The 276,947-nt window shown below is 45.9% G+C and overlaps 1 protein-coding gene, 1 long non-coding RNA gene and 1 pseudogene across 2 annotated transcripts; all 3 read left to right on the top strand.

Moving 5' to 3' along the window:
• The first annotated feature begins 59,178 nt into the window (after nt 1–59,178).
• LOC131278931 (FERM and PDZ domain-containing protein 2-like) lies at nt 59,179–97,224 on the top strand. The gene is given in 13 exon segments (XM_058299566.1): nt 59,179–59,254; nt 62,640–62,736; nt 63,416–63,522; nt 63,601–63,717; nt 67,328–67,536; nt 70,416–70,520; nt 72,728–72,821; nt 74,056–74,141; nt 76,398–76,545; nt 78,175–78,364; nt 80,310–80,369; nt 94,601–94,867; nt 97,143–97,224. Coding segments are annotated over 13 exon segments (1,638 nt in total).
• A 12,748-nt stretch (nt 97,225–109,972) lies between these two features.
• Nucleotides 109,973–166,986, top strand: LOC131279020 (uncharacterized). Its single transcript, XR_009186362.1, has 3 exons — nt 109,973–110,050; nt 137,722–137,837; nt 166,684–166,986. It is a non-coding gene; the product is annotated as an uncharacterized lncRNA (long non-coding RNA).
• A 6,798-nt stretch (nt 166,987–173,784) lies between these two features.
• On the top strand, nt 173,785–173,970 carry LOC131279057 (U1 spliceosomal RNA; annotated as a pseudogene).
• The last annotated feature ends 102,977 nt before the right edge of the window (nt 173,971–276,947 follow it).

The following is a 276,947-nucleotide window of genomic DNA, read 5'->3' on the forward strand; positions in this document are numbered from 1 at the left end:
AGCTGGCCCCGGGGAGTTGCCCACCGTGGTGGGGTCCTTTCCGCTCAAGAGATGAAGGCCCTTTTCCCTGGGTACTCCTCCTTTTCTTCCTGAGACGGGAGGAAACCAGCCCTAGAGGCTTCTGTAGAGCGCTGAGCAGGGGCACGTGGAAGGCTTGACTTGGGGGGGGGGCCCACCCTGCCCCAACGCAACACCACGCCCGAAGCACTGGCCGTTGGCAGGACCCGTGACGTCGCCAGTTAGCAAAGGCCCGCCTGGCTCTCCCAGCTGGCCCCCGGCCCCAGCCCCGGGGCTCCCTGGGGATTGGCGGGGGCAGCTTGGTGGGATCAACTTCTGTGTGAGCCTCGGTCTACAGGACGGCGGCTAAGAAGCGCAGGAAGAGGAGCCCGTCGCCCTCACCGCCTCCTCCAGCTCCACTGCTGGATGCGGTGGGGAGTCTGCACTTCCCCTCACCCTGGGACTTCAGGGGGTTCTCCCTGCTGGGGCAGAGCCTGCAGACCCTCAGGGAAGGGGCCGGCGCTGAGTCCCGTTCTGCCTGCGGCAGGAGGGCAGATCACGCAGCCGTGGGCTGGAGGCAAAGCGGTGGTGCCCCCTCTCCTGGACAGAGGGTAGCTCTCGGCCGCCACTTGGGCGCCCTTCGGAAGGAGCCCGGCTCTTGGGTGCCCTTGTCCATTCATTCATCTAGTCATTTACCCGTGCATCTGGGAGTTGATTTATGGACATGTGCTCTGGCGCTGAGACCCAGCCGGCAGGGCTAGCCCCCGGCCGGCCCCCCTTTGCTCCACTCCTGGGCGTTGCTGGGCTGAGCAGGCTGAGACGCTGGACGGGACAGCAGCTTGCCCGTGGGCCCAGGTGCACTCTGCCCTGTGTCTCTGCAGGGCTGGCCCAGGTGCGCTCTGCCCTGTGTCTCTGCAGGGCTGGCCCAGGTGTGCTCTGCCCTGTGTCTCTGCAGGTGCTGGCCGCGCCTCCGTGACGCTGCCCAGCGCCGTGCAGGCCTGGGGAGGACCTCGAAATACACGAAGCTGCAAAGGCAGGGAAGCCATGTGGGGTCTTAGAATCGCAAGGCGGGGAGCGCAGCGTCAGCAAGCACCCCAGACCGTGTCCCATCGGGGCATTTCCAGGCCGGGGTTTTTAAAGCAGACCAGGCAAGTCGTTTGTGGTTGGTGGGTATTTGGGGTGCTGCATTTGTCCTTCAGGTTAGGTAGCAGGCTGAGTTCTTTTTCTTACGGTTTGCCTTTTGTTGTTCAGATGTCCCTGGGTGTTTTGTTTTTCTCCCCAGGAGGCATCAGGACCTCCCAGGTGGGAGGTGGGTGCTCAGCCACTTGAGCCCGTCCACTCCCTCGCTGGGGTGTTGAGGAGCCTGTGCCTGAGGCTTTGCAGACTCTGGTGGTTTGTGACACCTGAGACCTGCCTGAGAGCCACTTCCCACGTGGCCTCCCGCCTCCACTTAACTCTCTTAGCCCTAGAAACTGCATTTCGTTTTATTTCTAACAGTCTCCATGCTGGTGCAGGCGGGGGCTGCTCAGGGAGAAGGCTGACTGCAGGCTCTCCGGCTGTCCCCTCCCGTGGGGAGGCTGGTCAGCCCCCAGGACTGGCAGCCACGCCCTGAAGGTGCTGCGGGTGACAAAGCTCACGCCATGGGAAAAGGGCAGGTTCACAAAGAAAGAGCCAAGGGCCCTAAGCGAGCCCCACAAGATGGGACACTACACCAGGCCACCAGGGCTGAGGGGGCAGCACCCACAACAAAGGGATACACTTTTTTTGATTGGGGGGCCCCTCCCCAGGTCTCAGACCCGGTGGGGGCAGCTGAGGCTGCAGCCCAGGGTGACAGCGAGCTCTCTGGATCACTGGGGCCAGCGGGGGTCCGCAGTCCCCCAGTGGGCAGAAAGGACCCCAGGGGCAGGGGTGATCGCTGGGTGTGGGCCAGGGGGCTAGCGTGGGGAGGGGGAAAGCTCTGGGGTGCAGGCGGGCACAGGTGGGGGCGCTGATGCCACAGGAAGCCCAGAGTGCAGCCTTGAGGGCTGCGCAAGAAGGGGGTGACCTGGCCAGGGCGCGTGGTGGGGTTCGCAGGACCCCCAGGGGACCCCAGCCGCACCGCTGGCCCTTCAGAATTTAAGACGAGATGGTGGGCCCACTGGATGGAATGGAGGCGAGTATGGACCATGATGTGGACCATTGTCTATGAGGTGCAGAGGTGCCCAAAGATGTACTTACCAAATCCGATGGATATGTCATGATGATGGGAACGAGTGTTGTTGGGGGGGGAGAGGGGGGGTGGGGGGGTGGGGATGAATGGGACCTCACATATATATTTTTAATGTAATATTATTACAAAGTCAATAAAAAAAAATGATTTATGTTAAAAAAAAAAAAAGTGGAGGGGGAGATCCTGGCCTGGGCCGTGTCCCTCCAGCGCCCTCTGCTGGCGGGAAGGAGCGCTGCAGGGCGGCCGAGCAGGGAGTGACCATGACTGTGGAGTGGACAGACATCCGGACACCCAGGCGTCCACTCAGAAGTGGCCAGGGAAGGCGCAGGTCCCGGGCCTGTAGGAGCCCCCCTCCCCTCTGGTGGGCAGCTACAGCATCCCCGGGAGAGCGCTGCCTGGTCTCAGGCCTGTGCCCAGGGGTGTCCAGCTTGTGCCAATTTCCCGGTGGGCCTGACGTCCCTTTGTGCTTTACTTGGGCACCCCCAGCTGCCAAGGCCTCTGGGTGCAGGAGCTAGACACTACTTCCCCCATAACCTGTGCCCACCTGTGTGCAGGCCTCAGGGCTGTTCCCTGGCCTTGCTCACAGTCCAGCTGAAACCCCGGTCCCGCGTGGGGCCTGCCGGCCAGTCCCCGGCTGCTCTCGGGGGGGCCGGCCTCTGCCCTCCTGGTCGTCGCCTTGGTTTCAGGTTCCTCGGGCTACGTGGTCTGCCTTGGTCAGCCCTGCTCTCTGCGGCCGGAAGCCTGTCCTTCCAAGCCCATGTTTCCCACAGAGACTGCTCCTTTCAAGGCCCCTGAACAGCTGCAGGGACGCGACGAGGAGGGGGAGCCAGAGGCGGCTCAGGTAAGCGTGCAGGGCTCCGGCAAGGCCTGTGCGGGGCTCGGTGCCCCGGCTCCCAGCGCCGCCCTCGCTAGCCTGGTTCTGAATGGGTTAAAGACCGTTTTTCCCAGACTTCCCTTCCGGCAGCTTATGAGCTCCTGAACCAGCACCAGGCCATGTCCCCAAGCCCCAATTTCTACATCTGTGACCTGGGACTGATAACTGCCTAATCCATCAGGTTATTATAAATCTGCAAAAGGAAGTATGCCAAAGCTGGATAAGTGGCCTGGCACTGGTACCATCGGCCAGATATCACAGAAACCCTAAAAGTGACCCCACAGGTCCTCGTCTAGCATTTACCCTAAGGTGTGAGCACAGGTTTACTCAGCAGCAGCAAGGTTTTATTTGCGTTGTTGGATTAGTCATAATTGGAAACAAGCTAAAGGAGACGTGGAACGTAAACAGCTATTGAAACGAACGTGGAAGTTTGTATAATGACCTGAAAAGGCATTTAATACACACGGTGTGGATAAGCACACACACGCAGGCTCTAAAAGCATGTACAGCAAGGTGTTTGCAGTGATTATCTCTGGACGGCAGCATCAGGGGTAATTTTGTTTTTCTCTCAATGGACATGTTTTGCTTCCAAATAGCAAGAAGTTCTAAAAGGCAATTTTTGGGTCTAATTTTAAAAAGAGGAAATTCCAAGGAAATAAAGAAGGCAGGCACACAGCACTGGGCGGGCTGCCCTGTGGGCGTTGAAGCAGGGGCTTCTGTCCTTCCATCCTTGGTGTTTCCAGGAAAAAGTGCAGATCTGGAAATTCTGCTCCTCTCAGGACATGTCCTGGCCGGGGGCTGCTTTTCTTTGGGGCTCTGAGGAGCACAGTAGGCCCATGGGTCTCCAAGTGGGATCATGGCTCCCTGTTGTGAGATCAGAGTCCCCTCCGCAGGGGCCCGGGAGCCTGGGCAGGGGCCCCAGGGTGCACAGTCGTGAGCTCAGAGTCCCTGCCACAGGGCCCTGGGACCCGGGCCGGGGCCCCAGGGTGCACAGAGGCTCTGGCGCTGCTCGGGGCTGCTCCCCCACCTGCTCAGCCTCATCTTTCTGGAAATGAGGGTGCAAAAGCTAAACGTCCCTGCTGTGGTGTCATATCCATCAATGGGACGGACAGCTGGTTTAGGGGAACAATTTTGGGCAAAGAAGAGGGCTAATTGCCCCATGTGACACTGAACACTTGCCCTGCCCTAGAGATGCAAAAACAAAACCCACGTCCGTGAAACTCACAGGACCCCTCAAAAGCCACAGATCTTTCCGTGGCAAGTTTCATTCATTCAACATCTTCCCTCCAAAGTCTGCAGAATTCTTTCCTAAAAAGAGAGATCTTATGGGCACTGAGAAGCCCCACAAAAATAAAAAATGGACATTTGTGCCTCTGAGCACAAAGTGGTGAATGTCCAAATCATGTGAGTCTAAGTCCAGGTTTGAGGTCTGATTTGGGCAAGTCCCCTAACCTGCCGTTATTTTAATTTCCTCCTTTGTCAGGTTTAGGATAATGAAAATACCTACCTCACTGGTGGTTGTGAGGACTGAGTGAGTTTAATATGAGCAAAGGACGTAGAGCAAGGCCTAGGGATTGTAATTGCTCTGTGTGTAATACCGACAATTATTTTTATTCTTAGTACCATATTCAGGTACTTTTAACTTTATCCTCATGAGCTTTCAGGCAAAATACTCACTTTATAGATGGGGAAAATGAGGCTCAGAGAGGTCACACAATGCTATTCCCATCACATCAAACTTCTTCCAGACAAAATGTGTTGCTTTTTAATCAGGTTGAACTGTAGCATGTCAGATACAAATGTTTCTGTTTATAAGAACCACAGATATAGATTTTCTTTACTTAAGAAGTCCTGGGCTTGGTTATCAGCTCAGCATTGTCATCAAGGTTCCAGACTATTTCCATTCCACTCTACTTAGCTACTAGTTTTTTTTCTTTAGGCTTGTTACCTCATGGTCACAAAATGGCTGCATGGTTCCATGAAGCACATCAGAGATTAAGGCAAGGACAATGGGAAAATATGGAATCAGTCACATTCAATCCCTCAGACTATAAAGCAGAAGCTTTCTCAGAAGCCTCTCCCTCCCCCAATGGACTTCCCTTACGTCTTTAGCCAAAACTGGGGCATAGTCACTGCCAGGAAGCAAATTTCTAGCTTTCCAGCCTCTACTGCAGTGTCTGCCACATGTGGGAAATGAATTGTTTTTTCCAGAGGGGACAAATCTAATCATGTGCTTTTTTCTCTCTCGGGCAGATGCACGTCTATTCTTTAGGAATGACCCTCTACTGGTCAGCAGAGTTTCATGTTCCACCAAACCAGGTCTGTAACAAGATACTCAAAATCCCACCAGCTCGTGCCTTTGGGTTTCTCTGAAGGTTTTCTCCTGGGCAGGGACCACACCTAGTGAACATATGCACCCCTGCCCTCTCCTCCTGGGTTCTGGGCAGATATTGCCAATCAATCACAGAACGCCTTCCTGCTACACACCCTCTCCTTGTAGGTTCTGGGCAGACATTGCTAATCAATCACAGAACGCCTTCCTGCTGAGTCCACAAACAACCTCAGAATCCTGCTCAACATAGCATGTGAAGCATTTTGGGATTGGCAAGCAAGATGAGACTCATTTGCCATCCCTGCTCAGAGGAAGTAGCAGGCTAGAGGAATTTATAAAAATGAGCCCCTCCTAAGGTGAGGTGCTTGCCTTAAAAGGTTCTCAACAAATTTGGGAAAGTGTTCCCTGCAATATCGCCCCTGGGTGATTTTTCGCAATTGTTCCTTAAAAGAGCATGAAGAAGCTTAAAGACAGAAGTGTTTCAACTTTTTTAGGTCTTTTTCTTTTGTATTTATTTTTATTTCCCCTCCCCCTTGCAGCTTGCTTGTTGTCCTCTGTGTCCATTCGCTGTGCGCTCTTCTGTGTTCTCGCAGACAACCCTCTTTTTGTTGCGTCACCTTGCTGAGTCGGCTCTCTGTGGCACCTGTGGGCCGGGCGGCACTCTGCAGCGTGCGGGTGAGCTCGCCTTCACAAGGAGGCCCCGGGATGTGAACCCAGGGCCTCCTGTATGGTAGATGGGAGTTCAACTGGGCCACAGTGCTTCCCTCAACTTTTTAAATGTTTAAACTTTATCATAGCATTTTGCAAAATTTTTTACTTTATCAGCATTTTACAAAATTTTTGAATATGACAAGCTGCCTGGCCGAATCCCAGTGAAAGCTGGTCTCTGGCTGGATCGGGGGCACTGGGCGTGGTGTGCATGTGTGAACTTTCATCTGAAACCTATAAAAACTTGTTAGAAACTAGTGCTGCAAGGGCATGTGCCGGAGAACACAGACCAGCAGCCCTCCCTCTCTCCCTCCCTCCTTCCTTCTCTCCTTCCTTCTTTCCTTCCTTCCTGACTTCCTGCCTTCCTGCCTTCTTCCTTCCTGCCTGCCTGCCTGCCTCCCTCCTTCCTTCCTTCCTCCCTCCCTCCCTCCCTTCCTTCCTCCCTCTCTCCCTCCCTCTTTCCTCCCTTCGTCTCTCCCTTCCCTCCTTCTGGCTTACCCTGCCCCTCCAATCCAACATCCAGGTGCTTCCTGCATGCTCTTCCTAAAGTAGACACCTGCCTACATCCCTCTCTCTTGAACTCCTTCTTAGCTCCCCACTACCCAAAGGGTTTGCTCTACCTTCACAGCACACCCCTGTGGGGCCCAGAACAGGGCTCCCCACCAGGCTCTGGTTCCTCCTGGATTACTCCCATGGTCAGGGTCAGCTTAGACCACGTGGCCTGGGCAGTCCAAGAGGCCATGCTCCAGGCCTCACGCCTGGGCTAATCCTCTGCTGTCACCTCTTGGAATCCTTAACACTTTTGAAGGAGGGCCTGGCACTGCCATTTTGCCCTGGGCTCCGGCCCTGCCCTCAGTGGCCCTCCCTTTGGGGCCTCTGCCACCTCATTTATATCTCAGGATTTTGCTTCCATGGTTTTCCCTCCACCTGCAACTCAACCCCCGAAATTTCTCCTGGTCCCAGTTCCCTCCCCAGGACACTTCCTATGACCCCAGGCTGGGTCCTTCCCATGTCCTCCTGTCTCTCTAAGTGACAGTTGTCCTCGTGGGCTGTCAACCTCATCAAGGCAGGGGCTGTCCGCCCCCCTCTGTGCATCTGAGGACCTCTGCAGTCCCAGGCACGGGAGAGGCCCCTGATTTGCAAAAACTAAGATACAAATTCCCACCCTATGCCCCATGGCTAGAAACGGCTGTGCAGCCTTCACCTGGGTCGAGTGTGGCAGCACCTGAGCTCTGGTCTGAACCTGAGGCCTCCCTGCAAGGTAAGAGATGACAGGCTGCCCAGGCAAATCCCAGCGAGAGCTGGCCTCTGTCTGGGTCGGGGTCACTGGGCACAGGGGAAACCCTTTCTGGCCGGCGCCTGGTTTCCACAAGACTTCACTGCACATACTGGGGCTCTCTCTGCACCCCGAAGGGCATTGAGGCTTAAAAAGCAGCACAGCACACGGACCTGAGGCAGAGAACTGCTCAGCGGCGGGGCTGCGGTGCCGGAGCTCGGGTCTGCTCTGAAGCTGTCGAGGAGGCGCAGGCCCTGTGCTCCCCGTGACGAGCCGCCTGCCTCCCGTAGTCTCCGGCAGCCCCGGTGAGCGCCCCCCGGCAGCACACCGAGGTCCGCACCGGCTCCTGCTCCCCAGCCCCGGCGGCTCGGCCAGCCTGCGCACGGCCTTCTGCTGGCCACGTGTGGGGGCTTGCAAGCGGCGGCCACTGCCGTTGGTTCTGGAAGCCTGCTGCGCTCCCCAGAAGTGGCCGCTCACCCCGCCCCGCCTCCACGTCAGACGGCTGGTGGGCTTGGTCCTGGGCACCATCACCGTGGTCAGTGTAGACCTGCGCATCCCACCACGGTGGCCACGAGCCATGCGGGCTGTGTAGACCCGTGCACTCCACCACGGTGGCCACGAGCCACGCGGGCTGTTTAAATTTAAATGAGTCAAATTTAAATCAAGTAAAATGAAGTTAAGTTAGAAGGCCAATTCCTCTGTCATCTCGCCACATTTCAAGAGCTTGAGAGCCATTGAGGCCAGCAGCTCCCATATTGGATAGGGTAGATGATCTAGAACATTCTCATCACTAGTCCTAGTGAAAATCTTTAGACAAGTCCAGTTTCCTAACATGGCTACAACCCCTGAGATCTCTAAGAGTTCCTCTTGACATGAAAGCAATCATGTTTACGATCCGTAAGTCAGTTCACGTATCAAAATTTGACTCCAGTTTCCTACAGGTTGGGTGAGGCCTAGAACCAAATTTTGACAGATGAACTGCCTCACAGTTGATCAACATGGCTGTTTTCATGTCAAGAGACGCTACCAAGGCTCTCAGGGCTGTGAGCAAAGTCCCTGGCCACTCCCTCCCCTCTGCTCTCTCTGCTATCTTGTGCCCCACGGAGGGGTGCCGAGTGATGCTTGTCATGCGGCACTGTTTGCTGCCCTGTGCACTCCCCACTGCCTAGCAAGGGACCTGGCATACAGCAGGCATTTGACTTGCATTGGTTTTCCTCAAAGCAAAGCTGGAGACAGGGACCCTGTAAGTTGTTTGTTGGGGCTCCTAGTGTGTGTGTGTGTGTGTGTGTGTGTGTGTGTGATATGGCATGAGGAGAGGAGAGGGGAGAGGCTGAGCAGGGCAGTGGTCTCTAGTAGAGACGAGCCTCAGCCTGATCCTGCGGGGAGCTCCAGAGCCCGAATTTCACCCCAGATTGGTCCCCCTGGAGGCAAGGGCAGGGCTGGGATTGGGGGACTTAGGTATGGTATCGATGGTACACATTTTAAGGAGCTTTGCATTTTAGAAGAAGCAGAGGGAGGCAAGGCTAGAGACCAGCTGGGAGTTGAGGGACAAGCTGGAGAACAGAGACCACGACTGAAGCAGACGCCGTGAGGCTGGAGAGGAGGAGAGAGGTGGGGGTGCTGCCAACGAGGGGGCAGACCATGGCTCTCCCATGCTGTGCCCTGCCGGGAATCCTGTCCTTCTGGCATGTGAACATGCTCCTGTCAATGGAGTCAGAGGCTTCATGGGCAAGGAGGGTATATTTATTTGAAAGACGTGAGGACGTCCACGGATGCCACTCACCTCTGCTGGACGCCACAGTGGCCTGCAGAGTTTCCGTCAGGGACGGATAACGTACATTTCCATCACTTATTCCACGTTCCTGGGACGCTGTGCTGGGCCACTACCATGAAGCGTCCACACAGGGCAATGCGGGGGGACAGGTAAGCCAGCAACTTAGAGACAGGTGAGGAGGGACCAAGGAAAGGCGGATAGAAGGACATCGACGGGGGCCCCGAGGGCAGAAGGAGGGCCACTGAGAAGTCGAGAGGAGGGCATCTGGGTGTGGCAGGCTCAAGGACGCTGGCCAGGGAGGCACAAGCTGCCCAGGAAGAAGCAGGAGAGCAGAGGCCCCTAGGAGGTGGGGGTGGGCGTGAGCTGCACATGGGCGGGTGGGCGAGAGTGCGTTCGGGTTGCTAGGGAGAAAGAATGCATCCTTGGGTGCACCTGCCACCCGGGCGTCGTGCCTGGCAGCCCACCTTGCATGTGTCCGTGGGCATGCCCCCTCCTGACCGTGGGCCGTGGGTACCCTTGACCTTCAGGTGGAGAGGAGAGTGCTGGAAGACAGCTCCTGCGGCAGCAGGGCAGAAGGCACCTGTTCAGGAAGAGGTTGCACCTGGCCAGCAGTGCGAGCCTGCCGCCTCAGGCTCTGGGGCACCCCCGCCCCAGCAGAGGTGGGTGCTGTCCCAAGCAACCTGTGGGTGGGTGGGTAGCTCCTGCTGTGACAGTGGAGATAGCCTGTGGCAGGTACACTCGTCCAGGAAGCCCTCCAGGTGAAACGGCTGAGCTTGGGACCGCTCTTGGTTCTGGGGAACACTTCATGTGGGGATACACTATAATAGAATTATTTACCTCAAATTATGACCCTTTTTTAGTAAATTCCATCTAAGTTGATAAAATAAATTTTTAAAAAAAGCAAGAAAATTTCCCTGTAATGAGTTTCTAGGTGGAGTGAGAAGCCATTTGTAAAAGACTCTTTTTGTTATTCTCTTTTTTTTTAAGATTAATTTAATTTATTTATTTCTCTCCCATTCCCCCCACCCCCATTGTCTGCTCTCTGTCCATTAGCTGTGTGTTCTTCTGTGACTGCTTCTATCCTTATCAGCAGCACCGGGAATCTGTGTTTCTTTTTGTTGCGTCATCTTGTGTGTCAGCTCTCCATGTGGGCGGCACCATTCCTGGGCAGGCTGCACTTTCTTTTGTGCTGGGCAGTTCTCCTTACGGGGTGCACTCCTTGCACGTGGGGCTTCCCCACGTGGGGGACACCGCGGGGGACACCATGCTTCAGCACTGTGCATGGGATATCTCCACACGGGTCAAGGAGGTCCGGGGTTTGAACTGCGGACCTCCCATGTTGTAGGTGGATGCCCTAACCACTGGACCAAGTCTGCTTCCCTTGTTATTGCCTTAAATGCATTAAAAGAGTGGCTACTTGTCAACCAAATCTGAGTTTTAAAAAAAAATTAATGTTATTATTTGTTGTCCCTGAAACAAAGGTTCCCCTTGCTATTAGACTTCATCTCCTCACTACTCTGCCCTAAACCTCTGTTACCTCATTTTCTGCATGAGGAAACAGAGAGGTTAAGTAATTTTGCCAAGGCCACAGAGCTGGGAACTCGTGAAGCAGGTAGGCATGCTCCAGACCGCCTGATTCAATAAGGCCTTGCCCGTGGCCTCTGCTCCTGTCTTCCACTGTGCTGTTGGTTAGTTTCAGAGAAGGGCACAGAGACCCCAAGCTCCTGGGAATCCTCTTCAAGTGCCTCTGGATGCTCTCACTGCAGCCCCTTTGCTAACAGTAAGCGGCAAGGTGTATAGACTGCTGGAATCTTGGGGTGGGATAATGGTGTGGGCACCCCCACATTATGCTTTTTATGATCACTGATGGAAAGCCCTTTGCTTCTCCAGCAAAAGCAGACCCTACTCCATCAGCAGATGAAGAGGCCACAGTTAAGAAGATTCAAAGCCAAGATGATGAGAGGGACCCAAGGGCAACTGTGTGGTCAGGTCATGTCTCCTTTGGGGAGCCAAGCTCAGCCTTGATTATAGAACACTAACCTGCTTTGATATTGTCTCAGCTATCTTTTGCCACACAATGTTGCGTAACAAGCAACCACAAAGCACATCCGTGATCTATTTAGCTCAGGGTTTTGAGGCTTGGTCATTGAAGCTGAGCTCAGCTGGAAGGTTCTTCTGCACTCTGCTGGGTGCCATCACGCAGTGGTAATCAGCTGCAGCTCACCTAGAATGATTTGCTTCTGGGCAGCCCTGACTCTTCTCCACAAAGTGTCTCTCTGCCCCAGGCTAGTCTGGAATTGCTCTCATAGTGGCGGCAGAGGCCTGAGGGAGAGCAAAGTGCACAGAACCTCTCCTAGTCTAGGCTCAGAACGGGTCTGCTCCCGCTTGCACCACATTCCATTGGCCACAGATTCAAGGGCTGGGGAAACAGATGCCACCTCTTAATGAGGAGGGCGGTATTGGGGATGGAAACCCCCCCAACAGAAGGCATGTTCAGGTCCTGTGGTGTGAACACATTTGTGAATGAGACTTTGAAGAGATCTGAAGCTAAGCTGTGCCCAAACTGAAGCAGGGGGGGCTTTAATCCAATATGGCTGAAGTCCTGAGAAGCAAAAGGAAATTGGACATGGAGAGAGAAGCCATGGGAGTAGCCAGAAGCTGGGAGTCAATGAAAGAAGGAAGAGAAAGGAGAACATGCTGCCATGTGCATTGCCATGTGACAGAGGAGCCCAGGAACCCCAATAATTCCCAGCGAGCCAGAAGACACTGACCCTGAAGGAGAGCAAGTCTTCTGTGCTCTGAAACCATAAGCCAATACCTTCCTGTTGTTAAGCCAACCCGTTGTGTGGTTTTTGTTTTAGCTGTGGGAAACTAAAAGAGCAGCCATTTCACATTGCAGAGGGTATAGATCAGTGTGAAGAATTGTGGCCAATTGTGCAATTATCTAACATAGATGCTTCAGTCCAATCAGAGCCTGCATATGTCCATAGCTTCCTGGACCTGGAGCCCCGGGCAGCGTGAAGCTTGAGGGATATGTTTATTTACATATTGATTGGTTGAGAAGTGTGACCCTGCTGTGTGCTCCCAGGGTTCAGCCAAGAACTTTGGCCATACTTGATGTCAAATACACAGAGAAGGCTGCCTTAGTTTGCCAGGGCTGCTGTAACAAAAGTCACACACACCGCTTAACTTAAACACCAGAAATTTATTTTCTCATGGTTGTGGAGGCCAGAGGTACAAAATCGAGACGTCGGTGGGGCTCTGCCTCCTTGCAAGTGTGCAGTGTGCTGGTGCTGGCCTGACTCAGTCCCTGGCTCGGCCTCTGCCCCTGTCCCCTGGCCATCTCTGTCCCATCACTCTCCTCCTACCGGGTCCACCTTCCCTCCACCCTGTTGGATTAAGGTCCACCTGACTTGGTTGGCCTTCCCTAACACCTTTAAAGATCAAATTTGCAAATGGGGTCACCCCACAGAAGCAGGTTAGAACCCGAACATGACTTTGTGGGGGACGTGATTCCACCCATAACAGACTTTAGCTAGGTACTGTAGAGTTCACGTCACCATGCTCTCCCCTGACATATAAAACTCTATTTTATTATTTTCCCAACGAAAACAAATTTTTTTCTTACTGGCCACATAACCAATATATGCTTATTAAAAAAAAAATTGAACGATATGTAAAATTAGAAGGCAGAAAGTAAAAATCCCCATTGCCCACCCCAGGGCTTGTTTGGGAGCTGCTGGCTCCCAGGAGCAGAGAGCAGGGCTGTGGATGGCGGAGAAGTAGACGCAGGTGGAAGCCGGGTTCATCCACCTCAAACCTTGTCCCCACCACGTGGCTCCACCACCTTAACGTCTCTCGGCCTCAGTTTCCTCGTCTGGGAAATGGAGATGGCCACTCCCTGCTGGGCTTCGGTTGGTGGCAGGAAACAGCGGCTCTAACCCGCCCAGCCCAGGCCCTGCCGTGGCAGGCGTTGGCTCGGTGGAAGCCACCACCTTGTTAGCGGCGTGCCCCCTTCTCTGACCATGGGCCAGCGCCCTCACAGGCAAAGTTCCCCAGAACCTTCCAGGGGGCCGCACGGACAGCTCCGGATCTGCGCTCTCTGTGCCAGCGGGAGACTCCCAGCCACCAGCTCCTTCTCAGAGGGGTTTCCCACAAAGCAAGGACAAGGGAAGCCAACGGCAGCCTGAAGCAGACTCCCCATGGGGGCTGGGCAGTGAGCCATGGGGGGCCGGGGTAACTGGGGCCCACCTCCCTGGAATGGTGCCCCCTTGGCCCGGGGCTGGAGGCACCGGGCAGAGCTGTGCTCACAGTTGGAAGGGTCTGGACCCCTCATTTGTTCGCTATGATTGGGCCGAGGAGCTTTGGTGTGGTGCTTACATCTTGGTTTCCCAGCTCCAGAGCGGCGGGGTCACCGACACATCACCCCACTGGGCTGAGCTCAGCGTTCATGCTGATAACCTCTTTTGCCTCACAAAGCCGTCGCTCTGAGGATTAGCGGATCCCTTTGGGCACTGAAGCCCTGATCATAACACAATAACTGTTGCCCTCACCTGGGATACTGCACACGGACGCGCATTACCCAAGGCCCTTGGTAGAGAGAAGGTCCAGGCGAGGGACAGACGGATTTTTCTCCTGCCCCAGATGTCAGGCAATGCACCGTGGGCTCCCATGAATAGATCTGTGGATTTTTCTTTTCTTTTTAAGGCTCAGACTGAGATGTATTCAACTGGCCTAAAATAAACCTGAATTCATGAGCCTGGCAGGTGCTGAGGTGCCAGATGCTGTGTGGGTTTAAGGTTGCAGATGACAGGGCCACCCCACAGGTGGGCCTGTGGGCCTGGGTGGGGGCCCAGGGCGGTGTGGGACAAGAGCCCTGAAAAGCAGGGCAGAAGGTACTAACCTGGGTATATAAGGTCCACTAAGACCCGGGCTCCTTGCGCAAAGGGAGCGGATTTGCTCACGGACAAGGAGGGTTTTAGGGAGATGGATTTGGCTGCAGATGGAGTTCAGGGAGAGGAAGTGGCTTTTGGATTCGGCGGAGATGCAGGAGCAAAGCTAGAGGACAGCGGGGGAGGAGAGGCTCTCCCTTCTGGTTGGTAAACAGGGTCCATTTCAGAGGATGTGGGTGCAGTGGCGCCAGGCCCCCCAGGCCAGGCTGGGGGACCCCGGCTCCCTGCAGGCCAGTGGGCTCTGCTGAGGGCTCAGCTTGCTGGGGGTGGGATGTCCTCCTGGGCCAAGGGGGCCTGCTGGGGGCCGCCCTGGTGCCCGGTGCCACGGCCACTCCCTCGAGACGTGACCGGTCCTTGGCTGAAGCCGGTCAACCCGGCAGTGCCATGAGGACAGTGGCACCCCTGGGGTGGGGACAAGCCCCTCCCGGGTGGGCTGTTCCCCAAGGGTCTCTGCAGGGGCTCCTCTCCAGGCTGCAGGACCCTTTGGGGAGCCCTGGGGAACACCAGATGCTCTGAGGAGGTGGTCAACTGTCTGTCTGTCTCAGGGACCTGCTTACAGCCCTGCTCGAATTAGAGGCTGAGCAGCCCCACTCCCAACCTCAGCACAGGCCCCTGTGCGGGTCCCACTCCTGCCCAGCCCCCCCACAGCACCCCAGGGTGACACCCACCCAGGCGCAGGGGGGCTTGGGCGGAGGTGGCCGGCCCAGGAGGCTTTGCTTCCCCACCACCCCTTTGGGAACTTTCCCAGGCCCAAGCCAGACCCCAGCTAGAGTGGTGGCCGCCTGGTTCAGGGGTCCCCAGGGGGCTCCTGGCACTTGAGAACCGCCCCCCAAGTTCCGTTCCTTCCTGGTCTGTGACTCGGCTTGTTTTTCAACCTCCTGGAGCCTCAGTTTACTCACCCGTAAGGCGGGTGGAGACTCTGCACCCCGCAGGACATGGGAGCTCAGTAACGACGGGGATTAAGGGGCTCCCCTGGTCCCATGGAGGACGCTGGTGGCCCACAGCCTCCCGCGCTCACCCCGGAGTCAGGGTCCAGAGCTAGGGCAGGCTTTCCGTTGGATAAAAGGGAAACTCTCTAACCACGTGAAAACGAGGGCCTCATTGTTTAACCGGGGGCGGTGGGGCGGTGGGATCCCGTGCAGACGGCAGAGGAGCAGGGTCCCGTGCAGACGGCAGAGGAGCAGGGTCCTGTGCAGACGGCAGAGGAGCAGGGTCCTGTGCAGACGGCAGAGGAGCGCACGAAAGGCAGGGTCCACGGAGCGGCCTCCCTCCACGCCCCGGCCAGGGGCAGCAGGAAGGCTACCTGGGCCGCTCTTGCCCCCGGGGGCCGCACCGGCGCTGGCCATGACGGGCTGCTCTGAGGTTCCGGCTCCATGAGAGCTGGGGGACGTAGGAGGCACGTTAGGGTTCAGCTGGCCCACGTGGCGCGAGCCCGAGCAGTTCCATCTTGGGCGTCCGCGTGACGTTTAACCCCCCGAATCAGCATCTAAAGGTGTTTATGTTTTTCAAGAAAACCCCTTTTATTGCCTACAAGATGTGTTGGTATAGATAATGCATTTTATCATTTTGCTGTGTATGAAAGACACTGTCGCTGCATGTGAATTATGAGCCTTATAAAGGAAGGAACCCCCGTTCCCCACTTAAGAACAAGAGGCTCGCCAGCATTGTAGTCCACCTGTAAGACGTCCCAGCTGAGCTGTGGCCTCAGCCCAGGCGAGCCGCATGTCCTGCCCGCGCTGGAGGACGGGGCCGGGGGGCGGGGGCAGGCGAGCCGGTGAGGGGGTGCAGGCCCTCGGCAGAGTCTCCAGCCCTGTGGCCCCTGCCTTCCATGCCTTCAGTGACTCTGAGGTGTCTCCCCAGCTCTCCAGGCCCGAATCTGTCCTGCTGGCTGCAGAGGCCCTGGCAACCTTGCATCTGCCCAGCTCCATTGTGGTAACTGGGATTTCGAGGGGGTGGGAGCTGCCAGGTTGGGTGGGCCCAGCTGGCCGGCTGAGCTCAGGGTGGGCTCTAGAAGGCGGCAGGCCAGGGGCTGCTCCTTGTGCCTGGCCCTGGGTGGGGGGCTTACTCTCTCCCCCCGACGCCCACTGAGACGGCGCCAGGTCCTGCCGCAGCTGCTCGTTCCCTTCCCTCGGTGCTTCCCTTCGCCTTGGAAAGGAGCCCTCTGCAACTCCTGGCCAAGTCCAGGAAACACTCTTAAGGCTCTGCTGTGTGTCAGGAACTATTCTAGGCACAGGATCCATGATGTGAGCAAACGCCCTCTTCCCTCTGCATTTAGCAGGGGACACAGAGGACAATCAGCTGCATTGCATGAGAGGACGCCATCCCAGCCAAGAGGCAGGGGTGGAGCAGGGCTGGGGATGGCGGGGAGCCAGGAAGGCGGCTCCCTGGGGGTGCCTGGGGAGTGGAGGCCTGGATGGAGAGAGGGGGTGGGCCATGTGGGCTTCTGGGGGTGAGCAGCAGGCAGGGGAGCAGGTGCCCCACGGCCTCGGCACCTGCTTCTCAGAGCTGCCCTTCGGGAGCGCAGCAACTGCTGGTCTGAGCCATGACTGCCCGAGGACACGGCTGGGCCCTCTTCTGTCCTGTACCTCCTTTTCCAACCCCCCATGTGCAGCTGGTGCTTGTTCTACCTTCCCACCTCCCCGGCCCCTGGGGCTGGAAGTGCTCGCCTTGTCGGGCCGGCCACTTGGCCTCTGCAGCCTTTGGAGACGGCCACGGGAGACCCAAGCCTCTTCACCCCCCTCCCAGCACCGCCCTTCCTCCCGGCCCAGCACCGTGCCCTTTGGCTCCTCCCGTGGTGGAGCCCACGCCTTCAGGGCAGTCCGGTCACATGCTCTGACACCTCCCTTGGAGCGAGCCCTCTGCTGCTTCCGCTTGCATCGTTTCTTCTAGCAAACTGGCCCTGTGAGCAGGAACCCTGAGTGCCCGAGGCCCCAATTCCTGTGCACTCATCACAGGGACTGATTTGTGGGGTGAACCCTGATAAGGCCCCCACTGCGTGCAGAACCTGGGCTGGGGTGTAAAGTGTGACATGGAGTGATGATTTTCTTATTCCAAGAAAGCAAGGATTACGTTACCCATGGCAGGTGAATCTTGATCCCAACGAGGCTGGCGGGCTCGGTAGGGGGTCAGGGGACCTCTCTCTGGGGGTCCACAGCCTTCTCAGGACACTTCCTGACTGGGGGCCCCCTGGGGGGAATGGCAGAGGCAGCATGCAGTCCTGGGCGGGTTCTCTGGCCACTTCCCCCATCAGCCCCGCATCTCTGTGGCTCTGGGCTGACCCCACCTCCACCCCTCCCCCAGGCTGCCTTGCAGGTGTCCCCCTGGTATGGAAGGTCTACTGCAGGGACACTTTCCTGGCATCTTGGGCTCACGTGGCCTGGGTGACCGCAGACTGCTCTACGCCTGGGGAGGATGGGGCGGTCTGCTGCGATCGGCGGGGGCCACTCCCTCCCTGCAAGGCTGCTGGAGCAGTGCTCAGCAGACCAAGATCGGGGGCTGCAGAGGTGGGTGCTGGTGTTGCTGCACCCATAGGGAGCATCTTGACCCGGCTGCAGCTCCAGGGGCCTGTTTACTGCTTGAAACCCACCTCTCTGAAGTTGGCACAAGGGTGTGAGCCAAGTGTCCCCTCGGTAAGGGGTGCAGTGACAGACGATGGTTTCCAGGTGCCCCTCCCTGGGCATCTGGGGAAGGGGAGCCCTGAGCCTGGGCTGTCCCCAGGGGCTGGCCTGGCTTGGGCTGAAACGACCATTCTTGGCTGCGTTGGCCCCTCATTTCTTGTCCCAGGGTCCTCTGTCTGTGCTGATGGATCCCAGCTAGCCCAAGGGGCCGCAGCCCCCCGTCTCCCTCTCTGAGTGGAGTCACACCCCCTGTTTCCCTGGCTGCTTCTGCGGCATCAGCTTTCCCAGAGCCCATCGAGCCACGTCATGAGAAGGAAGGGCCTCTGCGAGCTTCCCGTGGGTGCTGGAAGCAGAGCAGCTTCCCTCGCCCTCCCAGGGCTGCTTGTGGGAGACCCTGGGAGATCTTCTGCCGGGCCGCTGGCCGCATCTGCAGGCCACTGCCCTGCTCAACAGCAGCCACTGTGGTTCCTGGGTACTGTTTGTCTGTGTTCTCTCTTGACCTGCTGTGGAGGGTTTATTTGCTCCTTATGTCACACACCCCTGGGCACATTGCCAGGGTGAGGAGACCCTCCCAGGGAGCTGGAGGCCACCTGCGACTTGAGCACTGGTGTGTCGGCTGGTTCCCCTCGCGCCTGCTGCTGGGCCCCTGCCCCAGCTGGGGATGGTAAAATCAGTCTCCCTCTCCCACAGGCCTGCCGTCTGGACTCGTGCCAGAGAGCCGACCCCAAAGGTCAGGGCATCGAGACGTGCTGGGACCTGGATTGGGCTGAGCAAGAGGCGTGGCCCGGCACAGACCCCCACCGAAATTGCCACCACCGTGCCCACCCCTGGGGGCATGTGTGCCTGTCCCCAGCCCCTCCTGTGCCGGGTCCCTCGGGAGGGCAGGGAGGGCTACTGTGGCATGCAGGCCCATCCCCGGTGGCCACCCAGGGTGGGAGGTGACTGTGGTCACCTGGTGGAGTAGGGATGGGGAGGACAGGGGGCTGGGCCGCCAGGAGGGAGGACAGCAGAGAAGGCTTTCCTGGGAGGTAGGGAGGCAGTGGCAGGCAGGAGCCTGTGGGAGCCAAGCCTCCGAGCCCTGCACCTGCTCTACTGTCACATCGCTCATTGCTAACCAAGCACAGATCCAGAGACATGATCAAGAAGGACCTCGAGGTGACAGCTGCAGAGCCCTGACCTCCCAGTGGGTCCTCCTGGGCATCTGCCCTGGTCGGCTGCCCACCAGCTCCCAGCCCGGGAGGCCTGAAAATGCTGGTCCATGGGCCTCGCCTGGCCAGTTGAACAGCTCTGGGGTGGTCCCCCAGCACCTGTAGTTCAAACAGGCCCCCCGTGACCCACGAGCGGCAGCGGGAACCACAGGAAGGATCTGGAGCAGGTCCCGCGGGCTCTGGAGGTCTGCACTGGCCCCCGGAGTGTGGCAGCTGCTGCCAGTGTCAGGGGAGGCTGGGGGACGGCGGGCACAGTCGCCATTCCACACCAGCATCCCTCCCTGACTGCCCTTGAACGAGGACTCCCCATGAGGTCTGGGACAGACCCTGGGCTGCTGGGCCCCCGTCTTTAGAAGACTGCACACGGAGTGTTTCAGGAGGGTTGGGAGCTGAGCCCAGGGAGAGGGGGCTTGGCCCCCCAGGCCTCAGACGAGGGCCCTGAGCCTGACCTTGATGACTCACGGGAGAAGGGGACGGGCACAGTGTGTGCAACGACAGAGGCAGCAGGGGCCCATGTGGCTGCAGAAACAGGGGGCTTGAGCGACCCCCACAGTGGCCGGGAGGTGGGGGACGTGCCTGGGGACAGTGGAGGTGCTGATGGCCAGGTGATCTGAAGAGGCAGAGGGGGCCTCTGGCAAGGCCTTTGGGTGGGGCTCTGCCCACTGATTTCTGCATTCCAAGTAATCCTCGCCCCCTTAGCTCCAGCCTTCTCCCTCCAGTGGGTCTCCACCCAAGCTCTCTCTGCTCTCCAGAATTCATCAGCCCGGGCTCTGCGGGGGCGTGGGCTCTGCACATCAGGCTGACCAACCACCTGGGGGTGGCGTGGGCCCTGGACAGGGCCAGGGGCAGCGCTCAGGACGCCGGGCCCCGGGGATGCCCGGGCTTCGGCAGCGAGGCCCGCCTCCCAGCCTTGCTGGCCGCAGAGCGCACGGCTTTCCCTGTGCAGCCACGAGCAGGCCCCTCACCATCTCGGAGTCTCCTTCCTCTTCTGCTGAATGAGGATAGTCAATATACGTACTCTTTTGTTTCAATAAAAAGAATTATTTATTTTTAAAGAAGTTTTAGATTACATAAAAGTTTACGTCGAAAATATAGGGGATTCCCATATCCCCCCTCCCCCCAGTTTCCCCCATTAGCAACATCCTTCGTTAGTGTGGTACATTGTGACAGCTGATGAACCCGTATTGAAGCATCGCTACTAACCAGGGACTATAGCTTACATTATGGTACTGGGCCATGTCGTAGGTTTTGACAAAATGTATAAAGGCCTGGTTCTGTCATGGCAATGTCATTCAGAACAATTCCAATGTCCCCCAAATCCCCCATTTTATACCTATTCTCCCCCTCTCCTCCCCTCAACCTCTGGTGGCCACTGCCTTCATATCAATGACACAAGTTCTATTGCTTGAGTAATAATAAGTCTATTCCAGCCCATAGTTGCGTTCCCCCCATGGTGGTTCGTTCCTCGTTGAGGACCTGGGGATGGTGATGCCCCTCCTGTTTCCGGTTGAGAGGGGCTTAGATCCCGGGGGGCAGTGCACACATCCCTTAGGTTGCTTGCCTGTTAAACATGCGATGCCCACGACGTGCTTTAGCACCGTTGCTCGCACACGGTCAAGGCGCAGCATCTTGGCTGGTGTTACACCTGATACTATTACTGTCCTTTTCAGACCGACAAAGGGAACTCCTGCCTGGTGCTCGAGACCCTCCACATGGCGCTCCTGAATGGGTGGCGTTTGGAGGTGACGTGTGATGTCGGGTCCGCGGTGGGCGCCGTCTTCCATGTCATCACGTCCTTCCTGACCTTGGGCCTATGTGAAAAGTGGGCATCAGCTGAGCAGCCTGCACCTGGCCCAGTTCATGCGGGTGCCGGATGCTGAGCTCCGGGCCTTCTGACCGCCTTAGGCTGGGACGCCCCTCTCGGCGCACTTGGAAACGAGCTGGCATGGGAAGGCATCCAGTGCGCCTTGGGCAGGTGGTTCTAAGGAAACACCCGTGTGGGACGTTGTGGGTCTGGGAGCTGGCTGGCTCTGGCTGCTCAGCCTCCGTGGTTTGAGTTAGACGAGCAATGTTAAAAACGTGTCTGTTGAGACCTGCTGGACTGACGGGCTCCGGTTCCAATCCCCAGCCCATCCCCAGCTGAGTTGACTCTGTCTTAAGGATCTGCAGGGCAAGGGGGTCTCCACCTGCTTCCCATCCCTGCCCTTCACTTGAGGGGCTTGATGTCCATCACCCAAATGCCCCTTTAATCTCAATGTGGGGTGATGGGGAAGAGACCGGGTCGGGGCAGGCAGGCCTGCAGCTTTGACCCTGGCTCCCCCAGCCCACCTTGCACACGTCCCATCGCCATGCCTCGTCCCCCTCCCCAGCCGAGGTCGTAATGGGAAGCTCACGGGCTCATGGTCAGTGTGCCACAGGGTGGCTAAGGAGGGGGTTGGACCATGCTGTTATGTCCCTATGGTCTTCACCAGCATCTCCAAGAGACCCCCCACCCCCAGATAAACATTACAACCATAATGTGTTCCATGAGCTCAACTGACGTTCGCTCCATCTTTGTAGGGTGAGAATCCTAGCATCTTGAAGCAACGTGTTCTTATTGCGCCGTATCACGCAACCTCATGAGAACAGTGTCCTTGCTCCATGGATACTGCCTTGAGGCTTGCCCCTACCTGCCTCTCCTTGCCAGGGGGCCTCCCCGAGCCCCTCCCGGGGGCATCGTCCAGAGCTGCTTAGCTAGGGGGCCTCCGGGAACCCCACTCAACAGGGCCCATGCCTGTGGGTTTATATAAACCAGTGTGTGTGGGGTTTGCCAGCCACACTCTTCTGGGAGCTCCCTGTCTTGGGGAGCCTTGGCCCTTACGGAAGGGTGAGGGGGGGGTGAGACTGGGGCACCAAGTGATGCCTGCTGGTGGCATTCTAGACACTCTTCACCCCCACGAGACATGTGCCTTTAGGAGAAGAGGCTGGTTACGTGTTTTAAAGCTCTGCCTTCCAAAACTCGGGATCACACCACTCCCAGGTGGCCTGTGGAAAAGGCAGCCACTTCTAAGGAGAGTGGTGGGTGGGCCACCAAGCAGGGCCCGGGAGACCTGCGGTGCCCCAGGGCAGGTGGGGAAGGGGCTGAGGCTGGCTGGAGGATTCAGAGAGCAGAGAGCTGGCACCGATCTGTGAGGCTCGAGGGGAAACTGGCAGGTGCCTTCTGGGGCGTCCACCAGCAAGTTGCCAAGATGGAAATTCAGGGCTGAGCAGGTGTGACACCATTTACAGGCCTGGCTGGGAGACCTGGCCATTCCAGCTGACACAGAAAGCCTGCATGGCAGGAACTTAAAAAATACATCTCTCCTTTTCTCTCTGAAGATGGTAGCTGGGAGGCAGATAGGAAGTGGAGCCCAGTGCTGAGCTTCTCTTTTGGGACCCCCTCCTCTGGAGCCCACCCCACAAAAGTCAGGGTGGTGCCAGGTGCCCAGAGGACTCGCTTCCTGTGCTGCCCCCACCCTGGGCCCTGGGCTCAGGGGCTTCCCGCCTGCTTCACCCTCCAAACACTATTTCCATTTTCACAGACAACGAGTTCTTTTTCCTGGACAATGAAACCAGATTGTGCAAAATAGCCCCTGAGGGCTGGAGGGAGCAACCGCAGAAGAAAACACCGGGGGTGAACTTGGCGCTCTTTCTGAGGATAAAGGTCTCCGTCAGCCCCTGGGGCTGCTCCAGTGAGTGCTGCCAACTTGCGCGTTTGTTCCTAAAGGGCCTGTCCAGGCCCAAATGGGTCCAGGGACAGACGCTGCCCCTTTAGCCCCCAGGGCTTCAGTTTCCTCATCCCTGAGGTGGAATACTAACCCCACTCTCGCTTTAAGAATGAGAGGTAATGGAGATGAAAGCCCTTGGTGAACCGTGAGCAACAAGTTCTTGTCCTTGATCTCTGTCGATCGAGTCAAGCCCTGAAGAGGAGCGGAAAGCCAGCCCTCTGGCCTCACACTCTCCCTTTCCCACAGCACTCCAGCAGGCTTTATTCCTGCATTTCTTTCCCAGACACAGCCTGACAAGACACCAGTTTACCTGCAGCTTCGGAAAGACATCCTAGAGGAGATGCTGTACTGCCACCATGAGACCCTGCTGCAGCTGGGGCCCTCGCCCTGCAAGGCGAGCCGGGCAGTTTTCCTCAGGAAGTAGGGGCACAAAGCATGGATTTGGGGGTGAGGTCACTGGAGAAGCAGTTTTGGAATGGGGGAAACTGTTAGTCATGTGGAAGCTCTGCCTTTGAGAAATGTTGGCATCTACAACTGAGACTGGTTAAACTGTATCCATCCACCCACCCACCCATCCACCCACTTACCATCAATCCATCCATCCCGTCACTCATGTTTCCATCCACCACCATCCATCCACCCACCCACCCACAATTCACCTATCCAACACACATTCATTGAGTGCCTTTTGCCAAGCTTTGGGAGATATAAAGATGAGCAAGTCAAGGTTATACATTGTAACAGTTCTAGTCTAATAGGTCCCTCATAAAAATAATAATCGCCATTTATTGATTCCTATCACCACCATCACCACATCATCACCATCAATAGTAAGAGTCAACCTTTACTGAGAGATCACTGTGTAACAGCCATTGACCTAAGCCTTTTTCATGTATTAATTCATTTGCCCCCCACTGCAACATCACGAAGTTGATGTTATCACTCACCTTTTCTACAGGAATGATCTGAGCTCATGTGGCGAGGAATTGGGGAAGTCTAAATATGAGCCCAGCTCTGTCCGGCTCCATGACTGGTGCTGAATCTTCTGGGCTGCAAGTCTCGCAAATGATGACGTTAACCTTGTGGGCTGAGGCCTTGCTGCCTCGGCAGAACCACATCTAAGTTTCAGTTGACTTAATTCGACTATCATGGTCTTGTATTATGGTCCTCAGAAAGTTAACTGAGGCTCCTGGATATTTAATGTGCAGATGCCTGAAAGCTGTGAGGGATGATGGTAAGGTACTGCTGAAAATGGGGTGTGAGGAGAGACCAAGCTGATGAGCTGAGACAGAGAGCAGAGCAGCTTTGCTCTTAGGCACTTGAAGCCCCCTGCCCATGTTGAAGATAAGACTTGGCAATAGACCTCAACAGGAATTGAGCAGCTTGACCCAGCAGTGTGAAATGCCACCCAAAAGTGGAGTCCATCTCTGGTTGCATCACTAGGAGCAGAGAGGGAAAAGCAAGGGGGAAGAAGGTCCTAGCTGGTGTACTGGGCTTTACCTTGGAGGATACTCAGCTGTGCCATGGGACAATAGCTGGGTGTCACTGGGAGTCTTTAACTTGGAGGAGAGAGGCCCTAGAGAGGGTGTGAGAGCCATATGAAGGCAGGAATCCACAGCTCAAAGGAAAGAGAAAAACAAAGGTTTATACTTCCTTTAGATGTCTTCAAAAGGTCCCTTGCATCCTTGAGATCTGCTAAACCAGTACATCCTCAGCTTGATGCCTTCTCAATCATGTCTACCTGTCTATTCCCCTCTTCTTCTTCTTCTTCTTTTTATTTTTACAGCCAAATCTCTATTTAAAAATCTGATTTGCCAACTTAGCATTTTCCTCCAATTCGGGGAGCAGAAACCTTCACAGGCTTCACAATCTTTTGTTTGGGTGCTGCCTTTGTGGGAGCCTGATAGCTTGTTCTCGCTGAGCCTTTCTAACTTCGGGTCTCTGATTCCTTTTGGCCATAATATCAGCAAGGGATGCATCAGTGATAGCCCTCTGGAATTTGACTGCATGATGAGGTCTCTTTTTTAAAATTCCTTCTGACCCTTTTTATGCTTTCTTCTGTAAGAGGACAGTCCAGTTTATCTGCCGAGGGTTCCTCTTAGAAAGGAACGCCGATTCACATTTTGCATTAAGAAACTGGAAAACCTTCCCGTCAGTTCTGGCATAGCGCCTCCGATGTCCAGGATAGATCTTGTACCCACTGAAACTGCAGAGCTCAAACCTGTAAGGAAAAGTGAAGTCCTGTTAGAGTAGGCGTCTACGATAAAGAGAAACCATGCCAGGGATGACGGAGCAGCAACTCTGTACCAGGATGGAAACGAGTCCATTCCCCTCTTACCAGTCCTTCAAGGCAAGCCCCAACCCACAACTTTCCTGCCCTCCCCTAAGTGGAAAGAAACCCTTCCTCCACCTTCTGGGCCCTTTTGGCAGTCTCTGTCTCCCCCAGCTCACACACCATGCCCCTTCCCTTCACGTTGTCTGGGTTTACACCCAGGACTTACTTCATCTTTCAGGTGTGAGCTTCAGAGGAACAGTTCACTCTTCACCCACAGCCCTTGGCCAGTACACATTAGTGCTTGCTTGTTTACAAGAGATGGAAAATCAAACAGAGATGGGCTGGAATTACATGTGTGGTTTATTGGCTTGCCAACCTGAAGGGCCCAGGGTCTGGGAATGGCTGGATGCAGGAGTAAAGGGTGTCTGCAGGACTTGGGCTCTGGGTGGAGGTATCCTCAGCCAGGTTCACCTTCAGCAGCTCCTGGATTTCATCCTCCAGGTTCCAGCCCAGCACAAAAGAGTGTTCCTCCCCCACCCCTGTAACCCCATGGAAATCCCCACATTCTGTCCCCTAGGTCTTGGTAGGGTCATCTGCTCACCCTAGATTAATTGCTATGCAGGGAGGTAGTTGGGTTTGAGACATGAGTCCACTCTAGGAGCCGAGGTTGAGCTCACAGTCCCAGAGTACATGGAGGGAGAATGAGGAAGGACTGTTCCCCAGGGAAAAGGGGAGCTCACTTGCAGAAGGAAGGGAATGGGGACTGCATGGCCAAACATACGTGGCTGTCACCAGTGAGCACTCAGTGGTGCGCTGTGCTCCAGCCTTGGTGGACAAAGGAGCCCTGTTTGGCTGAAGCTTTGAGTCATTTCCTGGACTGCTGGGGTCGCCTGGGCCTGGCTTCGAGGCTGAGAAGAAGCAGCAGCTGGCACCGTGCCAATGCCTTCTTGGTCTTCACAGAGTGCATGGGGTGGAGCTCTGCCACAGCTTGCAAGCTTCTTCCCAGTAATTGGGTAAAAGAGCAAGGGCAAGGGCGAGTGTTAAAATGGTTCTTTTAGTGCACTGGCTTTCAGATATTTTTGATCTATGATTAAAAAAAAATAATGGCCACTACAATTCAACATATATGTAAATATAACAAATATCAATATTCTGTTTCTTATTTGATTGTATTTAACTTTTATTTATTTTATTTTTTTAAAAATATTTATTTATTATTATTTTTTTAATTACATTAAAAAAATATATGAGGTCCCATTCAACCCCACCGCCCCCGCCCCCCACTTCCCCCACAGCAACACTCTATCCCATCATCGTGATACATCCATTGCACCTGGTAAGTTCATCTCTGAGCATCACTGCACCCCATAGTCAATGGTCCACATCATAGCCCAGACTCTCTCACGTTCCATCCAGTGGGCCCTGGGGGATCTACAGTGTCCCGTAATTGTCCGTGAAGCACTATCCAGGACAACTCCACGTCCCGAAAACGCCTCCACATCTCATCTCTTCCTCCCGTTCCCCACACCCAGCAGCCCCCATGGCTACTGTTCCCACACCCATTCCACATTTTCTCTGTGGACATTGGATTGGTTGTGTCCATTGCACACCTATGTCAAGTGAGGGCTTAGATTCCACATGGGTACTGGATGCACTCTTCCCGCTTCTAGTTGTAGACACTCTAGGCTCCATGTTGTGGTGGTTGACCTTCTTCAACTCCATGTTAGCTGAGTGGAGTAAGTCCAATAAGTCAAAGTGTAGGAGCTGAAGTCTGTTGAGGCTCTGGGCCTGGGTGTCATATTATCAGTCCAGAGATTCAAATCCCCTACATATATCTTAAACTCAGCACCAACTACAATTTCAATAAAGTAGCATGCAAGTCTTGTGAAAAGAGATCCCCTCTGAGTCCATTTCCATCACGCAGAAACACCAGCTCCAAAGAAGGGCCATCTGTCATGGCAGTGAACCCCTTCTGCCATGACCATAGAACCCGTGGGTCTCTTTATCCCTCAAAAGAACCAATACCTGGGGTTGTATCTACCTTATCTGTCTCTTAGACTCTGTTCAGTTGTACATAGGGGTATTCCTTCTGACAACCTCCAGACTCTTTTTTGGAGACTCACAGCCTTATAATCTCATTTCTTCTTTCCATTTCCCCCTTACATTAGGTCAAACCGCTTCCCGAAGTCATGTTATTATATGTAGACAGGTATATTCTGCTGTTCCGCATTGAATCTTTAATTCAAGGTCATTTTCTAGTTGCTTCTTCAGCCGGTATGTGGTAATGATCCCTCGGTGCCAGGGAGGCTCATCCCCGGGTGTCGTGTCCCATGCTGGGGGGAATGCATCACATCTACACGCTGAGTTTGGCTGTGAGAGTGGCCACATTTGAGTAACATGAAGGCTGTCAGGAGGAAACCCCCAGGCACAATGCTACTCTAGGCCTTGTTCTTATTGCAGGTGCATAGGCTCAAAAGTGTAGCCATTAGTATCAAGAGCCCACTGTTGGGCCCTCCTTCCTTCCTGGTTCTTGCCGTTGCACCTGGAGGATTGCCGCTGCTCTCCCAGGGCCCACAACAGTGACCCCCCGGCCAGGAGCCCGGTACCCCCCCAGCTGTTGTTTTTAATTGTTTCCACTATGAGTATATATAGACATTACCATATACCCTGGGCATATGCCCTGTATAACTCCCTGTCAACCATATATATCCTGTCAATAACATCCCATATCAGTATTCCTCCGCTGCCATGGTTGAACCACTCTGTGATCCAAAACTTCCCGTAAAGTGAATCCCAACATAATGTCAGCTTCAGAAGAGTCTTAGATCACCAAAATTCATATATACCATATACAGTATTTCACCAGATCCACCATAAAACCTTTTCCCTTCCACAGCAATAATCTTTTAACTTATTCATATCATATTTCCTGAAACTGATGTACAGATTCCGAAACTATAGTTTTCAAACAAGGTAACATTTGTGCTTACTATGTGGTCCATACTTTAGGTTGTACAGTTTTCTAAATTTTTTAGTTATCCTATGTTTTGTCTTATGGTTTTCATTATTAGTCTGTCGTCCCCTATATGTTTTTGGTGTAATATTAACTGTTTTATATTCATCCTCGTGTACTCTCACATAACTCCTCTTTTGCCCCCTTATTTACCTTTGTTCTATCCATTGCACATCCATTTTCCCCTCCCCTTAGGGCCCACAACGCCTGCCAATCTAATGCCCTGGGAGCCGTCCTTTCTCACGAGAGATACAGTTCTCTCTATTCGACGGCATTAGTCTTCCCCAGGATATGGGTCCACCCCACCCAATGGTAGAACCCACCTTGGCAAAATGAGCCTTCAGCTATTCCCTCCGGAGTCCGTCCCGCATCAGACCATACCCCCTGAGCGTCCTAACCAGGTGACCCTCCTACTTATACTTTGATACGTTTTACTCAACATTTAGTTCTCAGCGAACTTCTGGCACTCTCCCATGTTTGTATGTTGCCCCTCCCTCCCACCTATTTCTTGGACCATATTACCCCTCTTCCCATCCCCAGCCCCCCTCAAACCCAGAAAACCCCACCCGAAGGTAACCCCTTGCCCCCATTTTGTCCCTTCTTTGTGCTCATACTTACCCCCAGCTCATCACAGATTCCACCCCTACAGACATTAACTCACATCCTTCCTCCACCCCCCGATTTCCAGTAAGCCACTTTTCCAGACTCTAGCTCTCTCAGGCAGTTAACCTATTTCATATCATTGAGGTCATATACTTTTGTCCTTCAATGCCTGGGTTGCTTCACTTAACATAAGATTCTCAAGGTTCATCCATGTTATCACGTGCGATTGTAGTGTATTGGTTCTTACAGCTGAGTAGTATTCCATTGTGTGTATATACCACATTTTATTGATCCACTCATCTGTTGATGGACTTTTGGATTGATTCCAACTTTTGGCGATGGTGAACAATGCTGCTATGAACATTGGTGTACATATATCGGTTTGTGTCCTTGTTTTCAGATCTGATGGGTATATACCCAGCAGTGGTATTGCTGGGTCATATGGCAAATCTATGGATAATTTTTTGAGAAACTGCCAAACTGTCCTCCAGAATGGTTGGATCCTTCTGCATTCCCACCAGCAATGGATGAGTGTTCCCCTTTCTTCACATCCTCTCCAGCATTTGTATTCTACTGTTTTTTTCATGGCTGCCAATCTTATGGGAGTAAGATGGTATCTCATTGTAGTTTTGATTTGCATTTCCCTGATAGCTAGGGATTTGGAGCATTTTTTCATGTGCTTTTTAGCCATTTGTATTTCTTCTTTGGAGAAGTGTCTGTTTAAATCTTTTTCCCATTTTTTAAATGGGTTGTTTATCTTTTTGTTTTCGAGATATATGAGTTCTTTATATATGCAAGTTATAAGTCTCTTATCAGATATATGGTTGCCAAATATTTTCTCCCATTGTGTGGGTTCCCTTTTTACTTTCTTGACAAACTCCTTTGAGGTGCAGAAGGCTTTAATTTTGAGGTAGTCCCATTTATCTATTTGTTCTTTTGCTGCTCGTGCTTTTGGTGTGATATTCATGAAGCCATTTCCTATTACAAGGTCCTGTAGATGTTTCCCTACACTGCTTTCTAAGGTCTTTATGATCTTGGCTCTTATATTTAGGTCTTTGATCCATCTTGAGTTGATCTTTGTATAAAGAGTGAGATGGTAATCCTCTTTCATTCTTCTACATATGGCTATCCAGTTCTCCAGGCACCATTTGTTGAATAGGCCATTCTCTCCCAGTTGAGAGGGTTTGGTGGCTTTATCGAATATTATATGGCTATATACATGAGGTTCTATATCTGAACTTTCAATTTGATTCCATTGGTCTGTGTGTCTCTCCTTATGCCAGTACCATGCTGTTTTCACTACTGTAGCTTTGTAGTATGTTTTGAAGTCAGGAAGTGTGATTCCTCCTATTTCGTTTTTCTTTTTCAATATGTCTTTGGCTATTCGGGGCCTCTTTTTATTCCAAATGAATTTCATAGTTAGTTTTTCTAGTTCCTTAAAGAAGGCTGTGTTGATTTTTATTGGGATTGCATTGAATGTGTAGATCAGTTTTGGTAGGATAGACATCTTAATAATATTCAGTCTTCCTATCCATGAACAGGGAATATTCTTCCATTTATTTAGGTCTTCTTTGATTTCCTTGAACAATCTTGTATAGTTCTCGATGTATAAGTTTTTTACCTCTTTAGTTAAATTTATTCCTAAGTATTTGATTTTTTTATTTACTATTGTGAATGGTATTTGTTTCTTGATTTCCTCCTGATCTTGCTCATTATTGGTGTATAGAAATGCTACTGATTTTTGCGCATTGATCTTATAACCTGCGACTTTGCTAAACTCATTTATGAGTTCTAGGAGCTTTGTTGAAGATCTCTCAGGGTTTTCTATATATAGGATCATGTCATCTGCAAATAATGAAATTTTGACTTCTTCCCTTCCAATTTGAATGCCTTTTATATCTGGTTCTTGTCTCAGTGCTCGAGCCAGTACTTCCAAGACAATGTTAAATAGGAGCGGAGACAATGGGCATCCTTGTCTTGTTCCTGATTTTAGAGGGAAGGATTTCAGGATTTCGCCATTGTAAACAATGTTGGCTTTAGGTTTTTCATATATACTCTTTATCATGTTCAAAAAGTCTCCTTGTATTCCGATCTTTTGGAGTGTTTTTATCAGGAAGGGGTGTTGTATTTTGTCAAATGCCTTTTCTGCATCTATAGATATAATCATGTGGTTTTTTTCTCTCAATCTGTTTATATGGTGTATTACATTGATTGATTTTCTTATGTTGAACCATCCTTGCATACCTGGGATAAATCCCACTTGGTCATGGTGTATAATTCGTTTAATGTGTTGTTGAATACGATTAGCAAGTATTTTGTTAAGAATTTTTGCGTCTAGGTTCATTAGAGAAATTGGTCTGTAATTTTCCTTTCTTGTGGTGTCTTTGTTTGGCTTTGGTACTAGGGTAATGTTGGCATCATAGAAGGAATTAGGCAGTGTTCCTTCTGTTTCGATTTTTTGGAATAGTTTCAACAGGATTGGTGTTAGTTCTTTCCGGAATGTTTTGTAGAATTCACCTGTGAAGCCGTCTGGCCCTGGGCTCTTCTTAGTTGGGAGATTTTTAATGACTGATTCTATCTCTTTGCTTGTGATTGGTTTGTTAAGATCATCAATTTCTTCTTTCGTCAGTATGGGCTGCTTATGTATTTCTAGGAATTTGTCCATTTCCTCTAAATTGTCATTTTTGTTGGAATATAGTTTTTCAAAGTATCCTCTTATGATAGTCTTTATTTCTGTGGGGTCAGTGGTGATATCACCTTTCTCATTTCTTATTTTGTGTATTTGCATCTTTTCTCTTTTTTTCTTTGTTAGTCTCGCTAAAGGTTTGTCAATTTTGGTGATCTTCTCAAAAAACCAGCTCTTGGTTTGTTTATTTTTTCAAGTGCTTTCTTATTTTCTATTTCATTTAGTTCTGCTCTTATCTTTGTTATTTCCTTCCTTCTTCTTCCTGTTGGGTTACTTTGTTGTTGTTTTTCTAATTCCTTCAAATGTGCAGTTAATTCTTCAATTTCTGCTCTTTCTTCTTTTTTGATATATGAATTTATGGCTATAAATTTCCCTCTCAGTACTGCTTTTGCTGCATCCCATAAATTTTGGTATGTTGTGTTATCATTTTCATTTGTTTCAAGGTAGTCATTGATTTCTTTTGAGATTTCCTCTTTGACCCACTGTTTTTCTAAGAGTGTGCTGTTTAATTTCCAAATTGTCGTGTGAAGTCTGGGTCTCTGTCCCTTGCAAATTTCCAGCTTGACTCCACTGTGGTCAGAGATATTGTTTTGTATGATTTTGATCTTTCTGAATTCATTAAGCCTTTCTTTGTGGCCTAGCATATGGTCAATCTTGGAGAATGTTCCATGTGCGCTTGAGAAAAATGTATATCCTGCTGTGTCTGGGTGTAATGATCTATATATGTCTATTAGATCCAGCTCTTCTAATATACTGTTCAAATGTTTTGTTTCTTTAGTGATTCTCTTTTGAGATGTTCTGTCCAGAGTTGATAGTGGTGTATTAAAATCCCCCACTATAATTGTAGATGCATCTATTCTTTCACTTAGTTTTTCCAGCGTTTGCCTCACATATTTAGAGGCGCCCTTGTTAGGAGCATAAATATTTATGATTGTTCGATCTTCTTGACAGATTGTCCCTTTCACTAAAATATGGTATCCTTCTTTGTCTCTCACAATTGTTTCGCATTTAAAGTCTATTTTGTCTGATATTAATATAGCTACTCCTGCCTTTTTTTGGTTGTTGTTTGCTTGTATGATTGTTTTCCAGCCATTCACTTTCAACCTCCATGAGTCTCTGGGTCTAAGATGTGTCTCTTGTAGGCAGCATATAGATGGGTCGTATTTCCTTATCCAGTGTCCCAGTCTGAATCTTTTGATAGGTGAGTTTAATCCGTTGACATTCAGTGTTATTACGTTTAGAGAGTTATTTATGGTAGCCATATTTTGGTTGGATTTGTGTTTGTTATATTTTGTTTGTATTATTTTATTTTCCCCTTCTATTTTTGTCTTTCTTGTTGCTTTTACACTCTCCTCCATCTCTGACTGTCCTGTTTTTTCCTTTCTTCCTGCAGAATTCCCTTAAGAATTTCTTGAAGGGGAGGTTTCTTGTTGATATACTCTTTCTGTTTCTGTTTATCTGTGAATATTTTGAACTCTCCATCATTTTTGAATGCTAGTTTAGCTGGATAGAGTATTCTTGGTTGGAGATTTTTTTCCTTTAGTACCTTGACTATGTCATACCACTGCCTTCTTCCCTCCATCGTTTCAGATGAGAAATCAGCACTTAATCTTATGGAGTTTCCCTTGTATGTGATGGTTTTCTTTTCTCTTGCTGCTTTTAGAATTTTTTCTTTGTCTTGAGCATTGGATAATTTGACAAGTATATGTCTTGGGGTGGGCCTGTTGGGGTTTATGACCAGTGGAGTGCGCTGTGCTTCTTGGATATGTACATCTGTCTCTTTCAGTAGATTTGGGAAGTTTTCATTCATTATTTCCTGCAACACTCCTTCTGACCCCTTTCCCTTCTCTTCTCCTTCTGGAATGCCTATAATACGTATGTTTGAGCGTTTTGCGTTATCATTCAGGTCCCTAAGTCCTATCTGGATTTTTTCTACCTTTTTATTGATCACTTCTACTATCTGTTTGATTTCCAATGCACTGTCTTCCACATCACTAATTCTCTGCTCTGCCTCTTCTAGTCTGCTGATATTTGCTGCGTGTATTTTTGATTTCTTGAATTGTGGTGTTCATTTCCATCATATCTGTTATTTTTTTGCGCATGTCTGCAATTTCCCCTCCAAGTGTTGTCTTCACGCTGTTAACCTCTTTCATTACTTCATCAAATTTGTCGGTGATAAATGTTCTGAGATCTTTCATTGCTTGTACGAAGTCCTGCCCCCCTTCCTGATTTTCAGTTTGTTGATTGTATTCAGCCATGTTTTCCTGATTACTGGTTTGGTTTGTAGATTTTTGTTGCTGTCTTGTCAACATTTTTCTTGACGGGTTTAATCAGTTCCTTAGCTTCTTTGTCTAGTCTTGGAGATTAATTAGCTGTTGTTTTTGCGTAAGTGTTATATCTTCTCTTTGTCACTTTGTTCTTCTTATTCCAATTTCTTATTGCTAGTTAAGCTCACTTTAAAGGAAAGTATTAGTGCTGGGGAAAGTCAATTGTGTAAGGAAGGAAAAAGTGTGAAGTAGTATTGGTGATATATGTTTACAAAGCAACAATATGAGTTCTGGGAGGATGGAGGTTAGATCATGTAAATTGTGTAGAGTTATAGTAGTAGGAAAGTACCTATAATGAGGTAGACGACTGAATATGGGAGGAATGTGGTACGTACTAAGAGGCTATTTTTTTCGTGAGAGAGGGAAAGAGAAAAGAAAGGTAATAGTTTCAGGGACGAATACCAGATGGAAAACTAAGCAAAGGTATTAGAAATTAAGAGTTATACACTTTGTGGATCAAAGAAAGGGAGATGAAATATAGGAGAGATAGCAGATGGTGGAGGATATCAAGTTGTAGGGGAAAGGGGATAGTGTAGATAGGCTAAATCTATTCACAGAGAAATGAGGCAGTGGAGGGTGAGGAAACCCAGCAAATGTGAGGTATTTCCTGTAGGACCTATTGTATTGTTAAGGTAAAATAGTATAAGAAGAATATTGGGGACAAGAAAGAGAGGATTGAAAAAAAAAAAACAACAAGAACAACAACAATAACAAAAAATAAAAAAATAAAGAAAACAAAACAAACAAACAAAAAAAAAACCCAAAGAACAGAAACCCTGCCGCCAGGCTCGGCTGGGCTCAGCCGGGCCCCGGTCCCCCGCCCGCCGCCCGCCGCGGCTCGGCTGGGCTCGGCTGGGCTCAGCTGGGCTCGGGTCCCCCGCCTGCCGCCCGCCACGGCTCGGCTGGGCTCGGCTTCCCCTCCCGCCGCGGCTCGGCTGGGCTCAGCTGGGCTCGGCTTTCCCGCCCGCCGCCCGGCGGGGCGCCTGGGCTCGGCCAAGCTCAGCTGGGCTCGGCTCCCCCGCCCGCCGCGGCTCAGCTGGGCTCGGCCGGAGTCGGCTTCCCCGCCCACCGCCCGCCGCCTGCCGCAGCGCGGCTTGGCTCTCCCGCCCGCCGCCTGCCGCAGCGCGGCTAGGCTCGGCTGGGCTCGGCTCCTTCGCCCGCCACCCGCCGTGGCACAGCGCGGCTCGGCTCTCCCGCCCGCCACCCGCCGCAGTGCTAGCTGCCTCGGCTCCGCCTACCCAAGGAGGGAGTCCTCCACTCGTAGCTGGGATCTCCGTGTATATTTCACAGATGGATCCTCTCTGTTACCTTCCCTCCAAATCGATGTCCAGATACCTCCGGACCAGGAAAAATCCTGAAACAGCCGGTCCCAAAGAGTCTCCGACGCCTCCCAGCCGATTCCCCCCAGGAGCTAGTAACCGGGAAGTTCACTCAGCTGCCATCTTGCCTCCCCCTCCTGAAAAGTCCCAAATTATATCTTATAGACCAATCCTTTCCATTACCTTCCCACCAAATCGATGTCCAGACACTTCCTGCCCTGAAAAAATCCTGAAAAAGCCTGGTCCCGGAGAACCTCCAGCGGTGCCCAGCTGCCTCTTCCCAGGAGAGACGGCAAGGCAAGCTCACTCAGCCACCATCTTGCTGGAAGTCTGTATTTAACTTTTAAAAGGCTGAGTCTGAGCCCCTAAACTGATGTTATCACTTACTAATGGGTTATGGACTGCAATTTTATAAACACCTTTTAGACTTTACCAGTAGAGTCTTGCTCTGCTCCTAGGACATCTTCCAAAGTTGCCGTGTTCTGGAGCCTTCCAGGCTCCTCCTCATCCTTTTATGCTGCTGCATTTTTCTTTGTAGCACTGATCACCACCTGGCGTTATACTTCCCTTACTGTCTTGTGATTGTCCTTCTCTCCCATCAGCATGGACCCTCAGGGAGGGTCCTGTAAGGGTGCTGTCTGTCTTGTTCTGCCGTTTGCCTGGCACCAACTGTGCCCGAAGCTTGGCCAGTTTGCTCAGGAGCTGTTGTTCTAGGGAGTGGATGAAGTACTGGGCTCCTGGAGGGGATGACACGGTGGGTGAAAGTCACCCATCAGGAACATCACGGCCGTGCTTGTGGGAACCGGAGCTGGAGTCCCAGGTCCCTCCCACCCAGGCTGACGCCCTGGTGCCCCTGTCACCCCAGCCCGCAGGGACAGTGACTTGGCTTGCCCTTGTGCTGCAACATTCAGGGCCTTGGGAGGACAAGGGCATGCACATTTTGAGGGTGCTCTAAGTCAGGGGCCCGCAGCTCCTCAGCTCACATCCCAGCTGCAGCCTCCTGCCCTGTCCTTGTGTGTGGCTGAGGTGGACAGGGCAGGGTGTGTCCCAGGACAGTGCTAGCAAAGCCTTAGCAGGCTGCCTGGGCAGAGCAGAGTGCCTCGGTTTCCGGGGCAGAGGGGAGTGGGTTAAATCCTGCTCTTATGATTAGAAGCTGTGTGACCATGGGCGCCGCCTTTCTCTGGGTCTCAGCCTTTTCATCTGTAAAATGGAAATAAAGGGTGAAGGGTGGTGATACAAGTACAGTTACCAGCACCTGGAATGGCTCAGGGTATAAGCCCCCCCCCACACACCCCAAAGCACTGGCTCAGGGTGTAAGCCCCCCTAACATACCCCAAAGCACTGGCTCAGGGTATAAGCCCCCCACACACACCCCAAAGCACTGGCTCAGGGTGTGAGCCCCCACACACACTCCAAAGCGTGGCTTGGGCTGCTGGCTGCCCACACCCCGGCGCCTGCACCCAGCAGCAGTGCTGGGGAACAGGGCTGCTCTATTAGAAAATGGCCCAGCAGCTAAGCCCCTGCCTGTGGATTCCCACACGTGGTGACAGACCCGGGGCCCTGGCTCCAGTGCTGAGTCTGGGGACACCGCGGGCCGAGGCTGTGGAGACGGCTGGGGAGGCAGAGCTGGCCCTGGACACAGGCCGTGTTCCTTCCCGAGGGCCGATGCCCCCGGGGCCGCCGGTTCCCTGCTGACCACCCCCTGCCTCTGCGCTCAGCCCTGTCCGTCCTCGCTTCCACCTCCTGCGCCGCGCCCAGATCCTGCCAGGCCTCCACCTCTCCCCTGCCTGGAAGCCAGGGCCTCCCCGAGACGTGCCCTGCTGGCCCCGTGGTCTCGCTGCAGACCCCCTCGTGGGGTCGTCATCCTCACAGTCCTGACTGGTAGACGCCTGCTGCGCACTTGGCCTCTTCTCATCTCTACACCAGCCCCGCGCAGTTGCTGCTATTTCCACGGCAGCCGAGAAATTTGACGTTCTGTGAGGTCAAGGGAGCTGGGAAGTCTGGGGTCACGTCCCGGTCTCCTGACCAGCTCCAGGCCTGGCCAGGGGTGGCAGCTCTGCTGGGTGCTACAGAGGGCCTCCAGGGTGCTCCCGAGGCGGCCCCTCCCCTGAGCTGCTCAGGTCACAGGAGGCTGGTGGCTGGCAGCTCAGGAGCAGCAGGGGCCGCAGGGGCCAGGGCTAAGGTGGCCGCAGGGGCCGTGGGGGCCAGGGCTGAGGGGGCCGCGGGGGCCAGGTCTGAGGGGGCCGCGGGGGCCAGGGCTGAGGGGGCCATGGGGGCCAGGGATGAGGGGGCAACGGGGGCCGTGGGGGCCAGGGCTAAGGGGGCCGCGGGAGCCAGGGCTGAGGGGGCTGCAGGGGCCAGGGCTGAGGGGGCTGCAGGGGCCAGGGCTGAGGGGGCCATGGGGGCCATGGGGGCCAGGGAGGAGGGGGCCGTGGGGGCCAGGGCTGAGGGAGACACGGGGGCCGTGGGGGCCAGGGCTGAGGGGGCCACGGGGGCTGTGGGGGCCAGGGCTGAGGGGACCATGGGGGCCATGGGGGCCAGGGCTGAGGGGGCTGCAGGGGCCAGGGCTGAGGGGGCCGTGGGAGCCAGGGCTGAGGGGCTGCAGGGGCCAGGGCTGAGGGGGCCGTGGGGGCCAGCGCTGAGGGGGCCATGGGGGCCAGGGCTGAGGGGGCCACGGGGGCCAGGGATGAGGGGGCCATGGGGGCCAGGGGTGAGGGGACAGTGGGGGCCACAGGGGCCAGGGCTGAGGGGGCCGTGGGGACCAGGGCTGAGGGGACTTCTGAGGCTGGGCGCGCCTCCCCTCAGTTCCGGGTCTAGTACACCCTCCCGGGGGGCTTCCAGCTGGTTTCATAAGCGGTTCTGATGCCTGGAAAGGAAAGCAATTTGAAAGCTAATGTAGTGAGAGATGGGGAGCCTCCAAAGAATTCTAAGCAGTGAGTGTCATGATTACATTTGCATTTTAAAGAGGGAAACAGAGACAATTTAGTATAAAAATAAATCTCTTTAATCACATCCTCCCGGCAGAGCAACTTGGCTCTCTCTGCATACTCACCCGGCCGCCGGCCACGTGCGGGCACGTGTGGCCAGTAGTCAGCACCGCCACCTTCGCTTTGCATCCTGCTTTCTCACGCAGCGTGCTCTGTGTCCCCGAGGCCTTCCTAGTGACCGCCGGGAGAGGCTGTGCGACATCCTACGCGGGTGGGTGGGCTTTGCCCGCTCTCCCTTCCCTTACTGTTGGGTGTTGGCCCCGCTAAGCACCCTGGAAGTGACACTGGTTGTTATGCCATTGGAGTTGCCCGACATCTCTCTTGGGTATGTGACATAGAAATAAATATTCTATGCCCGGAGCTTTTCCAGTTCCACGTGGAATTCTTCTCAAGGACATATGGCTGGCAGTGAGATGCCAGGTCAAGGGGCCTGAAGGCAGGGCAATTTCTTTCCCTCTGAGCTGAGCTCAGACCCCACAAGGCCGTCCAGCTGGGGATTCTCAGGCCGCAGGCGCCGGGGGCCACGCCAGGAGCCTGCGGATGTAGGGTACACGGGCTGTGTCCCCGATCTCCTCTCCTGGCTCACCCCTTCCTGAGAAGGCTCGCAGCAGCCTCTCCTGTGGGAGGTCGCCCTCAGCCCCTGGGAACTGTCCTGGCAAGGCCAGGCTGGGAGGCGGCCTGAGGCCACGGTTGGCTGATTTAGGACACAAGGGCAGGTGAACTCCGGAGCGGCCAGCTCAGAGCTCCCCTCAGCTGCAGGTGCCTTGGGGGGTGGCTTTTCCCTCAGCGCCTTGATCCTCGGAGCATGGGCAGGAAAGTTGGGGATCCCCGGGAAGCTGCCCCTCCGGCCACTGCTAGGGCGCTCCGGCCTCGGGTTCCCTAGAGGGCAGGCTTGGGGGTGAAGGCCGTGGGGGCAGGGGCCCAGCACTCTGTCTTCCAGGGGCAGCTGTGGGACACCTTCCCGTGGACAGATGGGACTGTGGCGAAGGCCCCAAAGAGGAGCCAAGGACAGGGGTGTGTGTGCAAAGAGAAAAGAAAGCTTCGGGCCTGGGTTACTCCTGTGCCACTTGGGAGGCAGTGTGGCCGGCAGCAGGGAACGTGGGAGGGCTCGGGTGGGCAGGCTTCGTTTCCGTCACTTGCCGCAGTCACCTCCATCAGCTTGTGGAGCGACTTCCCATATCTGCACTTGTCCATCCCGGCATTGGCCGTAAAGCAGTGCCTTTCTCATGGGTAGGTGAGGATCCCGGAGGCTCACATGTTCTGAGGACCCCCCATAGACCCGAGGGCTGGAGGGGGTCTCCTTCCTGTCGTGTGCTAGAAGAGGCCCCCCGGGTGGGTCTCCCCCACAAGGGACCTCCCTCCTGTGGCCCTGGTGGGGCCCCCACCTTCTGCTCTGGTCCTGCCCTCTCTCTGCATCTCATGTGCAGCAGGCAGAGAGGAAGACGTCCTTCCGAGTGGAAGGTTACCTCCCGCCAGCCTGATCCGGGGGACGATGGCGCTCCAGGGGTGAGTGGATGTCTCAGAAATGCGCCGTTGGCGGCGGACTTGACCCAGTGGTTAGGTCATCCACCTACCACATGGGAGGTCCGCGGTTCAAACCCCAGGCCTCCTTGACCCGTGTGGAGCTGGCCCACGCGCAGTGCTGATGTGCGCAAGGAGTGCCTGCCATGAAGGGGTGTCCGCCGCATAAGGAAGCCCCACGCACAAGGAGTGCGCCCCGTAAGGAGAGCCGCCCAGTGCGAAAGAAAGTACAGCCTGCCCAGGAATGGCACCACACACACAGAGAGCTGACACAGCAAGATGACGCAACAAAAGAAACACAGATTCTTGTGCCACTGACAACAACAGAAGCGGACAAAGAAGACACAGCAAATAGACACAGAGAACAGATAACCAGGGTGGGGAGGGGGAAGGGGAGAGAAATAAATAATAATAAATAAATCTTAAAAAAAAAAAAAGAAATGCGCCGTGTCACCGCAGCGCTCGGAAGGGCAGAGGCTGAGCTGGAGTTCCTGCGGGTAAGGCCATGGGCGCCCTTCGGTCTGTTGAGGGGGTGCAGTGCGGCTGCCCCGACCCAGCGCCTTCTCTGGGGGGTTCGGACCCACAAAGAGGGACGAGCGAGGTTGCTCCGTCCCCCCGGGATTCAGGGGGAAGCTTCTGGAAGCAGGTGGCAGGGGAGATGACCCCAGGAGATGGGCGGGGTTTGGGGGATGGGAGTGGATGCCAGAGGGCCTTTCTTCGCCTGAGAGAAGTGGCCCCAGCCATTTTCCTGTGGTGGGGAGGCCACATTTCTCAGAGATGACGCACAGGGCAGCTACGGCACAGAACTGGGCTGGGAACTCCAAGTCTGTGGCTTCAGCACAGCACACCCATGGGGTCTGGGACCCCACGGTGGCTCTGGGCCCCTCTCTGCCCACTGTCCTGGGAAGGGCAGTGGCCCTCCTGCCCCACGCATGGGGCTTTGCTTACTGCACATCTCACTGCCACTGGGCCGGGGTGGTGGGAGCAGGGACTAAAAAGAGTCCCAAGTGCCCCGGAGAGGACAGAAGTGTACCAGAAGCATGCAATGGTACATAATAAATGCCCTAACGATAGCAACAATCACACTGGTTAGTACTGCGTGCAGGGCTGGGGGAGTGGGGGAGAGGGGCAGTGGAGGCAGAGCTGGGCAGCGACCGGGAGGGAACTCTGTATTCCCCACAGCTGGGGAACTGGCTGGGATTGGCTTCAAAGGGAGCTGCAGGGTGTACGCATTTCTCGGTGTATGGTGGTAGAAACACTGTGCGACGTAGCAGACCCGTGGGCAGCTCCTAGCAGGGGCCAGCCGGCCATCACGTCATTTAAGAACACCGACAGACACAGCTGCCTGCTCCCGCCTTGGTGTGCTCTCCCAAGAGGGCTCAGCGTTCCCTTGACAAGCGGCCTTCCAGAACCATCTGAGCCCATCAGCCCTCTGGGAGGCCACTGCAGGGCGGCTGCTGCCCCCAGACCCTGGCTTTGTGTCACCGGCTCACTGTGTGCATCCCCCCCTCCCCATCCAAATGATGGAAAATGCATAGAAGGGAAGCCACCATCTCATCAGCAAAGATGCAGGAAACCTGTCTTATTTGTTTCAGTCTCTCGTGGGAGATACTGAGTGGATCTGACTTAATTTGCAGGCGGTCTTTATTCCCCTGTGTAGGCTGCTTGGAGTGAGGCCTGCTCTTTCTGCCCAAGGTGCACAGAGAGACAAATGAGGGGAGCTCTGCCATCCGCACCCCAGAGCCCACTGCCATCCTTCTCGCTTGGGGGCATGTGGGCTCAACAGAGTCCTCTTCTTCTCCTTGGTTAGAAAAGGAAATACAGCAAGATAATCCCTCCACCTGAAGACAGCACAACTGCCTTCCAGTATATTAGTCCTGCTTGCCGTGTCCTGTGCAATCCCATGTGAATATGCAAGTGTATTTAAATTGGGCTTATTTTATGTTCACATTTTTGCATATTCTTATATTCGCACATCATGAATATTTTTGAAAACTTATTTCAAATCAGCACACAGTGTCCTCTAATTTTTCCCTTCAAGGCTCTATTATTTGACATACAAAATTATTTCCAGTCTGGGATAGACTTAGACAATACCGAGATTAACAGTTTTCTATCTAAATCTTTAAAAAAAATTTTTTTTTTAAAAGAAGCTTTAGATTACATAAATGTTACATCAAAAATATAAGGAGGGAAGGAGACTTGGCCCAATGGGTAGGGCATCCGTCTACCACATGGGAGGTCCGCGGTTCAAACCCCGGGCCTCTTTGACCCATGTGCAGCTGACCCATGCACTGTGCTGACGTGCGCAAGGAGTGCAGTGCCACTCAGGGGTGCCCCCTGCGTAGGGGAGCCCCACGCACAAGGAGTGCACCCCATAAGGAGAGCTACCCAGTGCGAAAGAAAGTGCAGCCTGCCCAGGAATGGCCCTGCACACAAGCTGACACAGCAAGATGATGCAACAAAAAGAAACAGATTCCCATGCCGCTGACAACAACAGAAGTGGACAAAGAAGAGCATGCAATGAATAGACACAGAAAACAGACAATGGGGGGCTGGGGGGGGGGGAAGAGGAGAGAAATTAAAAAAAAAATACGGAATTTCCATATACTACAACCCCTCCCCCTCCCACCCTTTCCTTCATTAGTGTGGTACCTTTGTTACAATTGATGACCACATATTGAAGCACTGCTACTAACCATGGTCTATCGCTTATAATATGGTTTATGCTTTACATTTTGCACAATTTTATAGGTTTTGATGAAATGTATAATGGCCTGTAACTGCCATTGCAATATAATGCAGGACAATTCCAATGTCCCCCAAATGCCCACATTACCCCTGTTCTTCCCTCTCCCTCCCCTCAGAACCTCAGGTGGCCACTGACTTCACATGAATGTTCTAAGGTCTTCCACTACTAGAGTAATAGTAAGTCTATTTTAGTCCATAGCTGCATTCCCCCTGTTTGTTTGTTCCTCAGTCTTGAGGATTTGGGGTGGTGATGCCCACTCTGCTTCCATGAGGCTTGTCTGCCCTGCCTCTAGTGTCTGCATCTCTAGAGCCCTCAGAATCTGTGCCGTTTGAGGCACTGTTCACTGTGGCTGTCAATGAGATCCTGCTGAGACGTGCAAAAGTGTAACCTCTGGAGTGACCTCCGGACTCATTTTGAAACCTCTCAGCCATAAAAACTCATTTGTAGTTAATAGTTCCTCCTTTTGGTCAAGGTCTTTTTCCAAAAGCTTTGCTAGTTGGTGTTTGGTACCTAAATCTTTAGCCAGTGCTTGCCTGCTTCATTCCTTAGGCACCGAATCCCACGAGTGGACTTTCTGGGTCCAAGGCTACGGGCCTTTCTAAATTGTGTGGGGGCCTTGCAAAGGCACCTTGCACTGGCATCATTTCTGGATGGTCTCCTCTCCTCCCCCGGCTGCCAGTACTGTGAGGACGCTGGCTCCTCCCAGGACCCCGTTACTCCATGAACAGTCACTGGGTTATTCAAGTGTATCTCCTCACGGCTCTGTTTTCTCATTAAAGAGAAAAAGAAGCCGTTCTCGGATGGCATTTTCTTGAAACAGACGCCTGTTGTGGCCCTGGGTTCACTGACGATTGACTCTGCTAGTTCATTATTTCACACCAGAAGTAGATTTGGCAGAAGTCCAGTTTGGGTGACATAATCCCAACTCCAAGATTGTCAACGACATTAGCATATCAAAACCCCAGAATACTCTGTTGAAGGTTAACTCAGTGTTTTCCAGGCTTTTTCAACCGCAGAACCCTTTGTCTACAGAATCAGGGGTTGTGGAATGTTACAAACATTTTTTCCGTTGGTGAGTTTTGTTTTTACACTACTGGCATCACACTGGTTGGAGCCTGCTTCCCCCAGCCCTGTGCTACACTTAGCATCACAACTGTGCCTTCCCCCGGTGACCCTCCATGCTCTGTAAGCTCCTCTGTAAGGGTCACCTGGTAAGCCTTTTTAAGGCAGGAGAGGCTTGAGGAAATCACTCTCCCCTCAAGAGCCAGTCTCCCCCCCACTCCCAAAAGCCTCAGCTGTGGTCAACAACCCTGTGTTGAACAGCCTATGAACGGTGGTGCTGAGATTTTTCAGTCTAGTTTCTTAGGGGAGATTCTCCAGGTGGAATTATAGGGTCAAAGGGTAGGACTTCTTGTGACTCTTGATGACAATCTGGAAATAGTCCATTTTGTTCCCTATGGTTTCCAGTACAAGGTTCTATATAGGCTGGGAGCCAGGAGAGCCTGGTTCCAGTGCCAACTTGGCTGCCAGCTGTAGGGAGAAGTGGGCATGGTAGTGAGATGCCCTGAAGTACGGGGAGATGCAGCGTCTCTGAGAAGTACACCAGCAATAGCAGCACATGATGGACAAGAAGTGACGTCTCAGAAAATTCCTTAATCGAGAGGGTGTGCAGGCACAGACAATGCTATTTTGCTTTCTCAGATTGAGCATGTCCTTGGTGACATTACTTATGTTTGCCTATCTCTCCAAATGTTCTGGATATCCTGCGTTTCAGTAGTTAAAAGAGAAGACTCAGGCACAAAGGGACACACATTTCCAGTCCACCACTTAAAAGCTGTGTGACCTTTTGTGGGTACTTAACCATTCTGTCCCTCATTTTCTCATCTGAAAAGAGATAGCTCCCCTATCTCTTAGGATTGTCATGAAGATTAAATACCACATACAAAATGCTTAGCAAGCTTAAGGATTTTGGGACTCTGAATACTGAAAAATGTCATACTTCTTTATAATTAAAAAATAAATTAATACTAAACCATTAAAAAGTGTAATGACTTCAACAAATGGTATAGAGAAAACAGAATATCTACATGCAAGAGAATGAAGCAGAGCCCTTACCTTACACCAAATAGGAAAGTTAACTCAGAGGGGATCAAAGACCTAATTTTAAGAGCTAAAACTATAAAACTCTCAGAAGAAAACATAGTAGCAAATCTTCAAGACCTTGGATTAGGCAGTGGTTTCTTAAATACATTACTGAAAACATGAGCAACAAAAGGAAAAAAGCGAAATTGGATTCTGTTAAAATTTAAAACTTTCGTACATCAAAAGACAAGATCAAGAGAATGAAAAGCCTACCCACAGAATGGGACAAAATATTTATGAATCATGTGACTAATAAAGATTTAATATACAGAATATATAAAGAACTCTTATAACTCAACAACAACAAAAAAAACAGCCCAATAAAAAATGGGCAAAGGAATAGGCATTTCTCCAAAGAAGATATACACATGATTAATAAGCACATAAAAAGATGCTCACCGTCATTAGTTATGAGGGAAATGCAGATCAAAACCACAATGAGATACTGCTGCACCTCTACAAGAATGACTAATCAGAGAGATGGGCAGTAGTAAGAGTTGATGAGGATATGGAGGAACTGGATCTCTTGTGCATTGCTGGTGGTCATACGAAATGCTGTGGAAAACAATTTAGCAGTTTGGTGGTTCTTTTAAAGATTACACCTAGAATTACTATATGAACTGACAATTCCTCTCTTAAATATAGACCCTAAAGAATTGAAAGCAAGGACTCAAATAGACATGTGAGCACCAATATTCATAGCAGCATTATTCACAATAGCCAAAAAGTAGAAGCAACCCAAGTGTCCTTCAGCAGATGAATGGGTAAAAAAATTTGTACACACAATGGAATATTATTCAGCCATAAAAATGAATGCAATTCTGATATATGCTGCAACATGGATGAAACTTGAAGACATATGTTGGGTGAAATGTCAGACAGAAAAGGACAATATTGTATGACTCCACTTATATGAAATAACCCTTGCAGGGGGCCGTCCTCAGTCACCTGTTGGCCGAGAAATTACAGACCGAGCTGCAAGGCAACAAAAGAGTTTATTGGGGGTCTTAGAATTGCAATTCAGGGAGCACAGATTCAGGGAGCACCCCAAGCTGTGTCCCACCTTGGGGTTTTCAAGAAAGGAGTTTTCAAGAAAAAGAAGATTATGTAAGCTGTTTGTAAAGAATTAGGATCGGTGGATGTTTGGGGGCTTTCTGAATGTCCTTTAAGGTCCACAGTTACTGATTTCTTCACCGTGCGGTTGGTTCCCGGTGTCCAGTTGTTCTCAGAAACATCACTGCTCATAGTTTTGCAGACCTTGGCGGTTTATGATATCTGATCAGACTCCATTTTAAGTCTCTTAGCCATAAGAACCCCATTTTGCCTTCCAGGTGGATATGAAGATGGGGGAGCCCCCACTAGAGCCTCGGCTACCATTCAAACAAAAGCCATTTGCATCAGGTTTATACTCTTATCTCTTTTAAGAATTCGGTTGGTCTGATGCAGTCCCCAGCACCGAACGACCCTGGAGACCCTGACAAAATAGAGTCTTCTAACTTGGTAAATTGAGGACAGATCTTGGGGCAAAGGGGACTGGTCACTTTCTCTGCAGAGTGCTTATGGCTCATCTTGCTCTAACAGCCATGCTCATGATCTGGGACATCACTTTCTAGGCCTGTGCCTCAGTTTCTCCATCTGTAATGTGTTTGTGTGTGGGGAGGGAAGCAGAAAATACTGCTGTGGACTTAAGTTGACACAAGTGGGAAAAAGGACTCCATTACCTTGCCATGGCTGAGAAGAGTCTGAATTCTAAAACCTTGCTCAGAATACTGTTTTTCTATTGTACCATTTCCATAATAACCATTTGCCTGGTGCCCTTAGTAGACACTCTTGAAAAAAGAGACTCCTTGGGTTAAAAATGTAGGAAATAGGAAAATGCACTTGGAGATTCACCCTGCACATTCCCTGTCAGATGCATGGAGAGATTCTGTAGCAAGAAAATTTGTTTAGCTCAGTGTTTCCTAAACCTATCTGGCAAACCTACTCTTGTTTTGTTTTTCTTGCTGTTTTCTCCCAGAACACCTAAGCACGTGTTTTCTTGGAGTAGTTTGAAACCCATCGTTTTAAACCTGTGTGCCTGCCTCTGCCAAATCTTGGCCTTGTATTGCTGCAGTTCGCTCAGCAGCACCAGACTACGGCATGCTGGTCCATCAAGTTTTCCCAGAGAAGATGCGGCTGGGACGGGAGATGGCCTTGGGGATCTGTGCCAAGCGGATCATCGTCTACCAAGTGAGAAATGCCAGCAGAATCGCAACCTTGCAGTTTCAGTGGTGAGATTGGGATGGCTTCCACCCACGTGAGGGCGGCTCGGGTGATAAGGACGCAAGCTTCTCGCTTGCCTTTGAGCCCTTGCCCCTTCAAGGCAGAATGGGAACGTGAGCTTTCCCTTACCAGATGCACGGCGTGCAGATAGCCTGTCCCTGAACCGACATTCTGATGCCCGGTGGGAGGTTCAGAAGTCCAGCAGGGGGGTTGGAGAGGTTCCCAGGAGGCTGTTTCTTCTCTAATTCTCCCACCCTCCCACCCACACCCACCTAAGGGGATACTCTTTCCCTCTGGGTAAAGTTTTCTCAATCTGGGGAATACATCAGTGTTCAGAGCATGGGAGAATGAGGGAGATGGGAGAGGAGAGGGTGCTTTTATGAGGTTCTCCAGAGAAGCAGAATTGAGCAGATATATATAAAGGGATGTATTATAGGCATTGGCTCAGCTCTGTAGGGTGGCCGCACACAGGAAACTCTGACCAAGGTGAAGTTGAACTCCCCAGGGGAAGCTGGCTGACTGAAGTAGAGGCTGACGTTCCTCTTTCTGATTTCTGAAATCCTCATCCCTAGCTTTTAAGACCTCCAACTGGCTGGATGAAGAGAGTCCCCACATTGCTGAAGGCAATCTCCTTTGTTGATGGTAGATGCAGTCCCTTGTAGATGCAATCAACTCATTATAGATGCAAATTCATCTGATAAATGCCCTCACAGTACCCATCAGGCCAGTGCGTGCTTGACACAACAACTAGACACCATCCCCTAGCCAAGCTGACCCATGGAAATAACGGTCACACTTGTCTACATGGAGTGGAGTCTCGTGGTTTTGAAACATTTTCCTTTTAAATTTTCCTTTCCCATACCCAGGAAGGGAATAGTAAGTAGTTTCAGAATAAATGTTTTTTTGCCTTTAGGAAAAAAATGTTTATATCTAAAATACATAATAATTTAATATAATTTCATTAAGTCAGAACATTCAAGTGGCCTTTATATTATCAGGGAACTTATTTTTTCTTATACTTTAACCATCTTGAAATATAAACGATATTTATATTTTGTTATTTTTTTTGGAGTTTTATTTATTGGAATTATTTTAATTCAATTAAAAGAATATTTGAAGAATTTTAATTACTGAATTGATTCAATACTATTTCATTGTTCTGTTTTATTGACAGCATATTTAATTGTTCAAAATTTCCAATCTCATTTATTTTAATATATTCTTAGAAATGCAATAACCTAAGAAAGTAATTTTGAAAAACTGGTATTTTGCAAAGTCATAAAGTTCTACAGTTCCCTTATGTAAGTATTTTATATTTAAATTGTTTTCCCCACTATCAGGGACAGTTTCTTAATTATAGCTGGGCAGTCATCAGATTCACAAAACAAAGATGGCTTAAAACTACCTTGTCACCAGGTAGGATTTCTGTGCCCTGAAGGCCATTTTCTTCCTTGGCATGATCTTCTTCTTTTTCTTATTTTCGAGGTACCAGGGGCTGGGGATTGAATCTGAGACCTCGTATGGGGGAAGCTGGTGCTCAACCACCGAGCCACATCAGCTCCCCTGAGTTGGTATTTTCATCTGTTTGCTTGTTTGTTTTTAGGAGGCACCAGGAACAGAACCCAGGACCTCCTGTGTGGGAAGCAGGTGCTCAACGGCTTGAGCCATATCTGCTCCCCTTATTTTTATGGGAACATCATCATATGAATTAATGACTCTGCCCCTTGCTGCAAACACACATCTTACATGGAATGTGACATGAATTCCAGAAGCTTCTATAAACAGAGAACGGGGAATGCTGAGAAATCTGATAATGAGCTCAGGAAGCCGGTATTCAGTTTAATAGTTTATAACAAAAGCCAGAATGTTTCCAATAATTACAGAGGCTGGTCTGAGCAGCCTGCAGCCAAATTCCAAAGGGAATAGAGGAAGCTGCCAGGTTCAAAGAATTCAACCCGGAGCCACACTAGCAGCAGGTCAGATGACAAGGTTATTCAATCAAAACCATTTTCAACATAGAATTTTAGCCCCTGGTGGTCATTGTTCTTAGTCATTAGGAGGAATTAAAACCTCTGAAGTGAAAAGCAGAAGGTGGGGGCAGGTACAGGCTTTGTGGTCCCTTTTTAAGAAAAAATATACAAAGTTACAAACATAAAACATGGTGCGCAAGTGAATATTTACTTAGAATGAGAAAATAAAATCACAACAACGTACAACTGTAAGGGTAAGGCCACATTGGGAAAATAGGAATAGGACTACATTAGGAAATAGGAATTGCAAGTGCCTTCAGATAAATAAATCACTTAGGACTGCTCATAAAAAAGAGTGTAAACAACTTAGGGCTGCACCTAAAAAGAGTGTAAATAACTTAGAGCGGCCTCCAAGGAGAGTGTCAATAAATAACTTAAGGCAGCCTCCAAGGAGAGTGTCAATAAATAACATGGGGCTGCTCACAAGAAGGGGCTTTTCTTAAAGGAAAAAAAATAGATACGCTACCTTCAGCTAACCGCAGTGTTCCGCTTCTGTGCCTGCTTGCTCGCTCACTTACTAGTAAACCCCCTCCCCCTCCTAAAAGGCTATGAAAACACCTCTTCCCTGAAACTCGGGGCTGCTCTCTCCTTTGCGGAGGACGAGACAGTCGCCGTACAGCTAATAAAGCTCTCAATTGGAACTTTTATTCAAAGTCTGAGTCTGGTCAATATCGCTGGTCTATAACACAACTTATTAAAAGCAAATATCATAAAAGCCAGAAAATAATATCTTAATTACTCCCCAAAACCCGGGAATAATTTTTTTCTTTCCAATTTTTGATGACATTCTCTTTGATTACCTGTCATAGGATAACATTTTTTAAACAATATTTTCACTAGGGATAATAAAAATAACATAGTGATTCTTCTAGCTTGGCTTGTTGGAATCCCTTTTTATTATTGATAGTTAGGATGGATAAAACATGCACATTCGTACAGAGATGGATTTGCAGCAGGGCTCTGTGCTACAAACAGGAAACTCTAATAAACTCAATTTCAGTGAATCCCATCCAAAGAAGAAAAGTCTTGTGTGGGGTGTTGAAAATATATGGGATATATTCCTGACAGGACAGAAGTTCCATTTTGATGGGGTTCTGTTTTTGAGAACAGAATTAAGAGTATTCATTTGCAGTGACTGAAAAAGTTCTGCAGTCCAGCTTCCGGTTCTGCACATGTTGAGGCTTGTTCTCCTCCATCCCTCACACCCTTTCTGTGCTGGTCACTGTAGGACAAGGCCAATTTCATGTGGCCTCTGGCCTCCACCTTCGTGTCATGACATCAGGGGAGTGGGTCCAAAAAGTGCCAGGTGTATTTCTGAGATGGTTAGCAAGAAATTAACTGTTGCTGAAGTGGCCACATGCCATACAAAGTGCTGGAATCCAAAGTAAAAGTATCCCCACCTCAACTTACATGCCATTTTCCTCACAGAGAAGCTCTTCTGTGTCAAAGTTTGGCTGCAGATATGAATTTCCCATCAAAAGATGTTATCCACATGGTGAAAAATAGAAATAAAATTGAAGCACCGCAGCCAAGTCTGTTTTCGGCTTCACGTCAAAAAATATCAGAATATCATTCTGTGCAGTTTCTTACCTTTGAGCATTTACTGTCCGAAAGGAGAGTTTTGTCAAGAGTTTCTGAACATAAAGAAACATGATTTGTGTGTGTCTGAATAATTCAGATTTCTTAAAGAAGAGTTATTAGCTTCAAAAAACAGTTTACTTATCAGACATTTTTGACATCTGAATGACCTTAATATAAACTTTTCAAGGCACTATGAATGAATATTAATGCTTATTGACAAAATTTATGGATTTCCAGAAAATCTTCAGCTTTGGAAAAATGTGGCTACAATGATTGACTAGTGGGGTTTAGGCACTTATAATTTGAATACTAAGAGTTACTCTGGTCAATTGAGTAGCATTTATGAATGCTTGAGAAAATATGTCATTATTTAAAAATAAAAATAAAATAAGATTTAATAAATAAAGGAAAGGAAGTTGGAAGAATGATCAACTTATCTAAAATGTGGTTAGTGGAAAATAAAAGTTTTTCAGAGGAAAGGGAACTAATAGTCATCTACATCCATTTGTTTACCATCTAACTTATGTAAGCAGAGTTTCAGTGTTTTTTTTGTTTTTTTTTTTAAATGGTGGCTGTGAAGATCAGCTTTAAAAAGGTGGACCAAGAGTGGCAGGGGATCATTTTAAGCCCCAAATCTGTCTTTATAAAGACAGCTTCATTGGAGGAAGCTTGAGATTCTTACTGAACTACCTGAAGAGATTTTATTTGGAAGTTACATACGAATTTGTACCTAATAGCTCTACTTGTCTTAGTCGGCCTTAGCTGCTATGACAAATAGCACACCATGGGTTGGCTGACACAGGTACTGATCATCTCATGGTTTTGAGGCAGGAAGGCCACCAGGCGAGGCCATGCCTTCTCCTGCAGTCTGTGGCTCTCTGGTGCTGGCGGTCCTCCGTCACATGGCAACATCCCTGGTTTCTTCCTGTGGCTTCCTCAGACTTCTGGCTTTCACATGGCTGCATCCAAATTTCCTTCTTTCTAAGACTGCCAGTCATGTGGATTAAGACCCACCCTGGTTCAATTTGTCTTTACCCTAACCAGGAACAACATCTTCAAAAGGTGCTATTGACAAATGGGCTCGTGCCACATGGACATGGTTCAAGATGTGAATGTCTTTGGTGGAGGATGTGAGTCAATCGCCACCATGAATACCTGGCATTTCATTTTTCTTATTAGAATGGTATATCACAAACAATAATGGATTTTTCCCTCTGAGCCTCCATATCGATAACCCTCAGTCCTCTGCAGCTCATCCCACTGAGCTATACAAAGAGTCTCACTTGGTGTGTGGGCTTTGAAGGAAATGTGAGAAGCGTTTCCCAGCGATGTGACCTCAGTCCCAGCTGCCCTGTGTCCTGTGGGCCTTGGTCTGTTCCTGGTCTGTAGGCAAGGCTAGTCATAGAAGCGTCCTCTTTCTTTGAGGCCAGAGCACTGCATTCCCATGAAGCCTGTAGAGTAGAGCCAGGCACATAATAGCAAGACGTGGTAGAATATGTCAACCACTGTTAGCTGAGGTCTTGCCTTCAACGTCTTGGGATTTGTGTAATGAAAACAACAGGTATATTTAACCGCTTTTTGGAACTATACCTTCTAGGCTGTGCTCACACCTTACAAGGGGGAATAGAGGGCCAAACGTGTACCTGGCTCATTTTATACCTTTTCTCCTAATACTCCACTCAGTACATTGCTCGATAAACAAATATTTGATTGATGAATGATGGGCAAAGTGCCAAGAAGGGTTTCCTTTAATTTAAGAAAAAATGCTGGGCATAGGCAGATGCCAGCTGCTGCCAACCTCTTGGTCCCCTACATTGCTGTTGAGCTGAGGGGTCTAGTACTTTGTCTCACACTGTACAGTCATGATCCTGGGGCTCAGGGATGGCCAATGCATGGAAATCTTTGTGTCACCCAGCGAAAAAAGTTGTCCATCATGAGTAGTGTCACTGGGAAGAAGCACATGATGTCACCGCTACGGCCGGAACCTGTAAACACTTCCTGGACCTCCGCTCTACCCAGCAGGGGTTTACCATGCAGATGGGCTCCCGACAGCCTCCCCGCCTGTAGCCCGTGAGTAAATGCTGCAGGCTCCTCTGGGCTTCGGCAAGTGTGCTTTTCATACAACAATTTTTATAGATACACTTGACCTGGAAACCTCTTAAAAAGATTTAAATCTCCCTAACAATGAAAGAAACATGATTAAAATGAAATGTGATTTTCTTGTTTTGTTCCCCCTCAGGTGGCTAAGGGCTAAAATAAACAACGACACTCACTGGGAGAGCCAGTTGATACAGTCTTTCCAGAGCACTTAGGAATAGATATCAAAAGCCTTAAAAATGTCCAGGTCCTTGTGGCCCTGTCATTTTACCTGGGTTGTTACTTATCTGCAGGTCACAAAAGTTCATGCTTATGGAGGTTCCATAGAGCATTATTTGTAACAGTGGACATTTGGGAGCAAACCGAGTGTCCCAAACTATAAGACTAGTTAAATAAATCTTAGCACATATACATAATTTAGACATTGAAATCAGTTTTCAGAGAAGGATGACGTGTGAAAGTGTACATGACATAATGTTAAGTGAGGAAAGGTGACTCATGGGACGGTATCTGATGAAACTTTCTGCAGTGGTGAAATGTTCTTTAGCTGTGATGTCCCATATCTCAGACTGTTGTACACTTGAAGATGGCTAGTGCAATTGAGATAATGAACTTTAAATTTTATTTCATTTTAATTAAATGATGGTAAAATTTAAATGGGCACAGGTGGCCACTGTATTAGACCTTACAGGTACCATTGACTTGTGATATCAATTTGGTTAATATTAATGGGTTAGAAATTAAGAAACAAAGAAGACAGAAATGAACTGCCTACAAATGGTTTTTTGTGTTGCCTTTGTGAGCTGGGCATGCAGGCATAATCACTTCCCCTCCTTTGTATGGGTCAGTATTTATCAAACTTTCTGCAAGGAGTGTGCATCACTGGTATAACTAGGAAGGCGATGAGTCCTTTAAACATGATCGTGCCACCCCTGCAAGTAGTCCATATTTATTAAGCACTTCAGAAGTGCTTTGAAACAGTTTACTACTGTGATTGCTCCTTTTCCCAGGTGTTGTGCTAAGTACTTTGCATGAATTATCTCATTTAATTATCAAGCAGCCTGGTGAGGTAGGTACCGGCCCTTAAAGGATGAGCAGACTGAAGCTCGGAGAAGTCCAGTAATGTGCCCGCTGGCTGAGGTTTGAACCTGTGCCTCTCTGATTGCACTGCCTGTTCCCTTCACCCCTGCAATATAACCCTTCTTCACTTGCCAGGGTGGACATTCAGGCCAGGGAGCCAGGCTTTGCGTGCCGGCGTTCTCACATTTAGCTCATCATCTCTAAGCTTGGCTTCTTCTGTTACAAAAGAGAATGATATAACACATCGGGTGACACCCTTGATAGTCGCTGTGGGCTCCCCTGGCCTGCAGAATGTGCATCACTGGGAGCTTGCTTCGAATGCAGATTCTCAGGCCTGTGCCAGACCTACTGAACCAACACCTGCACTTTTAAAAGAAACCCAGGTAATTTGGATGTGCGTGAGCATGCGAGAATCCAATAGACTCATGCAGGGGTGCTGAGGAGCCGCGTCACTCGGGGAGACTCATTTCCCCTCTCTGAGCCTCAGTTTCCTCATTTGAGCAGCTCTGCCCTTCTCATAATGTAGGGTTCCATCCAGGGGGACGGTGCGTGTCATGCTGCAAGGTTGGTGTCTGCGGGCCGTGCTCAGTGAGAGCAGGAGCAGCGGCTCCGTTCCGGCTCACGGAGATCTTGCTCGGGTGTGCCAGCTCCCATGGGAGCTCTACCACTGGGTCCCATGGTCTGAGCATTTGGCTGCAGAACCTAACTCAGAAAACAAAATGAAAAAAGGATCTTAGGTGGCAGACTATTTGCACAGAACCAGATAAATCCATGAGCATTTCATTGAAACCACAGGGTGGCAGTGCCAAGATGTTTCTAGGGAGTTGGGGATGATGAATGTAAATTAATTATACCTGACTTACCTGCCCCTGCCGAGGTGCCATGGGTAAAAGACCATGAATATTGCTTTTACAGCCTGATTTCAGGGAGTGTAAAATATTTATAAAGATTTCACAGGCTCACTTGGGCAATTAGTCCTTCTAAGCCTATTTTGCTCATAATATACTGTTTTCCCAAGCAGCAGATTTTACCACCATGAGACTTCAGGAATCTAACATTTGCATCACAAAGGACTATTTTAGACCATTTTTCCTGGGTTTTAAAAGATTTCTTCATATTAGAAACTCTCTGTAGGCACCACTTTCAATGATCGCATCCAGCTGAGCACTGGTCACCTCCGTCTCGTGGCCCCATGCTGTCCTCAGGCTCAGTGTGGCCACACAACCTGCTCCAACCACCTCCCTCCACCAGGATGGCCTTGTTTGAATGGGACCCCCCACCACCCTGTAGGAAATGGGGAGGGTCTGGACCTGCGCCCTCTCCTCCCAGCCCACCTCCCCAGGTCTTCCCTAGTGGGCATGGCCCCTGCAGTCCATCCTTGCCCCAGTCTTCAGAGTGGCCTTGGAAAAGACCAGTCCGGTAGTGTCGTTCCCCTGCTGAATGTCTGTCGGTGGCTCTCGGTTGTCTGCAGAGACCAGCCCACGCCTCTGGAAGACTCGCCGTCCGGCCCCAGCCCTGACTTACGTCTTCCCCTGACCCCTCTCTCTGCTCTCTGTCTGCACCACAGCCGGCCTGCAGGCTGCTGACCCCACGTGGACATCTCAGGTTCTGCGCCTTGGTGCTCAGAGGTGCCTCTGCCTGCAGCATGGGTCCTGCCTTCTTCCAGGCTCAGACCTCCAAGAGCAGCCCGACACCTCAAGACCAAGTTCAAGGGCAGCCTCCCGCTGGAAGCCCTCCCTGATTGACTGTCCTACACTCCCTTGCCAGCCGGAGCCAACCACTCCCTTGTTTGGGTAGACCTGCGGTAGCCTGCCGTTTGCATGGGTCGATACATCTAACTTCAGTCCACAGCAGACCGGGAGTCCCTTGAAGACAGGGCCACCTCCTGCTGCCTTTACAGCCCAGCAGGGAGCAGGCGTGTGTCAAATGGGAATGAATGAATGAATGAATGAATGAATGAATGAATGATTTGTGTGGGAATTCAACATGTGCTTAACCATTCCTTGTTTTTAGATATTTCATTTACTTTTGGTTTTGCAATATTGTCAGTGTACTGAGATACACTTCCTTGGAAAAGAGGTTTTTCTATGCCTTATATTGTTTCTTTAAGCTCGAGCTCAGAAGTGCCATTATCAGGTACAAGAGCATGGAAATTTTCAAGAGCCCTAATTTCCTGAGTGCCATTCCCATGCCTAGTATCCTCGAGCCTGCTTCCTTGCATCCTTGCTGGAAAAGATATTACCATGTTTATCTTTGTTCATTTGATGGGTGAAAACGGTTTGCTACTGTGGCTTTATTTTGCATCTCTGATGGTTGAGTAGTTGAACATTTTCTAAATGGTTTCTTAGCCATTCTTCTGTGAGTTGTCTCAACAAGCATATTACTTTATAGCTCTGTTTGGATTCCTGGGGAGAGAGAAAAACCACCGAGCTTTGACAAGGGTGTAATTTCTGGAATAAATTAGGCAGGTTCTGTCCCTGGGCAGAGCAGGTCCTGTCGGTCTTTCTCGGTCCTTTTGGGGGGGCGTCCCTTAAGCCCCTCCTGTGAGTCGAGTGGCTGCAGCACGCTGTGGGCTCAGGGGGCTGCCCGGGGTCTCTGCCTCCCATCCCCTCAGCCCCTGTGACTCCCACACCTTGAAAAGCTGGGACTCACCTGGACTTTGGTCCTCGCAGTCCAGGCTGAGCTAGACACTCGGGGGCTGCTTCCGGGGTGCCATGTCTCAGCCACAAGTCCCCCGTGGTCTGTGAACAGATAATGCCCACTCCCTTCGGCTGGGTGGCAGCTTTGGGGTGTCCTTGATGACCCATCTTTCCACTCCTGAAGGGATTCTCAAGCTCTCCTTTACTTGTTTCTCCGCTCTCGTACCTGCCAGCTGAGCCTGCTCTGACTGCCCACCCAACCGATGCCCACCGGAGGCCTGACAGCACCAGCAGCCCCTGGCCCACCCCTCGCCCCTCAGCTCTTACAGAGCCCTGCTTGGGGCAGAGGAGGTGATGTTGAAGGCAGGACCCCAGCACACTCATGTCCTCCCCCGCCCCAGTCTCCATCTGACCCCCGGGCTTCTGCCTCAGTCTCCTGATTGCTCTCCTGGTTGGGGACAGAGCCTCCCTCTCCCTCCTCCATGACCTCAGGGAATGCCCCTCCCCTAGGGACAGCCCCTTCTTCTTGTACCCCCAACCTCTAGGCAAAGCCTCACCCCATCCAGCCAAATCTCCGAGCTGAGCCCCGGCACCATCATCTCTGCCCAGAGCACCCCACAGTGGCCCTGCGGCTATCACTGTCCCCCACGTCTGAGCTTCAGGTCCCATCCTTCTGTCCCTCTGGGCCCAGGCCACCTGCACTTGCCTCCAACTGACCCATTGTGCTACTGGCATGGTCTTCGTGTCCTCAGCTCCTCTGTGGAGTCAGCAGGCCTGGGCGTGACTCCTGGATCACCACTCACTAGCTGTTTGGGGGATTTATTAGCTGACAGTTCTGAGGCTGTGAAAACACCTACAAAAAGGCCCCATCGGGCGATGCTCTCTTCCTAAAGACCAGCTGCTCCTGGGCTCCTCTGCCACGTGGCCAGGCACATGGTGGCGTCTGCTGAGCTCTCCCTTCCCTTCCAGCTTCGTTGCTCCAGCTCCTCACGCTCGTGGCTTTCTCTCTCTGTTCCTGTGGCTAATTCCTCGTGTTTCTCTCTCTTCATCCTGTTCATAAAGGACTCCAGGAAGAGGATTAAGACCCACCCTGGGTCATGCTGTACTGAGGCAACCTAATCAAAAGAAGTTCCCCCCACCATAGGCGCACGCCCCAGGAATGGATGAGCTTTAAGAACATAATTTTCTGGGGACCAAAAAAAGCCTCAAACTAGCACACCAGCCTTGGATCCTTGAGTGAGCTATTCACGTGCTGTTAGCCTCATGTTTGCACATCTGTAAAATGGGCAGATTATTCCCTAGCTATGGAGGGGTCACATGAGGATTAAATGAATCAAAGCAGATAACCGCCCAGACTTGCGCTTCTGTGCCTTGCTGCTTACCCACCCTACCTGAGTCACAATCCCCTAAGACCTTGTGCATGCAGAAAGCTCACAAGAAGTGCTTTTTATTTATTTATCTATTTATTTTTAAATACTTTTTAAAAATTTATTTCTGTCCCCTTCCACGCCCGCCCCCCCCCACCACCACCAGTTGTCTGCTCTCTGTGGCCATTTGCTTTGTGTTCTTCTGTGTCCGTTTGTGTCAGCGGCACCCGGAATCTGTGTCTCATTTTGTTGCATCATCTTGCCCCATCAGCTCTCCATGTGTGAAGCACCACAACTGGGCAGGCTGTGCTTTTTTTGTGCTGGGTGGTTCTCCTTACGGGGTGCACTCCTTGTGCATGGGGCTCCCCTACATATGCATGGCAGGGCACTCCTTGTGCGCATCAGCATTGTGCATGGGCCAGCTCATTTCACAGGTCAGGAGGCCCTGGGTTTGAACCCTGCACCTCCCATGTGGTAGGTGGATGCCCTATCTGTTGAGCCAAATCTCCTTTCCAGAAGTGCTTTTTAAAGGCTAGAGTTTTCAGTGGGCAAGCCCTGGCAACCAACTGGACACCACTGGAGGGAAGAGACGTTTCTGTGTGAGGGGTTAATGCCCACAGAAGTCCTTGCAGTGTAGATGCTGCAGTGTGTTTGATGCACACAACTGCACACACATCCATGTGTACACGTACACACAAAAGTATATGCATATACACATGCATATATGTGCACACATGTGTGCATACATTCTCACACGTGCACCACGCACACGCATTCACACACATGTTCATGTATATACACACATGCTCACACACACACTTGCACACTCTGAAAACTGGAGCTACCTAAGCGCCTTGTGCTCAAACATTCCTTCCTGCTCTGTCTCAGCAGGGAGCAGATGGTCGAACCATAATCATCGTTTTTCTTTTTAGAAGAACAAACTTGGCTTGGTGTGAAGTCTGGTTATTTTAAGGGTTCTATCAATCAAATCCCAATTTCTCCTTCATGTTAATCATGTGAAGAGTGAATCGCAAGAGTCCCCTGCATCTATCGTACTGAGTTGAGGAATTCACCGGGGTCATTGGTTAACCTTTAGGCATGGAGGGACAAAGGGCAAACGTGTCCAAGCTGGGAGACCTGACACATCTCGCAGGTATTTGTATTTGAAAAAATGGGAATCCCAGCTTAAATGTCATTGCCAGGGCAACCAATGGGCCCACTGAGCCGTGTAGCTATCAAGGATTATGTCCCAGAGGACAGAGCCTCATCTCAGGAGCCCAAGTGGTTTGAAACCTCATTTGTCACCCAGAGAAGTGTTTGCAAGGATGGTTTTGTAAAGGCGAGGAGCAGAAGGGGTGGCCGCAGTTCATTTCCATGCAGGCGTCCGCGGGGAGCTGAGGGATCCTCACTCCCATGAGGGCTTCGGGTAGCCCCGCGCGTCCAGTCCCGCAGCTCCTGGGGAGGACGGCCATGTGCCTCTGCCTTCTCTCCCTGAGATCTCTGTACTGGCACGTGCTAGTTAGGAGGACGGGCATTCTCGGGGCCAATCAGAAGAGTCCCATGAGCTAGTGGGAAGGGAAGGGGGAGCGGAGTGGGGCGTGAGTGGGCTGTCGCTGTCCCCGCACAGCAGAAGCAGACCTCCCCCATGTGTGTTTGTTTGCTTTTCCCTCCCCCAATCCAGACCTCAGCAAGTCTGTGCAAATGGCCAGCGTGAATGCTGCCCCCCTGGGGGGGCCCATGCCTGCGAGTTGGATTCAGAGACTCTTGAGCTCAGGAAATGCGCTGTTTGCACGTGGGCTCGAAGATGCCGAGGGAGGCCGGCCCTGCACATCCCTGGACGCCTTCAACCTGGACAGTGGTGGGGAGGGAGTCAGAGGCAGGTGGGTTTGTGCCTCTGTTGCCTGGGTGCGGTCACCCCTCGGGCTGAAGTGTGGTTTGCTGGCCTGGCGGGGGAGCGGCCGTGGCAGGCCAAGCCGCTGCCCCCATAATAGGGTGGCTGGTCGGACTCACCGCCACCCCTGAAGGGAGCTCGGCATGGGCGCAGAGTGCCCTCGGGTCTCCCCTTCTCGGCAGCCATGCTTCCGCGGCTGCCCCTCCTCCCGGATGGCGCCACACAATGCCTGTGGGGCGGCACCCTTCTTCTTCTTTCTCCCTGCGCAGGTGCAGGGCGGAAAAATCCAGTCTGCCCTTTTCCCTCCCCCGACAGCAGCAACAGCCAGGCGTGGGCGGGAAACTCCAGTCTGCCCTCCACCCCAGCAACAGCAGCCACCAATCCCTAAACCCTGCCCCTTCCCCCAGCAACAGCGACAGCCAATCCCTAACCACCACCCCTCCCCCGTCCAGTACTGCCCACTGACCTTTCTCCGGCAACCAATCAGAACAGGGCATGGCTTCGACCAATCAGCCTTCCCCAGCCCCTATAAAACTGTTGCCTCTCCCTCAATAAAGTTGGACTTGCGTGTTTACCTTGTCTCCGCGGTAGTTCTTCTGCCATGCGCCCTCCAGTCCTGAGAGCCCCCGACAAGGGCCTGGCCTCCCTTGTCCCCAGTTCGTCGCCTGCTTCTCCGGGCGACCCCTTTGTCGCCGGCTTTGCTGGGCGACCCCGTCAGCCGAACCGCGCAACCCCTGTGAGACCGACCCCTCGTCTGCTGCCGGACCGACCCCTCGTCCCAAGTGGGACCAACCCCTCGTCTGCAGCCAGACCCCACCTCTACCGACCGAGCAAGCCGTCGCACCTGGGCCCCAAGCGCCCATGTGTTTGGCATGCTGGGGTGATCAGCACCTGAAGGAATTGTTTAAAGGGGGTCTGATGTCTAGGGAAGGTATAAATCACTGGGGTAGCCAACTGTCAACTCACTCTGCAGAGCTTTAGTGAAGGCTGGGAGTTGTTTTATGCTCAACACAAACAAGCACTGCATCCCATCACCCCTACTACCTTACCCCTATCTTTTGGTGAAAAAAGAACTAGGTGGTGCTATGCAATTGAAGAGGAAGAAACGAATGAGTTGCATTAAGTCTTTTTGGTCTTATCATGAGCTGGGTATGGTTCTAGTCACTTCTGTACACCACCTACTAATTGGACCCTAGGATCCCTGTGAATCTGCTTCTGTTGTATTAACCACTGCATGGAGGAGGAAACTGAGGGGTTGGGATTTGAACCCATGCAGTGAACTCCAGACCCTGTGTCCCAAATATTTGCACTATGCTATCTCACCTATCAGCGTACTACTTGTTATTGAATTTATACAAGAAAATAATGAGCTCATAAACACAACTTTACACTATAACATGATGATCTGTAATGTTAAAAAAGAGCCTAGAGCCCTACAAGTTATATAGGTAGTCTGGATTCACAGGCAGCAGGTGACCAATGAAGACGGCTCTCTGAACCATTTCTTCAGGAAAAGTTCTGCATCTGTTTTGGCAATAGGGCTTGGGTGATTCAGTTGACCCTCAATGCACAGATATCTTAAAGTTATTCTTGGAAAATTATGGCCTAAATTCTATAGGTGCAAATATGCATTGCTACTGGCTGCAAATGAAATCACTAATAATGAGACAAAACTGTTGGAGTCTCTAATGCTGAGTAACAAACTAGCCTCAAACAAGCGGCTTAAATGACAACCATTTAGTTACTCTGATCATGCTTTTGTGGCTCAGAAATTTGGGCAGGGCTTAACCAAATGGTTCTTCTGCTTCCTGTGGTATAGATGGAGGACTCTTGACACTGTGCAGGAGGCAGCTGGATTCTTCTGGAGTGTTCTACATGGCTGTCCTCACAAGCCTGGCTCCTTGGTGGGGATGGGGCTGGGGGTGAGCTCAGCTGGGAAGTAAGACCCTAGAGCTGTCCTTCCCAATGGACTCCTGATAGCCGGAGCTGATCTTCTCACCTGCCAGAGGACGGGGCCTGGGCGGCCTTCCCCAGGCCTCCATCTGAAATGCCAAGAGCATCTCCTCCCTTGCCTTACCTGGCCTTGTCTCATCTTGCCTCTCCTTGTCTTGTTGGGTTGCTTTCTGCAGCCCCTCCACTGGCCGGGGACAGCTTCAGAGCACCTGTTCAATCCAGAAGCCAAGGACTTCCACCCCTCTCTGTGGGCCGCCAGCTCTGAACGTGTGCACTGATACCGACCAGGCCGCAGGATCCATTTGGGGTAAAGGAAACCTTACTCCCGAGGCTTGCTTTAAATCCCTCACTGCCATTTCAGGCTGCTTCCCAAATAATGTCCATAATCTTTCTTTTTTTTTTTTTTAAATTATTTTCAAAGCGACTTAGAGTTGGGAAGTGCTCTCACAGTCAACGTCTGCCTTTGGCTTGGCAAGTGGCTCTGAGATGTGTTAGAGCTTTGGCTGAGAGAACCCCAGTGCTCTGGCCCCTGAAGGAGGAGGGGCGAGGGGGTAGGGGCATGAGTAGGAAAGCGTGGCATCCCTTAGGGCTGCGGCTCCTCCTGCAGATCCAAGGGGCTGGGGTTGGACTCTTCTCCACCAGGGTTCACCAGCAAACATGTGGAGTAGACAACCGTCCCTGTCTCCGACATCCTCCGGCAAGTTTCCAATGAAGGGCAAGGACAAAGACACTCCTTAAGGAGAAGAACTATTTATATGTGGGTTGGATCTGGCAGGCCACCGGGCACCTCTTAATCATGAACTGCCTCTGAGCATCCACCGTGGCACCTGGAGGAAGGAGAGGTGCAGAAAGCTCCGCTGTGAGGGAACCCCCTGGGCATTTCTCCATGTGCTCTGTCAGCACAGGCATGCCAACTCCCTGCCTCAGCCTGCCTGCCACTCCCCAAGGACTCCTCTGAGGGGGAAGTGCTCCAGGGTGCCCTGGCTGGCTGCTGGCTGGTGTCACCCCCGATTAGTAGAAGTGAAGGAGGGAAGGCTTTGCTGTCCATCCTGAGCTCCCCATTTGATTTTCACTGGCAGACAGGCACCTCTCTGCTCACCTTCTGTGGTTGGTCCAAGTCCAATGCAGAAAACAAAAGCTATAGTAAGTCAGGAAACCACCCTTTCCAGGCCAGCACCCCTGGAGAGCCCACCCTGCTCCAACCTCTGCTCTTAGACCCCGAAGTCCCTCACACTGATCCAGTAAGGCTAGCCAGAACTGTGTGTTCAATGATCTGTTCCCAGCACTGTCAGGAGACTAAATTTAAACTCAGTTTGCTCTCAGAGTTTGTTTTCACTTTGTCAAGTACCATTCTCTCTTTTTGTATTAGGTCCCAAATAATTTTGGGGAAAGCACATGTATTGCTTTGATTCCATCTCTAGGCTCACAAAACAACAGGACAAAGAGCTTTCCAGCAGAACTGGATCAGGAAATCATTTGCATGACACTGAAGCATGACCCATGCTGTGGCTTTGGTAAGCAGCTCCCGGCTGCCCTTGGGTGAGGTTCCATCTTTACACCTGGGCAGGGCGGGCACTTGTCCCTTTTGACTTTCTATTCTACCTTCCTGTCCTTCCTCTCCCAGTTTGCCTTCTTCAGGGGTCACTTCTGCTTTTCCTCCCTTTCAGTTTCCCCCAAGATCAATGAGATTTTAAGGTTAAAGTTTGCCTTTCAGCCTCCATAAGCCTTTGGGTGCATATCTTGAGAATCTAAGTGCAAGATTGGCAAAGGCTTTCTTTCCCCCTAATGCCTTTTAACAGCCTTTCTATAGTATAGTTAGCTTCTTAGGGATAGAGAAGAATAACCAATCTTCTCATCTCTTGTTACCACCTTTGAAGATCTTTAAAACCACACAAAAAATGAGAAACTGAGACAAGGTGCTGGGTTGAAAAATCAACTCTTTCTAGTTTCTGATGAGCTCCTGGAGCAGAATTGAGCACACCTGGGTGAGTCGCCTTCCTAGCTTTGGCTGTGCTTGCCCTCATGGTTGCTTATCTAGTTTTCTCCATGTGTTGGGGCAGAGGAAAAAGAGCTTCTTGAGAATTAGACACGTGTGTGCAAATATCAGCTATGGCACTTACTGGCTGATGACCCAACATCTCCGAGCTACCAAATTATTACATATCCTCTTAACAAGAAACACTGTCTTGGATTATAGTTTTGTCATGAATGAAGGAGAAGATGTGAGCACAGTGAACTCTGGAATCTTCATCTCTTCTATTATACCTGGTGAACTAGCAGAAAGAGCTGGAAAGATGAAACCAGGTATATCTGCTTCGTACACAGCCAGGGATGCTGCTTTAAGGAACTGCCCTTTCTTATTGAGATGCCTTCTTCTTCCAGGAGGGCAGATAGTGGCCTTGAATCACATCGGCCTGGAGGGCTTCGCATTCAACATAGCTGTTAGAATGGTCCAGAACTCTCCGGGCAACCTAGAATTAATGGTTTCTCAGCTGAAAGGTACATCTGAGCCAGGTTAGGGAGGCAGAAGGGCCACCTCGATGTCTAGGAACACATGATCGCCATGGGCACTGGGTCTCTGTGTCCCTGGGGGGTCTTCTGCATTGCTGTCCTTGCAGTAGTTAGTGGCTTGCAAAGAAGCAATGCAGGGGGCACAAATCAATACACTTGGCTTCTGCCTTGGCTTGTTCTGTTGAAAGGGTATGGTGTACCCAGTTCACAGCTGGGCCCACCCATTGGTTGTTTTCTTTTCCTGCCCACTTTTCCATGCATGTCAGGGAGGACATCCTTATTGTACCTGAAGTCCTTTTTGGAAGTGGCTGCACCAGGATGTCTTCCTAGGAGGGGCTTAGGCAGGGCAAAGAGGCCTGGGAAGCTGTTCTGAAGTTGAATTCACATAGCATGCAGGCTCTTCTTTTTTGGTGCCCCTGTTACAGATCAGCCAGACATTTTATAGATCAACCAAAAGAGTGAATTTTTTAAAAAGATGCTTTTATTCATCCTTTAGATAAGAATGAGAAAGCAACAATTGTTTGTAATGAATAATAATATTATTATGTTTATTTGGGGCAGTTTTTCAGGGATTGATGGAGATAATGGGGGAGGTTAATGCCCCCACCCCCAATTGCCTGGGACCACCACTGCTATTTGGTTGAACAGTTCTAGAATTTAAGTGCAGGCTGCCTGCAAATTCAGGCACATGGATTTCTCCCTCCCACTCCAGGGATGTGGCATTGCACAAATTCCTCTTATGTGCAGGAAAGCCTCATGTCACATCATCCACCCTTGTCTAGAGTCCACACACAGGCACCCCATTTTGCCTTGCCCCCCAGGAACCATGCATGCTCTTGTGCTCTCACAGACATGCAGCCCCCTGATGGCATTCCCAGGTGTCTGGCTGTCGTGGCCTGGAAGCCATGGGAGGGTGTCAGGAGGCTGTCCTGGGTCCCAGCAGTGGCCTCTCACCCAGGGGCCTGAGCCTGCCCTGGGACTTCTGCAAACACCAACCTTCCTTTTATGGTCTCTGTTAGGTTTCCCAACATGATTACTGTTCTTCCCGCAATATTGTCTCCCTCCCAGTATTTCCCATGAAAGTGGGACCGAGAGGCGCAGCCAAATGATCCAATTTGTTGTCAGGAAATAGAATGCAGCTGATGTTTCTCAATTCAGAGTAGTTCAAGGATGGCCTGTTGTGATGGGGGTTGTCAAAAACCAGTACCCAAAGTCTGTGATCCTCAAGCCACTAGTTTCAGAAGAATTTTGGACAATGGGTTCCCCATGATGGCTAGGAATTACATGTCTTTTCTCTGGGGGACCTCAGCCACCTGTTGGCATCCTTCCTTCATCAGAGTTTGAGTTCCTTCCACAGCCATGACCTGCATTCCCGTAGCCACAGGAAGGCATTTCCACGGTGATGCTGGCTGGATCTATGGGCACAGATGGACCACCAGGACATTTTTTGCTGTTGGGGCAGCCAGTCTTGTGGGAAGTCAGGGCCAGACTGATAACATTCCTATCAGGAGCAGCCACCAAGGTCTATGGTAAAGTGAGTTTTAATCACCTGCAAAAGGTCTCCTAGCTTGTCTTACTTTTAGTCAGGGCACCAATTGCAAAGTTGGCTTTTCAACCCATCACAAGTCCCCCACAGTCTCTTGGGAGGTTGTGGAAGAAAAGGCCCAGTGCTTACCATATTGCTAGGGACAAGGACAAGAGGACATTTGAAGGAAACGGCCAGGAATACAGCATTAGACAATGGTGGCTCCACAGCTCCTTACTGAATACCTTTAGATTGGAATAACTCCTAATCAAATCCATTCAACATGTGAGCGTGGGCACATCTCTCAGGGCTAATGAGTCTGTTTTGAATATAGTAAATCTACTTGTGTGTTTGTATGTCCCACTCTAAAGAAATCTACTATTCCTTCTTCCCACATACATATATTGAGCACCTAATATTAACAGTGAATACATTTATTGAGGCTCTACAATGGACTAAGCACTCTATCATCTATCTACCCATCCATCCATCCATCTATCATCTATCAATATCCCTATCTCTCTCTGTCATTCATCTATACATCCATTTATCATTCTATCATCCATCCATCCATATGTACATATATTTATTATCTATCTATCCATCCCTCATCTATGTATCCATTTATCATTCTACCTATCCATTCACCCTTTCATTTATCATTCTATTATCTACCTATCATCCATCCATACACCCACTTATCATTCTACCATATATACATACATAATTCTATCATCTATTATCTATCCATCCATCATCTGTATATCTATCATCTTTCTATATCCCTCTCTCTCATCCATCTGTACATCCATCCATCCATCCATCCATACTTCCATCCATCCACACATACATACCTTTATCATTCTATCTATCTATGTATCTATCTATGTATCTATCTATCTATCTATGTATCTATCTATGTATCTATGTATCTATCTATCTATCTATCTACCTATCTACCTATCTATCTATCTATCTATCTATCTATCTATCTATCTATCATCTATCTACCGTCTCCCTAATCCTTACCAAAACCCAACAGGTAGTTGCTATATTACTTCTATTTAGTGTAAGGAAATTGAGGTCACCATTCTTAAATGCCTTGCTCAAGGATTCACTTTTTAATTCATGACTTCATGTTCTTTCCTCTGTTCTTTGCCAGGTCAAGGGTTAGATGTGGGGTACACAGGGATCAGTCACCCAGGCTGTATCCTAGTTTGGTTATTACCAAGTACCCCAGAAAGAGCCCTACAGGTTGGAGATGCTGCTGAGTGCTCAAAATCCAGAGAGGCTGGATTTAAGAGCACTGCCACGTACTGCCTGCGGGGACTTAGGCCAGTGACTTAATCCTTTTGGCTTTGTTTTCTCAAGTTTGAATTGGGATAACACCTTCCTCATGGGACTATGAGAAGATGGGAAGGCATATAGATCTAGGATTTGTACCTGGCAGGAGCTTAATAAGGAGGAGTTGATGTTCTCTCCTCTGATCTGGTGTTTTCATAGTCGGGTTACTTAAGCGCCATTTAGGTTTCGAAATCACATTTCATATCTTCCTTCCCTCTTTTCTTAAAGCACCATCCTTCCCTAGATGCTAAGCTTACATCCTTCCCTGGAGCTCTGAAAGTCCCTCTGTCACTGGAAGAAAGTGCTGTGCTCCACGTAGAGCTGCCCACGTTTCCCAGCTGCTGACTTCTTCTTGGCTTGTTTTTTTTTTTTTTAAGATTTATTTATTTATTTAATTCCCCCCCTCCCCCGGTTGTCTGTTCTCTGTGTCTATTTGCTGCCATCTTGTTTCTTTGTCCGCTTCTGTTGTCATCAGCAGCACAGGAAGTGTGGGCGGCGCCATTCCTCAGCAGGCTGCACTTTCTTTCGCACTGGGCGGCTTTCCTTACGGGGCGCACTCCTTGCGCATGGGGCTCCCCTACACAGGGACTCCTTATGCGCATCAGCACTGCGCATCAGCCAGCTCCACATAGGTCAAGGAGGCCCAGGGTTTGAACCGCGGACCTCCCATGTGGTAGACGGATGCCCTAACCCTGGGCTAAGTCCATTTGCCTTGGCTTGTTTTTATAGGTGTCTGTGAGCACACCCCAAACAAGGAAATGAATAGCGGCACAGCCAATGCTGGGATCTTCATCATGGACAGCCTGGGTGACGGGAATCAGGGATGTTTTCTTTCACACACACAAGATCAGGAGAGAAATATTGAAGAAGTAGAAAAGGCTCAGGCTCAGAGCTCAGTGCCCAGACCGGTGCCTCCACTTTCCCCTCTGCCAGTAAAGGTACTCCTTTCCTCTGCTCACTTCCTAGAATTTGGAGGAGAGAGAACAGGTGGTGGGGCCTAACAGCACTGCCTTTGAAGTCCTCCTTTTCTCTTTATTTGCCATGTCAGGTGGATAGGAGTTTAATGTCTCAGTTTTCTAATCTGTAGAATGGAAATAAATTTCTGCCTTGCTTGGTTTTGAGAAGAGTACAAAGGGGAGTAAGCTCTTAGTCAGTACCTGGGCCACAGGGCACAGTGTTTGAGCCTTCAGTACCCATAGTTGCTCATTATAATTATTCCTGGCAATGACAACATGAAGAGATTGATATCTGCAAAGGGCAATGAATAGACAATCAGGCAGCTCCTATTCTTGGCCTCTGATTCATCCCGAAGCTGGAAACTCAAGGGCTTTGCTCTGCGCAGCCCCCATCAGGGAGGAAGATCCTAAAGCCCATCTTTGGTGTACCAGTCATCTGTGTGCCTCCATCCTGCCTCCGCCATCCTCTAGCAGTGTCACTTCAGATGCTGGGTGGGGTAGTCTCCCTGTGTTCTACCAGACCCCTCTCCGGCCTCTGCCTACTGCTTTGGACCCTGTGAAGCTGGTGTTTTTGGACTATCAGCAGCCTGCCTTGCCCTCTGTTTTCTGGTAGCCCCCGCTCAGGGGAAGATCCAACAGAAGCCTGGAGGTTGAGGAAGAGTGAGGACAGCTTTTCACTCTACCTCTGCATGACCACCACGAGCTGGCTGTGTTCCTTTGAATACCACAGTGCCCATCAGGCAGTCTTCGCCATGTAACTCCTCTCTCTAGGTTCCATCAACTGCTCCCCCTTTTGGCCCTTCAGGCCTAGGGGTAGTAAAGGCTCCCATTATTTCTAGCTGCACAGCACCTAACCTGTTCCTTATCAGTTTCTCTAAATGCTGCCAATGCCTTTGAAAACAGGCCTTTCACTAAACTCTCTTCCATGACCCAAGTTGAGCCTATGCACCTTCTAGCTCTTTCTGGGACCCTGATGGAAACAGGCAAGTCATTCCACTTCTCAGAGCCTCATGCTCCACTTTTGCTATCATTATCTGCTATGATGGAGGGCTTCATGAAAATCCCTGCCTCTTTGGCCATGGAGCTCACCAGACAGGGCCTCCTATGAAGAACCGGATGCAGGGGGTCTGCAAGAGAAGATGGGCAGCTGATGTGCACTGAGCGCTTAACTATGTGCCAGGCAGCATCCTAAATACTTTCAGGTACCATCTCATGGAGTCTTTAAGGCAACCCTAGAAGATAGTTACAATTAAAAACTCTTTTAAGAGATGTGGTACCTAAGGCACAGAGAGAAGGAGGAGCACACCCAATGGCCCACGGAGGGTATGCACCCACACTGGGATTCAAATCAAAGGAGTCTGACTCCACAGGCAAAAGCTTAACCACCGGGCCACACATCAGAGGCTCCCTTGGCCAGAAGCGGGGCTTCAGACTGGTGTTCTCCGAGCCTGGTTTTCTCTGGACCCTGCTTTCTGGCAGGATGCTGAGGGTCACCACAGCCATGACTCTCATGACCCAGCCTGGAGAACGGCCAGGGCCCAGGATCCCTGGGCCACCGGGCAGCTTCACTGCCAGGAAGCTCCTGGGGCACGTTGGGTGTCAACTCTCAGAGGCTGTTTCACTCTTTGATTTTTAAAATTGAGACCAAATACCATGGGGTGTGTGCGTGGGGTGGTCTGGGAAGGCTAGGGTTTTGTCTGTGACTATACCAGTCTCTTTGGAAAGTCTTCTTTTTGATAGATCATTATTCCATTTACTCCAGCTTGTTTATTTTCTGTGTCCAGGTTACATTTTCCAATGTAGCAACTAGGACACAGCCTAGGAGAGGGGACAGAATGGACAAGAGCCTGGAGTGCCCTTGGGCCCAGCTGCTGGACGTGGGCTGTGTGGCCAGTGGGACATCCACAGCAGCCTGGGTGTTCCCTCCTAGCCCTGTGTGACTCTGGCTTGGTTTCCCGCTGTTGCTTGCTGAGACCCCCCCAGTTCTGTGAGCGCTCCTATCGCCTAAACGTGGGTTCACCTTTTGGTTCTTCCACTGCCTGGCTACGTGTTCTTACATTTCTGAGCCTCCAGATGATAACATGCACTTTATCTCATGCACTTTATCACAACTGCACTTAGCATCACAACTTTTTGGGGTTAATTGGGAATCTGTTTGTTAAAAGTCTGTCCCACAGTAAATGGTAAGTTCAATAAGGGCAGGAATCATGTCTCACTTATCACTGCCATATTCCCAGCGACTTGCACAATGCCTGGCACATAATTAGTGCTCAATAAATGTTGTTGAATGATTGGATGAATGAGAGAACAGATCTAACATGGTTATTGTCATAGCACCAAGCAAAATGCTTGGTACAGAATAGAAAATTTTTCTCTTCTCACCTTCCCTGGAGCAGCCATCCATCCTAGCCATGATTGCTAGGAATTAGTGAAGCTCTTCCTGAAGTTTCCTTCCACCTGAGAAGCTTTTGTCTGTCTGGTATCTGGTATGCCATTGCTTGTCCGTGTATCCTGTGTGAAGTTACCAGGATGTCTCTGGAACACGTCAGTTTAACATAGAAGCTCACATCATGAGTGGAGACTTGAGGGAACCCACCTTTATTGAGCCCCTGCTGTGTGCTGCACGTCATTCACAGCCACACTAAGTTAGGAGGGAGCTCTCTCGTTCCATTTTTGTGGACTGTGAAAAACTGAGTCTGAAGAGACCAAAATACCATCCCAGGCCATACAGGGAGGAGCTAATAAAGCTGGAAATGAAGCTCTTGTTCTTTCTGTCAGCAGCTGGGAGCTAAGTGGTGCCATTGCTTATAGATGGGGTGAGTGCCTTCATGTTTTCTTTTTATTCTTTTGGTTTGGTGCAGAGTGCTGGTTCTTCTCATCCACTATCCCCTTCAGAAACCAATGCTGGTGAAATCTACTTTGTGGAACTGGTGAAAGAAGATGGGACTCTTGGATTCAGTGTGACTGTAAGAGTTGTTAGGAGAGCATGGAAAGCCAATGTTGAAATGATGGCCATTTGGCGGGCATCCATGCATATGGCAACCTTTGATAATGTACTCATGGTGCACAAGCATGTACACCACCACTAGGGAGGTGGATGAACTAAGAAATCAGCAGGAGCCTGCAGTGGAGGATGGAGGTCAAAGGCAAACTGGGAGATGCAGGTCACCCTTGGTTTGCAGGTGCTAAGGAGCACCAGCAAGCAGAGGAGGAAATATGAGTGGAATTGAGGGATGTATCCTGACTTTGAGGTTAAGGTGGTTGGCAAGGAGAAGGCAAGGATGGTATGACTGCAGGGGCAAAAGCCAAAGGTGAGTGGGGTCATCCACAATCATCCAGAACAGGATCAGGGTGGAGTCTTGGTTCCCCCCCAGGTACAAGGGCCAGCTACAAGTCGCATTGGTGAGGCCTTGGCCAGGACAGGCACTTTGTTTTTGGTTTCTGGGCTTTATCTGGCAGACCCTTGAGGAGAGTTTGGGGCATGGTAGCCACAAAGGGTGGTGGGAACTCAGAGGTAGGAAGCTTTTGCCCTTGTTACAGACATTGGAATGGGTCTGGATTCCAGGAACTTTGTTGTTAGATTTAATTACTGATTGGAAACAGGATAGAATTTTCCATCAGGAAGGGAATGCTATGGCTAGTGAAAATTTCCAAAAGAAGCCCAAGAGCTAGGTGAATGGAGGACATTCTTTGCTTTCCTACCAGATAATGCTGTGTGCCTAGAGCAAGGATACCTGAATTGTTGGATCATCATCCAGCCATAAATTTGATGTCAGTGGAAGATTTTACATGTGCATATAAGAAACCAAGAAATAATGTGCATGTGTCCACATTGAGTGAATGGACTGGTAAAGAGTATAGACAATTTATCCTTGCCTTTGGGTAACAGTCCTATCAGACACCAAAATATGGTTATTTCTCCTTTGAGAAACTTGCTAAATTTTGGTATAGTCACAATTAATAAATATGCTGATAAGAGGTAGGCTACTTCCTTTGGCTAGCAAAACACTTTCAATTTCTTTGGGGAAATTTAATTTCAAAAATAATTATTGAAATGTCACATTCTAATCCAAATGACCATTAAACAAATGGAAAACCACAGAAATACAAATTAAATTAGAATAAAGCTTCCAACCTTATTTCTACCAGATTGGCAAAATTTTGCTGGTGGGATGCAGAGAGCAGGTATTCTCATACAAAGCCAGTGGAAAAGTGAATAATTATTTTAACATTCACATTGGGATGCAATCTAGAACATCTGTTACAATTAACAGTGAACGTATTTATTAATATGTATCAATAAAATTGGTTTTAAAAAGTGAGAACAGCTTTCCACCCAGAAATACTACTCCTGGGAATCTATTTCATGGAAATAAGAGTCCTAGTAAGTAGTGCTGTATGTGAGAGAGGAGGAGGTGGAGAAGAAGGAGAAGGAAGAGGAGATGGAGGAGGAGGAGGTAAGAGGAGGAGGAGAAGGAGGAGGAGGGGGAGGAGAAGGAGAAGGAAGAGGAGATGGAGGAGGAGGAGGAAGAGGAGGAGGAAGTGGAGGAGGTGGAGGGGGAGGAGGAGGAGATGGAGAAGAAGAAGGAGAAAGAAATTCTTTGAGAATAGTATGATTCCATTGTAAATATCTTTATATGTGTGTTTACCTGCATAAAGTAAATTGGAAAGAAAAAGATAGAATTAGGTCTTTATCTGCTAAACTCTAGAGAAATGGTCACCATCTCCTGTCAAGTAAAAAAAAATGAGCTGCAGCATGCTATGTAGAGATTAACTCTATTTTTGTACATACAAACTATCCACCAACATGAGAGGGGCCAGGCTCCAGCCGCCAGGCAGTAGCCACAGTCAGCCACATTGGTTTCTACCCACGGAGAGATGTGCTGTGCATCAGATGCAATTCCAATTCCCGAGAGCCTTCCCTGCACCCAGCTTGGGTTCTGGGGATACGGCAAAGCTCCTGCACGTGGAATGCATTCTTGAGAGCTCCTACCCTTCTTGCTCCATGGGTGCTGTAGTCTAAACTAACAGGAAAACATATGACAGTGTCCAAAGGCGGTAAGGTACTGGGATAGAGTGGTAGGCGGGTGGGGCTGCCTTCATCAGGGAGCTCGGGCAGGGCCTCCCCCAGGGCAGCCGGCAGGGTGGTGAGCTGCGAGATTCAGCTTTCCAGGGTGGCACGACCACGCGTGTGCTCTATGGAGGCATCTAGGTGAAGTCCATCATTCCTGGAGGGCCCACTGCCAGGGAAGGGTGGATCCTGCAGGGTAAGAGATGGCGCTTAGTGTGGAATTTGCATCCTGCAGCCAACAGCCTCAGCAGGCAGACTTTAGACCCTGGCCTCGCCCACTTCCGCTCTGTGAAACCTCGTGCCAGCAGAGTGCCCCTCCTGGTTTTGGTTCCATCACCTGCAAAGGAAGTAAGTTAACCTGCCCTGCCCAAGATAGGTCTACTGTGGGCATTGGATGCTCTATATCGGCAAGTGATGTAAAGCAAGCTATGTGCTTCCCTTGCATTGTGACTCACTTTCATAGCTGAGGAGGATCTTGCCAGCTTTTTCTCGGCCCTATCTCGTGGCCCATGGCTCTAAAGGAAGGGGCTAATTTTCTCTTATTCTCCAAAACTGTCAGAATTGAGTCAGAAAGGGCACTTAGAATCTTCCTTATCTTCATGTCCCCTAGAATTCCAGTGTCCTCCATCTCAATGGCAACTCCCTAAACTTTTTTGAAATAAAGCACATCCTGGAGCTATAAAAATTACCCCTGAGAGGCTTGACAAAACCATTTCTCAGGGAAATGGGGGCGAGGATGAGGGTGAGCCCATCTGTTTTAACCATTTTGTGAGCCAGTGATGGAAAGATTTTTCTATCGCTGACTGATTACATGCTTTGTTTTTTTTGTTGTTGTTTTTTTTGTTTTTTAAAGATTTATTTATTTAATTTCCCCCCTTCCCCTGGTTGTCTGTTCTTGGTGTCTATTTGCTGCATCTTGTTTCTTTGTCCACTTCTGTTGTCGTCAGTGGCACGGGAAGTGTGGGCGGCGCCATTCCTGGGCAGGCTGCTCTTTCTTTTCGCGCTGGGCAGCTTTCCTCACGGGTGCACTCCTTGCACGTGGGGCTCCCCCACGCTGGGGACACCCTTGTGTGGCACGACACTCCTTGCGGGCATCAGCGCTGCGCATGGCCAGCTCCACACGGGTCAAGGAGGCCCGGGGTTTGAACCGCGGTCCTCCCATATGGTAGACGGACGCCCTAACCACTGGGCCAAAGTCCGTTTCCCTACATGCTTTGGAAGGATAGACTGAAAGGAGCTGCCCGGCGTTCAGAGTGGGGTGCAGCTCCTGGCCAAGGCAGGGATCCCCTGATTCTGCAGGGACACCGCATAGCTCTGCCTTCCCCTCCCCTCCTTGAGGTCCTGGGCAGGGTGCTGGGGCAGGGGTGTGGAAGAAGAGGCCTTCCTGCCAAAGCACTGGGATGTGAGGGCAACATCTGTCCCTCCCCCAGGTGACCGGCTCCTCTAGGTGGATGGAACGAGCATGTGCGGCCTCACCCACAGGCAGGCTGTCCCGGGCCCCAAGGGTTCAGGGCAGGTAAGGGCGCCTTGTCCGGAGGCTTTCCTTCCTTCCAGAGCTTTCCTGGATGGCATCAGGAACTGCAGGGGCCTCTGGGTGGGAGGGAGGGAGGCAGGAAAGAAAACAAAATTTCTTCTCCTTCTCTCTTTTTTTCTTTTTTGTTCTTCCACTTATCACGGTTTTTCTATGGGGATGTGAAACCAGGAGGAAACAGACAGCTATTTCCAAGCAGAAAATCTCAGCCCCTACAAATAGCCTTGAAAAAGTTCCTTGTTGCTTGCCTAGATTCCAGGACCAGACAGCAGGATGGAACGGGTGGGGTGCGATGGCTTCTCCAGCTTGTCTCCGGGTGCTGCTTGCTCATGCTCTCATCCCCAGTCCTCTGCCCTCCTCGCCTTCGCACATGGTGAAAGCCCCTGCCCAGAGCATGCCCATCTCCATCCCCTTGTATTTTTGCCCACCAGGGCCTTTGAGTCACAATGAGGTGGGAATTCAGGACACCCAGGGCAGGAGACTCACACAGCGGTCCTCCTGATTCCTCCTGACTCCAGGCAGGGTACAGGCACAACCTAGAAGAGACTTTATTGTGTTGGGTCCTCTGCCTAAAGGTGGGCTCTGTAACCACCCAGTGTCCAAGCCTCAGAGCCGGCATTGCCTTCTCTGTCACTGGGAAGGCAGCAGAGACTGAAGGTCCACCAGGGCCCCTTCCAGCCAACTGCAGGGCATGGTTCTGGTCCCTTTGGCTTCCTCTCCCAAAGCAGGCTGCTGATTTATGGTGAAGTTACTTACCCTGGCAACTTAGTCTGACATATCTTGAGAAGCGATTTATTAGGACCCTCTGTTCTTACGAGAAGAAGAAATGATGACATGGCTAGCACCAGGAGGGCCATCACCTTCCATCTCCCCCCTCCCTGCTACCGTCACTTGGCTAACAGCGTCAGCCTTCACGTCAGGTGTTATTTCCTTGAGTAAGCTCTCCCTAACCTCTCCAGCCTGGAGTAATTGCCCTTGCCCTCTGCTCCCAAGCATCCTGCTCTCTGCATTTCAGTTCAAATTACGACTGTTTACTTCCCTGTTTTCCCTGGTGAAAGGAAGCCCTTCATTCTTGTTCTTTATCCCCCAGACCTTCAGCTGGTTTCTAAGACCTACAGGTTCTGCTTCTGAAGCAGCTTCCCAGTGCATCCGCCTCCTGCCCTCTCCCACTGCCAGGGCCCACCTGGGTGAGCAGAGCACTTGGCCTGTGCTTGTGTTCATTTCTTAATTTATTTATCCCTCTACCTCACCGAGTGCATGTTTACTGAGCACCTACTAAGTGCTGGGCACTGTGCTCAAGGAACGACCCTGTAGAACTTTGCTACCTGGTTGACTCAGTGGGGGTGACAACAGGTAAGAGCTGTCACCCTGGGATCACAGGCTTGCGCTGGATGATGACTGCAGGAGATGATGGTGGCAGGGCCATGTCCCCAGGATAGAAGTTGGCATTTCTAAAAGGCTGCCAGGAGGGGCCCAGCTACTCGTCCATGAACCCCAACTGGGTATAGACCATATGGGGGAGAGGGGTAGGGAATCAAACCAGAAGGAAATCAGGCCTCTGAAGGCCGGACTGGAAAAGGCCTGGAGGGAGTGCCATGCTGGGGGATTGGATTGGGGCAGTGGGAAACATTGGAGACTTTGAATCAAGTGTGTAGCACGACTGATTTTTGTTTTAGGCCAGTCCACTGGTGACATGAGGGGGTGGGGATGAGGGAGGCAAAGGCAGGACCCAGGAAGCCAAGTTCGCTGGCTCTTGCCCAGTCCAGCTGGGCATTGGCATTGGGGGAGGAAATGGGGAAAGGGGAAGCACTGGGGGGGCTGCTTCTGATGTACGACCTGCAAGCCTGAGAAACCAGGTGACTATTTGGAGGGCAGAAGGGGGAGAGCCAGATGACTCCAAGTGCAGCCCCTGGGAGCCTCACTGCATAGGGGTCCACATGCTGAGAGCCACTGCAAAGGGAGGAGGCAAAGCAAAGAGGGGGAAGGAGGAGAGGGGATGGGTTTGGCCTTGAATATGGAAACAGAGGGACACGTTTTACTCCCACATATACTTACTTGTCCAACAGGGAGCTAGAAAGATGGGTCTGGATCCCACCAAATAGATTGGAGATTTTGATTTGAGATTCAAGTGAAGTAGCTTAATGCAAGCATCAGGAAATTAAGAAGCATTTGCAGGGTGAAGGGAGGGCCTCCCAGTTGCCATATGAAGTGTGAATTGAGTTTGCTCACCCTTCCTTGTAGATTGCAAGGCTGGTCTTAGAGAGCAGAGGCCTCAGGATGGCTCAGCAGAGTCCTTCTGCCAATGACAGGATGGGAGATGTACGTTCAGCTGTTTCCTTGGTAACAACCTTGCCTGGCAGGCCCACGAGCTGTGTCTCAGTGACAGATGGTGAGAGGAGAGTGAACTGAGTGTTACTATTGTCCTGTCATCGGGTGCTGCTTTTGAAATATCAACTCAAAGGGGAAAGGCAGGGAGGCTTCCTCTCTGTTCTCAGAAGAAGAGGGCCAGGGGAGATGATGCAGCTGGCTTTCTAATGGGGTTGGGAGGCAAGCTAGTCATATATAGTTCTGCAAAACAAAAGTATTGTCCCTACATGATTACCAGACCTAATCCTGCCCTTCAGCCTTCCTAAGACTTTTGGGCCAGAGCATTTGCACGAAGGTATTTAAGGATGACATTCCAACCAGGGCATTTGTAGCCAAGGACCTGAGGACTGGCCGGGCAAGGTGAGAGGGGAAGATGCTCGGGAATTCTATCCTTATTCTTGTCATCGTTTTCAACAGCAAACCCACCATCAGCTCAGAGTGGCATAATTACATGCCTTCTGAGGGGTAATCTCTCTGTACACCCCTCCTGATTTTGTTTCCCGCTAAGAAAGTGCCTATTGCCTTACAATACCGTAATGTGGTACTTAGCCATTTTCCAGTCCCGTGGTAGAGGCTTTCAGTCCTGCGACAGGACCTGCACGTTGGACAGAAGGGGAGGTGATCAGGGGGGCATGGTTGGCTGTGACTGAGGGTAGCACTCGGTGGTGAAACAAGGAGGCTTCTTCTTTCATTGTTCCTCTGCTCACCCCAACTCTGTCTTGGAGAAACTGAGTATGAACTGAACTGAGGATCCCAGCTGAGGGGATGGGAAAGTTGGCCGCACAGCACACCTCCACCTGGACTGCTTCCAACGCTCTCATTCTGGCCCCAGTCACGCTCCTTGGCCGTGCTCTGCCCCTCTATGTGTTGAGCACCGAGCAGGATGGGAAGGGCAGTGTGTGGGGGGAAGTAGCTAGGTTTCAGATGCTATGCTCATCTTTGGTAGCATTGGCCCACACAGGCCACACAGCTAAACAAAATGACCATGAAAAATATTGTCCGTAGAGTTGATGATAATAGTCAGCATGGTCTAATTAGGCAAAAATTGAATTTCAAGCATACTAAAAATTGATGCAACAGGAATATATGTGGTGCAAATTCTACCAAGGGCCAGTATGTTGTACATGGGCACAAAACATATGTCAAACTGTAAACGTTGTTGACTATAAATGTACTCTCCAGTTAAGACAGCTACTTGTTACCTGCAGCAGTTAAGCACTTGAAGTATGGCCAACTCAAATTAATAAAACAAATATTGGATTTTGAAGCCTCGTATGCAAGAAAAAATGTAAAACATCTCAATAATTGTGTCACTTTGATGACCCTTTGAAATGGTACTATTTTGGAATATCCAATTAAATCATATGATCAATATTTATTTTATGTTTCCCTTCACTCTTTTAAAAAGGTGGCTATTAGAAAGCTTTGAACTTCCAATTGTGGCTTACATTTGTAGCCCACATTTTATTTTTATTGAACAGCCCTGACCTGTACCGTGTGTAATGGACTCAGATATTAAAAACGAGGAAAATGAAGTCTTCCTATGTGAACTAGAAATCATCCATCTCCTTGATAATTTGCATTTTGAGGCCGGATCCCAATCCGTGCCATCGACTGAAGGATTTTGTTTGCTTGACTTCCTACCACGCAGGTTGTACGTTCGAGATCAAACTGAAAAAGAATTCCAGTGGTTTGGGACTCAGCTGCGAGCCGATGGAAAGTGAAAGCTGTGGTGTCCCCTGGAACAGTCTCCTGAGGATGGAGAGGCTCTTCCCGGGGCAGCCCGCCGAGGAGAACGGGGCGCTCTCCGCCGGCGACGTCACGCTGGCCGTGTACGGAAGGTCCCCAAGGCCTTACCTCCCAGCCCCCGGGGGACCCCACGGCGGCACTGTCATCAGGCCGCTCCATCCCACCCCGGGGGACACCCTGGGCTCCCCAGTATCACGCGTGGAGCCGCATCTCCCCTCACACAAAGACGGCAGTTGGTGGAACAGCCTCCCGTTTCATTTTCCATCTTGGTTTTTAAAAATCTGCCCTTGAGCAGGCCCTGCTGCTGCCGAAGGTCGTGGAAACAGATGAGAAACCCCTGGCTTCCGTGCTGGCTCGAGGCCTCCTCACACTCTGGAAGGTTCTGGGAGCTGAGTAAGGGCACTGAAAGGACTAGAGCGATGGCCTCGCTGCCCTCGTCCTGATTCCTCCACCAAATTTACAGCATTTGGTGTGTAGTGTTACATTGATTTCCTGTCAGCGAAAAATGGGGAGGGCAAGAAGTGGCCACTTCTCATACTGAGAGTTCAAAATATCAGGGAAATATGGTGTCAGCCAGAGTCCCGGACAAGGGCAGGTCATTTGAGGGGAGCTGGAGAAAGGAGTGGGCAACGGTTTGGGAAGCTCAAGGCAGAGCTCAGTAGCCTGGGCTGGTGACGGTGGGGTGCGGTCACCCAGCCCTAAGCCTGCCAGGGAGTGACCCAACCCTAGGGACAGAGAGAGCTGGCTCAGGCCTGTCCATTGTGGTGGGGAGCCAGCCCCTGTGCCCCTGTGTCTCTTGCCGCCCCTGTGCCCCGGGCTGACGCTTTAAGCCCAGAGCCGTTCTCTGAGCGCCACTGCAGGTGACACAGGGCGACAGCTCTTGAGGCCTTGGAGTTCATGGTGGGGGTGCCAGGGACAGACAAGGAAACAACAGTGACCGCAGGCAATAAGTCCATGAGAGAAAACAACAGAGAAACCTAATGCGGTGTTTGCACCAGGGCACAGGGAGTTGGGGTGGGGAGGGGTGTTCCGTGGGCGTCCTGTGCAGCTAAGGGGGATCTGAGGGTCTCGGGGAGGACTTTGCTTCTAAGGGCACGTTTGACAAGGTCTGGAGGCACTTTCGCCTGTCACAGCTGGGGCGTGAGTGCGCATGTGCGCAGGTGGATGCGCATGTGCGCGCAGGTGGATGCCACGTGCTCTGGGCATTGGTGGGTGGAGGCGGGCATGGCCCAGTGTCCCAGTGTGTACGGGCCAGGTCTGCTCAGCAGGGAGTGCGCTGGCCCCAAATGTCCTGCGCCAAGGCCAAGAAATCCTGGGCTGGAGAGGAAATAGGGCCCATGGAGGGAGAATATCAGATCGTCTCAGGAGGGGAAACGTGCCCGGGGCCCTGAGAGGTTCCGCCTGGTGGGGGTTAGGATGTGGGTGCACAGGGGGCAAGGGCCAGGGGCTGAAGGCAGAGGCCACGGCAGGTGGGAACGGGCTTCAGGGGCTGAGCCCACGTGGAGGGCAGGCTGGTGGTTGCAGAGGGGGCTTGGTTTTAGCTACGTTTTGGCAAGATCACCCTCGAGCGAGGTGGAACGTGGGGCGTGGGGTTGACCCTGGAGAGGCAGGAGTGCAGAGGAGGCTCTTGCAGTGTGGCAGGGAAGAGACCGCAAGGGCCTGTGGCCCCTGAGATGGAGGTGAGCTGGGGGGCCAGGGGTCGAGATGGGACGGTCACGTGTTTGAGTCTGTTTCACCCTCTCTGAAGAAAAAGCACCAGTAGCTGCAGGTCCTGGCACAAATAGGAATGGCCCATTTCCACACAGGGCCCATTGCGGGAACCCCGGGCTGCAGCGTCTGCCCCTTGCATTTTGAAAAGTTTACACTCTGCAGGGTTCTCTGGAGCCGGGAAACAGATCAAGATGGGCAGAGGGGGGAGAGGAAACAGGCGCCAGGGAGAGCGTGGGGAGAGTGGGGGAGAGGAGGGAGCTTGTGCCCACCTGGTGGCCACAGATGTGCCCAGCCCTGGATTTCACCGCACACTTTGGTTTCCCCTAGGAGGTGTTCCATCTACTTTGAGGAGCCCCGCAGGAGGCTGGGACTGGCCAGGGATGGCAGGTAAGACACGGAACACTCTGCCCTCTTCACCTGCTCGGGCTCAGGTATTAGGTTTCCTGCGTGGTGGGTCCTGAGAAGCTCGTCCTTGCTTGTAGGCCTCCTTCTCGCACTAGGGTAGGAAATCAGCTGGTCCCCATGCTCAGTTAGTCTGTGCTTTAGTTTCCTAGCTGCTAAAACAAATCCCCTAAGATAGGTTGGTTTAAATAATGGAACTTTATTGGCTAATGGTTTCAGAGCTAGATGGTGAGCGTCCTCCCAGGACCAGTATCTTCTGACTGGCCAGGAATCTTTGGGACTCCTTGGCTTTACCATCCCATGGCAATGCCCATGGCAGCTGTGTCTCCTTTCTCTTTGGGGTTCCATTGACTTCTAGCTTCTCGCTCTTCCTGTGGCTTCTCTTCCGGTCTGACTTTCTCTCTGCTTATAAAGGACTCCAGTAATCTGATTTGAGCCCTATCTCATTCAGCCGGGCCACACCTAAACTGGAGTAACATCTTCAGGAGACCCTATTTACAGTGGTCCACAGCCACCAGAATGTGGACCAAGACCAAGACCACGTCCAAACGGGTGCACATCCACCGCAGTCTGGGACAAGCTCATGAGATGGCATCTCTGCCTGCTCCTTTGGGCTTCCACTCCCTACTTCTGCCTCTTGTGACATTTGACTTTTCCTGTAGATGTTTATTTCTTCACTGTAGAACTTCTAGAGCCAGGTTCTCCAGCAGTCTGGGCCTCCAGGAGCAGAAATAAAGAAAAAGGAAAGTAGACACACAACCAGAGCACAGAAAACCAGGTACTTCATTCTGAGGACTGAAGTGTAAAAAAAACAGGACAGATGTCCTCCTTCCTGAAATATGAATGAGGGCTTGGGTGGTGCTGTGCCAAGAAAAGAGGCACTGAAAGCAGGAAAGTCAAGGATTTTTGCCTGAGGCTGTCCATTGGGTCTGCAGGAAACAGACTAAAGCAGATTGGTGGGTGGGAAGTTTCTGGGGAGGGCTCTCTGGAACCACACCTGAGAGGGGAGGGAAGCAGGACTAGGCAGAGAAGTTGAAAATGGTGCAGCTGCCCCTGCACCCTCAGCTGACCCTGCGGAAGCTTGTGAGAAGCTTGGGAGAGGGAAGAGCTGTCCTGAATAGGGGCAGGAGAACCTGGGCCTTTGCATCTCAGCATCAACCAGTGTTGGGGGATAGACTGACCAGGGAGAGGGCAAACCTAGGGTGAGGGAGCCCCTTCAGCTGAGGGCAATTCCTGTGGAAGGCTAGCTGTGAGCCTCCAGCACCTCTGAGGAAGTGTCTTCATCCTGAAGCAGCATCTGTGGCATCTATTGAACTTGTTCTGCTGCTAGCTGGTTCATGGGCCTTGGAAAGTTACCTCACTTCTCTAGGCCTCGGATTCTAGAATAAAGTTTTTAGCACCAGAACTATCCACAAAATACAGTGACTGCCCAAGGAGAGTAAATTATTTGCCATCAGAGTGTTTAAGTAGAGGAGAGTCAAGACTTGGGGGGGATGCTTTTGAGAAGAGTCAACCTGTTGAGTGAAGGAGAGGAACTCTGAGAACCTTCTGTATTAGCCAAAAGGGGTGCTGATGCAAGGTAGCAGAAATCTGTTGGCTTTGATAAAGGGTATTTATTTGGGATAGAAGCTTGCAGTCACAAGGCCCTAAGGAGTCCAATTCAAAGTTACTTCCTCACCAAACTTTGTTGCCACATGTTGAAACAAGATGGCAGAAGATGTCTGTGAGGGTTCAGCCTTCCTCTTCCTCTTAAGGTTCCATGCACCCAGCTTCTTCTGATCTCAGCTGTAGGCTGGAGGGCTCATTTCTCTCTGGGCTGAGATGCTTTGGTCTCTTCACAAGGTCAGCTGTAGACTATCAGGTTCATCTCTCTTCCCAGGGCTTCTACCATGACTATGGAGCTGTCTCTCTTCCTCTGTGTTCCTCTCCATGTATCTACTTCAGTGTTCTTGATTGAGTATCCATTTATATAGCCCACCAAGGGGGCAGCAACTCAACTCTACAGGCCCTAATGATGTGTGTTGAATCAAAGTCCTAATTTTAACATAATTTAATCAAAGGCATCTCAGCTGACTCTTATACAGTCAAAGGTATCATGCTCAGAGAAACAGACCAGTTTACAAACATAGTCAGTATCTCTTTTTGGGATTCATAAATAATATCAAACTGCTACACCTTCCAAATCTGTGAATGACAAAGAGGGAAGAGAGAAGGGACCCAGACTTCCTGAGCCTCTGCTGTACCCTAGGTGCTGTCTGGAAACCTGCCTGCACTCTCTAATCTAATCTAATATGCAATTGCTGCCTAGGTAGGTACTGATATACTGTTTTAAAGATGAGGATTCTGAGGTGGTAGAAGTTAAGGGACTTGCACATATTCCATCAAGTATCTGAGACACAGCAGTGAACAAAAAAGAGCCCTTGTCCTGGGGGAGTACACCTACTAGTGTAGGGGGAGAGACAAGTACATACATGATGAAAGAAGTGAGTTTGAGATCAGGATCTGCACTCTGGAGAAAATCAGGTAGGATGATGCTACTGAGAGTACCTGGGGATTAGCTAGTGTGGTCAGGGAGGAGTATTTGAAATCTGATGATGAGAAAGAAGCATCCAGACAAAGATCTGGGGTAAGGTCATTCCTGGCAGGAGGAACAACAAGGGCAAAGGCTCTCTGACAGTAATGAGTCTGGATGTTTGAGGGACAGAGAGAAGCCAGGTGTGCCTGGGCTGCAGTGAATGGAAGGGAGGATGGAGGGGAAAGAAGTCACAGGGATAGGCAGGACTGGGATCAGGTAGGACTATGTAGGTCATAGTACGTACTAATTCCATCCTGGCAATGATGGGAAGCCACTGGGGGTTCAAGCAGGAGCGTGTCCTCATCTGATTTCTACTTTAGTAAGATCACATGGATTCCTGGTAGAGATGGATTGGAGGGGGGAAATGGGTTGAAGCTATTGTAATCATTTGGATAGGTATTTTTGTGACTGGGACTGGGGTTAGAGCAGAATCATAAGTGAGAAGGCATCAGATTTGGAATACGTTTTGGAGGTATCAATAATCATGGGATTATTGATAGGCTATGAGAGAAAGCAATGGAAGTTTGGTTTGGGCACCTGGGTGAATGGTAGTATCACTTGCTAAGTAAGAGAAGGGATGCTCAGGCTGAGCAGCTTGGGGTGGATGGAGGAGAAGCATTCTCAACAGCATGTAAAACTGAGATGCTTACAGGACATCTAGTGGAGATGTCACTAAGAAAGTTTTTTTTTTTTTCTTTTTTCTTTTCTGGAGAATAGGCATGAAGTCAGGGCTAGAGAGGGTGAATTTGGGAGTTATCAGCACATAGATGTTTAAAGCCATGAACTGGATAAAGTTACCTTGGGGGGGAGTACAGGTAAAGACAAGAAGTGGGACAAGTGAGTCATGGGACCCTGCAATATTGAGAGGTATGGTCCAGAGAAATGAGACCAAGAGGAAGGAGCCAGGGAGGGGGTACAAAAGCAAGGCAAGAGCAGAGCTTAGAAGTTGGGTAAAGAAAGCCCTCAAGTTGGAGCAAGGGGTCAATTGTGTCAAATGTTGCTGTGTGGTAGAGTGAAATGAGAACAGAGTTGTCCTTTGGCTGTAGAAAGATGTAGGTCATTAGAACCCTGATTAAAGAGATTCCTTTTGGCTGAGTGGGTGATCATCTGAAGTCTGGTTGGGGTGGGTACAGGAGAGAAGGGGGGAGATGCAGAAATAGTAAGTACAGACATTCACTTGAAGAATTTTTCTATGAAGTAGAGCAGAGAAATTGGGTGGATGAGAGGTAGAGGAGGACATGGGGATAAGATGCAGGTTGGCTGGTAGAATTTGCTCTGGGAAGATGGAGGATTTCATCTGGTTGTGTCCATTCTTACTGTGAAGAAAGAGGCCAAGTCAACTTTTGAGTTATTGGAGACTTGAGGAGAGGGAAGATGATTTTAGTCTGCTAGGTTGCCAAATTGCAATATACCAAAATGGGTTGGCTTTTAACAATGGGTTACAAGCTTACAGTTTTGAGGCTGAGAAAAACATTCAAACCAAGGCACCATCAGGTATTCTCTCTCTAAAGATGGCTGCTAGTGATCCTAGACTCCTCTGTCACATGGCAGTGCACATGGCGGTATCAGCTGGCCTCTTCTCCTCTGGGCTTCCTTGCCTTCAGCATCCTGCTTTTGTGGCTCTTTCTGCTTCTGTCTCCCTATTCATCCCATTAATAAAGGCTCTAGTAAGAGGACTAAGACCCACCCTGGATCACATGTTACTGAAGCAACCTAATCAGAAGGTCCCATCCACAATATGTTCACACCCACAAGAATGGACTAGCTTTAGGAACATGCTTTTCTGGGGTACATGCAGTCTCAAACTACCACAGACACTGAATTTATTAAGGAAGTAGAGAAAGATGATCTGGCACTTGAGTGCCCATTGAGATCTGCAGTCATACATTTGAAGTAAATCTGATCAGTTGCTCCAAAGCAGACATGGTGTATGCATGTGGTTTCACCAGGTACTGGAATTAAAATGCCTGCACATTACATATAATGAGGACAGAAGCACAAAGGATGGGAGCTTGGGGTTTCCTCTGAAAGGAGTGGTTACTGGGCAGAGTCATGGGCTCTAAGCATGGATAAGAGGGAAAGTGGGGACATTGCAGGTGGAGATGGTGATAATGAAAAGGCAGCAGGCTCTCTTGATTGGAGTCTTGAAGAGGTTGGAGGATGGCTGTGGAGGGAGCATTGGAGAAGACTTGGTAGGAGAGAATGGTTTCAAAGTGAGGCTTGGAGGTCTCCCCAAGTCATGCTGAAGAAAATAGGATAACTGCTATATATACATATTTTTTAATCTCATCCATGACACATTTCTGCTTTGGGCATTCCTTGATCATGTACTATATCATTATAATACATTATAATGCATTATACCAGCTGAGTAGTAAGTGGTTATGGTTTGTAGCCAAATACTTATGCAGATTTGGATATTTGGGGCTGTGCCCCTCTCACAGTAGGGTGTGCACAGTCAGAGAGGTCACAAGGCCACTCGGTGGGGGGCAGAAGTAAAGATTCCTCTGTTACAGGTGAGAACTGGCCTGAAAGTCTGTGCGCTCTAGCAAAATCCATGTAGGCTGTGGGATGGTGGTATTAAAGAATGTTCAACAAAAGGGAAAATCATGGCCATAATGCAGATATAAAAATGAATACATGTTAAAGATTTTATTTAACTCATTCACTGAGGGAGGACGCTGGTTTGAAAAGAGAATTCAAAGAACCACAATATTTATTCACACAGAGTTGTAAAATAGATCAAAGACAATGAATCTGGTAGACTCAGATTCTAACTCAGAAGATAATACACAGCTTTGTATGTTTTTATCTCAGAAGGTTGAGCAGGGCTAACAAGGCCTTGACAGCCAACCTCAAAGGGCCGGTAGGGACGTTAGCAGTTGAGCCAGATCAGCTCGTGCTTTGAGCAGTGAGGTCCTCTAGGAGAGGGCAGCATGCTGAGGGTAGGGTGGATGAGCCAGGGAAATGGGAAAATGAGGCTTCTTGGGTGAGGACAGAGGAAGACAAAAAACTAAAAAAAAAAAAACCCAGAAAAACAAAAACACACCCAAAAATCCCCTAAACATTTCTTACTAAAAAGTGGGATTGTCACGGTCACTTCTGTTTTTGTCTTGGTCTAAAATGTGCAGATACTTTCTCCATTAAACACATAAAAACCACCACAATATTGGGGGTTTCCCAAGAGTCCCCAGGCTAAGGGGCTTTGGGATGACTCAGTGCGGGGCTCAGGTGCCAGTGGCAGCAGGTGCAGGAGCTGGATTCTCACGGATGTGGACTGCCCTGGGGAGCCAGCTCTGCTCTAAAATCCCATGGACCGAGACCTTTTCGCTCCTTAAAGGAGCAATCTCCAAATGTGGCTCAGGGTGCTTTGCATTTCTCTAACAGACTCCTGGGCTCTGGGTAGGCAAGGAGTCCCTGAGGAAAACCTGCCCTGCCTTGGAGCGGTGCTCCAGCAGGGATGGGGACGACAGCCAGGCAGGCGGTGCATCACCAGTCGCAGAGCAAGTCCTGGCTCTTGGGCGGGAGTCCTTCCAGAGGGCTACCGGAGAGACACAGCACCCACAGAGAGAAGCCTCGGGCCCCTTCCTTGACCTGGCATCAGGATTCCCTCCCTCACTTACGTGGACCTCACCGAGAACTGGACGCATCGGTGTGGCCACCTCCTTGGAAAAGGATGTGAGGCAAAACTGCCATTCCGTGTGTGATGTCAGGAGACTTGACAGGTAAGCATCGCCCTGTTTGCCGACAGTGGGTAAAGGCAGGGCTTTCGTGGGTGGACGTGGTAACCCAGCAATTACTCACGATGCTCAGAGGCCACTGCACCCACCCCTGTTCTAGGCATTTGGAGGGAGAGGAGGAAACAAGGGAAAAGGAGGTGTGGAGCTGTTGTCACTAGCACTTGTGTTCTTTCAAGGAAGCAAACCCCACCCAGCCCTCGTCTGTCCCCCCAGTACATGCTGGAGGCAGCCCCTGGCTGGCCATGGGGTCTCTGGCAGCACACAATCCTTTATTGTGCATCTGACAGCATCAGGGTAAGAAAGAAGTTCCTTTGTAGACAACTCATTTCTATTACTGACTTTAATACTTTGTAATCGTCTCTTCCTTTAAAAAAAATCCACAGAAACCGAGTTATGAAACATTCTTTTTTGATAGCCATTTTTAACTTCATCTGCATTTTTGTGCCCATGCACCCATAAATATTTCTAGTTCCTTGTCCCGTTCTGATGGAGAACACACTTTTGATTCATTTTGATGACGGCTGCTTGGGAATCTGCTAGAAGCGGACAGATGCAGGGTCGGATACTGCTTCTAGGAGTTTGCTAGATGCTCACGCACACAGCAGGCAAATAGTAAGAAATAATAGTTTGTGGTTTGAGATTACATAAAGCCCACTGAGATTAAATGGCTCTTATTTGTTGGTCATTCCAGATGACCTGGTAGGGCAGATTTATAGGAACTGTTGGGTGACATGAAGTCTGAAGCAGCTGGTCTAGACAATTAGGCAGGTGGCACCTGGGGTGAGCAGGAGCCAGCCATACGCTCCCTGTAAGCATGCAAATACAATTTCTTAGAGAACACAGTGCATGCCCAAAAGTCCCAAGGTAGACCAGAGTGGGCAGGTATGTTCATTAGGGATTTTCATTTTCATTGTCTGAAAATTTATAAACACAAACTTATTTATTGTTCCTTACAATCGCATTTCAGGCAACCAATGATAGACTTGACAGAAAGAGAAAGGAAATCATCTCCATTGGTTTAGCCAAGGAAAACATTCTGCCTGATCTTGTAGGAAGTATAAAAGGAGCTGTATTTCACCAAAGGCAGGGGACCACTCCTGGATTTGTAAAGGCTTTACTGCCAGGTGCTGGCATGATAAACAGTAGCCCTGAGAACTGGATCACACAGGGTCTCTGGGTTCATTTACAGGCCTGGTGTTTCACCTGCCTGGTGTGCCTGTAGTTAAATAGAGTCATTCATTAGTGGTATTATTTTTAATACTAAAAGTTGTTAATGATGAAATTATTTTTTATTGTTAGTATAGATAGTCCCAGTTTCATATGTGCATTCACAGCATCTCAGGGTTGTTCAAAATAAAAATGGTCTAATCTCACCACATACCCCACGCTGGAAACTGCTCTGTAACACCCTTGAAGAAAGGGTGACTAACCTTTGCTTGAAAATCTCCAGGAGGCAGAACTTGGTGACTCTCAAGGCACCCCATTTTATCATCATGTAGTTGATCAGAAGGTCCCTTTTAAAATTAAGGTGAAATCTGCCAGTCTATTTCTTCTGCTCACAAGTCCTAGTGCCCTCTTTTCTGCTGTCTTTTGGTCATTTGCTTTTTTTTTTCACAAGAGATGTCATATTCTTTTATTTTTCCAAATCTAATTAAATTTGGCATAGTGTCGTAGTGTCTTTGCTTTGCCAGGTTATACCAGATGTCCAGAATCTGCCATTACTGGGCGAGACAGTTGCTGAGAGTTATACCGGAGTCCTCAGGACTTTTCCAGAAGATGTTGGCGGAGCCTCTGACCCTCATGGTGCTTGTCGCCTGGGCGGCTCTGGTTCAGAGGCTGCAGGCCCTCTGGCACCGGTGACAATGGCGTGCTGCTGCCTCACATTGCCTGGCTTCATTTTTACCCTATCTTCTCTCTCCCACTTAGGAAGCTTTCCTCCTCTCGGAACCAAGGACACAGACCAGGTCAGGTTTTCCTCAAGTGAGAGGGACCCAGCTAGTATTTAATGCACAAGTAGTGATTGCCTCCTCCGGGAAGACAAGCAGGGCTCACACTCAGCCTGGAAATGGTTCCTCCACCTCCAGAATTGGGATTCCAGTGGGGGACTGAGCCAGCAGCTCAGTTCAGAGGTGGCTGGCCCTGGCCAGTGGCCTCTGTTTCTGGTATTCCTGAGTCCAGCTCTCTTTCAGCAGTTCAGAGCAAAAAGAGCATGGACTTCCCAGTCATATGGACTTGTGTTCAGCTTTACCATGTTTGGGTGTGCTGGGAGAGGTGGCTTTCTTGAGCTTGGGGTTCTCAAGGTAAAAGGGGACAGTGACAACTGCACGGGGCCATGAGCATCAGAAGAACTAACCCCGACGGTGTGTTAGCTCAGTGTGTGGGACATAGCGGGAGCTCAACCCTGCCAGGTTTCCACCGAAGGACCAGGTCTCAGCAATTGAAATCTCCAGAAAATAATCAGAACGTGCCATCTGCCAGGGGGCTACTTCTTCCAGCCAGATGGTGGCCAGCCAGCACCCAGCAAACCCCGTGTGCTCAAGGAGAAAATGAGGTTTTATTTTTCCTTCCCTCTTCTCTTCTTTTACTGTGCTGTGTATCCGGAGATCTATCCTACAGCAGTAGATCTTCAGAAAGCACCTTGGAATACAGCAGTGCATTTTTACTCAGGAAGTTGGGCTGCTGTGCCTGACTGAGGAAGGCATGGGTCTTGGCTGGAGTTGTATCTTAGGCAAGGTTAGTTTTTACGCTAGGACATAGGTGAAAATCACCTGTAGTCGCGTTACCCTTGAACACCGCTTGGGATGTGTGATGTCATTTGGCTGCTTGCTGTGGGAGCCTGTCACTTCAGATGATATCTGAAGGCTCGTGTCTCTGGCCTGGGCTGAGTGAAGCTGCAATGCTTTCAAGGCTGGTCTTGTGGGAACCAAGGCTGACTCCAGGCTCCACCTTCCTGACCATGGGAGGGCTTGCCCTCATCTCAGGGAAAGGTGGCCACTGCAGACTCTCCAAGCTTATTTTTTGTCCTCTTTTTTTTTTTTTGCCTAGCAAATCTAGTTAGACTTATAAATAACATACATGCAAACACAAGTGCAGCAAGCACCATTCATAAAAGTCATGATCTAACCACTCTAAGACTTTATGGCCATCTAAGAACGCAATGTCAAACTGAATCCTTGACCTGAAGTATATCTCAGGAGAAGGTGCTAGTTCCTTCCAGAGCAAGATTGGAGGTTCAAGGCTGAATTCACCTGCAGTGGCCATGCCAGGTGATATGTCAGGCAGCTAATCAAGGGGCGAGGTGCCAGGGGAGCTGGGCTGCCAAACAAGTGGGAGGGCCTGGAGTGAGGCTGAGGGCAACCAGTGAGGAAGGAACCCAGGCCGGAGGTGAGCTCAGAGCAGAGGAGAGCAGAGCTTTCTCTGCACAATGATGCTGTCCCAGAACGTTCACTCTGCCCCTACCTATTGCCCTAACCTACCCAGGTTTTCCTTTTGAGTTTCAAGTCTAGCAGTCCAAGGAACCTCTCTGCCTGTCTTAGGGACACCACCAACCCAACCTGCCAAACCCTGAACTCATGCTGGCAGGAGCAGAGGCCCTCAGCTGCAGGGTGCATTCACCTTGGCTAATGGGGACCTGACCCTCGTAGGGGCTGACATTGGAGAACTGGACAAGGTGGTGGAACCTTACATGAAGAGAAACCAAAACTGAATTTCATTTTGAATTTAACAGAAAGTAAACAGGGTGACTATAGTATCTTAATCTGGCAACCTGGAAATGCTATTTACTAATTGGCTTGTCCTCCTGAAATGTGGAAATAATTTTGGTGGCCCAACTCTTTAAAGAATACTTGTTCAGGAAAGTCAGCAAGTGTCCTCTTCTCTCAGTAAATACCCTATCATAAGCAGAGGCTTCAGAACTATTGCACTGACCTTAAAACTGCACAGAGAAGTGGATTCCTCTCCTCAAAAATAGCCACCGGAGAGTGGTAGGATTTGGGGTAGAGAGACCATGTGAGGTTCCCAGGTCTGCCTCTAGGTTTCATCTGTTTATAAAAGGCTTCTTCTGTGGGAGAAAGTTGGTAGAGAGGTAATATATTAGTCAGGGCTCTCTAGGGAAACAGAACTGACAGGAGATAACTGTAAATATTATGAGATTATAGAAAAATTGTCTCACATGACTGTGGGAATGCACAGGTCCACAAGCAATGAAGGCATTCCACAAATTCCCCAGGGGCTGCTGGTTGGCTGAAATAGAGATGGAAACCCTCCTTCTGACTGCTGAAATCATCACTTCTTCTTTTAAAGCCTTCAACTGATTGGGCGAGACTTTTCTCATTGTTCTTTTTTTTTTTTTAAAGATTTATTTATTTCTCTCCCACCCCCCACCTCAGTTGTCTGTTCTCTGTGTCCATTTGCTGCATCTTCTTTGTCCACTTCTGTTGTTGTCAGCAGCATGGGAATCTGTGTTTCTTTCTGTTGCATCATCTTGCTGCGTCAGCTCTCCGTGTGTGTGACATCATTCCTGGGCAGGCTGCACTTTCTTTCATGCTGGCAGCTCTTCTTATGGGGTGCACTCCTTGTGCATGGGGCTTCCCTACATGGGGGACACCCCTGCGTGGCACAGCACTCCTTGGGTGCATCAGCACTACACGTGGGCCAGCTCCACACAGGTCAAGGAGGCCCAGGGTTTGAACCACAGACCTCCCATATGGTAGATGGATGCCCTAACCATTGAGCCAAGTCTACTTCCCTTTTCTCATTGTTGAAGGCAATCTTCTAATTTGATTGTAGATGTCATTAGCCACAGATGCAATTAACTGACTGGTGATTTAAGTCTACAAAATGTCCTCATAGTAACAATCAGGCCAATGCTTGCTTAACCCAATAACTGGACACCATCACTTGGCCAAGTAGACACATGAACTTAACCATCACAGGTAACTAGGGCTGGGAGCAGCCAAGGTCATCAATGTATCTGGAGATAGGGGGAAAGCAGAAAGCACTGAGTCCTCATCATAAAGGAAGCCCCAGTGGCTTCAGGCTGTAGAAGGGAGGCTGCGTTAGACCTGGGTGCTCAAGCTTGCCTGGAGCCCTGGGTGCAGGGCTCTGCCTCTTTGCCTGGCATGCTTGTAGCCAGCCCACCTGCCCAAACATTCTTGCTCTAAAGAAATGCCATGTCTTTAGCAAGTTCCCCAAATCTCCAAGTCTTGCCTTTTCCATGAAATAAGCTCAGACTTGGGACTCAACAAGGATACTTCTTCTTCCTCACCTTTTCTTGCTCACCTTTCCCAGCACTCTCCAGGGCTGCAGGCAGCATGTGAGGAAGGAAAGGTCCAGCACGGTCATTCTCCCTGACTTGGCCTGGGATGGTGGGCTGGACTCTACTCTCAGGACCACCGAGCCTCCTCTGACACTCTGACCACCTCCTGCCTCCCAGGCAGACTCAGCTCAGGGTCACTGTCCAGGCAAGGGCATAGCTGGAGACCCAATCAAAGTCAGAGTGCAAGGAGTTTAATAGAAGGCATGGAGGGAGCATCGTGGTGAGAGACCACACATGGAGAATTGGGGTGTGGGCCTCGTGGGCACGTGGCTGCTGTTGGTGGCTCCTTAGCAGGCTCTGCACACCTCGCAAAGGGATTGGGTATGGACTCAAGCAACAGGCTGGGTTTCCCTTTCTGAGACTAAACTTCTGTGGCTGTTCCCTCCCTATGTTGATAAGGAAATTATTTGGGCTAAGTTTTTTATTTAATCCAATTATCCTTCAAAGTGCTCAGTGATTTTGAATCTTTTTTTTTTTTTTTAAAGCAAAGGTTCCTCTTAAGACCTTGTAAAAAGTTTCTTTTTATACACCTGAGTGTACATACAGGTACATGAAATACACATTTACACATACCCTATAGCTCTCATAAGTAGAAGGATTTCTCCTTCATGTTGAAACTCCACTTGGGACAGGCAGCCCCTGCTCTGATGGCTCCATGGGCATTTGGGGTTTTTAGCTTTTGGGAGGAGCCAGAGCTTATTCTAAAATGAGAGACATTGTGGGAGAGGGGAGGGGAGGGCGGGTGGCACACAGCAAAGATCACCCATTAATCCAGGTGTGGGGAAGGAGTTCTCCAGAGAAACAGAACCAAATGAATATAAATGGATATAGGAATATATCTATACATTTATGTATCTATATATCTATATGTCTACATCTACATCTATGTCTATGTCATGTCTATGTTTATATCTATATCTATTTCTTTATATCATGTGTATATCTAAATCCATATCTATCTTTTATCTATTGTCTTTGTCATCAACTTACCTATTTATCATCTATCTCATCTATTATCTATCTCTATCTTTCTATCTCTATCACCTACCTATCTATACCTATCTATCTAATCATTTATCATATCTACCATCTGTCTATTCTATCTCTATCTGTCTGTGTGACTTTCAATCACCTACCTAAATCATCTGTCGAGATCTGTTTTAAAGAATTGGCTTACCTGAGTGAGGGCTGCCAAGTCCAAATTCCACAGAACAGCTTAGAGATGGGCAATTCCTGGAGTATGCTGAAGTCTTTAGTCCTAGCCTATAGGGAGGGCTGGGAGGTGTGGAGGGTATCCTCTTCAGACAGAGTTCATTCTGGTTGTTGCAAAAGCCTCGAAGTCCAGTCTTAAGCCCTCCAGCTGATTGGAGGAGCCCACCCACATTGCTGATGGTGATCTCCTTCACTTCCTTTATTCCGTGTCTACTGATTATAGATGCTAATTCCAACTACAAAATACCTCCACCCCAACAACTAGGCCAGTGTTTGAGCAAACACTAGCCACTACAACCCGGCCAACTTGACCACAACTTTAATCACAAAGATAAGCAATGATTAGTGTCTTGAGTAAAAAGCTAAATCTCTGTGCTCTTCTCTTAGATTCACCTTCTCATCCTCTCTAACCAGACTCTCCACAGATATTTTCTAAGTGCCTTCTCTACATGTTTGATATGCTGTGCAAAAGGCCCTGCTGTCTGCATGGACTGCTTTTTCTAATCTAAAAGCGGCGTGGTAATCTCAGGGCAGCCCCTGGGAAGACTTATCCTTCCACCCTGCTGTCCGCTGGTTGCCTCCAGAGACATGGAGCTTCACTGTTGGCCTGCCTCTTGTTTTCTCCCTGAGACAAAGGCTGCTCGGACTGTCTGCCTCTCCAAATAGCACTTGGTCAGTGCTCTGAAAAGGACCTGCTCTTTGAAAAAAGGGCTTTGAACGTTTTCTACTTGAATTGCTCCCAGCCTCCTTCTTTGGCCCTTTCTCTACCCGATTTCTTCTGTGGAAACAGTAATCATACTACTACTAATAACACCCAACATTTATTGAGAACTTATGTCCCAGGAGCCATGGAAGGGCCGCATTGTATTATTTAATTTTGAATGTCCAATAATCCTATCTGTCTCTTGACCTTCTCATTTTTCAGAGGAGAAAATCAAGGTCCCAAAGAAGCCAATATACTTGCCCAGGATCTGACCAACTCAGATTACCATGGGAAGGGTCTGTCCTAGAGCTGGGTCATTTCTCTTCTTTCAATAGCATGTCCCCTGGAAAGCCTTCTATGGTCGCCTGGGCTCTGTAAGGTTTGCCTCAAGCTCCCATGATGCTCTGTGCTATATCACCTCTGTCATAGCACTTTCTATCTGAATTGTAACATTTGCTTATTGGTCTCTCCTTCCATTAAATTGGAAGCTCCTCGGGACAGTAATTATTCACTTCTGAGTGCCCAGAGCAATCTCTGCCAGGAACTGTATGAATCCTGGCTGATTGGGTCTCACATGATGCCTCATGTTGAGCATCCTTAAGATAAGGGAAAAGTGGTGAGAGGAATTTCTGATCAGCATTGGCAGAGGCATGGGTTTCTGTTTTCTAGTCCTGCCTTGGATAGGGTTGATGATGAAGATCACCTGTGCCATCCACATGAACCCCCTTCTCCTGTCATGGTGGATGAAGAGCATCTCAGGGTCAACTCTACACCTCGGAGCCAGCTCCCCTGCAGCCAATGTGTGGAGGCAGATTCGGAGACCATTCCCTTGCTGCAGGTCTGCTCTTGGGGAGTCCTCTCAGAAGATCTCCATGATAGTGAGAGTGAATGGGAAGACCTGGAGGAGCCCGGGGACCCGGCTGATGGTGACCTCAGGTGGGTGTCATGCTCTCAGGTCCCTCTCCTGTTTGGCTGCATGGGATGCACAGGTGCTTGTTTTGTCTGCTCCTGCCTGCCCCTGAGTTAGATCTATTTCAGAGGAGAGACTGGACATCATGCAAATTTGGGCCCTTCCTGTTGAGCCACAGTGGCTGGGTAGAGACCAGAATCTAGAAAGTCAAGTCGAATTGTTAATGGAAAGAGTTGCCAGATGCTGAGAGGGGCCTGCCAGGTTGGGGTCAGCTTCCTGTAGATAAAGATGTGGGAGGAGTAAGTGCGGCAAATGCTGTCAGACTGGGAGCAGAGAAAATTAAATTCTTGACAAGCCACTATAAGCCACCCAACATTCTCTTAAAGTGCTGACAATGTACGTAGGGCCAGCATTTTGAAAAATGCTGAACGTTCAAGAAACTGTAACAGAAACACACTTTAGGAAGCATATGGAAACTTTCCAGAGCCTTAGTGTGTGAAGATTCAGGTATAATTGAAACACATTTCATTCCCTTCCATTTCATTATACTCCAGCTACTTCTTCCTTCTGGTATAAAAGGAAGTTCAGTGGGCACAGATGATTAAGCTGGATTCTCAGGTGACAGTGGCAGGCAAGCTGATAAGGACCATGGATATTGAAATTCAAATAGCACATAAAAGCTGGCTCTTACCTGAAATAGGAAGCAACAAGTTAATAGAGGGGCCAACATGGAGGCTTTGAAGACTCTGCCCTGCTCATTTATGGGGAAGTCAGACACTTGCCAGCGTGGGGAATAATGCACTGTGGATCCACAGACGTGTGGAGCCAATGGGGAGTGGCTTCTATGAGCAAGGCTACCTTCCAGGCTGGGGGTGCACAGGGCTGGAGAACTAAAAGACGGAAGGTGGGTGAGGCTTTGAGGCCCACATGTAAGCAGCCGAGGGGCCACGAGGGCCAGTACTTATGACACATGCCACGGAGGTCGGCAGAGCATTTGAAGGGGCAGCAAAGAACAGAGCAGATAGGAGCTGGGCTTGTGGCTGGAGGGGCTCCTGCTGGAGACTGGGGACCTTGGACCAATGACTTCTAAACCCTTTAAGACTCAGTCAACTGACTGTGAAAGGGAGAGAACGAAGCTGGCTTCACGCTGGTATTGAGAGGATTAGATGACAATGCACAGCACATGTTTGGCTCATGGTCTGCCCGACCCGGAAGAAGCTCTCGAGGATGTTAGCTAATTCCATCGTTAATAAAGGGGGAAGTTAATTCAGCGAGACGATGAACGGTATTACTGTGTTGGAGTTTGTTTTGTTTCCCTGTCGATGAAGGAACTGGTCAGCTGGTGCTGTGCCTTAACATGGGGTGTGGCGTGGGTGGGAAGAAGCACTTGTCTCTGGTATGGGAGTAAGAACCTGGGGTGGACTGAGTAGCCCTCAGCTGAGAATGGTGCATGGGATATGGGGGGGGGGGGCAGTCCTGTCACTACCATTTATCCTGCACAGAAGAGGGAGCAGGTGTCACCTGCCCTGCTGATGGGTGACACGGGTGCTCTCGGGGTGGCCTTCAGGGAAGTCAAGAAGTCCCTGCACTTCTAGAGTGTTAACTTGCATGCTTTTAAAATGCAGCCCTTTAAATACTCCAGGAGGTCCAGCAACTCCTGAAAGGTTTGGGAGCTCTGTTATTTATATTCCCCTTTTGCCCTGGAAGTGAGGAGATGTCTTGGAGGATATAGAGAGGCCTCTGCTTATGGAATGAGGAGCAGGGGTTATACCTATAAAACAAATGATTTTGTTTGGTCCTTATGGACATTAAGAGAGTAGACTTCATAGGAAGTGTCTGTAAGTGATTTAATTTAATCCTCTCTTCAACTCTGAATGTTATTATTCCTCTTTTATAAGTTGGGTGGGGAAGTTTAATTTGTCCAAGCTCATATGTCAAGGAGAGGTGGATTCACAATACATCTGTTTGATTCTACTTTGGGTGCATTTTTATATTTCTCCTGAAATGTGTCATCTCGTGGATTTGTGTGGTGTGCACATTTACCCAAACCGCCTTTCTGCCAAATGGCACCAGTCCTACTTCTTCTTCACAGTGTATTTCTTTCGTGAGACTTTACAAAGCCCCATATCCAGTGGGGTGAAGAAGGACATGACACTGTCATTTTAGGGAAGGCTGCTGGCCAGCTGGCAGGGCCACCCTTCCAAAGCTGCTTACTGTTTTAGGTAAATGGAGAGGGAGACAGCCACGCCAGGCAGACCCCGGAGCTTCTGCATGGACACCCTTCTGACTGCAATCGTGCAGACGAGCCTCCGATGTCACCGAGCCAGAGGATGTATCCACCGGCTCCGCCTCCAAGAAGGAAGCCTGTGGCAGCCTGGGATGAATGACCTGGGCCAGTGGTTAAGAGGCATTTTTGGGACTTGGAGTTGTCCTGAATGACACTGCAGGGACAGATGCTGGACATTATATACCCTGCCATAACCCACTGAATGTTCTTGGGAGAGTGTAAACTGCAATATAAACTATAATCCATGCGGTGCAGCAGTGCTCCAAGATGTATTTGCCAAATGTAATGAATGTGCCACAATGATGAAAGAGGTTGTTGATGTGGGAGAAGGTGGGGGGGGTGGTATATGGGAACCTCTTCTATTTTTAATGTAAATTTTTTGTGATCTATTTATCTTTTTAAAAAGCAATTAATTTTTTTTAATTAAAAAAAGAAAGAGCTAACTGCCAGAAAGATCATGCCTGCCACCTTTGAGGCTCATTTTGAGGAGTAGGTGTGACCTGTCTTCGGTTTTGGGGTTATGTCAAGTAAAGCGCTGTGTGTGTGTGTTAGGGGTGGGTGTGCTCCTTTGGGAAAGGGCTTGAGAACCCCTCGAGATCACTCTGGCAGGGTGAGGCCTTGCTGCTGCACTGGTTACTGCTCTCTAGGGACAGTGGCAACGTGAACCTGTGTACTTTTGGGTTCCCCACTGGCCAAAGGGGTTTCTGTGGTTTTCAAAGTGGCCTGGTTTCTTAGAAGGAATCTGCTAAGGAGTTTGGCGCAAAGCAATGGGAGTAATAGAGGCTGCGCCCTTCCTATCCAGCCCCAAAGAGTTACAAACTCATTTTCCCTTGAGATTCAACAATCTGATCCTAAAGATAATATGAAGGAAAAAAACCAGATGGGACTATCTCATAAAAAAGGAATTGTGAAGTGGCAGATGCAGCATTGCCAGCTATCAGGCCATATACCTGCCACCAAAAAGGAAAACTCAAGCCATGTGGTGTTAGCAAATGCACAAAAGAAATAGATCCAGTGGGAGAGAGGGGAGCACCAAGGAATACTTACTTACCTGAGTCTGTCTAATGGGGAGACACACAGCCGAGTCAGATTCTCACACAGGGTGGTGGGGGGACGGTGATTTCATGAATAGAGCTGGGATAGCTGAAAACATGATTGACATTCGTAGTCCCCTTATTTTACTAAAATTAAGTACAGGTAGATTAAATATAAAAAACTCCACCAGGGGAAAATTGGTAGAAAACAGAATCTAATTTTTATCAGATCTATAGAGGAATGATAATTTCCTTTGGCTTCTGGCAAAAAGCATTAACAAAGAAGAACTACAAACTTGACAATATTGAAAATATTCAAACTTCTACATAATAACCATGATAAAATTCATGTAAAACTAGAATAATTGGGAAAATGTTTATATGATGGTAAATAGAGATTATATTTAGAGAACCTTGGAATTTATTATAACTTATCAAACAAGGAATTTGAATAGATAATGTACACAAGAAAAATACAAATGCTAGGCAAACCCATGGAAAATATTCTGGTAAAAAGTCAATGTACTAAGTTAAGTTCACTATACTCTCAAAATAAAAAAGAATATTATCCAATGTTGGTAAGATAATGATGAAGCTGCTGTACTCCAAGGTATCAAAAGCCATAAAAATGTTTATGCCCATTAAGCCAATAATGCCAATTTTCAGAATTTATCCTAAATATCCAGAATAAGAAAAATAAAATATTCATTTATTTTAAGATATTCATTAAAGTGCTCTCCATAAAACAACAAATTGGAAGTGAATAAAATGCTTTACAATATGGTAATATTAAAGGCAATTCTGGTACTTCTGTTTCAGCATGATAGAATATTATGCAACCAAATAATAACTATAAGAAAGTCACACTTAGAAAGAGTTTGATGTAATAACTTAAAATTTATGCTAACTGATTACAATAATAGGAGAACATGTACGCACACAAAGAAGTTCAAAGAATAGAAAGAACATTCATAAATGGAATAGAAATCAGCTACTGTTTCAGTGACAGGATTATGAAAATGCTCTTTATTTTGTTAAAAAATCCTTTATTAAAAAAATTCCTTTTTTGCTTTATAGTAAATTTCATATTGAAAAATACAAGGATTTCAACAGCAAACAAAGGCAGAGATTTCAAAAACACTTTTCCTCTAAAATCCAATTTGTAATTCTTCTCTACATGTTTTTATTTCTAGTTTTCATGTTCTCTCTGTGATGGTAAAGCCTTTGAGGTCATTTGGCTGGTTCTGCCATTAATGAAAAAGAATTTTCCAAGGATCTGAACAGTCTTGTTTCAAATGCTCTTAGGGCCATGGCCAGCTCCTTTGGTTCAGCATTACACAGTTTCATTGACCTCAAGGTTAGGTAATTAATCAAGTAGGCAATGAAGTGAATAGATAACAGTATGTACAATTTTAGAACTGCTTGCCCTCTGCTGAACTCTGCTTATTTCCTTTTGGAAAAGAAATGGGTGGGTGCAGTTTCACAATTAATTAATCTAGTCCTCCTGCTTGTAGGATAGGACCCCCAGACCTGGCAATACTCATTTTTGAGTCATATCTCAGGATGAATGTATTTGTTTTAATCAGACTCTATTGCATCTGCCACTTTGCTTTGTTTCAGGACAAAAGTCAGAAGAAGAGTCAGAAAGAGGGACTGTGCTCATTGCCTGCACAAAGCTCCCATTTTCAGTCTCTGCGTGTGGCATTCACAAATCCAACTGGACAAGGAAAACAACATTCAAGGGTGCTAAAATTGCAGATTCCCTGGCCTCACCCCTGGAGACTCTGAATCAGTAGGGCTCAGCAGATGATTGCATGTGTGGCCAGATTTAGGAAGCAGGCTCCAGACTCCTGAAGACTCTGCCTGCCCCTACCATCCTCCTTCTCCGTCATAATCATTTCTTTAGCTCCTATTATGCACCAGCACATCATTTGTCCAAGATGGCCCAAATGTACAAATGTTTGTCATTAAATTGTGAAGCAAAAGTGGACTTCCAGTTCAACACAGTAAAGATGTCAATCCTCCCCAAATTGATTTATAGGTTTAAAGCACTTCCTATCAAAATCCCAACAAAGTTTTACTGTAGACAGAGGCAAATTTATTCTAAAATTTATGTGGAAAGGAGGCACACAATCTAGACTAGCTAAAACAACCTTGAAAAAGTAGAAAAAAGTGAGAGGAATCACACTATCCCATATTAAGACTTATTCTATAGCTGTGTAAACAAAACAGTGTGGTATTGCAGAGGGACAGCCTTATAGCTCAGTGGAACAAAATAGAGGACCCAGAAAGAGACTCATGCCCTGACGACTGACCAAGTGCAAAAGCTAATCAATGGGGAAGCAGGTGTGGCTCAAGCAATTGGGCTCCTGTCTACCATATGGAAGGGCCAGGGTTTGAAACCCAGGGCCTCCCGGTGAAGGCAAGCTGGCCTGTGTGGCGAGCTGCCCCATGTGACATGCTGCCCCATGCAGAGAGCTGACACAGCAAGATGACACAACAAAAAGAGACACAGAGAAGAGACAATAAGAGATGCAGCCGACCAGGGAGGTGAGGAGGTGCAAGAGAATGATCACCTCTCTCCCACTCTGGAAGGTCCCAGGATCAGTTCCTGGAGCCACCTAATGAGAATATAAGCAGACACAGAAGAACACACAGTGAATGGACACAGAGAGCAGACAATGGAGGGAGGGGGGAGGAATCAATCAATCAATTAATCAATCAATCAATCTTTTAAAAAAAAAGATAATCAATGGAGGAAGAATAGCCTTCTCCACAAATGCTGTTGGAACAATTGGACATCCATAGGCAAAAAAAATGAAAATTGACCTACACCTTACACCCTATACAAAATTTAATTCAAAATGGGTCATGGACTTAAATGTAAATGTAAAACTCTAAAACTTTTAGGAAAAAAATATAAGAGAACAACTTTGGGATCTGGAGCTAAGCAAACAGTTCTTAGACTTGATACCAAAAGTACAATCCATAATAAGAATCAGTTATTAATTTCTCTTGTGCCCTGTGTAAGACACTGTTAGAAAGATAGGCAATATTAGCAAACCATAAATCCAACAAAGGATTATTATCTAGACTACATAAAGAACTTTCAAACCTTAACAGTTAAAGAACAAACAACCCAATTGGAAAATTGTCAAAAAACATAAACAGATAGTTGACTAAAGATTATATACAGATTACAGATAAGCACATATAAAGTTGTTCAACTTCATTAGCCATTAAGGAAATGCAAACTAAAACCACAATGAGATATGATAAACCTAGCAGAATGGCTGAAATGGGAAAAAAAATAGGGACATCAAATGCTCATGAGTATGTGGAAAAACTGGATCACTCATACACCACTGGTGGGAATGTAAAATTGTACAGTCCCTTGAAAAACAGTTTGGCACTTTCTTATAAAAGTGAACATGTAATTACTATAAGACCCAGCAATTGCACCTTGGGAATTTATTCCAGAGAAATTAAAGTTTATGTTTACACAAAACCTGTACACGAATGTTCAGAGCAACTTTGTTCATAACAGCCCCCAAATGGAAACAACCCAGAAGCTCTTCAACAGGTGGATAGCTAAACCATCTGTGGCACATCCAAATCATGAGGTGGTACTTCAAAATTAAAAAAAAGGCTACTGATACATGCAACAAATTGAATGACTCTCCAGAGACTGCTTAATTTAAAAAGGCAAGCCCAAAATGTTATACATACTGTATGATTCCATCTATCTAATATTCTTGAAATGACAAAGTTATAGAAATGCTGAACAGATTAGTGGTTGCCAGGGGTTAAGTGTGGAATGGGGTAGGGTGGGGGGTTGGAGTAGTAAGGTGGGAGGGAAGTGGGTGTGGTTATAAAGGGCAATGCAAGGGATTCTTGTGGTGATGGAAATGTTTTGTGTTTTCATTGTGGTGGTTGATACATGTACCCAATCACATGATAGAATTGTCTAGAGCTAAATACACACATACAAATAATTACAACTAAAACAGGAGAAATCTGAACAAGATGGATGGATTCATTATTAAGGTCAAGTCCTGGTTGTGATACTGTAAGAGGCAACCTTGCCGTGGCAGCTCTGCATTTTGGCAGATGGGTTTTTACAGAAAGTGACATATCCTTTGAAGACTGAGCATGGCTAGCTTCAGTGGCCAACTGGGGTGCATGTGCTCCCCCCAAAGGCTGTCTCCAGAGTTAGCAGTGTCACTGCATTTAAAACATTTTTGGTCATAGATTACAGAAGTCTAAGCCAACGCCATCCTTTAGCTACTGGTAAGTCTGCTGCAGAATAATGGACTTGTCTTTACAGAGTCAAAGAATCCTGGAGACAAAGAAAATTGGACAAATATTGGAACATATCTAAATGTTTCTGTTCCATTTTCAACTCGACACGCATTCATTGAGCATGTACTGTATAGCAGGGTCTGGGCAAGACCAAGCAGATAGTGATGAACTTGGATGATTACCCTCCAGGGGCTTACACTCCAGAGAAGGAGGTAAAATAAAAGCACATTACTATAATGCATGGAATAAATGCTGTAATGATGTTGTGGTAGGTTGTGAAACTCTTTGTAAATGGGAATTCTTGGAGGGTATAGCCAACTGAATCAGGATGAGTCTTCTTTTTTTTTAAGATTTATTTATTTATTTATCTATTTCTCCCCTTTCCCCCCTCTACCTCCCATTGTCTGCTCTGTGTCCACTTGCTGTGTATTCTTCTGTGTCTGCTTGCATTCTCAGCAGCACTGGGAATCTGTGTCTCTTTGTTGCATCATCTTGCTGCATCAGCTCTCCATGTATGTAGTGTCACTCCTGGGCAGGCTGTGCTTTTTTTGTGTGGGGTGGCTCTCCTTGCAGGGCGCACTCCTTGCACATGGGGCTCTCCTGCACAGGGGACACCCCTGCATGGCACAGCACTCCTTGTGCGTGGCAGCACTGCTCATGGGCCAACTCACCACACGGGCCGGGAGGCCCTGGGTTTAAACCCTGGACTTCCTCTATGGTAGGCAGACGCTCTATCAGTTGAGCCACATCCACTTTCCCAGGATGAGTCTTAATCCACATTACTAGAGGCCATTTAAAAGGAAGAAACTGGAAGCTAGCAGTCAGAGAAGGTCACACAGAAATGCAGACATAAGGAGAGAGAAAGCCCTATGCAAGGGAGGCAGGAAATAAGCTAAGGAACTCCAAGGATTGGTGCAAGCCAGCGCCAGAACGCTGATGACTTTGGGGAGAAAGCATGGTCTTGCCAAAGCCTGGATTTTGGATTTCTAGCCTCCCAAACTACAAGACAATACATACCCCACCAACCAAATGTATGGTATTTTTCATAGCAGCTTGGCCAATAAGACAGATGGCATATAGAAAACAGAAATTTTTCCCAGAAGGAAAATGTAATCATGCCTAAGGGTTGGGTCTGCAAGATCAAGGTATTCCTCTGAGAGAGTGCTGTAAAAATTAAAGGGCTTAGCATTTGAGCATTTGGAGGAGGCAAGCAAAGATGCAGCATACGGGTGCCTGGGAACTGGAATATGGGAGAGGAGCCAGGAGAGATGGGCTGGGAACAGACTGTGAACCAAGAATTCTGGGTTTTGAGTTGGAATTCATTATAATCAAACCCTGTTTAAAAAAGATTAGTCTGGTTTGTGGAGGTGAATGAATTCTTGGTGTGGGAGAGACAAGAATTAGTGAAATCACTTTGGAGGCTATTGTTCATTTCATATAAGAGAGAATGGAGGTGTTAGAAAATCCCATTTGATGATCAGTTTTGTACATTTGGAATTTGAGATATTTCTGGAATGAGCTACCCCAGAGGGTTAGCTGGCTACTTTAGCTAATGTGGGTTCATCCTGAATGCCATTGCAAGGGATGCAGCTGCAGGGTCTCAGAGCAGTGATATAGTGTAACTTTACCCACAAGAGATCCTATGGAAAGAACCCTAAAGAAGGCTGTGTTGTGAAACTCTAGCATAAAGGGAGAAGCCTTGGAAGAAGATTTTAAGGGTGAGTACACATGGACATATTTCACGGCTGAGGGGCAAACAAGGAATGAAGTGGGAGAGGATTGGTGTCTCCTAGTTGGTTCTTTTTAAATTTTTTATTATTTTTAAATTTATTTCTCTCCCTTTCCTACCTCTTCCCCCCCCCCCCAGTTGTCTGCTCTCTGGTTCTTCCTTATACTCCTAATCTGCTGACAAGTCCTACGTAATACTATCCCCTTAATAAGAAACTGCTAAGGATCAGTGCTGGAAACCATCTATCTCTGAAGCAGTTCTTAAAACCAGGCCTGCTTAGTATCAGTGGACACAGAGTAGACTAGTCATTGTCCATTCAGCATCCATCTCTCATTTTTCCTTCCAGGATAAGACCCAATTGCTTTAAGGGTAATCTCTCTTACTATGGACAGAACAAATGATGAAATTTAAGCCAACACACACACACATACACACACGCATACACAGTGTAGATACTTTGTAGAGGCTTTTAGGAAGTTCCCCATGCATCTCTAGAGAAAGTTTCCAGAAAGCAATTACTTATCTCTCCCACTGGATAGTTTCTGAAAGCCTTTCCATGACCTCAAGAGGAAGCAGCCTGAAGATGAAGACAAATGAAATCAACACACTGGATGGTCAAGCAGAAAGATGGAGAGAATCTGGGTCCATGTTGACATAATTGAGCTGCTGAATCAACCAACCTGAACCCTGCCTGCAGTGGCTCTGGGAGTTCTCCTACTCCTGTTTAAGGAGCACTGCCTGACACTTGCAGCCAAAAGCCTTCTGTCTGTCACCAGCGATTTTCACCTGCCTTCCCCTAAATTCTGTCCTTGAGGGCCCTCTGTATCTATGACTCAGAGACATTTGTCAGTCCTGATCTTTTTGGATCTCTGTTTCCCACCAAGGATTTTCTTTGCTGGAATTTTCAAATTTCCTTTTATCATTTTGAAAGTATTTTCACACGGAAGGCCTATGTCTACCTCTGTGGCCAAGGAGACAAAAGGTTTCCTAAAGTTCTTATCAGTTAGAAGCTAGGAGTCTTAACTACAGCTGTGGGTAGGGGTGCTCTTCCTCGAGGAGCTTCCATTTCTGTCAGAACCTGATAGAGTTCAAGGTCGGTTCCTGCCACTTAGTGTGTCTCACCAGATCTCGTCCTCACCATAGCCTTGAGGAGTTGACATTCAGGGAAGTCATTCATGCTGTGTTCCAAATATTTCTGGTTTCTTCATTCTGAGCACAGGGCCATGGACTTATTCTGGCCAAAAAGTGATGAGAAGAGGCCATGGGTGCTACTTCCATGCCATCCTGGCACATTAATTGCATGTGCACATGTGCAGATCCCACCCACCCCCACCCCTCTGTGATCTGGCCCAGGGATCATAACAAGCAAGGAGAAAGGAAACATGGAGCAGAGCTGCCCCCTGACCCACGCTGGAGAGCAAGAATAAAACCTGCATTGTGAGGAGTCACTAAGATGGGGGGTTTGTTCGCTCTACAGCAGCATAATCTGGTTTATTCTGACTTAAACGTTGTTAGTGTCATTTTTGTAGAGGAGCGAACTGAGATTCAGAGAAGGTAATTATTTGTCTCAGATCACCAGTAAAGAGGGGACTATTCATTGTCCCCCCAAATAAAACTGTGGTTACTCTGAAATAAAGTCCAGGACCTTTCCACTCAATCACCCTGCTTCCTTAAAGACCTGGTCAAACAAAAGGCCTGAGTGGCTATCCAGATTCTACTGAAGACACTCAGAGAAAAAGGTGAGAAATTCTTTCACTGATTGGAAGACTCTCCAAACATTGCTTCTTCCCCGTGCTTAGCTCATACCAAAGAAGTCTCCTCTTTCACTGTGCCCGCCCCCACAGTGCCCCCCAAAGCACACTGGGATGCACATAAAGCCATGTGCTCTGCTTTTTTGCCTAAAATCTGGCATAACATTCAAATTTCTTAGCCTGGCATGCAAAACACTCCAGGATCTGGCTACAACCCAGTTTTTCCATTCTTTTTTTTTTTTTTAAAGATTTATTTATTTATTTAATTTCCCCCCCATCCCCTGGTTGTCTGTTCTTGGTGTCTATTTGCTGCGTCTTGTTTCTTTGTCCGCTTCTGTTGTTGTCAGTGGCACGGGAAGTGTGGGCGGCGCCATTCCTGGGCAGGCTGCTCTTTCTTTTCACCCTGGGTGGCTCTCCTCACGGGCGCACTCCTTGCGCGTGGGGCCCACGCGGGGGACACCCTTGCGTGACACGGCACTCCTTGCGCGCATCAGCGCTGCGCATGGCCAGCTCCACACGGGTCAAGGAGGCCCGGGGTTTGAACCGTGGACCTCCCATATGGTAGACGGATGCCCTAACCACTGGGCCAAAGTCCGTTTCCCGAGTTTTTCCATTCTAATGCCATCTCTTGACCATTCCCGGAGGAACTCTTCCTCCTGCAGCCACATGGGTGGTCCTGGAATAGCCAGGACAGTCATGCTGTGCTCACTCCTGCCCCTTCATATGCTTTTCTTCAACTTTGGCCACATTAAAAAAAAGAAGTTTGTAAGGCTTTACATAGGGGTCCTGCAATTCGGGGGTTGGGGTGGCACAAGAGCTGGGGGCCTGGCACGTGCCTGAGCAAGTCAAAGGTGAGAGGTGATGGCTCTGACAACCTGCCTGGTGGGAGGGCAAAGAGGAAGAGTCAATACCCATGCCAGGGCAATGATGTGGATGTCCAAGGGGACCTGGACGGGAGCGGCAGCCAGGACCCGCCATGAAATATGGAGGGGCGATATGGGCCTGGACAGAGAGTGAGTGAGCCGAGATATCTGCTCACATAGAGGGGGCTTTTGGGAAAATGACTAAAGGGCACCCTCCTTTTGGCTGATGAATTACACAAAGGTGACCCTTCCTCCCCCACTCATCAGGGTTCAGGGCTTAGCTAACAAAGCGCTGCCTGCATCCTGGCCTTCAGGTACCCACCTGTTTGGCACCTTCATTCATGGTATGAAATATATAAACATATTGGTAGCCCTGGAGTGGACCCAGGAAGGGCGAGGGCTGAGGGAGGGCGCTGTGTGCAGCTAGCCAAGGTCAGGACCTCATTAATCAACAGAGTTGCATTTGGAGATTTCCCCTTCCCCAGGGCAATTCCTGGGGAAACCACAGGATTCTCTTTCTGCAAAGTATCCGCCAAGCCTAGAGGGCCTCAGGCCAGATTCCAGGGGAGGAGGTGTCTGAGCTGATCCATTCGGCTGGCTGTGAAGCTGGGAGTAAAGGGAGAGGTTGAGGATGCCTCTTTCTCAAGACTGTTTTCTGCCCAAAGCAGAGCAGGCCTGGAGGAGGCAAGAGCCTGCAAATCAGATCAGAACACAGAGTTTTCTGTTTGGAGTGCTTAAAGTAACTGGACATGCCCAAGATTTTATTTACAAGGGCCTAGGCAAAAATGAATCTGTGCATTGAGTTTGAATGGTTATTGGAAAGAAACAAAGCAGTTGCCTCCTGCAGGCGCCCTACGAGGTCCAGCTAATAAGACGCAATACAATAGCCACGCCTGTTTTCCCACTGTGAAGCACGGGCTCTGCACAGGCCGCCATAACATGGGAGGATTGAAAGGCTCCGAGTCCAGCTGCTCTCTAGAAGCCGGCAATTTCTACACGCCACTTTCTGCCACATCATGATTTTAGAGTTAATAAAGCAGGGCATTTATGTTCAAGGGTGTGTGCCAGGTTTTCCTGTCCACCCAGATGCTCCCTCTCTTCAAAGCCTAAGGATTCTCTCTCCTTATGGGGGATGGGTGCAGGGCAATGCACTGGCTGAAGCTTTGCAAATGGGTGAGCTGGCAATTAATGGAATGAGCCATTAATATTTATTGGGTACCCACCAAGGCTCAGGGACTAGGTGGCCCCAGACTTCACACCGAGGTAATTATGTGTCCATTTGGTCTTTCAATAAAATATTTTTCAGCCTCCACTGGGAATTTTTTTATTGGCATTGGACTTCCACACAATTTATTTTTATAGTCTTTTATGTGAGGTTGTAACCTGATTTTGTCTAGGTTCTTGACTGTGGAATTGATCCAGGCAGGGCTGAAGAAGGCCAGAATAGGGTTCCAAAGGCAGGAGAGCAGAGGAGAGAGCAAGACCACTTTGAGCTTGCTTTTTAAACGACTAATTGTTCCGCCCCTTTGTTAATGACACAGGATGTGTCCCAGCTGTTTGCTGCTTTGATTGATTACCCCACTGTCAATTCCCCAGGAGGGCCATTAATAAGGCCCCTGGAGAATATCCAGGCATCTGGTCTTATCCCCAACAGTACCGAGCTGCTCCTGCAGAGGGTTCTTTGCTCAGAGGGAAACACGGTGGTAGGTAGGAGCAAGGAGCCCAGTGAGTGCGGGGAGGGGCAGCTCTAGAGACCTGTAGGAAGTTAATCTCCTGGGGAGGGCGGGAAGCGTTGGCTGCAAGGGGGGGGGGGTGCCACCATCCTCTGTCTCAATTAGACACTCAAACCTATGAAAGGGAGGCTGAGACAGAAGCCGGGGAAGAATCTGCCAAGGCCACCCAGGATTAGGCAGCAGAGCAGAGATCTAAATCTAGGTCTGCCCACCTCCTTGCACTCCCAGTAACTGACAAGGCACAAGGGCTTGCAAAGGCCTCGAAGGAATGGTGCAAATCTATGACAGAGTCCTAAACTTCATAGTACTTTTCATTTTTCACTGGTAGAAACAAAATCACGAAGAGCCCTGGAGGTCAGTGGCCACTGGGAGTATTGGGTGGTCCAGTAGGAATTTCCAAGTTCCTGGGAGAGATGGGTTGAGACCTCAGGGCCCACCAAGGGGAATTTCCTGATGTAGCAAGCAGGGATTCTTCCTTCTATGTGTCCCCGGAGCAGCCACCTATGTAGGGACACAACGATGTCTGCAACATTTCAATTCATTCATTCTGCTCACGTTTATGAAATGGTGAGCAGGTGCAGAGTCTTGATTTTAGGCATCCTGAGGAAGAAAAAGATACACAAGACACGCTGCCCATCTTTAAGGAGGAATTGAACCCTGGTACTTACATGCTTGCCCGAAGGATGTCCTGGAAGCTGAGGGAAGGCCAGGATGATGAGGGCAAGAAGGCACCTGCTGCCAGTACACCATGGAGCAGGAAGCCGACTCCTCCTCACCTGGGCAGGGGGTGGCCATTCCTGCGCAGCCCAGTTCAGCTCAAGCATGAGACTGTCTCCTGGCATAGCCCAAGGAAGGCTGTGCGCTGTGAGGCAGGTCTTGTCATACCTTTCAAAGAGCCAGGTCAGCCAGTTTTGGCTCTGGTTAGGATCAAATGGATAGGGGCGTGCTTGTTAAGAAGTAAAGTTTCTGGCTTCAGATTCTGAGCTGATGTCTGCTCCCTGAACTCTCTCTTGACTGACCACCAGACCTGAAACTGTCTCGACTGGCCTATTGGCCACTGACCTCCTATTTTGGCCAGGCTAGTGACTCCTTCTGCAGTGGTCTATCCGGTCCAGAGTGCTCAAGCACTCTATGCGCCCTGCTCTGACACTGCAAACCTCCCCTGCCGCCCCTGCAGGATCAGTAGGGTGCTCAGGTGCGGGCCAGGCCCTCCCTGGAGAGCGCAGCCACCTAGTCCTTGCTGGGTGGAGAGGGTGTGCCCTGAAGTCCTCAGTGAGCAGGGCTGTTGGCACCAAGACACTGGCCTGGGAGACGGGCGACGGGCCGCTGTCACTCCAGAGAATTTACTGCTGGCAGCGAAGGGCGCTGCAGTGCCTCGGGCCACCAGCAGGGGCAGCACTACCGCTCTGGGCTCAGTCAGCCTAAGTCAGGGGCGCGGGCCAAGGCTCCAGTGTGCAGCGCGCAGGCGGCGCCGGGGTTGGCTGAGAGGACCCTGCACGGAACCTAACTGGTGAGGCGGAGGGGGCGGGGCAGGCCGGGTGAGGACAAGTGCAGGGCACCGGGAGGAGGGCGACGGTGGCCCGCCGGGGCGTGGGGGCGGGCGTGGGGGCGGGCGTGGGCCCCAGAGGGCGGGGCCGGGGTGCCGCGGGCCTGGCGGGTTCTCAGGTGAGGTCCAGCAGCCCCTGAGGGCGGGGCTATGCTGCCCTGGGCCCTGTCAGGCCTCAGGTGAGGCCCTGCGGTCACGAAGGGAGAGACCATGTGCTGTGCAGGGAGCCTAAAGGGGTGATTGTGGCTGGAGACCTGGTGAGGCCTGAATGGCCGGGCCCTGCGCAGCGGATGCCCACGTACTGTGACAAGTGCTGTGGCTCCTGTGTTTAGCAGGTTTGGGACAGAGAACAGTTTGGGTCTGTGGTAAAGAAAGTTCTTGAACTCTCCTTTAAGGGTCTGATATGACTGGTCAGAATCCATAATGAGATAGTATGACACAGTCTCTGCTGCCTGGGGCCTGGGGCGGTTGGAGTCCACGAGCTCCATTCTGGTTCAAGGATCAAGGAAGGGTGAAGGGTGAAGGGCCTTAAGAGAAGCAGAACAGTAATCCCTCATTAATTAGTTCAGCCACTGGTTTTGAACACTTCCTGTGTGCCAGGCACTATTCTAGACTCTGAGAATATTGATGAACGAGCTGGGCAAGGTCCCTGCATTCATGGCGTTATGTTCCAGGTGGGAGACAGGCAGTCAAGGCTCAGCCCTGGATTTTTGCCTTGTCTATTTTTGCCTTGGTATTTACAAGAATACTGTAAGGAGTTTGAAAGGGATGGAAGCAATAATTATGATGTGACTATGTTAGGCTTGAGATGTGTAGTAGGTTTTTTCCCAACATACACTGTACTAACAGCATAGTTCAAAAAATTTTTTTTACAGTGAAGGCCATGCACCCACTGGTGGCATTTAACTCTCCTTGTGTTTTCACATTTCTATTTATCTATTCATCTCTCTATCCATCTGTCAATTGCCTAGTACATTTTTAGTTGAGATGTCAAATAGGCCATTGGAAATTTGAGTCAGAAGTCGTGGGGCTGTCAGGGCTAAAGTTAATTTTTGGAATTATCACCCATAGATGTAGTTAAACTGAGCCACTGGATAAGCCTAGGTTGAGCCAGGACACAAAGAAGAGTAGGGTTAAGTCAAAAATAAATAAGTAAATAAAAGGGAGAAATGTGGTCAGCCATGCTTAATGCTGCTATTTAGAATGAATTTGGCAGTTAGGAGGCGTTTGAGTTTTCTGGCTAATGGGTTGGCTTGAACAAGGGGGTTTACCAGGCCCATGACTTTGTGGTTAGGAGAAGTCCAAAGTCAAGGCATCAGCAAAATGATGCTTTCTGCCTGCAGACTGGGGCTGGCCGCCAGCTCCCTTGGTCCTTGGCTTTTCAGGCACATGGCAGCGCCTTCTCCTTTCTGTTCTGGGCGCCGCTGACTCCCAGCTTCTGGCTGTTCCCCTTGGCTTCTCTGTCCAGTTTCCTTCACTCATCAGGACCTCCACCAACTGGAAAGGGTCACCCTCCTTGAGTTTGGGCATGACTTAGCTAATAACATCTCCAGAGGTCCTATTTCACTTGGGTTCATGTCCACAGACCTGGGGGTTGGGACTTGATTGTTCCTTTTGTGGGGGACAGGATTCATTCCCCAACAGAAGGATTTTGATAATTTTAACTAGAGCAATGATAGTGGAGTGGAGAGGCTTTAGGGTCAAGTAGATTTTTTTTCTAGCTAGAAGAAACTAGACCATCTAGTTAATACACCAGTGGGGTTGAACTCATGGAAGGAGAGAAGTTATGATATTGATGAGAGAGGAGAAGACTGCATGGGAAATCCTTGACTGCCTGAGAGGACAGGGGATACAAAAGAGGTGACTGACTGACTTTGAAATGAGCAGGGGCCCTAATCCACCACGGTAACTGCGGATGCAGGTAGGTCAGTAACATTGGTGGGAAAGGCAGAGTCATTGGCTGAGTGAGGGCAGTAGGAGAAAAAACAGGTACTGGAAATTGGAGGAGAGACCTGAGACATGGCCATTTTGGAGAGTGGGAAAGTGAAATAACCTGTGAGGTAGAATTGGATGGCCAGGCTGTATTGAGAGCCTATTTGCGAAATGCAGGCATGAGTTTAAAGTGAGCTTAACCAGTGTGGATGTGTCATTTTCTTCAGGAATGGTCAACCTTGTAATGGTGCTGTGAGGGTTAAATGAGGTAATCCAGTTAATATAGTGCCAAGCACGTGATCAGTGTTATCTGTTTTTATTTCCGTCCTCATTGGGCATCTCAGTTTATACAAACGTGGCTAAAGAGAGCTGACATTGACCACTTTGCAGGATCTTCTCCTGTGGCATCTTGTCATGTTCTCCAGTAAAACCAGTCCACTGCAGTTGGCAGCTTCTTGCTTCAGTTGGGCACAGCTTAACTAATAATATCTCCAGGGGTCCTTTCACTTGTGTTCACACCCACAGGCCTGGGGGTTGGGTCCTGAACGTTCCTTTGGTGGGGGTCAGACTCCTGGTGTGGTTCTCTTTATACAGTTTGGTGATCGAGGATGTTTGCTTTTCAAAGCCATGGGGTAGCAGCTAAAACCCTCCATCATCAGACTGTTTCAGAGTTCCCAACTGGATGCGCCAGAGTTTGTCAGCCATGGCAGTTCTTAAGTTTCTGTGAAGATCTCTTCTTCCTGCATTTTGTATTGGATCTGTGGCATCTACAGTTTGATTACCAGGGGGAAATTTTCAGTTTATTAGGTTGACTCTTCTTCCTGACTGCTGGGCAGTATTAACACAAATATAGCAATACTAACTGCCATTGACTGAGGTCTGAATGAGAGCCACTACTACAAGCACTTCATATGCATACTCTCAACTCTGTGAGGCACTTACTATTATATCTCTTTTTTTTTAGAAGAAAAAATAGGCTCAGAGTGGTTAAGGAACTTGCCCAAGTTACACATGGCCTAGTTTCTGCCACGGACTTGAATTTTTTTTATTTGGCTGAGCCATCACTCGTCTGGAGTAGAGTAGTTAAGGTAATGGGCCCAAAGCCAGATGAGCTGGATTAAAAAACTTCCACTTGCTAGCTATATGACTTGGGCAAATCATTTCACCTCTGTGTGCCTTTATTTCCTTGTCCAGAAAGTGGGAATCATAGTAGCACCTGCGAGGATTAAATAAATTAGAGTTAACCTGCCCAGCTAGTGCCTGGCTGCATTCAGGCAGATGGTAGTACAGTCATGGCGCTATGGGGACTGACTGACCCTGACCCGCACCCCCAAACCCGTCCCCGAGGGTCCTGCTGCCACGGCTTGGTGGAGCTTGAGCATGGAAGGGCGCTGGATCCCTGCTCCTCCCTCAGGGTTCCGATTTTATTAGCTCTCTGAGGTGAGCGAACACTTTATTCAGACTCATCTGACCCCTGGTGTTTATTTCATTAGTCCTGGAATTGCACATCACCTAGAAAAGGGCAGTAAGCCTCGAGGAGTAATGTAATTCCATTTTCATTCCTGAATCAGCAGCCCATGCAAGGGGTGGTTGAAAGGCCAGTTATTATATAGCTGGTGCTGGGCACGGAGTGTGGTAAATGGTGTGTGGTTCCGTGGCTGCGTGCTAAAATGTATGGACAAGCTTGGCCAAATCTTTGGGGTGACTGTGATGTGTGGTGTCGGTTCCTGATGAAAAGCACCTGGGCAGGCCTTGCATGTGAGACCAGGGACAGCTCTAAGTGATCTTTGATGAGGTACAACAGATCGCCTGAATGCATGCTAGAAAGGCATGGTGCCCCGTGGGCTGGCATCTGCATCAGCAGGGGTGGTTCATAAAACCTGGCAGAACGGCAGGCTTTACTTCTGCAGATTCTGAAGCAGTAAAGCACAGGTAGGGTGCTGGGATCTGTTTTTTAAGTGCGCTCTAAGTGAGTCTGGTATGCACGAGATATCGTTAGTGCCAGTCAGTGCTTTTTAGCCTTGACTATTTCAGAATCACCTGGGAAGTTTTACCAAACAAACACATACACAGACACACACACAAACAAAAAATGATTCCCTGGCTCACCCAAAAGATTCTGATTTAATTGATCTGTTTAAGAGCTGGCCATTGGTGTGTTTAAAAAGCTTCCCACCTGATTCTTCTGTGCAGCCAGGTTTGAGTATCATTGTCTATGAATGATCAGCTTGGTTTCTGTTCACAGTTTTGTTACTCCTGGATTTAAAGGAAACATATCTCCAGGTAGGAAAGTAAAAGAAATCAGCATTTCTTAAGCTAAGCCATGAAGATTTCCTGACATTTTGCCCTGGGGAAGAGAATTAACATGCACTGAGAGCATTGTGTAGAATTTCCATCTTGCAGCGGTTCTGGGAGATGTTTATTCTTCCCATTTTGTTGATGAGGATTTGGAGACTGAGGGCAGTTATGTTACTTGCCCAAGGTTTGCATTCAGAAACGTACAACTCCCAAGTCCATACTGCACTCCATCAGTGGTTCTCAAGTGTCACTGCATGTTGGAATCCCTCAGGAAGTTTTAAAAATGACCCAGTGTTGTGTACCATTCTTAGAGATTTCTCTGGTTTCATTGGCCTGGACTGTCCTGGAACTGGGATTTTGGAAAGCTCTCCAGTTAGTCCTAATCCTAATGTGCAGCTGAAGTTGCGAATCCCTGTCTTACACCTTGTAGCCTCCTGGTGACCTAAATTCACTTTCTTCCACACCAGCAGATTGTCCCTGTGTAGGCTGCCACCACTGGGGCCCCTGCCTCCATCCGTTCACTTATACTTGTCTTAGTGTCCTTTCTTTCCATGCCTTCCTGTATCTTAATAAATAGGTATTGAGTGCCTACCATGTGCCAGACATTTTTCTTGGTGCTGGAGTGCCTCAGTGGTGACAAGACAGCCAGGCCCCTGTCCTCATGGTACTTACCTTGGAGGAGACAGGCAGGAAGCACGTGAGCAGATTCACATGGATTACACACAGAGCAGATTTTCGGGTGATGAATGGTACTTCAAAGAAAAATAAAGTGGGGTAATGAGGAGAGCCATGCAGACTCAGAGGGCCTCTGTAGGTTGGCTGATGAGGGGAGGTATTTCCAAGGATAAGTAGGCAGAAATCGAAATGCTGTGCATGTTTTAGGTAGCAGGAGATGAACTTGGCTCATTTGAAGAATGAGCTCCCTGCCAGAAGGTAGATTGAGGAATACCCAGATCTCTATTTCATTCAAAGCACCAGAACAGCACCTGGCGCATCCCTCAATAAATATTTGTTGGATGAATGAATGAGCAGCCACTAGGTATGGCTGGAACAAAATGACAGTGAGGGAATGAGTGGCAGAGGAGTTCAGAGGGATAGGGCCAGATGATGGGGGCTTTTATTGGCAATAATGAGGAGTTTGGATTTTACTTGAAATGCAAACAGAAGCTCATGGAGGGTTTTAATCACAGGAGTAACACAATCCAGTTTAAATATCTTTTCAATAGGGGTATAATTTAATTACAGGAAAACTCACTCTTTTTAGGTATTCAGTTTGATTAGTTTTGACAAATGTGTCAAGTCATGTAACACTGCCACATTTTCATCAGTCCATCATTCATCCACTCACCAGTTGATGGATACTTGAATTGTTTCCAGTTTTTGCCATTTCTAAGTAAAGCTGCTGTAAATGTTCAGGCACAGGTTTTTGTATGAAACTACACCTGACAGTAGGGTTGCGGGTCGTAAGGCAAGTATATTTTTAATTCTTTAAGAAACTGCCACGGTGTTTTTCAAAATGGCTGTACCATTTTGAAATATCACTGGCAATGAATGAGAGTTCCAGTTGCTTCATATCCTTGCCAGAACTTTGTGCTGTGTGTGTGTGTGTTTGATTTTAGTCATTCTGTATTCTAATAGGTATGTAGTAGTATTTCATTATGGTTTTCTTTTGCATTTTGGTATTTTTCGGGAGTGTTGAGCACCTTTTCATGTGTTTATTTGTCATCCATATTTCTTTGGTAAAATGTCTGTACAAATATTTTGCTCACTGAAAAATATTAGGTTGCTTGGCTTCTTTGTGAATTGGTCTTTATATATGTGGCATAAAGTCCTTCTTCAATATGTGTTTCACAAATATTTTCTCCCAATCTGTGGTTTGTCTTTGCTTTTTCTTAATGGTTTTTAATTTGTCTGCCAATTGTTTTCTTTCTGTGGTTTGTACTCTAGTATCCTAAGAAATCCTTGTATGTCGCAATGTCACAAAGATTTTCTTCTAGGTTTTCTTCCAGAAGGTTTACATATTTAGGCCCATGAGCCATTCTCAGTTGATTTTGTATATATTGTAGAGCTCTGTTCATAATTTTGCATGTGGGTGTTCAGTTGTTCCAGCACCATTTGTTGAAAATACTCTCCTATCTGTGTTGTGTATTCTCAGCACCTTTCCTGAAAAGGGAATTAGTTGATTTTATTCTGTTCCGAGAGGTGTTATGTCTATCCTTATACTATATGACTGTGTCTAGATGTTCCATCTCGTCACTTGTATTCACCATTACAAAAGGTCTTAGCCAGTGCAATCTAGGGAAGCAAAAGACAAAAGGTACACAGATTGAAAAGGAAAATATACAGTGGTCTTTATTTGTAGACAACACATTGTCTATATAGAATATCCCAAGGAATCTATGAAAAAGTTACTAGTAATACTAAGAGTTTGTAGCAAAGACACAGGATACTAGGTTAATATCCAAAAATCAATTGTATTTCTATATACTAGCAATGAATACTTAGAAATTGAAATTTTAAAAATACCATTTACAATGGCTTCAAAAATATGAAAAACTTAGGGATAAATCTAATGAATCACTGAAATAGTTGAGTACTAAAAACTACAAAACACAGAAAAGAGAAATGAAAGGAAACCTAAATAAATGGAGAAATATCTATGAATTTTATTTGCTAATATTTTGTTGATGATTTTTTCATCATGAGAGACTATGGCCTGTAATTAAAGATTCTGTTCTATAATTATGCTTTTGATATCAGGTTAATGATGGCCTCATAAAACAAGTGGGAAGTATTCCTCCCTCTTTAATTTTTGCAAGATTTTGTGTAGAATTTGTTATTTTTTCTTGAAACCTTTGGTAGAATTCAGCAGTCAGGCCCTATGGGCCTGGAGTTTTCCTCATGTTGGTTTTTAGCTATGGACCCAGTTTCTTTTATATACACACACACATGTTCATACATATGCATATACACATATATAGATACATGGCTACTTGGGTTATATATGCTACTCAATTTTTTTATTGGATAACTTCAGTACATTGAGTTTTTCAAGAAATTGTCCTTTTTGTTTATGTTATCAAATTTGGTATATGGTTGTTCATAATACTTGCTTGTTATCCTTCTGAGAGCTCTAATATTAAGATCTCTAGTGAAGTCCTCTCATTTCTTGTTTTGGTTACCCTTTTATATCTTTCTCTCCCCTCTTCCACCTTCTTCCCCTACTTTCTGCCTGCCTTCATTCCTTTCTCCCTATTAATTTTGTCTTCTGGCCAATATGTAATTGGGTTATTTTCTTATTTAAGAGTCCTTTGTATACTTTGAATATAAGTCCTTTATCAGATACGTATTTTCCAATGTTTTCTCCCCATCTGTGGTTTGTCTTTTCATCCTCTTAATAGAGTCTTCTGTAAAGAAGTTTTTAATTTTAATGAAGTCCAGTTTATCATTGTTTTTCTTTCATGGATTGTGCTTTTCATGTTGTATCTAGAACTTCAGTGCCAAACTCAAGGTCAAATAGATTATATCTTATGTTATCCTCTGGCACTTTTATAGCTTTGCATTATACATTTTGGTCTGTGATCCATTTTGAGTTTGTTTTTTTGTGAAAGGTTTAAGATCTGTGTCTAGATTTATTTATATTTTGCACACAGATGTCCCCTTGTTCCAGAACCATTTGTTGAAAACCCTGTGCTTTCTCCATTGAGTTGCCTTTGCTCTCTGTCAAAGACCAATTGATTGTATTTCTCTGGAGGCTTGCTCTTCTGGTCCTTCAATCTATTTGTGTATTCTTTCACCACTACTACACTGACTTGATTACTGCAGCTTTAGATTGTTTTGAATTCAAGTAGTGTCAGTCCTCTTAACTTTGTTCTTAGTATTGTAGTGGCTTTTCTGGGTCTTTTGCCATTTCATCTAAACTTTAGAATTGGTTTGTTGATATCCACAGAATAACTTGCCAGCATTTTCATTGGGATTTCCTTAAATCTGTTGATCACATTGGGAAGAATTGATAACTTAACAATTTTGAGTCTTCCTGTCCATGAACTTGGAATATCTTTCCGTTTATTTAAATCTTCAGTGTTCTCTTGCAAGTTTGCTTTGGGAGCTTATGGAGAATACAAAGAGCAGGTTGTTACTCATCCAGTTACACGAAGGCTGCCACTTTAGACAAGGTGGAATTAACTACAGTCTTCTTTTTCCTTTCCCTTTCCTCTTTCCTACTTCTCCAAATATTTGAATTACTAAGCTTTTACAGCCTTGGAATGTCTCCACCAGACCACTGGGGAATTAGAACTAACCTCACTGATGCTTGTACTCCCCTTTTCCTCATTACCCACAAACTTTTATCAACATTTATTGGGGTTATTCCAATTTGAAAAAGAATTGGCTACAATTTCTCTTTTTTCCTTTTGATATTATGGTAACATATACAATATAAAATAGCCCGTTTTAACCACTTTCAACCTTACAATTCAATGGTAATTGAAGTACCAATGTTGTACTACAATCACCACCATCGGTTACTAAAACTTTTCCATCATCCCAAACAGAAATGCTATAATCATTAAGCATTGACTCCCTCTTCCCTCTGTTCCTGGTAACCTTTAATCTACTTTGTCTCTATGAATTTGCATATTCTAGTTATTGAATATAAGTGAAATCAAACAATATCTGACCTTTGTGTTTGGCTTATTTCACTCAACCTGATGTCTTCAAGGTTCACCCATGCTGTCCCATGTATCAGAAGTTCATTTTCATGGCTGAATGATAGTCCATTGCATGTATATACCACATTTTATTTTTCCATTCATCTGTTGATGTCCATTTCTTATGACGTGGCAGATGAATCCTAAATTAAGATTGAAGTCTTGGTATTTTAAAGCAACCTCTTGGACTTATTTATTTTCTTCCTTTGTTTTTTAAAATGATCATTTTTTTTTTTTGCTGAGATATAATTCACATACCACAAATTTTACCCTTGTGAAGTGTATGATTCAGGACTTGTATATTTATGAAGTTGTTCAACCATGAGCTGTGTCAAATTTCAGAACATTTTCAACAACCAAAAATGAAACCCCTTACCCTTCAAGCAGTCCCTTCCAGGTCCAGTCCTTGGAAACCACTAATCTGTTTTCTGCCTCTATGGGTTTGTCTCTTCTGGACATTTCTTATCAGTGGAGTCATATGCTATGTGGCCATTTGTGTCTGACTTCCAGGTTTTCAAGGTTTATCCTCAACACCTTAATCTTTTTTTATGGTGACTAACATTCCCTTAACATGGATATACTATATTTTGTTTATCCGTCGATCAGTTGATAGACATTTGGGTTGTTTCCACTCTTTGGCTACTATGGATAATGTTGCAATGAAGTTTTTGTGTGGATTTTAAATTCTTAAATTCATTTGGGTATATTCCTAGGAGTGGAGCTATATCCAGACTTCTCTTAAAACATTTAATTCCTTTGGAAGTTTGAATGGAAGAGACATGCACATAAATAATTGTGTTAAGACAGGGCTTTTAGGGGACTCTTAAGAGGTCTCTAAAGTTATCTTCCATTTCATTGGACTGATTTCAAGAATCAGTGAGGAATTTTCCCAGATGCCCACTCAACTGAGAGCTCCTTGAAGGTGGAAGTTATATTCCTCTCTGTATTTTCAGTCCTAACAGTGTACAGCACATTGTAGGCACTCAAAGCCTGAGGAATCGATTGGGGATTTTTCCTCTTCCCAGACGTGATCTGTGATCACATTCCTGACAGGTGGATATAGAGACTCAGGGCATGTCAGGCACCATTGCCAGGCAACCAAGGGCAGCTTCTGTTGCTTGGTGACTGGATAAGAGGATGGGGTTGGAAGTTTAGAGCCTTCATGGTCACTCTTTTAGAACTGCCTCATTGAAGCTGAGCTTGCCTCCCCTCCTCATGCCTCTTTTTGTTCTCCCCACCTTGTTGTCCCTGAGTGAGTAGTTGGACAGCTTAAGCCACTTGCTTCATAGTAGAGCAGGGCTGTCTTGAAGCACGAGTGCCATTTGAAATCTTCAGGAGCAACCTTGTTTCCAGAGGTGGCTCAGACTTCACTTGCTAATCACAAGACTGCTGGGAAGTGGCCCAGAGGCTTTCCAGAGAAGGGAGAAGGTGGGGGTGATGAGTTGGGAGAGGGAAGATTTTCAGAGGTGGGAAACTTGTTTCTTTTTTTCCAGCCTTTAGAAGCTCAGGGCTCAAGCCATAAAGTGACCTAGAAATCCAGAGCATTGGCTTTCTCTTCTCCCTTTTAACTTCTCTCAGAGGGAAGATGTCTAAGAAGAAAAGGGTTGTGGCAACATGTGTTTTCTTTTTTCCCTAAGGGTCCAGGACTTCTCAAAGGAACTGATTATACTCTAAGTTCAGAGAAGAATATTTTAACCATGACAAATGAACATCAGTCTTTCTAGGAGAGAATTTATGGACTTAGAATTTTCTAATTGAAAAAAACATTGCTGACATCCCTGTTGTTTTTTTCCCCCAGTTTTGTTTTTTAAGTTTTCTTCTTATATTTGATGTCCCCTGTTTTAAAGCTTATGTTTGACATGTTAGATAACTAAAGATTAAGAACAAAGGTGGCCTTGAGGCATATGAGGACGAATAATTTGAGAGAGGTTGGGAAGTCCCCTTTCACAAGTTATCTCCCTCACTTCTTGTTTTCCTAACATAGATGCCTTCTTTGTCCTGTAAGTGACTGTTTTTTCAGGAGACCCCCCATGAAAATGCTCATGTATTAAAGGGAATTAATTTAAAGGTAGAATCTTGAGGGAATAGGCAGAGCAGTCATTTCTGAAGAGAGACAATGGCATTTTACATTTTCCTTTGAGTCTACCCTGGCTTAATCTTTTATTGAGTTTCTCATTTTAGACCATATCCACATATGCCTATTGATAGCACATTATGAAACATGTGGCTGGAGTTCCTCTCTTGATAATAGCAGAACAAATTGCATTTTGTTGGAGAAATATATTCTTATATTAAGAAAAACTTGTTACTTAATAAAACATATTTATAAAAACAATCAGATGCAGGCATGCCATGTATGCAAAACTCATTATGGTAAAAGTAATGAAGCATTATATGATTTCTCACTTTGCAGAGGTGGCTGTTCTGAGATTGCCCAGGGATGATGTGCAGGTAGCCCTTGTGTAGGTCTTTCTCTCCTGGCAAATGTGAGGCAGGAAATGCAATTAAGTAGGACCTGCTCATTGAGACAGCAATGTGTTCTCCCAGCGAGGTAAACACTACTGTACCAAGGGTCCCCAAATCCACCCCCAGATTCAGTAATTGACTGGAAGGCCTCATAAGAATCAGCATGAAGTTGTAGGGCTATTACAGTGAATTTATTCATTGTGATATTTACAGTATAAATAATTACACTGTGATGATTACAGTGAATCTATATAATAAATACAGGGTACCAGTTACAAAGCAAAATCAGCAAAAAGGAAAGGCTCGTGGGGTAAGGTCTGAAGGAGACCAGGTACATGCTTCCAAGAGTCATCTCTCAGTGGAGTCACAAAGGCTTCAGTTCCTCCAGCTACAGGTTGTGACAAAACATGTTACTGTAACCTGAGGCTAGGAGTCCAGGGGTTTTATTGGAGGTGAATCATGTAGGCACAGACTCAGGAGACTCTCAGGAGGACAGCAGGTGTTCAACATAAGCCACATTGTTTGTACAGTTGCTTCAGCACATTGATCCACTGTTACCAGTTAGTTTTATATCAGTTAGGGAACTGTGTACAAGTCAGGTTCTCAGATGTCAACCAAGGGCCAGCTGTGCAAGCAGGCCCCTCTAAGGTAGCTGTTTCCAGCCTACTCTGTTGACTGTCTTTTGCACAAGTATGTAATGTGTACGTGTTCTTGACTGTCATGATCTCAGGGAAATTGTTCAGTTGTCACCTATAAATCAGTAGTTCCTTGTGTTACATATGCCCAGGTCTTCTAATTGGTGATGCAGGAACTTTGTACTTTGAAATAAAGTCCTGTCTGTAATTAGTGGTAGAGAGGGGAAGGAATGAGGGGAAAGAAAGGACAGATGGACCCAGGGTTCAGGGGCTTGGAGGAGGAAATATGCTGAAGCAATTTACATCATGAAAGAAAGAAACTAGATTATTTACCTTGGCGCCTAAATAGCAGAAGCATCTAGAAAATGGAGTAATTTAAAAGTGCTATTTTAAGTGTTTAGTTATTTTTACTTATTCCATTTTAATAATTGCAAAGCATTTGCTCAGAGTGAGGTTCTGTGTCGATCAGTTGCAATTGTTGGCAGGGGTCCGATCCTTATAATGCAAAAAGGATGATAATGGAACCTGGGACTATCACAGAAGTCCTTGATCTTGCTGCTAACACATGGGATGTGATAGTTCTCCATCATTTCTCTGAGTGGTAGGTAAAAACTTGTTTTTAATGTTTAAACTTTCATTAGTAACTTGATTGTTTTCATGCAATTGCTTCTACATATTTTATTTTAACCTTTATTTTTTAATTAATTAATTTCTCTCCCCTCCCCCCCCAGTTGTCTGCTCTTTGTGTCCATTTGCTGTGTGTTCTTCTGTGTCCACTTGTATTCTTGTCAGTGGTATCCAGAATTGTGTCTCATTTTGTTGCATCACCTTGCTGCTGCGTCAGCTCTCCATGTGGGTGGTGCTAATCCTGGGCCGACTGCACTTTCTTTCATGCTGGCGGCTCTCCTTATGGGGTGCAGTCCTTGCGCTTGGGGCTCCCCTATGCAGGGGACAGCCCTGTGTGGCACAGCACTCCTTGCGTGCATCAGCACTGCGCATGGGCTAGCTCCACAGGGTCAGGAGGCCCTGGGTTTGAACCTTGGTAGGCAGAGGCCCTATCTGTTGGGCCAAATCTGCTTTCCATTTTTACCCTTAATGAAGTGAGTTATTTATCTTCTATGGTTCAAAAATCAACTTTATTAAAATCATTTTACCTTTTAAAAATCATCTTTTTTCAGGTACAGTTATGTACAGTAATCTTTACCTGATGAATAAAGTCCCATTTATTTAATTTTTTGGCCTATTTGAATACCCTTATTTCTTTTCCTTGCCCATTAGTATTGGTCAGAACTCTAGTACAATGTTGAATAGCAAGGGTGAGAATGAATGTACTTGTTTTGTTCCTGATCTTAGGTCAAAGCATTCAGTCTTTCACCTTTAGGTATGATGTTAACTATAGTTAGAACTTTTTGGTAGATACCATTTATCAGATTGAGGAAATTCCCTTTCATCCCTAGATTGCTGGTAATTATTATCAGGAAAGGATTTTGGATACTTTTTCAAATGACTTTTTTCCTATATTGAGGTTTTCATATGGCTTTTTAGGTTTGTTATTATGGTGAATTATATTGTTTGATTTTTGAATGTTTGCCAACTGTGAATTCCTGGCACAAAGCCCATTTAGTTATGATCTCTTACCCTTGAAAAACATTGTTGGACTTGATTTGATGAAATTTTGTTTTAAATTTTGCATCTCTGTTCAGTGAATAGTTTTATTTTTTTGTAGTGTCTTTGTCTTATTTTAGCATCCTGGTGATACTGGCTTCATAGAATATATTGGGCATAATTCACTTCTCTTCAATTTTGGGGGAACATTTGTGTAGATTTGGTATAATTTTCCTTTGATGTTTGATAGAATTCACCAGGGAAGCCATCTAGGTCTGGAGATGTTTTGATTTTAAAAATGATTCAGGACTATTCATATTATCTTTTTCTTCCATAATTGAGCTTTTTAGTTTGTATCATTCAAGGAATTTGTCCATTTTAATTAGATTATTGAATTTAATGATATAAAGTTGTTATAGTATTTCCTGATAACCCTTTTTATATCTGTTGAATCTGAAGTGATGTCACTTCTTTCACTTCTGATTTTTGTGGTTTGTATCTCTCTTTTTTTTCTTTATCAGTATGGCTAGAGTTTTATTAATTTTATCGATCTACTCAAAGAACCAGCTTTTGGTTTCTTTGGTTTTCTCTTTTGGTATTTTATTAGTTTTTTCTATTTCATTAATTTCTGCTTTAATATTTATTTAATTTCTTATGACTATTTTGAGTTTTATTTGCTTTTCTTTTCCTAGTTTCTTAAGGTGGAAGCTCAGGTAATTTGAGCTCTCTTTTCTTTTTTAGTGTAAGTGGTAAATTTCTCACTCAGAACTTTTTTAGCAACATTCCATAAATTCTGTTATGTTAGGTTTTAATTTTCATTTAGTCTAAAATATATTCTGACCTCCTTTTTGGTTTCTTCTCTGATCTGTGGGTTATATAAGAGGGAGTTATTTAGCTTCCAAATATTTAGGCTTTTTTCAGAGACCACTCTGGTATTGATATCTGATTTAATTCCATTGTGGTCAAATAATATACTTTGAATAACTTGAATTCTTTTGAATTTTTAAAGATTATTTTATTGTACAGAATTTGCTTTATCTTGGCAAATGTTTCATGTGCACTCAAGAAGAATAATCTTCTGTTTTAGGTAGAACATTCTATAAATATTAGTTATGTCAAGCTGCTGGATGATATTGTTCAAATCTACTATATTTTTTGCTGATTTTCTTCCTACTTGTTCTATCCATTTTTGAGAGTGGGGCATTTAAATCTCCATCTATAATTATGAATTTGTCTATTTTTCCTTAGCAAACCAAAATTCTTGGTTTTTTTATTTTGAAGCTTTGTTATTGGGTGTATAAATGTTTAGGAATATTATGTTCTCTTGATTAATTGACCCCTTTATCAATGTGAAATGACCTTCTTTGTTTCTGGTACCATTCCTTGCTCTGAAATTGTCTTCTGTAATATTAACATCGTCCCTCCATCTTTCATTTGACTAGTGTTAGTATGATATAGCATTTTCCATCTTTTACTTTTAACCTATTTGTGTCTTTATATTTAAAGTGTATTTTAAGTAGCATATAGTTTGGTCTTTCTTTTTTATTCATTCTGATGATATCTGTTTTTTAATTGGGGTATTCAATCCATATACATTTAATATGATATTGTAATAGTTACATTTGAATCTGTCATCTTACTTTTGTTTTCTATTCGTCCTGTCTGTTTTGTGTTCCCTTTTCCATTTTTATTCCTTCTTTTTGATAAAGTAATTTTGTGGTTGCTTCAGAATTTATAGTATACATCTTTAAACTATTACAGTTTACCTTTAAGTGATTGCCTTAGTTTCTCAGCTGTATGGACAAGAAATACCACACAATGGGTTGGTTTAACAACTGGAATTTATTGGCTCATGGTTTCAGAGGCTAGAAGACTTGCTTCCTCTTGGGGTAGGCAGTGTTCTGGTTGGCTGGCAATCCCTGGCTGGGTTCCTTGACTTTTCTGTCACATGATGTATCCTTTCTTTCTCTTCCAGGCTCCATTGACTTCCTGCTTCTACTTGTCTATGTGGCTTTCTCTTCAAAAAATTTCCAGTAATAGGATTAAAGCCCAGCCTCATTCAGGTGGGCCACACCTTAACTAAAAATAACGTCTTCAAAAGGTCCTATTTTCCATGGGTTCACACCCACAGGAATACATAATTCACCCTACCAAAGTGATATTATGCCACTGCACATATGGTGTTAGAATCTTTATTGATAATATACTTCCTTTTCTCCTTGACCTTTATAATATTTTTGAGTGTGTGTGTATGTCTCCCAGTGTGACTCCCTTATCTGTTTGTTTTTGCTCATTGTCTGCTTGTTGTCTGTTTGTTTTTTTCTTTTGGAGGCCCTGGGAACTGAACTCAGGACCTCTCATGTGGGAGGCATGCACTCAACTGCTTGAGCCATAATCGCTCCCCTTTGTAGTATTTTTGTCATGCAACTTACTTATATGGTTGTAAACTGTAAAATGCATTGTTATTATTTTTTATTAGTCAATTTTCTTTTTAAGTGATAAGAATATTTGTGATATATTTATCCTTATTGTTACCATTTCCTGTGCCCTTCATTCCTTTGTATACATATAGATTTCAATGTGATATCATTTTACTTTTAACTAAAGGACTTCATGTAACATATATTGTTTTACAGGTTTGCTGATTAAGGAGTTCTTTCAGCTCTTGTATGTCTGAAAAATCTTTATTTTGCCTTTGTTTTTGAAAGAGATTTTCACTGTTTATATATCGCTATATTGTCCATTTCTTTCTATTCTTAAACAAAATTTTTTTGTGTGATGTTCTTCCACTGCCTTTCCACTAGTATCCTTACCTTTGTTCTTTTATCAATAGCATGTCTTTTTTCCTCTGGTTGCTTTTAAAAAATTCCCTTTATCTTTGGTTTTGAGCAACTTGATCAGATGTACCTGAGTGTAGTTTCCTTACTCATTTTTTTGCCTCGATTTCATTAAGTTTCTTGGTCTGTGGTTTCTCATCAGATTTGGAAAATGACCATTCTTTCTTCAAATATTTTTTCTGGCCTCCCTTCTTTCTTTGATGGAATCAAACTACATGCATATTAGACTGTTTGAAGTTGTCTTAGAGCTCACTGATGCTCTTTTCATTTTATTCAAAGATTTTTTTGTCTTTGTGTTTCAGTTTGGGTTTTTTTGTTTTTGTTTTGTTTTGTTTATTTTTTAGGAGATACCAGGGATTGAACCCAGGACCTTGTACATGGAAAGCAGGTGCTCAACCACTGGGCTACACCTACTTGTGTTTCAGTTTGGATATTCTATTGCTTTGCCTTCTAGTTCACAAATCTTCTCTTTTATAACAACTTTTAATATATTTACCTGCTAATTCATCTGTTAAGGCTCAGTTTTAATTAAGTATTTTCCTTCTTATCTTTGCATGCTAGGTAATCATTTATTGGTAGTCAGACTGAATTTTACTTTGTGGGTACTGGATATTTTTGTTTTCCTAGAAGTCTTCTTGATCTTTATTCTGGGAGCAGTGAAAGTCAGTTGGATTACTATTATATTTCCTCTGTGTGATTATGCCACCAAATTTATATAGAGGTTTTTTCCTTTAATTTTGCTTTCAATTTTTAGTGGATCTCATTTTCAAAATTTAATTGTTTCAAAGTTATTTGCATGGTTTCAGAGTTAAATTTACACAAAGCAAGGTTTAGTCCAAAGAAGTCTCTTGTCCAATCTGTCCCTCTACCCTTTATCCTTCCTTCCCTTATATTTAACCATTGTTTTAAGTTTAAAGGTACTTGCTTCCATTTATTAAAAAATGTTTTGTAATGTGTATTTTTGTGTGTGTGTGTATTGGTATTCTCTGTCCTTTCTTTTACTATGTAGTTTATTTAATTGCTTGCTCTATCTTTTGATAATGTTTCAGATATTTGGGCAAGTTTTTATTTTTTTATTTTGTTTTAAGTTACTGTTTTACTAATAATTTTATTGTAAGCTAGTTTACAAATTTTAGGTTATGGTTTTTAACTCATTTGTGGGCGTGCTTTTCTAATGTGCCTTTGTTACTTGAAAGGATATTATTTTTCTCCTGATTTCCTTTTTTATTATAACTTTTTGTGAGCACTGATCTCAGTGTTTTACTGTTGCTCATGTGTAGATGTGAAGAATTTTCCTATGGCTAAGAAAGGGAGAGTGGGTGAGGAGTGCTTTGCTACCTTTGTAGTTCTAGGTGTCCTCTGTTTCCACCAGGTGTTCAAAGTGTGCTTTTTATGACATGCACTGGTTTCCTCCTATCCCCATTCCCAACTTTATTTGGCCCTTCTGTTTCCTTTGATCCTATTTTCCCCCGCTGCTCAATTTGATTTATACTCCTGGCAGTTTCTCTTCACTATGAAGCCTTGTCCTATAAGAAAACTTTCAGCTGGTTAGTTTCAGGACTTTATAGGATTCCCATCACTCTAGTACCCCCCAGCCTTACTATGTTTCCATTGCACTCATCCAAGAATTGGACCCTGCAAAGCCACTTCCAGTTTCAGATGTTGTTCTTCGACAGATTTTCTGAGTACCTATTGGAGATTTGGGGGTTCTGTAACTTTCAAGACCATCAGAAGTCCCTTTTTCTTTCTTCCTCTTTTCTTCTGTACAGTTGCTGATACTATGCAGGAAGTGTTGGTGGAGTTATGCTGAAACCTTTTTTGTTGTATATAATATCTATTTTTTTTTATGGCTATCCAGTTTGCTCTATTTTTGTGAGTAGATTTTAATTGTTGAAATTATGTGAATTTTAATAAGTTTTTGAGTTGTAACAATTCCATAATGCAAGACTGGTAGGATAAAAGGTGCTTTAGCATATTGGTTGGCCTTATAACCAGGAATGGCTTCTGCACATCTGTTGCCCTCTTGTTTTCAGGTGTTCTGGGGTGTTGTGTACACTCAAAATATGCCATAATTCTTAGTTATCTACAATGCCTTGGTATGACTAAGGAGGAAGTGGCTACCTGCCTATAAGATCTAATATTTGAGTCACTGTCTTTTTTCCTAAGGTATGTTTATTCATATTTGTCTAAATCCCTGATATCACATACATGTTATAATATTAACATAAGACTAAGACATTTCATTTTCTGTTCTATGTTTCAGTTTACATTAAAGATTATTTTCCAACATATCCAAATATTTCTGTTTAGGGCTACATAGAAAACTACAATTTGCCAAATTAGATTTTTCAGCAACAACTTTTGTTGCTTCCATATATGCAAATACTAATCTATTGAGTTGAATCTCATTTTATATTCTTAAAAATTCTTCACCCAATATTTCCAGGTCACCTCACAGGTCTACATTGCCTTATTACATGTTTTCAATCATAAGGCTTTTTTCTTTTTTCAAAATTCTACATATAAATTGTATTATTTTCCAGTATGAGTTAGCTGATGTGAAATCCAGCTGAAGGTTTACCCATCTGACCTTCAGAATGGTTGTTTCTTCATTGGAAGAATATTAAAGCTACTAGGAAATGAATGCTCACTGAACACACTCTTTCATATATGACCTGAAAAGTGTTTTAAATAATGTGAATTCCTACATGCCCTGCAAATGTTGCTGTATGAATAAGGGATTTCATGTGGTTTTCATCAAACAGTTTTTCAGCATGAAATATCTGGTATTCCTCCTAGGAGTTTTGTCTTTCTCATAAAGACTTTTCATGATTATTTTTTGTTTTTAGTGATTATTCCTACACTGAATTTTCTTTTGCACACCAAGGTTGGTCCTTGAGTAAATAGTTATACACATCCATTACAAACTTAGTGTTTCTCTTGTTGTGTTCCTTCATTTAATTTAAAGGAGAATATAAACTTAGGCATTCCTCCATTGATTTACAATGTAGAATTTCTCTCACATATCATTTTCCTGGTTTCTTTATAATTTTGAAAAGCAGGTGAAGACTCTTCTATTTTTATTGTATTTATATAATTAGTTCACTCATTTTATATCAAACCATCAATAGAAGGTTTTGCAACAACTATGACATTGTATAGATTTGCTTAGGTAAGATGAAGTAGTTATAAGATAAAAAGCTATTCCCTGTTGATTACAAGCATAGTGTTTCTTCAGTGTGTGAGCTCTGTGGTGTATTAAAGGTTAATTTTATGTTTATAATCTCTTCTGTATATTGAATGTTAGTGACTGCTGTCATATCCTCAGATAAAAACATTGCTTGAGAGCTGTCCCATATACTTGTATTTTATTCCTATTTAAGTTCTTATATATTGCGTAAATTAAAAAAATAAACTTAAGGTCTTCCCATTCATATTAAGACATTCATGCAGTTTCTTTCAAATGTGAGTACACTCATGTCATCTAAGTTCAGAATGAGTGAAAGCTTTCCCACACAGACAACATTCATGTGGTTTCTCCTCATTGGGAATTCTCTCATGTTTCCAAAGGAGAGAACAATGAGTTAGGACTTTATGACATAGGTGATATTCACATGGTTTCTGTTCAGTGAATTCCCTCATGTTCTCTAAGGTAAGAATAATGATGGAAGGTTTTCCAACATAGATGACATTCATAGGATTTCTCTCCAGTGTGTGTTCTCTCATGTCATCTAAGGCCAGAATGAATGAAAGTTTTACTACATAGAGAACATTCATGTGTTTTTCCCTCATTGTGAAATCTCTTATGATGCTAAGGGCTGAACAGTAAGTGAATGTTTTCCCACATAGATGACATTCACAAGATTTCACTTTACTGTGAGTGTTCTCATGTTTTCTAAGGTCAGAACAATGGGTGAAGGCTTTCCCTCATAGATGGCATTACTAGGGTTTTTTTTTTAACCAGTGTGAGTTCTCTCATGTTGTCTAAGGACAAAAAAAAAAGGCAAAGGCTTTCCCATATAAATGACATTCATAGGGTTTCTCTCCAGTGTGAATTCTCTCCTGTTGACAAAGGCTTGAAAAGTGATTGAAGACTTTCCCACATAGATGACATCCATAGACTTTTTCTCCAGTGTGAGTACTCTCATGTTGTCGATAGTGGGACCAGTGGATGAAAGCTTTGCCACATAAAAGACACTCATATGGTTTCTCTCCAGTGTGAGTTCTCTCATGGCCTTTAAGTTGGGAACTTGTTCTGAAGGCTTTCTCACATAGATGGCATTCATAGGATTTCTCTTGAGTAGTAGTCTTCTCCTGTTTCCTAAGGCCAGAAGAGTGGTTCTGTATGTGGTTTTCCCACATACAGCACATGTGAAGGGCTTCTCTCCAGTGTGAAGCCTCTCACGTTGCCTAATGCTAGAAGAAGTGTTGAAGACTTTCCCACATAGATGGTCTTTTTAGGGTTTCTCTCCCTGTGAGTCCTCTGGTGCTAAGGATAGATTCAAAGGCTTTCCCACATATATGACATTCATAGGGTTTCTCTCTGGTGTGAGTTCTCTCATGTTGCCTAAGGGTTAAAGATTGACTGAAGCCTTTCCCACATAGATGACATCTGGAGGGTTTCTCAACAATGTCAGATCCATTGAATCATCTAAGGGCATACGACTGAATAAAGGTTTTACCATTTATGTGATATTCATATGATTTACTTCTACTGTGAACTGGTTCATGTTGAGTAAAAGATGACTGTCACTGAAGGCCTTTCCAAATTGCTGAAACAGGGTTTCTTTCCCTTGTGAGTTGACACATGTTGAAAATCTGTTGATCTTTGTGTGAATTCTTCTTGCAAATATATTACATCTAGAGGGATTCTTTCAAATGTGAAATCTCAATGACATGATGGAAGATACATCTTTCCTGCAGATATTTTGTATGGCTACCATTTATTTTTTTATGGCTGCTTTGCCTGCTTGAACTCTAGTCATGGGGAAATCCTATTCCTTCACTCCACAGTTCCTCTACTTGCTCCAACTGGGAAAAGACATCTGATTTGCAGACCTGAATACCCACCGAAACCAGATGATTGGTGATCTCTGCTGTGACATCTCTGAACACCTTTCTCTGGGACTGGTCCAGGAGAGCCTATTCTTCTTGGGGGAAGTCTATAGCTACATCTTTAAAGGCCACAGACTCCATAGGTTGCATTGGCAGTTGTCAGCTGAGAGCTATATTTTTCTGCATTTCTTTTACAACCAGAAAACCAGTAGTCAGCCAAACTGTGGAAGGCAGGCCATGGGGGTGATTGGTGAGCACAGGCAGCTTGAGACACTTGTTGGTGGCCTGAGAGGGAGATCTAGTTTTCTGTTGTGGTGGTGGTGGTTTTGCTTTTTCTCCTTATTTTGTTTATTTCTCTTTCTTTCATTTCCCCCTCTTTCTTTATTTTTCTTTCTTTCCACCTTCTCTTGTTTGGTCTTTATTTCATTCCTCTCTTCTCATCATTCTGATCTTTTATATTTTTCCTCTTACTTTTATTTCCACCTTTTAAATTTTTATTCCGTTTTTTTCGAGTGTGATTTTTCACTGTTATTAGTCTGGCTCTTTTATTCTTCTTCCATCCTTTCTTTTATTCTCCTTTTTCTCTTCCTCTTTCTTTCCCTTTTAGTGAACTTAATATTTCTTTGGTGGATGTCACATGACTTGTCCCAGAGTCACCAATGCTCCCCTGAGCCACTGTCTTTAAGTAGCAGTAATATTTTCCTATAAGATGACTGCACCTGAATTATGCATATCTGTAAGGGGGAAAGTTGTTGATTTATTTAGAGCAAGTCTAGAATAGTGATTTTTACATCTTTTAAGTGATAAAGATATGTATAAAATTACTCGGAGATGATTACTTAAAATACTGTTTGGAACAGTTGTTTTTGAACTTCTTTTAGTGGAAGAACTTTGTTGAAAAAATTATGGGAGCCTGGAGGGATCCTGGAGCCCTGCCTTCTGTGTCCTTTGCTTTTCTCTCCCTCACTCCACCACACTCGTCTCCACCACCACAGCAGCTCTTGAGGTAGCAGTTCACACCTCTCTTCTCCCTGTTTCCCTGCAACCCTCTCTCCAGACACACATACTGAGAATGGTTAATAAACTACAAAATGAAATTTCCTATTTGTAACTTTACTATTGGTTATCTTTATAGTCAGAAAAATCAACAATAGTAATTCTTAGAAAAAGCATAGTCTGAAAAAACAATTCTTAAAAGGTATAAATAGTGCTGTATAATTTGTAATAGTCCAACATGCTTACACTGGCACTTGGCCACAGGAAAATAGATTTCAGAGGAGGGAACTCCTCTCTCCATAGGACTACAGGAAAGACAGCAAGAGCCATTCAGTATTGGGCACTTGGCCTTCTTTCCTGCCCTTTATTCTAGGCTAATACACGACTCAGTGAATGGGGTATGACAGAACCTTCAGGAGAGTTTGAAGAGTCTCAGCCTGTAGTTAAGAATTGGCCTAGACAAGGTGCTCAGCAGGTCATTTCAACTTATTTATCTTGGCATCTAGTACCTGCTTAAAGTCCATTATGAAGAAGTGGTCTTTGCCAGTATCTGCTAAAGTTTTGAGATAGGCTATAAATAGTACCCCAACTGGATTTACAATAGTTATCATTTGAAAATAAGAATTCATTGGTTCTTCCACTATGTCACCCTAACTTCTGAAGGAAAATGTCATGCTTCTTTTGCCTGGGCAACACAAACACTTGTGTTTTCTTCCTCTTATGATCAAATGGGATCACTTTGCATCAGGTTAGACCACTTTTTCTCTCTCCTGAGTTATGTATCCAGAAACTAGCTCTGCTTTTAGTTTTCTCCCTTCTCAGGGTTAATGCCCTGATTTTCAGCACTCTGGCACCTTCCCCAGGAGTTGGAAGGAAACCTTGAACTTTATCTTTTACAGCCCTTCTCTCAGGGACCGTATAAGACTTCTGAGACTTCCCAGAGTTATTGATGTGGCTGTGTGGACTGATCAGTGATGATACACATTTTCATGAAATTAATTAATCGAACATTTCTTGAGTATTTCCAATGTGCTAGTCACTGAAGAAACAGCAACAATTCTACCCTTAAATGCTTAGATTCTGATTTGTCTGAGAGGAAGCTCCGCTCCGCTGAAGCGGTAGGGAAGGATGAGCCCAGGAGGAGGTCGGCAAGGCTGTCTGCTAAACCTGCTCCTATGAAAGCAGACGTGAAGCCAAAAATGACAGTGGGAAAGGATAAACCTTCAGACTGAAAAGTACAACCCTCAAAGGGAAAAGGGAAGCAAAGGGAAAACAAGCTGACGTGGTAACCAAGAAACTCAACAGGATTTACTTGCAGAAAATGGAGAAACTAAAAATGAGAAGAGTCCAGCCTCTGATGAAGCAGGAGAGAAAGAAGCCAGGTCTGGTTAAATATTGTATACCATGTCTTCTCAGTGGTCCATTTCTCCTTTCTTGTATAACCCAGAGGAATATTTTTATCAGCTATTTTTTTTTTACATTTTTAAAATTAATGCTAATAGATTGTAAAGAATGTTACATTAAAAAACATAAGCGGTTCCCATATAACCCACTCTCCACTCCCCACCCCACCATTTTTGTAAATTGTATTTTTTTGAAAATATATACATTACCAAAAAAAGTTATTTTATAAATGCAATGTTTTTAGTAGCTCTAGAAGAAACAGTGTTAAGAAGATTGGGATCCTACTTCATCCCATTTTTTAAAGTGTAAATGCTTTTTTTTTTTTTTAAGGGGGAAGTCATTTGCTGGTTGTTTATTTCTTGGTACAACCAGAAAATAGTGGATATTGATAGTCTTTGACTATCTTGGATGTCAACTTTTTTTTTTTCATTGTAAAAAATATATACACATTTCTGGTATATTAGATGTCAACACTCCATGGCAGGGGGAAGCGGACTTGGCCCAGTGGATAGGGCATCCATCTACCACATGGGAGGTCCATGGTTCAAACCCTGGGCCTCCTTGACCCGTGTGGAGCGGGCCCATGTGCAGTGCTGATGCACGCAAGGAGTGCCCTGCCACGTCCTTGCATAGGAGAGCCCCCCACACAAGGAGTGCTCCCCATAAGGAGAGCTGCCCAGTGCAAAAGAAAGTTCAGCCTGCCTAGGAATGGTGCTGCACACACACGGAGAGCTGACACACAAGATGACGCAAGAAAAAGAAATACAGATTCCCGTGCTGCTGACAACAACAGAAGCGGACAAAGAACATGCAGCAAATAGACACAGAGAACAGACAACTAGGGCGGGGTGGGGGAAAGGGGAGAGAAATAAATATAAATATTAAAACAAACAAACAAACAAACAAAAACACTCCATGGCGTAGGGGTTGGCAGTTTTTGTACCTTGTAATGCATATTAACTGGTGATTTGAAATCACAGTCATGCATTGAATATGGTTGAACATTGTTATTAATCAGGGTTCTCTAGGGAAACAGAATCAACAAGAGATATCTGTCAATTGTATGTTATTTTATGAGTCTGTATTATGCAGCTGTGGGGATGCACAAATCCAGGTTTTGCAGGCAGGCTGCAACCAGGGGCTCCGATGAAAGTCCAATGAAGTTTCTTGATAAGTTCTGGGAGATGTTGGTTGTCCAAAGATGAGCTGGGAAATTATCACTCAATGCTGAAATCACTTCCTCTTTTAAGGCATTCAACTGATTGGGTTAAGTGTCACTCACTGCTGATTGCAATCTCCCTGATTGATGTAATTATAATGAGCTCTCTATGATTTACCACTGCAGTAAAGTCAATGGTGACTAAAGTCCATAAATGCCCTTGTATTACAGTTAGCCCAGTGCTTGCTTGACCAAACAACTGGGTACAATTACCTGGCTGAGTTGACACAGTAGCCATCACAAACATTTTAAATTACTTCTATTCCCCTGTTTTTTAGTAGAATTCTTTCTTGAAACCATCCCTTGTCTGAACTGTGTGTACTCTATAACATCCTTGGTCATGGCCATCCAGTTTTTCTAATAACTGTGTTATGTGCTGTGAAAGATTGGAAATGTGTGTTGTGTGTATGATATTGAATTGTGAATTAGTGGGATATAAAGATGGAACAGCTTATCAGCACTTGAAGATGTAGGTACTAGATAGCCTCTTAAGGAAAACTTACATTCAAATTTTAAGCTGGAAAGTAACTGGAATAACTTTAGAAAAACAACTACATGGCTTTTTAGGTTTTTGGTATTTATATTTAGAATTGTGTTCAGATTGTTCATAAATGTCTGTGTACTGAACTTCAAAATGACTGATAAACCTCAATTATGAAAAGAAAAAAACCCCACAGAACAGTGTTTAACCATAAGTTAAACCATGGACTACAGTTAATGGTATAATTATAAACATGTGTGTTCATCATTTGTAACAAAGGTACCACACCAGTGCAAGTTGTTAATAATAGGCTGATATATGGGAATCCTGTATTTGATGCACAATTGTTCTAAAACCCTCAACTTCTCTAATTAAAAAAATAACCAAAAATCCCCACAGAGATTAGAGGGGAAACACTAATGGCTGCTTACCTAGCCAAACTTGGGAGGAGGTGGGCACTGTATTTCCTGAAAAGTTTTCTTTTGCTTTATAATAAATGAAATAATGATAGTAAGGGTGGGCAGGAGAGGGAACAGGGATTTATATAATTTATTTTTTAAACTTTATGGACTGACTCGGCACTCAGTGTACATTTGTTGATGGTGACTTGTATAAACTGTTACTTAGGCATTATGCTATGTCTAATTTACTGCAGTAGTTGCAATTTAAAATTGAATTAAATATTAATCATCTTAACGTTGGTATTCTTTTATCTAGTTGTACTATGATATACTAGATAACATGTAAGAGAAGAGAAATTCATCCAGTTGATGGACTTTTGTTTTTCTATAGGATTATCTCTGATTCATTACCTAACAAGTCCCAGAAATGGGCATGTGTTTCTAATCAAAACTGTTTGTCCTGGAAGCACTGCTGACTTTGGTGGAAGATTTGAAATAGGTGACTCTTGGTATGAATTAATATGAGTTTCAGTCTATTTATTTGTTTGCTAGAGAGACCTTATCTATGTGTGTGTGTGTGTGTGTATGTGTGTGTACAAAGAAGATAATTTGTTTGGGTACAGGGCCATTCACATGTTTATTTCATGTGGGCCATTTATTTAAACCCTGGTACTTGTGTTAAGGGTTTCACTAATTATCAAGGACTGTCTTAAAATTAATTTTCAGACAAAATTTTTAGAGAAAATTGACTTTAGTTGTCTTTAGTTAAAAATATACCAAGTAGTTGGATGGCAGATCCTCTGGTCCTTAGTGGTTCTTCATTAACAAGGAGGTACTTCAATTCTCAGGTATGTGTACAGGGAAAGCTCTTCATTGCCAGTCACCATAGTTCTTCTTTTTGAAAAAGAGATGCCTTTTCTCCTTGTCAAAGTAGAATTTAAAAAAAAGTTTACAAATGATATGTCATTTCACTAAGTGTAGGACTCTTAGTCAACAGTAAGCAATGAGTGGACCAAAGTACAATTTCCCTACGTTATTAAATAATCCTTGGGAGGGCCAGTTAAACATTATCCTTATGTGGCATTAAAAGGAGGTGCCACCTACATTTTTGCCTTAAGGAAAAATTTTAAATATTTTTCTTAATATTGTAAATCTCAGAGTTTTTAAAAATGAATCTGTTTAAAACAGTAATTTTTGGTTTCAGGTTACAGTAATCCCATTTCATTTGTAGGTAGCCAGACAAAAAATACTCCAAGCTTTAACAAATGACAGCAATGTAACATGACCTTGCAGTCCAATTATGGCAAATATTAGAGGAAAAAATGCTTTTTTACATGATAATATTTATTGATTGAATCAAGGTGACCACATTTCTTGAGGACAGGCTCTATAGTTAATTCTTATTTATTATTTCCATATTGAATCCCCAGCATCTCATTCAGTGTAGATGTGCTATTTAAGGAATTAAGTATCCACTGAATGACACTGACTGAATAAATGAGTAATGTGTCAGAGCTGTGGAAACACCAGTTGTCTTATAGAAAATCCTTGGCTTTGTGTTTGCCCAAGTGAAGGACTGTTGTGTTCTGGCCCCCAGGGTGCTGACTGGGCCTGCCTGCCTCAGGACACCAAGCTCCATATCTGCAGAAGGCTTTGCGCCACCTCATGCGGGCTATGGCGACATGTCTTTATCCAGGGTCCCAGCAGAGTCTGGTAGGTTCCCACACACTGTTCACTTGGGGAGGGTGTGGGGAGTGGGGGGTGGGGAGAAGAGCAGAGCTTTTCAGACTGAGATGTGCCATCTTGTTAACAGCACAGTTTGGGGTCCCTGGGTCCCCAAGTTAGGTGTTTCTAACAAGCCATCACACTGAAGAGTAACAGTGATTATTGTGTTTTTTGGTCTTTATTTTCCCAAAGAGCATGGGTTCTCTGATTATAAAAGTAATACATGTGCATTATAGAGGATTTGGAAGGTTCAAATAAGCACAAAAGCACCCTGTAATTTGCCACAAGTCTCTTAGTATTTCCATATTTTTCTTAGATATGGCTTTAGGGGATATATTTTTCTAAGACTTTTGGTATGTAATACTAATGTGATTTCTTTAAATTAGATGCCAGCTGTCTTCCAACTGACCTGTATTGTCATTACCTTGCCTCAAACCTGAGTAGCTTGCCCTCGTTTTTCATGTCCTTCTATGTTTCCTTGTTCCTTCTGCGTTAGCCCTGTCCCTGTTCCCTCTCCTGCCCACCCTTACTGTCATCAGTGCTGCTCTCCTTCTCTAGAGGTTTAAAGCCACAGCCGTCTGCAGGACAGTCCTTTGCCAGGCTGCTTCTGGGTATGTCTGCTTACTCGCAGAGAGATCGGAAACAGCTTTCTTTCTCATTGTAATATTAATTACTCCATAGCAGATGCATTGTTTCCAGTTTTTTCTTCCCTATTATAGACATTACTATTCATACCATGTTAATATTTGTGACTTTTATTCTTTCATTGAATTGTTTCTTTAGGATAAATTCTCAAGAGTGGTACTCTTCAACTACGGGTGCAAATTTCACATTGCTTTTGCTCTCTGTTGCTATGTTATTTTCCAGAAGTGGTCAAACAATTTACCAGCGTTACTCTATTTACACTGCACCCACACGAGCTTTTGGTGTTATCATAGCAAGAAGAGACCTGATAATTTATTTGTGAAATGATGCCTTGAGCTTCTTTGATTTATATTTCTTTGATTACCACCCAGGATTATTTATCTCCTTTTGTTGTAGCTTAATTTTCTTTTTTATTTGCTTGATACTCTTTCTTTTTTGTAGTAATTGTGCATAAACAATTCTGTCAGTTAATAGTTGGTCTCTTCTGACCTATTCAAGAAACTGATGAAATGATAAATTTTACTAAAGTCATTTTAAGTATGATTTCCACTCAGAGTCTTCCCTATTTTACACAGACACTCTGTGCCTTTATTTTAGCTTCCAATAAAAAGGAAAAGGCAAGCACATAAAAAGATAGTTGAGGCACTCATTTAATACATTTCATTTGTAAATTAATATTAAGTGGCCAAGCTAGGTGGATTGTCTTAAAAGAAATTACAATGAAAGTAGCAACATTTGTTATATTTTATGGGCAGAAATTTTGAGGTTCTAAATATATTTTATCTGTATTCAAAAAGTACTGCATCATGTTACGTTAATTTATTGTTCTGCTCTTCATTTCCACCTAGTGAATGGCCTCTTCGGGGAAAAGGAATGCTTTGCAAAATTGAAAGGTTAGACAGCTATAGATGGAGAGCCCCTGGTTACTTTAAGTGAATTAGTCTTTAGCCATAGACACAGTACTGAAATCACTAATTAAAAGCATTTACAGTAGTCATGGAATCCCCGCTGGAATGTGTATTCCCTTTTCGGGGCTCCTGTGAAGCTTTATTTATATGCCTATTCAAGTGCTTATTTGTTGTCTAATTCCATTTATTTTTATATTTCTCTAGTGGAGTGTTAGCTCCCTGAGAAAATAGGCCAGGTCTTTTTTCGTGTTCATTTAGGCAGGCTCAGTACTTGGTATGCTGTAGAAGGTTCATAAACATTTGTTGGGTTGAACATTTCCTCAGAGCCACTCTTGGTGGTGTAAGCAACCAGAGAACCAAAGTACTACTAAACAGAAGTTTCTACAGTACGTTGTCCTTTAAGAAACTACTAATTAAAAATCTTGGTTTATGGCATGGTTCCTAATACTAAACAGATGGAGTGTGCGCCCTTAGGAAAGAATGTTATTATCTTTAAGAACTGGCTGAGTTTCTTTAAGTCAAGGTGGGCTAACCCAGCTTCTAACCGGCATTGTGGAGAGCAGCCCTGGATCATGAAGACGTTCACCTCTTCCTGGTGGGGCAGGCACTCTTCTTCCTAGTTATTAAAACCACCAAACCCCAGGGAATTACTTGCTTAAGTACTTTGTGTCCCTTAAGCCACACTCCCCTTAGGAGGCCAGACAGGGGTGCTTGAGCCTATCATTGTTTTCTGTAATCTAAAACCATCCCTTTTTGATAATAAAAAGGGTAGGATACATAGGAGCTGTGTTAATACTTACCAGTACAGCAAGATCACTGAGATGTTCCATTGGTAAAAGCCTGTGTGAAGGTCATCAGTTTTTTCCATCTTTCAGACTTCTTTAAAACTTAGCCACGATAACCTGAAATTGCTCTATCAGGTCCAATATTCTGAATTACATAGGACCTTATAGGACCTGAGCCAGTGATCAGGGTTTATGTTACTTATCCTCAATTTCTGAGTAACCTCGGAGAGCCTCACCCTTCCTAAGATGCCCAGAATACAGTTCTCATTCTATGCAATGACCTTGCCAAAACAGACCATATGGCTCTTTGTGCTGGCTCACCTTTGTCTCCCCCAGTTAACCCCATTTTTTCGGAAGAGATGTTTCTTTGTGTGCTTCCCACTCATGTGTTGAGAGAGGGCCACATTTATTATGTCTTGCACTTAGAAGACTCTCCAAGATCATGTCCACCTATCAGTAATCCAGAAGGGGCATTTAAGGAGTCACTGGGAAGTACTTTGGGTACTGTGCCTTGTATGGATAAAATAGTAGGCTACAGAGCTACTATTTTAAATGTGCAAGTAGTTAAATTGGCATACACATCTTTCATAGTAATAATGTTTTTCACTTCTAGTTCTATATTTGATCTAGTGCCATCCTGATTCTGGCCATTGGTCAAGGAGTCTCAATCCACCAGTAAGGATTTTAGGATACCCCACCAAAGACCATTTACTAAGCCTCAACTGACACAGCATGGCTCTCCAGTAGACAGTATCAAATTAGGCAATCTAGAATCACTCACCTCCCATGAAATCTCTTTGACCTGCCCATTCAGGAAACTCAAAGACTACATTTTGGGTTCTTCCCAAATTGCTAAAGTAATGAAGGTTGCCACCTTTCTGCCTACCATGGCTTCATTCATATTATCCCTGTCTTTCACTGTCAATTGGCATCCCTTTCGACCATATCCAGCTCCTTTGGACATTGCAGCCAGTACTTTCAGGATGTGCTCCACACACTGCCTCCACCAAGACCTGCTCCAGCACCTGAGTCAAGAGGAGAGATTGGACAACAGAGGAGTACATAGGGACACTATCTCAAATAGATTTTCTTTGGGGTGGGATCTTAACACTGGGAAAAGGAACATCCTGTTCTTATCCTGAGGCAGTACCATCTGTGAATTATAAGACCTGGAGGAACTTTCCCAGCCTAGATTATCAATGAATTTGGGAAAGTACCTTGCCCATTATACTCTACTAATCTAGAATCCATGATGAAAGGGTTCCCAACCATAGTGGAAGTTCTTTGTTTCCCAGGTATATTGGTCAGCTAAAGGGCTACTGATGCAAAATACCAGAAATCGCTTGATTTTTATAAAGGGTATTTATTTGGGATAGAAGCTTTCCATCACAAGGCCCTAAAAAGTCCACCTAAAGGTACTGTAAGAGGTACTTTCTCACCCAGAGTCTGTTGCCACATGTTGGAGCAGGATGGTGGGTGATGCCTGTGAGGGTTCTGTCTTACTCCTCCTCCCAAGGCTCCATGGTCTAGCTTCTTCCAGTCTCAGCCACAGACTGGGACAAGTCTTGGCTCTTTTCCAAGGTTTGTTTCTTTCCCGGCTCAGCTGCTCTGCTCTCTCCACAAGGCCAGCTGTAAACTGTCAGGGGAACAGCTTGACTCTCTTCCTGGGGCCTCTGCAATGTCTAATGGAGCCTTCACTCTTTCCTCATGTATCTGCTTCTTTGTGTGCTTACTTCCTGAACTCCAGGATCAAAACTCCAATTTTCTTCTCTGCCATGTCATTTTCTCTGTGACTACTACTCACGTACTACTGCTGTGGCCCAGTCAAAGCCTTAATCATTATTAATCAAGTAAAAGTGAAACCTCTGACTGCAATCCAATCTAATATGCCCAGAGGAACAGACCAGTTCACAACATAATCCAATATATATTTTTGGAAATCATAAATATTATCAAACTGCTACACCAGGTTTGTCAAGACCTGGGAATAGTACTCATTTTACTAGAGAAACATAATAAAATGAACCACACAGTGACAATACAAAATTCCTTTTTTCTAGTTACCATTCTGGACTAGGCACTACATTCTGGGTTGGAAAAAGAGAAGCAGGTAAACATTTTTCCAAGGAGATTATAAAATATTGTAGACATTTATATATAGGTAATTATAATACAAATGGGAATCCTATTATAGTTGCATGAACTAAGTGCTATAGTAAGGTTATCTCAGCAGATCTAGAAAGGAAACTAATTAAACAAGTTTAAATAAAGGAATAAAATTAAAATTTGTGTTTAATGTTAAAATTTTAGCTCTAGAATAATATGATCGAGGTAAACTGTACTTAAAATATATTCAGTGGGCAATTGGTGTATTCTCTTTTTTTTTTTTTTCTTGACTGTCTTAGCTAGAGGTTTATCAATTTTGTTCATAATTTCAAAGAACCAGTTTTTTATTTTGTTGAAGTTCTTTATTTTCTTATTTTCAGTTTCACTGATGTCTGCTCTAATGCTTATTATTTTTTTCTGCTTTTTTGGTTTAATTTGATCTCTCTTTTTTTTTTTTTTTTTTTTTTTGAGTTTCCTAAGGTGGAAGCTTATATAAACAACTTGAGATGCATCCAACGAATTTTGATAAGCTGTCTTTTCATTTTTCTGTAGTTCAAGATATTTTTAAAATTTCTTTTGAAACTTCTTCTCTGACCCATGTGTTATTTATGTTTTGTTTAAGCTCCAAATATTTTGGAATTTCCATCTGTCTTTCTGTTATTGATTTCTAGTTTAATTCTGTTATGGATTGAAAGTTCTGTTCTTTTACATTTGTTGAGGGGTATCTTATAGCACAGTATGTGGTCTGTCTTGGTGAATGTTATGTGGGCTTGAGGAAAATGTATATTCTATTGCTGTTTGATGTTTCTATAGATGTCAATGAGATCCAGTTGATGGATGGTGCTCCTCAGTTCTAATACACCTTTACTGATTTTCTGCCTGATGAATCTGACAGTTACTCACAGAGGGATATTGATGTCTCCAAATATGAGTGGAGTTGTCTATGTCTCCTAGCAGTTCTATCAGTTTTTGTATCACATATTTTCGTGCCCTGTTGTTAGGGACATACATGTTAAGAATTGTTATTTTTTGGAACATTGACTCCTTTTTCGTTATGTTATTTCCCTATATATCCTTGATAATTTTTCTTGCTCTGAAATACGTTTTGTTTGAAATCAATACAGCTACTCCAGCTTTCTGTTGATTAGTGTTAGCATGGTATATTCTTCTCTATCTCTTTACTTTTATCTATCTTTGACTATGTATTTAAGGTGAGTTTATTAACAAAATATAGTTGGGTCTTATGTTTTAATCCACTCTACTAGTCTCTATTAACTGGTGTATTTAAGTCATTCACATTTAAAGTGATTATTTATATCATTCGATTAATATCTACCATATTTTAACTACTTTTTATTCATTGACATTGTGCTCTGTGTCTTCCAGTCTTTTTTTCCTTTTCTAATTTTAATCAAGCATTTTATATAATTCCATTGTCTCTCCATCTTAGAATTTCAATTATACATATTTTTTAAAAAATTTAATGGTTTCCCTAGAGGTTACAATATACATTTACAAGTAATCTGAGTACTGCTTCATGGGTAGTGCAGGTACCTTATATAACAGAATAATCCCAATTCTCCCCTTCCATTCCTTATAGCAGCCATCATATATTTAATTTATCCATAAACTGTAATCATTGTTGGTATTATAATTTTGAACAAACTTTTATTTGTTAGATCAGTTAAGCATAAGAGAAACAAAATATTTTACCTTCATTTATTTTTTCTTAACACTCTTCCTTTCTTTTGTAGATCAGAGTTTCTGACCTTTATCATTTTCTTTCTCTCTGAAGTGCTTCTTTTAACATTTCCTGCAGGACAGGTCTGTTGGTAACAAATTTCCTTAATTTTTGTTTGTCTAGAAAGTTTACTTCTCCTTCACTTTTGAAGAATAGTTTGCTGAGTTCTATAATTCTAGGTTGTGTATGTGTGTTTTGTTTGTTTGTTTGTTTTACTTTCAATGCTTTTAGTATTTCAGTCCAGTCTCTTCCTGCTTGTATTGTATCTGGAGAGAATCTGATGTAATTCTTACCCTTGTACCTCTATAGGAAGGTGCTTCTTTTTCTATGGCTTCTTTCAAGGTTTTCTTTTTTTCTCTGACTTACTTACATTTGAATAGATATGCCTAGGGGTGGGTTATTTTACATTTATCATGGTTGGTATTTTCTGAACTTCTCAGACCTGTGCTCTGTCATTAATTTTGGAAAACTCTCAGCCATTATTAATTCAAATAATTGTTTTGTTTCTTTTTTTCCTTCTGGTCAATACCTGCATACGTGCATGTTACACCATTTGTAGTAGTCCCACAGGTCTTAGATATTCTGTTCTACTTTTTCAGTTTTTATCTCTCTGCTTTTCAGTTTGGAAGTTTCTAGTTATGTATCTTCAAGCTTACTGTTTTTTTTCCCTCAGCTGTGTCTATTCTGATGGGCCTATCAAAGGCATTCTTCATTTATGTCACAGTGGTTTTGATTTCTAGTGTTTCTCTTTTATTCTTTTGTAGAGTTTCCATCTCTTTGCTTATGTTACCTGCCACTTTTTGCCTGCTGTCTGCTTTTCCCATTAGAGCCCTTAACATACTAATCATAGTTATTTTAAATCTTGCCCTAATAATTCCCAAACTGCTCTCATATATCAGTCTGATATTTACCCTGTCTCTTCAAATTGTGTGTGTGTATTGTTTGTTTGTTTGTTTGTTTTTTTTGGCTTTATGCATGCCTTGTAGTTTTTTATTAAGAGCCAGGCATGATGTATCAGGTAAGAGGAACTGAGTTAAATAGGTGTGCTTAGTGTGAGGTTTTATGTTTATCTGGCCAGAGTTAAGCTGTATTTATTTTTTGCTGTAGCTGTTAATGGAGGCTAAAATTTCCTGTGGTGGTCTTGTTTTTATCTTCCCTGTTGTCTGTGGGTTTCCTGGTATACTACTTCTAAAATACAGTCTGAGTTTTGCCATTTCAACACTAATCCCCTATTTTCCAGGAACCCTACTGATGTGGTTGTCAGAGGTGAAGGAAGGGATAGCTCTACAGTGCTGTGACTAGGTCTCATTCTTTTAATGAGCTGCTGCTCCTAGATGGTGACCATCCCAGGTGCTTTGCATCTTTTTAAAAAATCACCCCTTATTGGATAGTGGGGACTGGAATTGGGTATTTCCTCTTCCCCATGTCAAAAGCTAGACATGGAATTCAGTGTTCTTCGTTCACTGGGTTGGTTAGGTTCTGATAAAACTCAAGTAGGTTGGTTCTGGTAAACTAGCTTCTTTCGAGGGCAGCCCTTTGTAAAAGAGAGGAGAGTTCTCTGGGCTTTTTTTTTTGAAGATTTTTTTTCTATCCCCTGCCCTGCTGTTTTAGCTGTCTGTGTCCATTTGCTGTATGATCTTCTGTATTTGTTTCTCTTTTTGTCTTCCCTTCTTCCTCCTACTGGAAACAGAGGGGGTTTGTTATAGTTTGCCAAAAGGCTGTCTATGCAAAGTACCAGAAATCTCTTGGCTTTTATGATGGGGATTTATTGGGAGTAGAAATTTACAGTTCCAAGGCCATGAAATGCCAAATCAAGACATCAGCAGAGATGCTTTCTCACCAAAGTCAGTTGCTGGTGATACTGGCATTGTTGCCACATGGTGAAGCAAGATGGCTGCCCATCTCTACAGAAGTCTCTGCCTTCCCCTCCAGAATCCACCATCTCTTGGAGCTCAGCTGTGAGCAATCAAGCATAAGGCTTGTCTGTTTCTTTTTGGACCTCAGCTCTTTGAGCCTCTCAGGGGCTTCTGTTTTCCTGCAGTTCTCTCTCATGGCAGAGTCAAACATGGCAGCTCTCTTTTCCTGTGTCTGTCTCTCTGTGTCTCCTTTTATATCAGACCCAGCCAGAGGGTTAGACACAACAAGAATCACACCCCGATGATGTACTCCAGTCAAATGGATCTCACATCCACAGGAATGGATTAGTTTAAAACAATCTTTTGTTTTTTTTGGATTCACACAATTCAAACTGTTATACTCCACCCTATGGATCCCAAAATATATATTCTTTCCATATGCAAAATACATTCACTACATCACAATATTTCAAAAGCCTTAAATCATTTCAGTGCAATGCTAAGTATAAAATTTCATAGAAATCAGTTATAGGTATGCAGTTTGTCTTGGGGAAATATTCCCCTCTGGCGGTAGACCAATGAAACTTACAAAGAAATTATCTGCTTCCAATATACAAAAGAGGGGCATATATAGGATAAACATTTGCTTTACCATAAGGAGAACTTGGAAGGGAAAAGGGTGTCACAGGTCCCAATAGTTCTGAAAACTTGCAGGGCATACTGCACTAGATTTCGAAGTCTGAGAGTCATCCTTAAGATAATGGTTTCTTCTCCTTGGGGCCTCATGGGAGCCCATCCTTTTCGTGGGTTTGCCCAAAGGCCATACTTTCAGCTCCATGTTCCTCAAGCATCTGGGTGGAAACTGAGCTACCGATGTTACCCACCAAGGATATTGGAGTGATGGTCACACTTTCCCCAATCTCTGGGGGACAGGCTCATTCCTCTTAGTACAGTGAAATGGCAGCAATATTCTCTCTAATCTTTGGCATATAGGCCCAACCCCCTCAGAGAAATGGAGTGTTGACCTCACTCTCCCCAAACATTGGGAAATATGCTCCACCCTCTGTAGCCTGGGGAGACCAAACTCTCCCTTAACAATGTGCTGGAACATCCGTCCTCTTCAAAGGCTGGGACAAACTCACCTTCTCTGTACACATGGGTGGGGTCTCTCTCTTGGCCCAAGGGAATATCTTAATTCCAGGCTTCAGCTTCCATGGTTTTCCTTTTGATGCTGTTTCTCCCTCAGTCTCTCCCTCCCCTGACTTTTAGTCCAGGCTGACAGTGGTTTTGTTCCTACAGTTCTCACAGAAAGCTTGTTGGTTTAGATGAACCTCACAGGGGTCCAGGCATCAGACAGTAGGACTTTCCACCACAGATCCTTCCTGGATAACTGCGTTTCCAATCTTAACTTACAAGCTCCATGTTTAGTTAAATCCTCACATGGGGCACTATCATCTGGGGGCTTGTTTTCCAGAAGCTTAGAATTTCCCAAATCAGTCTTTGGTTTCTTTGTGCCCAGCAATTTAGTTCTCAGTTTATCTCTTTCCTTTTACATTTTTCTGTAAGCTGCAAGAAAAGCCAGGGTGCATTTTCCACATTTACTTTGAAACCTCCTCAGCTAAATGTCCAAGATTGTCATTTTCAAATTCTGCCTTCCATCTAACTTCAGGAGTCAATTTTGCCAAGTTCCCTGCAACATTAAAACAAAGATCACCTTTCCTCCAGGTTCAAATAATAGTTTCATCATTTCCTTCTAAGGCCTTATCAGCACTATATTTACCATCTGTATTTCTACCAACAGTCTCTTCAAAGCAGTCTAGACCTTTTCTATCAACTGTCTCACAGTTCCTGACAGCTGAACTCCAAGAGATGGTTTTATAAAATAAAACTGTTCCAGCATTTTTGGGAATTGCAAACAGCGTGACTCACTCTCCTGGTACCAGTTTCTGTTTTAGTTTGCCAAAGGGCTAAACCTTCCAATTCTACCACCTGAATCCCAAAAAGCCATGTCTTTTCCATGTGCAAAATAAAATATTTCAAAAGCCTTAAATCATTCCCGTTCCAGGGCTGTGAAAAGTCAAAACCGAGGCACCACCAGAGATGCTTTTTCACCAAAATCAGCTGCCACATGTTGAAGCAAGATGGCTGCCAATCTCTGATAAGATTCCAGCCTTCCCCTCTGGGTTCACCATCTCTTGAGCTGCTCTGTGGGCTCAGCCTCTTGAGGCTTCATGCTTAAGCGATCCTCTAGCCCTCTCTCTTACATGACAGGATCAAACATGGTGACTTCCTTTTCCTGTGCCTGTCTGTGTCCCTCTCTCTCTCTGTGTATCTGTTTATATCAGCCCCAGGAAGAGAGTGAAGAATCAAACTGAGTCACAGCTCACTGAGGTAGTCTAATGAAAAGCCCTAAATCCACCTTATCAAGTAATCTGATCAAAGGTCCCTCAACTAAATTTATTGCAATCAGAGAGTAGAGTATCATACCCAGAGGAGTAGATTAGTTTACAAACTAATGATCATTCTCTTTTTGGGATTCATAAAATAATCTCAACCTGCCACATTCTACCCTCTGAATCCCAAAAAGACATGTCTTTCCATATGCAAAATACGTTCATTACATCACAATATTTCAAAAGCCTTATATTATTTCAGTAGTAATGCTTTAAAAAAATTTCATAGAAATCGGTTATAGGCTTGCAGTTTGTCCTGGGGCAACATTCCCCTCTGGCTGTAGACCTGTGAAACTTACAAATTATCTGCTTCCAATATCGAAAGGAGGGACGTACATAGGATAAACATTTGTATTTTTGCTTTTTGAGATTCACAAAATTCACACTGTCACAGGACTTATCTCTAATCTTCACAGTGAGAACCTGGTTGGCTCCTAGGGGTAAAACTCCTGAAAGTGTGGGCCCCTCCCCCAAGGCTGCATCTCCAGGAGTTTTTATCTCCCAATCTAGTCCACACTCAGCCTCCAGCAATTAGCCTTTCACTCTGCAAGAAGTCCTATCCAATACTTGCTCTAATCCTGTGAATATCTATAGTGGCAAGTCTTTTTAGTTTCCATGATGATGGTTTGCCTGTGACCTCAGTTGTCAGATGCATCTGGGAAGAGTTGTTGATTTTCAGTTTGTTTCTTTTCTTTTTTTAAATTAATAAACTATTTTTAGAGAAGTTTTAGATTACATAGAAGTGAATAGAAAGTGTAGGGAATTGCCATATAACCCATCCTTCCCCTCCCATATTTTCCCCTGTTAGTAATATCTTACATTAGTGTGGTACATTTGTACAACTGATGAACCAATACTGAAGCTTTGCTACTAGCCAGGGTCTTCAACTTACATGATAGTTTACACTTTTCACTGTGCAGTTTTATAGGTTTTGGCAAAATGTATAGGGTCTTTATCTGCCATTGCAATATCATTCAGAACAATTCCACTGCCTCCAAAATGTGCTATATTCCACCTGTTCTTCCTCCCCCTCCCCTCAGCAACTCTGGTAATCATATCTTTATATCAATGTTGTAAGTTCTTTGCTACAATATAATAATTCTACTTTGATTGGGGGTTGTATTCCCCCTTTATATTGTTCATTCCTCAATTTTGAGGCTTTTGGGATGATGTTGCCACTTGGCTTCATATTGGAAGAGGGCTTAGATCTTATGGGGCAGATGGAAAGAACTGTTTTGCTGGCAGTTGTATATACTCTTCAGTTTTGGGGGATGGGAGTTGTCCATCCTCAGCATTTTGATAGTTGTCCTGGGCAAATCTAATGGACTGGAGAGTGGGTAACTCTGCTGAGTATCAGGGTTCAGCTGGCATATAAACAGACTAAAGCCTTAGGTCTCTGGAACTTGTATTTAATGGGTATAATGCTAATTATTAGGTTCAAATGAAAGGGATAGAAACCTTAAGTCTCTGAAACTTATATTTAAGGGGTATAATGCTACTTATAGGTTCAAATAAAAGGGATAGAAGAATTGCCAGTAGGGAAATTATGAATGAGTCTAATTCCTTATACTGGGGAAACAGAATATTGTATCTTACAGAATAAGGTCCGCTGCTGGAATGCTGATTTCATGAGTATGTGCCTTGCCTGTAGTGACTGGATGTTACTAGAACCCTTGGGAGCACCCCTGTTTGAGGCTTTGTTTACTGTGTCAGTTAGTGAGATCTGCCTGAGACATGCATAAGCATGTCTGAAATGAACTCCTGGCTCACTTTTAGGTCTCTTAGCCATAAGAACTCTTTTGTATTTAATGTTTTCCCCTGTATTAGGGGTCTCTAGGGAAATAGAACCTATGGGAGATATCTGTAAATAGTATGAGATTTTATAAAACGGTCTCATGCAACCGTGGGGATGCACAAGTCCAAATTCTGCAGGACAGGTGCAAACCCAGGGCTCAGATAAGAGTCCTCCTTGAATTCCTCAGGAGATACTGGCTGCCTGCAGTAAAGATTGGGATTCTCGCTGTGAATGCTGGAATCCCTTCTCCTTTTAAGGCCTTCAGCTAATTGGATTACATGTCACTCATTGCTGATAGCAGTCTCTGCAGTTGATTGTAGAAGTAACCAGCCATCTATGCAATCAACTCACTGATAATTAAAGTCAATGTCATTGTATTACAATTATCCCAGTACTTGGTTGACCAAATAACTGATACCATTACCTGGATGAGTTGACACCATAGCCTAACCATCAAAGTCTACCCCTTGTCAACCTGGCAGCTTTATTATCACCTTAAATCATACTTGGTCTGTAAATAAAAACAACAGATTCATACATATATATGTATATTTCTGCCTAACACTATTCAACTGTACTACATAAATCAGAAACACGCTAATTCCCTCCACAATAGGGTGCAAGTACTTGGGTAGTATTCACTGTTAAACTTCACATCCTTAAATAGTGCGACATAGAGCTGTACACCTTATTTCATATAATAAGGGGAAAGGCTAGGGAAGAAAACAAAGATTCATTTTATGTATATATACAAACATACTCATAACAAAACAAGGAAGGAAGATTCATGATTACAGTTCTTATTTCTGTAACTGGTCATGTGATTGAAGTTCATATTTATCACTATTTTCTTCCACTATCCATTCCATGTTCTCTTTACCATTAACCAGCTCCTCAGCTGGCTGTGGTTCTTTACCTGGTGGGATGACCCAAACTTTCATTCCTGAAGATTCTGGGCCTTTTTTAGTCCTGCCTGGATTGGGTTGGTGCAGTTTTCCATTGTATTTAATCACAGGTCATGGTAGTATTAGGAGCCACCCTAGGGGATCTCCTGTATTCCTATTTCCCCTTGATAGCAGGATCAATTACCCCAGGAAATAGTAATTTCCTTCTTTGCCTGTTAGTAAAGAGGCATGAGGAACCCAAAGTGGCCAGGTGGCAGTCTTAACTTCCAGGTCAGTGGAATCATTGTGTTCCCTGATGGAAGCACTCCTCCTTTTGGCAATACGACCCACAGACAAGCAGAGTTTCAGGTTGCGAAAAAGGAGGCAAAATTTTTTCCTAGTGGATCACTCAGGGTAATAGCTAGTGGTGTCACTCCCATTTCCATCCTTGATTCCTGGACCTGTGAATCCTGGCTATGGGAGAAATAGTACCTTAGAGTGAGTTAGAGCATACACAGCCTCCTGGAGAAACTTGCCCCAGCTGTGTGAAGTATTGCCACCTAGTTGGTGCCAGAACACCGTTCTAACAATCCAGCTTCTTCAGGATGGTCATGAACATGGTAGGGCCAGTGAATTCCATGAGTGTATGCCCATTCCTGCACATCACTTGCTGTAAAGTTAATTCCTTGATCAGAAGCAATGCTATGTGGAATGCAGTGGCAGTGGAAAAAATATTTGATAAGTCCACAGATGGTAGTTTTAGAAGAACCATTGCCTGCAGGGAAGGCAAACCCATATCCATGGTGTATGTCTATTCCAGTTAGAACAAATTGCTGCTCATTCCATGATGGAAGTTATCCAGTGTAATCAACCTGCCACTAGGTAGCAGGCTGATCACCTTGGGGAATGGTGCCATATTGGGGACTGATTGTGGGTCTCTGCTGCTGGCAGATTGGGCATTCAGCAGTGGCTGTAGCCAAGTTGGTCCTGATGAGGGTGGGTAAGTCTATATTGCTGATCCCTTGCATAATCTCCATCCCTACCACCATGGCTACTTTGTTCATGAGCCCATTGGGCAATGACAAGAGTGGCTGGGGAAAGAATCTGAATGCTAGCCACAGAGTGGGTCATCTTATCCACTTGATTATTAAAGTCTTCCTCAGCTGAACTCTCCCTTATGTGAGCATTTAGGTGGGACACAAATATTTTCAAGTTTTTTTGGCACACTCAGAAAGTTCTGTTCACATATTCTTCATTACCAATTTTTGAATCATGTTCTTCCAAGTCCCTGACCATCCACCTAAACCTTTGGCAACAACCCATGAGTCATATATATACCACTTCCACTTTATGATGGAGTGCTGCTATGCATGCCAAATTTTATGGTTTGGTGGGTCAGACAATACCCAGCTCATGATAGGCAACTCGGGTCTCATGGTTACTTGGTGGCCTGTAACCAAGCGTTTGTCAGATAGATAGCTGCATTCCAGGTACCAGCAGATGTGCTGATTTGCTCAAACAATGGCACCACATCTGGAACAGCAACTGTAATTGGCCTGTAACTTAGTTCAGTGTCAACTAAGGCCCAGTAGCTGGCCAAAAGCTGTTCTCAAAAAGAGAATAAATATCTACATAGGATGGTAGGGCTTTGCTCCGAAATCCTAAGGGTCTGCATTGGGATTCTCATGTAGGGGCCTGCCGAAGGCTCCAGATGGCATCTCTATTTGCCACTGACACTTCCATCCCATTGGATCTGCTGGATCATATGGCCCAAGTGGTAGTGCGGCTTGTACAACAGCCTGGACCTGTCACAGAGCCTCCTTTTATTCAAGTCCCCACTCAAAACTAGCGGCTTTTCTGGTCAATTGGTAAATGGGCTAAGTAGCACACCCAAATGAGGAATGTGTTATCTCCAAAATCTGAAGAGGCCACTTAAGAATTGTGCCTCTTTTTTTTGGTCATAGGAGGGGCCAGAAGCAAGAGCTTATCCTTTACTGTGGAAGGGATATCTTGACATGCCCCAAATCACTAGACACCTAGAAATTTCACTGCAGTGGAAGGACCCTGTATTTTTGTTGGATTTATCTCCTATCCTTTCTCACACAAATGCATTACCAGTGAGTCTAAAGTCATTGCTACTTCTTGCTCACTAGGTCCTATCAACATGATATCATCAATATAATGGGCCAGTATGATATCTTCTGGGAGGGAGAGTTGATCAAGGTCCCTGCAGACAATATTATGACTTAGGACTGGAAAGTTGATACACCCTTGAGATAGGACAGTGACAATTTATTGCTGACATTGCCAGCTGGAAAGCAAACTGTTCTGGTGGTCCTTACTAATGGCAATTGAGAAAAAAGCATTTGTTAGATAGATAGCTGCATTCCAGGTACCAGCAGATGTGCTGATTTGCTCAAACAGTGGTACCACATCTGGAACAGCAGCTGTAATTGGCATAATCCACTGTCATCCTCCAAGATCCATCTGTTTTCTGCACAGGTCAGATAGGAGAGCTGAGTGGAGATGTGGTGGGAATCACCACCCCTGTGTCCTTCACATCCTTAGTGGTGGCACTGATCTTTGCAATCTCTCCAGGAATCTACTATTTTGCTAGGTAGAGGTAGTTCCTGTGGCTTCTTTTTGGCCTTTCCTATCATAATAACCCTCACTCCACAAGTCAGGGATCCAATGTGGGGATTTTGCCAGTAGCTGAGTGTATCTGTTCCAATTACATATTCTAGAACTAAGAAAATAGCTACAGAATGGGTCCAAGGACCCACTGGATTCACTGTGAGACATATCTGAGCTAAAACCCCATTGATCACCTGATCTCCATAAACCCCTACAGACTTGTGTACCACAGTGACATTTTGGGTTTTCTGGAATTAATGTCACTTTTAAGCCCGTATCTAGTAATCCCCCAAATACCTGATCATTTCCTTTTCCCCAGTGCATGGTTATCCTATTTAAAGGCCATAAGTCTCTTTGGGGGAAAGGTGGGAGGAAGAATAACAGGATAAATTTTTGGCAGTTTAACAGGGTCCCTCCCCAGGAGTACCTGGCATTCCATTCATTCATGGTGCTCTGGTCCGTATCCTGTCTCAAGTCTGGCAATTGATTAAGGGGCTGTGATTCTCTGTGTCTGCAGTTCAGTTTAGGGTTTTATTTACTTGATCTAGAACTCTTCCACTTATACAGATCAAGTCGTAATTTTGTAGACTGCCTATCTATTTCACTTCTAGGTACTCCAGTACTTCATTCCTTTTTACAGCTTTATAATATTCCATCATATGTATATCACTCATTTTATTTACCCATTCATTAGTTGATGGGCACTTGGGTTGCTTTTATTTTTTGGCAATTGTGAATATATATTTTAGCACAGTAATATTTTTAAAAAAGAAGCCAGATACATAAGAGTAAAAATAGAGGATATATAAAGTTCCACAATATGCAAAATTAAACTGTGGCTCAAGAAGTCGAAATAGTGGTTATCCTGGGAAAAAGGGAAATGATTGAAAGGGCATTCATAAAAAGGCACTCCAGCATTCTGGTAATGTTCTGCTTCTTGTTCTGGGTGCTGGTTACACAAAGTACAGTCACTTTGTGAAAAGTCATTGAGCTTATATTTATGAGCACTTTATATATATATATGTATATAATCTTGATTTTCTCCTCTGCTTACTCAGTACTAGCATATAGAAACAATACTGATTTTTGCATGTTGATCTTGTACTCCACCAATTTGTTTATTAGCTCCAGTAGCTTTTATTGTAGTTTTTTAGGACTTTCTGTATATAGGATCATGTCCTGTGGAAATAGTGAAAGTTGTGCTTCTTCCTATCTAATTTGTATGCTTTTTATTTTTTTCTTACCTAACTTCTCTGACTAGAACTTCCAGTAAAATGTTAAATGACAGTGGTGACAGTGCACATCCTGTTCCCAATCTCAGCAGGAAAGCTTTCAGTCTTTCACCATTGATTGTTTTGTTAGCTGTGGATTTTTCATGTATTCCCTTTATCATGTTGAAGAAGGTTCCTCTCTTTTTTTAAAAATATTTATTTCTCCCTGCCCCCCCCGCTCCCCGACATTCCCTGCTTTCTGTGTCCATTTGCTGTGTATTCTTCTGTGTCTGCTTGTATTCTCATTAGGCAGCTCCAGGAACTGATCCTGGGACCTTCTGGAGTGGGAGAGAGGTGATTACTCTCTTGTGCCACCTCAGCTCCCTGTTCTGCTACATCTTATTTCTTTTCTCTGTGTCTCTTATTGTGTATCTTGCTGTGTAAGCTCTCAGTGTCAGCTGGCAATCCTCTGTGGGGTGCCATTCCCATGCAGGGTGGCACTCCTGTGTGGGGTGGCATTCCAGCATAGGCTGGCACTCTATGTGAGCCAGCTTGCCACATGGGTCAGCTTGCCCTCACTAGGAGGCCCTGGCATCGAACTCTGGACCTTCTATATGGTAGGTGAGAGCCTAGTTGGTTGAGCTGCATCTGTTTCCCAGAATGTTCCTTTTATTCATACTTTTCTGTTTTTTTTTTTTTTAAATCAAGAAAGAATGCTGGGTTTTGTTAAATGCCTTTTCTGCATCAATTGAGAGGATCATGTGATTTTTCCTTTTGTTTTGTTAATATAGTGTATTACATTAATTGGTTTTCTTATGTGGAATCACCATTGCATACCTGGGATAAAACCCACTTGATCATGGTATATTATTATTTTCATGTACTGTTGGATTCTGTGTTTGGGTATGTTGAAGATTTTTCATCTATATTCATGTGAGAAATTGCTCTGAATTTTCTTTTCTTGTTGTATGGAATGAGTTAGGTAGTGTTCCTTCCTCTTCAATTTATTGGAATAGTTTGAACAGAATTTGTATTAATTCTTCTTGGAATGATTGGTAGAATTCCCCTGTGAATCCATCTGGTCCTGGGTTTTCTTTGTTGGGTGGTTTTTGATTACTGATTCAATCTCTTTACTTGTAATTTGGTCTGTATAGGTCATCTATTTCTTCTAGAGTCAGTGTAGTTTGTTTGTGTGTTTCCAGGAATTTTTCCATTTCATCTAAGTTGCCTAATTTGTTGTCATACAGTTGTTCAGTTGTTCATAGTATTTCTTAAATTACTTTTTATTCTGTGGGGCCAGTAGTTATGTCCCTTTCTCATTTTTTATTTCATTTATTTATAACTTATCTCTTTTTTTGTCAGTTTAGCATAGGACTTGTCAATTTTATTGCTCTTCTCCAAGAACCAACTTTTGGTTTTGTTGATTCTCTCTTGTTTTTTTTAATTCTCAATTTCTTGTATTCTTCTCTAATATTTGTTATTTATTTTCTTCTACTTGTTTTGGAATTAGTTTGCTGGGTTTTTTTCCTAGTTCCTTGAGGTATGTATTTAGTTCTTTGATTTTAGCTCTCTCTTCTTTTTTATTATAAGTGTTTAGGGCTATAAATTTTCCTCTTAGCACTGCCTTCACTGTATCTCCTAAGTTTTTTTAATATATATATTTTTAAATTTATTTTTAAAAGATAATAAATCACACAAAATGTTACATTAAAAAATATAGGAGATTCCCATATACCCCACTCCCCACACCCCCCACTTTCCCCACATCAACAACTTCTTTCATTAGTGTTATACATTCATTGCATTTGATAAATGCATTTTGGAGCACTGCTACAGAGTATGGATTATAGTTTACATTGTAGTTTACACTCTCTCCCAGTGAATTCAGTGGGTTATGGCAGAGCATATAATGTCCTGCATCTGTTTCTGCAGTATCATTTAGGACAGCTCCAAGTCCCAAAAATGTGCCCATATTACACCTCTTTTTCCCCCTCCCTGCCTTCAGCAACTCCAGACATTGATTGTCTTCACATCAATGATATAATTTCTTCCATTGCTAGAGTCACAATAATTCTATAGAAGAATACCAGTAAGTCCCCTCAGATCTATATTTTATTCCCCAATCCAGAAGACTCTGGGATGGTGATACCCACTCTACTTCTTAATTGAGAGGGGGCTTCTCTAGACACATTGATCTCTCTTGCAATTTCTTCTTTAACCCACTAATTGTTTGAATATGTCTTTTGTATTTGTGGATTTTTCAGTTCTCCTCCTGTGATTGACTTCTAGCTTCATTCCATTATGGTCAGAGAAAGTGCTTTGTGTAATTTCAATCTTTATAAATTTTTCGAGGCATGTTTTATAACCAAACATGTGGTCTCTCTTGGAGAATGATCCATGTGCACTTGAGAAATATATATATCTTGCTGTTATGGGTTGCAGTGTCCTATATACATGTTAGGTCTAGTTCATTTATCATATTACTCAAGTTCTCGGTTTCCCTGTTGATCCCCTGCCTAGATGTTCTATCTGTTTATGAGAGTAGATATATTGATGTCTCCATCTATTATTGTAGAGATGTCTATTTCTCCCTTCAGTTTGCCATATTTGCTTCACATATTTTGAGGCATGATGGCTAGGTGCCTAGATATTTATGATTATTATTTCTTCTTGGTGGATTGCCCCTTTTATTGATACATAATGTCCTTCTTTGTCTCATAAAGTCTGTATTGTCCAGTGGAGGTTTAGCTATGTCAATTATTTTTTGGTTACAGTTTTGTATGGAATATTCTTTACAACATTTACTTTCAACTTATTTGTCTTTGGATGTAAGGTGAGTCTCTTTTAATGGAGGAGTTTAATCCATTAACATTCAATATTATTATTGTAATATTATTACTTTAACAACGTTATCCTTTGGTTTTCATATTTCTTCTTTTTGGTCTCTCTTTTTACCTTTTCAATACCTTTATTGATAATTCTCACTTCTTCACTCTATTCCATGCCTCTCTCCTGTTTTTCCTTTCAGACTGTAGAATTCCTTTTAGTATTTCTGCAGGGCAGGCCTCTTGTTGATAAATTCTTTCAATTTTTGTTTATCTGTGAATATTTAAAATTCTCCCTCATTTTTGAAGGACACTTTCTTCCATGAAAGAATTTTTGGTTGGCAGTTTTTCTCTTTCATGATCTCAAATATATCATTTCATTTTCTTCTCACTTCCATGATTTCTGATGAGAAATTGGCACTTAATCTTATTGTGGATCCCTTGTATGTGATGAATCACTTTTCCCTTGCTGTTTTTAGAATTTTATCTTTAGCATTGACATTCTGATTAGTATATGTCTCAGGGCAGGTCTGTTGGGATTTATTCTGTTTGTAGTACATACACTCATAAGCATTGGGAACTTTTCAGCTATTATTTCCTCAAATATTATTTCTGCTCTTTTTCCCTTTTCTTCTCCTTCAAGGATACCCATTATATGTACATTTGTGCATTTCATGCTGTCATTCAAATCCCTGAGACCCTGTTCAATTTTTTTTCATTTTTTCTCTATCTGCTCTTCTGAGTTTCAATTTTCCTGTTTTCTAGTTCACTAATTATTTCTTCTGCCTGTTCAAATCTGCTGTTGCATACCTCTGGGTTTTTTGTTTTGTTATTGAGGTACTGGGAACCGGAGATTGAATCCAAGGCCTTGTATGTGGGAAGCCAGCACTCAACCACTGAGCCACATCAGCTTCCCTGAGTTGACTTTATCATCTGTTTTGCTTGTTTGTTATTTTTTCAGGAGGCATTGGGAACCGAACCCAGGACCTCCCATGTGGGAGGCGGGTGTTCAACTGCTGGAGCCCAATCCACTCCCTGTAGTGTATTTTTAATATCTTTTAATATGTTTCTTCCCCATAATTTCTGCTGTTTCTTTATATACTTTAAAATTGTTCCTTATGATCACAGTGTCTTCTTAATTTCCTTTCTCCCTTTAACTTTATTTTCCTTCATCTCCTTGTATTGATTTAGGAGGTTTGTTTGAATATTTTTATTTAGTTTTCCCAAATTCTGTGTCACCTCAGGTTTTAATTTGTTCCTTTGACTGGACCATATCTTCAAGTTTCTTAGTATGGTTTGTGATGTCTAGACATATGATAATATTGTTGAGTTTGTTTTGAAGGTCAGTTTCTACATCTTGCCCAGGGTTTTATTGTTGGTTGTTTGTGTTAAGGCTTTTCTTTGACACTTGGTTCAACTTACTGTACACTTTTAACTGATCTGATTCTTTCCCTGTATATGTGGTGCAATTTTTAATATTACAGTTTTTGTGAATGTTTTACCCCCAGGAGAAAAATTCCTTTCTTCCTTTCCTCTCTTCCTTCTCTGAGAATCTTTTTTGAGGAAGTACTGGGGCTTGAACCTGGGACCTCATACATGCAAATGAGCACTCAACCACTGAGTAACATCTGCTCCACAATGAGAGGTGGTTTTTTCATTTGTTTTTAGGAGGTACCTGAAATCAAAGCCAGGACTTCATACATGGGAAGCAGGCAGGCACTCAATCATTTGAGCTCTATCTGCTCCCCTCTGGGAATCTTGATCTGTTCTGTTTGTTTCAGTTTTGCCTCTGTAGTTTCATTTACACTTCTTTTGTTGTCTCCAGCTCCCCCTCCCTGGAAGGCAACTCTTGCCTGAAGGTCATTCCAGAAAAGACCTTCTCAAGACCATATTTCCCCACCCAGACATGGCCAGGAATCCACAAAGGGATCAATGACCAATTCCAATGTGTTCTGGGAAGGGGATCAGAAAGGTTGCCAAAATTCTCCCCAGTGGTTTCCCAAAGCTGTGCCTTCTGGCCTGTCCATCAAATGCTGCCCTTTAACAAACTGTTCCCACTACCTCAAGGAGGTGCTTTGTCTTTAAATCTCCACTGCTTCCACCCCTGTCCAGGGTGCAGTCAAAATGGCTTCTGCTGCCCTTATCCAGGGCATGTCGAAACAGTAGCATAAAGATGGGACCCAATGATTCAAATTTGGTAATCAAAAGCCACGATCAGTGCTCTGCCATGCCTATTCCTGTTTTGGGGGAAAGGATATTTATGTTCCTTTCAGCCAGCAGCAGGTAGCCAGGGACTTGACCCCAGGTTGGCCCACCATAAGAATGGGGGATGGGTGTCAGCAGCTGCGGCAGAGAGAGCTACTCACTATTCTTTACTGTAGTTTATCAGTCTCTTCCTCCCTCTCTTCCCTGGATGCTGTTCTGGCCTCTGGAGCCCCAGAACAGTTGTTTCAGATAGTTCCTGCCTGTTTAATAGTTGCTTTGTTGGAAAGACCGAGTGTTAGAGCTCCCTACACTGCCATCTTCCCCAGAAGTTTGTGCCTTGCTTCTCTTTTGAAATCCCATTTTGTTGTTGTTCTGACCTGAGGCAACCACATGCCTTTTCAAAGAAGCATCAGAGTGAAACTAATATCCTACAGATCAGTATCAGGATATAATATGGTCAGTGATGTTGCCAGAATTTCTCTCAGTTCTTGGCTAAACTACATAAAATGAGTTTCAAGAGTGAGCCAGCTTAGTTAGGCCAGTAATTTATTAAGGAAGGGAGGGAAGATAAATGGGAGAAAATAACAGATTACAGGTCCCAAGTACAGGGGAAGGGGTTGAAAAGAGATAAAGAGGGCTGATTTACAGATTACATATGCCCAGGTTTTACTTGTGTGCTGTTCCAGGCAAGAACAGGGGAGTCTTGTTTTGGCCCTTACCTTTTAAACCATTAATTATTCTTCCCCTTTGCTACTGTCAGGGGAGGAGTCCCAGCAGTTTGCTGTTTTGATTGATTACCCCACCCATCAATCCCCTGGGAGGGCCCAATGATAAGGCCTCCTGGAGAAGATCCCGGTCTTCTCCTGTCTTCCAGAGGAAATCTTGTTCTGAATGAGGTTTCTCTCAAGGGTCTTCCAGCAGCCATCCTGGGGGTACCAGTGGCCACATGGGCATCCTGCCAGTTTCCAGATTCATCTATTGATTCCCTTCCTAGCCTGCCTCAGTGAGAACATGGTCAGTTCTCTAGGAATTTTATACAATCTTTAAGTATTTGTAAGTACATTTTATCCATATAAATTCAACCAATAGAAGGTTAGAAAATCTCTTTTAATTTTTGTATTTCCCATGAAATTCCTAACATATCAGAGGAACCCAAAGATTTTTAGCACCATATTTTTACATGATGAAAGAATAAATCCTTTGCAACTGTTTGAAATAAAAGATATCTTTTAGGGTTTGGTTTTGTGAAGACAAAATACAAAAGTTGTCAGGTTTAAACATTATGTTAAACAGGAAAATGGTCCCCGTAAAACAATATTTATTTCCCTATTTAACCAAAGTGACAATAAAATAATGAAATAAGACTTAATATGATTATAAGAAAAAGTCTTAATTCCTTTAAATAATAGAAGACTTGTCTTCTAAAACAATAAAGGATGGTAAGGTCAACATAAACATTAATGAGGATGTTATTCTAATATGACATAGAATCTTTGTCTTATAAGCAGAATACTTAGATGGCATTAAAACAAACAAACAAAACAAATAGAAATAACCTTATCAAATATTATTCAGCACTGACCACAACAAATAAAATTCATTTCTATGAACCCTCCACAACTTTCTATATCCATTCAGGCTTTTTCTTACACATTCTTGCTTCCCATTCTGTGAAAAACAGTAATTTTATTTTGGGAAAAATCTGTCTTTTTTCTTTAACAAAGAACATCCTGCATACTTTACATACCTGCCACCTTAAGTTACTAAAAAGATCTTTGAAACTGTCTTCAAACATCCTACAAAAATAATTATATTTGAAATAAAGTTTTTAAAAATAATTCAGTTACATTAAACAGAAATTAACTTTTTTCATAATTTTAAGATCTAATAGCCATAATGCAGGCTTATTTTATCAGTAAATCTGTATAAATTTAGGGAGAATATACCCAAGTAGAATAAAATTTTATGTTTGTATTGCAATTAACATGGTAGTACAGAGGACATAGCTATTTTAGTTACGGTTTTCAAAAATATTACTTTCCTCACTTTGCCATTTTATTAGTATTCCAGTGAGATACAGTATGAATAATTTCTGAAATAGTTTTCTGGAGGCAATTAGGGAGGACTGGTTTAAAGCTATGATTTAATGTCAGGCTTATAAAAGTAGCCAGCTTCTTTCCATTCTTTTTTGTCACTTCTTCAAATAATTTTGTACATCTAGATTTCTGTATGACCTTCACCCTGCAGTCCTTAAATTAAATGGTAAAGATATCCAGGCTCCTAAGTCTGAAATAAGACTGAATTATTTGTAATACCCTTTGAGTCTTCAGTAGGGTTTGATGAATCTTATCGCTATAGAAGGGGAGGTTGAGTAACCCAGGACATAGACAAGGAAGACAGGAAGAGTCTGAAGGATATAAGTTTGATGTCCCTAATTCCTGGAAATCCAGGGTACCAATTTACATATACATCTGTGTGTATTTTTAATATTTTCATATGTATATATGTAAACACATATATGTATATTAGCACACATTTATTTTTAAGCAATTTGAATGGAGGTCTCCTAAGAATTTTTTTATTCTTAATTTGATATTACCATTTGGAGGTAGGAAAATGTGCATCAAACAGACAGACGCAAATAAAAAACCATGTAGCATCAGTTAAAATCTTTTTTTTTTAAAGATTTATTTATTTATTTCTCTCCCCACCCCGGTTGTCTTTTCTCTGTGTCCATTTGCTGCGTGTTCTTCTTTGTCCACTTCTGTTGTTGTCAGTGACACGGGAATCTGTTTCTTTTTGCTGCATCATCTTGCTATGTCAACTCTCCGTGTGGGAAGCACCATTCCTGGGCAGGCTGCACTTTCTTTTGCACTGGGCGGCTCTCCTTATGGGGTGCACTCCTTGCACATGGGGCTCCCCTACGTGGGGACACCCCTGCGTGGCAGAGCACTCCTTGCGTGCATCAGCACTGCGCATGGGCTGGCTCCACATGGGTCAAGGAGGCCTGGGGTTTGAACCACGGACCTCCCATGTGGTAGACAGATGTCCTAACCACTGGGCCAAATCCACTGCCAGTTAAAATATTTAGCCATGAGTCAGATACAGAAACACAGAAATGCAGAGATATAAAACTTGTTAGCTTAAATTATAATTTTGTACCTTTTTCTGTAAATTCTCATTCTGATACAAAGACATGAGCTTTTGGGATTTATTTTTAGTTCTCTTCTCTTTTACAGTCTAAACTTAAGAAATACATTTTCTGACCATTTTTCTCTAGATTCAAATTTGTATTGAGGCCAGGGAGTATTACAAAAGAATTTCATCTTTTTCTTTTTCATTGGTTCATAACTGAACATAGACCAATGATCTCAAACAAATTCCAAAGGACTATAGTCATCAGTACTGCTAACATTTCTCATGATTATATTTTTCAGCATGCTAAATTAAGGTGTACACAGAATTAAACTGATTAAATCAGAAATACCAGAAAGCAGAACCAGAATATGAAAATTGTATTGTGAGTACTTCAGTGGCTACCTCTCACAAGCCTGGGACCTGTACCCAGCAACCAGAGCAGAGCTAATGTGGAACTTGAACCACAATTTTGATTAACAGCCAATAACCAGAAAACCAAAATGAATTAATTGGTTTCACCAAAGAGTAGGCACTACAATGAAGTTACTCACCAGAAGATGACTGTACCTGTATCTGTAACTCCCCTCGAAATGGAACTGCACAACAGGGCCAGTGACACTGGCAGGAGTACAAGAGAGTACTGTCCATCGAGCCTGTAAAGTAACTGGGATAGGTGGCCGTGCAGGATCAGTGACTGGGCATCTCTGTCCCACAGGAGCCACAGGGCCTCCAGTAAAGATATTTAAGACTGGGATCACCAGATTATACCACCTGAATGGGCTTATTGCCCAAAGCCCACAGAAATCAATGACCTGATACTTGGATTTCAAGAAGAGGGTTTTTTGCAAAGCACCATAGCAAGGAGACAGGAGACAAGCTCAAATCTGTCTCCCCGAGCTGAAGAGGTTTGAGATTCTTAAATGGTTTGGAGAGGGTTGGTCTAGGGAAGTAATACAGGATTAGGTAAGATGACATGGGTCATGGGGCAGGATTAAGTGGAGCCTGTGCTGCTACAAGTTATGCTAGTTAATGCATTGCACTTTAAAAAATGGCAGCTTAGCATGTTGAATGGTTGTGATTTTTACTATTAAAATTAGGTATAGGTAACTTCATAAGGAAGTGCGAGTTCTACGAAAAGGGAAACAAACTTCTGCAAGCTGGTAAGGGAGGGGTTACTTTAAAAGTTGGTTATTATGCAGTGGTTTCAGTATCTGGTAGTAGTAGGGCAAATTTCTCCAGTACTTTCTCCTTTTCCAAAGTTGTCTTTGATGTTCTTAGACCTTGTATTCTATAGCATAAACTTTAGAGTCAGTTTGTCTACATACTCACACCCATGTGTACATGTGTGCAAATTCTACATGAACTTTGATTGGAATTGCATTGCATCTATGGATCCATTTGGGGGATAGTTGCCTTTATTATGATGTTGAGTTTTCTCCTACATGATTAGACCCTTTCCATGTAATCTATCTTTTGTGCTCTTCAATAAAATGTTGCAATTGTCACTATATAATTTTGGTTAAATTTATTTCTAGTTACCTTATACTATTTGTTTCTATTGGGAATCATATTTTCTTTTATAACTGTATCTGGTTATTATGGAATGCTCCTAATTTATTTATCTTATATCAGTTCTTCTGTCAAACTTTCTTATTTTTTCTAGTAGTTTTACTGTACAGTCTCTTTAATTTTCTATGAAGACAATTAAAGTGTTTGCAAATAAGCTTACTTGCTTCATTTCCATTCCTTATGGGCCTGTTTGTTTGTTTGTTTGTTTGTTTTACTTATTTCACTTTGCCTGAACCCTCTATATTAGCAATATTAAGAAAGGGTGGTGATAGGAACCCTTGCCTTTTCTTTAAAATAATAATGTCTAAAGTTTTATCATTAATTTTCATGTTGGCTCAACATTTTGGATAGATAAACCTTCATTGTAAGTCAAAGAAGTTCTCTTCTATTTCTAGCTCGAATGGCTATTGAATTTTTCAAATGATTTCTTGTGACAAGGTTTAGTCTAGATGCATTTTTTTCTACTGCTTCATTTAGTAATAAATTATTCAGGACTTTTATATTATTGTTCATAACTGAACGTGGCTAAAACTTTTCCTTATTTGGCTAATAATTTTACCTTTTTAATTTTTGTGTTAGAATTATACTAACTTTTAATATAAATTAACTCTAAAAATTTTCAGAAAGTATTTATAGAAGAAAGGTATTTTTGTTCATTAAAAGTTTGATAAAGCCTCTTCTGGATACCTGTTGGGGGCCAGGTGGCTTTTTCTCCCTAAGGAGTGAGCTTTTTATTATTGTGCCAACTTTTTAAATGCTTATTATTTTTTGTCCTTTTGAAACTCTAGAGTAAATTTTTATGATTTATAATTCTCTATAAAATGTCCATTTCATCAACTTTTTCATAAAGTTGTTCATAATATTTGTTTATTATTTTAAAAAATGATCATACCATCTGTTCCTGTGCCATTTTTTATTCCTACTTTTAATTGTGTTTTTTCTCTCCATTGGTTAATAGTGACAAAGTTTTGTGTATTTTTAAAGTTGTTTGTAAAGAACTATTCTTTGTTGTTTTGCTAGTTTTTTTCTTTTAGCTTGTTTTCTATTTGTTATATTCTATTCTTTATTATTTTTTCCTTTCTGCTTTCTTTGGATTTACTTATTTATTCTTTGCTTGGTCTTTATCATTAAATACAGAATTCATTTTTATTCATTTTTTCTGTCTTTTTTAGCAACACACTTAAAGTTATACTGTTCTCCTTTATACACTGCTTTAGTTCCTTCACCTTTATTTTGGTATGTTGTCCTTTCATTGATATTTCTTAGTATTATATATTTAAATTTTAATTCAGGTGTTATAATAGTTTATAATTTCTTTTTTTTTAACACAAATTAATGAATGCTCTTTTTAGTTTCCAATGTGCTTGTCTTTTTTATTGTTGATGTTGTCATTCTTGATTTTTACTTTATCACAAAATTTCTAAATCATAGTATTTAAGGCTGCCATAATATATTCTGAGAACTGAATTCTGAAATCAGAGAAAACTCTCTCGCTTGGCCTCTTATCAGAAAGAGTCCATACAGTGAAATTAACAAAATAAGTAGTAACAATCCTATAATAAACCCAGCAATCAAGTCTCATTGTAATGATATTATGATCTTTAATAAAGCTTTAAACAACTTTCTATAAAGATTAAGAATTTACTAATTTATATATTATTGGTAATACAAATGTTTAAGTGAGACTTATGGAGCACAGTATTCTTGATCCAAAAGGTAGACTCTGAAACACAAAAGATTTGTGTTCTTTAGATCCTAATGTATAGGTTTACAAGGTTGTATATATCTACGATTTACCTGAAAAGTACTTTCTTAAATAATATGGCCTTTAGGAACAAAAGAACTACTTAAAAATAAAACTCCTGAGGCTCATCCTGGAGGAAAGATTATCTTTGCTATTTGATTTTGTCAAAGCAGGGGGAAAAGAAATTAATATAGGAGATAAAGATGATATGATTCTAGAATAGAGGGGTAGATTAAAACAATTTCCCTGAGTAGCATGACTTTCTCATTTAGGCTTAATCTTTCCAACTGTGTGTTTTTTCCCATTTGATCATGTCTTGTCTTCTCTTTGTTCAGGAAAGGCTCCTGAGGGAGATGACCCTGTTAAGGAAGACCTGAATTCCCTGGAGACTTGGCCTGCATCAAGTCAGGAAACACATAGCTTAATGACTCGGGAGGTAAAACTCAAGAAGAGGGACCTGTGCTCATTGACTGTGCCTATTACCTAAATCACTGACCCCGTCCTCTCCTCACCACGTTAGCTTTTCCATTCTGTGTCACTCTGATGTTGAAGATGACCCAATTAGGAATTTGAAGGAATGGAAATGTTTTACAACTGTAAAGAAAACAAAAACGTGAAGAAAAACCCTTTCAATTCTACCCTGAATTTACGTATTTTAGTATTGATCTTATTTTGTGCTACTAATAGAGATACATGATAAGTTTCACATGAAGTAGGAGGCATGCGTAGATATAGTGTGGATGGCCTTTTAATTAATGAAGACAGTGTGATACGATGTCTTCAAAGCAGAAGAGTAGAGGAATGTGAAAAATTGGTGGTAATAAGCCTTGCTTTAACATATTACCTGCCTTGTGGAGATACTGCCAATATTACAGAACACAAAAGAGGAAATGCATTCTCATCTTGTGGGTGCCTTGTATTTTTTTCCTTTATCTAATGCACTGAAGCATTGAGACTTCTATGATGATGCTGTCCTCATACTCACTTCCTATACGTTCCTTCATTATTAGAGAGAAAAGTCAGTACCAAGAGCAAACACTGCTTCCCCCAACTTCTCAATTCATTCAGTATCCCCATGCCTGCCTGGCAGTAATGCAGCTTTGAAAAGTGACATGGCAGTTTGGCTCTTCTCTCATGTAGGAAACTGTTCAGTCCTCTGTTATATTTAAAGTCACATTTCTGGATAGGAATCTCTTACTCTTAGGACAGATTTTTAGCTATCAGCCTACGAATAATACTTTTTCTTTGATTACTATGATTTTCTACTTGTAGAGAGATCATTTGAAAGTAAGCAATGTCATAGAATGTCCCAAGTAGATTCTTTATATAACCTTATTCTCTCCCTTCTAGAACCGAGTCCATTATTTATGTATGTATTCTTTTTTTTTCCCTAAATTTTATGGCCTAAATTTTATGACCTATCCTGGATGAATTTTTATATCTTTTAAAGTTTCCTTTTATAAAAGAGTGTCTTAGAATATTCCTGGATGTTTTTTAGGTTATCTTTGGAAAATCTTGCTTTACCAGAATTTTCGTTTCTTATATTTCATGTAGCAATTTGATGTTGTAGCCACTTGTACTGTCAGTTATGATGCTGTCCCCTAGGAATTGTCTAGACTCATAGTCCTGTAGGTAGGTTTTGAAGATAGTTGATATGTTTTTATTCCAACATTCATTTTAGAAGTAACATAACTTAGGCCCAAAGAGCTGTCCAAGATTATACAACTCTTCAGTCATAGTGAAAAGACTTAGAAACCAGGCTCTTATCTCCTAGTATAACTAATTTCACTTTGTACTTATAAATCTTTGGCATAATACAGAGCAGAAAAGCTAATTTTAGCTCCTTGGAAAAATCTGTCCAACCTTTTTGACACTAATTTGATTCAGTGAGCAGTCTCCAAAAAGACCTGGAATCTTGATAATTTATTGTATTACTTCCTGGCATTGTTAGCCAAATCACTATTTCATTCCATCAAAGACATATTAGAGTCCTAAATGAGCCTTCAATTTGAATAGCAACCATCTGGACTGGTTTGCTTCTTTGATAAATATAGTCAAGTTGATTTTGTTGTTTTTTTTATTTATTTTATTTATTTTATTTTATTTTATTTTATTTTTTAAGATTTATTTATTTAATTTCCCCCCTCCCCCGGTTGTCTGTTCTCTGTGTCTATTTGCTGCATCTTGTTTCTTTGTCTGCTTCTGTTGTCGTCAGCGGCATGGGAAGTATGGGCAGTGCCGTTCCTGGGCAGGCTGCACTCTCCCCCGCGCTGGGCGGCTCTCCTCATGGGGCACACCCCCTGCACATGGGGCTCCCCTATGCGGGGGACACCCCTGCGTGGCAGGGCACTCCCCGCGTGCATCAGCACTGCACATGGGCCAGCCCCACACGGGTCAAGGAGGCCCAGGGTCTGAACTGCGGACCTCCCATGTGGTAGACGGATGCCCCAACCACTGGGCCAAGTCCGTTTCCTGAGTCAAGTTGATTTTGGAGCATGACTTGAAATATGTCTTGGGTTTAAATTGTGCTAGGACTTCTCACTCAAGTGGTGTTACTTTTTTTAAGTAAATGAGTTGTGCTCAAATTGCTTTAAAATATATCTAGCTAGGAGGGCAGGGATGGTTGTTAGTGTAGTGGCACTGATAGACTTATTTTCCTCTATTCCATTTCACTGACAACTCCATAGTCCTATTTTGTTATCCTGAAATTAGTTTTTACAGATGTTTTACCAATTAGTGTTGCTTTTTAATTTTCAGGACTAGGTCAACTTTATAACCCATAGCTCATTTCATTTAATTAATTGGTAGATATGTAGTTTAATAAGAAGGGACATTAAGGGGACATCATTTTCCCTTGATATATTAAAAGGATTAAATACACACCAAGAAAAATACAAAGAAAATAAATCTGGTATAACAGTAGTAGTATTAGATAAAATAGACTTAAAAGCAAAAGGCATTAGTGATAAAGGGGTCATCATATAACTTTCTCTTCATATATTTTACACTAAAATGTGTGATAAATTCCAAATTTATTTGTACCTAATAACAACTTCAAAAAGTATAAATTGAACAATGGCAGTATAAGAAATGCCTGTAAACATCCCCTCTTAGAAACAGCTAAATAAAACAACAGGTTCAACTCACTGGACTCTGTGGAACAATTAAGAATGGAAAAAACTCAATGAATGCTGAATTGAAAAACAAATAAAGCAAACATCTAAAAAAGATAAAAGAGAGGCAAGATGTATTTATTGGTCCAGACCTCTTCCCCATTCTCAGATCTGCCAGGTTTATTTGACTCACAGATGTATTCCTGGTCTGGATACTTCCTACTGCAATCATTCACTGCAGTTCCACCCACACCAGCAGTTTAATTGAACACACAAATACAGTGACCAAGACTTCACAGACCCACTGCAGCACTTTAAAGATCTTGACCAATACTATAAATGAACTAGATCCTACGGATATGTACAGAACATTGCATCCAACAACAGCAGAATACACATTCTTTTCAAGTGCACATGGGTCATTCTCCAGGATAGACCACATGTTTGGTCACAAAACATGTCTCAATAAATTTTAAAAGATTGAAGTTATACAAATCATCTTCTCTGACCCCAAATGAATGAAAGTAGAGATCATTAGAATACTGGAATATCAACAAATATATGGGAGTTAAAAGAAGATACTTTCTAACAATCAAAGAGTCAAAGAGGGAAACCACAAGGGAAATTAGAAAATGTCTTGTGATGAATAAAAATGTGAACACAACATACCAAAACTTATGGGACCCACTAAAGGCACTTTTCAGAAGGAAATTTGTAGTTATGAATACCTATATTAAAAAAGAACTATCTCAAGTCAATGACCTAACGTCATATCTAGAAGAGGAAATTCATATCTAAGAAGAGAAAATTAAACCTAAAGTAAGTGGAAAGAAGATAGTAAATTTTACAATGAATATAAATGAAATGGAAAATAGGAAAACAATCTAGAGTCAATGAAACCAAAAATTGCCTCTTTGTCACACATGGGTCACTCTCCAGGACAGATCACATGCTAGGCCACAGAACAACTCTCAAAAAATTCAGAAAGATTTAATTTATACAAATAATTTCTCTGACCACAATGGAATGAAGCTGGAAATCAGTAAGGGCCAGAGAACCAGATTAGGCACAAAGATATGGAAGTTAAGCAACATAATCTTAGATAATCAGTGTGTTAAGGAGGAAATTGCAAAAGAAATCAGTAACTACCTGGAAGTGAATGAAAATGAGAACACAACATATCAAAACCTAAGGGATGCAGCAAAAGCAGTGCTGAGAGGGAAATTTATAGCCATAAATGCCTACCTTAAAAAAGAATGAAGAGCTAAAATCAAAGACCTAATTGCATACCTGTAGGAATGAGAAAAAGAACAACAAACTAATCCCAAAGCAAGTATAAAGAAGGAAATAACAAAGATTAGAGCAGAGCTAAATGAAACTGAAAATGATAACACTAGAAAAAATGCAAACAAAAAGCTGGTTCTTTGAGGAAATCATTAAAATTGACAAACCCTTAGCAAGACTAACAAAGAAAAAAAGAGAGAATACATGAAATAAGAAATGAGGAAGGGGATATCACCACTAATTCCACAAAAATAGAGTATCATAAGAGGATATTTTAAAAAATTGTGTGCCAAAAAGATGGATAGCTTAGATGAAATGGATAAATTTCTAGAAATACATGAGCAGCCTTCATTGATGAAAGAAGAAATTGATGAACTCAGCAGACCAATCACAAATAACGAGATTGTCTTAGTCATCAAAAACCTCCCAATTAAGAAGAGCCCAGGACCAGATGTTTCACAGGTGAATTCTGTAAGTCATTCTGAAAAAAACTAACCATAATCCTGTTTAAACACTTCCAAAAAAGTAGAGGGAACATTGCCTAACTCATTCTGTGATGATAACATCACCCTAATACCAAATCCACATAAAGACGCCACAAGAAAAGAAAACAACAGACCAATCTCTCTAACGAAATTGGATGCTGAAATCATCAACAAAATATGTGCTAATTGTATTTAACAACACATCAAACAAATTATACACCATGACCAAGTGAGTTTCATCCCTGGTATGCAAGGATGGTTCAAAATAAGATTAATCAATGGTATACCACATTAACAGATCAAAAGAAAAAAAAATCACATGATCATCTTTAATGATGCAGAAAAAGCATTTGACAAAATACACACTCTGTCTTGACAAAAACACTTCAAAAGATAGGAATAGAAGGAAACTTCATCAATATGATAAAGGCTACATGTGCATAACCCACAGCTAACATCATATTCAATGGTGAAATGCTAAAGGCTTTCCCTCTAAAAACTGGGACAAGACAAGGATGCTCATTTTCACTATTCTTATTTAAAATTGTGTTAGAAATACTTGCTTTAGCACTTAGACAATAAAAAGACATAAAAGGCATCCAAATTGGAAAGGAAAAAGTAAAAATTTCACTTTTTTCAGATGACATGATCTTATACATAGAAAGCCCTGAGAAATCTACAACAAAGCTTCTAGAGCTAATAAACGAGTTCAGTAAAGTGGCAGGATATACGATCAATGTGCAAAAATCCATAGCATTTCTGTACTCCAATAATGAGCAATCTGAGGAGGAAATCAAGAAAAAAATCCATTTACAACAGCAACAAAAAGAATCATTTTTTATTCAAATTTAAAGATGTAAAGGACTTCTATGCAGAAAACTACACAACATTGTTTAAAGAAATCAAAGAACACCTAAATAAATGGAAGGATATTCCATGTTCATGGATTGGAAGACTAAACATCATTAAGATGTCTGCCCTACCCAAATTGATTTACAGATTTAACACAATCCCAATAAAAATTGCAATAGCATTTTTTGCAGAATTGGAAAAGCTAACTATGAAGTTTATTTTGAAGAACAAGAGGCTCCAAATAGCTAAAGATATTAACAAACTAAAATGAAATGGGGGGAACTCACACTACCTGACAAAACATACTGCAAAGCTACAGTGGTCAAAACTGCATGGTATTGGCACAAGGATAGACGTACTGACCAATGGAAGTGAATTGAAAATTCTGATATACATCCTCACATATACAGTCATCTGATATCAGAAATCTTGAAAATAAAAAGGCAAACAACCCATTTTTAAAATAGGCAAATGATTTGAATCGATACTTCTCCAAAGAAGAAATACATATTGCTAAAAAGTACATGAAAAGATGTATCCTTAGTTATTAGGTAAATATAAATCAAAACTACAATAAGATATCATCTTACACCTATTATACAGGAGGCTATTATGAAAACAGAGGACTACAAGCATTGGAGAGAATGTGGAGGAAAGAGAACACTTATCTACTGCTGGTGTGAATGTAGAATGGTGCAACCATTATGGGAGACAGTTTTGCAGATCCTCAAAAAACTAACTATAGATCTGCCATCTGATCCAGCCATTCCACTGCTGGGTAGATACACAGAAGCATTGACACAGGGACATGAACAGATATATGCACAGCCAAAGTTTATAGCAGTATTATTCACTATTGCCTAAAATTGTAAGCAATCCACATGTCCATCAACAGATGAATGGATAGGCAAACCATGGTATATACAATAAATGGAATATTTCTCAGCTGTAATAAGAAATGCAGTTTTAACACACAGGATAACATGGATGAATCTGGAAGACCTTATGTTGAATAAAGTAAGCCAGTCACTGAAGGACAAATATTACATGACCTCACTGATATGACTTAAGCAAATTGAGCAGACTCACAGAGCTAGATTCTGGAAGATAGCTTAACAGGAGGCAGGTCATAGAGAGTGGTGAGTCAATGCTCATATGGACAAAATCTATGATAAGGTGGAAGGGTGTGGTTGAGCAGTGGATGGGTGTGAGAGTGATGCAGTGATGAGCTTGGGTTCAGTGGTGCTGGTCTGTGAGGGGGAATCGGGTGGGGGCATTTGGTTGGACTATCCATGTAACTGGGGAATGCTTGGAGGAAGGAGCAGGGATTTGGAAGTCTGTGGTTAAAACTACATTGGTGGGAATGTTCTTTTGGCAAATAGGGCAGAGGAGGGTTACTAGTATAGGGAGTTGGGTGTGAGGGATATGCAGGATAGAGCACACCTGGGACATGCCTTTATGGAATATTTAAGTGTTCATCTTGTCATAGTGTGTTATCTCAGTGGGTGGAGACCCACACAATACACAAGAAAATATTAAACTCCTATCCTGGTGAGCCCTGCTATGTTCTCAATTAGAAAGAAAAGAATCTCTCAAGAACATAGGCACTGTGCCTAATAAAAGAAAACAGACCAATATGTCCAGCCCTCAATATTATTGCAAGTAACTATAAATCTTATTTTTCTAAAATTGAAACTTAGTAATACTTACCTGGCAGGGGAGATAACATGATCGTGAAGGGGGTTTTCTCAGGGCAAAGCTTATCCATTGTACTCCATATGTGCTGACTCCTGTCATTTTCCGAAATGCTGGAAATTCGACTGCATAATTTGTGATGGTGGTGAAATAAATAAATAAATTTTAAAAATTGAAACTTAGTGGTTGCCATAAGTTCTGATAACAGGGGGAGAGATGGAACATAGGGCATTTTTTAGGACATTAGAATTGTTCTACATGATCTTGCAGTAACAAATACAGGCCTTTCAAAATTTCATCAAAACTTATAAAAGTGTATGGTGGAAAATGTAAACCATAATGTAAACCATTGACCATGGTTAGTAGCAATGCTTCAATATTTGTACATCAATTGTTAAAAATGTACCATACACATGTAGAATGTCATTAATAGGGAAGAGTGGAAAAGGGGGAGGGCATTAGGTATATGGGCATCTCCTATATTTTCTATGTGACTTTTCTGTAACCTAAAGCTTCTTTGAAAATAAAATGAGAGAAAAAAAAAAAGACAGTGGGGGAACATAGGCAAGAAATTGTCTCTATATATACAACATAATAGATCTTACATGAAAGACAATGTATAAAAATTTTTCATTTCAAATTTTTAATATTTTTGTTGTTATTTTAAAATTTGTTATTTTATTAATATTATCATTTTTTGGCTTCATTTTTAGAAAGGTTTTGGATCACAACTGTAGCAGAGGAGGATCATAGGTATGGGGTGTTGGTGATGGGACAGTGTATGTGGAGGGGTACACCTGGGGCATGCCTCTAAGGCATATGAATATGCTCCAGTGTTCCTGAGGTGTTGTTTTGGTGGGTGGAAAACTGCACAATAAACAAAAGAATATTGAATTCCCATCCTGGGGAATACTGCTACATTCTCTATTAGAGTGGCAAGAATCCCCCAAGTAAATGGGCAGTGCCTAGTGAAGGAAGACAGATCATTACACCAGGCCCTTGATATTGATGATTGTATTTATGAACCTTTCTTGTGAAATTGAAACTTAACCTAGTATTATATATTGCCTAAGAGTTATCTCCTGAAAGCCTCCTTGTTGCTCTCTCTAAGCCAAACTCAGCATATAAATATACTACCTTCCCTCTGGTGTGGGACATGACTTCTAGGATAAACCTCCCTGGCACTGAGGGATTATTAGGAAGTACCAGCCAGCAATGTATCTGGAAAAAGACCTTGACCAAAAGGGGAAAATATTAAATACAAATGAATTTTTATGGCTAAGAAATTTCAAAGTGAGTCGGAGGTCATTCCAGAGGTTACTCTTATGCATGTCTCAGCAGGATCTCATTGACTGCTACAGTAAACAGTGCCTCAAACTTTAGGGCTCCTGAAGGCTCTAGAGACAGCCAAACACTATAAGCAGGGCAGACAGGCAGTCAGTGGGCCTTACTTTGGAATTTATGCTCCCCAGTGTAACAGAGTTAGACCATTTGTAGTTTCCCTACACATGGCTCTTCTGCCTCTTTTATTTGAACCTGTAATTAGCATTATACTTGTTAAATATATGTCCCAGAGACTTAAATCTTTGATCTGTTCATGTACCAGTTGAGCCCTGAATCTCAGCAGACTTGCAACACCTACTCTCCAGTTCATTGGACTCACCCAGGACAATTAACAAGGAGATGATGATGGACAACACCCATCCCAAGGAAGAGACAATGTCTGCAACTGCAGGCAAGATAATTCCATCCCTCTACCCCATGGAATGTAAGCCCCCTCTCAATTTTAAGCAGAGTGTGCATTACCATCCTAAATCCTCAAAATAGGGGAATAAACAAGGGACTATATAGACTTGTTATAATTCTGTTATAGATTTACTATTATTCTAGCAATGGACGAACTTTTATCATTGATGTAGATGCAGTGGCCACTAGGGGTTCTGAGGGGAGTGAGAGGGAAGAATAGGTGTAACATGGGAACATTTTCAGGACATTGAAATTGTCCTACATGACATTGCAATGGCAGATACAGGCATTATACATTTTGTCAGAACATATAAAATTGTGTGGGGCAGAGTGTAAACCCTAAACTACAAGGTTTAGTACAAGGTTGGTAGCAATACTTCAATATTTGTTCATCAATTGAAACAAATGTACCGTGCTAGTGGAAGATATTGTTAATGTGGGAAAGTATGGAAGGGGGAGGAAGTGGTGCATATGTGAATCCCCTATATTTTTTATGTAACATTTATGTAATCTAAAGCTTCTTTTAAAAAATTTAAAAATGTTGCTTCCCTGAAAAGATCAATAAAATTGACAAACCTTAACAAGACTAGCAAGGAAAAAAGAGAAAGGATGCAAATACTAAAATGCAGAATGAAAGGAGAGACATTAAAATTGACCTTACAGAAATGAAATGGATTATAAGAATACTCTGAAAACTGTATGCCAACATATTCAATAATTGAGAGGAAATGGGCAAATTCCTAGAAACACACATCTTACCTAAACTGACTCATGTAAATATAGAATATTGCAACATACCTATAACAATTAAAGAGATTGAATAAGTAATCAAAAGCATCCCAACAAAGTAAAACCCAGGACCACATAGCTTCATTGATAAATTTTACCAAATATTCAAAGAAGAATAAGCATCAGTCCTCAAGCTTTTCCAAAAAATTGAAGAGAATGGAACTATTCCTAACTCATTTTATGAAGCAAATGTTACCCTAATATCAAAGCCAGATAATGACATCACAAGAAAAGGAAACTATAGACCAATTTCCTTTATGAACATAGATGCAAAAATCCTCAATAAAATACTAGCAAATCCAATCCAATAGTATATTAAAATAATTATACAATCATGACCAAGTGGGATGTAGGAATGCAAGGATGGTTTAGCATAAGAAAATCAACCAATGTAATAATCCCATTAATAGAATGGAGTAATATATTGACATGGTCATCTCAATTGATACAGACAAGGCTTTTGACAAAATCCAACATCCTTTCATGATTAAAACACTTAGAAAAATAGGAATAGAAGGAACTTCCTCAACTTGATTAAGGACATATCTCTCAGCTACCTGTATACTCAGTGTTGAAAGACTGAATGCCTTCCACTTGAGAACAGGAACAGTACAAGAATGCCTGCTTGCTTTCACCACTGTACTTGTAGTCCTTGCCAGAATAACTAGGCAAGAAAAAGAGGTAAAAAGACCGAAGTCAGAACCAAGGAAGTAAAACCATCTCTATTTGAAGATGACAGGATCCTATATATAGGAGATTCCAAAGAATCCACAATTAGTCTACTGGAAATGATAAATTCAGCAAAGTTTCAGGCTACAATATCAACAACTCCAAATCATTTGTTTCTATATATCACCAAAAAATATTTGAAATTGGAAATAAAAAAAGACTCCCATTCACAATAGCTCATAAAAGGATACATCACTTAGGAATACATTTAACTGAGGAAATGAAGGACTTGTACACTGTAAACTACAAAGTATTTCTATAAGAAATGAAAGTTCTAAATAATTGCTAAGACATCCTGTGTTTATGGATAGGCAGACATAATCTTATTAAGATGTCAGTATTACCCAAAACTATCCACAGATTCAACACAGTACCTAACAAAATCCTTGCAGCCTTTTATTTTTATTTATTTTACAGTAATTGAAAAGCCAGTCTGTAAAATCATATGTAATCTCATGATTACATGATTTAGCTAAATCTATATTGCAAAGAGGAAACAAAGTTGGAAATCTCCACACTTCCCAATTTAAAAACTTACAACTGAGCTACAGTAATCAAAACAGCATGGTACTGGCATTAAGATATTTCTTAGGATTAGAAGTGAGAGTTCAGAAATAAACCTTTTGGCAAGAGTGACAACAAAATTAATTGGGAAAAAAAATGGTCTCTTCAACAAATGGTATTGGAAAAGTGGATATCCATATGCAAATGAGAGAATTCAGACCCTTCCTCACACCATATAAAAAAAATTAACTCTAATTGAATTGTGTACCTGAACAAAAGAGCTAATATCCTAGAAGTCCTAGAAGAAAACAGGGTGGGTGGGCATTCATAATCATAGATATGGTATTCATTTCTTAGATAAGACACCAAAAGCAGGAGCAACAAAAGGAAAAATAGATAAAATGGTCTCCATTAAAATGAAAAGTTTTGCATATCAAAAGACACTTTTAAAGTGAAAAGATAACTTACAGAATGGGAGAAAATCATTGTGATCCATATAGTTGTTAAGTGTTTGGTATAGAGAATATGTAAAGAATTCCTACAACTCAATCACAAAAAGACAGCCCAATTAAATTTGGGTAAAGGACTTAAATAGACATTTTTCTAAAGAAGATATGTAAATGTTATATAAATGCCTTGACATCACTGGTCATCAGGGTAATGCAAATCAACATCACAATGATATACCACTGCACATCTACTGGGATGGCTGTTATAAAAACAGGTATAGTAAATGGTGAGGATTCAGAGACAGAAAAACACTTATACTTTGCTGGTGGCAATGTAGAATGGTGCAGCCAGTGTGGAAATCAATTTGGTTGTTTTTTGAAAATCAAAAATAGAATTCTATATGACTTAGAAATTCCACTTCTAGGTATATTCTGAGAAGAATGGAAAGCAGGGACTTAAACAGATATTTGTACACTAATGTTTTAGTGTACATTGTTATTTACAAAAGCCAAAAGGAGGAAAGCAACCCAAATGTCCATCAATGGATGAGTGATTAACAAAATGTAGTATATAAATACACTGGCATATTCAGCTGTAAAAGGGAATGATGTTTTACTGTGTTCTGCAACATGGGTGGACTTCGAAGGCATAATGTTTAGTTAGATAAGCCAGACACAAAAAGACAAATATTGTATGATCTTGTTTATATGAAATATCCAAAAGAAGCAAACTTAACAGAGACAGATGGTAGTTTATAGATTACCAGGTGTGGAGGGCAGAGCTGGGGGGAGGTGGTGTGAGAAGAGGGAGTTAAAGCTTAATAGGTAAGTAGTTTCTGCATGACATGATGAAAAAGGAGGGGTAATGGTTGTTGGTGATGGTAGCACAGTATAGTGAATATAGTTAATACTACTGAATTGTATATTTAATGTGGGTTAAATGGGAAATTTTGTGCTTTATATCATTTACTGCAGTAAAAATTTAAGAAAATGCATCAATTGTTGACAGTTTCAAGGAGGAATTGAGATTTTCAACATGATAGTGGGCTACTTCAAAACATTAATTTTGTTAATAGATCAGACATTTATTTAAGAGTATAGAAATTAAACACGAGTAAGATATATACAATGAACATGTACAGAACTTGAATCCAAAATTAGAGAACATACATTCTTTTCAAGCATGCATGTTAACATTTATGAATATTTACCATGTACTACATTAATGTCAGTCATTATAGTACTGATTGTGCTCTGGCATCGTACAATTCAATTAGAAATTAATCACAATATGATAAAACATATATTTGAAATTTAAAGACATGTAATTTTTTATTTTTAACGTATTTATTTTTCAATACATTAAAAAATATTTTTAAAGATACTTAGATTACACAAAATGTTACACAAAAAAATATGAGATTCCCATATGCCCCAATCCCAACACCTCCCAGCCCTCCCCACATTAGTAACTTACTTCATTAGTATGGTATATTCATTACAATTGATGAACACATTTGGAGCATTGCCACTAAGCATGGATTATTGTTTACACTGTACACTCTCTCCCACTCAATTCTGTATCTGTCTTTGCAAAGATATTCAGGACAATTCCAAGTCCCCCAAATGCCCCCATATTACATCTCTTTTTCCCTCTCTATGCCTTCAGCATCTCCAGTGCCACTGTTTCCATATCAGTGATATAATTTCTTCCACTGCTATAATCATAAGTCCATAGTACAATAGTTAAGTCCATTCTAGTCCATATTTTTAAAAGATTTATTGAAGTATATCACTCATAAATAAACAATAAGTGTACAGTAATAGTTGTGAACTTACAAAACAAACATATATATAACATCATACAGGACTTTCACACCTCACCCTACCACTAACACCTTGCATTGTTGTTAAACCTTTTTAACTAATGATTAAAGAGCATTGTCAAAATATTACTACTAACCAAGGTATTTTCCCCCAACCCCCATTATTATTATCTTTATATATTTATATATGAACATACATAAATGATAAGTGTATAGCAAAAGTTGTGTAGTTACAAAGCAAACATGCACAGTATCATATAGAGGTCCCATACATCAACCCTCCACCAACACCTTACATTGTTGTGAGATGTTTGTTACAAATTATGAAAGAATGTTGTCAAAATCTTACTACTAATTATACTCCTTTTCTTATATTTGGTGTATTTTTCCCCAAACCAGCCTATTGTTATTTTTTAAATATATTTTAATGACAGAAGTAGTAGACTTATAAAACATGCACATGTGCAGAATTCCCAAACACCTTTCTATCAACACACAACACTATGGTGGAGCATTTGTTACAGATAAGATAATATCATCTGATTGTTACCATGTCCATAGTATACACTTGGCACACATTTTCCATATTGCCCCATTATCAACACAGTACATCTTTGGCATAGATGCAAGAATATTATTACTGCTAACCATAGTCTATAGGTCACTCCAGTTGTATCTTTCCCATGCTTCTCCATATTCCCACCACCATGCAATAGTGATGTACATTTGCTCTAGCTAACAAAGGACACCCTTGCATCTATACCATCAACCACAATTCTCATTCACCTCTTGGTTTACCATGTTATTCTTTTCCTAGAACATTCTCTAGCATTCTGTTAACTGGCATTTACATCCCTAGACTACCATTTTTAGCCACATCCCCATTTATAAACTAGCTGTTACTATGTGTTGCCATTCACTTTTAGAGTAAAGGTAATTAAAACTCTACATACATTAAACATCAGTGGTAGATCTCAGTCCTTCTCATTTCTCCTTTAAGAATCCACCAACTACCACCAGGTCTTGAAGCTATTTTCCTATAATTTATTCTAGAAGCTTTATGATTACTGCTTTTATTTTTAGGTTTTTTTATTCATTTTGAGGTAATTTTGGATAAGGTGTGAGATAGGGGTCCTCTTTCCTTATTTTGGCTATGGACGTCCAGTTCTTTCAGCACCATTTGTTGAATTGACTGTTCTGCCCAAGCTGTTTTGGACAGGCTAGTCAAAAATCACTTGATCATACATGCGAGGGTCTGTTTCTGAACCATCAGTTTGATTCCATTGGTCTATGTGTCTGTCTTTATGCCAGTACCATTCTGTTTTTACCACCATAGCTAGGTAATATAATTTAAAGTCCAGAAAGGAGAGTTTGCTTTTCCTTTTTTAGATGTTTCTGGCTGTTCAGGACCACTTATCCTTTCAAATAAATTTGATAATCATGTTTTCAACTTAAAATAATGCTGGTAGAATTTTTATTGGGATTGCATTGAGTCTGTATATCAATTTGAAGAGAATTGACATCTTAATGATATTTAGTCTTCCAATCCATGAGCATGGAATGTTCTTTCAGTTATTTCAGACTTTTTTATTTCTTTTAACACTGATTTGCAGTTTTCTAAATACAAGTGCTTTACATCTTTGGTTAAGTTTATTCCTATTTGTGTTTTATCTGTCGTATTTTGTTTTCACCACTATTTTGACACTTTTGGTTACTTTTATTGATATAATCTTCATTTCTAGACTCTCTTCTAGGCCCCTCTCTCTCCTGTCTTTTCTTTTCAGGCTCTAGCACACCCTTTAGAATTCCCTAAAAATCTGGTCTCTTGATTAGAAATTCTCTCAATTTCTTTTTATCTGTGAATATTCTAAACTCACCCTCATTTTTGAAAGACAGTCTTGCTGGATATAAGATTCTTGGCTGGAAATATTTGTCCTGTAGTATCTTAAATATATCACTGTCTTCTTGCATTCATGGTTTCTGGTGAGAAATTGGCACTTAATCTTATTGGGTATCCCTTATATGATATACATTGCTTTCTTATGCTATTCTCAGCATTCTCTCTGTCTTTGGCATTAGACTATGTGTCTCAGAGTTGGTCTATTTGGAGTTTTTTGGATGGGAGTACATTGTGCTTCTTGGATGTGGATATCTATGTCCTTCATTAGGGTTGGGAAATTTTCTACCAGTATTTCTTCAAATATTCCTTCTTCCTCTTTTCTCTTCTCTTCTCCTTCCGGGACACCCATGACATGTTTGTTTGCACATCTTTTGCTGTTATTTAGTTCCCTGAAAACTTTTTCAATTTTTTCCATTCTATTCTTCATCTGTTCTTTTGTATGTTCACTTTCAGAGGCCATTTCTTCAAGCTCACCAATGCTTTCTTCTGCCTCTTCAAATATGCTGTTATATGATTCCAGTGTTTTTAAAATTTCATTTATTGTGCCTTTCATTCCCATAAGATCTGCTATTTTTCTATGTATGCTTTCAAATTCTTCTTTGTGCTCGCCCAATGTCTTCTTAATATCCTTAATCGCTTTTGCCATCTCATTGAATTTATTAAGGAGATTTATTTGAACATCTATGATTAGTTGTCTCAACTCCTTTATGTCATCTGGAGGCTTAACTTATTCCTTTAACTGTGCCATAGCTTCCTTTTTCTTGGTGTGGATGTAATTTTTTTTGTTGATGTCCTGGCACTTGGCTTACTAGAGTAATTATTCTGGGTGCAGTTTTTCTCTTTAGTTTAGGGCTTCTTGCCCTTTCTCCCTTGCTGATTGTGCAGTAGAAACCAAGGATGTAGTTGGTGTTATAAGCTGTGGAGGCTCAGGCTGCCCTCATTACCCCAGGGACTGATGAAGCTTCTCCCAATTTTCTCCTTTTCCAGGGGTAGGGATGGAGTCACAGCTGTGTGGAATAATTCAAGTTGTTTAGGCCTATACTCTAGTTGCCCAGAGAGACTGATGTCCTTCTTGTCCCTTTCTCCCCTGCCTGGGATGGTGATGAAGCTGCAGCTGTGGGCAGCAATCTAAGCAGTGTGGGTCCAAGATGACTGCAGTTGCCCTGATAGATTTCTGATTATTCAGTCTGTGCCAATCAAATGTACCTGCAGTTTCCTGCATAGGCTGGTACAGGGCCTGCCAGCCTTCTCCCTGCTAGGGGTGGGGCTGATGCCTAGGCTAGGGCTGTAGGCTGATCTGGGTGAAAGAAACTAGTTCCTACCCTCACTGTGATTTTCCACCAGCCCAGCTTTCCCTCATGCTGGGGTCGGAGTCAAAATGGCAAGTATCAGCGTCTTTCTGACCTGGACAAGTTCAAACTTCATCTATTCTTAGGGTTATACTTTAGCCAGTCAAATCTGCCAATCAGTAGCTGAAATCAGTGTCCAACCATCTCCTCCTCCCCTGTTTTAGGGAAATGGAGCTTCAAATTCAAGCCACAGAATAGCTCCTGGAACAGTTTGTGGTGCCAAAGTAGGATGATCACTGGCCACTGTGGCTTGGCCAGTAATTTCCTGGAGAGTCTGGCACAGGTCCCCCTGGCTTCCAGGTGGGGTTTGGTCTTATGCTAGAGCTGCAAACTGATCTAGATGGAAAGAAGCCAGTCCCTACCAGCACTGTGATTTTCATTCTGCCCTGCTTCTCCTGATGCCAGTCATGGAGTTAAGATGGTGGTTACTGGCCTCTTTCTGACTTGGACAGATTCAAACTTTAGCTTTCTCAGGATTATACTTGAGCCTGCTGAATTTACTCATAAGTAGCTGAAGTTGGTGAAAAACTGTCTCTTCTTACCCTGTTTTTGGGAAATGGAGCTTTCAGTTCCAGTCCCAGAACAGCTCCCAAGATGGCTTGAGCCTCCAGTAGAGGATGGGCTCTGCCCTCCTTGGCATTGAGGTCTCTACTTATGAGTCTTCTCTGCAGATGGGCAGTCTCCTCTTTCCATTCTTTCCAGGATGTTGCAGAATGCTCTTCTGGTCTTCTGGAAGCCCCAGATCGGTGTTTCAGCTAGCTCCAGATAGCTCTGGGTGTTTACTAACTGCCCTGTAGCAGAAGCTGACTTTAGGAACCCCTTACTCTGCCACCATCTTGCCTATTGATGGATGGGACTCTCTTGGTTACAACTGTAGACTCTCTCATTTCCTTGGCATGGTGGTTATTCATCCTCACCTTCTCGTTAGTTGTCCTGGTTGAGTCCAATAAACTGGAGAGTAAGTGTTGAAACTCTGCAGAGGCTCAGGGCCTAGCTGGTACATGGGCAGCCCAAAGATTTAAATCTCTTGGACATACACCTAAGAACTCTAGTACCAAATATAGATTCACATAAAATGGGATGGTGGAGGCATGTGTAGAGAAGTCACACCTGAATCAAACTCTGTCACACTGGGGAGCACAAACTCCAAAATAGGGCCCACTGGCAAGGGACCAGACTCTGGAGCTATCTGCTGTGACAGTAGGCCCTGGGTGTCTCCGTAGCACTCAGGAGCCCCACTATTTGGGGCAGTATCTTTGGCAATTTATTAGCTCCTACTGAGACTTATATAAGCATTACCTCTGGAATGACTTCCCGACTCACATTGAAGTCTCCTAGCCATATAAACTCATTTGTCTTTACTCCCCCCCTTTTTTTTTTATTTAAAGAAAACACTTATTTATGGTTTTTATTCAAACACACACAGAACAGGTTTTCATATTTTGAACCTTGAGTGCACAGACAGGGATGTCATGCATGGAATAAATGCTTTTCCAGCAGAGCTATTCCCTGATGCATTTAAGTATTAGGATGATTAGGCAGAAAAGAAAAAGACTTACTTGATAGAAATCTGCTCATAAATCTGCTTGAAAAAGGACATGATTTTAACCTTATTCCCCCTTTTATTCAAGGTCTTTTTCCAGTTCCATTGCTTTTGGGTGCTTGGTAGTAATCCCTTGGTGCCAGGGATGCTCATCCTTGGGAGTCATATCTCATGCTTGGAGGAAAATAAAGCATTTTTATGCTGAGTTTGGCTTAGAGAGGCCACATTGTAGCAACAAGGTGGCTCACAGGACGGAAATCTTAGGCACCCTGTAGCACTAGGCTAAGTTGCAATTTCAAGAGCAAATTCTCATAAGCATAATGTCAGTATCAAGGGTCCCTCAATGGACCATCCTTCTTCACTAGTCATTGCCCTGCACTTCGGGGATCAGTGATGTTCCATTAGAGAATGTGGCAGAGCTCCCAGGATGGGAATTCAATATTCTTTGGGTTATTGTTTGAATCTCCACTATGACAATGCCCCATAAACATTTGAACATATTTATGTACCTTATAGGTTTGCCCAGGTGAACTTCCTTCCATGTGTCCCCTATCGCTGAAGCCCATACTGTTGTAGAATTTAAGAGAAGTTCAATTATTTGAGTATAGAGAGGCCAGGACTCAGGAATGATTTTGAGAAGGAAAAATGGTTTACTGACGGCCGGCTGGACTCGGGAACTTCTGTTTGAATCCCGAGCCCCGAACAAGATTTTCAAACGTCTTTTATACAGAGAGGAAAGGCCAAATGGTCCCTTTGTTTCAGTTCTCAATAGGCTTCAATTAGCATATATCTCTTCCACATCTTAGGTAAGCTTTTAGCATGGACTCCAGATATTCTAGATAAGCTTTTAGCATATTTGCTTTTTGCATTTCCCCTAAATACTTAAAGTTTATAGCCCTTGCATTGTTAAACATTTCCTGGGACTGGAGCCGCTGCCACTGTCCCTAAGGGCAGGACTGCAGCCTCTTCGTTCCACACCCACAAGTCAAACAACTTAGTTATCTCTGAAGAGACAAAGAGCCTTCCACCCATAGCCCACATCATTCCCCCCTTTTGCCAAAGTTTAACTTGCTAAGCTTTGGCATAATTATTGTTGGAGCTATGAGGTGGATGGCTGTTTGTTGTCTTGATTGATTATTTATCAGTCTTTAGTACAGCATCCAGGACTGTTTTTAGAAGTTTAGAACTTTTCATTCTGGACAGCAGAATCTTGGGCTGGGGCTTCCTGCAGTTATTCTGCTGCCACTGGCACTCACGTGGATTTCCAGTCAGGTTCCAGATCCATCTATTACTTTTATTTTACTCTTAAAGAGTTTACACCTTTAATTTAAAAGGGGTGCTGAAGGGAGATGATCTCTTTTCTGTAACTGCTTCCTGCTGGCCATGGGCTGTAGTCATTGCCTAATAAGGTGTAAAACTCTTTAATTTATTCTAACTGGAGGAAGATGGATCTGGCATTCTGTACGAAGTTGGATGAAGTTTTCATATGGTTAATAAGATGTTAACTCTGAAAGAAACAAACTTAATTAAAAATTTGGAATACCTGTTTTTAAAAGAGGACACATTGGATTACAGAGGTAGACAAGGTTAGGTGCCTATAAAGATGGCATTCCTTAAAAGCTGGTGGGAACAGCATATATATTCTTTTTTAAGTTATCCATCTTTAGAGAGAAATTGCAACAGACACTTAGCTTTGTCTGAAGACACATTCCAAGCTGTTCAATGATTGACACTCATTCGCTCTGTCAGATGCTCCTGGTGAACTGGCACTCCTTGGGCAACTGGCTTCACTCAGGATTAGAACACTAATTTGGAAATACTCTTATGCGGCGGCTTGCTCGGTCGGTAGAGGTGGGGTTGCACTGCCCCACGTTAGGTGCCAGCTGCGGCGGCTTGCTCGGTCGGTAGAGGTGGGGTCTGGCTGCGGACGAGGGGTTGGTCCAGCTCTGGACGAGGGGTCGGTCCCGCTTGGGACGAGGGGTCGGTCCCACTTGGGATGAGGGGTCGGTCCGGCATCAGACGAAGGATCGGTCTCACAAGGGGTTGCGCGGTTGGGCTGACGGGGTCGCCTGGCGAAGCCGGCGATGAGGGGGTCGCCCGGAGAAGCAGGTGACGAACTGGGGACAAGGGAGGCCAGGCCCTTGTCGGGGGCTCTCAGGACTGGAGGGCGCACGGCAGAAGAACTACCGCCGAGACAAGGTAAACACGCAAGTCCACTTTATTGAGGGAGAGGCAACAGTTTTATAGGGGCTGGGGAAGGCTGATTGGTCGAAGCCACGCCCTGTTCTGATTGGTTGCCAGCGAAAGGTCAGTGGGCAGTACTGGATGGGGGAGGGGTGGTGGCTAGGGATTGGCTGTTGCTGTTGCTGGGGGAAGGGGCAGGGTTTAGGGATTGGTGGCTGCTGTTGCTGGGGTGGAGGGCAGACTTGAGTTTCCCGCCCACGCCTGGCTGTTGCTGCTGTCGGGGGGAGGGAAAAGGGCAGACTGGATTTTTCCGCCCACGCCTGGCTGTTGCTGCTGTTGGGGGAGGGGAAAAGGGCAGACTGGAATTTTCCGCCCTGTGCCTGCGCAGGGAGAAAGAAGAAGAAGGGTGCCGCCCCACAGGCATCGTGTGGCGCCATCTGGGAGGAGGGGCGGCTGCGGAAGCATGGCTGCCAAGAAGGGGAGACCCGAGGGCACTCTGCGCCCATGCCGAGCTCCCTTCAGGGGTGGCGGTGAGTCCGACCAGCCACACTATTATGGGGGCAGCAGCTTGGCCTGCCACGGCTGCTCCCCCGCCAGGCCAGCACACTTCAGCCCGAGGGGTGACCGCATTTCCCCCTTCTTTTCAAATAAGGGCCAGGATGGCAGCAGTAACAAGTAGCCGAGGCCCAAGAGGCAGTAAGCAATGAGGGAAGCAGGGCTGAAGAGGGAGGTGAGTATGACGGGGATATAAATGTACAATTTAGGGGGCGGTATCTTGCCGTTGCAAGCAAAGGTGGCCAATGTCCAATTCTCGTTGATCTTGGTGGCTATAAGGTCCATCTGCTGTTAAAAGTCCAGGATGACAGCGCGTTGCAGGTAGTTGATCTCTCCTTGGCAGCGAAGACATTGTAAGAGAGGATTACTTTTTCCTGCCAGAGGCTTACTGTCCAATTAAAAGGCTGATGACTGGGGTTGGTGAGTGCAATGGGGAGTGTGAGGAAAAGAAGGGTGACAGTTTTGGACAAGAGGAGGCTTGGTGAAGTCATTATGGGAGGAAGATAAGGAGTAAAGCATAAAAGAGGATAATAAACAGAAAGGCGATGGAGAGTAGAATTCGTTGGCCGAGGTTCCAATCTTCTGGAGCGGTAGCGGCTAGACAGATGGCGGAAAATATTATCAAGAAAGCAAGGGTTATGAGGAAGAAATAAAGTATTAAAGGCTGTGGGGGAAGTAAGAAGATCATTTAGAGGATAGGGTTGAGAATGGTATGTTTAAGACAGAAGCTTTGTGGTTTGTAGGAGACTGTTTTATAAACGAAGGAGAATGAGGGCAGTAAATATAGTAATGATAGATAGAGAGATGACAGTGAGGAGGAGTCTTTGTTTAAGGTTCCAATCGTCTGGCGCAACAGTGGCTAGGCCGATAGCGAGGGGTGTTGCTAAATAGACAATGGCTGCAAAGACAAAATCATCTTCTGTTTCCTTAAGAATAACTTTTCTTTAAATACTTAGTAGCATGCAATATTAGAAACCATTTCCTAAAAGCAAGTTGGCAGGGGAGCTTGGTTGCTGTTAATCTTTCCTGTTATAAAATTACCTTTTATTATTATTATCATCAATTCAGTTTTATATATATATATTTAAGAATGACCTTTTGGAATGAGCCATTTAATACCTTAATGTAAACAATGCTTTATTAAACCTTTTATTATTATTTATAACCATATAGACTATTGAAGATAAATTTTATGTTTACAGAACACATTCCCTTACGTAAAGTTATCACAATACCTTTTACACTTGCCACATGCAAATTAAGTTTCAAGAGTTTATGAAAAATTAGCCATCCTACTTTAGGACAAAATATGTCTTTTTGCAAAACTTATTACATTTCCGTTACCATTTTTACAAACTTTTAACCTTTTTAATATTCATATAAGTTTTACATTCTTCATATTATCCTGTGAAGAAAAATAAGTTATTCATTTTAATCTAGGCAAGAACAACTTTTTATGAAGACGTACAGTTAATTTTGTTAATTAAGACTTACAATTTTTTTTTAAATTGTAGATATCTTATTAACATTTAAACTTATGTATTAATATAATAAACTTAAGTATTAATATAAGCACTTATTTAATTTTTGGCCATTTGAATAGAGCTCTTTTAAAGATTTCTAGTAATTTATATTTACCATCCGGAGGTATCATAATATATGTTGACATTGAACGAACAGACAGACAAACACAGAACAATTACAACACATTAACAGGAATATATATTTACAGTTGACTCATAACTCTTACTTTCTTGGTATAGCTGCTTTTAAATCCTTTTTTATATGGCATATCATAGATTATACCCTTCAAGATTTCTTCTGGACTTCATGTTGCCTGTAATAAGCCAGGAGGGAATCTTTTACCTTCCTGCTCCACAGCAAAAGTGACCCTATCTATAAGGCGAGTATAGGTGTCCGGGTCCCAAAGCTGACATGTGGTAAGCCACGGATTAAAGGGGAGAAGAAGGTCCCAATATACTTGGAGCTGTTTCAAAGAGATCTTACACCGGTGAGTGTCTAGGAGACCGGCGAGGGCCCGAACTTGTGGGGCTTGCTTAGCAGATAGGATGTTACCCATTGCTAATGGCCTTTTGGAGCCGATAAGAAAAGGGGCCCTTACCTTGAGAGCGCGGCGATGGGAGCCGAGGTGCGCGGTGAGACGAGGGGTCGGAGCTGGTGGGGCTCCGACGGTGGTCGCGGGCCAAGAGAAGGCCCCAACGAGGGGAGGGTGGGACGACGAGCAGTGGAGCAAGGCAAAGGGGAGCAAGCGCAGAGGGGAGGAGGCAGAGGTGAAGGCAGGGGTGGAGGTGCTCAGGCACGCGCTCCTGAGAGTTTTATTGGCGCCTCTTAATCATAGCGGGTTGGTATAAGCCCCCGACATGGAAGGAGCAAGCCATCCAGCGATTCTCCCAGACCGCCGTGGATCGTATGAGGTAGCCAAGGCTCAGGTAGCAGCAATGTTGCACTAGAGAAGTCCCAAGGTGAGAAGAGAGGAGGGTGTAGGGCTGTGGTAGGATTACTTCAGACGTGCAAGCGCACGCTCCCGAGAAATCCAAGGCTCCTCTTAATCATAGCAGGTCGGTATAAGCCCCCGACATGGAAGGAGAAAGCCATCCAGCGATTCTCCCAGACCGCTGTGGATCGTATGAGGTAGCCAAGGCTCAGGTAGCAGCAATGTTGCATGAGAGAAGCCCCACGGTGAGAAGAGGGGGGGGGGCCGCCAGGTTATGGAGTAAGGCTGTGGTGGAGTTGCCTTCCCCACGTTGGGCGCCAACTGCGACGGTTTGCTCGGTCGGTAGAGGTGGGGTCTGGCTGTGGATGAGGGGTCGGTCCAGCTCTGGACGAGGGGTCAGTCCCATTTGGGACGAGGGGTCGGTCCCACTTGGGACGAGGGGTCGGTCCGGCAGCAGATGAGGGATCGGTCTCACAAGGGGTTGCGTGGTTCGGCTGACGGGGTCGCCCGGCGAAGCCGGCGATGAAGGGGTCACCCAGAGAAGCAGGCGACGAACTGGGGACAAGGGAGGCCAGGCCCTTGTCGGGGGCTCTCAGGACTGGAGGGCGCACGGCAGAAGAACTACCGCGGAGACAAGGTAAACACGAAAGTGCACTTTATTGAGGGAGAGGCAATAGTTTTATAGGGGCTGGGGAAGGCTGATTGGTCGAAGCCACGCCCTGTTCTGATTGGTTGCCAGTGAAAGGTCAGTGGGCGGTACTGGATGGGGGAGGGGTGGTGGTTAGGGATTGGCTGTCGCTGTTGCTGGGGGAAGGGGCAGGGTTTAGGGATTGGTGGCTGCTGTTGCTGGGGTGGAGGGCAGACTGGAGTTTCCCGCCCACACCTGGCTGTTGCTGCTGTCGGGGGAGGGAAAAGGGCAGACTGGATTTTCCCGCCCACGCCTGGCTGTTGCTGCTGTCGGGGGAGGGGAAACAGGCAGACTGGATTTTCCCGCCCACACCTGGCTGTTGCTGCTGTCGGGGGAGGGGAAAAGGGCAGACTGGAATTTTCCACCCTGTGCCTGCGCAGGGAGAAAGAAGAAGAAGGGTGCCGCCCCATAGGCATCATGTGGTGCCATCCGGGAGGAGGGGCAGCCGCGGAAGCATGGCTGCCGAGAAGGGGAGACCGGAGGGCACTCTGCGCCCATGCCGAGCTTCCTTCAAGGGTGGCGGTGAGTCCGACCAGCCACCCTATTATGGGGGCAGCGGCTTGGCCTGCCGCGGCCGCTCCCCCGCCGGGCCACACTTCAGCCTGAGGGGTGACCGCAGTACTGGATGCACTTCTCCCACTTCCAGTTGTAGACACTCTAGGCTCCATGTTGTGGTGGTTGACCTTCTTCAACTCCATGTTAGCTGAGTGGAGTAAAGTCCAATAAATCAAAGTGTAGGAGCTGAAGTCTGTTGAGGCTCTGGGCCTGGGTGTCATATTATCAGTCCAGAGATTCAAATCCCCTACATATATCTTGAACCCAGCACCTACTACAATTCCAATAAAGTAGCATGCAAGTCTTGTGAAAAGAGATCCCTCTGAGTCCAATTCCATCACGCAGAAACACCAGCTCTAAAGAAGTGAATCCCTTCTGCCATGACCATAGAACCCGTGGGTCTCTTTATCCCTCAAAAGAACCAATACCTGGGGTTGTATCTACCTTATCTGTCTCTTAGACTCTGTTCAGTTGTACATAGGGGTATTCCTTCTGACAACCTCCAGACTCTTTTTTAGAGACTCACAGCCTTATAATCTCATTTCTCCTTTCCATTTCCCCCTTACATTAGGTAAAACAGCTTCCTGAAGTCGTGTTATTATATGTAGACAGGGATATTCTGCTGATCCGCATTGAACCTTTAATTCAAGGTCATTTTCTAGTTGCATCTTCAGCTGGTATGTGGTAGTGATCCCTCGGTGCCAGGGAGGCTCATCCCCGGGTGTCATGTCCCACGCTGGGGGAAATGCATCGCATCTACATGCTGAGTTTGGCTGTGAGAGTGGCCACATTTGAGTAACATGAAGGCTGTCAGGAGGAAACCCCCAGGCACAATGCTGCTCTAGGCCTTGTTCTTATTGCAGGTGTATAGGCTCAAAAGTGTAGCCATTAGTATCAAGAACCCACTGTTGGGCCCTCCTTCCTTCCTGGTTCTGGACGTTGCACCTGGAGGATTGCCACTGCTCTCCCAGGGCCCACAACAGTGACCCCCCGGCCAGGAGCCCAGTACCCCCTGAGCTGTTGTTTTTAATTGTTTCCACTATGAGTATATATAGACATTACCATATACCCTGGGCATATGCCCTGTATAACTCCCTGTCAACCATATATATCCTGTCAATAACATCCCATATCAGTATTCCTCCGCTGCCATTATTGAACCACTCTGTGATCCAAAACTTCCCGTAAAGTGAATCCAAACAAAATGTCAGCTTCAGAAGAGTCTTAGATCACCGAAATTCATATATACAATATACAATACTTCCTCAGATCCACCATAAAATATTTTCCCTTCCACAGCAATAATCTTTTAACTTATTCATATCATATTTCCTGAAACTGATGTACAAATTCTGAAACAATAGTTTTCCAGCAAGGTGACATCTGTGCTTACTATGTGGTCCACACTTTAGGTTGTACAGTTTTCTAACTTTTTTTAGTTATCCTATGTTTTGTCTTATGGTTTTCATTATTAGTCTGTTGTCCCCTATATGTTTTTGGTGTAATAGCTGTTTTATATTCATCCTCGTGTACTCTCACATAACTCCTCTCTTGCCCCCTTATTTACCTTTGTTCCATCCATTCCACATCCATTTTCCCCTCCCCTTAGGGCCCACAATGCCTGCCAATCTAATGCCCTGGGAGCCATCCTTTCTCACGAGAGATACAGTTCTCTCTATTTGACGGCATTAGTCTTCCCCAGGATATGGGTCCACCCCACCCAATGGTAGAACCCAGCTTGGCAAAATGAGCCTTCAGCTATTCCCTCCGGAGTCCGTCCCGCATCAGACCATACCCCCTGTGCATCCTAACCAGGTAACCCTCCTACTTATACTTTGATACGTTTTACTCAACATTTTGTTCTCAACGAACATCTGACACTCTCCCATGTTCGTATGTTGCCCCTCCCTCCCCCCTATTTCTTGGACAATATTACCCCTCTGCCCGTCCCCAGCCCTCCTCAAACCCAGAAAACCCCACCCAAAGGTAACCCCTTGCCCCCATTTTGTCCCTTCTTTGTGCTCATACTTACCGCCAGCTCATCACAGATTCCACCCCTGCAGACATTAACTCACATCCTTCCTCCACCCCCCGATTTCCTGTAAGCCACTTTTCCAGACTCTAGCTCTCTGAGGCAGTTAACTTATTTCATATCATTGAGGTCATGTAGTATTTGTCCTTCAATGCCTGGGTTGCTTCACTTAACATAAGATTCTCAAGGTTCATTCATGTTATCACGTGCGATTGTAGTGTATTGGTTCTTACAGCTGAGTAGTATTCCATTGTGTGTATATACCACATTTTATTGATCCACTCATCTGTTGATGGACATCTGGATTGATTCCAACTTTTGGCGATAGTGAACAATGCTGCTATGAACATTGGTGTACATATATCGGTTTGTGTCCTTGTTTTCAGTTCTGCTGGGTATATACCCAGCAGTGGTATTGCTGGGTCATATAGCAAATCTATGGATAGTTTTTTGAGAAACCACCAAACTGTCCTCCAGAATGGTTGTATCATTCTGCATTCCCACCAGCAATGGATGAGTGTTCCCCTTTCTTCACATACTCTCCAGCATTTGTATTCTACTGTTTTTTTCATGGCTACCAATCTTATGGGAATAAGATGGTATCTCATTGTAGTTTTGATTTGCATTTCCCTGATAGCTAGAGATTTGGAGCATTTTTTCATGTGCTTTTTAGCCATTTGTATTTCTTCTTTGGAGAAGTGTCTGTTTAAATCTTTTTCCCATTTTTTAAATGGGTTGTTTATCTTTTTGTTTTCAAGATATATGAGCTCTTTATATATGCAAGTTATAAGTCTCTTATCAGATATATGGTTGCCAAATATTTTCTCCCATTGTGTGGGTTCCCTTTTTACTTTCTTGACAAACTCCTTTGAGGTGCAGAAGGCTTCAATTTTGAGGTAGTCCCATTTATCTACTTGTTCTTTTGCTGCTCGTGCTTTTGGTGTGATATTCATGAAGCCATTTCCTATTACAAGGTCCTGTAGATGTTTCCCTACATTGCTTTCTAAGGTCTTTATGGTCTTGGCTCTTATATTTAGGTCTTTGATCCATCTTGAGTTGATCTTTGTATAAGGTGTGAGATGGTAATCCTCTTTCATTCTTCTACATATGGCTATCCAGTTCTCCAGGCACCATTTGTTGAATAGGCCATTCTCTCCCAGTTGAGAGGGTTTGGTGGCTTTATCGAATATTATATGGCTATATACATGAGGTTCTATATCTGAACTTTCAATTCAATTCCATTGGTCTGTATGTCTCTCCTTATGCCAGTACCATGCTGTTTTCACTATTGTATCTTTGTAGTATGTTTTGAAGTCAGGAAGTGTGATTCCTCTTATTTCATTTTTCTTTTTCAATATGTCTTTGGCTATTCGGGGCCTCTTTCCTTTCCAAATAAATTTCATAATTCGTTTTTCTAGTTCCTTAAAGAAGGCTGTGTTGATTTTTATTGGGATTGCATTGAATGTGTAGATCAGTTTTGGTAGGATAGACATCTTAATAATATTCAGTCTTCCTATCCATGAACAGGGACTATTCTTCCATTTATTTAGGTCTTCTTTGATTTCCTTGAACAGTCTTGTATAGTTCTCGATGTATAAGTTTTTTACCTCTTTAGTTAAATTTATTCCTAAGTATTTGATTTTTTTATTTACTATTGTGAATGGTATTTGTTTCTTGATTTCCTCCTGATCTTGCTCATTATTGGTGTACAGAAATGCTACTGATTTTTGCACATTGATCTTATAACCTGCGACTTTGCTAAACACATTTATGAGTTCTAGGAGCTTTGTTGTAGATCTCTCAGGGTTTTCTATATATAGGATCATGTCATCTGCAAATAATGAAATTTTCACTTCTTCCCTTCCAATTTGAATGCCTTTTATATCTGATTCTTGTCTCAGTGCTCGAGCGAGTACTTCCAAGACAATGTTAAATAGGAGCGGAGACAATGGGCATCCTTGTCTTTTTCCTGAGTTTAGAGGGAAGGATTTCAGGATTTCACCATTGTAAACAATGTTGGCTTTAGGTTTTTCATATATACTCTTTATCATGTTCAAAAAGTTTCCTTGTATTCCGATCTTTTGGAGTGTTTTTATCAGGAAGGGGTGCTGTATTTTGTCAAATGCCTTTTCTGCATCTATAGATTTAGTCATGTGGTTTTTTTCTCTCAATCTGTTTATATGGTGTATCACATTGATTGATTTTCTTATGTTGAACCATCCTTGCATACCTGGAATAAATCCCTCTTGGTCATGGTGTATAATTTATTTAATGTGTTGTTGAATATGATTAGCAAGTATTTTGTTAAGAATTTTTGCGTCTAGGTTCATTAGAGAAATTGGTCTGTAATTTTCCTTTCTTGTGGTGTCTTTGTTTGGTTTTGGTACTAGGGTAATGTTGGCATCATAGAAGGAGTTAGGCAATGTTCCTTCTGTTTCAATTTTTTGGAATAGTTTCAACAGGATTGGTGTTAGTTCTTTCTGGAATGTTTTGTAGAATTCACCTGTGAAGCCATCTGGCCCTGGGCTCTTCTTAGTCGGGAGATTTTTAATGACTGATTCTATCTCTTTGCTTGTGATTGGTTTGTTATGATCATCAATTTCTTCTTTCGTCAATATGGGCGGCTTATGTGTTTCTAGGAATTTGTCCATTTCCTCTAAATTGTCATTTTTGTTGGAATATAGTTTTTCAAAGTATCCTCTTATGATAGTCTTTATTTCTGTGGGGTCAGTGGTGATATCACCTTTCTCATTTCTTATTTTGTGTATTTGCATCTTTTCTCTTTTTTTCTTTGTTAGTCTCGCTAAAGGTTTGCCAATTTTGTTGATCTTCTCAAAAAACCAGCTCTTGGTCTTGTTTATTTTTTCAACTGCTTTCTTATTTTCTATTTCATTTAGTTCTGCTCTTATCTTTGTTTTTCCTTCATTCTTCTTCCTGTTGGGTTACTTTGTTGTTTTTCTAATTCCGTCAAAAGTGCAGTTAGTTCTTCAATTTTTGCTCTTTCTTCTTTTTTGATGTATGAATTTATGGCTATAAATTTCCCTCTCAGTACTGCTTTTGCTGCATCCCATAAATTTCGGTATGTTGTGTTATCATTATCATTTGTTTCAAGGTAGTCCTTGATTTCTTTTGAGATTTCCTCTTTGACCCACTGTTTTTCTAAGAGTGTGCTGTTTAATTTCCAAATTGTAGTGTGAAGTCTGGGCCTCTGTCCCTTGCAAATTTCCAGCTTCACTCCACTGTGGTCAGAGATATTGTTTTGTATGACTTTGATCTTTCTGAATTCATTAAGCCTTTCTTTGTGGCCTAGCATATGGTCTATCTTGGAGAATGATCCATGTGTGCTTGAGAAAAATGTATATCCTGCTGTGTTTGGGTGTAATGATCTATATATGTCTATTATATCCAGCTCTTCTAATATACTGTTCAATTGTTTTGTTTCTTTAGTGATTCTCTTTTGAGATGAAGAACATGATTTTTAATGTTAACACATACACAGATACCTTAGGAGTGGGAGGCAGAATTCAAGCACATGTGTACACACTTGAGAGAGATGTGTTTGTGAGAGGTTTGTGTGTGTGTGAGTGTCATCGGCATTGGTGCATGAGGGCACGGAGGAGCGGCCTGGGCCACCCCCCGGAAGTTTGTGTTCCTTCTCTGCTGAGAAGTGTCTTTTGATGGAAAAGTTTGAGACATACGGGCGAAGTATTATCATTAAAGCGTGAGTCTAAGCATCCAGCACAGGAGGATGCCTTATTGTTTCTACAGGCGATCTACTCATATCTCAAATTCTGAAACTCTGTTATTGTATGAATGGAAATTCCATGAAAGGCAAAAAAAATTCCAGAATTCTCAGGTCTATTATCAATGAGGTGTATTTTGGATATCAGCAGGACAGAGAATTTAATCTGAACACTCGGCAGATGGTGGCGGGAACCCATTCAGTGGCTGTGCATGTCCCCTTGCCTTAGACGGACCCTGCCTTGCCCCTCTCCACTCACAGCCTGGAAGCCTGTCACCGTAGCCTGGGGTGGATCTCTTCTGAGGCCACTGGGCATGGCAGCCTGTGCCTGCTGAGCCCCAGGCACAAAATATTTGGCAACAGGTGGTGAAGTGGGCAGTGAGCAGGTCTTCATGAAGCCTGGCTGCCCGGAAATGGCAGAGAACATCGAGAATCGCTCAGAGAGGGGGTGGCTAGAGAGGGCCCTGGGGTGAGCGGTGTGAAGACCACCCCAGCCTGCCCACCTCCAAGCCCAGCCCCCAGGGCTGTTTCCACGAGGACTTGGGAGCCCTGGGCAGACCTCCTGGTGTGCTGGACGAGCCCTCCCAGGCCCCCATGCCTGTGGTGTTGAGAAGGGAGAATGCTCGCATGCCAGCCCGTGTGTATCCCAGAGGCCCCTGGCGAGGCATAACAGGACCCCGGGGACTTAGAAGATGCTTCTCTGCTGCCAGCGGTGCTATTTTTAGCTCCCTCCCACGCCCCCTGCTGTCCCAGGTGTTTGTCAGCACAGCATCCTGCACGCATGGAAAATGGCCGTCACCACTGGGTCTGCCTTGTGTGGCCCTGGCAGTGTATCTGGGGGACCTACCGGCCTGGCCGTGCCTCCGAGGCCGACAGGTTGCTGTGAGGGAGCTGCGTCTCCAGCCTTTCTACTGGCCGTGGGGCCTGCTGGTTTGGGTGAGGTCAGACCAGCGTGAGCAGGTCTGCTGTCCCCAGCCCCTCCCTGAATGCCGGCGCGTGGGGCAGCATCACCAGCCCGGCGGGGAGCTGTCACACTCAGCTGCTGTGCTCTCCAGCCCCCTGCCCATGACAGAGGAGTGCTCCAGACTTGAGCAACATCCCCAATGTTGGGGAACATGGCGTTGGCCACATTCGGCCACATGCGGTCCAGATGTGGTGGAAGGCTGGGGTGGCCTCAGAGTTGGTCCACTGCTCCCCTTTCCAGCCCTCCAGCTGGCCTCACCCTGTCACTCATGGCTCAGCTCAGATACCACCTTCCTGGGAAGTCTCCATCCGCCCTAGTTAGAGGTCTGTCCCATGCTCTTTTTGGCGACTCCCCACTCTGTTTCGATGTCTCGTGTGGTCATCATCCATCTGAGGCTGCACTGCTGTTTATGTGGCCAGCACTTCGCCTCTTTGGCTGCAAGCTCCCTGTGGACAGTAGCGGTCTTTCTTTGGTTTTGGTCTTTTTCTTTTCTGATCTCCTGCTGTGCCTGGAGGGTGGCCAGGGAGCATCGGCTGCTCACTAGCAGTGTCATAGCCAGTCTCCAAAGAAGCCTCTCCATGTGTTTGGCTCCTGGTGTTCACATCTAGGGGCAGAACCCTCCTTTGAGCCGGGCTGGCTCTGTCGTAGCTGGTAACCATGGGGGCATGGGGGAAGTGAGGAGCGGGAGTTCTGAAGCTGGGTGGGAAGAAGAGCCTTGCAATGCCTGCTCCTGGAGCAGCTAGCCACCATGTAAGATGCCTGAGCTTACCTTGTTGTGACAAGAGTGGGCCACCTGGAAAGGCACTGGAAGGTGAGCTACTACATGAAGATAGACAGAGAGAGAGAGAGAGATACAGGCCCCCAGCATGTGAGTAAAGACGCCGTTTTAGAAGCAGATCCTTGAACCCCAACTGACATCAGATAGATCAGAGATGAACCGACCAGCTGATCCCTTCCTGAATTTTTGACTTAAAAATCATGAACAAAATAAAGTGATCATTTTAAGCCACTTTGGGCGGCGGACTTGGCCCAGTGGTTAGGGCGTTAGTCTACCACATGAGAGGTTTCCAGTTCAAACCCGGACCTCCTTGACCCGTGTGGAGCTGGCCCATGCGCAGTGCTGATGCACACAAGGAGTGCCCTGCCACGAAGGGGTATCCCTGGCGTAGGGGAGCCCCACGTGCAAGGAGTGCGCCCCATAAGGAGAGTCACCCAGTGTGAAAGAAAGTGCAGCCTGCCCAGGAATGGCGCCGCACACACGGAGAGCTGACGCAACAAGATGACACAACAAAAAGAAACACAGATTCCCGTGCCACTGACAACAACAGAAGCGGGCAAATAAGATGCAGCAAATAGACACAGAGAACAGACAACTGGGGTGGGGGGGGGAAGGGGAGAGAAATAAATAAAATAAATAAATCTTAAAAAAAAAAGCCTCTTTGTTTTAGGGTGATTTGTTACCCAGCCATAGGTAATTTGAACAAAGAGCCACTCTTTAGTGAGCTCCTTCCCCAAGAGCCATCTCATGCCCTCTGTCTCGGTGTCTCTTGGCCTCTCTTCCCAAGCTCTCCACCCTCAGCCCCCTGGGGCTTCTTTCATTTTATCACACCTTTTGTTCTTATACCCCTGGACCTTCACACATGCTCTGCATGCTGCGGGGATTCTCTTCCCTTGTGTTCCCTCTCCCCTACCACTTAGCTGATGCCATTTCTGTGGTGTGCTGGTCACTGGATAACAACTGGCCTTCCAGGGAAAAATGTCCCAGGTAGTAGCATTTGCCAGTTTCCGGGGAGCAACTGCTCCCATCACAGCTAATTTCACGGTACCAGATGCCACCGAACCCAGAGGCAGGCATTGGTATCTACACTTCCCAGACAAGGACACTGAAGACCAGAGAGGTTCCGCCACTTTCTGAGATAGTCACTGGCAGATATGGGCTCTGGTCTGCTAAGCCTCAAAGCCCCTACTCTCCCCACAGCACCACACTGCCCTCCTGAAGAACCAGTGGCTGACCGTGAACACAGGCAGTTCCGCTGCTGGGCTGGCCCACTTCTCCCGTAGGCCACTGGTCCTCCCGTGGTGTCTCGTGAGTTGCCGCTGGCCCTTCCTCATGCTCACCAGTCCTAGCCAGTTGCATCCTATCCTTTCTTTCTTGGACATTATGCTGTCTAGTCTCTGCAGTGCATGCGGTGGTCATGGAAGCACCTACCAGTTCAACTTGAGGCTCGGTTAGCTGTGTGTAGCATTCAGGTTAGACCGGCTGCTGCAACAACAACCCTAACATGTCAGTGACCAAATGCAATAGAATTTAGATATTATTCATATAAAGTACCATTGCTGGTAGGGGTGGAGGGACATGCTCCACACAGTCATTCCGGGGCCTCGGCTCCTGTGGCTCTGCCATCTCCCAGGGGCTCTGAAGACCTCTGCTAGATCCTCTGCATCAGCCTGGCAGATGGGGAGTGAGAAGGAGGGACCGTGAGGGGTAGTTTTTGTGGAGCAAAGCCTGGCAGTCGTTCACATCCCTTCTGCCCACACAGTGCACTGGCCAGAATTCAGGCACCTGCAATAGATGCTGAGAAATGTAGGAGTGTGCCCAGGAATCAGAAATGGGTTTGGAGGACCTCAAGCCAGTTTCTGTAGTACCTGGATTGCAGAGTCCCAGGCTGAGTAAGAATCTGGGTGAGGTCTCCGGTTGTCCGTCCATAGCTGGGTCTGCCCTAATTAATAATTACCATGGCCTAAATAGAGAAACTGAATATTTGCTGGTATCTACCAGGTTACAGATCTGACTTTATGCAACATACATTCTTAATCCTCTGTGTGGTAAGTATTATTATTATTATCCCCATTTTATAGGTGAGCAAAAGGTGCTTATGTTGTTTGTCCAAGGTGCATACGTTTCCAGAGTGTTATTTCTTAGTCCCTGCCCCTCTGCTCTGGGGTTCCCTCTGCTCTGCCACTTTTGGTCCCTGCCTTCAGCTTGAAGCTACTCCACTTCTTAAACACCTGAGGAGCAAAGGGACGAAGGGGCTTAACCTCCTCCTCTCTCTGTGTGCTGTAGAGAACAAAGGCATCTTCGCTGTTCCAAGATGACGTTGCCCTTGCCCTCCCTGGTGTTGTTAAAGGGCTTTGAGCTGAAAGTGGTTGCCCGCACTCATCCTTAGGATTTGAAAGCACCGTCTGCTGCTCAGCTCTTTCCTGCTTTGAATATTACCTTGAGTGGCTCTTCGCCTGGAACACGAAGAGCATAAGTGGGCTGGATGACAGAGGCTGCTTCCTGGGTCCCTCATCTTTCTCCCCATGGTGCATCCCCGTAGCCCATTCCACTCAGTTCAGATTTCATATTTAAGGAGAGTTCAGGAGTTCACTGGTGAGAAAATGGGATTGAAGGTGAGTAACAACATGAGCAATGTGGCTTTTTTCTCAAATCCAATGGACCAGATTGTAGGTGTCCGAATGAGCTTTTCTTGTTCTATGCAGTCCAGTGTAGTCATCAAGAGCCTGCCCTTTGAGCTGGACAACTTGGCCTCAGACCACAGTTCTGCTACTTGCTGACTTGTAGACCTTGGGCAAGTTAACTTCTTGGGTCTTCCATGTACTCACTTGAAAGGAGGAACTGGTGGGAACAGATGTGGGTCAAGCTGTTGAACACCCACCTCCCACTGTGGGAAGTTCCAGATACGGTTCCTGGTGCTTCCTGAAAAAACAAAAACAACAAGCAAAACAAGCAAAAAAATCAACTCGGGGTAAGCGGCTGTGGCTCAATTAGTTGGGCTCCCATCTACCATATGGGAGTCTCTGGGTTCAAGTCCTAAGACCTCCTTGTGAAGACAAAGCTGGCACATGTGCAGAGGAGAGCTGATGGCCCATGTGCCATGGAGAGCTTATGCAGCAAGATGATGCAACAGAGGGGAAGCGAACTTGGCCCAGTGCTTAGGGTGTCTGTCTACCACATGGGAGGTCCACGGTTCAAATCCTGGGCCTCCTTGACCCGTGTGGAGCTGGCCCATGAGCAGTGCTGATGCACACAAGGAGTGCCGTGCCACGAAGGGGTGTCCCCTGCGTAGGGAACCCCACACGCAAGGAGTGCACCCTGTAAGGAGAGCCGCCCAGTGCGAAAGAAAGGGCAGCCTGCCCAGGAATGTTGCCGCACACACGGAGAGCTGACACAAGATGACGCAACAAAAAGAAACACAGATTTCCATTCCACTGACAACAACAGAAGCAGACAAAGAAGAACACGCAGTAAATAGACACAGAGAACAGACAACGCAGGCAAGGGGGAAGGGGAGAGAAATAAATAAAAAAGTAAATCCTTAAAAAAAAAAGATGACAGCAAAAGGGAGACAAGCAGATACAGAAAAAACATGCAGCAAATGGACACAGAGAAGAGACAGCAAAAAGAAAAGGGGCAAGCCACAAGGGGGGGAATATATAAATAAAAATTGATCTTAAAAAAAAAATCAACTCAGGGAAGCTGATATGGCTTGGTGGTTGAGCACTGGCTCCCCACATATGAGGTCCTGCGTTCAATCTCTGACCTCTGGTACCTCAAAACAAAACAGAAAAACAAAAAGAGGAACTGGTAATGGGAGCTGCTTCGTGAAGCTGTTTGGAGGATAAGAAGTATACAATGCTTAGAGTAGTGACATATACAGAGTAAGCTCTGTATATGTTTTAGCTCTTATTATTATTTCAATCTGGTCTCCTCTGGGAGACCGTGACTTTTTTTCTAATGTGGACCATGACAGTAGAGGGTCACCCTCTCTTCTATTATGCCCTCCTCCAGTCCACTGACTTCAGAGAGGTTCACACACGATCACATGGCCATCTCCCCTGCTGGAAGGTAGACTTTCTGAGGTCTGGAACAGTGTCCTCTCCAGCTTTGTATCTGCAATGTCTATCTAGTGCGTGTGTCTGTTGAGTACTTGCCACAGGCTGCCTGCAACGTTGAACCCATGCTTATGACCGGCTGCCCAGGGGCTGAGGCCTCTTTGAGGACAGGGACCCTTTTATGTTCATCATGTTCCTTAGCAACCTATGACAGTGTCCAACATCACAAAACACTCTTTGAACAAATGCAGGATTGAAAGGATGAATGATTTCATCCTTATTTGAATGATGAGGGAGTCTTCTTGGGGACAGCCTTGATAGTGCTGATTTCATTCTTTTTAATGCTGTCCTGGGTGACATCTCTCAGCATTGGAAACTCACCTTGATTTTAGGAAAGCGTCAGAAGTAGTTTGCAGGCAGGTGGCATGAATAAGAGAGGAAGCCAATGGATAAGGGATCTCTGGTCTTATAAATATGTAATTATGAAGTGTTAAATCTGGAAGTTTTAGGTGGTTTGTCAATTTGTGAGCAATTTCCAAAGAAAAGTTCCAGAAACGTTTTGAGTTTTGGAGGCATTGGAATAAAGGTGTACTCCTCCCCCAACTTCCCACCACAAAGGGACAGCTGTCATTTTGAATATTAACTATGGTCTCTTAAATTCAGCCTTGTGAACTTGATAGCCTAGCTTTGGCATTGAACAAAGATAGTTTTAAATCCCAGCTTTTCCTTTCATAAGCTTGGTGCTTTTGAACAATTTACTGAACCTCACCAAGCTGACTTCCTATACTGATAAAATGCAAATACTGAAAATACCCACCACATTGAGTTTTTGGGAGGGCTAAATGAGATAGATGATCAAGATGAATACACAGCCTTTTGGAAGTGCTCCATAAATGGCACTGGTGATGACAAGGTGGACTTAACTGTAGATGCCTCTCCATCAGTAGCCACAGTGAGGATGCTATGGAGAGGAGGAGGAGGCTGCTGGTGGGAAGTGTGGAAGTCAGGGGCCACAGTAAGTACCAAGATGAGAGGACAGTAAGGCATGTCTGTTTCCCTTGGGACACAAAAGATGGAGACAAAATTTAGTATGAAAGAAAAAATGGCATCCAAAAATGCTCCTTCCCTCTACCTTTACACCATTCCCCTGCCCTCTGTGCTACTATAGGAAGGAAGAGAAGGGATGGAAAGGGGTGGGAGGATGGGAAAGGAATAATTTTGGAATATAAGACACCTTACTTTATAGGGTTGTTTCTGTGGGCCTCAGTTTGCCCATCTGTAACATGAAGGTTGGATTAGGCAATCAGGTCCTTGCTTGCAGCTCCACCAATCACCCATGCTTTGGAAGAGCTTTGCCTTTGCTCCTAACTGTTGTTTCCCCACACCAACCCCCTTCCACAGCCTCAGGCAGACATGAACAGGAGCAAAGGGAACAGAAAGGGTGTCAAGTGCTGGAAGGCATGGAAGTCACTTCCTTCAGAAGGTGGAGGGTCTGCAAAGAGGCTTTTGAGTCAAGGGGCAAGACTGCACAGAGCCGGGTGGGCAGTCTTTCCATGCACCCCTCCATCCACCATCCTGGGGCTGGAATACTCACAGGGGACTGGAGTGAGTGCTCGGTGGGCCACAGGTGCCTTTTGGAGCATAAGGGCAAAGAAGATGTGTCCATCCTAGCTCCTGGCTACCAGTTTCACGCGTTAAGGAATATGTACTTCTCTGATACGCGGGGGCAGGCCGGGCACTGGCTTTAAGGTTTACATAACATCTGGTATTTGTCCTTAGACTTTTTCCTCTCCTGGGGATTATGTGTTGTGAGGCACCAAAAGCATTTGTCTGCACACTGATCTCCTCCTGGAAGACTTCCCAGATTGAACTTCTTTCCCACCTTCCACCTGCTCTAATCTCAAATTTGTTTTGCCACAGTCATTCAGTTAAACAAATATTTTACTCACTGGCAATTTGTCCCACACTGGGCCAGGCTATGAAGAGAATACCAAGAGTATTGGTCATAGTGGCGCTGGATGAGGGGTGGACGCAGGCTGTCCTTCCTCTGCTGGTGAGTGGGGGCAAGGGCATGGACTTGGGGGCACAAAGACCTGGGTTCAGCTCTCGCCTCCACCACCGAGGAGCTGTGTCATCTTGGGCAAGTTGGCCATCCTCCCCCAGCCTCGGTTTCTCTTCCCGATGGGATGAGGACCACAGAGATAGTTCTGTCTAACCCATAAGAAATACTCAATAGATGTGCCCACCATTTTAATTATGTCTCCATCTGAAATGATGTCATTTAGCAAATGTCGATAGAGTCAACCCCACCTTTGAGCACATCTTACCAAAGCACTGTGTTAGGTGGGGATGTAGATGACTCCCGAGAATTCCACCTAGCTTCCCTTGCCTGGCTCTCCAGCTAGGTTGTAAGCTCCTAAATGTAAGCTGCCTCTTCTTCATTTATCTCTGTATCCCCTGCCCCAAGCCAGCAGTGTGGCATAAGGCAGGTCCTTGGGAAACACTGGGTGAATGAGTGAACAAATGGTCATTCAACAAATTCTTGCTAATGAATTGGCTAAGAGTCCACACCTGTTAAATGTACATTTCATGCACTGTCTCTCTTTCTTGTCTGTGGCTTCTTGGGCTCTGAGGGCATTGAGATATTTCTGGAAGCCAGACATCAGGCCACCTTCACCAGGTCCCAGGCTCCAAGCAGAGGAGACAGCTGTCCCTGCCTGGGCTGCCACAGCATATGGAAGCCCTGGGGTGGACTTGCAAAGTTAACCTGTCTGCCCTCACCCCGGCCTTGCTTGCCTGAGGCTTGGCCCGGGCTCCTGAGAAGTCTTATGCCCAACTTCCACAGAAAAGAAAGAGTATTTTGTGTGCTCCATGTGTGTCTAAGTGTTGGGTGGCAGCTTCCTGCCAGACAGTCTTCTCCTGTGTTTGATAAAATGACAAATTTGTTCTCTTCTTCCCCATCCCACCTTACCCCACCCAGCTCCTTTCATTTGCCATGTGAAGGGGCCTCTGTCAGGCCAGGCACCAGCCATCCCCAGGAGAGCCAAGTTCCTCATTGTGCTGTGATGTCCAGAACCATGGCACATCAGATGGAGGTGGCAATTTTAGCTCAAACGCAAATATCCTGTCTTAGAACAGAGCGGTCATAGTTTTTCCTGCACACGGGGAAATAACAGCACAGAGGTGAATTGCCAAGTCTCTTTACTGCTAATTAACCCTTCTGTGCACACTTGAGTTGCCACGTGAGCCCGGTCTGCATTTCCTTGGCACCAGTTGGCGGCCAGGATACGTTGGCTTGGATGCCTCAGTGGGCTTTACCTGTTGCTCCCATTCTGTCTGCTTTGAGTGCAGATACTTGTTTTTGAGCTGGGCTTGCTTTGACTTCTTTGATGAGGCTCCACGTGTATGGGCATGTGCATCCAGGGGTTGGTTGGTTTATCCCAGTCCAGCGCTGTTAATTGGACCCTGGGGAAGTTTTCAACATGCTGTGAGGGATGGGGCCAGGGAGCTGCCACTTGTCAAGGCCTCACAACCGACTGTGTTCTGAGCTAGCTGCTCTGCACCTGAGCTGATGAAGCCTTGCAGCAGCCCAGAAGGGTAGGTGTGCCTCAGAGGCTGAGACTACAGCTGCCCAGGGTCACACGGGTGTCCCAGGAGGTAGGACCTCAGGACCTTGGGCAAGAGTCATGGTCCATTTGAAGGTATTCCTGCCATCTGTCATTGAGTGCTGACTGCAGGCCTGGCCCTGTGTGCAGAGCTGGGGATCCAGGAATGAAGGAGCCCAGCTTTGTCTTTCAGGGAGCACATAGCCCTGTCTGGACTCTTGGACTTCAGGGCTTAGGGTAGGTCCAGGAGCCGTGTCAGGGCTGTGTATGAGGTGAGGCAAAGGTGCTGAAGACAGAAAGGCTCCCCTGAGAATGTCACACTTGCAATGTGGATGAGGAGGGGAGGACTCTGCCGGTGTTTGAATTTAGGTTTTTTAGCTGGAGTCTGACATTCAGACAGGGATTGCGCAGATCTTAGTGTACAGCTTGGAGCATTTTTACCTGGATATGTACCTGTGTAACCACCAGTTCCTGGAGGCAGGAACCACACTCTCTGTTTGGTTAAAAAATAGAATTCCACCAGGAGTGCTCCAAGGAATTCAGAGGAAATGGAGCTCCATGACCCTGCCCCCAAACCTGGTTTCCATCAGAAGGGAGAAGATGAATATTCATGTATCTTGATCTCTTTTTGCATCACTTACATTTTGCTTTCTCTGGATTTGAAGCTCCCCACCTGCCCTTGGGGTTCTGAATAATAATTATTTCATACATCACATCTATTGCACTGGGGGGGCAGAAAGAGGGAGAAGAAAATAAACTGGGGAAAGTGAATGACTGGACACCTTGAATAGCTTAGCCGGCTTCGTGCCCATGACCTGAACTTTATCTGGGTCTCTGGCCATGCACATGAAATATGTATGTTATTAGGTAGCCGGATCTCTGGGGTTTGCAAGAGCAGGGCTGCTGCTAGGCTCTCACATGTGGGCCCTGCATTCATTCTTAGGGGAGTGCATTTGGATCTGGGTAGATGCAGAGGGAACCAAGAGAAAGCAGAAAGCTGCTGGGATTTCTTGTCTTTTTTCCTTGAGCTCTTGTAAGCTTTTACTTAAATCATCTCACTAGGCAAATAGTTGCTTTACTGTTTTGTGGGTCTTGATCTTGCCTTTGAGTTTAGATGATAAACTCATCCACAGGTGACAGTGCCTTGCTCTTCTTTTGCACTATTCCAGCACACCCTCAGTCCCTCATCAATGCTCATTGTGTGCACTGACTTTAGGGTCTTCATCAAAATTGTTTGTCACTTGCTATCCCAGGGACATGAAATTGGACCTGGTTGTAAGCTTAATACAAGAGTGCTTATCTCTGGGCATCTGGATGAACCTCCAAATTCTCACCGTTGACCTTGGTAAACAGCAGGAGAAAAGTTTGGCAAAGTCACAATAGCACACTTATAGAGAACTTGCCGTGGGCCAGGTCCTGTATGAAGGACCTTACATAGTAGAATCAGTTATGATGCTTCTGGTTGCAAGTAGCAGAATCTCTGATTTAAGTTGGATTAAACATTAAGGGGATTTCATTGGCTCATATCATTGAAAAGTCAGGTAACTTCAGGTGAGTCTTGATCCAGTGTCTCAGTGATGTCATCCAGGACCCAGTTTCTTGCTGTCACTCCAATCTACTTTTCGTGTGCTTGGCCTCATGCTGAGGCTGGTTTGCTGCTGGTTCTAAGAGGGCCACCTGCAGCTCTGGAGGGCACATGCTTGGGTCAGTCTTGGCAGACAGCGAAGCAGTTTTGTTCTTGCCTTCCTAGCCCAAATCCTGCACGTCACTCTAATTGAGACTGGGGTGTGTGGTCAGTGTCCTCAGAAACTCAATGCTCCCCAAATGGAAAACAGGGTCTGCAAGGAAAGAGGAAGATGAAAGTTTAGAAAGCAGTCAGCCGAAGTAGATGGGCTCAAGTAATTCTCACAAAGCCTCAGCGAGGCTGGCACTGCTGCCACCCCCATTTATAGACAAGAAACTCAGGTACAGAGAGGTCTAGTAATTTGCCTTAGCTAGTATAAACTCACATCAGGAATTAAACCAGGACAATTGACTCTAGAACCTGTTCTTCTAACCACTCTCGGACAAAGTGCCTTTTTAGGGCAATAAATCATTTTTGTCTTTAAAAATTGAGATAAAATTCACCATTTTCAAATGTGCATTCCAGTGGTTTCTAGTATATTCACAAGACTGTGCAACCATTGCTACTACCTAACTCCAAACATTTTTTACCATCCCCCAAAGAAACCTTGTACCCATTAGCAGGAACTCTCCCTTCTCCCTTCCCCCAGCCACTGGCTACTCTACTTTCTGTCTCTATGGATTTGCCTCTTCTGGACATTTGTATAAATGGAATCATGCAACATGTGGCCTCTTTCTCTTAGTCAATGATTTTAAATTTTTTATTGGGATCAGCTGTGCCTGAAGTCAAGGCTTCTTCCGCCTCACCTTTCCCTTCATGAAATGGACAGTGCTGCTCAGGGACTGGGAAGGAATTTCTCTACGAGAGGGAAGGGGGAGAGAGGGAGGTAGAGGGAGAAAGAGAGGGAAAGGAAGAGAGAGGAAAGGGAGGGAGAAGGTGGGAGAGGGAGAGAGGCGGCTTGGGATGTGTGCTCTGTTTGCTTTTTGGTGGTGCCACCAGCCTGGGGCTCTGGGAGGGCGGGATGTGCTTTTTTCTATACCCAGTACCTATGGAAGGCCTGGTACATACTCTGCTCGGTCATCATTTATTCTGCATTCTTGAGGATCTCCTCTAGGTCAAGCTATGTGAGAAGCCCTGGGAAGCAGCAGTGAAACAGTCCCTGCCCTCCAGGGCTGCTGGTTGGTGCTGAGTTGTGTGTGGGCCTGAGTGTATGGGAGGGCAGATGATAAATGCACCAACAAATGAAAAATTTCAGGTGGCACATGGAGCAAACTGAAGAGGATGATACAGTTGCAGTGTAGAAGGGCTACTTAGGAAGGGTGGTCTGGGAAGGCCTCCTGGTGAGTGGAGACCTGCCTATGGAGAGAGGCAGCTGGGCATGGGGCCAGGGTGTCCCAGGCAAAAGTCTGCGGGAGGCACAAGGTTGGCATTTGATCCAATTAGAGATGACACAGGATGCTACCGCCTGTTCCTTCTGCTTTTCCCGTGGCTCCTCCCACATCAGGACCATCCTTTACCTGCAGCCTCTGCCCCAGCTGGGTTTGGCCACTGCAAAAAGGCCTCAGCATTTCCTCCCTATTTATCAGGTCCCTGGAGGTGCTGGGGTCTGTGCTTAGCTGGCTCTTTCTGTGAGTTCAAATTTTGGGTCCTGATTTCATTTTACTGATTTAGGCCTGAGGTTGCCGATCAGCTGTCTTCTTTTTTTGCTTTTAAAAGGCAAATTGGAGTATTTGAAGAGCCTTATGCTTTCTCTTCCAACGTCGCATCTGTCAGGTTTGAGGGAATGCGGGCCCAGGCGGGGGCAGGCGCGCTGTCCCTTGCCAAGGGGCATGATGTCAGTGATGCTGAGTGCCGCTGCCTGCCCCGTCTGGAGGAGGAGGAGTTCAGGCCCATAAGGAGTTGGTGCGGCTGAGGGGGAAGACCTGGCACACACAGGCATCTTCCTGACCCCGGGCTGGGGCGGCTTGTTCCCCTGAGCTCTAACTAAAGGCGCTGCAGCCGAGGGGAGCCCTGAAGCCGCCTGCTGCAGGCTGGGGAGGTTCGGCGGTGAGCAAGGTGAGCAAGCCGGCCTGTAGCCCTGCCCTCCCAGGGCTCACCAGTCCCGTTGGGGACCCTAATTACACACCATTCGGGGACTGGGTTGAACTCACTTGAACACTCACACACATGTTCCCTGCCCAAGAAGCCTGAGGTGCAATGCCATGGGATGTGATGGGGCACCCGGCGGCACGGGGCTGGCAGCAGCACTGCAGGGCAGGCTTCGCTGCAGAAGTGAGACCTAAGGCTGAGCAGACGTCAGCCAGGCCCGGGGCAGGGTGACGAGGGTGTGGAAAGATGGGTGCATTTGAGGGCTCTGGTGGGGGACGGCTTCGAGAGGCAGAAGACAGCATCTTCCCGACCCCTGGGACCCGAGCACAGAAGACAGAAGAGGACGGAGAATAGCCACCCAAGCCCCAGGAGGCCGGGGGGCTGCCTATCCCTCATTGCTCAGCCCCTCCTGGCTAGCACGGCACATAGCGTGAAGGCGCCACCAAGGGCTTAGTGATGGAGTGTGGAGTGGTGCCCTGTGGCTCCTCTAACAAATGACCACACACCCAGTGGCTCGAAACAAGCCAGATTTATTCCCTCGCAGCTCTGGAGGTCAAGACCCGAAATCAGTTTTACTGCATGGTGGGTGGTGAGTTTCCAGGTTCTTGGCTACATGGCGGGAAAGAATTCAGAGGCCCCACAGGGTAGACAGGCACGTCAAGGGCTCGATGAGAAGCGAAAGAGCGGGCGCACACCCTCGGGACTCGGTGTGGGTGTGCTCCAGGGTGAGTCGCGTGCTGGGGCTGGGGCCGCGGCCCCATGAGGCTGGCCACCCCTTCCCTCATCCATGCATCGGGGGTTCTTAACAAGGGGTCCGTGAGCTTGAACTGAAACACCAAAAAGCATGGTTCTTGTGGGGACGTGTTGGTGTGGGTGTGATGTATTTATTAAATAATCCACGGGACAGTGTGGACTTAGTTTTCACCTCACTGGCAAAGGGGCCTGTGGAACAAAAAGATTAAGCACCTCTGATGTAAATGAGGGCTAGTGAGTCACAACATTCTCGTTGGTTCTGAGTACACGGAAGAAGGAGCAGACCGTTCGTTGGTTCTGAGGGTCTGCCGGCCCGAGTGGAGTTCAGGGGATGGGGTCCTGAATGGGCTTCTCTTTACCTGTTGTTTTTAGATATTCGGCCTTGGGCCCCTTGTTGGCAGGCAAGGGTGGGCATCCCAGCAGGAGTTTTACACAGAACTGACTGTTGGTCCTCATTATCCATACATCCCTGTTCTAGCTGCCTCAACAGGGCTAAAAAGTCAAGGTGACAGCAGGGCTGGTTCCTTCTGGAAGCATGCGGGGAGAATCTGTTTCCTGGACTTTTTCCCCTCCTCATGGCCTCCTGTATTCCTTGGCTCATGGCCCCTTCCTCTGTCTTCAAAGCGCATGGCTGCTGCCCCTGCTTCCATCATCATATTGCAGTCTCCTCCTCTGTAGTCAAATTTCCCTCTTATAAGGACCCTTTTGATTTAGGGCTCACCTGGATACACCAGGATAATCTCCCATATGAAAATCCTTGAGTTAATCATATCTGCAAAGTCCCTTTTGCCATAGAGGGCCACTTTCAGAGGCTCTGGGGATTAGGACGTGCCCATCTTGGGGTTCGTGTGTCCACCTTCTGCAGTGTGTTAAATGAACAGCATTTTTAAAGGACGGTGACGGGATGTCCCTTGTGAGGGCAGGGGCACAAGAGACATGTGCTAAGTTGGGGAGCAGTGCCTTAAAAAGGGGTAAGAGGCTCAGTCCTTTAGTTCACCCCCTTAGCTGCTCCTAATGCTCTCCTCGCACCTGCTTGAGCTGGAGGCAGTTTCTCTGGAGGCCCAGGAGCCTCACTCTCACTGTCTTCTGCAGCCAGCATCTTCCTTACACCACAGTGCTTGCTCCTGTGTTTTTTGCCTTTCTATCTTATATGTCCTAGTAAGCACTTGCTGAATTATAGACAATTGACTAGTAATATCGGCACAGAGGCACCCCAAGTCCAGAGCCGCGTGTCTCCCTTCTGACCCATCTGCTTAGGTGACTCTGGACTCAAGGGCCTGGGGACAGAGTGATTTAATGGAGGTGAACAGAGTGCTGGGCAGGGAGGCTCCAGCAAGGCCACTGCCATGGACTGGTGGGGTGGGCTTTTCCGGACTTGCCCAGAGGGCTCTGTAGCTATCAGGGTGCCCTTGAGCATGGATGGCTAAGACGACTGCGTGCAAGAGTGTGTGGACCGAGCCTGATGAAGCCCTCCTGGCGCTCCCCTCCAGGCTCCCCGGAAGGGCCTTGGGGAGGAGCGATTAGTGAGATGTGCTGCCTGCAGCTCGGGGACCACCAGAGAAGGGTTGGGTGGGGCGAGCTGGGGTTGCAAACCTGGCTTTCCTGGCTCTGGGGAGGGGCACCTTCCGAGGGCCATTGGGGCTCGTTGCTCTGACTCAGAGGTACTTGTACCTGACTCTCCCCTTCCAAAGGAGTGGGGGTGGCCCCAACTTAGAGCCAGCCTGCCCTTTCGGCAGCGTCACTTACAGAGGGACCGAGGGGACCCAGGAACTGGGGGAGCCAAGAGGTCTGAGTGAAGGGTGGGACACAGAGCCTGAGGAGCACCCCTGGGCCCCAGCCCTTCCGTGGTGGCAGGAAAGATGGCAGCCAAGGGGATGTGTTCATGACGTGGCGCTGTATCCACACCTGCTTCCTTTCAGGCCACGTGGGCTGGTGAGGAGCATGGATTCAGTGCCAGCTCTGCTGTTTCCAACCTCTGGAAATCTTAGTGTTCTGTGAAATGGGCAGAATCCCAGAGCCTCCCTCTCAGAGTGTGCCCGACTCAGAGAGCTAATCCTTTTCAATACTGGGCACGTAGGATGCCCCTAGATCACTCTGTCATCACTCCTGTACGTCAGCCAGCCCAGGGCCTGTGGGGCCCAGCCTTGGTTGCCTGATGCGTGGAAAAGCTTTCCAGAAAGGGGAGTCTCTGCCTCCTCCCTCCAGCCCTCCTGTCTCAGGGCTCGTCCCCCCGAGACCCCTCTGGGCTCTTCCGCAGACTGAGGTAGGCTGCCCTGGAGGCAGAGCTGCCCACGTTGGGGCAGGCCCTGAGCAGAGGGTCAAGAGCTCCAGGCCCCTTGTCTAGCATCCCTGCCAGGAGCAACTGAGAAAGAGGGAGGTGGGCAAAGCCCCATGTTTGGAGTCAAACAGCCCTGGTGTGAAGCCCAGCCTGGTCACTTCCAAATTTAGTAACTTCCAAGAGCCTCAGTTTCCCCCACTGAAGGATGAGGTTACTGCTCAACCTGTGGGCTGAGGAGAGACCATGGGGGCCCCATTGTGAAGTCCTCCCCAGCTGTGGACTCTGTGCTGGCTCTTTCTTGCAGTGTCTCCTTGGCCCCAAGGAGGGCCTGGGGTGCACGCCCTGGCAGTTCGTAAGTGCTGGCGCAGGGCTCCTGGTGTCTGAGTGGACCTCTGCAGTCCCAGGCCCCGGGTGGCAGCCGGTGGGCTGGGGGCCAGGGAACGCCCCTCTCAGCTCCCCTGAGCCCAGCAGCTGGCCTCCTGGCCCGCCCCTGCATCTGCTGTTAGATCCATGGCTTTTTATGGCTGTTCTCTTGCTGTCAGTGTTGAGGTGGTTTTACGGGCTCTGTGTTCTGGGAGCCACACCTCAGCCTGGGCCAGAGCCCTTGACATTCCCTAGAGCCTTTATGGCACCACAGCGGCATACGGTGGGTGCATGCCCGGAGCCACCTGCGGGGACCGAGCTGAAGGAGGTGGGAGGACGGGCTGCGAGCAGAGTGCTGCCCAGGTGAAGTCCAAGGCCCCCGGGCAGCGCATTTATTCTTCCCGTTGCCTGCTGCCATGGGAGCGATCTGCTTGCCTGTGGGACTGGAATGCTTCTGGGTTCTGTGTCCTGACATAAAGTAATCTCAAAAGACCTGAGGAGAATTTGGCGACTTTAAAAAACTAATACATAATGAGTTATCCTGTCTGTCAGTTAATTATTTTTTGAAGAGGCTGCCTCCCTCCCCCCCCCCCCCCGGTCCTATATCCGTGTCCCTTACAGTGGTTGCCTTTCAAGGCTGCCTTTTGACATTTTCTCCCACTGGACTATACACTCCTTAGGCTTTGCAGGAGGTGGTTTAGTGTAGGGCAGTGGTTAGAGCTGGACTAACCTTGGTTGGAACCCTGTCGTCACCCCTCAGCCATCTAGGTAGTCATTGAGACCAGAGGAGCCCCTGTCCTTACTTCCCAGGGGCCAAGAATCCTGCTACGTACAAGGTGGCCCTGGAGAAAGAAGTGTTGTCCAGCCCAAATGCCATGGCTTCCCTGGAGAGACACTGTTAGAAAGTCCCCAGTAATACCTGGTGTTTGTTGTACACCTTTATGTGTTGGCCGCTGTTGTAAGAACTTTGCAGTAACCCTGTGAGGCGGGAAGCATGGCTATCCTTCTTTTACAGATAAGCAAAGTGAGGTCAAGTACTTGTCCAAGGTTACACAGCTAGTGAGTGGCAGAGCTGGGATTTGAACCCTTGGCATTCTGACTCTGGAGCCCACACTCTTACTTACTCAAGGTACATGGCCTCCCTAAGGCTGTTCTGGTTCTAAGAGACTACAACTCTCTTACCATGTGTCATTCTTACCTATGTACTCAAAGAATTGATAACAGGTTCTCAAACAGATACTTGCGTGCCAATATTCATAGCAATACTATTCACAATTGCCAGAAGGTAGAAGCACCGCAAGTGAGGGCCAACTGACAAATGGATAAACAACATGTAGTACATCCATGCAATGGAATATTATTGAGCTATGAAAAGAGTGAAGTTCTGATACATGAGACAACATGGATGAACCTTGGAGACATTACATGGAGTGCAATAAGCCAGACAGACAAAAAAGGACACATGTTGTATGAGCTCACTGACCCAAAATAATTAGAATAAGCAAACTCAGAGTCAGGAATTAGATTATAGGCTATCAGGGGCCAGAGTGGAGGTAGAGGATAAGAGTTAAGGCTAAAATTGTACAGTTTCTGTTTGGGGTGATATAAAAGTTTTGGAAATGGCTGGTGGTGATGGAAGAACAACATCGTGAACATAATGAATGGGCCTGAACTGTAAATTTGAATGAGGTTAAAAGGGCAAATTTTCGGCTGTGTATATGACTAAAAAGAAAAACAAACCTATAGGACTGTTCAATGCAGTGAGCCCTAATATAAACCATGGACTTAAGCTAACATGTAATGATGAGCTCTTCTCAGTTGTAGTAATGATAGCAACGAATGCAAGGTGTTAGTAATGGGGGCGGTATATGGGAACTTGTATTTTCTGCATGATTTTTCTGTAAACCTACAGTTTCTCTAATAATAATAAAAAAGGAGTATTGGGCAGCCCAGGGGCTGGGGGGTGGCTGTGGAAGGAGGGAGAGGTGGCACTGCCTGCTGAGTAAGGGGGCTGGGGGGGGTGAGTAATGGCACACGTCTGTGTGACCCCACCACTGGACCCTGGGCAGCCAGCCTGCCTGCCTTGAGAGACACTGCCCTTGGTTCTCAAGGCCGGGACCACATCCCTGAAACGGGACATTAGGAGGAAACAACCATATCTGTGGACACGCTTCCTTTAGGCCGGGGCTCCTTGCTGCCTTGGGCTGCGGAAACCCATGGCCGAGGTGGCTGAGAAGGGGCGAATCGAAGGGTGCTCAGAGTGAGGCTGGCTCAGCCGGGAATCCTGAGAATTCTGGTACTGGAAAGACAGAGTCCGTTGCTCTATTTTTAGCAGTATAAGGGGCCCTCGGGCAACGGGGTATGTGGGAATCCTATTTTTTCCTCCATCTTGTTAATGGAACCTCTAGCAGTGTTTATGCCTGATTACGTTTCCTCTGAAGTCTCCCTTGCCTGCAGCCCCAAACTCCTTTTCCTTCAGTGCAGCTGGGAGGAGCAAACAATGAACGGTGTGAATCTGTGGTGTTTCCATTCTCCTTTCCTACCAGATCCAGCTCCTCCCAGAAGGCAGGTGGCAGCCTCTTTGGTTTTACATCCTTCCCCATTCTGGGCTGTTGCCAGAAACGCAGACGGCTCCCCTCCCAGATGAATGAGTATTCCCAGAGGTGTTTCCTGGGAATGTTCTGAGAATGTTCCCAGGCCTGCCTGGCTTGTTTGGAACCTGTGAGTCCCCCAGGCTGGCCTGCTGGAAGGATGAAGGAGACTGCTTGGCTGGAGGGGCCTGCTGAGGGCTGGACAAATGTGGATGTGTGGCATGCAGGTCCCACCCCTGCAGGGCCACCGAGGATATGAGGACCCAGTGCAGGGGGCAACTGGTAAGACATGGGGCAGGGATGTGCCTCCTCATTTGGTACATTCATGTTCTCTCTCTCCACCATGAATGCTTTTTCAGAATAACTTTATTGAGATACAATTCACGTGCCATACCTTTCCCTCTTTTAAATGGCTTTTAGTAGACTCACGAAGTTATGCCAACATCACCAAGATCTAATTTCAAAATATTGTCACAACCCCAAAAAGAAACCCTGTACCCATACCCCACTTCCTATATCACCTGGCAACAACTAATCTGCTTTCTGCCTATTCTGGATGTTTCATATAAATTGCGTCCTCCAGTGGGTAGCTTCTGATCTCCATGTTCTGTGACAGTGTTCTGTCTTTTTCTCTGAGCATGTTTGTCTACATAATTTCATAGGTAACAGACACAAAGAAGAGGCCTCTGAGGCCATCAAGACAGAAAGTTAGGCATGAATAATTAGAATCTGAAAAAAGTTGGTATCTTGAGAGAATCTCTCTTTCCCCTTACCCTGGCAGATGGGAGACCATCAGATTTTGCTGTCTGATATTGGTAAGTTTTGTGTGCCTCACATGTCGGAATAAGATCCCTCCCACCAACTAGGATGGTGAAATGTATAAAGGATGGATTCAGGATTAAAGGGCATTTTCACTGCCCTTTTGTGATATACCGTTTGATGAGCAGCAAGGTTAGTTTCGTAGGTGGCATGGCATCCTCTTATAAGCAAGGGAGCAGGGACTAGGTTACCTTGGTCGCTACTCTTTGCTACCTGGACCTTAGCATAGTGTATGTCATTTTCTTTGTCTCTGGGTCCAAGTAACTTGTTATATCCTTTGACCAACATGACCTTGGCCATGCCCTTGAAGGCCAAGATGTTGCCTTGAAGTACACATGGTCCCTGATAGAGTCACTGGCAAATAAATTGGGCTTGATGCTTACTAGTGGCTGTGGGGAGGGGAGGTACCATGGCAATGACCTTTGGTGATTAACAGACCATCAGGATTAAAGGGGGGCCTCATTGGAACCATATGCCAGAGCTGCTTTATTGTGGGGCTGCTGGAAGTAAGTTGCCAATAGATATTTCAGTTCCTAGATTATAAAAGGAGAGCAAATGTATAATCCAAGGGTATAAAGGTTCCATGCCCCCAGTCTCAGGTGATGGCATTATTTGTGCTTGGATGGCTGAGTCATGTGCTGATTTCTTCCTAACTCCCTTCACCAAACACTTGCAGAGTATTGATCACATATGAGACACATCACAGTCTTTGTATTTGAATATGGGTTTAATTGTATCTCTTTCTTGAAATGAAAGTTTTGAGGTGGTCTTTATTCTCCCCACCCATGGCTTTGGCTGGGATTGGAAGATGGCTGCTGGCTGGTGTTCTTGAATATGTCCGTGCTGGTCTGACTGGGGACCTTGGGTAGAACCTTCACATCTGAGCCTCAGTTGCCTTCTCAGTCAAGTTCCTGCCTCTCAGAGGGGTGACGCTTAAATGAGATCATGTTTCTGAAAATAGTTTGAAAAAAAAAGGAAAGGGCTAGCTGTGAGAGCACAGAGTCAGCCCTAGCTCTGTATGAAGGGCTGGGATGAAGTCTTCCCTTGCTTTTGTCTTTGCTCAGTGGGAGGGACCTTTGACCATCTCAATCTGGGGTGAATCATTAAGTGTCCATTATGTGGCTGTCGTCGCTGTGTCAGGCTGTTTAATGTGAGGTTTCATGCCATTTTGGGGGGGTTAGAATGAAGCTGTGGTTTGAGCATAAGGTACGGAGTCAGAGGACTTTGAGGCACATCTGGACTCTGTCCTCTGCTAACTGTGTGACCTTGAGCCAGGTGTGTGCATGTTTGTGTATGTGCGTGTGTGTGCATGTGTTTATATTGTAGTAACTTCTCTATGTAAAGAGAAAAGAGTTGTTGTGAGGACTAAACAAGGAAATGTATATAGGGTGCTTGGAAATTCTAGATAAATCCTACCTCCTGCTCTTTCTTCTAGGCTGTTACCACCTCCTGCTCACATTCCTTTTGTTTTGTCTAATTATCCTCATTTTACACATGAGGAGACTCTAGTTCATTTTCATCTTGTGCAGCAATACATTCATGGGTGGCAGTCCCACCTCTGTTTAAATAATCTTGTGAGGGGGGAACTGACTATCTCTTGAGAGCTCGCCTTCCATTTTGGATCAGCTTTACGTGAACCTTTGAACATGCTGAGGTAGATGGTGTTGTATTTACATCAAAATAATAAGCTGTTATTTACATCAATGTGAATAATCCTGAGATGTGATACGATCTGCCTGCTTCCCAGAGTTCATGCTTGGGTTGTTTGTCAAGACATAGAGATGGGTTGATAGTGAACTTGCTCTTGTCTTGATGGTCCCCTTCCCACAGGTGAAGGCCTGTGGCATTTTAGGGACTAGTTCAGGATGGAGATGCAGGAGATTAGCTAGGGGAGTTGTAGGGTGCAGGGGGAAGGGCTGTGTCTGGGAGGAAATGTCCATCAGGAGCTGTCTGGCCACTGAGTAGGAGTGATGGCATCATGTCCAGGGTCACAGGCCATGTTCTGCCTGCCTGGCAAGTGGAGCATCCCAGTTCTGTACAGCTCTCTATGAGAATAGAGAAGAACAGATTATGGCTCCTGAAGTTGCTGGAGAAGCATTCAAGAGAATCCCATAGATACTTCATGGATAAAACACAGTAAACTACATACAGAAGGAAACTTTCTTAATGTGATGGTATTTGCTAAAATCTATAGCATGTGCTCAGTGGATAAATGCTAGACACATTCCCTTGAGGTTAAGAATAAGACAAGAATGCCCGCTATCATTGCTCATAGTCAGTATTGACCCTTAGTTCTGAGCCAGTGCAATAAGACAAGAGAAATGCAGGAGAGACACAAACATTGGAAAAGAAGAGTAAAAGAGTCATTCTTTGGGGAGGGGGGGGGGATCTGATCATCTAGCTGGAGGAACACTAGACTCTGAATCTATAAATTATTAGAAGCAAGGGAGTTCAGCAAGGTGGCCAAAGGGCAAGTACAAAAATCATGGCTTTCCAGTATACAACTAATTAGAAGGTAAATTTGAAGAAACCAGTGTTCTATCTGGTGTGAAATATTGGTACTTATCCTATGTGGCAACCACAGCAGCAATTATTTTTGCCTAACATATATTTGTACAATGTGATAAGTACTATTAAATATAAAAATAGATGAATAGATTTATAAAATAAAAAAATATGTACTATAACATCAAGCCCGTTGGGGCAAGATATGTATCTTTAATTTTATTTTTATAGGGAGGAAACTGACTCAGAGAGGTTAAAATGACCTTGCCCAAGGTCACCTAGTGAATAAGAGGCTGAGCGGGGACTTGGCCTCCCAGGAAGGGCTCCTCTTCTTGGTTGCTCTCTGCCACCTTCTTCGGGCCTTTGTGTATCCAGCAGTTTGTCTTGTGCTGTCAGTTCTTTATTATCCATCTTCGGTGGTGGCAGATCTCGGTGGAAGGGATAATCCAGAAACATTTATATTTGGATTGGAATGTACTCTGAATTCTTTTATGAGAGCAGCTTGATCTGCCTAGAATGCTCGCTTTGTCTGATGCTGGGAGGAGTTGGCTTCCTTCGGAGGGTGCCTGGTTGAGGCACGTAGAGGGCAGACAGCATCAAGCAGCTGCTGGCTATGACCTGGGGTCCCTCTTTTTTCATATTGGCTCAACTGCTTTCTCTTCATCCAATGTACATTTTTTGCTTTTTAAAATTTTATTAAATGCTTCTGCAAAAATGATAAAAATGACATGTTCATTGCAACTGGTAGAAATACAAGCATATTTATTTTTTTCTTTGAAAGTTCTTGGCTGCTACACTCCCCTTTTCCCATGCTTCCCTAATCAGTGGTCAGAACTCATTTCTCCTCCACTTTTTCCTCCAGGCTCACATCAAGATATGCAAACATGTTTTCGTTCATTCAATAAATATTTACTGAATGTCTATTCTGTGCCAGCCACTATGCCAGAATGAGAAAGACAAAATTCCCAGCCCTCATGGAACTTATAGACCAGAGGGTTACAATATCTGATAGTTAAGTATCTACTGTGCCAGCCAATGATAAATGCTATGGAGAAAAATAAAACATGACCCTTTTCTCCTGCCTTTTTATTGCAATTTGAAAGGAAGGGTCAGGGTAGAGTTCATTGAAAGGTGAATTTTGTAGAGTCCTGCAGGAGATGTGGGAGAAAGCTATTCAGATCTCTGGGGAAGGAACATTGTGGCTGAGAGGAAGTGCAAAGGCCCTGAGGTAGTACTATGCCTAGAAATGGCCTCTTTCTACTGGAATAGAATGTGATACCAGAAGAAAGGCAGGAAGTGAAGTTACAGAGGCAGGGGGAAGGTGCTGGAGGAGGGCAGGTTGCAGAGGGCCCTGCAGGCATCTTATAGGACCTTTTTGGTTGTTCAATGAAAATGGGACCTTATTTTGTAGTCTTTTTCCTCACAACTTGCTTTTCTTACTTAATAATACATCATGGACACCCCTTCAGGTCCATAGATATATAGATCTGTTTCTCTTAGTTTTTAACAGTTGTGAAATATCCATGGTGTGGATGTACCTAATTTATTCAACCATTCTCTTTTGATGGACATTCAGGTGTCTTTGAGTCCCACCTCCTACCTCCCCCACCCCCCACCCCATGACAGAGCTGCAGTTAACATCCTTGTATACACTGCCCTCCATTCTGGCACTTATATTCTGGAAATTAGAGAGCAGAATTGCTAGCTCAAAACATGTGTATAATTTAACTTTTAATAGATATTGTTAGAGTTCTCTCTAAAAAGGTTGAGGCCGTTTTTTTTTTTTTTTCCTGCTAGAATTCCATTCCTAAAACTCAGATGCCTGGCTTTGCCCCCAAGGAGATAAATAGCTACTCTGCAGAGGGGGATGTCACAGCTACCAAAAGGGATGAGTCTAGAATCCTCTGTCCGGTGGGCAGGTGTGTGGCCTTTTGGAGGACGCTGCTGCGAGCGGTATTGGTTGCTCTTTTTTAGGGTTTGTTTTTAATGGTTGTGATGTCAGGATATCCAAGAAGATGAAAACACAGCTGTTGCTGTGTTGTTTGCATTACGTCTAATTTTCCATATGCTTAAAATAAGCACAACACCTAAGCGCTGCTGGGAAACAGATTCACACCTTGTCTGATATTGAATTGTGCCCGGTAACTTAAAGATATGGTTTCTCCATTGCATGCTCTCTGTGGGCTTGTAAATCCTATAAAATGGTGGTGGGTGGGTGGTGCTTGACCAGATCACAGTGGGGAAGGCATAGTAATTACCCATCTCTCCTTTCCCACTCTCAACGTATGGGAACAGGGTCTTATGAACTTGGAAGTACACTTTTCCTCTGTTTAATAGACATGTGTATTTGTGTGATTCATACTGTTGGACATGTAGCTTGTTTCTTTTCTGTTGCAATTCTAACAATGAATTATCTTGCGCGTGGGTCTTTTTATACATGGATGAGCATATCTTTTGGGAAGATTTCTCAAAGTGGAACTGCTGGATCAAAAGGAATCTGCTGATAGAGATTGCCAAATTGACGTCCACAGGGGAAACCGGTGTCCCCGACCATGGTGGTGTAAGTAGTGCCATCGCACACCTGCAGCAGCAGCACCGGGTCTGGTCACACTTCCTGGATTTTCACCAGTGTGATGGGTGCAATGTCTTATTTTATTGTCATTTCATTTTATATTTATTTCTCATGAGTAAGGGTGAACATCTCTTCAGATATTCACGAGCTATTTCTGTTATGTGTGTGTGAACTGTATTTCCAGTCCTTTGCCTTTTATTTTTTCCTTCTTGGTGGATTATTAGTCTTTTTCTTATCTGGCTGCTTTCAACATGGTCTGTCCACATTATGAGGGCGTTTGACTCTGTGCTCAGATAACCTAACCCGTCTGACTAGTTAGAGGTCGATCCACACTGTCTTTGTTGGCAGGAGTGAAAGTGTAGGCATTGGAGAAAAGGGAGGTATGTCTCAACCATCTGTACGTGCCTGTTGCATTTTGACAGGTGTGTTGCCCCAACAGTTCTTCAAACAGGCTGAAAGCAGACATGACAGTGAACTGCTGACCCTGGAGTCCATCAGCTGGTGTGTATCTTTTATATGGTCTCATTGTTATCCTGTCATTGGTTTGAGGACATATGCGGAATCTTGTTTGGTTGCTACTAAAATGTGTTTCTCCATTTGCTTGAATTTACAATCCTATTGTGTGCGAGTTTTCCAAGTGACGACGCCTTTGGGTTATGATTTAGTCCTGGTGCTAACTGCTGTAAGGACCCCCGATGTCGGTATCTTAACTCAATACAAAGGTTTCTCTCCCTGGATCCTGAGCCAGGTGGGGATCCTCATGGGGGAGCTCTCCTGGCAGGGCTCTCCAGCACCCGTCAGGGGTCCATGCTCCTTGTGTTGGGGGCTCATCCCTTTCTAGGACCCAGAGTTCTCTGAGTGCTGGGCCAGCAGAGGGATGAGAGGATTGTGTGGAGGGTGGCATGGGCCAGGTGCTTTGCTGCCGGGGCAGTCCATGGCCAGTCTCAGCCTTAGGACCGAGTGCCCCAGGGAGCCTGGGAAATGCAGGCAAGCCATGTGCTCCAGTCCTTGGCCCTGATCCCAGCCCTCCCCACATGTGCCCTTGTCTCTTGTAAGTTCTCAGAGTGGCTTCCCAAGTGGGATATCATTCTAGCTCTGCAAAGGAGGTGAGTCTAGTGTCTGAACCCCTTTTCAAGCTGAGGAACCTTAGGTCCAGGGACACTCCCAAGTGAGGCGAGGCCTTTAGGAGTGGACAAAGCAGGTATGGAGAATGGGCTTGAGAACAAGGCTCTCACCCCGCTGGTCCTTTCTTTCATTGCACTAGAGGGGTCGCCCACTTTGGCTGCACCTGAGCCACCTCTGTGCATGGTGGGCAGGGGAGAACGGGTGGTTTAGAAAGGCAAAATTGGAGGCAGGCCGGAGCCCTTCCTCTGCCCTGGTGAGTGACATGAGGGAGGGACAGTTGTCCCTTGCCCTTCGTCAACAGCAGCCAAATGGTGAGGGGTGACAGCACTGCTCTGGGTAGGAAGGCTTGGCCAAGGTGTCCCATGTGGGGCAGAATTTCCCAGGCTGCTGTGAACCTGGTGCCTCCAGGGGAGCTGTCCCCTTACCTTGAGTTCAGCTGTCGTCCCTCTCTTACCATTGGTGTGGCACACTGGCATTGACACTGGAGCCTTCTTCCGCACACTCCCATTGCCCTTTATTTAATTATTTTGAAAACATCTGATGCTGCAGTGAGATCAGCATGCAAGCTGTGATATCGCATTGGTTCTATTTTGAGTACTGGGGAAACACGTGTGAGATGCTGTCACCGCCCCCCGCCTGCCCCCGGCAAGGGCTGCGCTCTCAAGGGCCCGTTGGATGAGCAGAGGCATGGCCCCTCTTGGCGCACCTTGGATGCTTTTCGCTCTAAGGGGACACCTGGGTTTCCTTATAGCACGAATGTCTTGAACTAACCTGGCCAAAGTCTGTAGAGAGACCCTTTAGGTTGTTTTTTTGTTTTTTTTTTAAATTATTTATTTATTATTTTTTTTAAAATTACATTAAAAAAAATATGAGGTCCCATTCAACCCCACCGCCCCCGCCCCCACTCCCCCCACAGCAACACTCTCTCCCATCATCATGACACATCCATTGCACCTGGTAAGTTCATCTCTGAGCATCACTGCACCCCATAGTCAATGGTCCACATCATAGCCCAGACTCTCTCACGTTCCATCCAGTGGGCCCTGGGGGGATCTACAGTGTCCCGTAATTGTCTGTGAGGCACTATCCAGGACAACTCCACGTCCCAAAAACGCCTCCACATCTCATCTCTTCCTCCCGTTCCCCACACCCAGCAGCCCCCATGGCTACCGTTCCCACACCCATTCCACATTTTCTCTGTGGGCATTGGATTGGTTGTGTCCATTGCACACCTATGTCAAGTGAGGGCTTAGATTCCACATGGGTACTGGATGCACTCTTCCCGCTTCTAGTTGTAGACACTCTAGGCTCCATGTTGTGGTGGTTGACCTTCTTCAACTCCATGTTAGCTGAGTGGAGTAAGTCCAATAAATCAAAGTGTAGGAGCTGAAGTCTGTTGAGGCTCTGGGCCTGGGTGTCATATTATCAGTCCAGAGATTCAAATCCCCTACATATATCTTAAACCCAGCACCTACTACAATTCCAATAAAGTAGCATGCAAGTCTTGTGAAAAGAGATCCCCTCTGAGTCCAATTCCATCACGCAGAAACACCAGCTCCAAAGAAGGGCCATCTGTCATGGCAGTGAACCCCTTCTGCCATGACCATAGAACCTGTGGGTCTCTTTATCCCTCAAAAGAACCAATACCTGGGGTTGTATCTACCTTATCTGTCTCTTAGACTCTGTTCAGTTGTACATAGGGGTATTTCTCTGACAACCTCCAGACTCTTTTTTAGAGACTCACAGCCTTATAATCTCATTTCTCCTTTCCATTTCCCCCTTACATTAGGTCAAACCACTTCCCGAAGTCATGTTATTATATGTAGACAGGTATATTCTGCTGTTCCGCATTGAATCTTTAATTCAAGGTCATTTTCTAGTTGCTTCTTCAGCTGGTATGTGGTAGTGATCCCTCGGTGCCTGGGAGGCTCATCCCCGGGTGTCGTGTCCCACGCCTTTAGGTTGTTTTATGAGTTATCAGGGTGGCAGAGACAGCACCGAGGAGCAGAAAGAAAGCGAGCCATCAGAAGACCTGCACACAGATCTTAGCACTGTCACTTATGATTGAATGACCATGCAACTTTGTTTTTTTCATCTGTACAAAAGAAATAATATCCCTACCTGCCCTCCCACCCTGGATTCTTACGAGGATCACATTTATGTAGAAGTGCTTTGTAAATGGAAAAGCACCCTTGAATATAAGGTAATATTGTATTTATGGTAACAGTGGTCATGTGCAATCCTGGTGACCCATTTGGGGTAGAAGCTCATCGACCTCACTGCCATTCCTACCCCACATTGTATTTCAAATCTGCAGTCACCATCTGGAAGTCCATTTGATACACCATTGGTCATGGAATGTTAGAATGGGTAAGAAGCTTGAGGCCTAACTAAACCAACCTCATCCTTTTATAGAGGTTGAAACTGATACATGGAGGGGAGAGACTTGCCCAAGGTCCCTAGAATGTAGGGGCTTCAGACTCTCAGTTCTAGGGAGTGGGCTCTTTTGTTAGTTTTTTTGGGGTCAGCGTGCTCTGTCCATTCTGAAGAGGCTGGAAACCTGGAGCTTCGGGTGGGGCTTTACCCTCGGTCGTGAGGAGGAGTTGCAGCTCTGACTCACATTGGCTCACTCCTGCTGACCCCAGGCCGAGCTCCATGGCTTGAGGTTCTTGGAAAATGTGGAGAGTGCTTGGAGGAGGAGCTTAGATGCTGAAAAGGTTGGGCACAGGGTCTAAGAGAGAAGGAAGGAGGAACTGAAATTGTTTGCTGGGAAGAAAAGGAGACCAGGGGTTTTCCAGAACAAAGAAAGTGAGGAGCCCGCTCCTGACCTTGGTGCTCATAGGCCCTCCACACCCCCTCCCCCAGCTCCCACCTCCTATGCTCTCTCTGCCCTCTCTAGGGGCGCGTCGGCCCCCAGGGCATACTCAGGAGGGACAGCTGCAGGACTGTGAAGTTCCTTCTGAGGAGCAGACTGAGGAGCTCCCCACGTTAAGTTAACCTAGAGACGACAAGGAGCAGTTGGTGAAAGTCCTTGCGAGACTGACTTATTAGGCCTGTTACTTGTCGAGCCCCAGCTACTCCTCTGCTGCCTTCAGTCTTGCTCACGTGTCACCTTCTCATTGAGGCCTTTGGAAACCCCTCTGTTTGTAGGTACAGATACACAACTAGTCCCCAGCCCCATTTGTCTCTTCTTTCCAGGCTCGATTTCTTTTTCCATAGCATGTGTTTTCGTTTGCTGGGCTGCCAAAATGCAATATACCAGACATGGGTTGGCTTTTACAATGGGGATTTATTAGGTTGTAAGCTTACAGTTTTGAGGCTAAGAAAAATATCCAAATCAAGGCACCATCAGGTGATGTTTTCTCTTCTAACCTTCACATTCTGTAATTTTACAACCTGGTAGTGGTTCATGAATTCTGTGTATGTTAACTGAACACATACTTGCTGTGAAACCTGTGCTGGACAAAGGGGACTGAAGACATGGGCACCTGTGATCCAGGGTCTGAAATCAATTACATTCCCCATGGAACTCAGAGCCTCGGGAAACACATGGGAAGCATTGGATCCATGCTATAGACAGCAGCACATCTAGAATGCAGAGTCTAGAATCAAATCTAGTCCAAGAACTTTTCAAATCCAGAATCAAGTTTGGATTCTAGACTCAATCCTAGAATCCTCCCACACTTTTGTATGCCTTAGAATTACCCAGAGGACTTTGTCAAATCACAAATTGCTAGCCCTACCCTCTGGTTTCTCATTCACTAGAACTGGGTAGGGCCTGAGAATTTGCATTTTCAACATGTTCTCAGATGATGCTCATGCTGCCAGTCCAGGGACCACCCTTTGCGAACCACTGCTGTAGAAGTAGATGTGGAGGAGAAACAGGTCATTGTGAATTGGCAAAATCTGGGAGAGCTCGGTACAGGAGGTTAGGTTTGAGTGGGGTACGATTGGAACAAGTGAGCGTGGAGGTGGAATTTATGCACAGCCGTCTTGGAGTCACCACATGAAATCTGTGGGTACCTTTTGCTGGCCTTTCTCCTCTTGGCATCTGGCCTCACTCATGGCCTTGTCCAGTTCTCTTGGTACCATGAGCAATCTTGGCTGGGAGAGTCAGAGCCCCCAGAAGAGGAGGCTGACTAAGCCTTTGCCTGAAGTTGACCTTGGCCGGCTTGGATGAAGTCACTCCGGGCCCTGGACACGCCCCTTACTGCACAGACTGTCTTAATGTGCTTATTTGCCTGGGCCTCGCTCACTGCCTGCAGGCATCATCAGAGGTATTGCTGTTGGGTTCCGTGGCTCTATTTCTGTTTTCCCGTCTGGCACCAGCACAGCAGGGCCAGATGAGGTGTGTGGCCACCCTTGCTTTCTTCCTGGCTTCATGTTATTCTTAAGGCTGGTACTTGGTCAAGTAGAACATTTGAATCTCACCAGAGAATCTGGTGTGGGAGCAGGTGGATTCTTTTAAGGGGAGAAATTCCTTGGAGGAGGGAGAAGGCCTTTAGGAAGATAAAGAATGAGATTATATTTAGACTTAACACACAGCGATGGGAGGGATGTTTACATGTGTGTGCGTGTGTTTAAACTCCAGAATGATGTAGGAATTTTTATTCCTTTAAGTGCCCTTCTGAAATTGGATATTAGACATTCTGAAATGGATGTTAGAGGTGAGGGGAGGCATCTGGGTAGCTTGGGAGGGGCCATATTGCTTGTGTGGTTGAAAGACTCTGGGCTGGAAGGCAGCAGGTCATACAAACCACAGAATGTTGGGACAAGAGGGACCCATCAGCAGGCTTCTGCTGAGACCCCATCATTTTATCTGTGACCAAGACTTGTCTTGCTTGAATGTCACCTCTCCAACCATTGCCCGACCAAATAGCTCTCTTTCCTCTATGCTTCAAAGCTGTTTTATTTATGAAGTACTTCCCTTGTTTTCTAACTAGTTTTGTATGGGTTTGTTTTACACACTAGATCAGGGATCATCAAGCTACAGCCTGTGGGTCAAATTTGGTGAACTGCCAGTTTTTGTCCATAAAGTTTTATTAGAACACAGTGATGCCCATTTGTTTATGAATTGCTCATGGCTGCTTTTGTGCTACAGCTTCAGAATTGAGTAGTTGAGGCAACGACCAAATGGTCTTCAAAGCTTGACTTTCTGGCTCTTTACAGAGAAACTTTGCCTACCTATCCCAGCACCAGAAGGCAAACTTCTTGAGGGCAGGAATGAGGTTTCACATATTTTGCATCTTCCATTCCTTGCTCCCAATAAGATACTCAATAAATACATATTGACTAGACTTGATATACAGTGAATTGATTTGTCAACAATCTTATCCATGAAGCTGGAGCCATCCCCTCTCTCTTTTTATTTCCTAAGCAATTTGTCCCACTGTCTGACCACTTTGTGCCCCAGTTTTCTCTCTGTAGAAAGAAGACAATTTTGTCAGCTCTGTTGAGTTCACTAATCTGTGGTGAGGATAGAACAGGAAAGTAGAATATCTTACCCTAACTGTGGGCCTACCTTCCAGTCTTCTGCATAGTTCTGGCATAGCCTAAAAATAACACTTCTCTTTTTGGGGCCCTCTTGCTCCCCTGTCCCCACACTTTCAGTGCTCCCATTTGCAGGCTCCCATTTGCCTTAAGGCTAAAGTTCAGCACTCACTGCCTGGCATTCAGGAGTCTCTTTGCTTTGACCCTGACCTGTCTGTCCTGGTCTCTCGTTCTGTCAGTGTTTGTTTCATTCAGAGCCTTCTGCACACTGTCCCCTGCATGTGCCACCTTTGCCTGGGAACCCCCTTCCCCTGGCCCCACTTTGGAGGAGTGCCTTCCTTTTCCCTTCTTCTCTGTTGTCTGCTGCCTGTTGGCCTTTGCAGTTTCCCCTAATGTCTGACCTTCCTGGAGTCCTTTGACCTTGGTCAGTAGGAGTGACAGTCTCCTTTGTAGTGTAGTGGTTTTTTTTGTTTTTTTTTTTAAGGTTTTGTGCATCCTTGTTAAAAACAGGGACCAGACCCCAGACCCATGGAATGAGAGCACAAGCCTCTTTGTTTGATTGTGTTTTGAACAAGCTCCTAATGGAGTTATAATTCTGATTGAAGTTGGAGGATCACTAACTTCAAATTATCTTTTTATGGGACTCTTTCTTGTCTCTTCAGATTAACTGTAAACCTCTTGAGGGGAGATCCGGGTCTTATTTTCCTTTTCGGAGCTGCAGGCCTATTTGGAGCTCGGGGCAGTGAGATGATTTGTAGGTGAGATAATCTCCTGCATCAGCCTGAAGTCTGGTAGGCTCTCAGTAAACATTTGCTTATTGATCGATCCCAGACGTGAAAGTGCCTGGGAAAGCAAACCATGCTCTGCTTTCTACAGCTTTTGCAAAAAACGTTCTCAAAGCCTGTGCGTTCAGGAGCCCACAACCCAGACACAGAAATCCCACCCCGCTGAGAAAAGTGCACCCGGCAGAATCCTTGCATTTCTTCAGCTCAGTTCTCTTTACTTTGATCTCTTTACGCTTATGAGATAAAGTCTCTTTTCTTCCCTCCCTTTGGCTCATCCCAGTTATGCAAAACCATAGGCATGCAGCCTGACTGCTGGGGAGAAGTTTATTTGGACACTTAAGAATGTAGAAGAGGGTTTAATTTGTGTAATGAGTTTTGCTTTCCCATTTAAAATGCTCAGAGAGACATGCAAGTTATACTGCTTGTTTACACAGGTCCGGACTCTGCGATCTCAGCAAAGCCTCCTTCCCTCTTCAGGGAGTGACGGTACAGCCTTGGTGTTGAGGGCTGAGCTCGGGCCTCATGCTTTACTTCAGCCATGTGGCGGGAGGGAAGTTCAATTCCAGAAAAAATAAGTTCAAGCAGTGTTTGCTTAGAATGCGGGAGGCTGTCATTTCACAAAGCTGGGAGAACAGAGCAGTGTATAGCCAACCGGTCAAACTGGGAGCCTGGGTCCCAGGTCAGGGCCCTCCTCTAACTGGAACAGAAAACTCTTAGGCTATCATGGAAATAAACTGGAGTCAAACAACCAAAACAGATGATCAAAAAACTGTGGTAGCAGTCAATAGGGAGGGCAGATTTGGGAAAGTTCTCTGTGCTCCTTGGTATGCAGATAAACACTTCTTTCCTGTGTGTTTCCATTATCGGCATGTTTTATTTTTTCATGTAGGGAAAAAATATGGTTCTTCAACTTATTCCCCTCCTCTCTTCCTCTCTCACAATTTTACTCCATTAATATTAGGCTTAATTATTCCAATTTATTTTAGTACAGGTTAATGGTGTAATGTTAAAAATGAATGGACCCTTCATTTTAAAATAGGCAGTAATATTTAATATCTGATTAGAGCTCAAATAATTTAACACTGCATCTCTATTCTGTCATGAAATGCAACAGGAACTTACCCGTAAGAACCTGGATTTGTTGCTGTGCTCTTGAGAAAACCCACAACCCTCTTTCTCTCTTTATCATGAATCTAGACAGTGGAGGACAGTCCTTTCAGAATCCAGAACAGGTATCTTCTGGGGCACAAGAAGAAGCCGTCAAACTTGAAACAGTCTGCATTTAAGTGCTACAACTGTTTTTCCTCTGTCGCGCCTGGAACCAAGAGCGTTGGTGGGAAAAGCTCAGTAGTGTTAGTGTGTGATCCTGTATTACAAATGAAGACAGAATCTGGCACCTTAGCCTCCTCTTTGCAATCGCAGATTCTCTCCAGTGGTGACTGTAAAACTGGCTCGTCCCCTGTCACATTCAGAAGAGGAGAGAGTACACAATGATTTCAGAAACATGTCAGATGAAAACTGGGGTCTTTTATTCTGTGAAGGGAAAATGTGTACTAATAAGCATGTTGTTTGATTTGGACAGTTAATTACATTGTGATATAAAGTGTGCTTGGTCAAACTGGCTTCTATTTGTGTTAAATATGAGAGTTTAGAAGGCCATCTGGCTTGTGTGCTTATGAGAGGGAGGTTTCGGAAAGGAGCTTTGGGGAAGTGGACTTGGCCCAATGGGCAGGGCATCCGCTTACCACATGGAGGTCTGCAGTTCAAACCCTGGGCCTCCTTGACCCGTGTGGAGCTGGCCCTGCACAGTGCTGATGCATGCAAAGAGTGCCATGCCATGCAGGGGTGTCCCCCATGTAGGGGAGCCCCACATGCAAGGAGTGCGCCCCATAAGGAGAGCTGCCCAGGGTGAAATAAAGTGCAGCCTGCCCAAGAGTGGTGCTGCACACACAGAGAGCTGATGCAACAAAAAGATTCCTGTGCACCTAACAACAAGGATAGATTACATAATTTTGTCTTTCTGTGTCTGGCTTATTTCACTTGACATATCTTCAAGGCTCATCTATGTTGTTGCGTGTATCAGGGCTTCATTTCTTTTTACAGCTGAATAATATTCTATTGTATGTATATACCACATTTTGTTTATCTTTTCATCTATCGATGGAGACTTGTGTTTCTTCCCCCCTTTTGCTCTAAACATTAGTGTACAAATATCTGTTGGAGTCCCTGCTTTCAAGTCTTTTGGGAAGACCAAGAAATGGGATTGCTGGGTCGTATTGTACTTCTATGTTCAACTTTCTTCTGCCCTCTGGATTTTTGTAACAGCTATGTATGCGATTGGAGTAATCAACAAATTGTTAACCAATTAGATCCTTGGTAAAGTATGATTAAATATGACATATTAAAGAGGAACAGAGATTAATCATCCTACCCCATAAATCCAGCCCCTCTGCTATCTGTGTCCTTTGTGAATGAGACTTTGCTTTTAAGAAATGTAAACTTTTCTTAAATCTACCTATGGTTATGCCTCCTTAGAATTTCCTCCCTGGGTATGGCCAGGGCTTGGGCTGAAGAAGTGCGGTTGGATGCACTGGCTTCTCCTGTTGCGCCAATGCTGTGGCTGGACTTGGAATGTGGGTGACCGAGACAGGAAATCTCTGGGAGAGCCCCAAAGCCATAATCCTTCAACATCACGCAAAGCCAAGGAGGTTACAGCAAGACCCAGGACTAGCCTTGATCTTGCCCTCCTTGCAGAAATAATTCTTCAGAGAGGGGTAAGCCAGTTTCCCTCAAGGGTGGCCTCCTTATCGTGAAGCTGATGGTTGTTGTATTACTCAAATTCCAGATCTTAGAATATTATCACTGCATGGGCCCCCAAGGCCAAGTGTGTGATACTAATCCCTTTTTGGGGTTAGACTCTCCTAGTGTTATGACCAGTACCCACAGTTACTGCCTTTGAAGTGGAGTTGCTGTGTGTTTGCCAGAGCTTGGATTCCAGTGCCCATTTGTGACCCCATCCATCTTTCTGTGAAACTGGGCCCGTGGTACATTGACCTGATTTCTAGTGAGCTTTTAACTGCTCAGGATGGTATTTGCTGTGGTCAGGCCAGAATGGGGTGAGGGAGAAGCCTTGCCTGGGAGCCCAGGCAGCAAGAGCAAGGGTCAGGGCTGGGGAGGGGCAGGCAGAGCCACAGGATGCAGGCTGGCAAGAACAGCCCTGCTTGTGAGCCCGGCACAGGGATGCCTGCTAGACATGATAGTCCTGGGCCCACGAGCAACCTTTGGAGCCAAAAGAAGGTTGGAGGCCCACAGTGCTGTTGATTGAAGCAGGAGGGGATGGAGATGCTGGAATTGTGTCACCTTGCCAGAGTCGACTTTGCCCCATACACAAATTGGCAGATGGGTTGCTGGCCGGTCACAGGTGCAGACGGATCACAAAGAAGTGGGTCCTTCCTGGCTGGCTGCTTGTTCCCTGCGTTGGGGCCACACCTGCATCTAAGCAGCCATGTGTCTGTGAAAGTCAATTGAAAGTCTCATCCAGAATCAAATATGGAACTGAGCCTCAACCACCCAAGTCAAGGAGGCCCCGAAGGGGTGGCTCTGTGAGCTGACCTCGTGGGGTGGGCTTTGGCAAAGACCCGGTGCCCTAGCAGGGACAGGTAACTTCCCTGCAGTTGGTCAAGAAAGGGCAGTACTGCTTGCTTGTCCCTGGGATTCTAGAGGGAAGGAAAGGCTGAGGCTGCTTCTGGGTTTGTGAACATTTGTTTGTGTTCCTAAATCAGAGCTCAGAGATGATGACAGTAATACCAATCGCTAGCAACTCTTAAGCTTTTAGTCCACATATATTAATACATTTATGCTTCATAATAGCCCTATGTGATAAGTGCTAGTTTCTCTGTCTCACAGAGGAGGAAACTAAGGCACAAGAAGGTTCAGTAACTTGCCAAGGTCAGTCAGCTAGTAGGTGACCAAGCCAGGATTCAAGCCTGGGCAGGGTGGCCCCAGAGCCCGCGCTCGCCTCCATGCCCGCTGACCCTGGGGATGTGCTAGGCTTTTGCCCTGTGGGTCTGCATGGAGATGCCTTTGATCTTGCTGGAGAAAATTTCTCATCTTCTAAACCCTTGGAAAATGTGAGGAGTTGAACTTCCCAGCTCTATCCTGAGGGGATGTCTCCTGGATTTGCTGAATTTTTAAAAAAGGTTTTATTCTCTAGGAAGCTTTCTCATGGGGATATCAGAGACTGGTGATGGCTCGCAGCATCAGCCTCCGTTCTGGCTCCCTTCCATCGCTCCTAAAACTTGGGTGCTCTTTGCAGTTTGCTCTGCCTGCACCTGTCAAGGTGTGTGTGTGCTCAGCCACAGCCAGAGACCTGGGCTGGCTGAGTGGGCCTTCATCGGCCTCCCCTCTGCGGTATTGCCATCCCAGGGATGTCACGGTGTGGCTGGGAGGCTTCATGGCCCAGGAGGGATGGCCACATGCAGAAGGTGCCTCTTACCCAAGGAGGGAGAGAATGTTTGGGAGGAAGGTTGGGCCTGGGGGCTGGACTGGCCCAGACCCATGCAGCGGGTTTTTCCTGCCTGGGTGAGAAGTCCAGTCCTTGGAGTTGAACAGCCTGGAGGCTGTCCTGGCATGGGCTTTTCAGAGCCTGGGCCCTGGTTGGCACTTTCGTGCCATTTCAGATGGAGTAGTGGTCGGGCAGGCAGCTGCTGGAGCCCTGTTGCCACGGTAACCCTGACTCCACCACTGCTTAGCCACGTGACCGTAACCACTTCAGGCAGGCCCAGCTACATAATTTGCAGGGTCCAGTGGAAAATGAAAATGCAGTGTCTCTTGTTCAAAAAGTTAAATTCAGGCTTCTTGGCATGGCATCAGAGTCCCTCTGCCACTGGGCACTGCTGCCTCCCCAGCCCCACCTTGCTTCTTCTGCCCTTTCTGCTCTTGGGCACAGCCCGCTGCTCCGAGAGCCCTCACTGGCTGCTTCTGCTCCTTTGCTCTTCCTCTTCTCTCCTCAAGGAAATGCCCTTCCCCTTCCTTGGCCAGCAGCACTGCATCCTCCTGTGGCAGCCACCTTCCCAGGCTCCCACCTTCTTCCTCCTTTCCTCTCCTCCCTCTCTGGTTTCACAGCTCCCTGCTCTGGGATGCCCTGTTTGGATAACGAGAAACAGGGAGAAGCCCAGAGACTCCCAAGAGCTGGGGGGCTGGTGCTTAGCACAGGGGCAGCAGGCCTGCAGGGGAAATGGCTCACCCATCAGGCGACGTCTGTCCCATGCCTGATCCCTGCCAGGCACTCTTCTGGGCTTGGGCTGTAGAGGTGAAGATGACAGACACCGCTCTGTCCCATGGGGCTTACATTCGAGTGGAGGAAGATAGTGACACATATATTGACAAATTGATGGGGAAAGAGTTTCTGGTCATCAGAGAAGTGGAGGGGAGGGTGGGTTGTTTAAGATAAGGAGGGCAGGGAAGGCCTCTGAGTGCTGCATGAGGCAGGACACTGGGCTGCCAGAAGCTCTGGGGTCTCCCAACCCCCTCTGCCCATTTCGTCTTCAGCCCCATGAGATGGTGAGGGGCCGTCAGTTTTCTTTGCCCCAGTGCCCACTGCACCAGCAGCCTGAGAAGTCACACCCTGTCTTTCCATCACATCCCTCCCTCCGAGTAAACAGCATCCACCCTCAAGGTTTCTGCCTCGTGGATGGGCTGCTGGTTTCCCATAGACCCTGCTTTGGAGCCTCCTGGCATTTTATCCCAGCCACGGAACTTAACCCAGAGCCCCTTTTTGAGATCCCTGAGATGGCTGGGAGTTTGGAGCTGCAGGGAACTGCAGTGATGGACCTGGCTGACCTCTTCATTTAAGAAGGTGAGTCCCTCGGTCACGGGGCTGAGAGGCAGGGGCAGGTGCCGCATCCCGGTCTCCTGACCCTGCGAGAAAGGGGTCATTCTTTCTCTACTTTTGATTTTTGATGTTCTTGGGGGATGCCAGGGGCAGGCCTGAGGTTGGGACATTTCAGTCATGTGGGCAACCCTCACGCGCAAGAGTGCGCCCGTGAGGAAAGCCGCCCAGCGTGAAAAGAAAGTGCAGCCTGCCCAGGAATGGCACCGCCCACACTTCCCGTGCCGCTGACGACAACAGAAGCGGACAAAGAAACAAGACGCAGCAAACAGACACCAAGAACAGACAACCAGGGGAGGGGTGGAAATTAAATAAATAAATAAACCTTTAAAAAAAAAAAAAAACAGCCCAGAGAAAGGCCCACTGGCCGAGACTGGGCTGTTTCCCTGAAGCGACTCCTCTTACGTATCACCAGTTCTTCTTTGCAGGAGGTGCCCGGAGCTGCTGGCCTCTAATCCCACTGGCTTAATTTAGCTCCAGGCCGGACAGAGGCTGGGCTAATTATAGCCAGCTGGCCATGCTGGGCACTATAAATAGTGTGGGATGCACCTGTTGGGTCGTTAGTAGGCATTTATCAAGGATTCCGTAGCGGGCTGGACACCAGGTGTGGACAGGAAGCACCTAGAAGCTTTGAACTGTGCTGGCAATTTACAGTTTAGTCAGAGGGAGTCCGTGTGAGCAGGGGAGTGGGATGGTCAGGAGCACAGGCTTGGGAACCAGACGGCCCAAGTGCAAATCCTGGCTTCACCACTAACTAGCCGTGAAACCCTGAGAAAGTTCCCAGCCTCTGTCCTTCCGTTTTCTCATCTACCAAATGCAAGGTTTAGTAATATCTACCTAAAAAGGATGTTGTGAGGATGAAGTGAGTGTAGGTATACACACACACACACACATAATATATGGGTGTATGTGTATAATCTGTGTATATCATTTAGAATAGCCTAGTATATTACGTGTAATAAGATTGTCATTATTGTTATGTGTGAAATGCCATGAGGATGTCAGAAGCACCCTGGCCAAGCATGTGCCATCCTGTTGGAGGGCTGGGGAGGCCTGGCCCCTCCCACCTGGGCACTTCTCCTTGGACAAGTTGCCTCCTATCCTCAAGTCTCCATTCTTCCTCTGTAACAGGGGGCACCCCGGTTACATTTCATGGGCAGCTGTGAGGATGAAATGGAAGGATCCCGGCAGGGCACTTTACACAAGGCCGAGCACCTAGCGAGCATGAAAGCAGGGCTCATTTGTAATTGTGACCCCTGGCCTGTTGGATGACTCCAGCAGGTCATGCAACATCTCCAGGCTTGACAGATGATCTAATCTGCGGGAGAATGGGACCAGGACCTTAGAGGGCAGAGAGCTGGCAATCCTGAGACCCCCTGGCTGAAGATGGGAAGCTGGATCTTCTTCCTGTGCCATCGTCATGCACCCGCCGCTGGTGGCTCTCACCTTGGGACCTCATGGCACTCTCACTGCAGGGCTGTTTGCTCTGTGTCTCTACCCCTGTGCCCAGTGGGGTTCTGAGTGCCATGCAATGGAGAGTTTTGTCTGTGGTCGTGTTTGAAGAAGATTTAAAGGGACAAGGGACCATTGGCTTAGTGTGGTGAAACAGAGGTCAAAGGACGGAGATAACTGTATTCAGAAGAGCTCTCCTGGGAAAGAGGGGCACGTTCACTTTGTTCTGCTCTCAGAGCAAGCGTGCGTGATGGGAGTTTCAAGGAGGCAGCTCTGTTCTGGGAAAGGGGGAGTTGCCTGCCTTAGACCTGCTTGAAGTGAGAAGACCCAAGAGCTCCGCAGCTCATCTTGGGCTTTGTTATTCAAAGTGAGGTGAGTGGGAGGAGCCGGGGCACAAGCCCTGCCCCAGGCCTGAGACCCAATTTACCTTTTTTGTTGTTTTAAATTTTTTGTAATATGGCACTTTATTTTTAGAGAAGTTTTAGATTTGCCTTCTAATGGGATTCCGGGGAGATTGGCGTGTACATGCAAGTTTGAGAAGCGTTGCTCCAGACCAGGGCTTCTCAAGCCAGGAAGCATTTGCCCCAAGCTACGGCAGAGACATCGGAGGCTTTTGCATGGATCTTGAGCTTGGTTCTCACAGTGCCCTGGCAGCTCACCTGGGAGCTTGTTAGACATGGGATGGGTCAGGCCCCACCCCAGACCTGCTGAATGAGAGATAACTGGGGGTGGAGCCCAGGGCTGTGTTTTCACCAGCCCACCAGGGGCTCAGGTGCAGATTGAGAAGCAGGAGCTGGAGCTGGCTATCAGCCCTGACTGCACCTTGGCGTCACCTGGGGAGGGAATCACATACAGTGCCTGGGTCTCACCCAAAGAGGTGTGCCTGTGCCATGGCCACTAGGATTGGTAAAAGCTCTGCAAGGGATTCTCGGGTGCAGCCAGGCTCCAGAACTGCTGCTTGAGGCCTATAAGTCTCAGTTTTCTCAGCTATAAATTGGGCAGAAGAGCCCTGTTTACCTGCCGGGAGAGGTGAAAGTACCCGCTAAGCTACCATTTAGCTTCCTGGGCCCAGGAAAAGTGCACAAAGGAGACAGGTTTCCTTCCATGAGGAAAGGTGCAGCAGGGGTGCTTGCCCTGGGCCTGGAGGGAGGGTGGTGGGGCCACGTTGTAGACCTTCTGCAGCATCGGAATGGAATTGTAACGTGGCGACTTGCTGGCCTTCCAGCCAAGCACTAAAAGAGCAATGTCCTGCTTGATGCAAAAGCTCTGCTCCCAAAAAGGACATGGCCAGTTCCTGGAGAGCCCAGTTTGCACAGCCTCTTCCTTTTATGCTTCCCACACTCTGCCACTGCTGCCCAGTTCTAGGGCTTGCCTTTTTGTGTGGCCTTCGTGCTGTATTCAGGGAGGAGGTTGACATCTGTTCCTTGCCGGCTTCCCTTGCATTAGAATGGGGAGGGGGCTGCTGGGGCACTGGGCCCCCTGGCTCTCAGTACTGGTGGTGGCAAGAGTGAGGTTTAGAGAAATATTTACGCACAGTAATCCCTCTGCTATGCCACTGCCCATCTCCCGGGAAGCTGTGGAGCAAACGCAGAGTTCTGGCTGTAATTTATTGAGGGGATGCGCTGAGCCTTCCAAGGGTGAGGATGAAGCTGGAGAAGGGGGGCAGGGTGATCATGGCCTCCAGCCCCAGTCCCTTTAGCGGCCAGGGTCTGAGGGCCCTGAAAGTCACCAGTAACTCCAGCTACAAAGGAACAAACTGTACATGCGTCATGCACGCTCAGTTCAAAGCAGTGTGGACACCAGGTGTGGCAAGTAGTCAGCATCTTATCTTAAAAACCAAATTATATGGCCCTTACTGTGTGCCAGGAGGCACTGTTCTAAGTATTGCCTCATGGCATCCTCGCAACAGCCCTGGGAGGTAGGTGCCATTATTTCCCTCGTTTGCATGAGCAGTTGCTTCTCAGGGTCTGTGATGGTCAACTTCTGCTTGGCACAGATGGGGAAACTAAGGTCCAGAGTGTAGGGACCTGCCCAAGGGGTCAGAGTGAGGAAATGGCAGAGACAAAATGAGAAGTCAGGTCTCCATCGTTAAGGCAAATCTTGAAAAACAAAAAGCTTAGCCAGGTCTCTTCTTGGTTTTCAGTTTAGGTAGACTTTATTACCAGGGCTTGGATTATGTAACAGCAGAAAAAAGAATTCCCCAGGTATTTGTGCTGAAAAGATTTATAGGAAAGCATCGAGTATGGTAAATTCAAAAACTGAAGACCATTTCCCTAGTAAGAAATACCTGTACATTATGAGTATGTGTCTATCTATATCTATGTGCATCTACCTACACATATAATACATATATCATGTATACAATGATAGATTATACATATACACCATACAGAAACAAAAGGCCAACAAACAATAGCTGCTCCTACCACATGAGATGCAGCCTGATGTTTTCTTTCTGTTCTATTCCATTTTATTAAAAATGATAGCCCATGGCCCATTAAGCAGACTTCTACTGGGTTAAGTCCTGCAGTTTGCAAACTGTTGGTCTAGTCCAGCTCTCTCACATTACAGAAGGGGAAGCGGGGCCTTGCTCATGTGCCACATCTTTTAGTGGGCTCCCCTCCTGCCTGCCCCTACCATTGCACCTGCGGCTTTTGCTGAGAACCTTTTTAGGGTGTTGCTGCTGGGTTCTCTGAGGCTTCTGGGTTTTGAGGCCTGGTCTATCGCCCCTTCCTGTCCTGTGAACATGCTGCAGACATGGGGCTCTCAGGCCTTCCCTGGCCTTTGCTGTCTCAATGTTTCTGTGGCTCCAGGTCCTTGTTCTTTTCAGCTCCTTCTGAGAAGCAGAGCTGGGACTTTGACACTGCATCCCCAGGAGTTGTGGGCTAGTGGATATGGGTCTTAGGGACTTTGAGAGAGGATTCATTTATCTAGACCCCAAACCCCTTGTTCCCAATTCTAAAACCAGTCCCCCAAAGCTTTGAAATGTGAGGGTTTTCATGTAATTCATTTGGGAGCAAACTGACCTGAACTGACAGGAGGCTGTTCATTGCCTTTATTCATTCAACATGGTGTGACTATTCAAACATCTCACGGGAGAAATGCTAATGTGTTTGCGATGTGCAGCCGAAACCTCATTCACCTTATCAATTTTCTAAAACTTAAAATAATCTGAATTCTAAAACACATCTGATGCCAAGAGTTTTGGTAAGAGATTGTGGACCTATAGATATATTTGAAGTGTGTGTGTTATTGATTAATCAATGAATATTTCTTGAGAGAAAAGATTGATAGACAGCAGAAAGGATACAGGACCGGCTTTCAGAAAGTTGACTGTGAATAGCTATAAAATGAACCTCTGAGGGTTTTTGTGGGGTGAAATGAGTGATGGCAATGGAAGCACTTTGTAAACAAGCTTCGTACCTGTGTATGGTTGGGTGTAGTATGGCTTTTTAAAAAACTCTGAATTATATTTTCTAACCCTGCTCTGCTTTCTACTTTTTACAATGTCCATGTGTTGTGCGTGTGGGTTGAAAAGGTATCACTTTTGTTTTGCTGTGCCCTGATGAAGAGTAACCAAATGCAAAATAAAAAAGACAGAGCTACAGCTTTGCATCTTTGTCGAATCTTTTCCCATCTCCTCTGCTCTTTTCAAATATTTTCTTCCTCTTCTCTGTCCTTCCTTCATGATATTTCAGGTTTCCCTTTATAAGGACTGTTGCCTACAAACTGGCATACATTTTTTTCTTTATGACTATTGGCCTTGTAGGGCATTAAAACCTCACTGTGTTTTCTTTTTCCTGAGAAATGCTTCACAATTTCAAAGTTTTTTGAAGTTTCTGCTTTAGAGGGCCCTGGAAACCTTGGACTCCTGAGACAAGAGCAAGGCTTGTCCAGCTTAAAATCAGAACCATCGAGACAGCAATCCTCAATAAGGAGGCATCAAAGACAACATTTCCTATAAAGTAGCATACACGGTTTTCCAGGATTTGAAGTGCTGTAATAGCCTGCAAGTAAGACTGATTGGGACTCCAGTGTCCTGCCTGGTTCGAGCCTGATGGTTTCGTGTGGTGGCTGTGTCACCTGATGTCACATCTTAACATGGGGTCTGTGCTTGTGTATCATAGGGCAATGACCTTGACCACGCAGGTCTGTTTTGAGGGCTCAAGGAGATTTGTATTTCAGTTGTATTTGTAAGCATCCTTATTTCCCTTTCCCATTACTGCGCTGGATTCTGGAGCCCAGATCATCTCCCCCACCTCCATTTCCCTTGGGAAGGGTCCAATCCTACAATTTCTCATTTAATGAAATTCACTCCTCAGATGAATAAGGGGACTTGTATTCATAACTGCCAAAACTTCCTCCAGAGACTGTTATTTGCTCCTGAGTTAATGTAATTATTTGGAAGCTGGCAGGGGAGCCTGGCTGCTCTGCGAGGGGAGGGCAGGGCTGACCGAGAGGCAGGTCACCTGCCAGAGGGCTGGGGCCTGGGCAGCACAGTCCTGGCCAGGCCTCCCATCCCCAGGTGGTGATGGATGGTGTGGCCTCTGAGTTGGAGAGAGGCACGAATGTGGTTGACATATGACAGACCCGGACCTTGGGTGGGCCCAGCCTGAAAATCCATCCCCGATTAATCTAATCCTAACTCTTGGGAGATTTGAGCTTTGCATGAATTTGAACTCTACTTTAGGGCTTGGCCCAAACCTGTTACATTGCTCTGCAGGCATCCTGCCCCCTTCCCCCTTGGTCAGCTCTGCCAGAGGACAGGACATACCAGGGCTGTCCCAGTGTGGGAGCTCCCTGAGCAGCAGGGGTGGTGGGGAAACAGGAGAGCTGTCTCCCTTCTTTCCCCCCACTTCCTTTCTCTTTTTCCTTTTCAGTTTCTGCTTTACTGTTCTTTTTTTCCCTCTTCCTCTACTTTTTTCTTTTTCCCCTATCTCTCCCTCTTCTTCCCCTCATTCTGTATCAGAGGAATGCAGGACCTTTTTTTTTTTTTTTCATTCTGGGAAATGAATACAGTGAGAATTTGGGGATTAGATCTCATCTAGGCTTGCCTGAGCAATGCTTGATGCACACTAAGTTTTTAGAAGGAGTCCTGGACATTGGAATAGCTTCTGAACTTTTCCTGGTGGGAGGCCAAGTCATCCCAGTGGAATTCTACCCAGGAAGGGCAGCAGTGGCAGCCTGGAGAAGGCGATGGCAGGGGACCCTCTCCCCAGGGACACAAGCTCGGCCGGCTGGGGACCTTTCTGCCCAGCCCAGCCTTGGAACTCGGCACGGTCAGGCCTACTGATGACGCCACCAGCCTGTGGTGGGACAGCTTCAGGCACCAGCAGGCCACTCCAGAAATGCCAGGGGTAATCGGAAACTTTATTTCAAATGCTTTCCCCAGCATTCATGGGTGGCCAGAAGCACTTTTGCTGTGGCACTTCTCGGGTGGCTGCCCTAGGCTGGGCCGGGGCAGACCAGGGAGGCCTGAAGCCAGCTTCCATCTTCCCTGGACAGGGACCCTGGGAGCAGGATGGAGGGACAGTCCCCAGAAGCCTGCAGCTTCATGCTCTTGGGATTCCAGTGCTATAGGACCCTGGAGAGCAGAATCATGGGGGACATTGCTAGGCAGGAGTTTTCAAGGTATTCTACTTTAAAAAATATTTTCTTACTATTTTTACTTATCACTGCTTCCTATCCTTCTCTGTGCAGTGGGTGAATGTAAGAGAAATGAGGGGAATGAGTAACAGAAAGAAAGATTTTAGGGAAGAGGATATTCCATGGAGGCATGACAGCTGCTTTACCTCTGGCAGTTTGTAGTGGGGAAGAGGCACTAACTTGTTCCGTTTGTCTCCTGATAAGAGAATTAGGGCTGCAGGGAGGCATTTCTCATCTCAGAATTCCAGTGGGGGGGGTGTGGGTGGGAGGCTACATTTACACTGTGGGGCAGCCATGGGGTTGGCTGCTTGCTCCCCCAGATGAAGAGACACTATATGCTGCAGGAGATCACCTCTAGCATAGCACCCATATTAGCTGCCAGTTACTGATCCCTCCTAACGTGCGGGGTGCTCAGTGCTGTCCCGGGATCAACCCATTTGATTCTCACAGCTCCCTGCTGGGCAGGAGCCATTGCCAACACCATTTTCCTGATGGGGAAAATTGACACACAGAGTCCAGTCGCCCAAGTGCACGGCTAATTAGAGTTAGTGACAGGGCCTGAATTCTCCCTGGGGCAGTCTGACGTCAGCCCCTTCCCCTCCTTCCCACTCCCATCTTCACCCCCAGGCCCTGCTCCACTCTTCAGCATCAGCGTCTGCTTCTCAATGATGTTTTAATTGTGGGTTGAATGGCCAGGCTCTTTCTTTCACTCTTTCCCCTCTCTGCTTTCTTTTTTATCATAGTCTTAACTATCATATTAACATATTACCTTATAAACTAGTTGAAAAGGTACCACTTTGGGTAGATGTGCTTGGAAGTGAGAGCTCTCCCCTGCCTCCCTGCCCCGCTCCTGCCCGTTTCTCTCCTTTAAGGGAGAACCTACCTTGGAAGTTGTCATCTACATATGGGATGGCTCTGCTCTAGAGGTATTCAGGAGGGTACTGGGTGGGAGGACTCGAGGACATGTAAAAAGCCCAGTCAGTCAAGGCCATTCCCAGGGTGTCCCCTGATGGCCCTCTTCCTGGGTAGAGACGGATGCTGCCAGAAGCGGGATTTGCCCGGAGGTGGGCGCAGCAGGCCCTTCTCTGCATCTCCCTGGAGTTACGTCCTGCTCTGCCCGCTCAACTCAGCTCCCTTCTGCAGGCTGTCCTGCACCAGCTTAATCTTCCCCCCACGCTGACTTCATGTCACTCCTCTGAGTTTCCTTTACTTCCCTGAATGCTGAGAGCCGGAGCTCCTCAACCCCAGAGTCACAGCCTCTGCTCTCTGACCCCAGCTTGCTGTTCCAACCTACCCTTCCTTGTCTGCCCTCTGTGAACTCCCACCATGCCCAGGCTGGCCTGGCAGGGTGTCCTAAGTGCGCCTTCACAACATCCTTGTCTTTGTCTGGGATTTCCTCTCCTCTCCTATTGACCCAACTCTTGCTCATTCAGGATTCAGCCCATTCTTTCATTCACTCAACACTGGGCCAACTTCAGGACAGAAAGAGGCTGCAAAGCTGAGACCTAACAGGGCAGGTCTCTCACCCGTGGAGAGCCCTGGGCCTAGGAAGGGGCATGTATAAAAGTACTTTAAAAAAATTTTTTTTAGGAGGAACGGGGGATTGAACGTGGGAACTCCTAAATGGGAAGCAGGCACTCAACTACTGAGCTACATCTGCTCTAAAAAAGTACTCCCCCCCACACTTAAAATTTTTTTAAAAAGATACTTCGATTACCTAAATGTTACAGAGATTATATAGGGGATTCCCATATGCCTCACTCGCACACCTCCCACATTTTCCCACATTAGCAACATCTTTCATCATTGTGGTACATTCATTGCAATTGATAAACACATTTTGGAACATTGCCAGTAAGCATGAATTGTAGTTTACATTATAGTTTACACTCTCTCCCGTTCGTCTCTGTAGGTTATGGCAGGATATATAATGGCTGTATCTGTTGTTGTAATGTCATTCAGGATGATTCCCAAGCCCAATAAATGCCCCCTATTAAACCTGTTTTTCCTTTTCCTTAACCCCAGAACATCCATGGGTCACTGCCTCCACACAATGGTATTTCTTCCATTGCTAGAATCACAATAAATCTATAATAGAATACTAGTAAGTTTATTTTAGCCCATAGCTTGTTTCCCAATCCTGGGGACTCTGGGATGGTGATGCCCACTCCACCATTAATTGAGGGGGCTTCAATCCCATACATCCCATGGATGGGACTCTCTTACAGTTGTAGGCACTCGCGGTTTCTTGCTAAGTTGTTTGTCCATCATCTTCTCCCTGTTAGTTGTCATCACACAGAGTGCCTCTCTGGGGGTAGAGTATAAAGCACCCAGTAATGCCCTCCTCTAGGAAGCCTTTATTGATTGCTTCTGTCACTGTGAACCTGCCCTTCCCTGGAACCCTACAGATCATCATCTCAATTCTTCTCTTTTGGTTGCTTGTTTTCTGCCTGGTATAATTCACTTTCTTTTATTGCCAATGTCTCTTGGCCTCTGTCCTCAAGGAACATACCACACTGCCTAGCACTGCACTGTGTGTGCCTATTAATAGGAATGTGCACTTCTATTGAGCTCTGACTTCAATGTGTGTTTGCATCCGTGCTTCCCCTTGATTCTCCTAACAGCCCTGTGTGACGGCAGAACAGAGCGATGAGCCCCATCTGCCAGAGTGTACGTGGCTTGCTCATGGCCGTGTGGTTGATAGGTGGTAGAGCCCGGTGAGGACCTGGGTGCTGTGGTCCCCACCCTAGTTCTGCTGATGCATGTACCCCTGCCATGGTAGTGTGAGCAGATGGAGCTCCTCTGGGCCTGCAGCGTGGGTGAGAGTGTGTGCTGGAGGATCAGAGGGTATTAGGCAACTGGGCAGAGAGAAAGCCTTTGAGGTTGAGATGGAGGAGGCTCACTGTGGACCAGGGAGGTACCGGGGGCAACCAGGGTGAGTGGATAAAGAGGGATTCATACCCCGACTCTTCTTATCCTGACACTTGTGCTCATTCTCTTTCTCCACGGAGACTGGGAATAGCTGGTGGAGTGAGGGTTCAAGGAATGATGGGGTGGGGCTGGGGGCACAGCGGGTAAGGATGGATGAGAGAGAACAAACTGAGCAAGGCCTGGGACCCATCCCTTCTCCCCGCAGTGACACGGCCTCTGGGGAGTACGCAGGTGAACCAGAGACAGGGGTTCCCAGGGAGGAGAAGAAGCTGGAGCCCGCCCCCCCTTACACATTTCAGAATTACATGCAGTTCTTTAAAGTATTTAGTGGAACTGGAGTTCTCACTCCCTCTCACCCTGGCTATTGACTTCTGGCCTTGCTGTGACAGCAAAGGAGCTCTGTCAACACCACCTGGTTGGAAAATTAGGGCTTTTGAAGCTCGGCTGTTTGAGTTACCTATGTGTTAAAAAAAAAACCTTACCTTGCACTTGACAAGAACAAAGTGTGTTTCTTTAGCCCTGGCATGAATCAAAAAATAGTTGAACTTTATTTTATTTATTTTTTGCTCAAGTTTAAAAATAAAAAGCGACCTTTGGGCTGAGATCAAGAATGGAAAATTTCAGGGCATAGGAGTAATTTTTTTTCCATCTGTTCTGGGCAAGGGATGATAATATGTTTTGATGGAAGGTTGTGTGTGAACCTCAAGACGAGGCTCAGTACATATTGCCTTGCATCCTTCATTAGGAGGGTGTTGTCAATGAAAGGCCCTCCTACCCTGCCCTGGCACAGCTGAATAGACACGGTACAGAATGGTATGGGAGAGACTCGTGTAATTGAATACGAGTCGCTGCCTGGGATGGGCAAAGAAGGAGGTAATTAAAAGTAATTGAAAGGGAAGTGGACTTGACCCAGTGGATAGGGCATCTGTCTACCACATGGGAGATCCATGGTTCAAACCCCGGGCCTCCTTGACCCATGTGGAGCTGGCCCATGCGCAGTTCTGATGCACGCAAGGAATGCCCTGCCACACAGGGGTGTCCCCCATGTAAGGGAGCCCCACGCGCAAGGAGTGTGCCCTGTAAGGAGAGCCACCCAGCATGAAAGGAAGTGCAGCCTGCCTATGAATGGGGCCACACACATGGAGAGCTGACACAAGATGATGCAACAAAAAGAGACAAAGTTTCCCATGCTGCTGACAACAACAGAAGTGGACAAAGAAGAACATGCAGCAAATGGACACAGAGAGCAGACAACTGGGGGTGGGGGGAAAAGGGGAGAGAAAAAAAATCTTAAAAAAAAAGTAATTGAAGTTGCAGGTTCTGCAAAGGTGGCTTTTATCACATAAAGTACAGGCCAGTACCTCGCATGATTGGTCACTGAAGCTCTAGATGGACAAATGTCTAGAGGTAGCTGCTGAAACCAGGGAATTGCATTGCACCAAGAGAGACTAAGGGTTGGAACAGCACTGAGTTTTCATTAAAAACATCTAGAGGGAAGTGGACTTGGCCCAGTGGATAGGGTGTCCGCCTACCATATGGGAGGTCTGCGGTTCAAACCCTGGGCCTCCTTGATCCTTGTGGAGCTGACCCATGTGAAGTGCTGATGCATGCAAGGGGTGCCGTGCACACAGGGGTGTCCCCTGCATAGGGGAGCCCCACACGCAAGGAGCGCACCCCGTAAGGAGAGCTGCCCAGTGCAAAAGAAAGTGCAATCTGCCCAAGAATGGTGTCGCCCACACAGAGAGCTGACAGAACAAGATGATGCAACAAAAAGAGACACAGATTCCCGGTTCCACTAGTGAGGATAGCAGTGGTCACAGAAAGACAACAACAACAATAAAAAAAATCCAGAGAGTTCTTGACTACTATAGTTCATTTTGAAGGATATTATGGTTAAAGCTTTGTCTGAGATACTCTTCTTACAGTTTAATACTATTAAGTATGAAGAAACTGTTCTATGTATGTCAATTTCATGGTTTCTGACCTTTTCTGAGGAAGTACACATTTGTGCTACCAACCACTTCAGATGTTCATTCTAAATTTAGAAGCTGTCTCCCATGGGTGCTGAAATCAGTCACAAAATTCAGGTTCTTTCTGAAAAAATCTGAATGTCCATGAGGCTAGCACAGTCATTGGTGGAAATTTGGGCAGCTGAGACTCTTCCTTAGAAACCCAGGGTTGTCCTGGTGCAGCATCTCCACATGGGGCTGGGTGCTCGAGGCGCCCACCCACAGATCTCACCGAGCAGCACCAGCGTGGCTGGAGGAGGGACAGGCAGCCAGCAGCAAACCCCCAAAGCACAAACCAGGAGACCTGGACTTTTGTCTCAACTCGGTCATTTTCTTGCTATGTGACCTTGGGCATGATGCAGACTCGTCTTCTTTGTCTGTAAAATAAGTGTGTTAAATCATATATTCTCTACGGTCCTTTCTAGGTCCCAAACCTTGTAATGAACAAACTAAAATTCAAAAATTCAAGGGAGAGCATTAGCTCTTATTGGGGTGGCCAGTGTTGATAAAAGGTTGAAACACTTCCTGCCGGTTAAAAGCAGCCATGGCCCCAAGCAGCTTGATTGTCCCACTTACCAGGACCCCTTCCCTAAAAGCCTCTGGATCCTCCATGACCAGCTACTACAGGATTGAAGCCCAGCATGGCTTTAGGCATTGGACCTCCGCCCTGGGTGGGCACCCACCCTGGTGGCCATGGCTGTCAGATAGGGTGCCCATCACCCCTTATGGGAACAGCCTCCAGGTGGAGTCAGAAGCCTAAGTCCGCTCTGCAGTTGATGTGACTTCCTGTTTCTACATCTGAAAACAGAGTTCATCATAAGCAGCCTACCTGCCTCTGGGGGGAAAGGGAGGCTCTGAAGCTTGACAGCCTGGCTCTGCCACTAATTAGCTGTGTGATCTTGGCCAAGTCATGATATCTTCCTTACCTCAATTCATTGCCTGTAAAATGGGGATAATAACAGCACCTACTGTACAGAGCTGATGATGAGATGAAATGTGCTAACCCTTGTAAGATGCTTAGAGTAGAGTAAGCATCGTAGAAGTGACAGGTTCTATGGTCAAGGCAGATGGCTCTGGAGTTCACAGCCATGTCAGTTGGCCCTACTTTGGAGTTTGTGTTCCTGAGTGTGATGGAGTTGGACTCAGATATAATTTTTCTACACATGCCTCTTCTGTTACTTTTACCAGACCTGTGGTTGGCGTTTGGGTTGGTGTATACTCAGGAGACCTGAATCTCTGAACTGTCCATGTGACAGCCAGGCCCTGGGCCTCAGCAGACTTGCAGCTCCTACCCTCTGGTTTCTTGGACTTACCCTGGCCAGCTGACAGGGAGGTGAAGAGGGTCATCCACCACACCAGGGAGCCAAGAGTATCTACAGCTGTAAGCAGGAGAATTGCATCCATCACCCATGTGGAATCTAAACCCCCTCTTGATGTAGAGGGGGACTGGACATAGCCATCCCAGCTATACAAGATGGAGGATTAGAGTATGGATTTGAGTGGACTTACTGTTGTGCTGCTGGGGAACTATTGTGATTAGTAAGGGAAGAAATTGTAGTAGTGATGTGGAGAGGGCGGCCATGGTGGCTGCTGATGGTCGGGAGAGGGAAGAAGAGATAAAGTGTGGGGGCATTTTCAGGATTTGGAGTTGTCCTAGGTGGTGCTGCAGGGACGGATGCTGGATGTTATGTGTCCTGTCATGGCCCACTGGGTGGACTGGGGGAGAGTGTGGACTACAATGTGGACCATTGTCCCTGTGTTGCAGTGGTTCTCCAGAATGTATTCGCCAGGTGCAGTGGAAGTGCCACAATGATGGAAGAGGTTGTTGATGTGGGAGGGGTGGCATGGGTGGGGTGGGGGGTATATGGTGGGGACCTCATATTTTTTGAATGTAAAATTTAAAAGAAAATAAAGAAGAAGAAATGAAAAAAATGAGTAAAAATAAATAAATAAATAAATTAAAATAAGCCATCATGGGGGAAAGACACTAAAAAAAAAAAAAAAAAAGACGTGATAGCTGTGTGTGTGCTGCGAATGCTTGCACCTGAAATAGAGGGCTTTATGATGGGTCAAGTGAGATAATGTGTAGGAAGTACCTAGTTCAAGGCTTGACACATAGTTCATGGTAAACTAATGCTAGCTCTTATCTAACTGGGTCCTACTAGAAAAACAACAGTCACATTTGAGGTGTTTTTAGTAGTGTCTCTCCCAGGATCTATGTTATTTCTAATTGACATAAAAATAAGTTTTAGTAAATTATCTGGAGGAGCATTCCCCCTGCCCTAGTCTATCACAGTCACACCTGCACACAGGCACATGCACACTCACACACTCTCTCCTGTTTTCAGTAGCCCCAGGGCGGGCCACCTGTGGAGGTAAGGAAGATTTGCTAAAGAGCAGAGGCATTTTTTTTTTAAAGGAGAACCCTAGTTCCTTGCTTGAGCTTAGTTTGAAGTAGACCCTGTTTGGCCTGGAGCCCCATGGTATACTGGTGACTTAGGGACTTTAGTGGTGCAGAAGGGGGTCTGTCTCTTCTCTGGGTCTTTGCTGGTAGAAGTCACAAAGGCACTAGAGAACTTGAGAGCAATTTTTTGACGCTGAAGAGGCAGAACTTAGCATCTAGGAAACTGGATGCCTGCACCTGGAGCCCCAGCAGATCTGATGGGAAGGGAAGTGGGAGGCACACGCCCCGCCGGGAACCACCGTGGGGCTCCATGCTGGGTGGGTTCGCCCACCTCACTGCTGCCTCATCAGCACAGGGTGGAATTTGCTGGGTCAGGGGCTTTCTAACTTCATGTGTTCTTCCCCTGAGACCCACACACAGTAAGAGACACATTTTACCTCTCAACCCATTCCACACATCCCTGTATGCAACCAAACAGAAGATTCATGAAGCAGCACCATTGCAAGGTGCCGTGCACTCTATGTTGTGTGCTGTATTATTTTCTATTTCAGTTAAAAATTACTGATTGTGAACTACTAAATAGGTTCTCTTTTTTTAAATTTATTTTTAAAATTTATTTTTCTCCCCTTCTCCCCTGCCCCTGCTGTTGTCTGCTCTCTGTGTGGACTTTCTGTGTCTTCTTCTGTGCCCACTTGCACCCTTGGTGGCACTGGGAAATTGCATCTCTTTTTTGTTGTGTCATCTTGCTGTGTCAGCTCTCTGTGTGTGTGGCACCACTTCTGGGCGGGCTGTGCTTTTTTCACACGGGGCAGCTCTCCTTGTAGCACGCACTCCTTGACACGGCAGCTCTGCGCATGGGCCAGCTCACCACATGGGTCAGGAGGCCCTGGGGATCGAACCCTCGACCCTCCCATATGCCCATACAATAGGCAGATGCTCTATCAGCTGAGCCACAACAGCTTCCCCTAAATAGGTTCTTGTGGCCTGCTACTGGGTCATGACTTGTGGCTTGAAAGAACCAGACGGAATGATACTGGAGGTCCCTTGGGTGCTTTTATTCTGTACTCTGCTTGGGACAGGAGGGGAGGGTGCAGGGGTTTCATCTCTGTTGCTCTGGACACTGCGCTGAACTATCATACCAGCTGGCTGTCTGGTTCCGGCGTTGGAGCCAGAAACTCAGCACATGGGCATTTACATAAACACGAAGACTTGAAGGTATGGATAAAATACTTGTAGGCTATAGTGCCCCTTCTGGATTCCCCAGACTTAGGAGTTAAAAAGGGGAGATCCCTAGCCAAAGGGATGGGCTGGCGTGGCACTTTCATCACCCCATGTGGACAACATAGATGATGTGGCCTCACAAGTTCTCAACAAAGCAGGGTCCTTTAGCTCTTACAGTGGGCCACTGTCTTAGTTTTCCAGGGCTGTTGTGACAGATGGTACACACTGGATGACTTGAAAACAGGACTTTACTGTCCCATGGTTTTGGAGGCTAGAAGTCCAAAATCAAGGTCTTGACAGGCCATACCTTCCCCCAGAGTCTGTATCATTCTGGAGGTGGCTTGCTGCAATCCTTGGGGTTCCTTGGCTTGGCTTGCATTTGCCTTTGCCATATGACCATCTTCTCTGGCTTTGACTCCCTCTTCTTAGTCCTCTGTACCTCTCTCTAGATTTCCTGTCCTCATAAGGGCCAGTCATATGAAGGCCCATCTTGACTCATTTGGGCCTCATTTATATAGGATCTTTGCAGATCCTGTTCACAAATGAGTCCACACCATAACCAATAATAGGATCTGCAAAGATCCTGTTTACAAATAGGCTCACACCTATGGACGTGGGGGGGAGTTGGTTAGAACTTGAACATACATGTCTTTTGTGGGGGACATGAATCGATGGCCCACAGGTGCTGTGGTCAGACTGTGGGCTGGGCATGTCAGGGAGGGTGTGCACAATGGCTAATCGCTGCCCAGTGTGGGCCCTGACCGAGTCCAGGAGCAGCATTCAGCCACTGTGGCAGGTGCCAACACTGGCATTGCTGGATCATGAGGGACTCTGGGGTCCCACTGGAGGGTCTGGGGTGATGGTGATGACCATGCAGCAGTTCAGGGCAGCAGCTGCTTGCTGATGTGTAACAAGTCTTTCAGTATTTTAGCAACTGGGAGACTGTACCAGTATGTGCTTCCCAATCTCAGCCCTGGACAACTTAGCCCTGTTGCCTTAGGTTGTGCCAAGGAGAACACCATTAGACCCCACCTTTCATGCACCAGCTGGGGGTGGCTCTAACTCTCACCCAGTGCTGCCTGGTGACAGGGACTGGGCTGACCATGGGTGTGGGGGTGGCTAGCCTTCTGGGCCTGAAGCCCCCAGACAAAAAGAACCCATCAGTCCTTTTCAAATATATGACCAGAAGTCATTCACTCATGTCCCTGGAGTAGCATGGAAGCAAGATGTACACTGATGATGAAGTTGCTTTAGCTGGCTCTATAATTAAGGTTCTCTGGGCCTGAGCTGCAGCCGTGGTCCTGATGGGCAGGGCAGCTTCCCAGAGGCAGGGACTGGCCATTGGGCATTGAGGAAAGGTGGCCCTGGTGTTGGACTGGGGAGTCTCCATTATCACAGGCCTGTCTGTTTCTTTGCCTCAAGCATCCACTGCTGAGTCTGTGATGAAGATGTCAGGTGGTATCAATTTAAATGTGGACACCTGTGTCCTTGGGCCTGGTCAGATGCCACTGCCTCTTTTCCTACATGATGCAGAGCAGCTGATGGGCCCCACCACTTGGCTTTCCAGCACTGCATTCATGCCAACCTCTCCTCTCCTCCACCAGCATCAAATGGCTCTGAGGAAATCTCTCTCAGGCTGGGTGAGGAGTTGAAGTTGACACTCCAAGTCCCATACTGCTGGGGTGTCACATGCCTCAGGAGGTGGGTCCTACCAGCTTTGTTCTTATTTTTTTAAGACTAGGGTTATGATCTTTCCAGGACTCAATTGGAGAAGCAAGAACTCACTTTCTGAGCCCCCTCATACCATGGGAAAGGACTGTCCATTTCACAGATGTACTGTGAAGATCAAAGGAGATAGAAAACCAACTTTGGCAAAAGAAAAGAATGTATTATTATTGTCATTGTTATTTAGCATTTCTTAGACTATGAATACCCAAATGCCTCATTTGATAGGTACAATCTTCTACCAATCCAGGCTGGGATGTTGGCTGACTTTCTTAGAGAATGGCATAAAGAGAAAAAATCACTTCCCATGCATAGTCTGAATTTCTTAACTTGGCTTGACATTGTAAATTAAAACAAACAAAAACAAAAATATGGAAGAGGGGGACCCAGAATTATCCAGCCCCTCTTCTAATAGCCCATTATTGCTGTCTTTTGATACCCCTTGTTCGATTCTGGAAACCCTAAAGAGGATGAGAATTATATTCTGCCCAGGAGTCCCCTATAAGCCGTTTAAACAGTGTTGAGTTGTACACTCATTTTTTGTAAACCCAGTTGGGCTAATATTATAAACTTGGTTCTCTGTCACTTCTGGCTGGCTTGGTATTTGTGTCTTTCTACATATCTCTTCTGTCTAGTGCACACTCTGTACAGAAGAAGCTTGCACCCTCCCAGCTGGAGAATGCCTATAACTCATGAGCTGGAAATTGAAGGGCTAGTTGTGGGCCTTGATTCATAGTGGTCCTGAAAGCTTTGGGGCAAGATTAAACTGCCTTTGGACAGTGACTGGCAGCTGCCAAGATTGAAATAATGAGCCTGGAGCCCCCAATTCCCCGCAAAATGCTTGAGTTAATTTCCTTCCATAGCTTTCCCTTCCTTTCACAAACCTGCCTCTTGTCCTGCTCTATGCTCATTATGTCACATCCATCTACTGCTCTTTTGCCAGACTTAATTGCCAGAATTATCTGAGTGAGTTATTTATATTAGTCTAAAACCAACCTGCTCTTGCAGCTAGAGGACCATCAAATAGAGCACATTTGATTGTCTTGTGACTTTCAGCCCCAGCTCTGGCAGCATCTATAGGAGAAGGGTTTGATGTATTAGAGTGTGATTGTGCCTGTGACTAATGGGCTGAAGGCTGGAGCTGGGGAAATGCCCCAATGATTGTATTTTCAGCTCCCACCTGTGCACCTTCACCTGTGACTGTTGGGTATTGATGGAAGCTGGCTTCCTGGGGTTGGGCATGAGACACTAGGTGGGGAGTGTTTGTGACCCAGGCACCTGTGCTCATCTTGATCCTCAATTCTGGATGGATCTGGGCCACATCTCCAGGGTCCTGGTTTCCACCAGATGCCTCATGGTCATGGCTTTGAGGTGAATGAAGTGTGCAGACCCTACCTTATTGTATCACTGTCTTCATCAATATCAATGTTGACATTTCTGTGGAGTGTCCTTTACAGTTGATAGAGGCCTGTCACTTCCATTATGACTTTTCATTCCTCCCAACCACTTTTGGAAATTATTGCTCCATTTCTGAAGATGAAGAAACTGAGTCTCAGAGTGGTTCAGTGACTTGCCCAAAGTCTCCCAGTGGTTTCAGTGACAGAAAGGGGCTTTGATCTGTGGTCAAAGCTTAAGGTCTTTCAGGCCACGCTACATGTCAACCATGAATTCTTATCCATTCTTCTTTGAAAGGAGCTCAGCAGGCTTTCAGGAAACATGCATTTTGCTATTGCTCTTTTACAGGATGTCAGCATTTGCCTACATTAATTTCCAAATGGTCTTGATCAGGACTCTTAACAGTTAAACAAGGCTTACTTGATTGATTCCAGCACAGAACCAGAGGGCCCAAAATGCAACCAGGACTCCTGACCTCTGTAGTGTTAGCTCTCATCTCTGGATGCCGCTCCCGGTCAGGCCTGTGTGTGCACAAAGGATGTGGGGGAGGTTTCTGCCTTGCAGAGCTAAGTTTGGGTCTCTGTACTGCTCCCTTTTCATCTGTTTAGTTTAACCTCCAAAGTATTATACCATGTTCTCTGCGCCAAATGAAAAATGATGTTTTCACATTGCTTCATGTATCATTCTTAACACCAACATAGGGGCTGGGTTGTTGGAACACTTTACCACACTTGGCACAGAGCTCACTCTGCTTAAAGCTCCAAGAGGTACTTGGATTTAAAAAAAATCAAACTGACTGAACAATAGGATGTTGTAAAGATAAACAATTGTTTTGGAAGTTCAGCCCAGAAAGACAAGCTAGAAAAATAGGTAACGCTGAAGTGTCATTTTAGTAAATGATTTTTTTCCCCCCAGAGATGGAAGGTGGGCTATTCCTTGATGATAATTTTTAGATTATTTCTCCAAGATTTACATTTCTGTTATTCTTTAAAAATTTTTTCCTGCCCCATGGGGTCTTCAGTCCTGGATACTCATTTCTTACAATAGTCAAAGTGACCCTTGATCCATAGAGTTTTATTTGGGCTGAAGTCAATTTCCCAGGAGAGAACACCCCAGCTTTTCCTAAAGTAGATCAGACACATCTTATCATGCTCTCTGGCCCCAGCCACCCAGATCACTTCTCCTAATATAAAGACCTTCTTCCTCTTCCTTAAAAGTGGGCACAATCAGGAATTCTTTATCCTATACATTTTTCTCTGGTGCACACATGTGTTGGTGTTTGTGCAAATGTGTGTCAGAGTGAAGAGATGATAAGGAAAGAGATATGGGAGTTGGGATCTTATGAATTGGAAGATTTTTCTCAGAAAAGAATGTCATTTTTTATATGTTGGAGGAAGTTAGTAATATGTCACCATCGACCTGGCCCACACCCTGCTTTGGTCGACCCTTCTTCTGGGTTCTTTGCTTGATGTTTTCTGTCTTTCATAAGCCCTGTTGGCTTGGAGCTTTGTGCCATGACCTGTGAAGTCAGGTTCTTTCAAACACAAAGCGTTCTTTAGAGATGGCAGCGATTCCATGAACAGGAAGGCCTTGGAAAGCATGTGGGCTCATTAGCCAGAGGCTCAGGTTCTTTTGGATTCTTCCTCAGTCTTCGTTTCCAAATTGCAAAAACAGTTTCTGTGGACTCTTCCTCACCTCATCAGAAAGGACTGTACACAAGGGAGCTTTTTCAGGGAGTCTTTGATAGTTTCTCTCCTGGGCCCTGTGGCATAACCTGGGATGTCTGAGGGTTACAGAAAGAGCAGGCATGCCATTGGCCCTGGAAAATCTGGTTTTGGCCTGACTTCAAGGAATTTGTTCTGCCTGCTTTGAAGAGCCAGTGTTGCCAGCTCAGGGACACAATGGGCTCCCCTCTCCATGAGCTTTATGAGTAGCCTATGCCAGTGGTTCCTGATCTTGGCCATCGAGTCACCCATTGGAACCTACAAAGGAGATCAATCCAATCAAGACCTGTCCAGCATGGTGGAATTATCATGTACAGTGATAATGTTTTGTTTTTTTTTTAAGATTTATTTATTTATTTAATTCCCCCCCTCCCCTGGTTGTCTGTTCTCTGTGTCTATTTGCTGTGTCTTGTTTCTTTGTCCGCTTCCGTTGTCCTCAGCAGCACAGTAAGTGTGGGCGGTGCCATTCCTGGGCAGGCTGCGCTTTCCTTCACGTTGGGCGGCTCTCCCTATGAGCACACTCCCTGCGTGTGGGGCTCCCTCATGCGGGGGACACCCCCGCGTGGCAGGGCACTCCTTGCACACATCAGCACTGCGCATGGGCCAGCTCCACACAGATCAAGGATGCCCGGGGTTTGAACTGTGGACCTCCCATGTGGTAGATGGACGCTCTAACCACTGGGCCAAGTCCGCTTCCCATGTATTTTTTAAAAACCAACTCTACAGGGGATGCCTTTTCAGGCACGAGAACCAGGGACTCCTTACTTATTGACTAGGAAGTGGGGAGAAGGTGGTGGTTGGGGGATGACACTTGACAAGCACCTTCTTTCCTTCTGGTCAACTTGAACTCAGCCCCTGGCTACACAGCTTCATGGATCTGGAAACATCCTGTTGCTGGCATTGAGCCCTGGGTTCAGCAGGACACCCTAGTCCCTGTGGGGGCATTTCCCTGAGAAATGGCCCTGAGATAGAAGCTGCTTCCTGGGGGTGGGGTGCTCCTGGGACATCACAGGGGGGTTCACGACTGAAAAACTCAGCAGTTCCTCCTTGCCCACAATGGCGCCCAGGCTGTGGCCCAATGTGCATGGCAAGTGGGCAGCTCATTTCATGGCCACGTAGAGTTGCCTGATAACTGCCCAGCAGAGGTTGGTGCACTCCTCAGTCCAGATCTTAACCTGGGCCTGAATTGAGGGACCCGTTAGCTCCTTGAGGAGTTCCTCCCTGCCCCCATTTCTCCATTTCCCTTCCCTTTACTGCAGCAGGAAAGGAAGGCGTGGGCAGTGGTGCAGAGCCATTGATCCTTGATGGCCCATTTGGGAACATTCAAAATATGTAAGGGTTACATTAAAAAAAAATCAAAATAAAAATAGCTTATGGAGTCCCAGGAGGAAAAGCAAAAAGCACACAAACAATTTCAGATTTTCTGATTTATGAAATAGGGGAATAATACTGAGAAAGTTGGCTTTGCCTTTTTGTTGCTAAAATCTTAATGATGATGTAGCAGCACAGAGGCTACTTTCTACCTTTTTTTCATTCTTTAATTAGATAATGGGCTTCATCAAGATTCTGAGCCACAGCTGATGCCCAGGCCATCATGGTCCCCAGGTCTAAGGGGTCCACAACAAGAGAAAATCATATACATGATTTTCAGGAAGAACAAAACTATCCCCTCTGGGGGGTTAAGTTCTGGTGCTGGAAATTCCAAATGCTGAAGGGGAATCAGAGAGCACCAGCAGACAGGTGTATCAGTTGTCTACTCACCTGGCAGATGCGTGCCTCCACCGGGTGTTTATGATGGTTACCACTTAGCTAGTACTTCTCCATGCTACCTGCTTGACCTATTATCCCTTCAATCCTTCCCACACCCGCAATGCATGTGCCCAGTTACTGTCCCTGTTTTCACATGAGAAAACAGACCCAAAGAATTAAATAACCTTTTTAAGGTCTCCCAGCTGGGAAATGGTAGAATTAGGACCCAAACCCAGGCAAGTGCATTGCAGAAGTCACGGGTTTATCCACTGCACTGCTCTGCTCTTTCCTGATGTAGCAGATGACTCTGCTCAGGAAGCCCCACTGTACATAATTCCATCACGCTTGCAAACCTCGTGTTTGTTTTGGCGGGACTCTCCACTGATAGAAATCTCCCCATCTCTTTACATACAAGCTCTTAGCCTCCTGCATCTAAACCCTTTTACTCTCTGTCCAGGTCCCAGAAACACTTGGAGATTGTAGATTTGTCCAGGGAGTATTTTCCCCCCTTGGCTAAAGGAAGTTCTATGACTCTGTCAACTAATATTTGGCCTTGTTGCTTCTGGCCTTTCAGTGGACTTTGTAGGCACCTGTAAGCTTTTAATTGTAGTGCTCCCTTAGTGGAAATCAACTTCCCAAGCTGTCTTCAGGAGGAGAGGGTGACCTTTAAATGCATATCTGTCATCTTAATGATGGCTAGAGTAGATGATGCTGATCAGGCTTTACAGTAGGGTACCTGTCCTTCCTTTTTTTTAAGGCTTTATTTTATTTATTTCTCCCCCCTGCCCATTCCCCCTATTGTCTGCTCTCTGTGTCCATTTGCTATGTGTTTTTCTGTGTCTGCTTTTATTCTCATTAGTGGCTCCAGGAACCAATCCTGGGACCTTCTGGAGTGGGAGAGAGGCAATTACTCTCTTGCACTACCTCAACTCCCTGTTCTGCTACATTGTCTTATTTTCTCTCCTCTGTGTCTTGTGTTGGTTCATCTTGCTGCGCTAGCTCTCCGTTGGCTGGCACTCCTGTGCAGTGTGGATTACCTGTGCTGGGTGGCCTTCCCACACAGGGTGGCACTCAGCCTGGGCCAGCTTGCTGCATGGGCCAGCTTGCCTTCACCAGGAGGCCCTGGGCATTGAACCCTATATGGTAGAAGGGAGCCCAATTGGTTGAGCCACATCTGTTTCCACCATCCTTCCTTGATGCTCCATGTATGTACTTGGTGGAAAGAGGACCTTCCTTGAAGGACCAAGGCCGAAGCATCAGTGAATCTCTGGGTGGAATCTTGGAGCATCATTGCACTCATCAGAAATAGTCAACTGAGGATGCCTCTTAGAAGCATGCTCTCCTGGGCTCTTGTCTGGGCAAGATATACTGGAAACAGTGCCTGGCCTCTTGGGTGGGGGACCTAAATGTAGAGACGGTGATGTATTAATGGAAAGAACATGGAATGGACTGTGGGGTTGGGGAGCTTAGAATTCAGTCTGATTCTGCTGTTCTCTTTCTCTGGCCCTCAGTTTTCTCATCTGTAAAATGAGGCCACTGAGTTAGAATCATGGTACTTTTCAGAATTTTCTACTGAAAATCTTTCAGGGGAGAGAAAAATAAAGGTAAACAAGCCCTTCTCCATCCCTCCTCCCAAATTATAGGAGATTAATCCAAAGTCAGCCACTCTACACACAACATTTATTTAATAAACTTGTGTAGGTTTTTCTATGTTACTCCATGTTATTTTTTTAGGTACTAGGGCTGGGGATTAAACCTGAGACCTTGTATGTAGGAAGCCAGTGTGCAACCACTGAGCCACATTGGCTCCCCTGGTTTGGATTCCCCCCCCCCCCCATGAATTTGTTTGTTGTACATTCTTTTTGTTTTTAGGAGGCACCAGGGACTGAACTTGGGACCTCCCAAATGAGAAGCGGGTGCTCAACCACTTGAGCCATATCCACTCCCCTCCCTACATCTTTTAACCAATTTTATATTCTATTAGTATGTCTCCTGAGTGGCTTTGTATACTGTATCCCTCACACCATAATTCTCCTTGAGGCCTAAGTTCTGGGAGGCAAATTTTGAGGTTGGATTGGGGAAGGCAGTATATGAAAATAATTCTTCTGCTTTGACTACCTTTTCTGCATGTCTATTTTCGCATTGCTTTTAGTATTGTTTCCTCACGGACTTAACAATTATGTCAACATCTTACCTTAAAAATGCTCCACTTTTTGAAAATGTGCTCAGAGGGAGCATGTCCAGTCCCACTTCTCCCCCTAGCCTTGACCCAGCCACCTTCCCTGGGGAGAGGCATGCCCGAGACTGACATGCCTGCTTGGGGATGTTCTCCAAGGCCCCTTCCAGCTCAGCTCTGTGGGTCTGTGTGGGATTGCAAAGTTAAGATAAGCATGCCCACAGCTTTGCAGATGGCCCCACAATATGTTCATCCAAGAGAGAAAAGAGAAATTGAGGCAGGAGAGAGCAGCATGAAATCCCAGAGGGAGCGGGGGCCCTGGGAACTTCCCAGTGCTTCCAGCAGTGGAGTAAAGGCAACTCTGGCTGCTGCTGCACCCCCTGGGGCCAAGCATGGGCTAGTCTCCCATTGCAGGCACTGGGAGCGAGGCAGCCCTGACCCAGCCATGCTCAAATGGGAGCCTCTGGGAAATGATGATCACATCTGGGCTGGAAGTAGGGCCAGACCTCTGTCTTCTCCAAGCCATCTCCATCCCAAGCAGACACCCAGGACCTCCCCTTGGCTGTCTCTTCTTTCTCATCCTTTCTCTTTGCTCTTCCCTGGCCATGGCCATGAGCAGACCAGAGGCTAGCACCATTGCCTGGTTTGGGAAAGTCTCTTAAGGGGCTGAGGCTGGGGGTCCCTGCACAACTCCTGAATCTTACACTTTTCCTTTACACTCCATTCTTTTTCTCCTCTTAGCACCCTCATCTTCTGAAGCTGTTCTCTCTCTGAATAAACTAGCACTTAATCCTCCAGGGTTGGCAATGGAGGAAATTTCTCCACATGGACAAAATATGCCCAATGTCCCTGACTGTCCAGTTTTACCTTTCTCTTCAAAAATTGCCTGCTTATCGGTACTACCGCCAAAACTAGTTACAGGGTCCCTCTTTCCCTCTAAACTTGGTGGCTCAAACTTGGATGCATAGCTTTCCCACCTTTCTCTAATTCCCTGTATCATGTTGGAATTTGGTCTGGGACTTTACTAAAGACTCTGGGACAGCAAAAGTGAAGGAAACTGAGGGTAAAAGCCAGGTAGCAGCCTCCCGGCATCTAGTTTATCCCTCATAGCTCACAAATCCTCCACTGTGTCCTAGATTTGGGCTTGCCTCCATGAGATGGGACCACCCGTTTTTCCCCAGTCCACAACTAGATCATCTGCTCTTCTAGACACCCAGAACCAGGAGAGGGAGGTCAGAGAGGGAGCTGTGAGGGCCACTCCCTCCTTAGGTCAAGGCTCATCTTCTGGGTCTCCTGTTAGAAGACCTCCTCTTCCAGGGATCACTAGTGAAGGAACAAGAGCCTCCTCCCCCATTCAGGGACATTTCCTCCTGGCCCAGAGGCGCATCCCCCGACCCCCCAGGATAGTGGTGGTAGAATTCAAAGTAGTTCATTCAACACCTCCAGCCAGCCTGGGAGACACCCTAAGGGCAGGACCCTTGGATTGGTCTTGGTGGAGGCAGGATAAGATAGTGGCTGGATGTGGCTAACCTCAGATCACCTGCATTCTAATCCTGTCTCTGCCTCATTCGAGTTGTCCTTCTGAGAGGATATCTTAACTGCTCTATGCCTCAGTTTCCTTCTTTGCAGAATATGCGTATTTATAGTGCCTATTTCAGCATGGACAGGTATTTGGGATTGCTGGGTTAATACATACAAGGCATTTGGAATGGTTTCTCCTGGTAACCATTGCCAGTGATTTATTCCAAGTGGGTCTGCTCTGTGGGTCTAATCCTTGAGTGGCCGGTGTGGCAAGATAGTGTCACCATCCATGGCACAGCAAGGCATGTTGTAATTTTTCAGAGCCTTCATATGTGCTTCTCCTTATTAGGTCCCATCCCCTCCCTGGGGTATTAGCTCCATGAGGCAAGGCTCTTGCCCATTTAATTTGCCTCTAGAGCGTCAGTACCTAAAACCATATCCAGCCCATAGTAGATGCTCAGTAATTATTTGTTGGGGGATTGAGCCCTGCGAGTGAGTCATAGCTGGTGGTATTAACTCATTTGACAGAAGAAAAATCCAAAGCTTGGAGATACAAAACACCTCTTCTAAGGTTGCATAAGGAGCCAGCAGCAGAGCTGGGCTGAGACCCCAATCTCCCACCCTGCTACACCATTGCCTCTATCAAGAGTCATACCCTCAAGTAGGCTGGTGAAGGGGCTAGAAGGTGGGTTGCTTCCAGGGCCCCTGTCTAAGAGCGTTCTCAGCCTCCACTGTAGGAGTACGTGGTGGTTTCAGTTGGGACTGTGTGGAGCCTTTAGGAGGGACAGACCTGTTCCTCCAGAGTCCAGAGCCCCAGGCCTGGGCAGGGGCCTGCTCGGTTCACACAGGGTCAGGGGAGTGCAGCAGCCAGCTGAGGCACACCAAGCCTCGGGGCACAGCCAGCTGAGGCACACCGAGCCTCGGGGCACAGCCTGCTGAGGCACACCGAGCCTCGGGGCACAGCCAGCTGAGGCACACCGAGCCTCAGGGCACAGCCAGCTGAGGCACACCAAGCCTTGGGGCACAGCCAGCTGAGGCACACCAGGCCTCAAGGCACCAGTTATGGATGGCCCAAAGTATCTGCCAGCCAAGGAAAAGAGAGCATCTCTACGCTGCCAGGTGATTGCAACCCCCTTGCTATAGTTTTCTTTTTTCAGTGCAAGTAGTTTGGGGGCTGATCCCAGGAGGCACCTCGGGAAGAGGGGTGGGGATGGCAATGAGGAGGCAGAGAGCACAAGGCAGCGGGTCTCAGCAGATGACTGCTGTGGGTAGGACTGAGACCAGGGGCTCTTAGGAGACAGTGTAGACCACTTGTCTGAGTTTTCCCTGCAGAGGTGGTGGATAGGGCTGGGGCAGTGGCCCACCAGCTACTGTGTCCCGTGAGCCTCCCTGCAAGGGGCACTGACTCCCTGACATTTCCAGCATGCCCAGTGTGCAGGCAGGGCAGGCTCAGGTGACTTGAAAAGGCCCCAGGTGAGAACTGCAGGTGCTGGCAGCTGGAAGTCTTGTTTTGGGGTTTGGGTACATAGTGGGGTGCTGAGGGGACATGGGGGGCAAACCTATAGCATCTGCCACATCTTTATTGAGTGCCTACTGTGTGATGAGTCATCGTCATGGTATAGCTCCCAACCCAGAAGACTAGAACCTAGTAAATTAGAGGCAGCGGGACACCCAGTGAAGCAGGAAGGGGACATTTTAGTTGCAGCAGGTTCAAGCAGGCTTCTGGAGGAAATAGCATCTGAATCTGAATGTTGAGAAGATCCAAAATCCAGACATCTTGGGGTGCAGCATTTTAGGTGCAGGACAACCAGCGAGGAAGGCCTGAGGGGATGGAGGGCAATTGTGAAGATGAAAGGAGCTGATACCTTAGAGGACTCATGGCTTTCCATACTTTTGACCCTAGTTCTGCACCAGGCCCCCAGAGCCATAAATCCACTCCCTCTTCCAAAGTCAGTCCTTGAGAGGCCCCTGATCCAGGGGTCAGGGGAAGGGTCTGGGCTCCCCCATCTGATTACTCCCACTCCTCAGAAGCCCTTTCACCTTAGACAAGGCCTTCAGCTCTGAGCCTTACTTTCCTCCTCTGCAAAATGGCAGGAAAAACAGTGCCTACCTTGTAGGATTGGGAAGCAGGTTGGGAGGCTCCCTTTCTCCCAGGCAGAGGAGAAGGGGTCCCCAGTGCATGTTAATCTTGTACCCTGCAAGGCTGTTGAATTTGTTTTTTACTCTATTTTCTTGTGAATTCTTTGGGATTGTCTATACAAAGGATCCTGTCATCTTGAACAGAGGTTTACTTCTTCCTTTTCAAATTGGATGACTTTTATTTCTTATTCTTGTCTAATTGCTCTGGCTAGAACTTCCAGTACAATGTTGAAGAACAGTAATGAATGCAGAAACCATTATCTTAGTCCTGATCTCAGAGGGAAAGCTTTCTGTCTTTCATCATTGAGTAAGATATTAGCTATGGCATTTTCATAAATGCCCTTTAGAATGCCAAGGAAGTTCCCCTCTCTTATTTTTTTCTGAATGTCTTCATCACAAACAGGTGCTGGATATTTTCAAATGTCTTTACTGTGTCAATTGAGATGACTATATTTTTTTTTTCCTTCATTCTATTAATGCGGTGAATTTGTTTGTTTTCTGTTGAACTAGCCTTGTATTTCTGGGATAAATCCTAGTTGGTCGTGGTGCATAATTATTTTAATATGCTATTGGATTCATTTTTTGTCTTTATTTTTTTAATATTACATTTAAAAAATATGAGGTCCCCATATACCCCCATCCCCCTCATCCCACTCCTCCCCCCATAACAACAATCTCCTCCATCATCATGAGACATTCATTGCATTTGGTGAATACATCTCTGAGTGGATTCATTTTGTTTTGGTTTTTGCATCTACATAAGGAAAATTAGCCTGCAATTTTCTCTTTCTTTCTTTCTTTCTTTCTTTCTTTCTTTCTTTCTTTCTTTCTTTCTTTCTTTCTTTCTTTCTTTCTTTCTTTCTTTCTTTCTTTCTTTCTTTCTTTCTTTCTTTCTTTCTTTCTTTCTTTCTTTCTTTCTTTCTTTCTGTTGGTGCCAGGGATTGAGCCTAAGACCTCATACATGGGAAGCATGCACTCAAACCACTGAGCTACACCCAGTCCCCTAGTTTTCTTTTCTTGTCATATCTTTCTCTGGTTTTCATATGAGAATAACAGTAGTCACAAAATGAGCTAGGAAGAGATCCCTCCTCTTCAAATTTGGAAGAGATTGAGAAAGTTTGGGTTAATTCTTCTTTTGAGTGTTTGGTCGAATCACCAATAAAGGCATCTGGTTCTGGACTTTTCTTTTGTCGGAGATTTTTGATTATTGATTCACTCTCTTGTTATAAGTCTGAAAAGTTCTTCTATTTTTTTTTTCTTGAGTCCATTTAGGTATACTGTGTGTTTCTAGATTTGACCTTTTCATCTAGGTTATCAGATTTGTTGGTGCATAATTGTTCATAGCTGTAGCAGTTTGATATGATTTGAATTCTGAAAATAGATTATTGGATTTGTAATCTGGTCTGCACCTCGGTGTGGTTATGTTATGATTAGGGTTTTGATTGGGCCGCATCATAAGGACATTGAGATAAAAGGCATGGCAAAGGACAGAGTTGATGGTTTTTTATGTTGGAATTTTGATGTTGGAGTTTGATACTGAAGCCTTAAGCTGGAGCCCCTTGAATTAAACTCACAGAGAAAACAGAAGAAAGCCCCAGGAAGATATGAACCTGGAGCCAAGGAAGAAGCAAGATCCTGGAAGGGAGGAATCCAAGAAACCTGAACCCTTACAGATGTCAGCAGCCATCTTGCTCCAACATGTGAAAATAGACTTTGGTGAGGGAAGTAACTTATGCTTTATGGCCTAGTATTTGTAAGGTCCTCCCCAAATAAATACCCTTTATAAACCAACCCATTTCTGACACCCCTTTGGCTGACTAATACAGAATTTGGTACCGAGGAGTGGGGAAGTGCTTTTGCAATTACCTAAATGCTGGAATGGTTTTATAAATGAGTAAGGCGTATTTTTTGGAGGAATTGTGAGATGCTTGGAAAAAAAGACCTACAATGCTTTGAAGAGACTGTTGAAAGCAATGTGGATGCTAGAGAGACTTTATGATGCCTTAGAAGTAAACGATGAAACTATTATTGGAAACTGGGGGAAAGGCGATTCATGTTTTAAAGTTGCAGAGAACTTAGCAAGATTAACTCCTGGTGTTTTAAGGAAGGCAGAATTTGAAAATGGTGAGCCTGGGTATTTAGCTGAAGAAACATCCAAAGTAAACCAGGAGAATGCACCTTGGCTTATGCTTGCAGCTTAAGCAAAATGCTAGATGAGAGAGATATGCTGAGGACTGAACTGTCAGGTACAAAGAAAACAGAAACTGATTCTGGAAATTCCAAGTCTCTGGAAATCAAGCTCCCAGATGAAAGTGCCCCATTGGAGGACTTAACTAAACCTGGGACTTGTAAATCAGGATTGAAGTTGCTGTTATCTTGAAAGACTTGTAGAAAGTCTTAGTGTCTAATGGCTTTGACCCCTGCTTCCTGCATGCTAAACCAAGAAGGTTTTTGGGAGAGCTGTATGAACAAAACCACTGTCAGTCTGGAATCAAAAGGACATGGAAAGGAGAGATTGAAGGAGAAACAGCTTTAAGAGGAACATCATGGAAGCTGAGATCTGGAATTAGGACATCACCTTGGGCCAAGAGAGGAACCCCACCCATGTGTACAGAGAGGGTGAGTTAGCCCCAGCAGCTGAAGAGGATAGATGTTCCCACCCAGTGTTCTGGGAGAGTTTTGCTGCCTCAGGGTACAGAGAGGGTGGAGCACATTCCCCAAGGATTATGGTGGTTAAGATCAGCACCCCACAGGTCTGAGAGGGTTGGACCTGTCCCCCAAAGGTTAGGGAAGGTCAGGTGGTCAACTCATTGCTCTGGGAGAGTTGAGCCTGTATGCCAAAGGTTAGAGGGAATGTTGTCTTCACATCACTGTACTAGAGGGGTTAAGACTCTAACCTAAAGATTGGATGAGGTGTGGCAACCACCCAACACTCTTGGAGGGAGAGGTCTGGAGCTTGGTTGACACCCAGATCCTTGATGAGGTGGAACCAAGAAAATAGTCATTGGACAAGCAGGTGGACAGGGTGGGTTCCCATATGGCCCTAAGAAGAAGAAACCATCATCTTAAGAATGACTCTCAGTCTGAAATGGAATGGAGGATGCCTTGTAGGTTTACTGAACTGTAGAGGACTCATGACTCATGTTTCCCTCCCAATTTCTCCATATTGTGATGAAAATGTTTATCTTTTGTACATTTGTGTATTGGAAGAAGATGAATTGTTTTGTAAGTTTCAGAAGTCTGTAGTAGACAGGACTTGGCCCCAAGACAAACTATATTTCTTTACATTGATTGTGATATGATTTAGTACTTGCATAGTTACTGATTTAAGGTTTTTTTGAATATTGTAATGTTTTTTTTTGGAATTCAGAGGGTGGAGTGTAGCAGTTTGATATGGTTATGAATTCCAAAAATAGATATTGGATTATGTTTGTAATCTGGTCTGTACCTGGGTATGATTAAGTTATGATTAGGGCTTTGATTGGGCCATATCACTAGTGCATTCAGTCCCCATCTCTTGGTGGGTGGGCTTCACAAATAAAAGGCATGGCAAAGGACAGAACTGAGGGTTTTTTATGTTGGAGTTTTGATGTTGGAGTTTGATGCTGAAGCCTTAAGGTGGAGCCCTGGGAAGTAAGCACACAGAGGAAACAGAAGCAAGCCCCAGGAAGAGAGGAACCCTGAGCCCAGGAAGAAGCAAGACCCTAGAAGGGAGGATCTGAGAAGCCTGAACCCTTGCAAATGTCAGCAGCCATCTTGCTTCAACATGTGAAAATGAACTTGGTGAGGGAAGTAACTTATGCTTTATGGCCTGATATCTGTAAGGACCTACCCCAAATAAATGCCCTTTATAAAAACCAACCCATTTCTGCTTTTTGCACCAGCACCCCTTGGCTGACTAATAATACAATAGCTGTCTTTTGTAATCCTAACTTCTACAAGATCAGTAGAAATACATCCTGTTTCATTTCCAATTTTGTCTTTTGTATGTCTTTTCTCAAATGTTTATAAATTTTATTTTTCCATAGAACAACTTTTGATTTTGTTGATTCTCTTGATTGGTTTTCTGCTCTATATTTCATTCATGTCTGCTTTAATACTTATTATTTGCTTAGTTTTGCTAACTTCATATTTAGTTGGTCTTCTTATTCGAGTTCCTCAAGATCTGAAATTAGGTTTTGGATTTGAGATCTTTCTTTTTTCTAATGTACACATTTACAGCTATAGTTTTCACCCTGATCTTTGTTTTTGCTGTACCCATAAATTTTAGTATGCTGCATTTTCATTTTTATCATTTTCTAAGAATTTTATGATTTCTCTTGTAATTTCTCTTTTGATTGATTTTGTGTTTAAAGGTGTGTTAATTTCCAAATTATCTGTGGATTTTCCAAAATCCCTTTCGTTCATGGTTTCTAGCTTCATTCCACTGTGGTCAAAGAAGAAACTTTTCATGATTTCAATTATTTCAAAATTATTATTTATTGTGACCTAACATATATTCTGTCCTAAAGAGTGATCTGAGTCAACTAGAGAAGAATATGTGTTCTGCTGTTCTTGGGTGGATAATTTTGCATGTGTCTCCTGGGTCCCATTGGTTTATAATATTTTTCAAGTCCTCTTTCTATTTTGAAGTTCTGACTAGATGTTCTGTTGATTATTGAAAGTCATGTACTGAAGCCATCAACTACTACTGTAGAACTGCCTGTTTCTCCTTTCAATTCTTTCAGTATTTGTTTTAAATTTTTTTGGGCTCTGTTATTAGCTGCATAGTTATTTGAAATCATTATATTTTCTTGATATATTGACCCTTTTATTAATATATAGTGAAGTTATTTCTTATAACTCTTTTTGACTTAAAGTCCATTTTGTCTGCTATTATTCACTTGGAATATTTTTCTTTCCTTTCACCCTTGGGTTTAAGGTGAGTCATTTTGTAAATGCATATAGCTGGTCATGCTTTTTACCCATTTTGTCAATCTCTGCCTTTTAGTTGGCTAGTGTAATCCATTTACATCCAATGTAATTACTGATATGGCAGGATTGACTATGGCCATTTTGCTTTGTGTGTGTGTGTAAATCTGATGCCTTTTGTACCCTACATTTCCTCCATCTCCTTCTTTTGTTTTAATTAATCTTTTGTAGTGAAATGATATGATTCTCTTCTCATTTCCTTTTCTGGATATTTTAAAGATATTTTCTTTGTGGTTCTCATGAGGTTTACATTTAGCATCCTTAATATATAACAATCTAGATAGAGTTGATACTAATAATTTGCCTTCAATAGAATACACAATCTCTGCTCTTAATACTCCTCCAAACCCTCGCATAGTGTTTTTTTTCTCCACAAATTGCATCTTTATATAGTATGTGCTCAATAACATAGAATTATTCTTTTATGCTTTTATATTTTAAGTCATGTAAAAAAATAAAAAAAAATTAGAGTTACAAACCAACATTACAATAACTCTTCCTTTCTTCATATGACTTCAAGTTGCTGTCTGGTGTCCTGTCCTTTCCTCCTGGAGGACTCCCTTTAGTATATCTTATAGGGAAGTTAGAGTGGTAACAATCTCCCTCTATTTTGGGGTTTCTGTGGCTGCCTTGATTTCTCCTTCCTTTTTGAAGGACAGTTTTGCCAGATATAGAGTTCTTGGTTGACAATTTTTCTCTTTCAGCACTTTAAATATGTCCCGTCACTGCGTTTTCACCTCCATGGGTTCTGATTAGAAATCAGCAATTAATTTTAATGAGGATCCCATGTATGTAACTAGTGACTTCTCTCTTGCTGCATTTAGGAGACTCTTTGTCTTTGCCCTTTGACAGTTTGACTATAATGCATCTCAATGTGGATATCTTTGAATTTATCCTATTTAAACATTGTTGAGCTTCTTGGATGTTATATTCATACCTTTCACCAAATTTGGGAAATTTCCATCCTTTATTCTTTCAAATATTCTGTCTCTCTCTTTTTCTTCTACTCTGGAACTATTATATGTTGATATGGCTCATTGTGTCCCACAGCTTTCTTAGGCTCTGTTTACTTTTTTTTTCATTGTTTTTCATTTTTCCTCACCAGCCTGAATAATCTCTTGTCTTATTTTCAAGGTTGCTGATTCTTTCTTTTGCCTGTTCAGATCTGTTGTTGAACCCCTCTAGTGAGTTATTTCAGTTACTGTACCCTTTATCTTCATAATTTGTTTTGATCCTCTTTTAGATTTCTAATTCTTCCTTTTGCTCATGTATAATTTTTCTGATTTATTTTAGTTCGTTGTCCATATTTCATCTCACTGAACTTATTTAGGAAAGTTGACTTACTGTCTTTGATTAGGAATTCCAGTGTCTGACCTTTCTCAGGGGTAGTTTATTCATTTTATTTTGTTCATTTGAATGAGCCATCATATCCTGTTTCTTTGTATGACTTGTGATATTTTTGCTGAAGTCTAAACATTGGATATTTTCATGTGTTAATGTTTAAAGTCAGATTCTACCATTTCCCAGTGTTCTGTAATGTTTGTTTAGTGATCGTTGAAGGCTGTAATGTGGATCAACTCTGTGTTGAGGGTCTCCTTCTACATGTAGGCCTATTTGTACTGAGCTCTCATAAACCAGCCCATATTAAAGAATTAGGTTCCTCTCTGGTCTTTCAACACATGCATCTTGCCCTGGACATGTGTAGGAGCTTTCAAAAATTCTCTGGCATGCACAAATTTCTTTTTTGTGTCCCAGCTTCCCATCCTAAAGAGAAACTCTCCAGCTCTTCCTCCTGTGTGCCAGGCAGCTTTTATATCTTCACCACATTTTACCCTGGTGGCTGTGGCTTATTTCTTCCCCATGATCTGTCTGCCCTGCTTCTCCACCCATTTTCTCTGCCCTGCATACTTTCCACATTAGGCAAAACCAGTGATCACCTTGAGTCAGTCTTTCAGGAGCCGTTGTGTGTGCAGACAGGCAGATGCACTAAATGGGACCCACCCTGTGAACCTGCAGTATTTGTCGGATGTGTGAAGTACTGATAAATGTCACAATGATGGTTTATTTTTTAGATTATCACTTAGGTAGGTTAGTCCTTACCACAATGAGTCATTTTTTTAAATGTGCATTTTTTTTTAATGAGCAGATTTTACAGATACATCATAATAAAGTGTACTGCTACATTTGAAAAATAGGGGATGATGTGGGAGAGTGAGGAGGGTACGGGGAATTCCTCATAATTTCGATGTAACATTTCTGTAATCTAAAAGCTCTTTAAAAATAAATTTTATTATATTAAAAAAAACACACACACAACAAAAATGGAACTGCTGAGCCCCTCCCCAGGGCTTTAAGCCCCTCTCCCTCGCTCCTGGCTCTGAGTTGGCCCATTGCTCGGCCTCACCTTATGCGGCATTTTGTCACAGGAGCAACCTTCTTACCACCAGCTTGGGAGAGGATTTGCTGGCACACAGACAGCCTGGGAGGCGAGTGGGGAATGCTCTCCCCAAGCCCGTCCTGGGAGCTGGCTGGACAGATGGGGGACTCGGCTGCACAGGAGGGCGAGGGGCAGGGAGGGGAGAGGGGGCTCCCTCAAGCAGCAGCAATGCCAGACAGGAAGGCTTTGAAGGTCAATGGTTATTTGTCCCAGGGTAAGCCTGCACACACACCTGCATACGCAGAAACGGGCCCCTCCAGAGAAATTTTTTTAAACATGGGAGAAATTATGGCTATTTCCCTCACTAGCCATCTAACTCAATCGATATTAAACTCCAAAACCTGCCATCTTTCCCCCCATTCTTGCCGTGCACTCAATTGAAAGGCAGAAATGTAGCATTCAGGAAGACGGGATTGAGGTGGAGAGCAGCCTAGTTCCCTAATGAAGTGAATGCCTGGGTGCCCTCAGTCACAGCTGCCCTTGCAGACCCTCCTGAGGTGCTCGGGGACCCCATGCCAGGTTCCGGGGGCCCATGGGCCTGGTGATTTCACAGACACAGAGAGACCGTGGGCTACGCCTGGTGGGAGGACGCTGCTCACTAAAACTCATCCTTCTTGGGCGTGGATTCTCCAGCAGGGGCAGATGGAACCAGATGGGGAGTTGTTTTTCTTCTCTAGTGGAGAGGACACGGTTCAGTGGAATCCTTCTGGGCTTGGACACATTTTGGGGCACCTGGACGGAGAAGTCGTGCTTCCAGCTAGTGACCCTGGGGGCTCCTCACCACCTTCTATGACACATTCAGAATGTGGGACTCCAAAGTGGGAGACCAGGGACATGGAGAAAGGAGAGGAGAAATTCAAAGGCTTCTCTTTGCATGAAGTTAGGGAGGGAGACACAGGACTGGATTCACATGAAACAGGCTCTTTGGGCTTTTTCATGGAGCGGAATTTGGCAGATGGATGAAGAAGAGGTGCTGTGAGAGGCACAATCCATGTCATCCCCCACGGGGCTCCGGGGTGCCTTATTCTAGCAGGTGGAGCGTACATGCATCTCAGAGAGGACAGAAACTCACCATGTAATAAACTCTTTTAATCATCAGCAACAAATGCCAACATCTTTTTGACTGTAAAACCAAAACTATGTGTCCACCTCAGCAAGTCAACAATCCTGGCCCTTTGGTGCTTTAGCCTTAGCACTTTGCAGGCAGGGCTCGTGGAGGGCAGTCGGCCAGTGCCTGGGAGCAGGGATGGGGGTATGCAGTGGAGGGACAGCAGTACTGCAGGCACACAGCAACAGGGACCCACTCACAACAGGGTGGGGCGCACAGGGCTGGGTCACAGACCACCGGCATGCATGGAGATCTCACTGGGGTGAAGGTGAGGCACCTCCCCTCTAGGTCAGAGAAGAGAGAGAAGGTCACAGGAAGGTCATCCAACTTGGGAGCAGAGGCGGCAATTCCCTTGGCACGGTGGGCTGGGCTCAGGACACCTGCACCCATTGGTGGACCTTTCCCTGGGTGCTGGCCTCCAGCCTCCACTCCACTTGGCGACAAGTTTCGGCTGTCACCTCCTCTGCAGGGCCCCCCCCCACCCTCCCCAGGCCTGACCTCTGACCTTGGCCTCTCCCCATGTTCTGATTCCCCCTGGGGCCGCAGCGTTGCCTGGTTTGGGCCTTGGCGAGTGTCTGCTGAAGGAGGACCCCTCCCCACGGCCCTGGGCCACTGTGGGACATGAGGCTGGGGGCTGCAGGTGGCCCCTGAAGGCACAGGGTCTGCCCCACCCATTCTGCGGGTGTGGGCCATCAGCTCTCCGCAGGCATGGGGCCAGCTTGCCTTCACATATGGTAGACGGGAGCCCAGTCGATTGAGCCACATCCCCTTCCCTGACTTCATCTTAGTATAGGAGCTTCAAAAATCCCATTGGCAAATGAGTTCCGACCCACAGAACTGGGGATTAGGACTTGAACAGAGGGCACAGGTTTCAATCCCCAACGCTGCCTTTTTAAAAAGATTTATTTACCCCTGCCCCCCGGGGTGGCTCCCTCATCTGTCTGCTCATTGTCTGCTTGCTGTGTCTGCTCGTTGCTGTGTCTGCTCATTGCAGTGCCTTCCCATTATGGCATCTGCTGGTTGCGGCAGTTGTGGCATCTGCTGTTTGCAGCATCTGCTGGTTCCAGCGCTTGTGGCATCTGCTTGTCTTGAGGAGGCACCGTGAACTGAAGCTGGGGTCTCCCATGTGGGAGGTGGGCGCCCAATGGCCTGAGCCACATCTACGCCCCCCAGTGCTGCCTTTTAAAATCCAAGGACAGTTTTCATGGTGTCCTGTGGGGTCATGTGCAGTGAGGAAAGAGCTGAGGTGAATTGCTTCCCTTTATGGGTGTGTGAAGGAGAGGCGAGCCCGCTGGCATGTACATGGGCTGTGGTGGCAGGGACGTTAACTGTCCACCCAGAGCAGAGATGCAGAGTTGTGCCTCGTTTCGTCCCTCATTGGGTCTCTACTAAACACTACTTCATACTGGGGGATGGAGAGATAAATCCCTTGTCCTTGACAAGGTGACAGAGGACCACCTACCTAATCTGCAAGCCTGTCCCCATCTCCTTCCCGCCCAGTATTGGCAGCCAGCACTGCCCCTCCTTCTCCCCTTCTCCGTCTTCTGCCTAGCCATTATCTAGACAGCCCACACTTTTCCCTTCCCCTCCCTTGCTCCTAACCCCTTAGCCAGCTTACTGTCCAGTAACCGCCTACTGTCCAGTAACCGCCTACTGTCCAGTAACCGTCTACGCAAGCAACAGCACCCGCCGGCACCAATCAAGTCCCTTTACGTATCCCTAGACCCTATAAAACCATGTCCCCTTCAACAATAAAGTAGACTTGTGCCTAGACCTTGTCTCCGTGGTGTTCTTGCTTGCACCGCGCATCCCCCGTGCCTGAGTGGAGAGAGCGAGGGCCCAACGGCTTCGTGCCGAACCCCCTCCTCTCCTTCGACCGCGAGGCAGCCCCCGTCCGGAGAGCCCACCCAGCCAACTGCACCGACCCTCCTGGAGGCCCGCCGCTGCCCGCACAGGCCCAGTGCCAAATGAGAATGCAGAGCTCCTTGCTCATAAATTAATGTGAGGACGGTGACAGCAGAGCCTGAAACCAAGCGCGGGGCCTCGTGAAGCGGCCCGTGGTCAGCAGGTGAGCACCGGCCTGGTGGAACTCAGAGCCCTAGGGGGATGTTCAGGCAGGGTGGCAGTGGGACAGGTAACTTCCAGGTAGGACAGTGTATTGGTTTCCCAGGCTCCCATAGCACAGTACACACACTGGGAGCTTAAAACAACAGGAGGGGGAAGTGGCTGTGGCTCAAGCAATTGAGCTCCCGTTAACCATACGGAGGACCCAGGTTTGATCCCCGGGACCTCCTGGTCAAAACAAAGGAAAAAATGTGTCCCGGACCTGCACGGTGAGGTGCGGGCCCCTGCAACACCCCAAAAAGATGTGGACACACCCAGATAGGAATAAACAAAGCAACAACAGGAGGGAGCCAGTGAGGCTCAGTGGTTGAGCACCGGCTTCCTACATATGAGGTTCCGGGTTCAGTCCCCGGCTCCCGGTACCGCAAAAAAACAGTGACAACAAAAAACAACAGGAATTTTCAGAGTGGGTCTAGCTCAGTAGTTGAGTGCCTGCTTCACATGTATGGGGTGCCGGGTTCAAGCACCAGTACCTCCTAAAAAAGGTGAAACTAAGAAGAACCCCAGGAATGTATTCTGTCACGGTTCTGGAGGGTAGATGCCTGGAACCCAGGTGCGGGCACAGTCCTGCTCCCCCTGAAGGTCTGGGGGGCAGCCTTCCTTGCCTCCTCCAGCTCCCGGCAGCCCCGGCTGCTCCTGGCTTGGGGCAGCGCAGCTCCGATCTGCGCCTCGTCTTCACGTGCTTTTCTTCTCCGTGTCTCTGTGTGTCCTTCCCTCTTCATCTCAGGACACCAGTCACTGGGTTGAAGGCCCGTCCTAACTCTATCAGAGAAGACCCTATTTCCAAATGGGGTCGTGTTCTGAGGTTCCTGGCGGAGGTGAATTTTGGGGGGACACTGTGCAGCAGGGCCTGGGAGGTCCTCTTGGAGGAGTCCCGTTTAGGCTGGGCCTGGAGGGACGGCTCAGGTGTCGGTGGGGGTGATGTGGGAGCAAAGGCATCCGCTGGGAAGATGTGGGCGTGAGCAGGGAGTGATGAGCAGCCCACGGGCTGGCCTGAGGCCTGGGTGGTGGTAGGGGGCAGTGGGGGGCCCGGGTGTCCTACATCCAAGAAGACCCTAGAATACCAGCATCAAGGCAGGTTTAGTTCTGAAGCCACAGAGGACAACTCAGGGCTGCTGTGGGCTTGGTGACAGCTCATAGCTGGGTCCCTGGAGGTGGCCCTCGGTATCCCAGTGGCTTGAAGCGGGGCTGCCTTGAGACACTATTATCCACTCAGTCCTCTGCGAGTCACTGTAGAGGTGAACAGAGTGCAGAGAGGTATTACGTGCTTGCCCGTGGAGGCAAGGGGCAAAGTGGGGGTCCTAGAAGCCAGAGGCAAATTGGGAGGTGGCTGCAACAGTGGATGAGTGAGAGCTGTCCCCAGGATGGTGGCAGTAGAGAGGAAGCCGTGAGGGTGGAGGGGAGAGGAGGTGGGGCAGGCAGGCGTAGGCAGGCGATCAATCCGTCCCCTGGTGGAGTTCCTGCCAGCCGAGGTCAGCCTGCAGGTTGGCGCGTGGTCGTCCTCCCACGGCTCAGGTAAGTCAGCAGAGGTGGGGGCACCCCACTTTGAAAAGCCATTTGCCTTACCCCTCGGTAAATCCTGCCAGCTCTTCTCTTGTTCTTTTGAGCCCCAATCTGCCCCTTGTCCTCACGATCACCATGCAAAAACTAGTCTCTTGTTCTCCAATCTTTTTTTTAAAAAAATTATTTATTTCTCTCTCCCCACCCTCCCCCTGCCCACCCTTGTTGTCTGCTCTCTGTGTCCATTCACTGTATGCTCTTCTGTGTCTGCTTGCATTCTCTGTGTCACCAGGAATCCGTGCCTCGTTTTGTTGTGTCACCTTGCTGCATCAGCTCTCAGTGTGTGCGGCGCCACTCCTGGGCAGGCTGTGCTTTTTTTGTGTAGGGCAGCTCTCCTTGTGGGGTGCACTGCTTATGCAGGGGGCACCCCTGCATGGCAGGGCCATCCTTGCACGCATCAGCACTGCGCGTGGGCCAGCTCACCACACAGGCCAGGAGGCCCTGGGTTTGAATCCTGGACCTCCCAGGTGGTGGGCGGACACTCTATCAGTTGAGCCACATCTGCTTACCTCCCTCCAATCTTTTAGTTTTCTTCCTCTTGTAACTCTTGGTACTTCCTACCTTCCAAATTGGTTGTGGCTCTAGTGCTGTTGTGGTCCAGGAGCGGTTGTAGCAGCCGGCGTACGTGGGATCGACTTGCAGTGCATCTCAGCAGGTGCTGGTGGCTTTGGGGTCTTCCTTCACTTTGCAAGAAGGTCACCATCTCTGGCCCCCAGCCCCAACCCAGTCGAGCCCACTGAACCATGTCCCCACACATTGCCAAACGCCTCCTAGGGGTGCTACCTCCCCTCCCCCAAAACCCGCTCAGGTTCCTCAGGTCCTGGACTCCTGTGACAGCCACAGGTCCCACATGGAGAGGCCGGGGCAGAGATGGAGGGACCTGCCCAGCCCCCACCCAGCTGTCCAGAGGCCAGATCCCGTGGTGCCCCCACAGAGTCCCCCACAGCACCCCATCCCACCAGGCTGGTGACTGCTGGAACGTGGTGACTTGATCCCACCTTGCTAATTGTGGGGTCACAGTGAGCCCTTGCCACCACCCATCCATCAGGACCACGGTCCCCAACTGGACTCACTGGGGAAGCCACTGTTCTGGGCACTCACGGGAAACAAGTGGCCTTCGTGCTGAGTCAGAGCGTGGGGTGCGCCGTCCCCAGGTGGGACACAGCCAGGATCCACTGGGCGGCCGGAGGCCGGCCAGCCGGCTCTGTGCTGCGAGCCCCAGAACGGACCCTGTTTTTCTTGAAGACGTGGGGAGGGAGCACAGAGCTGCAGGGAAGGTTCCTGGTGATTTTACAGTGACTGGAATCAAGAGCCTTAATTGATACTTGGGCTGGGCCTGGGCCTGGGAGGGCAGCCCTGGGCAGGAGTCTTCACGGCCAGTTCTTCATCTTGACCCTTGAAATGCAAACAGAGGGCACCATCGTCTCAAAGGCAGCGGAGGCTTTTGGAGACTGGGATGTTTCAGTTTAAGTTACTCTTTTTCAGTTAAATTGAGGGATCGCTCCTTAACTGCCCCCACCCCTAGCAGCCCCAAACCCACTCCC

Source organism: Dasypus novemcinctus, chromosome 6, assembly GCF_030445035.2.
Source record: "Dasypus novemcinctus isolate mDasNov1 chromosome 6, mDasNov1.1.hap2, whole genome shotgun sequence".
In the NCBI taxonomy this organism is placed as follows: domain Eukaryota; kingdom Metazoa; phylum Chordata; class Mammalia; order Cingulata; family Dasypodidae; genus Dasypus; species Dasypus novemcinctus.